The 255,156-nt window shown below is 30.0% G+C and overlaps 5 protein-coding genes and 1 long non-coding RNA gene across 6 annotated transcripts; 3 read left to right on the forward strand and 3 right to left on the reverse strand.

The window, feature by feature from the left end:
* Positions 1-3,778: 3,778 nt before the first annotated feature.
* On the forward strand, positions 3,779-9,980 carry LOC148229655 (uncharacterized). The gene is made up of 8 exons (XM_088197222.1): positions 3,779-4,286; positions 7,696-8,160; positions 8,222-8,409; positions 8,690-8,834; positions 8,921-9,112; positions 9,187-9,362; positions 9,432-9,596; positions 9,671-9,980. Exons 1-8 carry the CDS (start codon positions 3,909-3,911, stop codon positions 9,837-9,839), a joined length of 1,878 nt encoding a protein of 625 aa, XP_088053348.1. The 5' UTR covers positions 3,779-3,908; the 3' UTR covers positions 9,840-9,980.
* Positions 9,981-10,516: 536 nt separating this feature from the next.
* On the forward strand, positions 10,517-15,062 carry LOC148229656 (uncharacterized). The gene is made up of 10 exons (XM_088196896.1): positions 10,517-10,768; positions 10,831-11,003; positions 11,067-11,132; positions 11,204-11,344; positions 11,412-11,675; positions 11,913-12,057; positions 12,116-12,257; positions 12,324-12,522; positions 13,943-14,072; positions 14,604-15,062. The coding sequence occupies exons 1-10, from the start codon at positions 10,517-10,519 to the stop codon at positions 15,060-15,062; spliced, it is 1,971 nt and encodes a 656-aa protein (XP_088053022.1).
* Positions 15,063-18,112: 3,050 nt separating this feature from the next.
* On the reverse strand, positions 18,113-215,947 carry LOC148229657 (uncharacterized). Its single transcript, XM_088197419.1, has 23 exons — positions 215,668-215,947; positions 169,940-170,537; positions 111,999-112,620; positions 106,416-106,483; positions 105,219-106,332; positions 87,084-87,184; positions 72,269-72,472; positions 65,746-65,938; positions 58,742-58,974; positions 47,128-47,786; positions 46,626-46,920; positions 42,950-43,165; positions 42,669-42,877; positions 35,024-35,195; positions 34,813-34,953; positions 34,509-34,737; positions 34,089-34,279; positions 29,341-29,580; positions 26,321-27,453; positions 23,974-24,241; positions 22,595-23,895; positions 18,872-18,972; positions 18,113-18,800 (listed from the first exon to the last, which is right to left on the reverse strand). The coding sequence occupies exons 2-23, from the start codon at positions 170,436-170,438 to the stop codon at positions 18,494-18,496; spliced, it is 8,496 nt and encodes a 2,831-aa protein (XP_088053545.1). The 5' UTR covers positions 170,439-170,537; positions 215,668-215,947; the 3' UTR covers positions 18,113-18,493.
* On the reverse strand, positions 54,081-57,850 carry LOC148229658 (uncharacterized). Its single transcript, XM_088197421.1, has 2 exons — positions 56,216-57,850; positions 54,081-55,966 (listed from the first exon to the last, which is right to left on the reverse strand). The coding sequence occupies exons 1-2, from the start codon at positions 57,167-57,169 to the stop codon at positions 54,185-54,187; spliced, it is 2,736 nt and encodes a 911-aa protein (XP_088053547.1). The 5' UTR covers positions 57,170-57,850; the 3' UTR covers positions 54,081-54,184.
* LOC148229659 (uncharacterized) lies at positions 209,389-210,182 on the reverse strand. The gene is made up of 3 exons (XR_015811410.1): positions 210,161-210,182; positions 210,037-210,080; positions 209,389-209,955 (listed from the first exon to the last, which is right to left on the reverse strand). It is a non-coding gene; the product is annotated as an uncharacterized LOC148229659 (long non-coding RNA).
* Positions 215,948-239,984: 24,037 nt separating the features above from the next.
* On the forward strand, positions 239,985-241,258 carry LOC148229660 (uncharacterized). Its single transcript, XM_088197821.1, has 3 exons — positions 239,985-240,293; positions 240,356-240,598; positions 240,679-241,258. Exons 1-3 carry the CDS (start codon positions 240,097-240,099, stop codon positions 240,857-240,859), a joined length of 621 nt encoding a protein of 206 aa, XP_088053947.1. The 5' UTR covers positions 239,985-240,096; the 3' UTR covers positions 240,860-241,258.
* Positions 241,259-255,156: the final 13,898 nt, after the last annotated feature.

Here is a 255,156-nt window from a genome sequence, read left to right on the forward strand (position 1 = left end):
TATTATAATATGTAATTTTATAGCTGTCAAATTACATATATGCTGACAATATAATGTCGATCATTATTAAGTAATAGCTTATATAAACAATTAAATTATATGTTATAACTAGTTTAAACGCAAATAGTGTTTTTTAATCTAAAATCTGGTATACATCAATGAATATAAAGTTTTTATCAGGATAAAATAAGACATATTCTTGAACTAAAATTGATTGATAGCTTTTTGCTATTTTAAATTATATATTTTCATACATTTATACGTGTAATGGAAGACCTATATGATACATATGTCTGATAATATATTTTCAGATTACTATAAGTAGTTTTTAGAATTTTACCTGAAAAATACAAAGCATGTTAACGAGACAGATATAGACATATGATCTTTCTGATAGTGTCCTTAATGATAAGATGACCTATATATTTACATCTAATATATTCATTAAAAGTATTTCATATATTCACTTCCCATAATTTTTTTTTTCAAAGTACATATTGAATCTGCTAAAAATATTGTAAGAAAAAAATCTTTATGTTTTTAAATTTCTATCGTGTCTGGGAGATCAGAATTAGTGTATTATATAATTATATTTCCAATCCGTGAAGTTTAATGATCTGCATTCAAGTGCTTACTGCTGTGACACCTGCAAGTCCCCAGAAGTGGAGGCGCCAAATGTTTCGCTTAAAATCCGCATAAGAGTCGTCCGCCAAAAGCTAAATATACAAACTCTAGAGACAAGGGTGGAGTTTTGTTACCGGAGTCTCCTTGGACTTATCAAGGTTCGTTATTTTTGTTCAATTATGCTTAAAATAAAACCTGCTTTTGCGTTTGTTTCGACAGTTTCATGAAACAGTGCATTTCTCGTTACTTTTTTATATTAAAAGTATTGTGTTGGCAAACCAATTTTACAGCATAATAATGAATACTAGTGAGTCGGTTAATTTTATAACACGAGTCAAGTGTATTCATAGACTAGGTAGGAGTCATATGAGGTGTGGGTTGAAATATCTTTCCCAAGGGAGATGTGTCAACAAAAAGTTTAAGCACTACTGGTTTAGCTCCGTTTTGGGATAACACTTCTGATTACTTTTTCAATTCTATATATATATATAACTATTAATATTATGTCGGGCCCTTTTGTATCTACTTATATAAATATATATAAAATATAAACACAATGCACGAGAGACGTCTAGCAAATTTCAATGCCCTGGCAGCCGCCGAATACGATTCATTATTTTTGTCTGGTGCAGACATACGCATCTGGGGGTTCTTTCACACCGGTTAAATTTAAATCGGGATGGGGTTGTGTCGACGAACTGTCAATGACCCCACCAACTAACGCCCCATCGAAATGCACTTGTATTTGACTATACAAAAATGCTCGTTACGATGTACGCATAAACTCCCTTCGCGAATCACTTACGAAAGGGTGTGTGAAACATTGCAAGTATTTTTATAAGCATATACTACACATATGTAATGATAAATAGCCAATTCAGACGAATCACTAAACAGTGACGAGACGTAATAAATATTTCTTTAATTAATTTTTCTACACACTGTATCAACACAAAAAACTTTAGCTTTTCACTTACAAAATGTGTGCAAAAACAATTTGTATTAAACGTGACATTGTTTTGACCATTTAATGTATCACGTGGCGTGGAAAAACACGAAATTTTGAGGAAGTGGATACGTCTTGATTTTAATTGCAAGGTATTTCATTTTCTAAGGCTGTAAATATTATCGACATAATATGTTTTCAAAAACAAAACGCTAGATATAAGAAGAGGTAAATATGATATCAATAAAAATAAATTAAAATCGAGGATTCTTATGTATTTTTTCAAATATTCAAATAAGTCCTTAAAATATACTATTTTATTACTAGCTTTCTTACACAGCTTCGTCAGGGGTTTGTTTTTAATTATATCATATTGATGAATACATTTTTCGAATTTCTTGAACTGAGAAATAAAAATGTATTCGACTTTTATATTCGATTTTTAAAAAAATAGTTGTAAATATCGTAGAAAAAATAATGCTTTTTAAAACATATCAAAAATGAACTAATGTATCTTAACAAGAAAGTCAATTAATCTATGGAATCTATACTACATATATTCTTAAAATTAAAATCATTATTTAAGTACGCACAAACTAAATTAATTTAAAAATAATTGTAGCAGATCGTTCTATAATATTTCATATATAAATCATTTGAGTAGATATAGATTTTTTTCTTAAAAAGTAATCGGCTATATTACGAAAGGCATTTTCGTCTTTTTAACGGCCCTATAAAAGTATCGCAGCTAGTGTAAAAATAAATAGTCGTATCTTGATTTGGAACCCAATTTTTGTCATCCTAAAATAGATGCTCTCTATCTAACTCCACATAGTTTCGTTTTGTCTTCGGTCGTGTAACAACCGCTTTTTATTGCCAAGAATAAAATCAATCCACGACTTTTGTGTCAGATAAATTTAAAAATTAAATTACAGCTACTATAGTAAAAGTGTATTAATAATTCAAACACTTTGTTTTTCGTTTAACAGGTTTCGTTCCGGGATTTATCTTTGAAAGATAAGCTCCGTGCGAAATGTCCCACGGTGCAGACCCTCGACTTGCCTTAAGACAACATGAATGATTGAATATTGTTTAATTAAACGTTACAAGAGGTCTCTATAAACTGGGGATAATGTCAAAACTAAGTGTTTGGGTACCGCATAGAATTTCCAGCAATCGGATAATTTTAAATTGGTATTTATCTGTAGATGGCAATGCGTGGAGATGATGGGCATTATTTTCTACCACGATAATGCTAGAACACAAGTAGTATGCTTGGACAAAAAATGGTTGTCCTTAAATATAAAATTTTACAACATCTATTCCGACCCCTTCATACATATATTATTGACAAAAATAAAATTTTGGAAATGAACACTGTTCTAAAACCAGAAGAATTTAATGAATAATGTACATCATGTGATTGTTATTTAAAACTGCAAATACGTAGTATTTGCATTATTTTAAAAAAAAATGTAAAGTTTTTGAAGTAGATTTAAATATTTTTATTTTTATTTTATTATTTATTTTAAATAATTTATATTTAATATTTTAATTTTATTTTAGGTTTGAATGACTGAACGTTTATATATTAATTAATTTAGAGACATCTGTATGTAAAAAATGATAAAATATTATCCAAGACTCGAACCAGCCAAACGTCAAGTTGACAGTTAAACAACAGCTGATTTAAAAACATAGTAAAAAAATGCCAAAATCACGCAATTTTCTTCACTATGAGGTTTTGCATTATTAAAATAACATCTTTTTTATTTACTTTATATTTTAAACATTTAATTTATAAATATTAAAAAAAATTTTTGAATGATTTTTACTTTTTATATGATATTTCAAATTGTACTATTTGTATTAATTTGTCTAAGAGATATTTAAATTTAATAATTCATTAAATCATTTTCAATGAATTTTTGGGTCGTTAGGATTACATTACACAAAGTCCTTTACAATCATCTTTGAAGCTTATCCGTACTTTTTGAATTGTTTTATGATTATCCCTATCTTGATGACTTATTAACAATATCATCTTCTTCATATTTTGTTTCAGTTTTATAGTTAGTATATTAATTTAAATTTTGTAGCAGGACATATTTCAATGATAATTTTTTTTATTTTATTGTGATTTCATGACCACAGCAAATATAACGAACACATTTCCAGCATTTATTTCTGTAGTGATAGCATCATACACATATTCATGCTTTAATTGTCACGTAAACTATTATTGTAACAATAACTATGGTGCATTGTCAGTCACCTTATTACAGTCAGTCAGACGGGTGCATGTATATTGCAATGTTATAGGAAGTTATTAAGAAATATGTCGGGCGTGTTGTTTGTAGTTACTGTTCCGAAAATCGAATTCGAAGAAGATAGAAGGCAACGTGTCGTCAACACAAACTGCTGTGGACCGTCAATTGACGTAAACGTTAACGAGTTTGATTTTGATAGTGACAAAAGTGTAAAAAGTGCGAACGATTTAGAAGAAAAGGAACAAGGTGAAAATATTTTGTCCGAGATTGTAGTCGAAAATGCTACAAATAATATTGAGGCAAATTTGGAAGTTGATAATGGAAGACCTACTCGTCGTTCACTAAAAAGTTTCACGAGTCAACTTGCAACAGTAACCGAGGTTGAGAAAGAAGTCAGAAGTGAATGTACTTATGAAGAGAACGAAGATGAAATTCCTATTGAAAAGGTCAATACAATATTATACATTGCTGTACTATACTGAATTCTACTAAAAAAGTTTAGCACATTCATTCAAGTAATACTTATATTACAATTTAGTGCAATTTTTGGCACTGGTCACATGAATCAGGTATATGTTTGTGGGCGAAAGGATATTTTAGCTTTTATATATTTAAAGATAATTTTATCTTAACATGAATGTTAAGAATTAGGCATGAATGTTTTCAAGACTGATGGTATAGATATTGGATTGTTATAATTATTGAAAGTCTGTACCAAAAGGTTATGTCGTTTTGATTCAATAGCAGATTCTTGAGGAGATCTGTGTATGTCATACTCAGTAGCGGTTGGTGACAATAGAAACAAGTGGGGCCAGGGGCCAAAAAACATATTTTTCTTTTTTTTCAAATTAACCATAATATGAATTATACATATAGTGTAAATTATAAAAACAAATACTAAAAAAAACACATATATAGACAAGACTAAGGCCGGTTTCATACGTGCCCGATGGATTTACCCAGCACCGGGCCGGCGTCGTGTAGTGGGGGTGGTGTTGTATGGGCTGCGTCGAACCGGCGTCGGATGGATTCGTCCGTCACGTCTGAAATGGTACTAGCCCTTCAAACTACCATTTTGTGGCACACAAAACGGTTTTGTACGGGTTTTTTGTCACAATCTACCAAAAGTACATATGAGTGAAAAGGTAGCTGACAATTAATTTAATATTTTAATTATTGGGAAAACTATTTTTTTTCAATTTCTGCAAATTATACTTGGTTTATATCATAGAGTAAAGAATGTATATATATGATTCTTTACTCTATGGTTTATATAGTTTACCCCAAGAGTCACCTCAAAGCATATTCAGAAAAAAAAACCCGCTTAAAACTAACGTTTTTGTACGGGTTTTTTGTCATAATCTACCAGGAGTATAGAATAGGTGAGGAGGTAGTAGAGCTAATAATTTATTTATTATTATATATTTTGTTTGGAAAGCTTCCAGCGTGTACGCTCTACCTGATATGAAATAATAGTACCTATTAACATATATATAAAGCCTATTATTGCATATCCGTAGTTTTCAATGGTTTCGACCAATCAGAAAAAATAATTTAATTATTTTAAATTTCCTTGGAGACACATGATCTTAGAAAATGGTCACTATGTACATAAATAAACAAAATACACAAGGCTCACTATTGAATGCGTGTATAATGTTATTTTTTTAAGTTTAAGAGCTTACAATGATTAATCATTAAATATAATTTAAATAATTCATTTCAAATAAAAAATATGGTCGATCACGCTATGACAATTGTTGATAAAAGTATTTTCCATTGATTTACCGATTTAATATAATTATTCGCATTGCAAATAAACCAGGTACGTGTTAACCTTAAACATGTTATACATATTTAGTATTATGTACGAGGATTGAAAATTAATGTAAAAAAAAAAACACAAACGTTTTAATGTGTATCAAACCAGATAAATTTTATTTATCCTGTTATTACAAATTTACTTCATTACTTGCCTATATACAATATTTTTAGTCTCTTGTCTTAATCTATTGCAGTAGCATATAATCTGTCGTCAGTACAAGTTGAAAATAGCATAGCTTACATAAAAATGACATGTACAAATGTCACGTCGCTACTGCTCACTGTTTCTTGTGACAGACAGATAGACCAACGCATGTATTTTCTGTTTTATGGTATAGTTTCTGCTCTTCTTTGTTTCATATGAGCAAATGTTGGATTTCTGGTGAATAATCATTATAAATAGATAGTACAGCTAGAGCATTCGACCGATCTTATAAGTGTTTTTATACGTTTTAGAGTGCTACAACATTCGGCATCAGCTGTGGATACAGATGTCACTAAAATAATTTCAATTAATTTTGCCACTTCGGAAAAGGTACCAATTTATTGCTTTGTATAAATCGGGATAAGACGTTGATGTTGGGTATATCACTAAAAGTTTAATTTTCATACATAACATTTAATTTGGATATCAACTTGTCTTTACGTAGCATTAGATAATTTCTTTTAATATTTTTTATGTGTTCTCTAAGAAAACGTCTATTAAAACTAATTTTTTTTTAGTATTTATAATATAAAATTACAGTATAATATTTTAAAGCTGCTGAATCTGTAACAAATTTCACTAATTATTTTATTGCAGACATTTTTAGAATCTTCTATCAGTAATCAGTCTGTTGTGTTTGGTTTTTCTTTTATTTTTTTTAAGGTATTTCCTCGCTATCATCTCAATAATAAAATCGGCCATGCGATTCTGTACGAGGTTAAGAGATGATTAAAATTTATTGAATGCTTCTTCAGTAGTGAGAATGCTGCTTTTATTTGATTGCCATGTGTTGTAAAGTACATCGATATGTTTTAAAATTGAATAAAAAATATATGAAGACGTTGAACTCATATTCATTTTGAATCCAACCGATTCCCATCTGTCATCTCATCTTTCTACATTTATGATTGTATTAAAACATTACAGAAGTTATATTTTATTATCTTTTATACAATTCACTATCTTAGAACGAAAGTTCCATAGTGTTTAACATACTTTCGGTATTTGTGTTTGACTAATTTCGCTCATACCTAATTTGCTCAACAGTAACGCACAAAATTGTGAACTGCGAGTGATTATAATTACAAGAATAATATCTTTTAAATTTCATTATTATTTGACTAATAATTTAGTTATAATTATTAATTTAAAAGGCAAACACTGTAAATAAGTATGAAAACTTTTAATATCACATTTAAACGAGCCCATTCCAATGAAATGTTGAAATTGTATTCGAATGGGCCCGCGTCAGCCGGCTCTTCTAGCTGTAGTGACCACTCGGCTCTTGCAGCTTAGTAAGACACACATGCGCAAAAGAAATGTACTGAGTCTGAGCTCAGAAATTACTGGCCCTAGCAGTGACTATACACGATACGTATGCCGCGCCGCACCGGTCACCGATGTTCTCACTATAAATTTAAAAATTGATTAGATGATGACTATAAATTTAAAAATTGATTAGATGATGACTATAAATTTAAAAATTGATTAGATGATGACTATAAATTTAAAAATTGCATACCTACAATTGTATATTTAAAGCTTTTTAATGATACTGAACTTTCATTTTTTAATGAATTTCGATGGGTATCATCCCTTTATATTCATAAAACAAATAACGGAATGCTGTTTTACTTCGGTGTATGTTGTAAGTGTGGCGGTAATTTTAAGCTACTACTGTGCCTTTCTATTGTATGCCTGATTCATGTTACCAGTTGCCCTTATGACAATCAATATAATCAGTTACACTTTTTCATTTATTAGTAGCTTCAATGATATTTTCTTTATCCGATGTAAGAAATTAATCAATAATGTTAATTAAATAGATTATGAAAGAGGTATTGAAAGCACTAAAAATCACTGACGCAGCTTGGAGCGAATCTCTCGAAGGCACGCATTGGCAAATAACTTTCAGCATTTCCGGTCGTGCTAGATCCGAGAGAGCTTTGAAAACATTAAGAGGCGCTGGACTCGGAGCTCGTCCTCAGACTACGTTATGTGTTCTACCATGTGCCCTTCACTACAAGTCTTCTTTGACTTCATTAGCAACGCATCTATCAGGAGAACGTCAAGAGGAAGACGAAGCCAATCAAACAGCTTGGGGTGCTTTTGTGAATTCTGTGAGAGCGAGGCAGACGGTAGCTCAAGTAGTCGAGCAGATTAAAGCTGATGCAGCTTTGACCTTTGATTTTCTATTTCTCTTAATCATAGCAGCAATCGTTGCTGCCATAGGTCTTGTTGAGAACAGCACGGTGTTTTTGGTGGCTAGCATGTTGATATCACCGTTGATGGTAAATAAATTGTGTATAAATGTATGATATATGATAATATTTGCTAATATTGAATTTTTAGGGTCCAATAATGGCAGGAACGTTTGGAACTGCTTTGAGAGATAAGGAACTTCTTAAGATGGGCGTTAAACATGAACTGCTGGGATTGTTCTTAGCTTTAGTCATAGGTTTCTTATTCGGTCTTGTGATTTGCAGCATTGATGAGAATTATGGTGTCGGTGAATGGCCGACGTTAGAAATAACTTCAAGGTTTTTATGTTGAATTTAATTCGAGAAATACACAACATTTCATTTAGTATAAATGAGTATTTATAAGATGTCATTAATAAACATGTATCTATGACTTAAATTAAATCCGAATTAGCTCCGGTTCTGTAAATAAAGTTCTTACACAATGTTTTCTTTAGCACTTATTTAAAAGAAATTTAATTTGATTTTATAATCTATTTGCCATTAATTTAATATTATATTAAAGTAAAAAGCGTTTAATAAATGTATACATTTTCAATTTATTTGCTCTTTATTTAAGATGTGATCTTCGTTCATTATGGGTAGGGGCATTGGTTGCTATACCATCAGGAGCCGCAGTAGCTATAGCAGTTCTTTCCGGTAATACATCTTCTTTGGTTGGAGTAGCCATATCAGCTTCTTTGCTTCCACCTGCTGTAAATGCTGTAATTATAATATGTTATTCATGTATAATAGTCACTAACTTAATATTTACTCTACTATGAATTTTAATCATTATATTAAAATAAAGGGCTTACATTGGGCTATGGCTACTATACAACTGATATATAAAGATGATGAAATAAGGTTCAAAAACTTTGTAAAATCAAGTACTTATTCAGATAATCCGGCTGAGGAATTAGCTGTAAACGGATCGATAAGCTTGTGTCTGACTTTAGTCAACATAGTATTTATATACATCGCCGGGATCGCTGTCTATAAAGTAAATTAAATCTCCACTTATATGATATGTATAATATAGACTTTACAAATGTATAGTATAATTTAAAAAAATAGATTAAAGAAGTGGCACCGAGTAACTCTAATGATGAACAATTCTGGAAAGAAGGCATCAAAGCCGTTAGAGACTACAATAAAACAGCAGCAGACGATGTGAAATCTCAGACTATCAACCAAGGCTTGAAGGATAATAGTATTGAGAATCTGGGACGACAGAGTCGTATAAATTACGAGTAGGCTATTTATTCTCTTACAGGTTTTAAACTCTTAATGTATTATAAATGTTTTATATTAATGTCTAGAATGGATATTGGGTCTCTTGATCTACTAGATAGGCTTCGTTATATGGGAAACAGTAACATGACATGGTCTCCACATCCGGTGATATCGCGAAGAGTTTCTGCAAAGGAAATTTATGGATATTATAGACAATTTAGTGAAGATCCCGCTGCTAGAAAACCAAGATTGTATGCATTTCTCAATAATATAGTGTGTAAAAATCATTAAGTAAATTTAATCTATAAAACATTTTTTGTTGTAGGAGCTTCCCAGTAAATCAGTTACCAGGTTATAAGAGATTGAATGAAGAAAGTATTTCAGACATATTGTCTATGACGGATAAACCTTTAAACAAATCACTGGCAGGAAGTAGAGGATCAAAGTTTACTGTGATGCCAGTTGATGAAACCAAGCCAAAGGAGTCTGTTTAATCTATATTTAGGTTTTTTATTAAAACAAATGTTTTAATTATATCCTGTGCTATTTGCCATTCTACGATACATAATTTGTTCATGAAAAAAATAATTAATGTACAGATATACATCTATAGAGTTTACCTTATAACAGCATAGGATAGGATTATAAGAATAACAATATATTGATTTTATTTATTTTAATAGATTTAATAATGTTTTATAATGTTTTATGAAAATTTTAATATGATTTTAAAATGAATTTTAATATTATATACATAAATTTGTGTTATTTTGTATTACATATACAAACTTGATATATAATATTTTTAGGAAATAATAATTCTAAATATATATATTATATAAACACAAAATATATTTTCATTTACTTTAAACTGACCTATAACCACCCAATGCTTTCAAAATTGATGAAGCGTGACACATACTCACAAAAGAACAAACAAGTCAGATCAGGTAACCCTTTAAAATATTTAACGTGATTATATTCACAACGTCTAGAAGCAATATCAGAACAGTCTATTAATTATTAATTAGGTGCAAATTTTTTTATTAATTGAGTGCAAATTTTCACATCCAATTAACTTGAGGATGTTAATCAATTATAGCTTATGTGTTATAACTATGTACAAAAATTATGTGCATTATTGTGAAGCTTCTATAAGAGTATAGACATCATGTCTGGTGTTGTTTTTGTTGTTTGTGTTCCTACAGAGAAATATCAAAAGATCTTACAAGATGGGTCAACGAAACGACACTCAAATTCCAACAAAAGTGCCGATTTCGTACACTTGGATATTAATTTAAGAGATAAAAAACAACACAAGATTCCAATAACGTTAGGTCAGATATATCCAGAGCATGGTTTAATAGAAGATAATTCAACAAACTACACATCTGGAAATGAAAATAAAATTCCAATGGAGAAGGTTATTATTTTAGGATATAATTATGGTAATAGTTTTTTTGTAATAAATATTTTTAATAATAGATATTAGAGGAATTATTAAAAAAACTGGAAGTTGAACATGTAGTGTGGTCTGCAGATAAGAATGGCAATTATTATGAAGTATTCTTTCCGATACCGGCTGGCGATCCTTGTGAAAATATGTTACATTGCTTAACTGAATTAGGAATAGGAAAAAATTATAATTCTGTTGTAAGGTGAGAGCTAATTAGAATATATACAAATATAGAACTTGATTAATCTGCATATATATATTGTAGTGTCTTACCATGCAGCGTGGTTTACTCAGGCTTACAAACGGAGGCTGAAATTGAAGATATGTTGTTGTGAGTCTTATATAATTTGTACTATTTTATTCATTTCTTTAATTTGTATTATAAAATTATATAAATTATAGACGTGACACAGAAGAACAGAAGCAATGGAAAGGCTTTGTTGAATCTATAAGATCAAAATTAACAGTAAAACAAGTGGTTGATGGCGTTCGAGCCGGAGGAAAGATGTCTTTTGATTATCTTCTTTTGATTGTTACTGCAGAGTAATTTTTCTTACTTAAATGTAATAATCTAATATATACTATAATTATTAATAATATTGTGCTATAGTTCTCTTGCAGCTCTTGGTTTGGTTGAAAATAACTCACCTAACATTGTAGCAGCAATGTTAGTCTCACCACTGATGGGTCCCGTTATGTCCATCACTTTTGGAACTATCATATCTGATAGATCACTACAAAAGTCAGGGCTTTGTAGCTTAATCGTTGGCATGTTGATATCGTGCTTGTTTGGATTTATATTTGGACTCATCTTGGGCACGACGGACATGCCATGGGGATTCGGTGATTGGCCTACCGAAGAAATGAAAGGAAGGTATTTTAAGTACTTTATTCTATAATTCACTAACAAAAACAATTTAATAAAGGAAATCATTCATGCAAACAGTCACGTATGCAGTGTTACCGGTGCTTTGTCGGGGTGAAGCAGCTGATGTTGTTTTAGCTACTACGATACTCAATTGTCAAACATACAAAAACATTTTATTTTTATAGATACAATTATTTAAAATAAATAACATATAGATATGTTGATATATTCATTTTATATTAGAGGTAATGTGCGTTCACTATGGATGGGTGTTTTATGGGCGTTAACTTCGGGATCCGGAGTAGCCGTCGCTTTGCTTCAAGGTAGTGCTGGACCCTTGATTGGCGTGGCTATATCCGCATCTTTATTGCCTCCAGTTGTTAATTGTGTATGTATCTATTGTATATTATATACATATATTATTTAACATAATCTTTTGATTCTAGGGTTTATATTGGGCTTTAGCATGCATATGGCTAATTTATAAAGATGTTAAAATTCCACATATTAAAGGTGAACCATATTATGGTAATAGTTCCTACGAACCTATATACAATGATTACATTCCAATTGAGTTTGCTATTAATGGTGAGTGTATTTTAATTGTTAATTATGGCAGTGTTATTGAATAATGTATAACTTTCACATGTTTAGGTATTGTTAGTGCTTGTTTGACCGTCGTTAACGTTATATGCATATTTATTACTGCTATAATTGTGTTGAAGATAAAGGAAGTGGCTGCACCGTATACTTCGAGTCCAGATTTACGTAGATTTTGGCAGAATGATATTCGAGTGGTGAGAGAAAGCAATCGTGCTAGCATGCGTGCAGCTGAAGATGCTGAGAGAAAAGAGTAAGTCTTGTCCTGACTTTTGTGTCAGGAATTAATTTATGTCATAGTTATATTTGTTATTAATTAATATTATGCATAAATTTTAATCACGTTCATGTACAGTTTATATATGTACGTTATTGTATACGTGAAGTCCTCATTCGAGGACCAGGGCTAACTTGCTTTTTCGATCTTCTCTGTCTGTTGGTGTAGCTCCTCATGGTTTCGAGTTCATACAAACAAAGTAGGAAAGCTCTTGATGATGTTGTTGGCATAGTGCTTTGAGCGGAAGGTAATTTAGGGCTTTTGTATATACTTTCAAAGATATGGCCGAACTGGGGAGATTTTGTGTTTGCCCAATTTTTGCTGCAATGGTCGAATTGGATTAGTATATGCATCTATTTACTAAAAAATAAGTTTGGTATTACTTCTAACCGCTTAAACAGGTTGGAGCAGTCGTTAAATATTTTAAGTTAATATGAGTTATGGTTACTTAGCGCCATGTTATTTTATACAACAGCGCTTACCAATCGAATATAACACGAAAGGCTATTGCGATGCATCCATCTATTGTCACGTACGGTTTACACCGAGCGCTAATCCCTTGAAATGTATGGCATGTACTTCAAACTTTACCAGCCGGTATGACAAAGGCTTACCGACCTGCTGGTGTTTCGAAAAACTGATAGGCGGATTTTTGTTATTTATCTGCTAATATATTTCTAATTATTTATTATGGTTTCGTTGATCATATGCACAAAAAACCATTTTAATTTTTTGGAAAATTAAGACTATTATTGACATGATTCTTTGTAGCAATTATCTTTTGATTTTGTTTTTAAAAAACAATAAGTTTGATCTCTCTTATATGTTTCTTCTCCAACTTCGCTAAAATACCATTGATTAGTGTTTTTTCTCCGGAATTATTTCTTGAGAAAAATGGCAAATCGAGAATTCTCATTTTTCGATAAATTTAAAAAATCATTTTTTATTATATAAAATTAAATTTGTATAAATGTTTTCAAAAGGTTTACAACTATTGCCCTTTTTATAATGTTGCATAGGCAGGTTCTTGCATAATATGCATACTATATTGGAAGGTTTTAATAGGGGTCTGGAAATGACAACACTGGGAATGACAACACTCGAACTCGCCTTATTTTTGTTTAAGTAATAAAACATGACAGAAACCTTTCCGAAGGTGTTCATGCCAGACCAACATTTTTTTTGCGATTTTCTATTACTCTAACCGGCCGGCGGCTTTATCTTTGCTTTGGTGATCTAAAACCCGCTCCAATAAGAATAAATTACACATGGGAATCGGCAGAACACGCGAGCGAGCGAAAGGGAATGTATCTCACCTTATACTATTGATACATATGTCAAATCTGTATTTAACTATAATATATACATACATTATATATCTATGTTTATAAATAAGGTACATGATGGACGACTTTGACAATGAAGAGCTTAGTGACAAATTAGACGAAGCCGTAAAAGAAGCCATAGATGATGATACTTTTAGGAAAGTGCAAAGAGTGAGCTATCAAACACACGGCTTAGAAGATGTATGTATCCATTTGTGTGTATTGTAAATATTACACTGAATGTAAAATATATTAAAAATGAAGTTATATTTTCATTAGCTTATATATAATTTATTAACTTGGCCAGAACAATAATTTAAGCAATTGATTTACAATTTCACTGCTGAGTATCAGTAAGACTGTATTTATTCACAAACAGATGATCCAGTATACTGGTATTCACAGAACTGTGACGTCACATCGTTTGACAAAATACTGCAATATTTAAGATAAATTAAACCAAATCTAAGTAACATAATAAAAGTTTTAAAAATATAGTTAGTCTTGGAACTTTCATAAGTCAAGTTGGGTTTGGTTAATTCGTTTAGGTTAGATTAGAGATTTTAGAGCAGCATAATTAATGAGTTAATATATTTTTCCGCTAGTAGAAATATAAATCTACCAGTGAAAATGTATTCGGATACAATTTCATTGAAACGCCAGTAAAAATATAACTTCTCTGGTAATACATATTCACTGTATTTTAAAAATAAATTTATAAATGAATTTCAGGTTAGCAGATTGTTGTTGAGTCAATCTTTACACCCATCACCTAATCAGCCGTCTCATTCATCACTAAGTCGTTCTTGTTCATTTAGAGCAAATAGTCACGTCCATAGGAACAGTACAAATGATTTAGCTACTCTGGATAAACTTATAAACGCTTTGTTGAATACTCAAGCGAAAGAATCACCCGTTTTGAACCGTTTAAAATCAAAATCTTTTAAATCACGCCGAGGTTCTATATTATCGAGTACTAGCTCAGTCGCGTTACCGACTATCATGGAAAATAATATGGGAAACAGAGAGTCAATAGATAGATCCACTTCTTGGTCTGAAAATGTTTTCAATCATCCCATCGTGAGTAACGTTCTTCAGAATTTGAGGCACTCTCCAACAATGACCAATACAAATGATCTACTTATTAAACCAGAAAATAGTACAAAAGATGAAGAAAGGGGCGAGGATTGATTAAATGAAAAAGATAATTAATTAGAAGCCAAATTTATTAACGTATCGTTCGATATCTAATAATTTAGCATCAACTCTGTTTTTTTTTCGATATACATATATTTATATGTATAAATTTTCATTAAAATACAGCAAAAATATATTTATAAAATATCACATAAAATCATAGGTAATATAGAAATAACCACATTTTTTTAATTATAATATATGTGTATAAAGGTACGTTTTAATTATTTAAAACTCACAACAATACCTAGTTAATGTACGATAAAAAATAGTTCATGTGAAAGCCTTTGAAGTATAATGTATTATGTAAATATATTTTAAAATAAAAGTTTATTAAAAAACAACGGTCGTATTTTTAAATATTTATGATTAACATGGATTATGTACACGCTATATGAAGCGTTTAGAATATTAAGGGCAAACTCAACAAAAGCCTGTTTCGTGATTATTGACTTTAAAGATATTAATGGCGAACTAATCGGTAGCTGTGGAAGAACGCGTTGTATACCGAGTTCGTCATTAATATTCCAAAATTTTGGTAAATGTTATTCTTAAATATTTGGAGAATAATACTTTGAAATAAAACAATGATACAGTTCAATTTGCTCTCAATATTCTACACACTTTAAACGGTTATTATGTTAATGAATGTATATATTTTTTGCATCTGTGTAATAATATTTACAGTGGTAAAATACAAATTTCATTATAAACAAATACTTTCACGTTATATTTTTTATTAAATTAATATTAAACAGCGATTATATTTGCATCCTTATACAATAATATATTTCAACAATATCAAAAATGTGCATCACAATCTTATTATAATAAAGTATCATATATATAGGAAATATATAAATGACATTATAACACATTTGCTCATTTAACATTTTGTAACTCATATTCTAATAACAAATAGATGCCAACATTTAAAGTATAGTAAAACATTATGGTAAGCTGATATTTATATATCAATTTTTAATATTCAATTCCTATTCATGGCACCATAATCTGCATATATAAATATTAAATAAATGTTTATAAAGGAAAGTAAGTAACTAGCTGTAATACTTCACACACTTTCAACTGTGTTATGTTAATGTAAATTGTGCAATAATCCAATGTTTATCGATAACGTTCGTAATAATCTAGACTAAATAGTAATACTCAAAGAGAACTATCAGAACGATAAATCTATTATTTATATGTATGCATATTATTTTTTGAAATTTTCAATTTAACCTCGTATGACGACTAAGTAAAAAAATCTAAATATTGAATAATATGATCTATATATTCTGATAAAAAATGTGCTCGTTTAACAACAACTACTGTTGACAATTTACGTTAATATTGTACTATTTATTTAGATATTAAAATAATATTGAATATATTATAAAATGAAATCTAACTCTACTGCCAGCATTTAAACCAATTAAAATTTATAATATCATAATATAATATTTAGACGTGTGACACTGGTGCATTCAATTAATTATTATATTTATTTATGGTAATTATTTAATAAACTGTAAATGTAAATATATTTTTTATGATTTAAAAGGACAGTGTGAGAATTCTATTATATATTATTTTATAAATTAAACATAATATAATATAATTGATAGAATTGACGTTAGATCAGAGAATTTTTTATATAGTAAACTATAAAATAAAATAAAGTTGTACTATGTGAATATTATATCGGTATACCAACATTTTCAATTTAATTTATTTATGAGGATATTTTGAAGAAAAAAATACATATAGAAAAATATATTTGGTTATTAAAGAATATTTTATTTTATATTACACGCTTTTTATTTATAGGTATATCAATATAATAGCAACATAATTGAAGTAGTGAAAAAATATTTATCTGTTTAAAATAATACTGTTGTGCCAATTTCCAACACTTCAGGTATATTAACACCTGTATTTCATTCCAAATTAAATTTTAATAATCATATTTTTTTATATGATCCAATAATCGTTTTTATACATTTAAATAACTTAATTCACTTAACTATACTTTTATATTAATTATTTACAATTTATTTAAATATATCCATACATACATACGTGCGTTTGTATGTGTGTATTTATATATTGGATCTTTATATAGTTGTATTTTATTCATCACGGATCGAAGTTTTCGAAAGATTAGAGTAGGCTTTAAATAATTTACATAAGAGTAGAAAATCAGTCTCAAAAAACAGGCCATTATTCATTGTTCACTTGTAATAATTTACACACGTTTACATACAATTTAATGTTGTTTTAGAAGATTGCCTTTTTTATACATAATATGCTCTCCTCGTTTAGTATATGCTTTACATTTAGGATCTTTCATATAATGAACAGCGCAAAGTACATACGTCGAATTAAAATATTTCTTTACAAATTGCTTTTTTTAGAATTGCTCTCTTATCACAGTTTGTGAATCCCTGATACAATTTTCACTCCGAGTGAAAATCTATATATTTTTCGTTCTCATATAATACATATTATTTATAACTTTGTTTAAGACATTACATTGGACAGTTCAATAAAGATTTATGTACATAATGTAAAACAAGTCGAGGAATTTTGAAAGTCGATCATACATTTAAAATGATATTAGATCCTAAACGGAATGGACCCATTCTCATATTGTACGAACGAAACAATAATAAACGCCGTTTACTGACAATCTTATTAAATATTATTCTATATTTTGATCCCTCAAATTCGTATTCGAATATACATTTTAACCTTTTAAAAGTACTAAATATTAGTATTGCTGAAAATGATTAGTGTTTCTTTTGGTACAACCTTGTTAGCCCACATACAGAAAACCAATGAAACTCAGCTTCTTTTTCATGTATTTCAAGTATCATAAATAATAGTAATAAAATGTTGTCAGATAAAATGTCTTAAGCTAGCTTGCGATGCTTTGTTTTGATTTTTATAATATTATTTATCGTTCAAATTCGTCGCTAATCGATGTAATATACTTATATTTATGTGATGTTTATTTTGTATAGCGCATTTACTGTATATTTCTTTTTTTCTTAAATAAAATTAATGAAATATAAACTAAAACGTATTGACTGGTTAGTTATTCAATTATCAAGAGCTAAGAATCGATCAATCTTTAGTATAACCAAACTTTATTAAAGAATCAGACAAATCCGGCCGTCTTGATAATCTCTCAAAATAAATATTATTTTTAATTATGTATCTCTAACTTGTTCGGCTCAGTAAAGTAATGCGTTGCTCAAAACAGGGTTATAAAAAGAGGATAAGTTTCGAAGGGTTACTTGTGGGTTACGGCTATATAACATAGATGTACCAGTATTATTAGATATCCACTTAACGTTAAAATAAATCCAAGTTTAAATAGATTCAACAGTAAAACTCTTTCCGTGGGCAATAAATAGTTAATCTGAGATATCATTTGGTCCTGCCATGCCTAAGCTTCCTCTGAATAGCAGGTTTTCTTGCGAAAGTAACGAATCAATCGCTCTCTTCTGCTTGACGATCTTCGGCCTGACAGGTGGAGCGTTGTTTCCGTTCGGTTGAATTCTTCCAATGCTCTGGCTCTTCTTAATCTGTGGTTTGTTAGCTCTGTTTTGCTGAAGCAACGGTGAAGTCACACTAGAAGACTCGTCTCCTTCTTCGTCAGAATTGCCGTGCGCTAGGTATATTTCGCGATGCTTGAGACTCTGTTCTAAACGCCGGAGAAATCTGAAATAAAAATATGTATGTAATACAATAATATACAGAGAGTTATGGATTATTCATTATTTAATATGCACCTTATTTGATTTCCAATTGTCCGCATACGACTGATTTTTCTCATCGGTTTAGCGTGATCTTCTGGAAGCGGATTCTTAGGCAGCATTTTTAATGATATATCCTAAATAGAAACGTATGTACCATTAATAATTATAACTTGCGCTTTAACATTTTATTTATAAATATGGATAAGTGATTAGATAAAATTGTGCGATGATGCATCTTATTATTAATAATTGTTTTACTAATTTTTTTGATGATGAATTTATAAAATTAAGTGTATATTAGGAATTTAGATTAGGTTAACTATTGATAAAATGTATTATAAAATAAAATTTAAAAATATAATATATATGTACATATATACAGATTAACTAGAAATAGAATGTTTTTTCAAATGATCATATCACATGAACTGTTGATAATATAATAAAATAAAATACAAAAAGTCTAATTCAATCGATTTACTACTACTACTATGTATTGCGTTACTATCATTATAATACACACGGCAGTAGTCAAAACACTGATCTCGAGTACAATATTATGTAAATGTGGCGACTGCTGCTGGAATAAGGCGAATGTCGTAACTCGTGTAACACCATACAGTACAGATATTTAAGTGAACCGCCTGTTGATTTGCAGCCTGCAAACAATTCAAGTCATAGACATTTTAATATGGTGGTATTCATTTATGATATTTTAAATCCCTATGTATGAAGAGCTACACAAATATGATGAAAAAGTCGAGATTCAGAAAGAAAAGTTCAATACTCTTTGTTTATTTCCTTATTGACAGTAAAAGATTTTCGGAGGGATAAAGTGGCGATAGTTTATAATATTTACGTATTTTTTACGTTAATGGGAGTGGAAATATATTTTTGTTTATTATCATATTTTTTAAAGGCTCGCATTTTTCGAGTCAGAATTTTAATATGGTCGTGGTCAGAATTGATATTAAAATGTCAGAATATAAACTGGTTAGAATTATTTTGACAGATAGTCAGAATAATTTTTTTCAGTTGGTATTTAATCACTTTAAAATTTATTACAGTTCAATGGTCAGTATTTATATTATACATATGATCTGTATTTTAACCTCAATGTCAACAGATGGTAAGCTTGGTTATTATCAAAGTGTTTTAGGGCCAACTTGTTTGGTTGGACTCAACACAACAAGCCAAGCGTGCTCTCTGTCGCCGCTCTGGCGTTATTCCCGCTTCGTTCGTCGCTTAAATACATTTGCGCCCATACAATTAAATAGATTCGTTGAGTTATTCATGGGGCGTTCATAGTTTTTTGCTGCGAGTGAGATATTTTATAAGATATTTCTACAATAAAATTGCTTGCCTATTTATATTAGATAAATGTTATTTTTTTTTATTTCACACGATCGTGCTTTATTTTAATTCTAATATTATATAAATTTGTTTGGCAGGTTTTCTTTTATTTTATAGAGCAGTTCATCGTGCCAGACTTTATAAAAAGCCTGGCTGATATCTATGAACGCAGCGGTGCAGCACCTTTTGCTCTCAAAATAATTGCTGATTTTTTTATATGTCTATAAACTTGCTCTATAGTTTGTGGCGATTTTTAAATCCAAATTGGTGTTCTGAAATAATTATTTTCTCTTCAATTATCAAGTTTATTCGTTTATGTAACAGTTTTTAGAATATTTTTGACAGCACACGCAACAGGTTTATTGGTCTTTCATTTTAGTTATAAATCCTTTACAATTTGCTGAAAACGGATTTATATTGTATTTTTATTTTTTAATATTGTACTTCAGAGACAATACAATGCAGAAAAAGTCAAAGATAAGTAACGATCTTCAATTATATCTGTAGTTTCTTGAAGGTATTCCTCTTGAAAATTTTATTCTTCGTAATGTCAAATATTTTCAGTGTGCAGTTCTGTCTGTGTGTCTCATGGTATAAACGCAGTATCTAGATATTTTAAAGTGAGTTTATTCCCGTAAAATGAGTTTCGGAATCCAGCAAGACGAATTTTGAGTTCGATAAAAATAACATTTCTTGTATGTGTTGTGATAGACCGTTGGCGTTCCACATGGCAATATGTAGTAAAACGGCAATTTTGCAATTTTATAAACAACTACTGTTAGTAGTAGTAATTTATTGTATTAGTTCTTTTATATTTTTTTTATTTCGGATAAGACCTTGTTTTATTAGCGCCACTTATAACATTTTGTGCATACTGGTTTGTTCTCGGTTGACTCTGTTGTATCTGTGTTAGTTGGTTCTATTTGTTTTATTTAAAGTTGTTGATGCTGTTTTTGTTGAAGTTGTTTATATACCAGACAACCTGTATAATTTGCTGGGTGTTATCCATTGCAATTTGCATATTTTAAGTCATAGGTATTGCCTTTCTTTTAACATTCGCTTGAGACAACTTGGTGATTTATTACAATATTTTTTGGTATGGCCTTATGTTTGGCGTTGGTATTTTTTTAACGTGTGTTTCGCTAAATGGTCAAATGTTACAACAAGAAAAAGAGGTAAAATACTTGGGAATATATCTGGACAGAAACATATCTTCACTTAATGGAAACAACTATGATTTTAACTTCAAAAAATGAACTGGATGATGGGAAAAAGATCCCACGTGACATTGGAAAACAATATACGTATAAATCAATAATTAGCTTTGGGGTAGTGCCTGTGCTTTCACCATCGCCATCGTCTAGAGATTCCAAAACAATGTTCCTAATGATGTTATACAAAACGAATTTAATTTATAAAAGATGAAATAACGAACAAATACACGACATAAAGAGACATAACAACCACACACAAACAAAATGGCAACCGAACTACTTCACTGTAGATATAATGACACCAGATGACTTAAGCGATTTAGACGATCTGACATACCTGATAGATGTGATAAATAATAAATGTAGAATAGTAAATACATATAAATTAGAAAATTAAATTTTGAATTAATAAATATGGGGAGGCATCCAATGGGATGTTTTCTTATTAAAAAAAACAGATTGTAAATTAATAAATAAAAAAAATAATATATTAATTCTGATCGTCCTATATTTTTATTCTGACTTTATTCTATTTTTATTCTAATCCTGAATAAGATAATTATGACCAGGCTGTTAATAGAATTCTAACAGAGATTTGATTTTTATTTTTACCTAAATTTTATTTAAATATTGACCATTTAATTTGTCGCCTTTCATAAATGCCGTACCCAATATAATAGCGCTATGAAATTTTAATTTTGAACTTATAGATAGTTCTTGAACTAAACTTGTCATTTTTTATTTTTTATATTAATAACAGTTCATGAGATATAAAATTAAAAAAAACTCTTTTGAGCTACCTGTATACACATATACTTGCACAATTTTACTTAGCGAAGCGTATACTTAAGTATTGCAGTATGTTATAATAAAAACAATCGAGGATCTGTCTTTGTGAGTAATTTTGAACAACTAGCATTTATTGTATAATTTCAAGCCGTTATAAACCAATCTAATGTGTAAGCTATTAATTTATTTAGCTGTCTTCTATACCTGATAACCTTACGGATGTTTTACCCTTTTGGCTTCTGTGGATGAACCTAAAATATTGTCCTACGTTTATATTCGAGTCGAAAGGGATATAATAAATTTTGTATGCCAAATTTGATCCTTTATCATTATACTTTATATTGTTTGATCTTATCTGCATTATATTATAATATATAAATTCATATTAAAACATGCTCACCTCTCCTGTCTCTTCACCGGAGGCTTCAACGTTCCATTCTTGCTTTGGGCGTCCGGATATTTCAGCTTCTTGGGGGGATTTAAGATCTGGACTTAAACGCACCGTAACCTCTCGCGCAGAATTCAGACTTTCGGAAGACGAAGAAGAGCTGATCGGTTGTTGGGATCTCGAACGTCTCTTCGGACTCAGCTTCCGAGGCGCAGGAGTTCGAAAGCACATCTCTTTACCTGGCACATCCAACAGATTCTGCAGAGAGTGTGGCAATTGCGATTTAGTAGGACTCGGAGTTTTGCTTCCCAATGTTCTAGAATTTTTGCGTTCCCGTCTTCTCCCCGTAGACTTTCTGTGCGGTTGAGAACTTGTGTTGATTGCCAATTTGTTATTTCCGTTGCTGTTTTGGTGAACACTATCAGAACTGGGAAAATCGTACAATCCATCTGAATCCGTAAACGGCAATTGGTCTTTGTGACGGCAGTAGAAATAAGAAGAAAATCGCCCTAGACCGGCAGTTCTATCACTAAGGGGACTTTCACTTCTAGAGCTCACAGGACTGAGGACTTTTTCGCACACTGGACTCGAATCACCTTGAATAACTATCGAAGGTAACTGTAGCGACATTTTAGACGGCGCGCTCGGAATCGCCAGTCTATCCAGGTTCTTTTCAACACTGTTGCATTTATTAGTTTTCGATTGAAAAAAATTCGAAGATAGAGACACCGGCACTATTATGGTTTTGTCATTGTCTAACGAATCACTTTTAAGAAACACTTCTAATTCTTTTGCACTTTTTAACTCTCCATCTTCTATTCTTTCTTCTAGGTGGTCTGTGCTGATTCCTTCGTCGTTCGACTCTAATAAAGGATCGTCGGATAAGGTTTCCGAATCTGAGCGTCCTCTGTGTCCCTTCTGCTCGTTCATTGTGCCACTACCTGAATTGTTATTGGACGAATTAGAGCTGGTTCTGAGTAACGGCGACGGTCGGCGGTGATGATGCATGTTAGAACCTGAACCGGGTCCAGGATCTTCCATCTCGGAAGAACACAGGGGATTATTCGAGCCGCATCTAGATGGTCCGGGACTCGCCATCGAACTATATCCGGACGAACTTAAATTCGAATCCGACGTCGTTCTATCGCCTCTGGTGCAAATCGAAAACGGGCTCAAATAACACATGGTCGACTGGACAGGAGGCGCGAGATTCTGGCAGGCTTGCCTGTTAGCCGGTGAAATAGATTCTGCGTCAGATTCAGCTTCGCTCATGTTGCACGTGATCGTAATCATCGGCGGGGCTGTTGCCAAGTCTAAAGAAGTGGGTTTTTCGAATTCTTTTAATAGTCTTTTTTGTTGCTGTTTATTTGGAAAATGAAAACTAGTTTCACCAATTGAGGCTCGCTGAGGAGGCGGAGAGCCGGCAAAACCGAGTCCGGTGGGATAGTGGCGGGTCGGAGAGGGTTGCTCGATGGTGAGCAGCGGGATGACTAGGGCTGGCTTCGCTGGACTCAGGTCTTGAGGAGACGCTGTGTTTCGGCCACAGCTGCTGCTCAATTCTCGCTCACTATCGATTGTTTGCGTGGAAGGACTAAGCATGTCATCCGAGGCTTGCGTAGATGGAGTTGGGGTATCTCGTCCGATTTGCGGAGGTCGAATCTATAAATGTTAATATATAATTACGAAATGCATACACAACTTCCGCCATGATAGTGGGACACCATTTTGAATATTTCACAAGCAATCTGACGAAAATAATAAAATTGTTGGTTTGAATTAATTCAATAATTGTTTGCTGTGACAACCACAGCACTTCGATGCTTAACTACCGCAAATGGCACCCAAAGGCTCCTTCTGGGTTATAAAATCTATTAAAAAGTATTTAATACTTAATATATTTTTTAAATTCTAAAAATAGCACATAAACGGTTAAATTAAAACTGTGATATAATACAAAATAATTTGTCGTTTTTTGTTTTATATTATAATATGAGCGCTATGCTATAAAAACAGTAAAAATAAATGGCTAGAATGTGTAAATATCAGGCGCGTACGGTGAGATACACTTCTTCTCGCTCGCTCGCGTGTTAAGTGACGAGAGTGAGTGAGAGATAAGTGCGTGCGTTACATGCGATCCGCACGCCCACTTCTTCTCACTCATTCTCGACACTTAACACGCGAGCGAGCGAAAGGGAATGAATCTCACTGTACGTGCCTGGTAAATATGTGTATCGAAGAGTAAATAGCAGTACCAATATTTTTGGAAAATATATGTATTTAAGCACGGTCCCTACGACTATTTAATTTTGATCATCGGACATTTGATCTCCCAAAGTTTTTTAAGTATTTATATTCGTAAATACCAGCATCCGTCAAGATTTTGATTTAGATAATTAATAGTTTATGAAAAAGACTTGTACCTTGTAGGCCACGTATAGTTAATAAAAAAAGGACGTAAATATCTTCACTTACTGTAAAGTTTTCAGAACAATGGATTAAAATACGATAATAAAAAGACAATTTGGATTAATGTTTAAAAATTGGAATCCCTAAAAATTTTAAAGTAAAATAATCGATTTAACTAGTAAGAATTTATTATCATTTGTTTTTTTCTATTTTATAAAAATATATTTATATTTATTATAAATTGTCCATTATTTATAAGGATTATGATTAAATAGCAAAATATTATATATGTATATAATTTATATTGACAGCAAACATTATTATTGGCTATTAAGATTAACAATTGTTAAGATTAAAAAAAATAGTGCGATTTTTCTAGTATATTTAGAAAGTTCATCGTTACTTGGAAAACAAGATTTTTTACTTTATTGACAATTTAGTTAATTATATTGAATATCTTTTATAATCTCAATATGTAAGATTAAATTAATTCATAACTATATTAACATTTAATTAGTAATATTTTATTATCGGCTATTTGAGATATTTTGGATTTTATATGTCTAAAGATACGTTTTTAATATATTCATTTAATATGTATTTTATTAAAAATTAATTTGCTTATAATTATGATTTAATTTACATATTTTTATGTAGTTACTTATTCAACTGCACTTTGATTTAATTTAATTTTTATTTATTAAAGACTATCATTTTACGATATTTTTAAACGTGTGCTTTGATGTTTATTTATTTATTTATAAATTTGTAGAAATTATTTATTTATTTACGAATAGATATCAATTTATTATTATTACATGTAGATTTTAAATGCAAATGTGTGAAAATAGTTTTAAATTTGTAAATATGAAAACATTCTAAATTATCTAAAATTATTATATATGTATGTAATTTCATACGAACGCAATATTTTTATAAATTTGCGTTCACCCTATTTAAATATAATATTATATATTTATAAATTTCACTGATGGTATTTACGAATATAAATACTTGAAGAAACTTTGAGGGATCAATTATCAGTGGGATCAACTGTCGGGGGAGCAATTGTAAACGAACTTAAATTTCAACAATATTTCAACACATTTGGGTTATATTTAGCCATATTAACCACAAACCCCAAGTTGAGCTTGGAAAAAAAATATAAGATTGCATCCATTGATAGTATTTAAAAAGTTATGCAACTTTAACTTATAAAATTATGCTTCGAATAAATCGCTTTTTTTTAAAAATATTTTCGAATTATAAAAATAATGGTGTCCCACTATGTTGATTAAGGCTATGATGTTTATATAAGATTGTCAATATAACCTTTAATCTTAATAGCGGACTAGATCCAGCACTTGAAGCTTCAAATGGGACGTCTTGATTGCTGTTATTATCGTCGTCGGTTTGGCAGCAGGGGATCTCTAATGAGATGTGATCGTCGCTCATATCCATCGTCATGGCATGATAGTTAGCATTCGAGGATGTAGACACATTTCTCGGCATAATCGGCGTGAGAGCAGGGGAAGGCAAAGGGGTGGGTAGCTCTCGAATAGGGGATAAACATTTGTTGATCGTGCTTGGAATTTCTAATAAAATGGTAGGCGGGTGTAATAGATTACTTCCAGATATTCCCGCTTTATGTGCCGTTAACGCGTCAAGTACTGGCACTTCGATGGTGTTGCAGTGCGAATTGGATTGTCTGTAAAAAACGGGAGAATCTGGAGGTCCGCTCGAGAATGATATGGGCGTGTGAAGGGATGAAGTCGTAGAGTCGTCGTCTCCCGCTGCGTCGTCTTGAGGACTCGAAGCAGAAGGCGTAGTACACGGAGATACCACGATAGAAGAAGGCATACTGACTGTCGCGGCCGAAGATGAGAAGTTCCTGAACATGGCCAAGATTGAATCGGCGCTCGATATTTTATTGGCTCTTCCTGTGAAACCGCGTAAGCCCATTCCCGGTAACGATGTTTCCAAGCTAGATATGGAATCGCTGCATTGGTTGTTAGTGCTGTAAGATGATCTGATATCGATGGCAGGCGAAGGAGGAGTGCTCGCCGACTTTATAGATCTCTTTTCGGGCATTAATCCGTGATTGCCAATCTCCATTTCGGAGCCCGAGCTCATCTCGGCGGAAACTCGGTTCAAAAGTCTGGCGAACGTTACTTTCTTCTCGAGCTTGGGGTCGCTCAGTTGCCTCATCGTGGGCGAGGATATCGTACTCAATCTGTCGCCGTTTATGAACGTGGTCTCGCTGTTTTCGCTGGAGTTTTGCCTACCCTCTTCCGATTCCTTCGCTCTCCGTTCGCTCATTTGAATAAGCTCGCCCATGCTGACTTTACGACTGTGGTTTTGATTAGGAGCCGGACTAATGAGCTGTTGGAGAATCTGCTTTTTTTCTGCCGCATTTTTCTTTGTTGGCGTTGAGTTGTTTCTTTTCTTTCGGGGCGAAGGAGAACCTAAATGTGAAAACAATCTGTATCATTTAATTTTTAACAATCCTAAATAATATATCTATATAAACTAAAGGCATGAGTTTGTTTGTTTTTAATTTGTTATATCAAGTGTATCGAATTTAAAGTTTATAAAATCAAATTAAATGGATCATATATAACATTATGTGTATATGTGTATATAATAGTATAGCATACATCTAAAATTCTACATAAATATTCATTAAAAATAGTGCACCTACCAGCCACACACAGAAAAGTGATTCACATAGCATGAAGAAAAAAAATATATATTTACAATCATTTTTATAAAAATTGTATATAAATTATAAACCAAGCAAGAGATATACATATTCTTCAATACATATACAAGATCCTTATTTATTAGCATAAACGAATATTAATTAATTATTTTTACTTATTCTGAATGTGTTAAATAAGGATCTTCGCGAAGATATGCACAGGATAATCACTTAGTTTAAAAAATATATTTTCTAAATTAATAATAATGCTTTGATACCTTTTCGATGTCTTCTTCTTTTTCATTTATAACGTATGCACAAGAGTGAGACAGTAACGTCAATAATAAAAAAATGAAATTCTGTGGTATTTGATTTATGACACATCATAAGTAATTGTATCACTGAAAAATTATTAATTTAGCTTATTTTTTATACAACATTTACGATCATCCTGCACATATCGTATGTTTAACCACGATCATTTAAATAATCAAGATGCAGGCATGAACATTCAACAAAGATCAAGATAGTTGGTTTAGAAAAATCACGCAAGTTGAAGAAACAGAAGTGAATATAGATTTTTTAGACATTGAATAATGGAAACGTTAAAGGGCGGCCGACTGCATGCATAATTTTGAAAATATATTGGTTTAGATTATTCTTTTGCCTGAATCAAAATGGTGATAATAAATCACTTCCATTTCCGCGAGGCAAAAAAAAGAAAACAAAAAGTCGCCGGAAGAAATCAGAAAGTGAAATAATAGAGGGAAAAAGAAAGGGAACATTCCACATCGAGTGAAAAGCTAAAGGCATACGATAGTATAGATATAGATAGATAAGTAGGTCGCATAGATAAGTGCTCACATTTCAAGATGCATTAAAATGCAGTGCCTTCGGTTACATATGCGTCGGAGAGTGAATCTCAAAACGATTTACATTATAATAATGGCGTGTGACTTTTTTGTTTCACTGCCATTTTTACGATATCGAACGTTCGGGACCTGGTTTTTGAAAAGGAGATTAAGATTGACAATGTAACACGGCATCTGCAAGCTGTCTATAAATCACATCTATACGTTTAACATCAAAACGATGATATAAGAAGACACAGAGGAGTGGAATCAAACAAACATTTAAACGACTAAAAATCCCACTAATTGGGACGAGTGCCAATCAGAACTGAATAATACCAGTGTATGTCGTATGATAAACTTTGAGTAATCGATATCTGACTATGAGATTATTATTAGTATTTAATCGAAAATATCTTTATATTTCTTTATATTAATATAATCAAAATTAAAAGTTCGATTTGTGTTTATGATTGTTGTCTCTGCTTTGATATTTTCAAAACATTACCAGAAATTGAATTAATTTTAATGCCCTTATTTATTCTATAGTAATAATTGTTCATGAATAATAAACATTTATTATGTTTTTGTATGCGTAAGTTGAAAATAACTGACATCATCAAGTTAGACATAAATTCTTAATCTCAATGTTCAGATTTGAACGTAATTGGATATCATCTAGTTCTGATTGTTTCTGATTTAATTTCTGAATCCGTCTAAACAGTCAGATTTGGAGTGAAGGGTTTCGGGTGGGGGTTTCTTAGAAAAGGGGTTAGGGGTGCGATCCGTTCACGCCTTACGTCTCGGGGGCGGCTTTAGCAAATCGTCCAAACTGAAGGTTCGGGCGGTTGGCGTCGCGGGCGCGTGCGGGCTGGTGGTCAGGCTGAGTATGGACGGCTTGCGGATACCGAGTCGGTTGAGAATGGAGCCTCTGGCAGGAGCCCCGCCGGCGGCGGTGGCATTGGTCGCGGCGACTGCGCCCTGCGCCCCCGGCACGCACGTCTCTCTAGCTGCGGCGCCTCGCAGACACACCTGGTTCGCTGCAAATCGACATTTTGGATTGCTTACACGCAACAGACACACGAGGTGAGAGTAGACGGTACAATGATGTGATAATATGTTATCATTAAAGGGTCCACAGCGTAAGAATATATACAGGTTGTTGATCTGTATGAGCTGCAGGACAGATTAGACTATGCATTATATATCTTCTTACATTGTAGAACCTTTTAAACACGTTTAAGGGAATTTGGTTACATGGTTATTACATTTATTTGCATAGCGTGATTGATACGATCTTGTCTAATTACAATAATAAATCTAAATACAGTCATATCTCGATTTGCGCGATATTGCTAAATATTAGTATTTTTTATTAAAAAAAAGTGTTCTTAATTAATTGAAAATATCTCCAGTTTAAATTGCCAGATTGCAAAGTATTTTATGTAAGATTCAAGGTGATTAAATTTTATATCAACCATATTTACAATACTTTCCAATCAGATTATTGGTTTAGACACTATTTTTCGTTAAATTTAATAAAAAAAAAAAGATTGTACTGCGAGTTACACAATATGTTTTAATGTCGATTTGGTTATTGGATGTTTTAAAAATAAAATTAACGGATGTTTTTCAACGTCAGTAAGACAATTAAGAAGTTATAATATTTAAGTAAAAATACAGAAATTCAATACCGATTTTAACAATTATTTTGACTTTAATGCGTATAATATTATTTACATTAATTTAAAATCGCTTTTTTTATTTTATTAGTCATCTGTGTATATTGCGAGTTTCTCGAGTAAGAATCCATCGTTTCGTCCAATGTTTCAATTGTGAAAACGTTCACTGTGCTCATTATTTTGAAAGCAAAAATTATCAGGAAAGAAATCCATATGAGAGTGCGGAAAATGAATCTTTAAAGTTTCGTTGTGTTGTTGCTTAACTTTTGGGAAGCTTCATAACTTAATTAACAAAAAAATCTTACGAAATATGAGTAAATAGATATAATTTTATTTTTTAACTTAATTCATATTATTCATATTTTATCGGAATCTGGCATGAAAATGCCGTTGAAAAATTATTTTCTAATCTATTGATTTATTTGTATAATTAGACTGTGATTTATAACTTGTTATTTTTTTTTCTAATAAACTTGAATATTTTCAATAAATCCATTTTTGTACAAAAATATAATATTTACACAGTTCATTTTAACATATCACGAAATCCTATTTTTACGAAATTTTATTTTAACAAAGGATTACTATTTTTTTACGCTGTCAAAAAAATTATTAATGTATCTGCTATCTGTAGTTTAATCTTTATTATATTCACACAAGTTCAAATGACATTTATTTTAACCCTTGAATACACACAAACGGACTGACCACGAAGTTTTGTTACTATGCGAAAATGCGTGAGCGGATCATAACGGGCAAATAATGTGCTTAGTTTGAAAGTATTAAATTTAAAGCATATAAATTTCTACAAACAAGTCGGTTAGTTTTTCTCTAAAACATAATTATATAAATTTCCTTTTAATTTTTTTTCGGCACCTTTTCTGTAAAACTAGTATATCTATATAAATTATTTTGTAATCAAAGCTCTTTAGGGTAGGTTGATTTAGATAATTAATAGTATATGAAAAAGGCTTGTACCGTATGAAAGGTAAGTAGTACCTTAAATTTTATAATTCAATTTAGTTGAGAATAATATTCTGGGCTAGTTAATTATAGAGGATGTGGCTATTTGCACTTGCTGTAGGTATGAATAATTGGCTATTTGAAGCTATATATATTCGATATAAGAATTGCCCATTACGTTGGTATTGTTTTGCTTAATGTACTCTAATGCTTGCACTACACTCTCTGGAACCGTTTTTTGTCCGAACCGTATTGTTGTCCGAACCGAAGTTTAACTGAAGTCGGCCGAAGTCGCCGACTTCTAAGTAGCGGGCACACTGCCACAAATTTCATATGCCGTCCGGACGGCGCCGGCGGTCGTGAATAACGTCCGCATGGCGGCTACTGTCACGTACAGCTGGCATATTTGCGCGCGATCGAAAAATGTGCCAAATAATCGCAAATTTTAAATTGTCATATTATTAAAATTACGCTACTGATAATGAAAAAAATTTGTGTGGGCACTCACCAATACAATTTCAGTGAAAACTTTTCGGTCGTAAATATTCAATTTACGCAAAATCTTTGTCGGCTTTTGCAAAATGCCATAAGGCATAAAAATTATACTTCAGAATACGAACACCACATCTGTGACTATCCTAGAATTTGTCGCCATCGATTCTAAATAAGAATTCGTTATGGTGTGACATTTATACAAACTGATCTAGGAAAATACATAAGAATATTCGAAACGATATTTTTTACCAAAATAAAGTACCACTAATTATTTTTTAATTATTTAATTTTATATGAAAAAAAATATAACAACGATATCTGTTAGAAGAATATACTATCAAAAATATAATTAATCCCTTTTGGTGCCCTAAAATATTCAAAGATGTCAGTAAGAGTCTGTTGAAGTCACCGATAAGCATGTGGTATTATAACTTGACCACGATGCAGCGCTCGTCATGCGTGTTGACCATAGGACGCCTACGCGCATTCTGAAATTGAACCGAGTTACTCGTTCTATCTCAGTTTGCAAAAACTATATCATTATCTCTCTCACTCTCGTCACTTAACACGCAAGAGAGCGACAGGGAAAGTATCTCACCACTCGCGCTCGAAAGAGCAGCTCCGACTTCGGTTCCTTTGACTTTGGTCCGGTTACCGACAATGTTCGGAAGCGCTCGAAGTTGGTCAAATCGACTGAATTACTCCCACTTTACCTCCCGTTCTCGGTAACCTCGGACAACTTCCGAGAGATTTTAGAGCGGGCAGAACTGAATTCGACCGAAGTAACCCTGAAATAACCCACTATATTCTCCCTCCTTGGCCAACCTTGGCCAACTTCCAGAGAGTGTAGTGCAGGCATAATACACTAATTTATACAAGTCAAGTTAAAATTTTAAATCTATTTAAAATTTAAGAAGTAAATTGTCTATGAAATTCAATTTTACAGTTGCGAAACGTCTTAATTCTAAGCTCAACGAATTAATCTAATTGAAGTTCAAAAACTATAATTAGTTTAAAAAAATCATTATGTTAAGTTTTAGGACGTTTGGCAACTGTTACAGTGTAGTTTTATTTTTAATAGTATGAATATAATTTTACTCGCTAGGCCAGTTAAAATGTATTAACTTATTAATTTATAATTCCATTGGTTAATAACAGTAAAATTGTATTTATCTACTGCGCTGATGATCCGGTACATGTACGTTCGGAACATTTTGCCCTTCACAGTTGATGTGTCGCCCTACAACTATTTTTTAAAACAAAACTCACTAGTAGCTTGCAGGATTTACAACGTAAATATAGCCAATAATTCGTATCTACAGTAAGTAGAAATAGTCACATCCATAAAAAATCTGTCTTTTCAAATTTATTGAAATAGAGTGTTTTACGTATAAAATAAGTTAACCTATTTTTATGGCAAGAGAATGTTGTGCAGAATTATTAAAATATAAGGTATACATAGTAGATAAATAATTAAATATTTAAAAATATAAAATAAATTATATTATTATATAATAATTAATAGTTTACCTGAAAGAAATATAAAGACATATTAATATGTGTATGTTACATATTTATATTTTTATTTTATCAGTGTTAGGAAAAATGAGAGGAAAATAAAATAAAAAGCGTATATTATAAAGCAGATCAAGTAGATAAATAAAAAATGTGAATCTTTCATTATACTGAAAATATTAAAAATAGTAATTAAAAAACATGAGGATCTTAAGAATTGTTGTAATGATTACATATGTGACGTTACAAACCAATATCAGACATGTCATTTAACATTTGCTTTGTTTTAAATTAAATCTTGCATTACTTTTGGGCATATTCAAATTAAAACAATTATTAACTACTTTTCTAAAATATAAAATAGCAGTAGAACATCAAATAATCAGGTTAACAATCAAAAGTGATTTTTATTTGTATCGTATATATAGCAATACAGATCAAATACAGATTCTAAACGTCACATTTGCCAAATTACGATCGAGCTCTTATGCAATTAATAACAATTGTATTCTTATGAGCTCAGATGTAATTTTTCATTTTACCCTGAGAAAAGATAAAATTTGTGCTTGCGTATTAGAAAAATATGATTTTGCTGTACAGAATTCGTCATATTGACTCGGAAGTGCTCAAAAAAATATTTAAAAAATTAGTACCTTTAGTGCCAGCGGATATGTTTGAAATAGGTAACTAGTGAGGGGTGCTCAGAACGTAGAAGAAGAACAGTATAAGAAAGGTTCACAATGAAAAATACTGAAAATAGATTCCGCAAAGAGATTTATTATTCGAAAGAAAATTGACACAATGTTTACGACTACCATTATGTTGGCGCCAAGCACACAAGTTTTTAAAAAAGGAAAGGCATAATATGTAAAGAAAGAAGCTGAAGAACTAACGTCCTCGATTTCTGTCCGCTTCTTCAGCGAGCAGTTTCTCGATCTTCTCCGGGAAGTGTCTCTTTGCGCACCATACCAGTCCTATCACTGCCAAGACGACGAAGACGGTGATCAGACCCAACCAGAAGGGTTCTTGTAGCATCCTTTCCGAGAGTGGTTTATAGGGTATGTTCATCATGCGTTTCTCGCATCTAGAATAAATGACAATAGTCGCACGATAATTACGAAGAATAATAATTTGTGTCAAAAAACCTGTCCGTCTTTATTAAATTTATATCGGGCTCAAATTGAACCATCAGAGTATGATATTTGACTTAGACAAAAGTCATTTTTTTTACATCAATTTCCCAATTTGATATACATTTCCCCTTTTAGTTCAAAGTGAGTCCAGTATAACGGTAAATCACACTCATCACTTACCTGGCTCCTTCCCACCATGCGTAACAATTGCAATGAAAAGCACCACCAGGCCTTTCCACGCAACGTCCGCGGCCCTCGCAAGGCCTCGCTTGGCAAGGCTTGGCTCGAACCCCACAAGCAGCACCTGTATATCCAGCACGACAAGCACACCGATGACCTGTCACGGTCAGCACACATGCACCAAAAACGCAAGGTTCTAATTCGCAAGCTGTCAATGCACACCACATTCCTAAAAATACACATAAAATCATAGAACATAAACATAAAGAAAAACAACCACAAAAGCTTAAATCCAAAGACTAGCCTGTGAAATGCCCAAAACATTGACAAGAACCCTTTCCGTTGGATGCTATGCACCTTCCGCCGTTGAGACAAGGGTTTGGTTTGCAGCTTTCAACTGCGGTGTCCTGAGATCCTTGCAGTAGCTTTATCCGGTAGTTAGGGTCTTTATTACCACATATTAAATTGTAATTATTTTTAAAGTACATATAAATAAATATAAACATCGAACATACCCGGATATGTAATTACGGTAGCGTTGAAATTTACTCCTATAGCATTGCTTCTTTGGCGGATCCTCAGCGAGCTCATGTAAGATGTAATGGACAAAGGAGGACCATCGCTTGTTGAATTGGTTTCGCAAAATCTCCACCAAGTTCCGTTGGTATCGGCATAGCTATCAAAAACCTGAAAAAATATACAAATTTAAACCTGTTTAAACATCTCTTGTTACATTATAAAAGGTGATTTTTTTCATATTAGGAACACTTTTACACAGCTAATAGCTGATTTGTGTTCAGTTTGGTTTGCCATTTCACCATGAGTAGACTTTTGCCAGAACAACGCTTGTAAATTGTGCAAATTTATGTCGAAAATCGTGGTTCAGTTCGCGAAACGTACTGTGCGCTACTTCCATTTTACAGTCGACATAAAAGTCCATCCGAAAAAATAATTTGAATAACTATAGATCGGTTTCGCACCACGCATACTCTAATTTATAATAAGCATCCGCAGGGACGTCGTACAGTACGGATCGAAAAAGCAGTTTTTGCTGTGAAGCGTAGTATTTACTTTATGAAAAAAATACGGAAAGATCCTGATTTACTGTGGTATTTGATCCTGATTTTATGTGGTATTTTAGATGAATTCAACAATTATGTATGTTGAGTGTTTTTTAAGGTAATAATTTAAAATAAAATAATTAAAAAAATGAACTTATCGAAACATATTTGCGTTCTTTTATTTAATAAAAATAATAAAAATCCATTTATATTAAATAAACTTACACTTTTGATAAATTCAACATTTAATTCAATGCCTTGAGTGTGCGATTACGCACCTCATTACCAATATTACTTAAGAGGAAACCGGATGCTCAGATAGAGCATTCTTCATAAACACAAAACGCTTCCTTATCGTCGTCACTGTCAAAGGAACTGAGGCTTTCAAGTAATTATCTTATACACAATTTATGCTATATATATAATACATGTATAAAACGCTTTTCCACGTTAACGTTGCGGTGGTTTCGGCTCAAAATTTCATAAATCTCACGTGTGACGTGCGAATGTTTTGCATACACGGATAGTCTTTTACGTGATGGTTTTCGAGCTAAATTTTTTTTTTGTTATGCCTGCATCTTTTTATGAAAGTTTGTAATATATATTGTAACCGCCCAGCCTTATAATTAAATCTGTCACATTTCATTGTCGAGACTAATAAGGGCACGTTCCTCGCATTGTAGTTAGTTAATACAAAAGTGCTTATCCGAGCCAACATACGTTTAGTTTCCGTGACACGTCTGATTTCTGCACTGAATTATGTGTGCGAGCGCGCACAGTTGGCGACAAGTGATTTAGGTCCCTGGTTGCCTTCGAATATATTACACATATGACTAATCGTACTCCGGCTTGCTCCAAATTACTCTAATCAAAGTGGATATTTTTAGTAATATTTCTAAGGGCAAATTACTCGGTATTGTTACGTAACAATGGAATATCTCATGAGTATAATTAATCTTATTCCAATCGTATTTCTTCCATTGTTGGATATATGCTTCTTTTATATACAATTTCCGACTCATTTTCATAAAATTATTTTAATTGTATGCCGCAATTGATGGTGTTCTTTTGAGAATTTTCATCGCCATTATTTATTCGCGTTTATTTCTTATTACTATTAACACAATTGGTGTCCATTAAAATCATTAAATTTGTACATTTTTTTAATCTTTTAAATATGGAATCACTCATTTAATTCATTGAATCAACTTTCATGTTTTATACTAGCGCAATAAAAATTTAGAACGCGGATTTGTTTTTCGTGAAAAAAATTTTTTTTTTTGCATATTTTTTATGCAATAAATTCCGAGATGGTTCTTATTTAACCCTTTGCGGCACACGAACAGATGCAGCTAGAATTTTTGTTTTTTTTTTAGCAGAATGTGTTTTAAAAAATGTCTTAGATATGTATAAATTAAATAAAAAAAATATTTGAAAAAAAAATTTTTAAATATTAAAAAAAAAAAAAAATTATGTAAGCTTTAGAGCAGTGGTTCTTAACCGGTACACCGCGGTGCACCAGTGCACCGCGAGCTTATTGCAAGTGCACCGCGAGAAAATTGGTAAAAACAAAAAATCCGCAAAATAGTAAAATCTTAATGTTTCAATCAATTTGTATTTTATTATAGTCGTGATACCGCACAATGGATAAATTTATTACCAAACGAAATTGTGAATCAGACCAAAATATTAATGACCAAAATATTAATAACACTGGGAGTACAAGTGGAAGAAGTAGTGACGATGTTACTAGACATCATACGTCTCATGCAAAAGAAAATATATCCAGTAAAATAAAAAAAAATAATGGACAGTTTTCTGAAGAATATTTACGTTTCAGTTTTACTAGCATCAATGAGGAAGGATATCACATTCCACTATGTGTTGTATGTGGAGAAAAACTGTCCAATAGCGCGATGCATACTGACAAGTTAAATCGCCACTTCACTACGAAGCACGCCGATCTTGCATCAAAAAGTAAAGATTACTTCAAAAGATTGTTAAGCATGCACAATAAACAAGCGAAATATTTTGAAAAAACTGTTAAAATTTCTGATAAAGCACAACTGGCGTCATACAAGATTGCTGTACAATTAAAACCACATACTATAGCAGAGTCTCTAATTTTACCTGCATATTGTGAAATAGGAAAAATTATGTTTGGTGATGAATCAAAAAGGAAATTATGAAAATTCCTCTTTCAAACGATACAATAAAAAAAAATAATTAAATATGTCGGATGATACTGAGAAAACAGTTAACGATAAACTTTTCAAGCGATATTTTGTTTTACAAGTCGACGAATCTATTGACATTAGCGGTAAGGCACAAATACTAGGATTCGTTCGTTTCATAAATGAAAACAAAATAGTGAATCAATATCTATGCTGCAAAGAACTTACCGAGCATACAACAGGACAAGATGTTTTTGATCTTATTTATTCATATTTAGAACAATTTAAAATATCATGGGAGTTATGTGTAGGAATTTGTATGGATGGTGCTCCTTCAATGGTAGGCTCATTTAAAGGACTTGTAACCCTTGCAAAGACAAGAAAACCTAATATTATATCTACGCACTGTTATTTACATAGAGAATCTTTAGTTTCGAAAACATTACCAGCAGCACTAAAACCTGTACTAGATCAAGTTGTAAATATAGTGAATTTCAAAAAATCAACACGCATGTTTAAAAAACTTTGCATTTCTATGAAAGCTATGTACGAGTGTTTGCTTTTTCACACTGAAGTCAGGTGGTTATCTACGGGTAAAGTTTTATGCCGATTCATAGAACTTAAGAATGAATTGGTAATCTTTTTTTCGAAATGAAGGTATGGATGACTTTGTAAAATGTCTTCAGAATAATGATTGGTATGCTAAAGTGGCATATTTAGCAGATATTTTTAATTACTTAAATAACGTTAACACAAACATTCAAGGAAAAAACGAAAAACTCATGACATCCATTGACAAATTGACAGGATTTCGGAAAAAAATAACTCTTTCGAAAAATCGAATAATAGAAAAAAAGTAGATATATCCTTCACTTTACGAAAACATTTCCAAGGTAGTTATTTCCGCAATAATAGAACATTCAACTTTATTGGAAGAAAAGATTGCACATTATTTTTTATTCTTAAATATAGAAAATTATGACCGGATACGAAATCATCAAATTAGTCTCATTGTCGACTGATCGTACTCTAAAAATTAAATTTTTCGAAATAACTATGAAGAATTTTTGGATTACTGTCCAAGAGGAATGTTCAGTTCTTTACATGAAGGCATTGAAAATTTTGTTACAGTTTTCAACGTCATATTTGTGTGAGCTTGGTTTCTCAACAACAACTAATATGAAAACTAAAAAACGAGAAAGACAGAAAAAAATTTAAACGAAGAATTCAGGATAACTACATAAAATATTCGACCTAATATTTCTGATATCTGCAAAAGCCAACAAGCTCAGGTATCACATTAATTAATTTTTGATCAATCATATAAATTCCATTATGTTAAGCAGGAACGTCATTTTGGGTAAACAAAGGGGGGAAAATGCACCACTTAGATTTGCCACCCAAAGAGCACCTTTAAATATTAATACAAATATTTTTAATAAAACACGTAATTAAAAATTGGTTCTAGGGCAAACTTAACTAACTAAATTTATTTTCAATACTTTTTATATAATTTAATTTAAAAAAATATGTAAAAATTTGTATGTAATTTTGTATGTAACTATTATTTTTTTTAAATATGTAATAAAAATTATGTCCACATATTTTTTTCGACCTTTTAATTCTGGTGCACCGCCACTATTTCTTATGATCAAAAGTGCACCGTGACTTTGAAAAGGTTAAGAACCACTGCTTTAGAGTAAAAAAATGTATGAAATATACAAAAATCTTTTCAAATTATTATATATTCCAAATCTATACATTTCATATAATGTATATTCAAAAACTAACTTACCTATGTTGATATGGTAAAAAGATATAAAGGAAAAAATTGGCTCGAAATATGCACTTTAGAAATATGTCCCAGCAAGAAAGTCAAAATAAGAAAAGACGTGTCACACCCGAGCGAGAATGACCATCGATGATGTCGCTCTAAAATTTGGTTAGAGGAGGTAATAGGCCATGTCCACATTGGTGGTTTCATCCGTAGATATGAATGCAATTCGCGGAAAAAAATCTCAAAGAGGTGGTCTCACCGTGCAACCACTATGCCGGAAAGGGTTAACAAAATAAATCTTATAATATATAATTGTGCTTAATAATAATAAATTGTTATATAAATTTATTCAATGTATTTAAATAGTAATAGTGATTATTCATTGTAACTTTGTACAATATTATCTAAAAGCTATATTGGTTTCATTAGTGATATATCTCCTTTGAGTTAAGCAGGAAACAGAGCAGCTTTATTTAAAGGAATTTAAAGCTGCTAGGATTTCGTTTTAAAACTAAATTTTATTCTATAAACCTATCACGTAAAAACGTAGTAAGCTTTCAACAAATTTGTTCTGTCAGAAACGAGTCATGCATGTGCATCGCAGGTAGAATACCAAAGGAAACGTGTTCGATTTTATTTTATCTAATACAAAGGCACACACACTGTCATTTATTTCATCTAGTTTAACTGTTAATAAAACTGTGTTCTTGAAAGAATATAAGCTTAGTATCTTATATCACATATAAAATATAAAAAAATAAGGACATCGTTTTAAATTTCGTGATACTTAATTATGAAGATAATAAATTACTGCAATAAAGAATAAGATATTTGATGCTTTATAAAATAAAAATTCATAGACATGTATGATATTTATACGATACACCGCATTAGGACAGACTGAACTTTTTAAAATGCATTTTAGTTTTATATTTCGAGAAGTTTCTATGCCTAATTTAGACATATTAAGCACAAATATTTACAGAATATTATACATTTCATGCGATATTTAATCCACATTGTGCTTTTTGTGGTTCATACACGTGTATGAAAAGCAGAACAAATATGTATAGAATATGCAAAAAATATTTTATTTCAAAAAAACGTGGTAAAATATGCCAAAAGTGTAACATTTTCGTAATACTTTTTCCATCAAGTAACAGTTGACTTTTATCCGTGAATTTATAGCGTTGTTCATCGAATGGCCAATGAAATATGCACATACATTTCTCTAAAATAACGTACGAAAACTTCGCCGAGAGTCATTCAATGCAAGGTTTTTTACGTTTTGAAATCATAACGCGTTTTTAGTTGAAATTTAAAAGCAAAGTTCGACGTGTAACTTTCGCGCGACACTGTATAATAGCTGTAACGTGTGGCGTGTTGCGAGTCTATGTGGCGAACTTTGTTTCGAACAATTTCACGATTACATAATCAAATTTTAATTATGTAAGATACATGTTGATAAATAGTATATGGCATAATCTATGAAATAAGTAATTATTTCAGCAACTTTATTTAAGATATTGTTTCATAATAAGCAGAAAACAATTCATCATATCAACAATTGGATAAAAAATATTAAGTATACGAATAGACATATTTACTTCTATGAACTGTCGATTAGTAACAATAAGTCAGTCTGTAAGGTGTCGTAGCAGAGATTTTCAACTGAGGTTACAACTGATTTGGGCGAATAGCTACTATTATCAAATGATTTTATCATGTACAGTTTCTTCACAAATCATACTTCTAATTTTCACATTTTTTAGAATGAAAAATAAAGTCAGACGCCTGAAAAAACAACATGACAAAATTGGCATTTCATATATTTTTTATTGAATAAATAATAATAGGTACGAGTTAACCCTTTCTATGCTACAAATAAATATTCGAATTCTAAAATCATTCATTTATGCAAAATATTTTAATTAGGCATTAAATATTATTAAAAATATCTACTCATATTATTTAACCGACAATTAATCGTGTTTTCTTTTCTGCTCAGTGTTGCCATATAGCGAATTTCCAGTCAAGGTCATAAGACATCGCGTTTATATTAACACTTTTTTATAAAAATATTACGAATTTAATAAAGTACATTTAAACCGAATTTTGACCAATAGGAGAGCGCAAAAAACAATTATCACTTCTCAGAAGGTAAAAATTCACGTCAAAAGCAATAAAATCGTGCCGTCGCCGTCGCAGTGGGAACGCTCGTTACCGAGCGTTCCCACTGCGACGGCGCCGACACGATTTTATTGCTTTTGACGTGAATTTTTACCTTCTGAGAAGTGATAATTGTTTTTGCACTCTCCTATTGACCAAAATTCGGTCTGAATATACTTTGATCAGCCCTCATATATAAGAAGATAGCTATCATGATTTTAAAACATAGTGTAATCTCGAAATGCAGACAAATTATGGAGCAATATGTGAGATGCGATATGTCTGTACTTATTATTTTTATCCCTGAGATTCATAAACATATTAGCGCATATTATTAAATTTTATCAAAAATGACTAAAGGAACTGTTTTGATTTATCGTAATGCATTAAGTTATACTGTCAGGTTACGATGATCTTAATTTTAGTAAATAAATAATGAAATGCTTTGGCCATTATTAAGATTACAAGATAGCTTAACTAGTATCAAAAAAATTTTCACATGAGTCTTAGCTCATATATTGTATTTTAAGAAAGATGGTTTATTTTTACTTTGCTAGGTTAAAAAATTAACCATTAGTAATGTACTGAAGTAAAAGGTAAACAGTCTTCTAATATTTTGAATTAAAAATGAGTTTATATTTTTGGCATATTATTCGTACTAAATTTCCAAGCACACATTTCGTGAATTAGTAACCATGCGTGCTTGTTTCTGTGATTACAGAAACCAAGATTCTAGTCTCAGTCGTTTACGTTATATAACGTGAAAAGTATTATTAAATAAGGTAATTTATTATGTATTACATGTATGCTTTATGATGGATTAGTGTTTTTGGGCAAAAGACCGTTTATAAATAGTAATTTTAAAATTTGAGATTTTTTCACTTACGTGATTGATATATGACGTAAAAAATATGAATTCCTTGTCCCGTTATTAAAATTGTATTAGCCTCTATCATGAACGTTATGTAAAATTTCTAACCTCAATTTTGCCTCTGCTGCTAATGCAATCTTCCTCATCGCCAAACGTGAGTCCATAAAGTCTGACAACCACATTATATCCCGGAGGTGCAATCAGTCTCAACGATAGATCCGCCGATATGGGAGGAGGTCTCGGATGATTGACGTGTAGGATAACACCGCTGGTGGAGTTTCCCAACTCCACTATCCTCTCCTCATCGGCAAAGCTAACTGAAAAAAAGATAATATTGTAGTAAAATATCATTAATGCACTCTAGTTTTAAATTGATTCGGCTTTAATACCTGTTTTATAGACCGCCATGAAACCTGTACCGATTGGATTCGCGGATGTGTGCAATCGTAAGGATAAAGTCTCCTTGGAAGACAAAAAAGCGCCATCAGCTAAGCGGCCAGGTGTTTGAAACGGTCGGATAGAAGCGCCCTCGCCGAGGTCGACCTCCAAGTAAGCCGAATCTCCATCCATGTCGTAATCCGTTATTTCTAACCACACGCGTTTACCTGAGAAATAATATTATAATATAAAAAAGTATCAGAATATATGTTATGCGCATAAAGTTTGGTTTAAAACGTATGAATTGGATTAATCATCGGGTTTTGAAGATTGGTTTACTTAAGCGAAAATGCTTTTCATTTGTGATAAATCCTATAATCCTTTTACGATAAGCCCATATTTTCATTACATAATATCATACTTTCCGTTCAGAAGCAAATACGTTATGTAAATATTATGTTCATAAAATATTTTTGCCATCGAGAGATGCCTATTAATTTAATATATAGTTGACTATAGAATATATTAAAATACCACAAAGATTTATATATTTATTATTTTTATACATTCAATGATACTTATTTTTTTACAGCAACTAAGAACACTAATTGTTGCATATGGGAGTAAGGGTGAAAGTGAAATGGGAGTGTGAGTGTGAATGGCGTACCTTAGAAATTATTATCATAATAATTATAACTCTTACAGGCATAAAGATTCAATTTGTTATAATATATTAATTAAATACGATATTTTAAATATACTGTCTATTATCCAAAACATTCACTTTTGACGCTTACCCTAAGAAAATTTAATATAAATACTAACTGTCAGTACCTCACTATCATGAGGTACCGAAGCTAGTAAATGTGTGCTAATACCGGACCCTCAACTTTTTAGGCATACTAAATTTTTTAATTAATGTAGTACCTGGTGTACAAGTATATAAATTAACGATTTTATAAATATAATAATAAAACATATTTGAGAACATATCATGCATGCCCTCGATAAAATGTCGTTAGCTATTAATAATTAAATATGAACTTGTCAATTTAAGAAATAGTTCAAATGCTTTTATCTACCAATAAATAAAATATATTACGAATAAATTTGCAGTTGTCTTGAAATTTCAATTTTTTTTAATATTTTGTCAAAATCAATGCAAAATAATGTGAACTAAAAATAAAAATTCATAAAATAATATATACATATTTTTTATATTACCAGAAAACTTTGTACAAATATTTTATACATGCAAATATAGTAACTAAATTTATGTTAAGATATTCTTGCCTTGGGGTTTTACATTACAACTAGAAGCTAGTGTATAATTAGCGCAATTAGGAACTGTCCTGAATTAGTGACCCGAAAATGGGTTTTCTTACTATTACAACGCGCAACTAGATGCTGACGATGATGAAACAAAATAGAAATAATTCATGATTTTAATAAGTATCATTTAAGTTCTTTAACTTAGATATAGTGATTTTTACGTTGAATGGTTGCATTAACTAAGCTCTAACTTACGCATTTCCGTATTTAATAAACTTAATATATGTAGTATGGTAATAAATACACATATAAAGTTTGTTGCCTTCATTTAAGTGATTTACTTTCGTAGTTATTTATTTTTATGCAACAAAAATATTTATTGGAAATTTAACTAGCTTCTATATATATATAATATATTCAATTTTTTTTATTCACATCTAATAATTTTAGTTATAGTGGGTCACAATCACTGATTTCTATTATATGTCGTAAATTTTATTTCTCGTAAAATGTATTTTAAATATTAGTCGCTTTAAAAGATTACTATCTCCCATAATTTAATAGACCTTATATACAAAAAGGGTTTGAAAAGATTATATTTATATTTAATCAAATAGATTGTAATGAATGATATTAAGATTAATTTATATTTATTTGAAGAATTAATCATATAATTAATCCTAACATAATACATTAAACTTTAAAATTACGATTGTACAAAGGTAGAATAATTTAAGTTGATAGCATTTAAAGTGCTGGATATTATACTCCATAAGAATCTGGATAAATTCGCGGTTTTAAATCTAGCAGCTGAATCAATTTTTTAAAATAAAAATTACGCATTCGACGGCACACGAGCTCACTAAAGTTGCTGAGTTTATATTAAAAATATAATAATCAGGAAAGATACGAGCATGGCTTTTTTAGACATAGAAAAGGCCTTCGACACTGTTTGGCACGATGGATTGATATTTGTTTAAGCAAAAAAAGTGATTAATAATCGCCTGAATGCCTAAAGTTTAAAAATGTTGACAAATACAACCCTAATAACTTACCGTTTATGTATAAGCATAAGCTACCTAAATATATATCAAGAATCGAACCGTCCGAGAAGTTTAATGATTTGCATTCAGGTGTTTACTGCTGTGACACCTGAATGTCCCCAGAGAAAGTGGCGCCAAATGTTCGGTTTAAAATCCGCATAAGAGTTGCTTATTATTAAAAATAATATATTGTTACTATGTATGTTTTATTTTGTTGAATTTGTATATTTACTATGAATGAAAAATTGCAACTAAGAAGATAAATTTATCTGTAACGAAATCTAAAGGGGCTTTTATTTTAATGGATTTACGCCATTTCGCCTTTGTAGTAGAGCAAATTAGTATTATTTTTACGAATTTCTTTTTATACACAGAATTATATAAAACTTGGCTAGGTTAATTATCGTTCATTAAATTTGTGACGCGTACATTATAATCACTGTAAAGGTATCATAAATCACGACCCGGGGCGCAAAGCGTCGTTCTTCAAAAGTAACAGCTGCGACCCTGGCCAGCTTAAATAATTACGGTTCGTGGATATGAATAATAGTGTTTGCGGGATATTGAACCCAAATTTCCCCGAACAAAAAAAGATTTCATACATCGAATACACACCGGAGGTTTTTACATAATATGATACGGTTTCGCCGTTCATGCGAATCGTACATTATTTAGATGGTGGATTCGTTCCAGACAATGCCAATTCGCATTCGGAATATATAAAAAATACGCACTTTTCTAGTAGCAAAAGGATACGTATCTTATCCGGTGAACAAATAAATCCATCATCCGTCCGGCTCTGGCTAAAGAATCGAAATCGAAGCAATCGCGAGGCAGATTCGGAGGAAAATTCATTGTGTAATATTCGATAAAAAGAAAACGGATTCAAGATCAAAGTCTCGGCATTGTCATGACAAATTGCAGAATTCAGCCGTCAATCAAGCGCGCGTATAATGGCTACTGAGTGCCAATCGATAAGTAGAAGCGGGATTGAAAAAATAATATTACACTATGAATCTCATCAATCAATAGCAATTGACGTTAGGTTGAGAATATATTTGCTTATTCAATTCTAAAAAACCTTGTTGAATTATGATACAAACTAGAGAAAATGACTTTAAGAGAAAACTTACAATTTTTTTAGGGTAATAAAACATATCAAATAGCTAAATCTGCGTGTCATTTTACATTTAAGCAGAGTTATCTAGTTATTTTTTTTTTTACAGAACAAAGGTTGCAAAATTGTAGTACCGTGTTATAAAATAAAATACTTGACACAAGCACGTTCCAAATGCTACTTGTATATTCTTGTTTTATAGTCACACTTTAAAGTTTTGTAATTTATAAACTATGAATGATGCAGAATGCTTACCCGGAGGAGCTAAAATTGTGACGGAGCAATCCAGCTGCTCTAGGAGAAAGTTCGGATAGTTGGGACTTTGTAAGGTGCCTTCTTTGGCTGTCAAAGTTTGACTAGGACAAGCCGACACGTCCACCGCTCTCCAGCCTCCGCTGAAGCCCGCGCCTCCCACAGAGTGGTCACTGTGGAACATTAGCGAAGCCACGTTGGAACTTGACACAAAGTCGAAGCGACGCATGTCCGTGTCGTAGGTGCCGCACAATCGCACAAAGTCCTTTTGTTCCACCCCCTTCACAATACTCCGTATCTGGGCCGTGGAAATAAAATAATAAAGAATTCAATTAAATTTGCTAATACAGAAAAATGTTACACCCTTATGGGGGTAAGTAATTTAAATTAAAAAATAAATTTGTGCAACTACATGTAATTTCTACAATTTTAAGACAACCTATTTGTATTTCTAATAATTTTTAAAAGTCAATTTCTGGTGAAGATAAAAAGTTAATATGCATACCTCAATGAAGTCATATAAACAGTCATCCTGCATTTCTATGTCTATCTTTGAAAACTGTATTATCAACCTCGTCCTTTCAGGTCCCACCAACTTGATGCGAAAATTTAAATTGTTCGGATAAGTTGTAGGATAGTTGGGTGACGTCAATCTTCCTTCTGTGTCATTGACAGTCCTGTTAAGTTTTACGTTCGGTTCTTGATGTTGGTTTTTCCTTTTGCACACGTAGCCGCCCACGTGCGAGCACTTTTGCGAAGTCCAATACAATCCACTGGGCAGCATTGGCGTCGGCGAAGTTTTCCATTGAATTCCCAAGCATGTGGGACTCACGGGGTCGGGTACTTCCAAAATGTCCATTTCGTATGGACCTTGACCCGGAAGCCAGCCGGAGAACGACGCTTTGGTGCTGTCGATCCAATCATACTTTCCGACGTCAGATATCTTCGCTCCTAGCCAGTATATTGCGCTGTTAGAATACTCGGCGCTATTGCGGATGCTGGACGTGACGAACTTTTGCTCTTCCGGAGATAAGATAGAAGCTAGCTGAGCCTTCGCCCCCCCGCAAATTTGCTGGGCCGTGTGCCACGTGACCTCAGGATAACTCACTATCAGATAACAAGAGTCGTTGAATAGTTTCAGTCTGTCGTCTGCGCATTCCAATACTGAAACATAATTTAAACATCAGTTAATGAATTACATACTATATTTATAAAGTTACTAGAGGCTTTATTTTGCACACATAAGAAATTTTGATGTTATAGAACGAAATAAGAGCACTAAGAAACAGCTCAATTTAAATTGCTTGAAAATAATAACAAAATACAATATACTTTTTATTACCTGAAATTGCAATATTTCGTTCATTTTTTGGCATCAAACATGCGCAAAGTTAATCATAGTCTAATATTTTGTACAGTTTTGAACAATTTACACAATCATTTTTTCTTTAATTTAATGATTGTTTTTCATAAGTAGTTTTTCATTTAACACAAAAGAAACGTCCTTTATGGAATAAGAAAGTATCACGAAATTTTAGTAATGGAATATTTATATAATAACATAGACATACAAAATACAACTGCGCATTTTCTCAAATGCTGAAAATGATACATCTCATTCTCTCTGAAGTATTTTACTATTGTAATAAGTTTTGAACATATGAGTTGTAGTAATTAAAACATTTCTAAAATTGATCAGTTATTAATGAAACGCTGATCCGTCTGTGTCTCTGCCAAAAGTTGTTAAGTGCATATATTGCAAGCATTCAATACTTCAGATATTATATATTGATAGAAAAAACAGTAAATAATTCACTCCTATGTTATAAAAAAGTAAAAAAATACAGGTAATCGTTAGATATATAATAAAAAAAAACTATAACTCGACAATTATAATTTCTATTGTCCATCACAGTAAGGTTTATCTAAACGTTTTTAATCCGGCGGATGAATATAGTTCTCTAATACTAAGCTACTGCAGCTTATAGAAAAAAATTGTAAATAAATATATTTAATACATTGCTACAGCAATAAAAAACGCACAATATTAGGGTTCATTTTATAAGCTCGCTGTATGTAGTACATACAGTTTATTAAATATAATGAAATACAATGTATCTTTAAGAATGATATTTTAAAGTTTAGAATTACTAAGTATGTTTATACTGGGTATAAATAAATATTTCTGCAAGCTAATGGAGTAATTTTACCAGTCTTTTACAAGCATACAAACACAAACAAAAAGACACCACCATAAAAAAGCGTTGGAAATGTAATCAGTGAATACATTACAGTTTGAATAATCAGTAGATAAATTTCGCCATTTGAGAGAATTTTTCCCCTTATATAAAGATAATTTGTATTTCGGTCTTTTAATCCAGTCATCAGAATGTTATTTTTCGTTAGCGTTTTCTCCTTTGTTTTTGGGTTTACAGCCAAAAGCATAAAGGCAGACACAGTCGTATATATCCAAAAGCAAAGAGCGAGAGAGCAGTTGTTCCCATAATATCATTACGCGCGTTTCATACGAGTTTTGTGCAGCGAAAGTTGGGCCAGGCTCGGCATATCCTCTTATCCCATTCGCCGTGGGATCATTAAGACCTTTTCTGCCATCCCTTTCGCTCCCTTTCGCACTGCGACCTACATTATTGCCTGAATAAGGCTTTTGACCCACTTTCCATTTGGGCTCTAAAAAATGAACTAACAATACAGGCTGCATCCTACTTCGATTTTATTTAACAATCACTCTCATTCTCTCTCTTTATTCAATTTGTTATTATGTTTTATTAGACCCTTAAGAATCGCTCTTAGAGCGAAACTGTCTGAGTTTTATTGAAACTCTTACCGCTGAAAGTTCACCATTACGAGTTATTATGATTTTTGCATTGCTACTACATCTGGCGCTAAAAGCTTTTTGAAAAGCCATTACCGACAAAAAGCGATTCGTTACACGCGGTTTGTTTCTATATTATATTAATATGATTTTAATGTATAACATACATATATAAATTAAATACTATTAGAAAAGTTATATGATTAGTGGTGGATGCTATCACCAGTCAGTGTCACTCAATACAAATAAAATCTTGCTACTATGTTCTTTATTACAAAATAATATTTTTGATGGATAGATTACTAAGATGGAAAACAGCTCAGGTAATTAAACTTTTCATTATTTACAATAAAGACCATGTTTGATTTTCCGAAACATGCTATAAAACTAGGCGAATTTCCTGAAACGAATACAGCACCGCAACAAAGTTTTCTTTGTTTCAGCTTAATGTGTAATAATCGTATCGAAAGTTGTACTATTAAAAAATGTTTGGCTTTCAACAAGTTTTCGAAGCTTCGCCGCATTCGAGAGCAGTTATCTTGATATGTACAACACCGGCAAAGTTGTACAGGTAGACAATGAAATCCACTTTACGCCGCTCTGACCGAAATATAGCCGTACCAAATGTTTTTCAAAGGTAACAAACTTTGAAATATATCGGGCACAAATGGAAATTTTCGATCCGCAAAAGTAACGTTTTTTTATGTATCTACTATATACTGTCTGATGTTTTTTTTCTGCACCATTTTTCTTTATGCTGTTTCCTTTTTTTAAACGGCGATTATGACAACATATATCACGCGTAATTGTCGCCAGGCTTTTTTCTGCTAGATGAAAGAATGGAGAAGGGCTTTTGAAGGCGACTATAAAGATGATTTATAACGAATGAAGGTAATGCCCCATGTCAGTTGTTTCGAGAGAATAATATATTTTTTATATACAATAATATGTTAAGATACGCCCAATTAGACTTTTACGAGTAGTATTATTATTATTTTCTATTTATTATTATTCACTACCAAAAAAAGCTTAAAAGGGTTAGAAATTATATCTTCGGAACTAATGTATATTACTTTAATAATTCGTCTCTATTTGTTCCATCTGTACAATCTTCCGCGTATCAATTTTTATTTATGACTTAAAATCCCTGTGGATTAGAATTGTAGAGCTCGATTTTTATGTGGAATGCTAATATAGAACGATGTAAATATTGGATCAAATGCATTCAGTGAATTATTTATTAACATTAAAGCGATATCAGCCATTTTTAACGCACAAAGAGCAGCATTTTTGGTATACGGGAGCAATGATTGAAAATGCTTTGTATCAATAAACAATGATAATTAGCACCAAAAAGCCGATTGACTGATGGTCGGATAAAAATCAGAATTACAGTATCTATTTTAATATTATTTTATGTTATGAAACCCGTTGAATATTATCTGTATTTTTACAAATCTTTCGGAATTTTAAATTACGACCATTTGAATGGCTGTACCTATTTGCAAGATATTGATTTAGTAATTAATTATTCTGAACTACTGGCATTTAAAAAAAATCTCATACACATTTTAATTATAAACCCCCTTGTATGAACGTGTTCGATATACATCGAGAATTGTAAAAGTTATCTCTATAAAGTATCTAGCTTTGTTTCTATGCCACGCTTTGTATTTAGATTTTAAATTTATTAATAAATTTTCAATGTTGTTTTGTATCTTATCTCACTTACTAAAATATAAATCAATATATCGAAAGATGCGCAAAGATTGGTAAGTCAGTTAAGATTTAAATTAAATTTTGTTCATGATACCTAGGGTAAGGTACTAGGAACAAAATCATTTTTATAAAAATAATATCTATACAATATATTATAATTTAATCTAATAATCGTTAGTCACAAATTCGGTTAGCAATTTTAAATAAAATAACTTAAGTGAATTATTTTACAATTTGGATAAAAGTTAAAAAGCGACGAGAGCCACTTAAGTTATTTTAAACTACCCAAACCTAGCTTCTGGTTTCATCATATTTGTAAAAGTTTTATAACAAATTTATGGGCTAGTCCGTTGAATTTCTAAAGGGCAAATTCGAACGATCGGGTTACTTATGGCGCTGAAACAGACGAGAAGTTTTTCTTTGTCGCAAAGCGCTTAATCAGAACGTTAACGATCGCGCTATCCGATTACTTAATAATAAATTTAATTAACTTGCTGGCGTTTAACTTTCGAGTTTGTGTCGCCGTTTACAAATCAGATTTGACATTTAAATTTAGCGCAGTTTATAACGAAACAAACTTAAAGTTTGTTTTAAATGCTTACAAACAGCCTCTTCAACAATTAACAAGCTCAATATAATTTGAAGCCCATTAGAATAAAATCATACTAAAAATAGAAGACAGTTTGTTTTTTCTACATTTAAAGTCACAAACAGATTCTTGGTCAATGATGCAAATATATGACATGAAGTTTATAAAACATATTGTTTTAATGTCAGTATTATAAACGTCTTCACTACTTGCTTGCTCTTTCATCAGCAAAAGTTTCATGAGCATTTTAATATTAATGACTAACTGTGGGATATTTAATATGAATCTAAATTTATCTTTTTGTATTGAGAAACACTCAATTTCCGCTAAATTTCATATTTAATTTTTAACTAAGAAGTCACTTTAATCCTTGTAGAATGATATTTGATAATTGTAGATCTTATATTACCAAAATAATTGCATGTTTATTAAGAACGAATTCAAAATAAACCTAAAAAGAATCCGCACCAGTCAAAAAAGCTTCAAAAAAAGCAATATTATAATATGTAAACTTGTCTTTACTTAATAATTAAATTATAATTAATTTAGAAATAACGTTTAATATTATGTTTCTATGGCAATTAAATAATATTTGCACAATTCATAAACACATTTATTATTCTGATTTTCAATAAAACAATATGTTTTACCTAATTTACTTTGAATTTATAAGTTTGTTGTTTTTTATTTATAAGCATTTTAAAGTGTAATAGATAAAAATATGTTGTATTTGAAGTATCCGTAGTTACAATTATTTGAACAAATGTTTATGGCAAAATTTAGGGTATGTAAATGCACCACTAAGTGACGTCCCTGTGTCTTAAAATGAATGAATACGAAAATACATCATGTACTACATCGATATACATGATGTACTACAAAATACATCATGTAACAGTAACAAAATTTGAGAAAATATGATGCACGTGTAGCAAGATCTACAATGATAAAAAATGAACTAGTTGTATTGTAGGTTTAACTGAAAGTGAACTTTCGCTAATGGCTAATTCTACAATACAAAGTCCTATTACTATTGAATAACTTCACAAACGTATAGTAGTTTTTAAGATGATCGTTAAACGATACTAAAAGGTAGACCTTTCCAACATTTTATTTTTTTATCAAACGAATTCTGCGAATTCGGTCATAGTAAACACCTCCACAAACATTATATTTACGAAAGCATTTTTTTGTTGAGAAGTCTCGCATTTTGAAACAGAATAAAGGCGCATAAAGGATAATAAATTTTAGAGCGGCACTAGTCACTCGAGTATATGAAAAGAACAAACGACATGTATTGCTCAAGTATAGACTTCTTATTAATTTCATTTGTGAACAAATATTTTACGAATATTCTTGATATAGCCTATCCGCCCCTTCAAATTAATGATGCTGGAGACCAGAAACAGTGTCGCGCCTGTTTATTCGACAGGAGTTGTCAATCGCGTCAACCCTGGTAGGAAGTCGGGCCTAACCTCAGTCCGCATAGTGTACTGAAGCGGAAATGCGATTGGATAAGGGTCGTAATTGCTAATGGGGTGAAATTCCTAAGCCTTATACAACTACTGAGTGAGGGTTAGCTGCCTTAAACCAATGGCTATTTTAAGCATCCGCTACAACGTCAACGTTGCTTCTACTAAAAGCTGCTAAACTCTACCTGAGTAAAAAATCTAGTCTTACAATAATAAGCTTTAGCGTTTCTTATATAGTATTTTTAATGATAAAATAAGTTAAGCTAGATAACTAAAAATATATTTTGATATACAAATTAATGCGGAAATTTAACAAAGGGATTTTATGTTTTATTATCACAGAAAATAGAACTGAATTATATCGCAAAATAAATACAATTATTAAAAAACAAACTCGAAGCTTCATTCAATAGGCTGAACTGTCGAAGATTTTTTTTTATGGTTTGCCTTTTATAATAAAACCGATCTGAAATGTTTTGTTTACATCTTTCGCCTCTCGCTTCATTCGGGCTATAATAACATTTATCCATCATATTCAGAGAGAAAATAAGCTTCACTCAAATATTGTATTTTTTATATATGAATATTTTTATTATCCTAATAACCTTCAGTCACTACACAATTATGTCACAATATTTCATTATTGTCTATTTCTTACTAAAAGGCAAACTTATTTTCATAGCCGGAAAAGTCAAACATGTTTCGGCCTAAGGGGATACATATTTACTATTTTAATATTTAACTTTCACGTGGCGTGAATAATCCAACTGCAACACAATGTCTAATCCCAAATCGTTAATAATTCACCATAGAAGATCCCTTTTAATATATCATATCCCGGAAGTTATTATTTAACTGTGGTTGCGTCGCACCCGCACCGCGTCCCGCTGACTACTGCCCCCGCGACCGCAGTATTGCCACTATGCCACACGCCCTCCTGATGCCCTCATCATACATATTCCTCGAGATAGCGAGGCCGTCGTCGCTGTCGTGCTGGTCTGCGAACGGCTTCTTGGTCGGTTGGGGCCTCCTCTGCTGGGATTCGATGCGGCGAAGGACCGTATGCCTGCAATAGCGCACCTTCGACCAATCTGGTGCCATGCTCTTCCTCCGGGGCTCTTCTCAGGTCTAAGACGTGCCGTGGGATTCCGTCTACGATAACATTGGTTGATGATATCACGCCTGTTACTCGTCCCTTGGCCCACGTCTTCGTGCACGACGGTTGAGCTGGCTTGACTAGTACCATCTCGTTGACCTCAAATCTCGCCTGCTCCGTCGGTGGTTCCTCAACCGCTACCGCCGGGTGTCTCCATATGTATTCATGCACCATTCTTGCCGGTGCAGAGGCGGCGTCTTTTCCATCCTTCGGTGCAAGATTATACCAGAACACTGCCCGGGTCGGTGACACGTCACTTCTCGCAGCTGTTCTCTTGATTGTTCGGTGGTGGCGTTCCACAATTCCGTTTCCCTGAGGCCTGTATGCTGCTCGGAATCTTCTCCGAACATTCCATTGCTGACACAGCTCGGCTACTCGTTCGGATCGAAACGCCGTTCCGTTGTCCATTAAAAGTTCTTGAGGCGGCCCCCTTTCGGAGAATATTTGTTCCAGGTTTGTCGCGATTTCGAGCGCAGTTTCGGAGCGCAACTTTCTCCACAGTCCAAATCTACTTGGGCCACAATCCACAACTGTGAGATATTGGCACCCTTGATGGTGTGTAACGTCAATCGCTAGCCTGATCCAGTTTTCTTCGACTCCGAGCGCGCCTTCGTCGTGCTTCGTCGGGTGCGGGTCGATCAGCTGACAGGTTTGACACTGGCGTACGCACTGCTCGATCTCACCCCGGGTGGCGCTGGGCGCAACCATACGCGCGAGGTGGAGACTCCGCTCCACTCCAAAATGGTGCATGTCATGCAGTTCTTTTATGGTGGCGACGCAGACTGGTTCAGCTCTTCTGACCTGGTCCACCCAGGACTTCTTGACTCTGGTTAGGGCGTCCGCTCGGTTTTTATGAGAAGGTACGAACGTGATTTTTACGACCATACCGTACTCATCAAACAGTTCGCGTAGGACGCCCAGTCGTCTCCTGACGAGCATCTCTGCGGCGCCGGACACTTTCGCCTTCGGTCCCGACTCACACGCGGAGTTCAGCCAACTAACGACCGTCGCCGAGTCTGTCAATATTGTTAGCTTCCGAATGCCCCATTTGACGGCCAAGTTTACTCCTTTGAGGACGGCATCTAGCTCTGCTACATTGATGTGTCCGACATCCGTGAGTTTCCGAAGCCAAGCTGCGTCCTCCACCACCTCTCCGTCGATTTCGAGCGCCACACCGTATGCAATCGAGCTCGCGTCACACCAAACTCTTCCATGCTCCGTTTGCGAAACGTTCCACTTCCCTCGCACTGGATCTTCTGCATCCACTCTGGCCAGGATCTCTCGCATAACCTTCTCTGCTCGTTTACCGATGAGGTCTTCCCACGACGTGCCTTCGCATGCACGCTTTACGAAGCTGCAGGCCACTCTTAACCAATTGCCTATCGGATAATGGCCCACCAACTTTCCGCAGATGGAGAATAGCACTCGCCTCGTAATTTTATTTCCCCTCTCAAGCGTCGGAATGGCGTTTCCCCGCCTAAAACGAAGGTCTCCGTCTGCGTCCCGTCTCACCTCCAATCCCAGCACTCGTCCGCCGTCCAGGTTCTCCGTCGGCTTTGACTTTAGTCCGAATCTCTTCAAGAGTGCTTCTACTCGACTCGCTTTTACGATGCTCTCGTCCACAATTATATCGTCGATATAATTATCGGTCCCTCGTCGAACCTCCGCGTCCTGCGATAGTACGTACTCCACGATTCGACTCATTATTTTCGGAGCGCTACTAAGTCCAAAGCCGAGTCTCGTAAGGCAGTATGTTTTTCCTTCGAAACATACCAGCTGGTGGCGCCACAGGCTCTCGTCCACTTTGACTTGTAGATAAGCCGCCTTCAAGTCGATCAATTTAAGCGGTCCTCTCATTCGCCTCCACTTGCGCACAGTTTCGTCGCACGCAGGCGCTTCCATCCCCGAGTTGCACTCCACGAACTTGTTGAGTTCGCGATAATCAAGTACCGGCCTAACTTTTTGTTTATTCGGCTGAGCTACAGCCATCAGCGGCAAAATCCCTCTTTGTTCCGCCCTCCATGGTTGCAGCCATCCCTCGCCAATCCACTTCTGCATTTCAGCAGTGAACTTCTCACGAAGTTCCTCTCGTTCGACGCTGCTGTAGTGAGAGACGTTGTTCCTTAGCATCGCCGGAGGACCGTCTTTCCAGTTCCAGGTCGCCGTCCATGACTCGCCATCGAACGCTGCGCTAAAATCGCGATCTTTGATTGTCGCAGGGGGCAAACTCGCAGCTGCGGCCGCTTCAATCTGTCTCTCACCGACTCGCACTCGCCAGCGCCTCGCGACCGGCGCAGACGACGATTTGCCGAAAAATCGCACACTGTCACCGCAAATCTGCACCCCCCCGAACTGCCGAATAACGTCCATTCCGCACACTATGTCCACGCCGGGCAGCAGATTTTCCATCGCGAGACACTCGACAGTCGTCGATTGACCATCGATCGTCAGATTCACTGTCTTTGTCCCTGTGCATCGCACTCTCGAGCCGTCAACTGTTATTACTGTCACTGCACTTGTCTTTTTTACTCCTGCCGACCGGCACGACACTATTGTTTGAGCGCATCCCGAATCGACGAGCGCACGGGAGGCCCGTCCGTCGATCGTCGCAGGGACAATCGGTAACGCCGCGACGTTCACTTTGGGAGACCCACCGGCGCACTGGACCTCCCGACCTCTTTTCCCGCCGGGCAATCGCGTTGAAAATGGCCCGACCCACCGCACGACCAGCATTCCACCCTCGTCTTGCAGTCTCGTTGCAGATGTGGGCCACCGCATCGGAAGCACTTCTTGCTGCCCCCTCTCCCCGCGCCGTCGTTCGTCGCTCGTCTCGCGCCGCTGACAGCGGCTCCCGCCGCCCCGACACTAGCGCCCTCCATGCTGGGTTGCCGCTCCACGTACTGCTCCAGGAGTGGCCTCGCGAACTCGACCAACTCCGACGGGGTTGCCGTTCCGCTCGCGTCGCGCGTCCCAACAGCGGTCGCCACTTCAGCTGGTAAACAGTGAACAAAATGGCGCGACAAAAAAGCATCGCTGTTGAGGCCTGCGACCGTCGCGAGCTTCCGCATCTCCTCCATAAACACTTCTGGGTGTTCGCCATCCCATTTCCGCTTCATCAGCATGGTGTAGGCCTTTCTGCCGTCAGGAGCGAACACCTTGAACAGCGCCGCTTTAATGGCGCCCACGTCGTTCTGCGCTGTCTCACTGAGCGCGTCGACGATGGTGCTAGCGCGTCCCTCCAGAAACAATGGCACGATGGCCGCCACGTTTTCGTCACCTCGGAGCTTCGTCACTCGCTCCAGCTTGGCGAACCAGGCCACAACGTCGCCCTCGCCGTTGAACGGTCGCACCACGTCACAAATGCGCATTCCCGCCATACTGCCCGGATAGCTTGTGGTTGCGTCGCACCCGCACCGCGTCCCGCTGACTACTGCCCCCGCGACCGCAGTATTGCCACTATGCCACATTAACCCATCGCCAGTTTTATTGAGATCCTTACACATGTATGTATGTACTATTTTTCCTCACTTTTCGACCTCTACATATAGTTAATGCATGAAACAATCGACCGAAGAGAACGTTGTGTTCTTTTCATTGTTCGAAAAATTCAAAGAAGGGTCGACACCGTAATATAATAGACCCGGACAATAAAAGTCACTGGAGAGAAGCGAAAAATACGTTTTGTACGTCAGCGAGAATATTTTAAGCAATAACCCATCGATATGCTTATTAATAAAATACAGCGTGATATATAATAAACAAAATAACTTATTTTTAATAATTTTAAGTACTATGTTACTATAATCACATACTATTTAGTTGCGCTTTCATATTTGGTTATGGTTTCGGAACAAATCAACATATATTTGCATATCAACAAATTATTATAAATGAAAATGGGAATAATTTAATTGGCATTGTGTTTCGTAAATATGCATATGTACATAATTAAAATCATTAATTATAAATGAGCAAAATGTTCAATGTAAAATAGTAACGTGATTCATATTTTGTACTGTATTATGACTTAACTGATTTGAGTTTATATATCTATATATATATATATATATATGTATATATGAGTACTTAGCTGTAATTTTTCAGTACATTATCGATTATTCCCATAATAGATATTTACGAGCAATTGCTCAATTGTTACAAGAGCCGTGTTGAAAAGTTAGATTAAAAAAAAAAGTTTAGCGCACCGCGCCAGGAAGTTTTAAACTAATTTAGAAGCGTAAAGTAGTTTTGAACTTCATAAAAATTTACTACTTTTCAACTGTGCGCAGTTAACTGGAAAGGGCGAGTCTAATCTGGGACGAAGGGTTTAATTTAACAGTTGACACTAACCGCTCTCCATGGTGAGGGTGGCTTTAAAGCCGGTGTAGTGGTGGCTGTAGTCGGAGACGAACTTCATTTTTAAACTGGGTCCTCTGGACACGTGTCTCAAAAGCTTCAATCTTGAACTCCAATCTCCGCATAGCCGCCGACTGCTTTCTGGAGCGATATTGGAAGACGGTGATCCTGATTGGACCACTATAGGAGGAGATGGTTCAGATATTTCTAGATAATCGTAGCTGCAACTGAAAAGAAAAGCAAGCGTTATTTATGTGACATTAAGTGAAAGTTGTGAAAAATTAAGAATTATTTAATGATTTAATGTATCTACAATTATTTTTAATAAACACTTATATATAATAAGACTGTAAGAAAACTGTTTTTAAATCCGAATCTTAACACTAATATTATTACATATTTTTTAGGTGTTCAAAAGATAATTAATCTCTTTTGCTTCTACATTTTCCATTTAAATAAAGAGTTTCATGATTATATACAAAATTATATTTAAAATCAAATTATAATTAAACATGGTAGATCAAGAATTCGAGATAAATCGATGTAATGTTATAAAGACGGTCAAAACACAACTTGAATATATAATTGTACCATAGTTCCATTGTTTCTCGCCACTCTCCTATTATTTTGAGAATACGATTCACATACACTCACGATAGCAGATTTGTCAGTAATTGGTATTGTTGAATTGAATGCGAATGTCGAAATTATTTTCATTGTGCTACGTTAGTCCGTTTTCGAATCGCTGAAGATATCAATCAAAAAGAACAATAATCCTTCGCTTTCGATTTTGGCCTCTGTCCAAAATCCCACTTTGGCGCAAACTAATTTAGAATTCACAGCGGTTCATTAGCCAAAACTGGTGGGTCGATTTACAAATTTTGGCGCTTCGTTTCTACCTATTATATAACACTTTACATGATGATCCAAAATACATTTTCATCTATAAATTAATATAAAATACTATGTTATTTTTATTTATTACTATCATCAGTGACAACTACCATTTCACAAGTACATTACCCCATGGGACGTAACTGAAATAAACGTTTTCCAATCACACTCTAAAGTATTGATCTTCGAGTTATGGCATTGAAAGTTTAAAACGTTTAGACTTTTATGCCAAGCTTCGTCGAACGCTTATACTACATTTAGAAAAATAGTGACATGAACATTTTCTTGGGGATTTTGCAGTGTTATCGAAGGAAACACGATATCACTCTCTTTAGTGATCTGAAGAAAATATACAAAATATATTATTTATTAACTTATTTATTTTTTAGACACTACGTATGACTCAATATACATGTTCATATATTATGTATTAATATAAGAAAAATAAAAATGCAATGTTTGTTGTCAAAAAAAAAAATTGAAAAATAAAATAAAAAAATTGCAATATTATAATTTCTTTTTAATATTATTTTATTGCGATTCTAAAATATAAAATGATTTTTCAGGAATATAAAAAACCTTGATTAGAAATTATTTAAAGATATTTTTAGCCCTGCTACTTCAAAACATACAGTTGCGTATGTTGTTTTTCGTTTAAATTTATATATATATACCTTCATATACATATGTATGTATATGTAACGAAATTACGCGATGAAACAAGAATTTATTCATAAATGCAGATAGAAAGAACCGGATATTCATGGGGAGCTTTTGCAAAGGACCTAAGAATAAAACAATATCCATGGTGGTATTTGGAACTTGGCCAAAAACGAGTTGAGCTTTTATCGAATAAACTTTCACACTTTCATTTGTAGAAAATTATTATTTTTGCGTTTTATCAGGTCCGTTGCACATTTACCGAAAGCGGTTTTTTGATTTTAATAAACATATATTATATGATATTAAAATATGCAATTTAACATTAAAAATTAATAATCGGAAACGTCAGTCGTAAATAAATAACGAGCAAATTTCGAATGCGTTGCTTTTTTCTCGTTTTCCAGTCTAAAAGTCGAATTTTAGCTGAATTTATAAGTTCGAAGCTTTCCATGCATTAAAACGGATTTAATATGAAATATTCACGCAAAAATACTGATATATTGCATTTAATAAAGAACATAATATTAAAAAATTTAAATTGATCAATATTGATACAAAAACAAATAGTTAAGCCTGCTTATTTATTAATAAAATACATTTTAAGGATAATTTATCTTACACCTAATAATGCAAGCTTTGCGTCAGATCAAAACTTTGTAGACTGTCATCTTTAATGTAAACCATTTTGTGTTTTATCCTTGCTTATAATACCAACGTGAATACAAATCAAGGAAAGTTACTTATTTTTAGGTCCAATTAGACTAATTAAGGGCCATAATGCATCGTGTTTTGTAAGAAATTTCTTTTAACAAACCTTTAACAAAACTCGAGATGAATTGAAAGGTCTTTTTAATTCAAATGATTTGTATCTTAAATTTTGTATGAAAACAAATTTAGAACTATTTTCTTGACAGTGTTTGTGTCTTATTAATATTCTGGGATTGTTGTTAATTTTAGTAGCAAATAATACATTGAACATTTTAAAACGATCTATAAACCAAAATTAAAGACATCAGTTCCTTTTATAATTACAATACTATTTTCACCATTAATCTTAACAACATGAACAGTCTTGTTAAAAATAGTAAATTACCCATTAAAAAGTTGCATTACCTTTACAAAAGCACAATTAGACCAAAGTAGCCTAATATTTTTATTGGATTCGTAAGGATCATAATACTACCAGATAGCAAATTAATTTCAACGTTATGCTATACAAAACATGTAACAACAGTGTTACATACACAAGTCTAGACCAGGAACTAAATAGAAAGAACGACAGCTTGCCATAAAAAGGTGTTACTGCCGCTATATTTAGAACCCTTTGGTGAAATTTTTACAAGCTTAGCTATCCATTTTATTACAAATAGTAAGCAATTTATTCTATAGCATTAATGCTGTGTTTGAGCGTTGAAAAGTCAGAGAAAAATATCTCGTCGATTACGTCGTTTGTAGAAATGGAGGGTAGAAGTATTATGGTCTGAAGTTGCATGGCAACAGCAGGGGTAGAAATCGTTATCATGTGAGAGGGTCGCATAAATAGTGCTAATAAAAAATCAATGTTGGTGTCCACTCTAATAAATTCTGTTCAGAAAGATGTCTAAATACTATTCATGCGAAGATATAAACAAGGCAACGCATATAGGCTTACGACTAAATTCAATGAAAATATGCAGTACATTTTAAAAATAAGTTGATTAAATCAACTGTAAATCTTAAGTTAGTTGTGGAAAAAATTGTGGTTTCCAAAGTACGTCAAAAATGGACATACTAAATATTATATTCAACTTTAATTGCTTGTATTAATATTTTTAGCATTGCTGTATTTTACTAATTACTGTAAAAAAACCCCTTAAATATTTTCATTCATTTTTGTAATCAAATTCGTGCCTTCCATAAAATAATTCAATTACAAAATATGAAATTAATTTATGTACAATTTGTTTACGCATTTGTGTTGTACGCGAAATTCATTAGTGTTTCTAAAATGAAAGATAAATCGTGGTAGAAAATTTTGGACGAGCTGTTTCGCAAACCAACTACGTAATTATTATTATTCAAACGTTGCATAAATAAGTTTACTTTCATGTTTATATAAAACTATAGAAAGAGTGTGCATATACATTTATTATATATTAAAATATTTATGTACTGTGTGCTCAATAAATATTGAGAAATTATAACACATTGTATGTGGTATATTATATGTATTTTTTTAATGTATATCAATTATATATATTTATGAAATTCTGTTTGACTATATATAAAATATAGTAATTGTAATATCACATTATAATTGATTAGGTTTTTTTAAGTAATTGAGAAAAATATCAATATAAAACATATAAATAATATACATTTTTTTTTAAACTTGACTTATAAATAGCTTAATTTTACAGTTGATTTTAACACAATATATTAACACTAATATTTTCTCATGATTTTTTTGGTATGACAATATATGCCCGTTAACCTTTGTAATCGGTATCTACCACTAAGCTTATATTAAATTATAAATACAATAACTTTCCACGCTAATTTTTATTTTATATATGTATGTAAATTAGTATTTAGTATTTTTATTTTTAATTTATTTAAATTTCAATTGCTTAAAGTGAAAATATTCAAACTATGAAAATAGTTTTGTTATTGTTTTCTTAAATATATCTTTACTATTATTTTCGTCTTGTTATTTTAATTTCTTAAAATTATATAAGACGTAAACATATGGATTGTATGTTATTTACTTTCTGTGGAGTAAATTGAGAAAATATTTGACATTTTTTGTAATTAAATATTTAATTTTTTGTTTTATGGTAGCAAAAAATATTTTTATTAAAAAAAATTTTGTAATATAAAATACATATTATTTAATTTATAATAAAATAAATAAATTAGGCTAGAAAAATATTCAAATTTGCTAAATTAGCAAAGCTATTATAATATAATATAATATATACAATATGAGGAAAATTCTAAGTAACATTTATATAAGGTAATTTTGGTATAATACTATAAATTATCATTGTGAGTAGTAAATTTTACGAATTTTCATTTTATTTTATTTTTATTTAACAACTTACTTTTAATAACTTTTGTTGTATATATAAATGTAATATATTTGTAAAAAAAATCGTTCAAGGAGTTGAAATTGATTTTTAATGTGTTTTTAACAACAATACTAGTATTTTTCAAAGAAAAATATTCGTGCAAAAAAAAATTCAATATTTTTTATCAACAGCAGATTACAGTTTTCGCTATGTAAATACGCTACTAAGATTTTTTAAATTAACGTTTTACAATTCTTTGACTAACAATATTTTCGTGAAATCCTAAATTGATATTTCTAGTTGCATAGGATGCATTGTATATCAGTTTGAATTTAGTACAAAAACATGATACATCATTTTTTTGTCGACACCATAATGCATCCAAAAAAGAAGAAAAAACATGACTGACTATAAATTGTGACAAAAATAAAGAACAAAATATACCTTATGGAATAATTAAAAACAAAATGTATTTACTACGAACGCCTTATTAAAATTAAAATTCGTTTCCCTGTAATTAAAATTTAATTTGAAATATAACTGTTTTATGATTTACTAATGTATTACATTAATACGCAAATATTAAAAAAAATATCATATTACTTAGAATAACTATACAGTTTTAAAAAATGATATACATAATTGATTGGAGGTTAAAAAAGTATTTGTATATGTATTTTCACTCGTGACTTATAACGAGCGCATTGAAATTCTACAAAATGGATCTTGATTGCCGATGTCGAGATCGAGACTTTTAAGTAAATTCCCCAAATTGTAAAATACGTTAAGGGCGAGTTGAGGGTGAGGGCGGTTCGTGATTTACCTGAAAAGTCCAGATCGCGTAGGTACATATTGTTTGTGAATTTGGTTCGAAATTCCTTGGCGGGAAAGGTGAAAAGGGAAAGAGAAAGTCAACTTTTATCGCCGAGGATGGCAAACAGGTGGAAAGCGCTTTTACCCCCTAAATTGGATAAGTTTTGCTCGCTTTAAGCGCATCAGTTACCGACGTGCTCGCTTTGCATAAATTTTCACAGGAGGCTGCGGAAAATTTTTCGCAAGATAAAAACAGTTTTCAATCTGAGATGTGCCATTAAAGTGTTTTTAAAAATCCGAAAAAACTCGAATAATAAGTTAATTATTTACATAGAAAAAAAACAAAAAGGGATATCACCAAACATCTATATATTTTATAATTTAAAAGAAAATATATAGTCTAGTCTCAACGATAGATTTTGATTTTTTTTCTTAAAAATTCAATTATAAATAAAATATTCATATGAGTATATTTTTTTATATTATTAAAAATGCAATTTAATAGGTCCATTTATTGCGTAACTTTAATTTTAATGTTTAACGTTACACCCTTTACACATTATATTACAGCCAGTGGAGCTATCCTTTTTATCGCTTACCAGACCGTATATTATATGACTTTATCCGCTACATGATTTTTTTATATAATATACCTACTTAAAGTATTTTATTTTTACTAGCAAACACTCCAACTGCATCTTTCCCATTTCAGCGAAAATTTATCTCCCGCTATATATTTGCGAGGAGTTGCACGTGCCGAGAAAACTGCATCGTGAAAAATATTTTTAAAAATGCTTTTCGCTCAAACGGAATGGAACACATTTATAATTTCTAAAAGCTCGCCGATGAAATCTTGAAAGGAAACTGTCAGAGAAAAGAGGCAAAGGGAACAACAAAGCTCTTATCTTATAGGTATTATCGTGACTAAGGAAGGTATAAAATAAATATACATAATACGAGAGTTCTTAATGTTCTTGCAATCTTAATTATCAAAAACTTTTTTATGCTTACATATATATTATTATATGGGCAAAAATACGGGAATATTACTTTTATATGCAGCAATAACGGGAAATTGTATTCGGAAAGGTTTACCGAACGCTGCTTCCTTAATACATATATTACGGTTATTGATCAATAACAAAATTAATAAAATACATAGTAGTGGTTCCAATGCTTCACTTATATCGTATGTATATGTACTTAAATCTGAAATATTTGCCACGTGTATAATATAAATGATACTTTTCCTTAAACCTAATACGTCATAATAACACCAATGAGCTGATTTATGTTTATTTAGAGAACTTCGATATACTTTAAAATAGCGTAAAGTGTTAATCAGGTGTAGATTTTACCATTTAATATAACCGTATTTATTTATGACAAAAAATATGAATAGAAATGAACATAAAATAACTTAAATATGGAATTTAAAAATCAATTTTTAACTCGTATTATGAAATGAAGAATTATTGAGATAATAAAAGAGATGATGTAAACAATTAAGGATTTTTGTGAAAGTTTAAAAGTTTTTTTTTGCCAAAAACAATCAGAAATTTATATATAATAACTTACTCTGGCTCCTGCTCCAATACCAACTCCTCAAAATCGAGCACTATTCTGTGGGCTAGCGGAGCCATCACTTCTGTTTGGCAAATGGTTCCATCAGGATAATGTCTCGGAAAACCAGGACTGGCCAGGACGGCTCTAGAATGGGCACGGGAAAGTGTCACCGTCCGCTCGCATGTCACTCCGATGTCTACGGTTTCTGAAAAAAAGTAATAATGCTTTAATTGATTTTGATAATAATAAAACAGATAAATATCAGTCGACAGTTATCCGCTCGAATGACTGATTGATTGAACAAAGACGTTAAAGACTCAAGGGGACGGAAGAAAAATTTGCGCAGTAAACTTAAACGGCCGAATTATGGAGGCGATTTAATTTAATGATAATTTCTAAAGTTAGCAAAATACCCGGGGCGATCTCTTAAGATATACCATTAAAAGCTACACATACACGACTCATAATAAATTAAGATATATACACAAAGTAGCGAATAATAAATAACACACGCGTACGTCATTAAATATTAGAAATATATAATACTTATTTAATGTTGTCAATTATCTTGATAACATAATTCAAGTATACATTTTAATCAAATAAATTATATTGTAGCAGCAATATTGATAAAACAAATCTAGAATAATATGAAAATTATTATGAACGGTATATCTCGTAATGAATATATCCTTAATCACAAGCATAAAGAAGACATATAATACATACATACCTGATTGTAACATACTCTATTTGTTATTTTTGAATACGATAAACTTTTTCTTATATATCGTATTTTTATTTTATTTTGATAGTACTCATTTTATCTGCCAGCAAATATTTTTGTTTTGAATGCTGCAATTAAAGACATTGGAAAATAATATTGCCCGAGAGCGAAGCATTTATATATAAATTTAATTTATGACAATCTCTGTGATCTATATATTTATTATCATGGGGAAATGAGAATAAATACTGCTAAAAGCGAAAATATAAATCTTATAAAATTAATTGAAATCTTAGAATGAACCCATTATTGCCTTGAAATAAACCAGTCAGAATTGTTTCCTCAATGATGTACATATTTTTTTTAAATCTTTCGTTGTAATCTGAAAGGCATAAGAAAAACGCGTTTCAATGTGGAAAAATACTACCAACTGGATATGTCGATAAGATACAAACAATACCTACAAATAAGAATATTAAAACTCCGGACTAAAATTCTGGTAATTGGTAACATATGAAGTATATTCAGTAGACGTCAAGCATTTTTATAAATATAATGCGCGGTTACCTGAACTCGTGATCTCTGGGATGTCAGTCCAACACCTAACGGAATACGCTATTAAGGTCTTGTGTGTTTAGTGCCTTTATAACTAACGCCCCATTGCACGTTTTTAGTAATTCCAAATACTTCAATAACACAAACAAATTTTGATGGTTTGTGTTTGCTGTGAAAATTCACTCTAATGAAGGAAATTCAGAAACTCAATTGACGAGCTTTTATAGAAGCATTAAATTGATTTTATTCTACATTGTATTAATTCAATATCTTTTACAAACATTTTAAATACTTTTTGGGTAACCGTAAAATTACGCTGTAAGAGTTTCAACTACCTGCGCTATTTGCTATAATTAAGTGGCCGTTTTAACTATAATTTCTAACAAACGAAAAGTGAAATCAACACGCATCGAACGTAAGGCCACAAAATATTTAACACAAAAATAGAGAGATCTCATGACCAGATAATTGCTTACAACTTAAAAATTTTGCACAGACTATCTAATAGCACATCCATTTCGAAACGCTATTTATCTATAAGTACTGCCAAAAAACAACTCTTTGTTTGGAAAGGACGCACGCTAGACAATATATTCTACCCTGCGCATAATACTATTATTGTACTCTTGGCTACCGACCATTGAAGTGCGATCTGAACCGTTTCAATTTTGAGGCGTAATTTAGGTGGGGGGTCTAAAAAGCGATGCAATTGACTCGCACACACCCTCATCTGTGCCACTTTACCACAGGCGAAAAGAGATGCCACGGAGTCACAGCAGCAGGCAAGTCCAAAAGTTTCAAATTCACACGAATTATCGAAAATATTTAAAATAAAATTTCTAATTAAAATATTAAAAACATTGAAACAATTGTTGCCGTGGTATCCGAACGTTTAGTTTTGCTAATTTATAAATATGGTGAATCATGCGAGTAGTAATGTTTTCGGTTTTTTATTTAATATAATTAAAATAAAGTCGATACCGGTAATATCGCTACTGACTATTTTTTCTCTCTGTAATACCAGTATTGAAAACTCTGGTATTATTGAAATTCCTAGTCACGATGAATCCCAGCTATGGTACAGATATTGCACCCGACAATAATACAACTTGACACGCCAGCAAAGACTTCACAACTTCCAAGATCTCATAGACCATTTAAACTCCATCGCCTGATAGCGGCATTTTATTTTTTTCTATATATGTAGTAGTTTATATATTTTTATAAAATAAACTATTAATAGCTTTTATAGCGTCTATTTAGGGCTGCGAAATCACACCCTTTTGGCCGCAAAACCTTTCGACGGGATTCCAAACCGGAAAACTGGTTTAGAAAGCCCGTAACTAAATATATAATATATCGGTGTAATTATTATCTAAATGACTACCCACAGTATATTAGATATTTAAATAGTAATAAATCGTTAGATATATAAATATTTTTAGAGAGAAGCGAGCTTTTAGTTTGACAGACTAACAGAAGTTATAGTTTAAAGATTTCAACGAAATTTCATACAACTCTTTGTCAATGTATAGCAGAAGTTTGACCATACGAAAACGCGATTTTTAAATTTTCTATCCACAATAGTTTATCTAATTTCTATTCTATAAAGTTAAGAGATTAATATTGATATCTTAATTGTAATTTTGATCAATTACAAAAGAATAGTTTTTTGAATTAGAGTATTGATAAAATATAATATGTAAGTACGTATGTATATTTAATAATAACAATAACAAATAATGATCCAGTAAAGTTTGTGTACTACAACTTTAGGACATTTCCAATTATAGAGAATCGAGGTCGTTTATTTTGTGTATCAATCCGCAGCCTTGAATTTATTCAACTGAAAAATTAAGCGCCAGTAAATCAAAATTAACATGAATAAACATAAATGCAAATAATGTCTGCCATATTTTTAGTCATCACAAAAATTAAATATTTGTCATTCAGCTAAAGAATATTTGACCATTAAATCAACGGGTAAGCTCGTTTGTTTTGTTTGCTACATTATCCAGCCTCAACGTGATAATTGAGATAAACGAGATTTTCGTGCCAAAATTCACATACATAACTAGATATATGTGCAACTAATTTGATTTTATGACCATTATATGACTATAATAAAACTGCCCAATATAAATTCTAAAAATAAAGTATACACTTATTTTCAGAATTAAAGAAAAATAATAATGCGATATTGAATAGTTTTATTCAATTTTTAACTTGGTGATCCGACTTTGCCGTTCCTCAGTGATCTTTTCATCCAAATCACACACCAAAATGCGATGTTTCTTCACGCACGCTTTATGCTTCTGACAGCTAGACCCGTTTGCGAATTAGGTTCACCCGACCGAAAAGCCATGTCGATTTTGTGTATACGCCGGGTCTTTGTATGTGAAAAGAAAGAAATCCAAGGCCAAAAATAAATTCGACGCTTAACGTTTCACCATTTATCTAATGTAATAATAACGAAACGTACAAAGCCTCTTCACAATTTAAGTACTAAACAGCTATTATGTAATGTATAGTTAAACGAAAGTAAAACATCATATGATAAGTAGTTAAAGAAAATAACCACACAAATGGTATTTAAAAAAAAAGATACAATGAAGGTTGATATGAAAGCGAATTTTTGGTTGACTTTCAACACTGCAGTTTCAGTTAGTTTTCAAAACGTGTCGTTTTTCAAAATGGTGTCGTGAACTTACAGCAGTAAGAAACGACTTTCATGATAGATATAGTTGTCGCTGGTATTCTTATTAAAGAAACTAATGAACAAGATCGCTTTAATAGATGTTAAACGATCGATGAACTTTATGAACAAAGGCAAAAAAGCCCAGAAATGTCCAAATTGCCGGAAAATTATCTATTGACTACACGAAATGAGTGCTAAAAAATAGAAAAGGCACGCGATTTTAAAATATTGAAATTTTGACTCAAATATAAAGTTTAAAATTTAATTTTCTCTATATTATAAAGCGATGATTAAATTACTTTGGCATGTCACAATCTATATAATAATTAATTAATTTCAACCGTTATATTTCAATAAACATTTTTAGTAAATTACGCAGTTTAAATTAAGTCGTTGTCGTTTCAAAAGTCAAAGGTTAAATAAAATATTAAATTCTGATTAAATTTTTCTACTACGAACTGGCAGTAAAAAGTCCAGAACAATTTTGGTTAGCCGGAAAATAATATAATCTAATGAAATTTCATCTTGCGCCGTTTCCCACGTGTGCTTTCCTTCATAACGCATAAAAACTATCTGATTTAAAATTAATTCGCGAAAAGCACCGACATTTTTTGACCTTTAAACTCATAAATTAAATTTGCATGGACAGGACTACTGTGCCGCAAAAAGTTTGTTTTTATATATTTTTCTAATGTTAAACTTTTGAATGGGTATTACATAAATAATTAATTTATTAATAATAAAGCATGAATTGTTAAATAGATTCGTCCAAAAATAACTATTTAAGTTTACTGAAAACACAGTTTAATAGAACATTTCGCAGATTTTGAGTTTGATGTATTATATAATACATTATCTTTTGAGGTTAAACTAGAATTGTTGAGTTATGAGACCTCAGTTAGATAGAAACTTATTGGAATGTCACATTGTTTGATCGTCACAATTTTCATTGAACATTTCAAGATAAGACAAATAATTTAATCGGATGACGTTGAAGTTGAAATATCTTATAATACCTCAATTTGTTATTTTAATTTGTTTTACAAATTTATGTATGAAATAATAAATATTAATTTTTAATTAGATAGAGCTAGAACGAATCACAATTAATTAAATAAAATTATGTAAATAAATAAAATTTTAATGAAATCCAAAAAAGAAAGCTTCAATTAAAATAATAAAAATCACATTTTAAAATTTTGCAAATTTTTATAGAGAAATGTAAATACAGTATTTTGTACTAATGTAATTCTAAGTTAAGTATTTGATCAATAATAAAGCTTTAAAAAGTCAGTTTAAGAGAAATATGGTAAATGTGAATATGCAAAATGATACAATTTTCAAACAAATCACGTAAATATAAAAAAATTAAAAAGTGCATTGAAAATCAATTCGAAAAGATGTTAAAAAATCTTTTGAATATTTATGTATTATTCAGTGGGTCTACTTTCAATAAAACTACTAAATAAATGTAAAACGTTTTACATTTTATATGTTTCATAATATTTGTTTAAGGACTGCAATATTAAAAAATAATATAATCAACATTTTTAATTGTTTTTTTTTTGCAATGTCTATGTTCTTAACATTTGTGTCACCTCGTGTTTAATCTAATATAAAATCAACAGATAATATAATTTAAATTATATATTATTTAGAATTATTTAGGGTTAGAAGAATTTGTAGGAACTATGTGACCACCGATGATAGTTGATTAAACAAAGAAATTCAAGTTTTTCTTAAAATGATTCAGAAAAACAAAACTTTTATGAGCTTTAGGATCTGCCAAGACCATTTTCATGCCGTCCGGTGCAGACCGTATGTGACAATAGACAAATTTAACTTTAAGTAGCACAATAGCTATTTAAAACTTTCTGCAAGTGTTATTATTTCATATTAAAGGATTGTATTTTGAGATCTAAAACAACAGCTCGGAAACAGCTTATACTTATTTAACGGCCGTTCCAAGCCTGTTGTAATGTTAATATGCAAAGCAAAAATACACTAAGAAAATAAACTAATCTAATAACACAGCAAAAAGTGGGCAAGCTCTAAACCATTCTACGGCTATCTATGTGTATAAAAACAGATACACAGCACACTAATCTACAAGTTCCGTTTGAGATTCACTATAAACAACAGCATCAAAAAAATTAATTAGAGATTTCCAACTTGTACTCAAACCAATTAGAGCCACCGACCAAAGACATCGGATAAAAATCGAGAAATAAGCCGCTTCTTTCTTCTCGTCAATTGACCGAATCTTTTAGAGCAGATATGAATGAAAAGCAGATATGAATGAAAAGGATTCATATTTACATTAAAATATACTGTATTTTATTATAAATAACGTTATCAGGATAGATCTACCCTAAATATTGCACATCCTGTAAATCTAATATATTCTCTGGTAATACACATACACGACATAACAGAAACTGTAGATTCCGTTACGTTTGCGTAGCTATTTCTCAATAATAAAATTTCTATATGCTATAGGTTGTTTCGCACGTAAAACCACACATGTTCTTACACAACATACGATGTTAACACACCTTCAGCCAAAGCTCTCTCGCAGAGGAAGTGGTTCGGTGCCCCGCAGTCTCTGTCGTTCCACCGGAAGGAGGCAGTCAGCCTTGGCGGCGCTGGCGCCGGAGGTCTGAAAGCCCTCCTGACCTCGACGCAGTCCTGCGCCGAAAGCCCGTCATCGTTTGGCTGCTTGTTGTAACCACCGTGCTCGGCCCATCCAGGAAACCAATCTGCAACAAAGAGGACCAAAGATAAATAACCCAATAACATTTAAGCCTTCGAGTGGGAGAAAATCACGGATGTTATCTGTATGCAAGGTGCGACTTGAGACTTAACTGCTGCAGTTCGCCCCGAGGAAAATTTACGACTATCGAGACTCGCATAGGAGGGTGTAATGGTATAAGTTCAAATAAGAGGGATATAACGGCGTAGTTTCGCAAGCGTGTAATGATAATATTATAGCATATTATAGTTTGTTCCAAGATATTACCGCAATTATTATTTATATACATAAAATATAGTGAAGATAATACCTACGTAACCAAGCGCTTAGAATAAAACCATGTGGTCACATAGCAAAAAAAATTGTATTTTTATTATTAAAAATTTATCAGAATAAAAAGAGTTTGTAACAGTGTGTTACAAAAGTATGTTCAGTTCAAGAATACACAAACATTTTTATCATTAAATTAAGCACATAAATTAATTACTTCGTTGGTATAAAAATATTCTTTACAATAATAGTTATATTCTTCAACAGAATAAAATTAAAAAGAAAGTATGTCAATAGATTTATTTTCCTTACAATTCACATTGTATAAATTGCAAAATATGAATTTGATCAAAATTCGTTTTGTTCATTTTATTTTTATATTTTAATAATACCTTCATAATCAAAAGGCTGGGTACCTTCTATGCTCTCCTGTGTAAGTAAAATTAAGTGCACGTGTAACTGAATATTTTTTTTTATATATAATTATCCATAAAAATATTTTGAGTTAAATATTAACGTAACATAATTCAACCCAACTCAATTCTGGCAATACCGGTTTTGAAAAAAGATTATTGTTCACAAAATAATGTTGTGTGAAAATATTTTAGGAATTTTATGTTTAAAATGTAGTAAATATCTTTACCATAATGTGTTAAAGGATCTTTTGAAAGTGGCCTCTGAAATCGTTTATTTCAGGTATTTATGGGTAGGGCCTAGGGCATTTAAATACCCGGCTTAATTCATGAACCGGTTCTTGGATATTTTTCCATTATTTAACACGGTTCGGTTCCGGGTAATTTATGTCCACTATTATATGTATACTGACACTGAGATATAGTTTATATTATATACGTATATTATACAATAAAACATTTGATTTTCGTATTTTACTTACATAAAAATAATTAAAACTGATGTATAATTGTTATAACAAAATTTGTAACAAAACAAATTTTGAAAAAAATATTTATTAATAATAAAACTGATTATTTAATAATAAATATATAATTGGACTTTAGTTTAAGAATTTTCCAATTTAAATTTGCTACTTTGCATTATAAAATTAAAACTATGCACTATAAATTTAAATATTTAAATATAACATTTTGCACGTTAAAAATATACATTTATTTATATTTTTATTAACTTATTTAACTCGTTCAGGTTAAGTTTTTGTTTGAACATAAAGTGGACGTTTCGCAACTGTCAATAAATATAAGTGTAGACCGTACGCTAATGGATTTATAGTGCAAAGTATCAAATTTATAGTTAAAATTATTTAATGCACACCCATATTTAATGAGTAACAATTAACAATTAGCAATTTTACTTAAAATATATTATATTTATTTTAAACGTGTACTGATCCCAATGCAATAATATTTATGATAATACAAATACATATATTAATATTTATATGTTTCCGTTTGAAATAAAATTTAGAGATCCATTCCATATATTTAGTGACAATACTATATCGAACACGAGAAACATATTAAAATAAATATTATCTTTTCAGAATGAAAACGATTGTATCGTTTTTATACCAAACCACGAAACTAACAGTAGAGCACGTTAACCGAATGAATTCATTTAAATTTCAACGCAAAACACGAGCTCGCTGTGCATGTATGCTTTTCGTTTATTAATATGCGAAAGCGTGTATTCGATGTAAAACTAAAACATGGTGCAGCTATGACGTCAGTGAGGACCTAGTTTTACACAGTTTGGTCCATGTACCTATACAGGTGACTTTAAGGGCCACTAAACTCACGTTGCGGTCGAAGTTTACAGCCGAAGTGGAAAATGTACACTAACATACAACACTAGTCGAATTACCCTATCAAAATGTTTCACTTGCATTTAACATTTTTGTTGCAGATTGTATTAAAATGAAAACGTAGTTTTTAAATAATACTATTGATATTCACAAATCCATCAAACATTAACAAAGGTTTTATATAGGAATTGTATCAGTATATACAACTTATACATAGTAATTTATTTTGCAAGAAATTAAATAGAATTCACAGAGTATATTTACATTTATTTGTATAGCAATATTGATGCTTCACAATGCATCTCTTTGAACGCTCGAAATATGAATTCTTTCTTTGACAAACGTAAAATGAATACCTTTTTCGCAAATAAATAAAACACCTGTTTGATTGTTCACAGAATTGAACGTAAAAGCTTTCAAGATTCAAAAACAGATTGCGCATATTTGATTGTAGATTGAGGTGTTGACGGAATAATTTAGTAAAACTATTATCCAAAAAAGTATCAAACAATAGAGCTAGGGCTTTCGACTCGAATAGAACCAGCACATTAAAACATAAGTCAGTACCCAGTTATTTTTTACGGGTACCAGCTTATTTTTATTTCAATATAATACTTGATTTCTCCTTATGAATTATATATTACATATATCTCATACAATTTTCAAGATGCAAAATTCTTCGGTTACTCTTTTACTTCGCAAAACCCATTTAGTTAATAAGTGGGTAGTGAGAGCGTTGTATCAAAAAGGGACAGTAAATAATTTTTTAACAATCCGATAGAATTGTTTCCAATGTAAGTTTTATGACACATTTCGTTTCGGCATTCTAAAATAATTGCCGTTTAACAACAAAAATATAGGAGAATTTGCTTAAAATACACACGGCATACTCGGGGGACGGTAGTACACAAAAACGGCATTTAAGTCAATGACTTATGATCGCTTACTATCCATCAGTTGTTGGATAGCTCTTTAGCAAGAAACGTGAACCGATTTTTTTTAATACTTTAATGCAATTTTGATATATTACACAGAATTTTTTATTATATATTTTTTATGATGCATTGGTATTTAAAGTAATATAAATTTGTTTTCAATTGTTTATTAAGATTTTCTTTAATAAAATTTGATTTTTAAGGAATATTATTTTTGATTACATATTGTAAAGAAACTCATTTACCCTATATTTTTGTATATATATGCAGTAAATGAACTATAATAAAACTTTACACATCGAATTTAATTTGTATACGGTAAATAAATGTGTATATTTTTTTAAGTGACTGAAAATATAAAATATATTTATTACTACTAAATATGAATGTACAATGTACCATGCTTAATAATTTTCATTAATACTAATCATAGATTTTCCTAAACAGAGTTAATTGTGCATAAAACCTATCTAATGTGTGGTGTGCCAAGAGAATTTTTTTCTAAGAGCTTTCTGTTTTTTTACTCAATTAATTTAATTTAAATTTCTTTAAGTTATTTTTTGTCTGCCAGAGCTTTTCTATTAAAATTTACTTATATCATTGCTTTAAGCACTTAAAATAAAACAAAGCATACATTTTTTATGCTGCGTTTATTCGAAAATTTGGGTCTGTATTTTTTTTTTTTTTTTTTTTAAATGTTTATTTCAAAAATAATTTAGTTTTATACAAGTTATAAATTACATGTTTCTGGCTTTTAGCCATTATCATGTTTACAAGCGAAATTACAATAGTTTAAATAAAAATAGATGCAACAATATGCAATATTTAATAAGTAAAATTTAAGGAGAAAATACTAAAACATTTATACAATAAGAAAAAGAAAATAAAATAAATAAAATATAAGATACATAATTAAAAGTAACACTTACGAATTGGGGCTATTGAAGTCGTGGTTACAGATTTGCTATCAAAGCATTATGTGCTTAGGCATTTTATGTTTATACTTGAAATTTAGTGTGACTTTGTCATAGTTACCAATTTTTGCAATTAATTTATTATTATGTTCACGCGAGATATTTTTGTAATAATTTATCGTATTAGTAATAATGTGATTTTTAATTGTAGGTATAGAATATCGAGTGTGGAGTTTCTTTAAATTAGTATAATATGGGGTGTTATAAATTATTTTTACAGCTTTATTTTGAATTACTTGTAACTTATTAAAATTATTTTTACACGTATTACTCCACACTGGGCAAGCGTATGTTAATATCGGTCGTATTAATTGTTTATATAATAAAATTTTGTTTTTAATCGTCAACGCGCTTTTTCTGTTAAAAATGGGTCTCAGAGCTGAAATGGCGGCAAGCCCTTTAGACCGTACTTCTTTTATATGCTTTGTATATTTTAATTTAGAATCTAAGTGAAGACCCAGATACCTAACACTCGTTTTCCATTCAATGTTTTTGCCCTGCTCGGTTTTTAAAGGCGGAGGCAACGGTTGCCGGCGCATCGTGAAAATGATTGCCTCAGTTTTATCATCGTTTATTTTTATTTTCCACTTTTTTAAATGTTTATTTAAGTTACGCAAAGATTTTTGTAGTTTTGTTGCTATTGGTTTAAGACCATATGAACTAGTTAAAACGGCCGTATCGTCCGCGTAAATAGAGAGACTGGTGTTTTTTAAAATTGGAATATCGTTTGTATATATTATATAAAGATACGGCCCGAGTATGCTCCCCTGAGGAACCCCGGCTGGTATTTTACGCGGTGTCGAATTATCGTTATTTAAGGAGACGACATAGCTTCGATCTTGGAGGTATGATCGGATAATTTGTATCAGATAGTGTGGGGTTTTGTACTTATCTAGTTTGTATACTAGCCCTTCATGCCACACAGTATCAAATGCCTTCTCTACGTCTAACATTAAAAATCCTGTGCTTTTTTTCCTGTTAAAATTCGCAGAAATGTGCTCCGTGAGTCTATTAAGTTGATGCGTTGTTGAGTGTCCTTCGCGGAAGCCAAATTGTTCGTCAATGATTTTACTATTTAGACACTCTTTTAAACGTGATAAGATAATCTTTTCAAATAATTTACTTAGGGACGGTAGTAAGCTAATCGGTCGGTAATTTAATGGGATGCTATCAGCTTTACCGGTTTTTTTTATCGGAATTATTTTTGCAACTTTCCAAATACCTGGAAAATACCCAATAGATAAGCAAAAGTTAAATATGTTAGTTAGGAAATGAAAGCATTTAAATGGAAAGTTTTTTATTAAGATGTTATCTAATCGGTCAATTCCCGGAGCTTTATTATTTTTAAGTGATTTTGCAATGTTATAAATTTCGAACGGGGTAATTTCGTTAATAGTTTTCTTATCTATTCTAGTTTTATCAAGTCTTTGAATTGAACGATCAACTTTACTCTGGGTTTTTAGATGCGTATAATTGGGTCTGTATTCGTAAGGTTTCATAATACTGAAACTCAAGAGAGTTTTTCTTTGTGGAAATGTGTTCAGTGTAATTTTTGCGCAGCACGTTAATTATTTTACCATCGCTTCGGGATATGTCGTTCTTTTGGTATTTTTTTTTATTATTATGTGTATTATTACCTTTTGTATAATACGTGAATTAAGCACTGGACATGTCAACCGTAGAAATTGCTCTTTTTGTAATGTAAAAATGTAATATTACGAACTCCATTAGAATGTGTATACATTATATGTATGAAGTTTTAATAATAAAAATAACTACATAAAACAATAATTTTCATAATAGAGTACTACATATTTGTTTACTTGGTAAAAATTCTGCGATCGTAAATTTTTGAGTATTGAAATTTAAAGTCAAGATGCGCATTAGAACATATATAACAAAAAGACTGACTGTTCAACATTTATTTTGTGATTACCTAATATTATAAACCTACTTTTTAGTTGCAATTAACGGAAAATCTGTAGAAAAATATAAGCAAAATTTATTAAATTTCATTTTCATACAAAATTTACTCAGTATTTTATCAAATATAAATTTACGTTGACGTTTGATTACCGTTGATCTAGATAGAGGTAAAAGACTAAAAATTTAAATTTATGTACGTCATTATATAAATTTATAAAATTCTACGTACGCACATATGGAATCACAAAAGAACATTAAGACGGAAAACGGTCGTTTTTTGTTTGAATTAATAATCGGGAAAACTGATCAAACATTTACAACACGCCCCCGCCGTAAATATTGATCGAAATTGCTCTGATTTCGCTGACCGACTTCAAAATAATCGTCCCTAATGCCAAAGGTCGAATTTATCGAGAAAAAATCCAGACGCGTAAAGCTCTCTGACTTTCGCATTTCGGAAAAATAAATAAGCAATAATTCAACATTGATAAAAAAAACACATTAAACATAAATAACATGTAAATCAGTAATTATTTCCTTAATAATCCTGTAGTATCTACTAAATCATTCTATTTGTACTCAACGCAAGTATCGATGTTGATTGAGAGTTTATTGCGGTTTCGTCTTAAATTGCGCACGTTCCCTAATAAACGAATTACGACTGCAAAATGCAGTTTCGATAGTCCAAATGAAAAGTTTATTCAGCAAAAAACCTTTAAATATTTCGCTAACGTTCCGCATAGGACGTGTTCGAATACAAACGATCTGATAACGACGCTTGAATAAAAAACATACCATTACGAATATCCGGCTTATAAAAATATTTGATTTTTACCAAAAAAACGCGATGCTTTCAATGCAATAAATTTAAAAGTTAATATCGAAATATTCATAACCAGCTATGCTAAACAGTTTCACCCAGAGGCAAATCAGACCACACGTTAAAATAAGGTATATACAATATATGTGTATTAAAATTTCAGTTTAACATACGCGGTTGTCATCTCTTTGTTGTTGATCTTGTAATCAAAGTTAAACATTACATGGAAAGACATGTATTAAAATGTGAGAATTTATTTTTGTTATAGTCGCAGATAAAGACATAATTTAAAGTGAACTTGATTTTATATGTAATAGAACATAATTTAAACATATAAAAAATACTTTTGATTTTTCTATCTGCACATATTTTTTGTATCGAAAATTACATAAGAAAGTAAAAATCTATGGTAAGACATATACAGTTTATTTACATTAAAGTAACATTAAAGCTTATTATAAAAATATCATAAAATCGAAATTCTTGTATTAATCAAATAATAATTATATGTATTTGGGATCAAAAACTATGTGTATACTAATATAACAATACATATATTGCCTATGATTGAATACTGTGTCCTGCTATTGTAAGCGGCCTTTGTTCTTTATAATTTTTTTAACAATTACTCAAGGCACTTTACATGTCTAGACGAAATTGATTTTACATACACGTGACGAATTTAATGGTAGTCCAGATTGAATCCCCCCATCCACTTAATGGAACTTTGAGCGATTTTATTGTGAAGTGCTATTCCAGAAGTCTCGCAGTATCGAAACGCGTTAAATGTTATTTCCAAATGCCCAAAAGCATTACGCACACTATTCCCGCGATTATAAACGCATTAAAACATTTAGTCGGAGGCAATTTGCGAAAATTTTAGTTGATATTAGCATTGCTTCGACTATAAATGTATTGAAACATCGTGAAGGTTTCGCAGTGTTTGCATTATTAAGTCGTTATTTCATATAAAAACTCCACATTGCTTCTGCAAACTGTAATAATGTATAATAACATGATAATTCGGATTATTATTATAAAATGTAATTTACTCTATTATAGAGTATGTATACGATATGGTTAAGTTATACCGTTTTGCGTACGCAAATAATGTTAATACGTTCGTTAAAACTGCGCAATGAAAACAAATATGTGAAAACGGAACGAAAATTACGCCATGCATGTATATATAATACATACACTATGTATTATACATATATAGTATGATAATTACAGCAAAATGTAATATTTTTTTAATGTAAAATAATTAAGGTTGGTAGCGCACTAGATAAATGCTATTGTTTATATACAAGATGTTCTTTGCTTCGGTTTGATTATATTACCTTGAATAGCGAAATCGAAAATAAACACATTTTTAGAGTAGTGGATTTCCAAATGTATTTTTGTTAAAAGAGCTAGATCAGTGTTTCACAACCTTCTTGCAAAATATTGTGGTAAAAATATAAAAAAATGATTATGTTCAAGTACTTGAATAATAATTAAATGCGCTGGAATTAATTTAGGATTATGACATCCCATTCGGTGACCTAAATTAGGTCTTCCGCATTTGCGCTAAGGAATATTTTTATAGCCGATGTAACTAGGCTTTGCTTGGAAATTTGCATGATTTTGCATACATTACCGCCGAGCAACGTCTCCGGATGCAGTTTCTACCCAACGATGCTCGAAGATAAGCTCATAAGGGATGAAATCCCACCACAGCCCGTTCAAGACACGTACCAGCCTTGGCGATGTAAACAAATAATATTATATAATATATGAGTTGATCCAGTATTACCGCAAACGTTAAATTTAAATGCCTGTTACACAGCAGGGCTGAAGGGGTTCTAATTTTAGCTACCCTGCAATCGTTGGCATACGCTTTCATGCCATATCCATCTAGCTAGAGGCCGAACGTAAATTAAAATTGTGAGCTCGTCGTATTTACTCTATGCAAGATGAAAAGCAAGAGAAATTAATATATATTCAGTTCAAAATAATAGTGTCCATTAAATGCAGTAAACTAATATTACTGGTGCCCGTTGAACAAGTTGAAAATTAAAACCATAACCATTTTCCAGTGAATCGTAATTTAACAGTAAAACATACAAATTATTCAAAAACATTTAGTTTATAAAAAAAAACTATTAAAACTGAATTATATTTAATACAAAACTATTTAAATATTCATCTTAATTATTATAAAAAAAATGAGTTTCTACTGTAAAAGCAATATTTTTAAGAAATATCATAACCAGTTTCAATATTAATTTGTAAGTATTTTTCATTGCAATAAATTAGGCTAACGACTGCCATGTTACAATATAATATGTATGTAAATTTTTATTTTAAATTAGATTTCAAAAAGTACTCATATTTTTGCGGTACTTGTTGTTTTCTGAAAACTGGTATCACACTAATCCACTAATCTCAAGCAAAGGAAACTACCTATAATTTAATATAAGCAAAACATACAAGAAGCACACATTGCTTTAAAGGTTGAAGAACAAATATTGATAGTTCTATATCTTTAGATGAATTATTACTTAAATAAGTACTTCAACGCTTGTTTTTCTCTCTCTTTTTTCTTACTAAAATTGTGAATTTTTTTTTAGTTTTTTACCCATAAATTATAATCACTAACGTTTTATTATATAATCTTATTTTATAATACTGTGGAGGACCACACTGGTTTGTGGGGGTTCGTATTCTTGAAACTCGCGTTATATACTCTAACTAAAAGTGATTATTCATCAATAAAGATAAACTAGAGTAACTAGACAATAGTGGAATCACATAAAGGCTCTCGTTATGACTAGAAAAAAAAAGTTAGTTCATAAATAACGCGCAAGGAATCTCCGGTGCATTAAATAAATATGTCTTTTTACGAAACGGTCACGGGAAACAATATTTCACTGGAAGACAAACAGCACCGAAACGCAACATTCCTGTTGCGCAATTCGACCTCTAAGGTATCCATCAAGCAAATGTCACTTTCTAAAGGCGTATACTAATTTCGTTGTTTTAAGAAGCGAGTGCAACGATTGGCTGCATGATCGCTGCATGATTGTGATTGGTCAGCAAGATTTGCAGCCCTGAATACTTAAGGGCAGATACCGGCAGACTTCAGCACTTGAAAAAACTCGAGAGGGACTCTCTAAGAACACTCTTTTACGGACAATTTCACGGAGAAAACATGGCGCCCACCATAATTTGTTGCAATATGTAATATAATTTAATAAGATTCTCATTAATTTTCACTTGCGTCTTACTTAAGTCAGACCCCTCAGGGTTTGAATTCCAAAAATATATTGTAGCTAATAAATAAATTAAAACATAAAAATGGTAATTAGCTAGTAACATATATTGTATAAATTATCGTATTGAAAAAAAATATTGAATTATTACAATAAATAAAGATGAAGTTACTTTAAACGTGTGAGAATTTTAATGATATATCATTACTATTTAAGCATTTTAACAATTATACAAGTAGATAATCTTCAATATATAATGAAATTTATCAAATTTATAAGAGAAATATAAAATGTCATTTTTACGCTACATTTAAATAGACAAAGTACACAGCTATACATAAACCATGAATACAAATGTATACGATGTACCTCTTACAATGTTTTTAATTTACAATATGTACACACCGATAAATAAAAAATAGATAAAAATGTGTCTACATTTATATATTATTGTGTTACTTTACTTTATAATACAAATTCAACTTCAACATAATATTTTGTCATGCAAAATTGAGACGCAATAAAATAAACAAAACATATTTTTTCAACCAAACGACGCAAACTTTGGAATAAGGAAAATTAGCGCGCCCAGAGAAGAAATCTCGAGCAGTTTTTCACAGTCAAAGGGCTCCCGTCTGGACCGGTCGTTAAATTCGAATTAATGAAATATATGTATATCAATGCATATAGTATACCTATTTTATTATATAAATGGGAGCAGTGGGTCAAACTAAGAGATAAATTCTAAAACAGAACCATTAGCCTTCCTTGACAGGGTAACTCGTATTTTTAAGCTAGACGATTAGCATTCGGCGAGGGAGCAGATAATTTCTTGAGCTTTTAAAATTTAAACACAAACTTACACACTTGCATAAATAGAGCTTTGCAGAAGCTCAAGAACATAAAATATATGCGATCTTGTTCATGTATAGCACAGCTATACGTTACGATAATGCTACTTTATTAACTTGGTAGGTGAAAATTTTTAAATGTTAAAGTATTATTTCAGTTTAAAGATTCGACAGAAATTTTTAAAAGTAAAAACAATAGAAACATTATACACGCGATATTCGGAAAGTATTGTAAGCATAAAAGATTTTTTGTGAGACAAGGATTGTTCGTTGATCTATTTATTATGTGCGAAAAGAAAAACTACGGCTGAAATTCTATTTCAGATTGTTTCTGTTTATGGTTAACACGCAATAAAGAAACATAAGTATATTAAAATATGTTTAACTAGCAACAAATGCTTACCGTAAGATTTAGCCTATCAGAAATTATAAGCTTAAAAAAGAGATGGTGCAATAAAACAGATATGACGTTGAAACCAATTGGTTTGCTTATATTTTGGATATTTTTCCACCATTTAAAAAAACATAAAACATTTTCTCGATAAAGTACTACCTACAATTCATATTAGCTATTGTCACATCAGTTCAACATTGTCAGTCAGTAAATTGATAAAAAAAATTGTCCTACTGCTTATAAAATAATCTCTAAAAAATAAAATTATTAAAGAGAGCAGTTCGTGTTCTACGAAAATCACATGGCAAAATAACAACTTAATGGTTTGATAAAGCATTTATGTTTATAAAAGGTACAGGTATTTTATTGTTAGATATAGAAAAAGCTTTCGACACGATTTAGCATGGTGGTTTGATTCACAAACTATACAAAAAATAAAACCCCTAACTATCTGCTAAACTTGATATGTTTATAAATGACAATTAGGAGATATGTTGTTTTATTTAATAAAAAAACAATCGATACCGCATAAAAACCTAATGGATTTCTTCAGTGAAGTTTATGAAACGTAAACAAACTTCGCCATCGCCTCCTCAAAGCGAATAGGGCAGTAACATAAAATTAAAACCTAGCGTTAAATACCCAGGCTTAGACACGGACCGCAAGTTTTAATTGAATAAACACATATAAGAACTTTGCTCTAAAGAGCTTGCTGCAATTGCGATGCTCAGACCGCAATTTAATAAGAGCGCGCTTACTACTACATATTAAATCCTGATATACATACAATTTACTTATTTTAACATAGAGTAACACTAGTAAGGAATATTTATTTAAATTAAAAGTTATCTAAAATCAGGCTATACAAATATTCAATAAACATTTTCTCTCCCTTTAAAAAAATTAAGAGACTTCAGAATAGAATATTGGCAATTTTATATTATAAAATACTATACAAATATTCAGCTTAACCACTATTATGAACCAGTAACATGTAGCTAAAAGTAGAACCCCCAATAGCACGGTAAATTGGGGACGTGCTATTGGGAAGCCCGTTACTTTATGTGCGAGCGAGCCAAAAGACGATTTTTTCACCACGCGCACCAGATTCGTACATAATATGCAAAACATTGTATTAGTATTTCCTAGTCCCCAACTACACGTACTCAAACAGCATGTCCCAAATTTACCGTGTTATTGGGGGGTTTCTGTATATAAAAGTATGTTTATAAAATTAATTATCGCGTTGAAATAAACACGTTAATAAAAAAATCAAGAGACTGGCTAGTATTTAATCTCGCTAAATACTCGCTGGGCGTTCGAATAAACAATTTTAAAATATTAGATTTATGAATATTATATTATCTCAACTTTGAATCTCCATATTTCCAATATTTCTCGTAGAAAACGTATTTATTAGTGAATACTACGATACACCTCCCTTGAGGATTAATACAAAAATATAGTAGCGGTATGTAGTGGTTTTATAAAAAGTTTCCACGCCTCATATAAAATAATATAAATATTTTATTAGCAGTACTGCTTTTTAATATATATTTTTTTTACTAAAAATTCGAAAACCCTTATATGCTCGTTTCTTACGACATCAAGCTATGTCATAGGCGTGTCTTGCAAATTACAGCTATAAAACTCAAAGGATTCAAAACCAAGCGCTATTCTAGACAAACGTTTAACGAACGATTGAGATAAAATGTCAGCAAATATATCAACGTAATCGATGATCTCGTTGAGTCGTATTATATTGTCACTAGAAGTGTAATGCTTGTATAGTATACCAGAATTGTATCAGGTTTTTCATCGCAATGATCAAATTCGTTATTTTATTGCACAACCGTAAAAGCACAATGAAATACACTCTAGGATAGATACTTTGTGTTTTACATCCCTTCCCATATCGATATGCTCGAAACAGTGCAACCACATAGGAGAGTTATGGCCAACCAATAGCACACGTGCCAGAGTTTACTGTTTGTAAATTCATATTATTTTAATAAAAATGTATAATACTTTTTTTTCGTATTAATATTTCTCTATTAAAATACTACTTGTTTTGGTTTAAAATATTTAGCGCAAATTGAAAGGTTTGGCATCCCTGACATGGGGCATAATACAAAGCGGGTGCTGAAGAGAAAAAAATCGACTGCTTAGCGAAGAATAAATTAAAAATAACTACAGACAACATTTACAAATGAATTATCGGCCTATTAAATGTTTATATGTCTTTAATGTATATATTTATATCATATTGATCCTATTACATACTTTTCAATAATTGTCTTCTTAGAGAAGACATAGGATTTCACTAAAATTTTACGAATGAAATATTATTAAAATTAAGAATATTCTACATCAAAACTCTTGGACTTTTAAGCTGTTATTTCGATTAATAATTTTTTTCCATATTCTATTTATAAATATATATTTTTCTTTGTGTAATCTTTTTATGTACAATTACTTTTAATAGTTATACATTTATTAAATTAAGCACACGACAAAAGTCGCACCAACTAATTATTTTAATAATAAACTATTCAATTTATTTTAATAATTTTGCATTACCACAATTATTGTATTAACTAAACTACTGTTAAGAAAACCCTAAAATCTACCATTCCTGTACTCTTGCGCTGAGTAATTTTTTAATTAAAAATCATATTTATAATAATATGAGGTTATTAAATCACGCCGCATATTTCTTACCAGTTAATTAATTATTACAAAATTTGTATAGTGTCCGGCTAACAACGAAGCGACTGCAAGGACCCTCACGTTATCTACCACAATATTATCGAGAGGCAAAGTGCTCTTAACGAACCCACAGCACTCGGCATTCTCCTCGTTTTGTAGATAATTTGCCCTCCGTCTCCCGAAACGGAGCGGAGTGGACTTTTCCCGGAAAACAAATAGGAAATATCTATCTCCGAAGCACTCCAGGGCACTGTTCATCTATATTTCTTGTTTTAACTCGGTACCGTTCCTTCCGGTTTCTCGCACGACATGTACGGAATCTACGCTTTTTATCGCGGTGGTAAAACACATAGTCCGAAGATAGCAATCTCATATAAATTCCTAAGATTTCATACCAAGAGAGTGGTATTAAGAATGTCTCATTTAACATTAAGCTACGTATGTATAAAAATTTCAGGTATCTTTGCTGTTTTAATTTTTAATTTAGAACTTAAACATAAAACGCGATACCCAGCACTTTGCTGCATTATTAATCTTCAAAGAAACTAATTCCACTCAAGTAGCACGGTTAAAGTTTTAATTAAAATCATAATCTGATAATGACAAAATCTTAAAATTTTAAATATTGTTTTAAAACTAATAATTAAATGTCTAGTTTGGCATTTTATAATTTATAAAAGAGTATCATGTTAAAGCACTTACGTGAAAATGTAAATGGAAGACCATCGGTCCATCTAAAGTCACCTTCTGAAGTTTTGTCCGATGCTCCCACCCAATAGGCACTATTTTCTCTATATCCAGGACTGAAAATACAAAAAAAAAATACATTTTTGGTGCGGTGTAAACTTTAAAAATATGTATAATTACAGATCTACAATATTAAAAAAAATTACATATATAAAATGAAAACTGTTATTTATTATTATTTTTATGTATAATAAAATGTACAATTTTTAACGCAGTGTTTTAATATTTGCGTTTCAATTCTCACATATCTTTGCAAGAACAACATGTCTGCAACATCTTGGAGCAATCGATTTTTGCAAGGATGTACTAAGATCGCTGCGATGAACAGAAGGCTTTCGTGCAAAAAAAAGAATGGCCGCAGTGAAATCGTTTTATAATAATAATCACGAAAGTCAAATATATACCTGTGAGATAATGATTATGACAAAAAATAATACCTGGTGTGCATTAGAGAGTTCCACATATATAAGAAGTGAATGCTTTCACTTTCCTAGGAGAAATCTTAAAGCTTCCAAATAATATACAATAAGAAAAAAAAATACTATATTACTGGGACAATACAAAATTCAGTAGTATATGACTATACATTATATATTAAGACATATCAACACAAATGGGTGTCACTAGTAAAAAACATGCTGATATTCTTCAAAATAAAAATACTAAAAAAAAACTTTAGACATACACGGCTTGAATATGGGATTTATATGCAACAAATAAGCTTGTATTGTAGATCTCATTGACTATAATTGACAGGCATCATTGAAAGAATTAATGAAGACCGTCATCAAAGTTTAATGACAAAATGGGCTTCGCTGTGGGACAGATGCAATGCAACATATTTAAGACAGGACAGCATAGAATAATAATATATAACTTGTAACACAATAAATATTGTAAAAAAATTAAATTTAGCAGATAAAACTTTTGTAGGGTACATTTTAAGCACGTGTTGTTTATATATAGGTTTTGTATATGTACTCATATGGACCAAACAACGAACAATAGAATAATAGAGCCTTATGTATAAATATATACACACAAACGTGTATTACATTCAGCTAACGCTGGACACACACAAACCTTGAAATTTAATAGTTTTTGCGCCTAGTAAAGTATGCTTTCATACACACGTTGGACGTTGGCCAATACCATATTGCTCAATGTGAAAACCCTACGAGATTTATTCTGCGGAACAATCGCGTATTAAGTTACCCTGTCAGTATTGACAGAGTTGTCGTACGGTTTTGTGAGGTGTCCTTGACCGAGTGTCCTTGGTAAAATAAATTGCGAGCGAAACTGCAAATTACACCAATTTCTGTGACGGAATGCGAATTATCTTCAGACACGCGAATAACTTTCCAGGAAAGGGTAGTTTAGTGCAGTATAAAACCGTAGGTACATAATTTCGAGTTTGTACTTTGTTTTACGTGACACGTTAATGCTTATCGCCAGTGAGATACGGTAGAGATTCGTTTTTTATGGGAACGGAAAAGAAGATACAATTTAATTGCTATGTTTCAAAGTGTTATTTTTTTATGAGTACACTCCACAAGGATTGAGTAGAAGGTAAGACTATATTCCATATTCTTACCTTAAATTATTCATAAAAATATATTTTATTAAGGATTGTAGAAAACACCAATACGATGATGAAAATATAATATGTGTGTGGTCATCCGCTAATTTAGTATCATAAAACGTCATTTCATGACAAGAACACAAATATTTTTGGATTATGAAATGGATAACGTGCTTCATCATACAGAAGTGGCCATATTTAGAGGGCTGCGGATTTTATCAGCATATAAAAAACATATGCGATAAAGCTTCTAGGATGTTCGGGTTTCGGATCAATTGCAGAGCTTGATGTAACTGTGTACTTTAAAAAATCACTTATTACGCAGTACCCGTGAGAATGCTTATCTTATCTGCTTGCCAATTAATGAAACCTACTTACTTTGAATAGAAAAGGTGCAAAAAAGTTCATAATATAATTATTATAAATTTATGATATGATTTCTTAGACTCGCGTCGAGTGTACTTGGCAAAGCACTTTTTTAATTGCTGATAAAGAATATACATAAACCGGAGATACTGCGAGAATTTAGTAGATTATTGAAGTACTGCATGCAAGAATAAGTGTTTCGGACAACGCCCTAATTAGCACAGCTATACAAATTTTAGACCATTTGTCGGATAGTATTGATTTGTTTTCATCCAAGTACTCCGTAATTAGTGGATGCATTATGGTCGAGCCATTACATATGTATGGAAATAAATAATAATCTATAGTAAGAATTTTTTTTTTTTATAATAATATAATTTAAACAAACTTTTTTATACAGGTTTTTTTTAAGTGACATATTATGAACAAATTAAAAACATTTAAAAAATCACCATATGGCAACACTGAGCAGCAAAGAAAACGTGACTTATTATCAGATAAAAATTATTAGTAGATATTTTTTAATGTCTAATTAAAATATTTTGCATAAAATATGATTTCAGAAAATATGTCGCAACGGTAGCTATTTTTTATATTTATTTGTAGCATAGAACAGGTTAACTCGTACCTATTATTATTTATTCAAGAAATTATATTACGATGTTAAAAATATACATAATGACATTTTTGTCATGAGGCCCGGAATCGTTGTTTTCTCAGGGTCCGGGCTCGCTCTCGATGGCTCTGCATATAATACGTTAAGAATATTAAGGAAGAACCTAACTCATGGGCTTTTTTTCAGAAACACAATTTATGAAAAACAAATTTATTATATAGTGAATAATACTACTTCGAAATCTGCATATATTTTTATTTTAATCTCAGGCCTATGTTTTTATTTTATTATTACTACTCCAATTTAACAATTATGATTTTTAGTTCAAATTATTTTTATATGCACTACATCAGTGTTTTATAACCAGTGTGCCACAAGGCAAAGAAATGTGTGCAGTGGCGCAATGTGTTCTACAAAAGAAAAAGAAATTGTCAATAACATACAATACATAACTAACTTATCGATAATCTGTCGATTTAAAAATTCGTATTGGGCTAAAATTTGTGGAACGAAAGCCACTTTAATATTATTATTTAACCATTTGAATTTTACTGAACCTTTTCATGTGTTAAAAAAGTATATAAAAAATAATAAAATATTATTTATTATTAATTTTTTTTTAAATAAAATAATAATAGTACTACTTTCTATCATGAGAATAAAGATAATATACTACAATAAAAGTTTAAATGGACCGCAAAGATAGCACAGAGAATAAAATACTTGATTTGGTTATAGAAACAAGATTGAATAACAAAAAAATCAACGTTTTTTACAACATTAACCCTTTGCGCTCGTAAGTCGACTATGTGTCGACATCGTATTTTAAGCGTTGTACTCGAACGTCGACAATATGTCGACAAAACTTTGAATGCATTTATTGGCTTTGTGTTCAAGCAAATTTTGAAAATTTAAATTTATTAATAGTAAAAAGACTTCTGTTAAACACATTTCAGTAATATTGAATTTTTAACTTATGCAAATAACTCAATAATCTTAAATTTACAAGTGTAAGTTTATTGTAAAATTTTTCATCGGAACATGGTCAAAGCGCGCGCTGTTAGGACGGCATCGCGCTAGACTTGACAGATTTAGGTTGTCAATTAATGCTTTAAAACTGATTTTTTCCTTCTAAGGGCATCTATATTTTTATGATATGGGATGAAACGGGATCATATGCTCTAATTGTGCATAATTATTACTTTATATTGTGTGTCTGTTATGAAATAAAAATAAAATTTTTAAGACGGAAAAAAGAGCGAGATGCCGTTATGCTAGCAGAGCTCGCTTACTCGCTCGCACTAGTAAAATGAGCGATTGACAACTATCGACCTGGGTACTCAACTCAAACGATAATATTAGTCTCGACACATTTAATATATTTTCGAGCTAGTAAATAGCTAAATTATGTAAAACAGAATTAGTAATCTGTGTTTTAATTATTTATAAATACATATATTGATTTTCTTTTAAAAATTATCCATATAATTACGAATGATGATATAATAATATATTATTACTGTGACAGTAATAGTATGCGTTTATGCTAAGACTATTTCTACCAATTTTAAATCTTGTACAAGTATTTAAAGTTTTAAGTTTTAGGATATTCTTTTAATGTAATCATTTTTTACGATCAATTATAATTATATTTTTAAAAACTGTTTTAATAAATTCAATACTTAAAAATTCAAAAATAAAGCCACGAGGCCAAGCTACGCTGGTTCGTTCTAGGTGTAAGAACGCCTGCCAATCCAAAACAGATCCCCACAAAAAAACAATGTAATATTTATCATTTCTGCCTCAAATGGGCAAATACATACGAAAAACTTGTAGAATATTTGTCTAAATATAAAATTTGATCATTTTCACAAAATATAATAAAACTTTACCAGCCCCACCTATTTTTTTTTTATGTACAAAAAAATTGGGTGGGGTCTGGCCCCGATTGCATTTATATTATCACCACAGCTGATATTTTTGGGCGCCATTTCGAAATTTGTTAATATGTGGGGACACCTATTCATGCCATATTTTTAAAAATATTATGGATCAAATAATTGATTTATAGCCTTAAATTATACTAAAAAGCCATTTTATTAGGCTCAAATGCTTACGGCACCTTTAAATGTCCAATGAGTACTGGCGATTTTCTTGATGACACCTATAGAAGTCATCCGCGGTGAAAGGGTTAAAAGTCTTGTAAAACATGTTTTTTTCAGTAAGTTTTAGGATTGTATTGTACTTATATAAATTTATTACTTATTATTTACACTCTAAAGGTGGATGACTCAAATATGCGTCATTGAAAAACTATTGTTAAAAGTCGTTTATGCACAACATAATCAACACTTACACGTTTAATTGAATAAGATTTAAAACACGGTTTGTAAATTAGTGATATCTATTATATATTGTTAACTATAATTACAGCTTACAATCAATAGATGTCGCTTAGCAGTTAGGGCTTAATTTTAATAATAGCGCATTCTTAATATTAAAATGTTTAGTTTGCTGCGGGGACCTGAACCGATAGTCTCTAGGATATCAGTTCAACGGCTTAAGGACTACCGGTTATACAAGACAATCTAAATATAAAGTTGTAAAATCGCCATGACGCGCTTTGAATGTCTCTCTGTAAAACATATGACTGAAGAATATAGACAAGGTTATTTTGCTCGTGTAACACCATAGACCAGGGGTCGGCAAACCTTTTTTTGTGAAGGACCAGATTGTAAATATTTTAAGTTCAGCGGGCCAGGAAGCAAAATTAAAATGAGCTTTATCATTTCTCTCAAATATTCAAATGTTGTGTAAATATTAAATATAAGCACTGTTTTTGTTTTTAGCTTTAAGTTTAATCTGTTAAGAAATCTCATGATATCTGCAGCAAAGGCTAATTCTCAAATCTATTTAATTTCAGATAATAATAGCTGAGGGCGTGGTTTTTCGTTGAAAAAAATTTTAATCGCTCCTATGATTTAAAAAATCTTAGTCAACCTATACCATGACTGGGCCATTGGACTACTGTATGGTAGAGAAAGTCGAAATATACGGCTTATATTATGATAAAAAAATAGTCACAGAACTGATGACGGTTAAGTTCACGATAGTTAATAAAGTTTACGGTTATTACAATTGTTTTAATAATACACAATAAATTTAAATGTTTTCTATAGTACCTGTTGGTGAATAGTGCATTTTTACAAAAATCATATTTTTTCTAAAAAAGCTTATACTTGTTCTGCTTTTAAATTTACCACCATCAGATATTACACATTTTATTCGAAATTCACTTTAAAATGTACTTTGTTAACGTTTTTCAACTTTATTATTAATATTTTCATTTGTAGTAGTTCCATGCAAACTATTCATCAAAACTATTTTTTTTGTCACTTTAACATAGCATTGACTGCTTGAATAAATAATTTAGTGCAAACCAGTAACTTATTTAGTAACTTACTGTTTGCAGAAGCCTTTTAAAATGGATAAATACTGCTACTATTTATACATAACCCTTTACTTATACAAAATATTAACTATTTGGCAAAGGCTACATGTAATATTTTGACTTAGAGAGCCATGCAAAAGCAATGGTGTTAATCGAAAATAATTTAAAACCACTGAATTGAGTTAAAAAAACTGCTATTTAGTTGTCTATTGATGTTACACACAATGTGCTTATCTTTTAGCAACTGTTCTCGCCGAAAAACTGGTAAACGAACAAATCTATTGCAAAAGGCGTTACGTGGGCACTGAAGATGCTGTCAAATTTAAAGTTCATAACGTCACGGTGAAATACAAAGCAATAGGAGCACCTTATAAGGTGATACATAGCTAGCTCCTTAACTCGATTGTTAGATTGTTAGATTTTTTTATATGTCAAATCTATCAATTACTTGCAGGCCGGATTAAAATAAGCAGAGGGCTGGATTTGGCCGTAATTTTCTGACCTCTGGCATAGACAGTGAATATATTAAAAAATATCTAATTTAATTTGGCCTTCTTTTTCGTATCTTAAATATTCCTATCCTAAGTGCACGTAAACGCAGGACAAATACCCCCTGGACATATATCTCCATCAAAACTCCCCTGGACATTAACCCCTCGTACAAATAATCCCCTGTGCAAATAACCCCCTGACAAATAGCCCCCTGAAAATTAACCCCCCGTGTAAATAACCCCCCTGACGATTAATAGAGATAAGTATTTTATATAAGTTGTTATTATCTATAATAAATGGTCATTATTTTAATAAAATAATGTTTAATACGAATAATCAATATCAATACTAATTTATTTCATTCAGCAAAATACAGAATTTTTAAAATATCAATAAAACCAACACACTTACGAAGAAAGTATACGTATTGTATATTTTGTACCGGTGACCGGTGCGAGCAAAATTGTTATAAAGAGTATTAAAAAAAATAAAAAATATTATTAGGCTAGATACATATGTATGTATAATACAGCTAAACTTTGGTAATGGCATCAGTATATGTTTTATTAAGTATAATAGAGCGTCACGAGACGTGTTAAGTAATATCTGTATTATATTTATACGTGGCGGGGATTAATTGTCAGGGGGGCTATTTGCATGATGGGTTAATTGTCAGGGGGTTATTTGCACGGTGGAAAATGTCCAGGGGGGTTATTGTCCAAGGGGTATATTTCCAGGTGGTTAGTGTCCTAGAACCATATTTCTTAATCTACATTTTCCTTTATATATGGACCTTCGCTTTACTTTATTCGGAATCTCATTATCGGCAACTTAGCGTCAAAAGTGCTAAATTTTCTTTTAAAAATCATTGGTTAAATCGTCAAAATGTATCCTTTTGCTTAAAACATATGTGCTGATGTGCATATTGTTTGTGTTTTATTTATTGTAAGGTGCATAACAATTTTTCGTATTAAATATGTTTTAAAACGTTATTATGTTATTATATGTTTTATTTAACTAACAGTATATTTTTTTTTTTTTTATAATACGTTTATTGTAATTTGATTTTCTAAAAAGTGTAAAACTTGTTAATGGGAATGTATTAACTATTTACCAAGAAAAAACAACAATTAAAAAAAACTAAAAACTAAGGTTTTACTAAGAAAAAAAAACAACAAGTAAAAAACTTGTACTCTTTGTAATTTTAATCTTGATTAAATTATATTGTAACCATTATTTTTTTGTATGAACGCAAATTTTTGATCGATGTTATGAGCGCTAAACGCTATAGAACGAGCGCGATGCGCAAGATAATAAGCGCATTGCGCAAGATAATAAACGATAGGTGCAAAAAAATACAATCAGTCCAATATTTTAATTATTTAGAATTCATATGACATCTAGCTATTTACAAATTTCTTAATGGTTATAAACCCCTGCCGCTACAACACTCAGTTGTTTTTTAAATAATTAATTTATTTGTTTTGCCGCGCATTTGATTGCGATGGACGAAAAATCATCTAAAAACATCATTACATTTACCTTCCTATACTATGTATACCTAATACTATGTCATTTTTTTTTTGTGAATAGTAAGTACAATTCTTCGTGAACACATTTTAATAAATTATTCTTTTCTAAGTTTCATGGTTATCGTTTTACAAGTTATTTAAAAAAGTACAATATAAAAAGTTATTTTCCGATTAAAGTATTAAAATTATAATGTATTTTAAATATTTAATTAATTTTTTTTTAACTAAAATACTGACAAACTATCCACCTTTCGCTGTATTAATTTTAATTTGTAAAAAGATTAGTCAAAACATGTTTTATTTCATTTTTACTTCCAAAAATTGAACTTATAAAAAATCTTGAAATTAAATACGAGCTGGCACTACCCCAACCAAAAAAAAAATACGAGTTCAAAGGGTTAACAAAGAATATTTCAAGAATGCCTTGAATAGCATCTCTAAATTAATGAAGCGAAAATAAGCTCAGTCCGCGTGCCTGAAAGAAAGCACACAGAATACCAACACAAACGATAAGCGCGAATTTTTTGCGTGCACCCATTAAAAATAATATCCGCCAGCATTTTTAAGCACATTTTTCAAAAACACGTATGCCACGAAGAACGGGCCATAAAATTTGATTGGCGGCCATATAAAATATTACAACCTTGTCCGCGTTGCAATCATTAAGTGGCGTGTAATGTTAAATAATAAAAAGAAGACCATACGTTAAATTTCTGGTTCTCTACTAACTTGTTTTTCTGGTCGTTGAGATATTCGCGTGCGCTGCAGTGTCCGAAAGCCATTTCCCCTTTGGAATCCTTTAGTGAAAGGGCACTCGGGCGGAGCGAGTGCGATAAGGGGCAAAAGGTCTCTTTTCACAGTTTACACTCAGGCGGAACAATCTGAATTTGAAAACGTCCGAATAAAACGTTTCTCTTTCGCAAGACGATCATCATGTGGCCAACTGTACGGCGAATGAAAGCGACCGGTTGTAAAATGTATTCAAATGGTGCAGAAACGCCATAGGATAGATAGATGGAATTCTCCAAAGTAAACCATAAAATAAACATGAAAACGATTGGTCCAATACACAATGAAAACCTGTTTTATTTTTAAATATTAACACACGCTCCAGTGCGAAACACATTGAATTGGAAAAAGTGAGCTACACAGTGCATTGCACAGAATTCAGTCTAAACGCCACCGAAAAAAAATTTTAGATGACGATTTTTTTTATCAATCAAGTATTTAGACTCTACAGCCTTTTATAATAGATACAATTAGAAGTACAATGCAAATAAAATATATTATTAATAAATACGCTTAACTTAAGTAGTATTACGACGATGTTAACATAGTGATTTTTTCAAGATAGTAAGTAAACAAAATTGAATTTTTTAAATAATATGTTCGGTTTATATTAATATAATATAAAAAGATTATAATTTTTTAACAATTACGAGATATTTTATTAGATTTCTTACTAAGGAATATTTTTTTATTGTAATAATAAATATTTAAAATTATTTACAAAGTGTAACAATGAAAATTTCAATTATTTCTCTATAATTACGCGTTTCGTATATGTCGATATTGTGTAAGATAATAAAATCCTGTGCTATGAAGTGACTAGAAAAATTCAATAGTGCTAAAAATAATCCAACAAGACTAATATATATTAATACTAATATTTAAATAAAATTCACTTTTTATATCATTGCTTGGCAATTAAAATATATTCTCAAATTAATCGGAATCAATAATAAACTCATGAAATTATAATACGTTAAACTAATACATAAAAAATATTTTTTTCACGATTTGCCTTTAAATGATTTTCTCGCATCGATTGAACACTTTAGTGAAATATCCCATTTGACAGGGCAAACGATTTTTACTGTGCCTCACTTTGACATTTATCACCCAGGGCCCCTGGGTTCCTAGTTTTACGAGGCAATTGCTAAATTACGACCCGCTTAAAAATGTATTATAGCAATTCACCATATAGATGCTTTCATCGCGTCCAATTTCCTGAATGCAAGAAAATGCACCACTCACTCAATAAATTACTAGATTTCGAATCAAAGTTATACATATTTTATAATTAATAAAATAAAATATACTATACATATAAATGCAAGCAACATTACAGTTATGTGAAATTTAAACAAATTAAAAATTTTCGGCATAACTGAAACGACCCTTTGCAAAATTATAACTGCGTTAAAATATACACGTATGTACATAATATGTATACAATGTGTAAAAATCGTTAATTTTCGAATAAAATATATATGTAAGTATTTGTAGAAATTTAAATAATTTATTACTGTAATTTTAATGGACTAATTTAAGGAACATAAAACTAAATTTGCATTATTTATAATAAATATAATATGCTTTATCACCTTTGACATTTACTTTTTGGGACTATAAACAGTGCGCAGAGGGTATTTTTATGGAGGCTCGAAAATTTAAAACGCCACATTTACAATTTTACTTGAGCGCAATAGCTTCAAGCAATTTTAATTAATTAAAATAATTTTCATAAAGGTAATGAATAAAGATGAAGGGAAATATATTTATTAAATTTAATAATGTTTTAAGAAGTGAAAGATAAATAATTAAAAATAGGTGTATTAATAACAATTAAAATAATTAAGAATACTTATGTAATAGTGTATGAAAATTTTAATTAATTTTAGAAATGAAAATATTTTAAGCACAATTGTTTACTGCTTCGTTCCTGAATCGATAAAGCTTTATTTTTAATAAATGTTTTTTTGTCACAAATATAGTTGATTAGTTAAAAGTATATCATTATTTGCTTACTGAATGGTTTATACAATATTAATTAATAAATGGTTTAACAGACAATAGTATTACACATTTATAAATAATTTATGGATATGTTTCGGGCTTTCAATTATAATAATACATTATTTAATAATAAAAAATACCAGAATAGATTTACCACAATAATAAAAAAAAAACATACATTAAAAAAATAATAAGCAATAATTTTGTATGGAATTCAATGTAAACTAAATATAGCACATGAATAAAGCATATAAATATAGCATTAAAGTAAAAACATATTTTTATCTTTTTATCTAAATATTTTTATCTAAAAATATCGGGCTAATATATCTTCGTGGCAATATAAAAAATGATTGATTGCGGCTAAAAAGATAATGCAAGAATTATAAACATATAAATAAGTATTATATATGCTTACATATATATAAATTCCCTACAACCCTTTTACCAGATTGTACCATTTTTCGCCACTATGCTCGTACATATACCACATTATTGTTTTCGGTACGATACGGCGATATAAAAATAGTCATTTGTTTGTTATTCACAATGCGGCATTCGAAGCGTTTTTCACGTACAGAAAAGGGTGGAAAAACTAAGAAAATTGCCGGCACTCGAGTCCGATAGGCGTTCGGCGGAAATTAAAAGCTAGCAAGTTTTTTCTAGACGTCGGTCTGAGTTGGTGTAGGAAGAGCGAAACTTTGCGAAGCCTTCGGGGAAAGTCGAAAGTTTGATGCCATACACGTGCGGTCTTCGAATACTTGCGGCCCGATCGATGGCTATGCTATATGATAAGCCAACTTTTGCACAGTTTATGTACACGCCGGTCGAGTTAATCTCCGGAATTGATCGGGTCCAGATGTTGGGATAAAGTTTTATGGGATGGCTGTATCAACAAATCAGCGATGGATTGATTTATGCAGAACGGGGACTCGCGCCTAACGGAAGCCGAATCAGTAGGTTCAAAATTATCAAAGATAAGTACAGATAATATGATTTTAAGTATATATACATTTAATTTTTTATTTTATATAACAAAATTTAATATCTATTATCTTGAATGAATATTCAAACTGAAGTCTAACTCCACGGTTGATCAAAAGCTAATTCCAAAATAAAGATACATTTCTCATTGCCATATTTAATTTAGTCGTACCAGGGAGATACAATTTTTGCGTAAAGAAAGCATCGTGTGATAGTCTAGATATAAGTCTACTTATTTAATATACGCTACATTCTGATTAAATTATCTTCTAAAACTGTAAATAACAATTAAAGAGTAAATTTAATCATAAAATTGATTTAGTGTAATAAAATTAAATTGTACAGAATTAATTCCTTTTTTAAAACAAAAAAAAAAAACACAAATTCACGTACAATTACTAAACCTCAAATTGCCTAATGTTATTCTTACATTATTTTATTCTAACTACAAAATATATTTTCCCATATATATTTATTCTCTTCTACGCTTTGCCTTAATACTCTCTACAGAATTGATCTTGAATTTGAGTGGAGTTAGTCCTCTAGCGTTACAATGTTCATCTGAGTAAAAGGCTCGTTCAAAACTACTTGAATAAAGTAATCTTATTTTTACCACTCAAAAGGTACGATCAATATCAAAAATCTTCATTCAGGAACCTTAGCAACCTGACCCTTGACTAACACGCAATTTAACCGGGCTATAGGGTTGTAAATTCAACATACACAACGAGTGACCTTAATCCTTTACCTGATTCGGATCATTGATAAAAAACATGTTAACAATTTATATCTTTTACATAGTTGATAAGTTTAAATACGTATCAATATCGTTTTATTAAAAAAATATATAGTTAAAATGGTAATCTGTATATGTTATTAGATAACTTTGTCACTTATTGGCTTTTTTATGGACACGTATTTCTTATAAACGGAAATTGGGCAGTTGATATTTATTAGCTTCTGAAATAACTTATACATATATTCCTCCCAAAACAATGAAATTTACGAGCAAATAAACGTGATATATGACTTTGTGCAAACATCTATGTTATTGTTAGCGCTTTTGATTATCTTTCATTTATATAATATAATAAATTATTTAAAAAATAACTGCATAAGCATTACTTAAATTAAAACATATTTTATCGCAAGGTAAAAGCATTGTAAAAGGGTTCATGCTGACTGAAATTTATGGGTCATTTTTTCTTCATTCAGTTGTCGTGCTTTATGGCAGCTGACAAATTATTACGGTTCTATGACACAGTCTAAGAAAAATCTATAAATATTGTAAAAAACACATGCTTTGGATCAATATGGCGATAGACTATTAGATACAAAAATATCTTTCCACTCAAATGTCACAAAAGCACAGGCGACATTAAATTAACTACAAAATAAATTTATGAAAAAAAATTAATACACAACGCTACAGCAATAAATATATGTTTTATTCAATTGCACGAGTTTGTTAAGAACTAAAGAATAAGTTTCCGAAACTTTGATAGGATTCGAAATTAAATTAAAATTTTAACATATTGTATTGAATCAAATGCCTTACAGAGATGCTTAATAACTTTTTAAAGACAAGTCGAGATGAAAACTTCTCGTATAAATTATTCATTTTTAACAATTAGATAAATTAAAAGTTATTTTATTTATATAATATTTTTATGGAATCTTTTGAAACTCATCAAACAAACTATTGATCTTATCAAACATTACCAATAACCATTAGCTAGATAGCTTCTCAGTGACTTTACACGAGAGATAGCTTTGGGAAACGATAAATTAGATAGGCTATGAGATGTCATTGCTTATATTTACATATATAAGTACACATTAATACATATTTAATTAATAAATTAAAGTTGTAACTATACTATTGTGTAGCTTAAATAATTAAATAAATACCTTATGAGTGTTACATGATATTATCTATGTCATTGTTAATTTAATTACAATAATACATCCATGATACGATCAAAGCTACATTAAAATCTATGATATATTGTATATTAATAGTAGCATTGCTCGTTGTTAGCTAGCTATTAATAGTTATACTGACTACCAAACTAAATTAGCATTATATACAATTTTTAGATTAAATTCTGAAATGACTTAAATATTTCGAAATATTACAAAGTCAAAGACGGTAATTAAACATAATTTATTGTATCCTCAGTGTCAGATAAATAATTCAGTGTGTTATACACGTCAAAATCCTTTAATTTAAATATCAAATTTCATACAAAAATGTTTTGTGTTGTGTATATGTGTGAATTTATATTGCTTCAAATGGTACTTTGGTCATTTTGGGACCTTAAAAGGCTCTTTGGTTGTTCATTTGTGTATGTCTAAAACGATAAACGTAAGAACGAGACCCGTGTGTACATATATGTGAGGTATTTCAGCTATGTTGCTAAAGGTATTCCTTAATGACTGTTCACTGGGCCGTTAATTATAATGGCCGTTCTCTAATAAAGATATTTTATAATGATCTAACAACAATATTGCAGTTTTTCATTATTAAAATAATAATTACCTAAGATTTAATTGTGTTGAATAATATAAATATAATATATAGCTATGTTAGTATTTTATACATATTTAAATAAATTAATAATTTAAGGCGATTAAAAAAGAATACGAATTTATAAACCAAAATAAAAAAAAGAGTACTTACATAATAAAAAAAAATCTATAAATTTAGTAAATAGAAATATGTCGATAATTACATTTTTACAACGTATTTTTTTTAATAAAATGCCTTACAAGTGCAATATGTATTAATTACTAAAAATCCATATCTTTTTAATTACTATAATTAAATGCTAAAGGTGCATCACTATTGTTAAGAATCCGCTAATAAAATGCCAATAACTGTTTATAAATTCAGAATATTCTACGAGATATATGTTTTGACCATTTGTAGGCTATAAATTGTCTATAAACTGATAGCGATTAATTGCTGGCGGTGAATTGCGGGCGATAAATGTTTCGGACTTCATATATATGAATTTATTATATAAGTGTATTTTTACTAACATTATACCAATACTAATAATATATTAATTAGGTAAATAAATTCATTGAAAATTAGTACACATTTTATTTTTTTACTAAATTTTAATTTTTAAATTACACTATACACCAGGGTTTCCAAAAATATGTTTTGCGGAACACTGAAAATGTTTGACTTCATATAAATAGGCGAGTGATAAAGAAGAACTATCTTTTTGCACACGGTGCGCATAAAGGAAATAGCGTCAATTGCTATTAGTCTGATGACGGTTGCCAAAATTGTCAAGTCGGTTGTACACGCTGATAAATTTGTTTAAAAATATGACTAAAAGAGCAGAAACAGCTTGAAAATACGTGGTAAGCATTCAGCATACAGCTATAGGTAAGAAATCTGCTGGAATATTATCTATTTCACAAGTAAATGTATGTTGTTTTAATAATTAAAATTCAGTCAAAAAATTATAGGATTTTATAATATAAGATCTCAACCACTTTAATCAAGAGTATTTAAAATTTTGTACACAATATCTCACTTTTCTTACATATTGCAGTGAGATGTCTATCCAGAGGCCTAAATTTTGGCCCAAAATAATTTGGGACAAAATTTTATTGAATTTTGAACAAATCTTTTATGATTTCTAAATCTACCGTATCTAGTAGATATTTTTACTAAGTGCCATTAAAGTAATTTGCCATTTAAATGAGAGTAATACAGTCGCATATTTTGAGAAAAAAATTACAATTTTATATTTCTACAGTTAAACAGAATTTATCTTGTTTTCTTTCAATTTTAAAGTAGATTAAGAAGCTTTTTTTGTATTTTTAAAACTGCTACATGACTTTTAATTACATATTTTGTAATATTTTCCAAAAACTAGTGAGGATGATTTTTGGGTTTGGAATTTATTTTCCATGATAGCTAAATCAGCAAGCTTAAGTGCATGTGATTTTTAAAACCTACGTAATTTAACTAAATGAGGTGTTTTACTCAGTGAATGATATAAAACAAAGATGAGCCAATGAATTATCTGGACTTCGTATCTTAACTTTCCGAATATCCCTTGTATTTTTATAGATCACTAAACAACCACAATAGATTAAGTTATTCAGTTTTTTGAAGCATACATACTAAACGTATTTTCCAAGTAAATTCATATAGATTGTATGTGTTATATATAGTAACAGCGAATTTTGATATAATCTGTATATAACATTTATCAATAGACCTATATCTATTTTAGTTATTCAAACCGCTGTATTCCCGGATTGCGCATATCTGCTCGTATAATAGGTTTGTTAGATCGCAAATTGCAATTATTGTCCGACAAGTTTGCATAGTACGCAAATAACGGAGAGGTTCTCTATTAATTGCTATACGTGTCTTTGTCGGCAAATAGTAGTTAGTCGCTTGTTAGTGTTGTATATATTGTTGCATTGACCGAATGCATTTTCCAATTGTATAGTCCAGAAGCGGATGAAGCTTCAGGTTTAATACAATTATTAAATGCTTAAAGACAGTGATAAGCAACCAGCGACCCGCGGGTCGCATGTGAACCAAAAGCAAGGGTTAGTTTGCGTCAAAGGGTTTGACGTTCTTAGAATGCCCTATACAGTCACCAAACCTAAGCCTTAAAGAGAATTTATGACCACAAATAGAAGAAAAGTTTGCCTAAAACATTTGCAAACCCAAAATTAAAAATCTAAAAAAATTGCAAATGGAATAAAGAAAATTCTCTCCATCCACCTGTAAGTAATTAGTTGACTTACAGGTGAAGCCTACTAAATTTTAAAACAGGCTTAAAATAAATATTTTAAACAATCTTTTTTATTTTCTATTTTCACGATTTTTAAAGATACAACATTTTTATTAAGGTGCCCCATTATTATGGCCAAGCCTGTATATGGGTGTATTATTAAAATAAAACTAATTCCAACTAGGGTTGCCAACAAACCCAAATTGACAGGTATTGTCTCGAATTGATACCGGTTAAATGTTAAATTGTCCCGGAAGGTATTTTTAAGATAACCTTTTTTTTATCCCCGAAACATCCCTAAATGAACAAACATATTTCCGAGATGACCTTTTTTGCTGTCTCGGGCTAGAGCTTTATAATGTTGGCAACCATAATCACAACTTATTGTGCGAGTTACGGTCCGTATGGCCTATTGAGTTTTCAGTTGTGAAAAATATAATTTTACCAAAAAATACACATTCTTTGTAACATTTATAGCATATAGCACCTGCCAAATAAATTAAATTTTTACTTGTAGTTGATTTTTTAATATATTTCTGCTTCTTCCTAAGGTATTCGATCTGAAAATTCATATCGAATACCTATATTTATTGCTACTAATTCACATTCATTAAATATTTTCTCCCATGTCTAATATTTTTAATGGTGCAAAAAGCAATAAAGTTAACAATAATTTGCAAACAAATTTTAACACAAAGGAAGCGGCGTCAAAAAACTATAATCTGTCCCTTTGAATAATAATGTTTATTGTGAAAGTGGGTGCTTTAGAAGGCAATGATCCGCTCCTTTTATTTTTTGTAAGTATTAAAAAGGCTAAGGGAACTTATGCCTAAAATACATCAGAACATACAATACATCTCAAATAACCTGTTTAGTTCAAATTAGTTGTTTGAGGTCGGTTTTTACTTTTTTTATAAATATATTTCTGCTATGAATTTTTACTGAGCCGGACCCCTCAAGGAGAACGGCCCCCGGAAATTTGTCTCTTCTCTCCCCCTCTCGGTAGGCCTGAACATGACCCTCTGTGATTTATTTCTATTGCCGAAGCTGAAGAGAACCATAAAAGAACGACGTTTTGCCAACATTGAACAGATAAAGACAGAATCGCTGAAGGAACTGAACGCCATACCGAAAAATGAGTTCTTAAATTGGAAATAGCGCTTGCACAAGTATATTAATTACTTTGAAGGGGACCAAATTAATATTATTAAATAAATAAAGTTTTTAGATAAAAACAAAAATTGTCGTTACTTTTTGATAAATATCGTAAATATATTATGATAAATTTTAAGACAACCTGATATGTGTCTTATTTTGAAAAATCAATAGTCACTCCAGAAACACGTGTATAAATGCCAACACACAACAGTAATCCTAATGGCTTTTCAATAACATATACAAATAATATTATAGAATAATCCCATCTAAATAATTGATTTATAAAATTTTGAAGGTTACGTGCGTTAAAAAGTAGGTAAATGTATTTATATTACCTTAAAAGTAAAAGTTGGTCCACAACGCCTTGGTCGTACTCGTCCCTGATGCTAGCAAGGTGTCCCCCTTGCCTGGCACACTCAGCTTCAGCCTGAGCCCAAGGCAGCATGACATGCTCAAACACGGATACGCAAAACTGCCTCAGACTGACCCAACCATAGGCGCATTGGCCCATGATTTCACTCACTGGCTCCGCGTGGTACCACAATTTCAACGTCATCCCCTTGCCGCTTTCTTCTACCCTCTCGTTCGACTCACTACCCCGTCTGCTAACACTACTTTTAATCACATTTGTATCACTGATCACATCATTTTTATCACCGTTACCTAAAACTAAGCTATCCGCGCCGCTTTTCGTCGTCCTACGTATCACTAAGAACATTATCACACTGTTTTGCTTCGATATGATTTGCACGTTCCTCAGGGGGTCGCCCGGCTCCGAGCAATGGATCCAAGCTTTAGCACCATCCCATAACTTTATGAGTAGACCTTGACACTCTCGTTCTTCCTCGGCGTGCTGAAATGCTGAAAATTTCGTTTCTATATCCTCCATATTATTGACGAGGCTCTCGGAGGATGTGGTGGATGATACACTTTGCGCGTCAGAGTTGGGCTTCAACGCCTCCTCCCCCATGTGGAGTCGCAACGCGATTTTATTTCCGTAAGGTAAGTGTATTTTGAACGTGCAGTGTAATGAGTTCGTGGGATCTATTTCAAACGAACCGTTCCGAGAGGTTAAGGTAACGTTATAGCAATAGTCTACCAGCTTGTACGATATAACGAAGTACGGCGTACCATGTACGTGTAGGTACGGTTTCGATTTGGTTTGCGAGGCTGAGAAATAAAAATGTCTGTCTGAGTCTGGAAGCTCCTCTAGTTTTCCACAAAGGTGATTCTGGTGATTGTTTCTTCTTTGTGTCGAGGGCAGAGTACCCGGACTGAGCCGGATAAAGCTGCCTTCGAGGCAAGGCACGTTGAGTCGCTCTAAAGTAACCAGAAGACCTCGTTTCTGAGGGAATCCAGAAGGAAAGAACACTTGACAGTCATCTGGTACGCGGGGAAGATCGCTCCAACTGAAGCGGCCTGATAATCTATACAACGACAGCTGACACTCTGAAAAAATTCGAGAAAAAAATATTATTTTTAAGACGATAAGTCATTATAATTCAAGAATAAAGTTTTACGCAATAACTCACCCAAATTTATGTGATAAACGAAAAGAACTTGGTAAACTGTTGAGTCATATTTTTTTCTATAGCGCAATCTGAAAAAAATATTCAAGTGAAATACGAACATCAAATCAATAAATGCAAATATATTTTATTCTTAATATATAACTTCATTATTTTAAGTAAATTGTAAATCACAATTATAAATGCAATTTCCGCATCTGATTAAAACCTAGTGAGTAATTGATGTTTTATAAACTAATAATCACTAACATTATGAACACAAAATATATGTAATATATTTATTTAAAAAAGTAATTACCATAATTAATTAATATAAGATTAAAAACTATTTTCGATTCTCTCCAATTAATATGTATATATTATTGCGCGTTGTTGTAGTAACAAATACATTATTTTCTATTATAAAATTTAGATATGTTTTAAAATGTTTAATTTTATTAATGATTTACAATAAAGTTCAGCTTAATTTTAGATGCCTATTAATACACGATACTATTTATATTCCATAAAATACGAAGCTTTAATTTTTAAGTAAGCATCGACTTTAAAACTATTTGAGTGTTTCTAGCACAATGGGTCAATAACGGCACGATGTTTTCTATCGTGAAAAATTACTTTTAGAGATTTTTTCTACTAAAAAAATATTGTGCCCTTTATAAAGTCACTATTAAGATTTTAATAAAATAATGCATCACCAGTGAGATAACATTGACATTAATAATTGTGAGAAAATAAATAAAAACATTGTGCTTCGCCCGTTGTTTTATATAAACAGATATTCACATGATTTATTTTGTTGGTCGATTTTCCTCATTATTTCCATGCAAAATGTATACATTTTTAAATATGAACACACATCATTACAGTTACCGATTTTCACCCACGCAGTTTGTTCAAAGTTCAAAGTTCATATTTCTCGAACCCTATCCTTTGACGCTGTCGCACTTTGTGCCAGAATGTTGTTCTTCAAAATTGCTTTATTAACTTTGCCAAACAAAGGACCTCTTGCTATTAGTATCTGACCTGACATACCGTGACTCGCACGTGTCGATATTCGACTTCAACATTCGTTTTAATAGGTCAATTTTTAATATGAATTTTACACGAGGCATTCATTATTTTTATACTAAAATATTCCATATTTATTTGTAAAAATGTAGTGTTCAGTTAAAATAGTGTCACTTTTTAGCTTTCACTAAAAGTGACGCTATTTTAAAATTATCTAAAACTCAAATGCTCATTTGCAATCGGTTTCAATTGAACGAGTATGAGGGTCACCATTGTCATGTAACAACAAAGACCATTCAGATAAGTACGACTTGAAATTTGCTTTGAATCGACTTAGTTTATTGTACTTGTATATCATGTAACGGAAACATCCCTACTCATGGCTCTTATTCGATACAATTATTGGAGTGATTTATCTATTAGTAATAAAAATTGTAACATTGTTTTAAGCTAAATATTTATTTATATATATTTTGTAATTCAATGAATTAATAATTACTAGTGTAACAGCTATTACAAATTAATAAAGTAAACGTCAAGTAATACAAGTATATTATAATAAATAATACAATAAAAATAAAATAAAAATTATTTTTTAATATATTGTTAAGGTATAAGAGAGATAAGGTCATGCGGATCGCATGGTTTTATCTTTTACTCACTCTCGTCACTTAACACGCGAGCGAGCGGAAGGGAAAGTATCTCAGCACTCGCGCCTGATACATATGTATGTTGCAAAACTATTATTTATAAAACATATTAATTAAATTAAAAATATAGTCATATCTTATCTTTATGGCAAAACCTTTGGTATACAATTCTTATAAATATATACCCCAGTATACAGAATATTGTAGAAGTGCATATTTAATTTATTTAAAATAAATTCAGACCATCGTGACATGAATAATAAATAATATACATAAATTTAACATTAAATATATCAATGTGCGTATTAATAGCGACAGCCTTAGAAAAATCTACTAGTGCGGACATCCTGGCTACAACAAACAACAGAAGAGGACGCGATCGTGAACACAAAACTGATATTCTTCGAAAATTGTTGGATTATCAACAGCACCTTTTGCTGATTTGAAAAAAATACTAAAACAAAACAGCGACATAAAATTTCATACAATAACTCGGGAAAAAATACCTCTAAAATAAATGGGCTGGAATACAATAATAGATTATAACAAAATAATATCATATATTGAAATCGCAAGAACTTTTTATGAATTATTTTGATTAAGAGGTAGTATTTGATTACTCGGGGATGTCAAATTATAGATCTCAAATTAATAATTTAAATTATAGTGTTATATAGAACACGAATAACTGACGTTCCTCATAACAAAGCCAAGCATCTTGAAAGAATTTTCACAGATATCGTAGAGAGAACGTCCAGTTGCTCTTAAAAGTGATTCCGATATATTTAGTGAAAGTTTTTCTAGACAGAATATTTCCACAGAGATCATAGGAATATTCCGAAAATGATATTTTCAATATGATATTTTCTGACACAAAATGGCAGACAGTTGGCAGAAACTTATTTCCACAATGAGTCCAAATTATTACGTACAGAAATATAGACCGCATTAAATCGAATGCATATAAATAATTTTAAATGATCACAATACAATAGGAAACTGAAATTTGTAGCTGCAATATTTATTTCATCGATGAAAGACAAAAAGTTAGTGATAGTGGAACAGACGAGAAGAAAATGAGACTGTTGGTCTAACAAAACTAAAGTTATAAAAGCTATAACTATGGACAAATATTTAAAATAATTTAGCAAAGACTGACTGGTCTTTTATGAAAAGATGTAATTTTTGTGCATTTCTAAAGAATATCAGTAGATGATAACGTTTTAAGAATCAGAACAAAAATAATCGCAACCTTTGAAAATTAAATCTAGAACCAAATCAGGCTTTAAATATCGTTCTGTGATTAACTTCTTCAATCTACATCTAAGATGTAAGCGCCCAGTTTCTGACGATCAATATTAATAAAACTAAATACAAGAAAAATATAGAAACTAAGCGTATATAATAGAATATTATGGAAATGATTAAAATTAAATAGTAAAATATGCAAACCATTAAATCGCCTTAATAAATTAAAAACAAGTGTAATTTATCGCTAAGAATATAAAAAATTAATTATTGATAAGAATATAAAAATATAAAAAAAAATTGATTAATTAAAATGACCCAATATCTCGATTTGTTCTATATTTTAAAGCTATGAATAATCTAGGTCAGAGTTTATTAATTTAATGTATTAAACGTTTAATTAGGCGGCTGATTACCACATCATTTCCCTACTTCATGTGTAATATATTAAATGACATTATTATCGAATATTGAGGTCAAACGATCAATAGTTAATCCGTTACGCCAGAACGTGTCGAAGTATATAATAAATTCAAGACTAATCCAAAGATTTAAGGAGGGTATTCCATTAATTTTAACTGAAAATCACCCACACCTTAGCACGGGGCTAATAGGGGCTGTTATAGACATCAAAGTGGCACTCTGTCCTACAAAGGTTTGACCTTATCTGGGGCTTTAATATGTTCAACTACAATTTTCGACATGATCTTGAATAGATAAGGCCATCGAGTATTTTTATCTAAACGAAACGTTCTGCTTAAGAAAGCCCATTTTTTTCTCCCTGTCCGTATGTTTACAAAATTACTCCTCGAATGTCAAAGCAAACAAACATATGCTATCTGTGAAAATCTAGATTGAATGAATAATAAAATAGGTTTGTTCAGGCATGTATTTTCTTTATTTATTTGTTTATTATTTAGCGAGATTTGACAATAAACATTTAGACTCAATTACGGTCTTCTGGTTAAACGATTATAATAAAAATAACTTTATTGCGATTAACGGTTAGCTTAGTTTAAAATTAGACTGCATTATCTGTTCTTCCGGATGCGCAATCCGAGTATGCAAATTTGAATATTCACATTAATTAGTGATACGGGCGATTAAATATGATATGCGTTTGTATCCGGCTAGATTGTATCCATTGTATCATATTGCATAACTGCTCGTCTACTATGGTAACGGGCTTTTGAACTATTGTTTGCCTACTTTGTCTAATAAATCATTGATTAATTATTAATTTGCACAACAGAACGACATTATAATTTTTTCTGTGTGAGAGGAGATGAAAATGCATTAATTCTGTATGTCAAAAATTGAGCCACAATGGTAAGATAGCCTATTTTATATAAGTGACAAATTTGTGTGTGCAATTAAGTCTATCGTCTACTATTAACTAAAAATTATATTATTAAATATTTGTAAAAACTAAATAAAAATTCGAGTACCGCTGCCGGGACTCAGAGTTACTAGTCTGAAATATTACGGACTACGCTTTTCCATCCTTAATAAGAACCATTTGAACATATGCCTGTCCGGTGTAGAGTAACTAATTTTTCTAAGTTACAAGTAATTCAAAACAAAGCAATAAAATAATATATAAAACACCTTCACAATATATAAAACACATTAAGAAACCTAAGTCGGTTTTAAATTTATAATTTCACGATTTTTTTGGGGTGCCCCAAAGCCTATATATATTAAATACGTCTATAAAATTATTTATATTATTAAAATAAACGTATAAAAAAATATGATCATTGTTCATAACAATTTATTATTTTTTAAGCAAAAGTGCTTATTACTGACAAAATGAAAATAAGCACATAATTCTACATAAAACTCAAATTATTTTATCTTTGTGGCAAAATATTGTTGTACAGTGCTGTACATATAAATAATAAGTATTAAAAGTATGCTTCACTAAGAATATTTTATCTATCACGATTATATAATTTATAAAACCTCTGAAGAAAAAATCTGAAAACATACTTAAAATAAGTTTGTAGTTTATATAAGAAATTTAATAAATAACTTGAATTTTATTGTTTAATTATAAACTTAATTAGTCTATCTTAATAAAAAAAATGTGAATTATAAATCGAATATAGTTAACATCATAATTAATATGGATCAATATTAAAGTTAATTAACTAAAGCCGCGTTAGATTAATATAATTTACAATTTTTAGAATAGAGCAATGTTGAATATATTGTACAAGATTTGAAGCTAAATAATTTAAAAGGATATATAAACATTACTCCAAAAGTATTGCTATTGTAACAAATTAAATTAAGCATTGAAACGAAATCATAAATAGAATAATACTTTTATTTATTAAACATTTGTTATTTATAGTCTTATTTTTTTCTTAATGTTTTTTTATTACTAATTGAAATATTTGTTAGACTGTCTTTGATTTTATGTATTTATTTAAAGTAATTAAATTGAATTTGTAATTTTAGAGAACGCAAAAGAATCGAAAATAGCTTCGATCATTTCAATAAACTTTTAAACCGGTTTTAAATAAAATGATTTTTAAATATAGAATAATGAAAAAAATATATTTTATATGCAGATATCTTGTAAAATTAAATCCTGATTAATTATGATTACAACTAGTGGAAGATTATAGATTTTTATATATAATAACGGTTTTGAAGAATTTAAATTTAATACCTGAACGTGATATTCGCTATCTTCTCTTCGCCTAATCTGACGTCATTCATCCTCCACCGAAACTCGATCTTCTGCTTTTGTCCGACGAGCCTCGCGTATATCTTATAACCGTTCACAACATCTTTATTCACAAATTCACTATTAACATTATTCCTATCTACGTAGTAAGCTGACGATTTATCATTAATATCACCCGTGTAAAGAAAATTGGAAGCGTCGCGCCTCTTCTTTCTACCAACGTTAACACTATCGCCTAAAGACGGATCACTATTTGCTATTTGCGAGCTATTTACAACCTGTGAACTATCGTCAATTTTTACATCGAAGCCGCTTCGCTGCTGTTTATTATCACTATCGTTTTCTAACTTATAGTCTTCTAAAATGTCATTGTTCGTGTCGAAGTTCAGATTGTCCCACAACGTCAGATCGTTCTTCATTGCGTTCTGCTCCGTGTACTTGTCCGAAAGTTTCTTTTGTCCAGAAACTTTGATTTCTTTGATGAGAAAGCACATGTAGCTCGAGTTGGACAATGAAGAGAACTCTCCCCGATCGGCGTTGTTGATCAGAGATTCCAATGTCAAGTCGTAGAGGTCTTCGCTTTGGAGCACGGTACTGATGGCGCCTGAAACAAGAAGAAAACAAGATTAAATTCAAATTTAATTCATCATCCGCTGTCCCGAAATTGTGGGATATGCGGCGACATATATTATAGAGATGAGAAATTGTGTATATTTCGCACAGTTGACGTATATGGGTCACGTTAGCCAAATGACTCGTTGAATAAATAAACGCCAGACAAATTATACGGTGTCAAATGAGTGAAGTGAAGGATCGTCTTTATCTTTAAAATTTATTTCTGCCTTTTATTATCCCATCTTTCATATTCGTTAAAGCTCTATTTCTAAATTAAGAATAAATATATACTTAATATATCACAAGTACATCATTTAAATACAGGGCTGTGGAGTCGTTAAATAAAAACACGACTCCGACTCCGACTCCGATTCCGATATTTACCAACAACACGACTCCACTCCGACTCCGACTCCGACTTCGACTCCGACTCAAAAAAGTTAACTTTTATTAGGTATTTTTGATGTTTTTCTACACGTTTATTATTCATACGCTATACACATTCATTATTACGCAATTAAAAATTCATAAATTTAATAATTTAAAAAAATGCTCGGAGTCGCTCATTTTCACGACTCCGACTCCGACTCCAACTCCGGCCAAAACACCACGACTCCACGACTCCAACTCCGACTCCACAGCCCTGTTTAAATATGTGGAAAACTACGTCACTTATAAAATTTACTAACGTCATTCCCAAAAATCGGAATTTAGATCTAAGCTTTAATCAAAATTAATATTTTTTTCATTTCATGCGGTGCTTTTTAAAGCTATTTTTTACACCGTTTAAAAATAATATTATTTATAATTAGAGAAATATATCATGGTATTTAATTTAAGATACTAATTACTGATCATATCAATTCTATTTAGTATAAAAAAGCAACACACCTATAAAACGTATAATTTTGACTTTATCACGAAACGTTGATTATAAATGTCACATCATTTCCAGAACCTTGAATACGCCCATGTTTTTTTTCACCCGAAGATACCTATTTACAAGCACAATTTGCGAACATTTTTAACTGTGATACATATTTGACTCTATAGAATTTATTTATCAGCTTGTTATAAATAGCATTTGTGCGTCATTTCGCGTTGCACGTGTTGTTAATTAAAAATAATATCACCCGCGAAATTTTAACAAATCAAACGGAAAATACTGTTTCATGTTTCACTATTAATTATTCGTAATTATTATAACCAAAATATACTATTTAATATATACAACTGAAACTAATGCGAATTTAATTAGACCTTTTCACAACTGAAATTTTAACAAAGATATAAAATACTATTTATAAACACATAAATTAATAAATTTAATTTAAGAAAACGTTATAAAACGATTAAAATACTAATAAACTGCTATCATTAAAATAAAAAAATATTATTGATTGTTCAAAAATTATATTTTATATATTGTCGACTTAGAAAATAAATTTATTTACATTTTTTATAAATATTAAAAAGTTTAATATGAAATGTTTAAATTAACTGGAAAAAATTGTATTTATTTCCGGTTAAAACTATAATAATATCCAATAATCTGAAATGATTTTTCAATAATACAAAAAATCGCTTTTATATGTTTATTTTGATTTTAATTATTCATAATGTAATTTTCTTCTAAAGTCGTAGCTATTCTTCCTAAGTCCTGTCCTTTATTTCTTTAATTCTATTAGCATAAAATATTGGAGGCTTCGATTCAAAATATTTCGATAACCCCCTATTCATATTTTTTTCAATATATCGATCGAAATAAATAGTAGTCGGAAGGAGCAAGGTCTTGAGAATAAGGTGGATAAGGTGGATGAGTCAATTTCGGCAAATGGTGACACGCATTGTTGTGTTATAGAACTATTAGACTTTGGTTGACAAGTGCAAGCCCTTTTTGTACTTTTTCGTGCAAGCTATCCAGCTAATCATTTATAAGATTTATGTTATTATTTGTCCATACACACAAAATATTTCGCAGCTTTAAGATTCAGAAACTTTTGAGACATGCATCGACTTGTTTTCTTCGCTCAATTAGCATGGAACCCATACACATTGTCTCCAAGCCTTCCAATATTCTGTTAGTGTTTTTATGCACTGTTAAATTTCACTGGTTTAATTTCTCGTCCAGCTAATGGATAGTTTTAGTGTGATTTGCTTCCATTTCTATCATATTTGCTGGTCTCCCACATCCAAGACTATTCTTGCTGTCGGATTTTACCATTCCAATTTTTTTAAATTAATTCATATAACAATAAATTTTATATAAATTTTTCACTTGCCAAAAATTCTGCCTTAGTATATTTTACGGGTTTTTTTTCAAACTTCGAAACACGGGTATTACTAAAGACATGCTTAAGAATTAACGGCCAAAATACAAATGACTTAAATTACCAAAATTTAATAATAAATGTATTGCAACAAATTAATAAAACATACTAATACAAAAAATAAGTGAAATAAATCAAAGCACTAAAACTATTTTTTTCTATAATTTATTGCAAATGCAATATAAAATAATAATAAATAAATAACAACAAAAATAAATATGGAAAAATTTAGCTCACTCTTAGGTGTATACTAAAAAATTAAAAAATGTGTATAAATTAACTCACTACTCAAAGGTTAAAACTAAAAATTTAAAAAAACAACAATATTTTCAAGATTGCCTAATATAAATTTATTATGTTACATTAAATCAAAATTTTTAAATTATATTAAAGTAATGTAACTCTATAATGTAATTCAACTATACTCAAATAAACCACTTTCTACGTCAAATAAGTATCTTAAAATATGTTTACATGGTTTTGAATAAATAATTCTTAAAAAACATATTAATTTAAATTTATTAACAATTCTATGACTTTTTAAATTAAGATTTCCAATGTGGAAATTATGCTAATTGATTAGCTAAGCTTACATAATTAGTAAGTGAATTAACCCATTTAAAAAACAATTAGAGCATTTTAATTGCCTTTCATTTTCATGATTCATATACTAATTATAATACTAACGTAGTTAGTTTCGGGCAAAATTGACCTATTTAGCTAACTACATAGAAAACGAGCTACACAAGAAAAATTAATTAAAATATCAATTAGCGTATGACATAACCCGTTTTCAATTTTGAAATATGCTGGAAACTGCACACGTCGTTAATTAAGGTTACGCTTTTTACACAAGAGTACATCTTTTATATGTGCAATTATATTAAAAATAGTATTTACTTTAGTTTACATCTATAACAAATAAAATGAAACGATATACATATACAATAAAAATAAAGCGTATCAATATATTAGGGTTTGAATATCAGCTTTCGTGCTACCAACCAATGACATGTATTCAACTCTCGTTTGACCCCAATTTTCAGGTAAATACACATATATTTATATTTTTGATAGGGTGGGAAAGCTCCGATAAAATCAAATATATTTATTTTTGGTATTATGTGACGTTTCGCATTTTATTAGAACTAGAAATTATATAATATATATTAAAGTATTTTTTTTTCGAGATGTACTATTGCTTAAATTAATATTTTATTTAAATCGTATTTTTTAAATACATAAAACAAATTCAATGAATTAATTTACTATTATTAATCACACAGTATATTATATTCATAGTCTTTTACAAATATTACTTATTAAATAATTACTGATGAAACACTACGTTATTGCGATAAATAATTATTTGCACAAACTGTTATGAACATCAAGAAGTGTTTTCTTCTCTCGTCACAGCATCCTTCTTCTATCTTACACAGTATGAATGGTCCAATATATCCCAGACACGGTGCCAATGTAAAAATATGTGACAAATGAATCTCGATTATTAAAACAATATCGTTATAAAAAATAATATTCTTTTATTTTAGTTTAAATTTGAAAATCTTAATACTAATATATAATAATAAAAAATCCACTTAACGAACCTTTTCAACGTTTCATAATTTAAATTTTAGTACCATTCGCGCACAAGAGTTTAATTAACGACCCATACTTAATTAAAACGAAGCGCAGCTTCCATTATAAATCAGGATTATAATGAACGTGCAGTCTTATTAGATTGCTCTGTTCGATGCACCTTGACCGCAAACAATGCAATAACTGCGCCAATATGCAAATCGACGAAGTAACTGGGTTAAATACTTGTCTTCTTTGCATAACTTTGGACTAAGCTTTTAGGCAGCGTTAATTCTCGTCGCATTTCGCGTGCTTTGTTGCAATTTGCCGAGTTGTTATACAACAAATGGTTGGATTAGAATCCAGTGGTCTGGTAAAGGGTCATAACAATCTGCATGCAAGGTTGATAACGTTTGAGAAATATATTAAATATCATTTAGGCATAAGAGGGCAGTCACATTAATATTTTTAAGTAGCACAATTTTTGACATTTGAAGTTTATTTTAATATATAAACAAATCTAATTAAGTTTATTAAAAAACATAAATAAATAATCTAAGATTGTACTAAAATTGCTGTGGTCCTATTATTTAATGTTGACCGCTTTGCAGACTCTAAGTCGTCCAGTGAGATGATAGTCAGCAATGATTTAATATGTATACGGAAGCATAGTATTTATTAATATAATCCCTCGATATATAAATCAAATAAAAATGATCGCTCTTTTTATGAATTAAGGATACTTAATTCAAATATGTATTTCATGATAAAAATATTTAGCACATATTTTATATTTATAATTTAATACTCGTATTTAATTAATAAACTTTACAAATATCCAGGTATAGCCAAATACGTATGTAATTGATATTCTGCGAAATAATTATTTTAATAAATCGTTTTTAAGCAATACTTAATGTCGAAAGATCATAAATCTTACGTTCTTATGCGAAAACTTTTCAGCTCTGTTTCCAAAATTTAGTAATTGTTTTCGGAACAAAATTTGCTTTAATCAAATATGTTTGCAGCGCATATATTTTACTGTTACTTAAAACGTCCGTTCTTACAGATGTAAACTAAAATTAACTTAACAGGTAAATATTTTTAAGCTAACCTTTTTGCGATTCATTTATCATCTAGAAAAATATTAACATTCTGCTTACGAACCGTTCTCATTACATCGCGGATAAGGAATTAAATTACTAATTGTTTGTTCATGGTTAATTTTGGTCTCTTGTTGCAAAATTGCGTATTTACTTCATAAACCCGCTTGTAATTTTCCACATGATTTATGCGAAATAAATCCCGTCGCCGTTTGGACGCGCTCAAGGCTCCCTTTTCCAAAGAGCCGGCAAAAGCTTGAATTTAATTTTTTCTCTCTTTTGTGTTACTCGTTCGGAGACTTTACTTTCCTGCTTGTATAATGTAAATGGGTAGAATTCTCTCAGACCGGTGTGTATTTTTTTTTCATTAAAGAAAATCAATGTCGAGTGATTTATTGTATCATATCGCGATTACGCAGCGTAATTAAAATATATTCAAAGAAGTCGAATAAAAAATTGATACTTGAAATAATATTTCGGTTGATAATATCAAAAACGAAATAAAATAAAAAATAAATATATAATATTTATTTTAGACGTTATATTTTTTTTAAACATCAACAGTTTTTTAATATATTAACCAACATTTTTTATAAATGGCTACTCTAGTTCGTAAAATAATGAATTTGATTTCATATATATTATTTTTCACGGAAATAACAGTTCATGCGGTATAAACATTAAAAATCTGTACGATTTTTTAGAGCGTAATGAAAAACTCTATTTTACACGTGCATTTTCAGCATTTTAATTACGCTGAAATACTTTTAAACCCTGCATTTAAGTGTTTGTAATGAATATAACATTTACTTGTTTAAAAAATATTAGTTTAATGATGACGTATTGTATTAATTAAATTTAATAAAGATCTTGTATTTATATTTTATTTTCTTTGTGTAAGAAATATTTAATATAAATTTTTCATGCTTATTAGGTTTCATGTTGATTTTTATGGGATTAACAAATCTTTGTTATAATAAACTTACAAATAATAATATATTTTAATTAAAGTCACGGCGAAAATGTCTATTAATAAATACAATATTATTTAACATTTTGCGTATATATTATATGAAATAATAATACTATATTTGTTAATGAGGGTATCAATACGTATTTATTATCTATTTAAAAAGTTGCTGGTTTGAAAATATTATCTAATTTATGAGATGTTACAAAGATAAAATAAGACTTCAAATTCTTTAGCTGGCCATACGCGCGCGGATCTGTCCGTCGTGGGTGCCTGGTAGAGTCTCCAATTCGAGTAATCGAGTACTCGATACTCGAGTATTTTTGTCTATTTTTCAAGTACTTGATAATCGAGTATTTTGAAAATTACTCGATTAATACTCGAAATTAAAAAATTTTGAAATATTTCAGAAACAAAAATAACTTTAACTCGGTCCGGTAAAGGTTAACGTCTTGCTTTTATTTGGCGTTTATGCCCGAAGTCCCGAGTTAGAGCGGTTACTATCAGGTATAATTTTTTCATAGTTCCATAGTTGCATAGTTCCGGTCGTCGGCTATGTTAGTGGGTACGACGGAGAAATTTCTTTTGTGTTTTCTGTTCGACAGTCCCGACTTATCTAATTTATGGCAATGAACAATATGAAATATCAACAAAAAAAAATTTATAGGTTTTATGACTATACAGTTGTAGCGTAAAGTGTTGTAAATTGTTTATACTGATCCCTCAGCTTAAAATATAAATCAAAACAATTGTGTGTTTTAAAGGCATTTAAAGTAAAGTCAGTTCTTTGCGAACCGTTTAGCTCTAGAGTGAAAGGGATTCACCCAAATACATCTTCGAAGGATTTAGATTTAAATTCTTCGCATTAATCAGAAGGAGTAGAATATTGTATATTGTTAAGAAAAAAATCTATTTAAAAAGAATTACAAAATGCTATTTTGTCAATAGTCGAAGGAAATAAGAGAAAAGCAGAGAAGGGAATGAAAGAAGAGAACATAAAAAGAGAGTTCAAAAAATTTTATATCTATAAAAAGCGAACAGATATAAATTAGAATCCTTATCCAACGCGTTAATGACAATAAGACCAACATCAACAGCAACGGAAAGGGTTTTTTCCATAACGGGAATAATAAAACCAAAGGTTAGCAGTAATATTAAATTCGAGACACTTTTTGCATTATTGTTTTTAAAAAGTATGTTCGTGAAGTTAAAATAATTGTAAAAATTAACATACTAAGTATTTTATTTATTTATTTATATGTGCACGAATTTGAATAATAGCTATTTTGGTACATTTGGTAAATACTCGAAAGTACTCGAGTACTCGAGTATTTTAAAATTTTAATATTCGATACTCGAGTAGTTGATGGTTCGAGTAATTGGAGACTCTAGTGCCTGGCGGACAAATTCGATATACGTGTGGTGATAAAAGACACAAAGTTGTCTGTCCGCTTTCCGGTTTTTTTTTTAAATAAGTTAATGAGACGATAATTGATCGGAATGCTATTTTATTTTCTGGGTTTTTTAACTGGATTTGTGTTATATGTATGTATTGTATGTTTGCATTGAGAAAACCTATTGAGTCAGATTTCTGATAAAAAAATTAAATTTAAATAAACATAAAAATTACGTGAATATTTGAACATTTTTAATTTAATCATTTAATTAAATATATTTTTCTTGGTCATTGAAAATCAATTGCTTTGCGTACACATGCCCAAGAATAGCGTAGCAATCTTTCAAACGCCACATTCTGCACATTTATAATAACTAATATGCATCTGAAAGATAATCAGAATTTAAGTAAATATTCCCATTTGTAAAAATATATATATTTATGTATATAGTAATACATTTATGTTTTTTTAGATTATGCATGTTTTTATATACTTTTATGTATAAAATATTTATATGAAAATAGTCAGATAAAAAAAATTTCCAATTTCCCTAACTTTAAAATAGGAAATGACTAGCAACAAGATGTTTATATAAAACTTCAAAAATGCATGATTCTTATACGACAAATTCTGTCCAAGGTTTCGTAAGCTGGATTGCAGCATCATCTTATAAAGCAATTTACATTTTGATTTTGCGTTGTTGCAAAGCACTTGAAATATCTCTCCAGTGCCGTTATCTCGCACCAGCAATGAGAATCTTAATGCACATTTGTTTGGTGGCGCGTTTTATTTTCCTTGTAAACGCACTTTCGAGGCGACGTTTCAAAGGGTCCAAAAAACACATTTAAAGCGACGCTACGAGATGCCATCAAAAATTCAAAAAGGACCCAGCGCGGCGCCCCCAAAAGTGGCCTTAAGGGGATGGGGCTTAAGGAGGGGCGTTACCGACAAATCCAAAGGTTACAGGTTATCGTCGGCTAGGCATTGTTCGTCGAATTAATCTTCGCCAAGGTATGTACATAGCAAAGTGGTAGTATTTTTTTATGCGTGTGGGTGTGTTCACGAAAAATATTCAAAGGCAGATTGGCGCTGAGACCCAAATTTATCGATCGGTGTCGGTGAGGAATGGGTGATGTTGAAAAAAAAGGTCGTCTCTTTGTATGATGAATGTATGGTACTCCGTGTTTAACAATCCACAACGAGCGTGTCGACACAACGTTCTTTTTCTTTAGTGTTGTCTCCTACTCGAGAGGCAAGGTGAAAATGTAAAGGAATGATATAACGCTAATATTTCCTTTAAAAATTCTTGAAGTCTTGTCAATACACAAAACATATTCTTTTATCAAACTTCCGCATCTCTTTCACAAAATAAATTATATAATCATCGTCATATGTGAAGCTGATTACTATTTAAAATACACTTTAAACACATAAACTTCGCATAACGCATGATATGTTCATTAGGGTACAGTAGATGAGATGAAAATCTTCTCGATTGATTTTTATTGATAGAATTTTTCATCACAATATCATACCTCGTATATGTGTACCATACATCACTTTTGATATGCTATCAACGTCATTTTAAAACATGTTTGTATCACGAAACCGCACTTTATCCAATGCATACGACAGGTGTCTGTATGCTATGTATAATATATATACACACACACACACACACATATGCAAAAAGGCGTATAATTCGCAATGCATGTCCAACACACGCCGACACAAGTTCGTCTCAAATGTAAATTTCCAAATTAAAGTCGATTCACCCATGTTGACACGCTCATTCAGTATTGCTGGACACGAACCAAATTGCACGTGTATATATGTACATGCAAACAACACTCATGGGAGGAGCCCTTTTTTAACATCAAGCATAATATAAAAAATAATCGATCTTGAGGTAAATCAACATTTTTTTCCATCTAAATTTCCCTCATGTTTTTTTAAAATATATATGCTAGTATAAGTCTGTAATGATCACTCTGTACACTGACAAAATATATGCATTAAAACCCACACAACACTTGAGATATTCTACAATACACAATGCAAACCGGCGTTTTTCCGAGAAAGCTCCGCAACGGGGGAAATGATTATCTTAGTACGTTTCCGTCGCTTTCTTGGAATTGGCCCTTTATTAAGCGCGTCCGAGGCAATCGTCAAGGGGGCTTTTATTAGTGTCCCTCTGTCTCGCCTGTTTACCGCGTTAGAGAGACAACACACTGTTGCTTTCGCTAATTTGCATACAACCTTTATGCCGCGACGAGAGTCGCCAAAGAAACATCCATTGTTAAGCTGCTAGTCTTGTTTCGCTAACGAACCTCGAAAAAGCGTTGCTTCGTTCCATGTTGGTTATTATTTATTAACCGGGTAATTGGATTTGGATAGAATGCAATATTGCAAGTTAAGTTCATTATTTTTAATAAAGGAGGTTTTTCGGCATACTAACGAAATTAATAACCGCCACGGGGGTCGATTTTAATTAATTGATCATAAAGCAATATTAAGTTTTGTCATGTAAAGGCCTCCGCCCGACGTCGAATATTGGACAGGTGGGGTTTGAATTAAATTAAATCAGTTTATGGTTACTTCGCTGACAAAACAGTACAGGGTTGACGGCAAAAATATTATTAATTATAAATAAGTTTCATAAAATAAATAAGCGTTCATGCAATATATGATATTAAGACGAATTCTTAATTAAAGATAACATTTACAAGCCAATTATTATTGTCCTTTTGAACATAGACAATGGTTTTAGATAATATTTTTATTTTTCAGTAAGTATTTTGAAAGCTCCTAAAAGAACATTTATATTTTAAAACTTCCTGTCACATTGTGCGACTATCCTTGTAACTTATTTATTGCCGTGGCGGGAGAAAGAAAAATAGGCAATTAAATAAAACGAAAATGCACATCGCTGGAAAATAATTTAATTGTAAGAATAAACACATACTTACATTTAAATATACCAATTAAGAGCATAGCCTTAATTAAACACTGTGTGTGATACTAACAATTATATTAATCGCACAAAATTTTCCTGGACTTCAAATATAACGATATAACTGACATAGTCTATTAATTAATAATTCAAATGTCAGTTATTTAGTGCTCGTTAAAAAAAATCAGGATAGAATAAAAAATATATATGCGTGTTCAGCCTATTCTAGATTATATTATTTAAAATAATAAGCTACTATATTTATTTTTTAAAAACATTATACTAACATAAAAACTTAGAGCAGAATGTTTTGTAAAATATATATTTATATTAAAAGGATCAAACTTTAAGAATTAATTAAAATATATGTAGATGTATTATACATATTTATTTATTTTCCAGAGCTAAAAGAAAAGTTTTATTACTTCATATTACGGCTGGAAACTTAGATAACAGGCATTTATTTTTGTTTTTGTTTTGTGTTTGTATTATCTCATTTTTATAGCTCGGCTAATTCGCAAATTTATTGCAGATAAACGGTCGACATAATGTCGACAAAGAAATGACGCTTTCACGTTGCGGCAAACAATTTATTATACGTGAAATCATACGTATATGTTATTCCGTAAGTACTCTTTGTTGTTCATGTGGAAGCGCTATAAATAAGAATAATATTTTCTCTTATCTATACAGCATCTAAATACATCGGAATTTTATTACTAAGCTATAAATATTGGTTAGTTTTTGCACCATTAATTATATATTGAAGAAAACTAATTCACGGTGATGAAAATAGTTTAATAATAAAATGACGTATGTATTTTATAAAAAAATAAATTTAGATACTGTCATGAAAGAATATAGATAAATACCAATAATTTACAAAAAAATTAAGTTATAAATATCATAATAAAATAAAAATATTGCCTTTTATATACACACAAAATAATTTGCTCAATGTAATGAAATAATTTTATGAATAAAAGTAAATACGTATTGCTCCTTATATTAAACAATTGTTTAAAAGTAAATTTAACGTCACGTGCAGTCACCGATCATAGTCTCAAAAACACAGTTTACGTTTTCATTTAAAACTTTAGTTGATAGCCACTGATGACAACTTTAAAATTACATGTAATCATAAAAAATATTTTAAGAATTTTACTGAATTTAAGCAAGCACTCCAATTTATTCACAAATTAGAAATACCCAAATATTTTCACAAAAATATAAAAAAATCACTGCTCTAAAAAGTATAAATGCTAGAATTTAATATACATACATATATAGATTAAATGTATCTCATGTAAACCAATATACGAACTTTTTGACATAAAAATCTACTAATTGGTGCATATATGTATGTTTATATCAAATTTTATATTTAACATTATATAATATCTATAAATTTCCTTTTCCTAACGCTCGAACGTGAGATATCTTATTTTTAAAGCGGCTTTCCACAACTACGTGTTCAATTTTACAAAGCAGCTTTCTGAGATTTCCGCCGTCTCAAGATGAATATAAGACGTAAGCGTTCTGAATATATTTCACTTATTTTTTCTTCTAAAAACAGATAATGGATGACCAGCGTATTTGCGCAAGAATACCCGCAAAGGTAGTCCGCCGAAACTGAAATTTTCATGAAAGGTAAAATACGTAGATCGATATTTTCAATATGGTCGGCTACACGTGTATATGTACGTACTACGCATAAAGTTTTAATAAAATACTGTGTTTTGAACACCCAAATACAAAGGTACATGCTTATAAAGGTAGACCGGTGAAATAACATGCAAAAGCGTAGTGAAATCGGTCAAGTCATACAAAAAGGAAGTCATCCTGATGATTTATGGGGCATGTGATGTCATAATAAATGTGTGGCTCAAAAATAAATAAAATGATATACAAGCAAGTGTGACATATATTTGATTTAAAATAAAATCAGAACCTACATATATAAAATTAAAAATGTAGTATTAAAATATGGTCAAATACATTATTTTATTTTTTATCTAAGTATGCAAATATATAGTTTTCTAAATATAAGACTGATCAAATATCCTGCATTTGGCAATGAATATACTTAAGAAGATTTCTGCATAAATTATTTTATTATGTTAATAATTAATACTGATTTTAATTATTATTCAGAGGCAATAAAAATTATATGTACGGTAACTCTTGAAAGTATACGTACATAGATGAAAACTCAATTTCCGGATTCAAAGCTCGTAACGGATTTGCAGAATGCATAGATTTTATTTTATTAATAAGATTTTATTTTATTTAAATACATTTTTCTGACTGCTGCATTTGAGACTACTTTACATATTTTTCAAAAGCACTGCCTGCGCTCGTGCAAGCCCCCGGACAAATTCCAACAGATGTATTTAGGTGCTAGACTAACACTGGTACTTCAGCTTAAGTTCCGGCACCATGTGAGTGCTGGCTCAAGCACAAGCACTCGCACCAGCCCATTATTATTGGGGCCTTCCGAGATCATTTCAACGGGTGAACAAAATTCATCCAATTCAACTAAAAATTCATCCAATTATTAAGAAGTTTAGGTTTATTACAATCAATCTATTTTACCATTTTACTTAAATTTGTATGCAATATATTAACTCAAACACAAGTCCAATTAAAAAACACTCCTAAACCTTAGCTTATTAAAAATGCTTAAAATAAAAATCTTATCGCAACAAAAACAATCTCTCAATAGTATAACTATTAACGAATAATTTAGTTTTCACGAAAGGCATTCAATGACTAATTTTAGTATGAAAATTATTACATAATTAATAATATTAGACATAGAAAAAGCATTTGAGACCGTTTAGCACGACAGCTTAGCTATAAATTATTGAAATGTGAAGCCTCTGATTATCTTATACATAAAATACGCTGATGCCTGAAAGGTCGAAGCTATGTTGTATCGTTAAATAATGAACTCTCGATACCGTATAAAATTTCAGCTCGCGGGTTAGTTTGATTGGGTCGTATCTTTTCATCTTATTTACCAATGATATTTCTATTTTTTAAAATACTGACTTAGCAATGTATAATATGCTGACGACACAGTCATTATTTTTATGGTCTTATCCAATTGCAATTAAATTACAAAAATAAAATATTTGTTAGATTTAATGCAAAATTAAAAAGAACAACGCGAAAATAAACCTCTACCTAATTAAAATGAACAGGGAAATGAAGAACGAACATCAAATAACTGGGTATATATCTGAAATCCAAGCTTAAATTCACTAAATAGATCATGGTACTTAGGTTTAAAGAACTTGCTATCATTGCGACCCTAAAACCTAAACATGTAAACAACTATATAGTTATAGTCATTCAAAATAAAGCGATACAAATAATATGTAACACGCTGTTTTTATATTAACATTGAAATACTTAAGTATATTTCTAATACTAACAATCAAAGAACATTGACATAATTATACCATAATAACCCATTTATTTTCAGAATCAAGGACTGATAAGTTACGCTTGATAATTTAAAAAAATAATTTACTTATTTATTATTTATTTTACTTTGCAATTTTTCCTTCCTTAATTTATCTAATGTATTTATTTTTATTAATCTTATTATATATTTATTTTCTTTTGTGAACTATAAAATGGTTTTAAGCCCGAAATTTTTAATGTATGTATCATATTTCCCTATACTTTTAATATTGTAATGGACGTTTATATAAAAATAATATAAAAGAAACTACAAGTAAAAAATATTAACGCAAAATAAAAAAAAAACATAATTGCACAAATCCATAAAAAAATCAATTTTTAAAAAACAAAGTTTGTTATTCCAAAATTTTAATATTTTTTATTTAAAAAATTATAATGGAAAACTAAAGCAACACTTTTAGTTTTTAACTATAGAAATATGAATATACTATGCCTTATAATAAATAATACTGATACATTATCAATTAAGTCAATTAAGTTACCATTTGATAATAAATATGCAACCCTGTTATATAATTATTGTGAAATATCTAAGTAGATATACCTAAATTGTTCACAAATATATGTATAAGTGTACAAAATAAAATTGTAAGAATGTTTTTAGTATCGTCTAACCGTCTAACGTAATGCCACTTTTTTGTTATTCGAGTGCAAAATTGAACTCCGTGCAATTTGATTCTCCTTTCCACTGCTCCTTTGTCGAATTTCATTAAACGAAAGCTCATGAGTTAGTCCCTCTCTTTTGGCTGTTATCAGTTTCCCGTTACACTTTCATCCCCATTTCGCTTTTTGGCACACGGCTCGAACTCGACGGCCTTTTACGAGGCTCTTGGCCAGACCCAGTGGCGTCGGTGAATTATACATACATACAAGGTTCGGATTCCGCGAGACATAATTTATGATGAAAAAACCGAAAGCTTTGGCAAAACATCGCTGTGCATTGTCGTCTAGCTCGGATTAGCGCAACGAACGACAAAAGCTTTTCTCGTCTCGTCTCGAAGAAATAGAGGTTGTATTAGTACGATTGCATTCGCATTTTAGATTGTATTATTTTTTGGGATGATACATGATTCCCTTGCGGATTTATTGTTTGAAAATACGATTTATCGTTTAGGTGTCTTCATTGTATTATTTTTATTATTTTATACGCCATTGGGATGATTTACACTGTTGTTTTAAATTCAATACTGAAGTTTACAATTACATCATAAATTTAAAAAATATTCCCTTTCACAATAAAAATATAAGTTGGTATAGAAACTTACTTTTGCTTTTAAAATATTCAAAACCATATTTTTTTGCACCCTTGACGGCCATTTTAAGTTAAAAAATATATTTTTTAAACTATATTACAGTTTTTGTTGTAGTCAATTATTTATCTTAAAAATATTAAAAAATATATATGTATGTGTGAGTGACACTTGATTCAACTAAAGATGGTTCATAAGATCGTTTAAAGAAATCTGTTTTCGAGCAATTTTCACAGGCGCCCAGACACAATCAAAAAGTTGGTCGCAAAGTTTTGAACTTTGCCATCAGCTGACATCTGTTCCTCGGTTGCACTTTCGACCGAGCTCTATACACTTCGCGGTCTACGTCATGCACGCGACACTTTGTAAACTTGACATCTAACCGCACTTTCATGGCTTTATACGCGAGACGACGGCAAAAACATTCTTATCGCGTCTGGAATGCGAAGGGTAATGTTGCGCAAAAGTCTCTCATATACTATAAATAAACACACACTATATAGATACACAATATACATAATTTACGCGTACCATAATTATCATACAAAAGTAGTTTTCGTATTATGATCCACAATGTTGTGATAAAATAATAGTTTAATTTAAATATTTCTTTCATATACAAATTTAAATCATTTGTTCAAACTATGTATTTGCAATATTTAAAAAAAAAGCTAAAACTGTTAACCAAATTTAACTAGTTGATCAATACTAATCCGCGCTGCCCTTCGTTGAATTTGTACATACATATATAGCTGTAATTAGCTTGGAAGATCGGTTTGGTACTTGGTAACAGTTTCCGCAGAGACACGAGCAAATATTATATTAACAGTTCAAGTTTCTAACGAGCTTTGCGTGTGACGGCATCGCTTGTCGTCTTTAAACTTTAGTGCATATTTGCACTGTGACCAAGTTTGCCGCATCGATTATTGCACAAACTCAAATTAAAGTGATGCTGAAAGTTTAGAGTAAATATTATTTTGGTAAATAATAATAATATTTTGCATACTACATATAGTTACATAATATTTAGCTGCCTATGTGATGATATTTGATATTTTGATAAATTTCACAGGCCTGCGAAGTAAAAATTGTTTTAAATGTATATATTTTAATTATAATTTTTACATTTTTTAGAAAATTATAGTGAAACGGTTTTTATGTACAATATATAAAACAGTAGGCTCCCATTGGGAATATGATATTTGAGTGCGTGTAGTTGGAGGACTAGAAAATACTCATAACACATAAAGTGTAGCGAGATCAGGGTAGCCGAGAGCAAACCCGGGTCTTGGAAAAACAATGATTCTGGGCCTCATGACAAAAATGCCACTTGATATATTTTTTAACACCGTTTAATATTTCTTGAATAAATAATAATAGGTACGAGCTAACCCCTTCTATACCACAAATAAATATAAAAATTAGCCACCGTTGCGACATATTTTTTTAAATCATATTAATGCGAAATATTTTAATTAGCCATAAAAATATCTACTCATAATATTTATCTGATAGTCGTGTCAAAAGCAATAAAATAGTGCCATCGCGCTAATTATCAAGCTTTTATACTTTTTATAACAATATTACAAGTGAGCTTTGAATAAAGTACATCTAAACCAAATATTGCCAAATAAGAGAGCGCTCCTACCTGCTTTTCTCCCAATAACGTTCCTAGTTAGAATCGACGTCAAAAGCAATAAAATCGTGCCGTCGCAGCTTAAACGCTCGTTTATCTAGCGACTTTTTATAATCGAAATATTCTTAAAGTCAAATGAAGCATATCAAAACCAAACTTTGATCAATGGGAGAGCGCAAAAACAATTATCACTTCTCAGAAGTCAAAAATCCACGTCAAAAGCAATAAAATCGTGCCGTCACTGTCGCAGTGGGAACACTCGGTAGCGAGTCCAATACGATTTTATTGCTTTTGACGTGAAGTTTTGCCTTCTGAGAAGTGATAATTGTTTTTGCGCTCTCCTATTGACCAAAATTCGGGTTGAATATACTTTGGTCAGACTTCTTATATTATAAGTCCATAGTAATATTAGTAAGGATAGCTATTTTTTTCTTCAGTCACGTCTGGACTACTTTACAGAAAAAAGGGTGCAGTAAGCGAGGAGTAAAGTGACATAAACCAGAACATAAAAATAACGGAAATGCGATACCAAAAAAGATTGAATGTGAACATGATCGCAGACTATTGCTGAATGTTGAATATGGATAATTCACACCAAGATCTCAAAATCAAAATTTCAGCCAGTTTACAAAAATAAAAGTGGAAAAATAAGTTTTGGGGTAAAAAGAAAAATTGCTATAAGCACTTTTTCAATGATTTCAGTTCTTATATTTGTGAATTTCTGATCTAAAGTATCAACATTAAATAAAAAATATCTTAAAATTGAATTATGTGTCTTTTTTTAAATCTTTTTATGACATAGAAAAAAAATATAATTTTTAGATTCAGCACTAAAAATTGTATAAAAATAAATCAAAAAGCATATTTTTTGCAGACCTGTGTTGTACATGTATAAGTGCATTATCATTCTGAAAGAAAACATTTCCTAAAATTAATATTTTCAGGGATATCTTGAGATCTACTAAATTGAGTATAAATATAATATTCGATCTATAAAATTTACCCACAAAATTATAAAGAAATTCTGAATCACAAGTTAAGTTGCAAAATGTCCTGAAAAGCTCATGAATTGCTTAAAGTTGTTTTTACATTATCAGTAGAGAATTGTTTTATCATTATATTAATAAAATATCATTACAAAATATACATTTAGTAAGATTTGCCGATATTTTTGATCAACTCACAAAAGAAATTATACAAGTTACTATGCCCTTCAGACTTTAATTGTATAAAAGTACTGCTAAAGTTGAATGTAGCTAATTATTTACACTTAAGATGCATCTTAGTGATATATAAAGTATTAAGGGAGATACTGCACCTAAATGTTAAAACAAATAAAGCTCGATTTTTATTATTGCTTACGTTTACAAATAAAGGTCATAAAAAAACAAAAATAATAAAAGCCTCATATAATCAATGAAAGATTGATTGAGTTTTATGCTTTTAATAAGTTCCGCCCTATCAAATAAAACAAACCGCTTAAATAAAAAGGCGAAATTATGGGCTTAAAAAAGTACTTTAAAATCAATGTTTAGGTGTTTTTGAGCTTCACCGTAGATGTTTGTATTTGATACGAGCTTATTTATTGCAAACGACTTAATACAAAGAGCAAAAGCTGATGTGTCTAAATTAATAAATTTATTCGTTAAAAAATATTATTAACTAATATACGAAATTATTAATTTCATGCTAAGAAAAATACAACTTTTCAGCTTATATTAAGATGGAGACCCTCAAAGTGGTGATACAAGATTATTTTAATATTAAAATAAATACGCTGCTTTTCACGAAGACAAGTTTTTGCTCATGTTATAAAAATAAATAGGCGTAGTTTTTTAAGATTAAAATAGGAAATTGTGTGAAACATATTTTTAATTAAAAGCTCAAATTTTAACTGCAATCATGATTGTAGATAAATATAGAAGAGAAAGTTTAAAACTACTAATTTAAAAGGTAGCATATTAAAGGTGCTCATTATATTCAGGGTTTATTTACCTAATATTATTATGATTGATGATACTAATTAGAAAAGAAAAATCGCTAACAATTGCCGGTCACTACTTTGATAATAATCAGCGTCTTGACATATACGATTCTCATAGTCAAGAAGCGGAGAAAACACGTCGCTTTTCCTAATTAATGTCTAACTAATGGGCTTACCCGCCGAGAAAAGCGGAAGCCCTATATGTCGCATGGGTACTCTCACGTGGGCTTACACTTATACACATGTACGCACATACATACATGGAACTTTCTTAACCAATTAGTTATAATTAATAATAATATTAAAATAATAAATACTTTGTAGTTTAATTAAAACATATTACAGTCTTCATTCAAAAAAGCATTTCATATGCTCACGTACAAAAAATAATATTTTAATATAGCAACATCAGCGGAGTTTTGAGCTAAAGATTAAGACGCTATATTAAACAAGTCTTTGTGTTTGAAAGGCGTTTTATTAAAATTTCGCTGTGAGCGAAACACGTGCCAGAATATATTATACGATTAATTAACTCTTGTTAAAAATATGTTAATATCTGGATAAGTATATGTAAACTGGGGTTGATATGTAATTTTCTATTTATATTATATGATTAAGTACGTTATATTATTTTAATAACTTGAAACGACCCAAAAAAACATAATCGGAGACTGAAAGTTTATCTCTCAGCTCTACAACATTTTCTTTCAGACATCTTAAGTACAGTAAACTTCAAGGGATAGTGAAAATTTATTTTTTCTAAAAAATACACATTCACTGTAACAATTCCAAAACAACGTTAATTTGCTGTTTAAACCCATATTTCTAAAACGAACTATAGTTTTTAAACATTCATTATGCCAAGTTGGGTTTGGTTAATTCATTAAGATTTACATGTTGGTATGAACAACAAATGGATGTTAACTGTCAGACTAAATTTCATTGACATTTTAGAGTTGCATCTTCAATGGTAAATTACAATTTCATTAAAAAGATATACATCTACTAGTGAAAATATATATGAATATGATTCCAATAAAACAGTTAATGAAATTATAATTATACTAGTTAAAATTGAAATTCAAACTACACTGCAACATACATATTATAAATTTATTTAGACGAGCAGTGACATCAAACTTAAAGATTGCAATAAAATCAGAAATTTTAATACCGGTATTATTACCGAGAGAGAAACAGTCAATACTGGAAATATCGGTTTTGCCACGAATTTTAATTACTATTAAATGTTGTTTTTCATTAATTTTATATGAATTCTTATTACATTGTATTTAATTTTTAGCACGCTTGCTTCACCATAAGAGGAAAAGTGCGTTTTCTAAAAAATCTATTACACGAAATGCACTGTATATATGCATGTAGTTACATATAAATGAAGTTCCTAAATTTTCAAAGAGTGATAGATGAGCTATTATTATTATCAAAATCATTGTCTGATCTATATGTATGTCTTAATCACAATGACGAGAACCTTTTATTACACATACATATATATCTCTATATATAACATTATGTAATTATTGTGTATTCTTGTTACGTATAAGTATACTCGACTCGAAGAATTTCAAGAATTACGTAACTAGCAGGGTGTAGTATGTTTATATAGCTTCTATAGCCAGATTTGAGAAATATCGATTTCAAGTAGAATCACATTCAAGTCTTTGTCTATTCGTTCTGGGAGCACGCCAGTCGTTATTCGCTTGACTAATGGCGGGCCAACGCGATTTATCGTCGGTAAATCAAGAGTTTATTCATCCGACCCGATGAAAACAAGATGCAGGCATTAACGACAAAGTCATGGATATAAATCATGCCAGATAATGTCATGGGATCGGCGGCCTTTTGCCGTATTCGGTATGAATGTTTATAAATAAATGTACTACTCGGATTGGTGCGGACCGCGATCAGCTTGTTCTATGAGGGTTGAATGCGAAATTTTAATAACACATTTTTCGCATACGCAATGGAGAAAACATGACAATGAATAATGAAAGCAATCGCCGGTAATGTTCAAGGAAAACTTGATTTTTTTTGTGAAGGAAGAAAATTGCTTTCAACCATAGAATTTTAATGAAGAGAACATGTCGTTTGAAGACATACGAAAGGGATGGTGTGTATTCAGTGCATAATATTAAAATTATAAAATAGCGTTTAGTTTGTAATATTATTGTAGATTATGTAGAAATATCTTTTTTGAAACAGCTTTGGCTCAAAAAAAAGTATCATTACTATTTTATAATTGGTCTAACTTCTCCAATGGATGATAGTCTACTCACTGCTCAATATAAATCAAAATCAATATAAATTTGATATAGCAAATTCTTTAATCAAATTGCACCTGACACGGAGGTTCGTAGCTAGGAAAAATTGTGCCTCATAAGTAGGGAATTCAATGCCGGGATTTCGGACGATTCTAAATAATTCCGATGAAATATAATCCGGAATCTTCTAGGGCTGCTTATAGGTAATAAATAACATCTGAAAAATAGGATATAGTGTACTTCATTATAAGGTTGGCATCACTTCATTACTCACACATACCCATTCGTAATTATGTTTCACTTATGTATCACTAGTAATAATTTTTATAATATGCTAAAACGATTTATTTTCAAAACAAGTATACAAAAACGCAAAAAGACTTAATCGAAAAAATATTATCGGTTCCGTTTAATGAAAATTGCAAAAATTATAGAAGTTTTAAGACTTCTAAAATTATCTGTCGAAAAACTTTGCCGACGTGATTCCAATTTGTGATTAGCCAACGCAATTTTTAAATTAGGTTTCAAACAATTGGAGTTTAAATCTGCATTTAGCTCAGAAATGTTAATTGCACTAAAAAAATCATAGAAAAACGAAGGCGAATAGATTTAACGGATGCACTTAATTATATATTAAAAATCTCAAATCAATCCCGAAAATATTTTTAAAAAAATCGTTAAAGAATATATTAGTATCAGTAGATATACATATACTTTTACCAGTAGAAATTTAATGTATCTGGCAGTTACTAGCTAAATTATATAATTTCTACTTTTTCATAAGTAGTAATATTTACATATTTACATGCGATGTATAAATGTTACAGTGAACGTGTATTTTTCAGTGAAGTTATATTTTCACTAGTAAAATCCAAATAGATTTATACTTCTACTAACGAAAATATAATTGAACTAATAGGCGCTAGTAATATTATATGCTACTCTAAAATGTCTATAAAATGCAATTTTTTAGTTGCAAATCGTCAATTTGCTGTTCAAATTTAACCCTAACCTGATGAAAGATCTAAAATTATTAATAGTTTTAATCTAACCTAACCTAACCAAATCAAAATTCTAAAACTAATTATAGTTTTAGAACTTTCTTTAGGTCTATTCCAAAATACAAACTAAGCCAGCTCATCTCTCGAGGGAATATAAGCGGAAGAAGAAATGCAGATGTCGCATCTCACATAATGCTCTACAGTTGGTCTGCACTTGGATATTACACTATGTTTTAAAAATATAATAGCTATTCTTACTGATATTACTATGCACTTCTGATATTAGAGTATTGGTCAAAGTGTATCGAAACCAAATTTTGGTCAATAGGAGAGCGCAAAAACAATTATCACTTCTCAGAAGTCAAAAATTCACGTCAAAAGCAATAAAATCGTGTCATCGCCGTCGCAGTGGCAACGCGACGAGCGTTCCCACTGAGAATGCCGTTTTTTTACAAAAATATGTTAGAAACGAGCATAGAAAAGATCTTTTATATATATTAGACTGTAAAAACAGATGTGATAATCTTCATAATATGCAGCTAGAGTGATTTAGTTTTTAAAAACAAATATAAAAAAAATGCAAAAAGACTTGAACAATTTATCGGTAACGTTCAATGAAAATGACTGGAAGAAAATTGCAGAAATTATAAAAGTTTTGAGACCTTTAACATTAGCTGTCGAAGCACTTTGTCGAAGTGATTCTAACGTGTGCTCAGCCAAAGTAATTTTTAAATTCTGTCAAGCAATTGACCGAGTTTAAATCTGCATTAAGCTCAATGTGCATTAAGCTCAATATTAATTGCTCTAAAAAAACAAACATAAAAACGTAGGTGTATAGTAACGGATACGACTAAATATGTATTAAATTGCAAACCGTAACAATTAGAAAATCAATCGATAGGTTAACTACAGACCATGAACAAAATGTGGTAATACCATTTGAAGTACAGTCATCTCACACACAATCCTTATCAGTTAAACAAATTACGATAAAAGATTACGATACATGACAATAACAAAAATATTGATGACTTGCGAACCGAAAGTTATTAAATTATATTATTTAAAAATTGTGGTTCACGTGGTCATCCCTTCGAACTGGTATAATATATTTCATGATAATACATACAACGAGTGTGGAGGCTGAGGGGGCTTTTTCAGCAGCAGACTGTCTACACATCAAACAGATCCAGTCTAAATGACGAGACACTTGATGCTCTAATATTACCACGAGTATATTATTTAAAGCAATATTTAAATTGCTTATTATCTTATTTTAAAACACCTTTATATTCTTAGTGTTTTATTTCAATTGTATCATACTTATATATTAAAAAAAATATTTTATGATGCAAGATTGTATACTATATTAAATTTATCTTTATGAATTATAAAGATAAATTCAATATACAATAAAAAAATAAATTGTATTGGCATTTTTTTACTGATTTTAATAATTTTATTTATATATCTAATTTTAGTTTAAAAATAAAATAAGTTTTGAGAACTGATCCCAGGATCGTAAATTTATAGTCCCACAATTTTGTTTTGGGATTTGCTTTCCTACTCATTTCAGAATTTCAGAATCTTTATACTGTTTAGAATATCTAATATTTATTTACAAAAATTAGAAACGATTTTATTATTTTTTTTAAAGTATAAATATGTAATCGGTTTTTAAAAAGTCAAAATCACTCTTCCATGTCACATTGCAGATGGCTAACATATAGATCATTAAATTGATAAAAGATTACAACTGCGCAATTTCACCTCCACTCTACTCTAATCCTTTGACAGATAAATATACTGACACAAATAGTGTTTTTACAGAAGTGTAAGAGCTGCTTACACAATATTAAAATGAAAATATATAAAACCTTAGTCAATACTCATATTCCCTCAAGTCGAAATTTAATATATTACCTTTGACATAATATACGATGTGGGCATGTTTTTTACTATTTTACGTTTCACGCTATTTGACCATAGAAATCTTATATGAAAAGGGTGAAACGTGATTTATCCCGATATACCTTTCAAATATATATAAACGCATTCAATATGTTTCTTTCGAATTTTAGTAACGGTTCGACTGTATTTTTCTTTCCGAATTTAATTAACTTATCTGTTAAATTCTCCTATAATGAAATTTCCTCAATTTATTTCTTGTGCCGAGACCATTAGCCCGAGAGAGGTATAAAGAAAAAATATATTTACTAAATCGTTCGTTTTTGCGTGTATTAATTAATTAATCGGATGTTTTCGGACGGAATTTGCACGCAACGCTACGTTGGCGTCGTTGCGCAACGGACGCACAGTTGAATAAAATATATATTTTAGTAAAGAATATTTTACTATCGATAATAATTAAAATCGTCTGTTAAACATCAAGAATTACTAATTAAATTGATAGCAAATTAAATCTCTATAATTTTTTTTGCAGCGTTTTGTCTTCAATAGCGCAAATTGTCATCAATATTTTTTTTACGAAATATAGTAGTGATATTTAAATTATTACAATACTTATCATATTTAAAAAAAAATTATAACCCATTGTGTGGCGGTGAAGTTTTTACCGGAAAATTCAGAAATGGGGTCAGAATTTCCTATTACTCCAATGGGGGTTTTCTATGTGTGTTGTTTATGGGCTACGAAAGTGGGACTCATAAAATCGTATTAAATTTACATTAGGCCACTATCGAAATCATCCCACCTTGGACTAACGCTCTACGTTGTGCCACCTGTTTCGCCTCACGGGACCGTACCGAACTCAAAATTGCTCTTTTAGTTATATACTATACTATATTCGAGTCTCGACAAAACAAATATGTACATGTGTACGTGGAACGTCGTCAAAAAACAATATCTCGGTTCTTTGCCAAGTGTATGCAGTAAATTTGACCTATCTGTAATGCAGTGCTCGATTTCCACTTTTGGTGTAATAGCTACGAGGAACGAAAATTAATATTTAATGTCTGCATTTCTGATACTGCACTGCAAGATTAAACTTTAAAGTTACATAGCTTTGTATAAATAAAATTAATATTTATATAATTTCTAATGGTATTAAAAAAATACATATATAATAAACTTTTTCTATTGAGAGATTTCAAACAACGAGATATATACATAGGATATATTGAGAATAATATCGAATGATCAGCGAAAATGCAAATGTGCCTTTTCGGAAAACTTTATTTTATTGTTACTGTGTTCTATCAAACTGTTTGTATACTTTAATCCTATTTCTAATTATTATGCTTTATATCTAAGTTTATTTATACGTTGCGCTATTTTTACGAAGCGTTGTTTTGTCGGTGCTATTTTGTTCTGCGCAATTTTGTTACCGAACCATTGATTATATATTAAAAAGTCACTCAAATTTAACGCGCGAAGTTCCCCAGTAACCAAATATAGCAGCCAATTATAAAATAACGAATAGTCTAAAATAATTGAAACAAAACATAAATAGTTCATAAAATTTAATAAATAGTCTGATTCTGACTCAGTCACAATTTTGGCAATTACACGACTGAAATTTAATTTCTCATACGATTTTTGAAAAGATTTTTTTAATACGTTAACTTTCAGCCGTAAAATACTTTAAAAAGTAGCCGCTTATAAATGAATTCAAAATCTTTTTGAAAAAAAATATGACATAATAAAAAGGGGCGGTGTCGGCAACCCGTCAATGCTCCAGTTTTGTCTGCGAGTTGAAGTTTGCTTCCTAACCTATTTTCGAGTAGATCAGACTGCTTTAAAGCAATTTTGATAAATATAAAAAATAAAATACTTTCGTAAATCTAGTGTCTAGAGTAGTGTTTCTTCTTGAGAATTTCTCAAGAAAAATGGCTAATAGAGAATTTTTATTTCTCAAGAAATTTTAGAAAGCATTTTTTATTATATAAAATTTAATTTGTACGAAATTTGTACGGCATACTTCTTGGGAGGTTTTAATAGGGGGTCTGAGAATGACAAAAAATCGTTTACAAATTTTTAACACTCGAAGTCGCCTTATTTTTGCTTAGCCCTTCACTTCAAGATTTTATTTTATCGTCGAAAAAAATATTAAAGGTTAAGTATAATAAGAAAAAAATATGTATTGATAATCAAAATAAAACTATTTTAGTACAAACAGTATGTTGCAAATATGCAATATTATAAAAATAAGTAATATAAAAAGCCTTTTAGAATTTGGAGTTTGTTGCAAATTTGAAACACCATGAAATGAAGGGTTAATTAATAATAGAAGACACTCAGATAAAACACCTTTCCGAAGGTGTTCATGCCAGATGTTTGAAAATATGCATACTTTCTCGGAAAATCTACAGTATTTGAATTACAAATATTTTTTTGAGATTTTCTATTGCTCTAACTGGCCGTCGGCTTTATCTTTGCTTTAATGATCTAATAACCTAAAGGCTATTTATCTTTTTAGATAAGCTATAAAGGTTTTTTATATACTGTTTTTGTAATGTAGCAACAGTTGCTATTGATAATTGTCTCACGATTATTATTACTAGCCGAAGAGGCCTTAAGATTTTTGTTAAAAAAATTTTGAGCTAAGCTTGAAATTTCAACGAGCAATTAAAGAGAAATTATATAATCAAAAAATCAGACATTGTTGTCCCTAATTAAATATTTGCAAAATCTTTTTCCAGAATCTTTTACTGGTCAAAAAAAGAATTGTCTGTGTATAGTTTAAGGGATATTCAGGTATGTTTATAATCATAGAATTTTACCACACTGCCTCTTTTTTATACATATTTAGTTTTTTTCAGTATGTACGATGTTACAGAGACTTAGACCTGATAAACTAACACATCACAGGGAATTTTCAGTGTTAGCGATTGAATAAAAAAATCAATAAAAATACAATTGCGTAATAAATAACAAGTTTTTTTCTGCCATAAATAAGTCTAACACTTCAGCTAAAAAAAACGATAACATAAATCATTAATAATTACATTAGACCGTTTTTGGTATTAATAAACTCTCACGCCAGGAAAATACTATATTTTCTCATATTAACCTACTTTAATTATTTTATTGAATTTAACGTATTTATTAAAAAAATAATCGGCAGTATAACGTCAACACAAAAAAAATGCATCACAATAATTCACTGCATATTTTATTCATTAATAATCATGGGCCACGAAACTATGAGTAAAAAACAATACTTTATTCAATGATGCATTAAAATATACTTTAATTTAACAACAAAATACTAAGAAACTTATATTGCAATACAAAAAGAATATTAAATGAGTTATCAATATTAATAGCAGCATATGCTCACTTAACGTATTGTTTATTATTTTAAAAGGTTTTTCTTGTATATGTGTGTATATCACAGCCATTTTCAATGTGTATAAATCAATATCTCTCAAATATATTGTTTCCCCAAAATTATTGAAAACAGGACCACCGTCGTCAATGTTACTTTGTTTAATCTAGTACGATACAAACATTCAGGGGCATTCAATATTCATAGAAAATAACAAAGTTCAATTTAGAACTTGTACAACACACATATGTGGACGTATTATAAGGGCTCGGTGTATATACCTTTATTGATCCATTCAAGGGTCGTACTTATCATGCTCAAATTAGGATTAAGTCAAAATTTATACATGACAACAACTGACAAAGCGTTAAATTTGCGAACAACAGCGTATGAAGCGAAAGGTTAGGCTTGACTCGCGTAAGTGAAATATGTGCTATCACATATATATGAGACTCTTTCACTTAATATAACATGGCGCAATGCAGTGCCATAAACAATGTTTAAATTAACTGTTTTTGTATCAAACAAAATGGTTCATGGTACTATTAAAAACATTAAATACCTTACATATTATTTACCAAAAATTGTAACTGTATCGAGATATATACGACTAAGATGCCATTATATAATATTAAATAAACTAGCTCCATACTATAACTAAAACAAAAGTTTATGTGGTATACCTAAGTTTATTGCAATAATATGATTTATTTACATATTTAAAGAAAACTGAAGTTTTAACTGACTTTCAAAATTATGAATTTAACATAGTATAAGTTTTTATTTAATATTTTTAACATTCAAATAAAATAAATAATATTTTTAAAAATTTTATTATTATTTTTCTGAAATATGTTTTTTAATTATAATAATAAATTATAAGATTTTAAACTAAATTTTATATCGTATAAAACTCTGATTAAACTTTCGCAGTGATGCGTTGACGCTTTTCTTGGTTATCGAAAACTAATAAATTTTATATAATAAAATGTTTGTTTCATGACTAAATAAAAATATGTGTGAAATAAAGATTCTCCAAATATAATTATAATCGAAACGATCGATAAAATCCATTCGAATTTAATATCAGCGACGAACATTAACCGACGGAATGACCGGGTTTTACGACTGTCCAAGAATTTTTCATCGGAGTAGAAAAATGGGACTCGAAAGGAAAGCTCAGTGGGAATCCTATGGAAACGTAGCACATACAAACACACACATAACATTATATAAGCGAATGTGAAAGCTCGAGTGAAGCGACTGAATTATGGTGCGATGGATGAGAAAAGTTTCCGTTTCTCGTATACGGTTGTAAGTACGCGGTATACATAGTACATATTTTATTCTAACATGTGTTGTGTATTTTTGTATACAACGTTAACGGAGTCTATCGCGTGACTGTGCAGATTAATGCGTGCAATACGTTTCAATTTTACGTTTCGATAATCCCGCAGTATAAATTTAGATGTGAAGCTTTTCGCAACGAGCCGGAAAAGATCGAACCGTCGCGTGTGCTGAAACGCGTACTGTTCATTTATGTAGATACAAGATATTTAATGTGCGTTTAAGTTTAATGAATTAATTTAATTACTGGGTGTCACAAAACAATCTGGCTTATCAAACAAAATAACTTTCGTTTTTCTTATATCTTTTTTCAATTATAATAGTAAATATTTTTTAGAGTAGAAATAATCAATATATATCGGTTCTACTACCCGTACAGTTATAATGTTAAAAAAACAAAATACGATAAAATTACAGTCTTGAAATAATACTAATACATATTATATTATTATTTAATTAAGAATCTGAACGAAGCAAAAATAATATTTAAAACGGTCCGGTATTCGTAAGCTCGCTAGCTTCGGTACTTCACGACAGTGAGGTACCGACAGCTAGTTTAATTATTAATTGTTTTTCCTAGAGTAGATTTTTTTTATTATAATTTATTTTATGCAGTTTCAAGCGTTACATTGTAATATTTAAGAATTTTCTCTTTATTGTATTATTGTCAATAAAGAGACATTAGCATCAAATATCTTAAAAATTTAATTATTTGTTAATCAAACATTTTTGAAAATTGTGTATTGATTTAAAAAAAAATTTGCAAGTAAATATTTATTTATGTACCAATTTCATATAAAAATATTTTTTTTGGCATATCTAAAATTTAAAATCATTTCAAAATATTGTTCGTTAAAAATAAAGTTAGACTGAGTTAGATTAGGCTTATATTTTAAACTCGAATTTATAAATTAAGGTATATGTATACTTCTGTTCACAATAATTGCATAAACGAATTTAAGAAAGGCTCAACTAGGCTACGGTTTGTATTATATCGTAGCAAAACACAAAATATTTTTAAATATGTTGAAAGTTTTTTAAATGTATTTACATTTGTACTTAATTCATAATTGTGCACGTCAGTTTATAAAATTAGGTACTAGTGTATCTCATTTTATAAATATAAATATAAACATTTAATATTTTTTTTTTTTAATTTGTTCATATGCAAATTTCAGTAAGGCTAAGTTAGTCTATGTTTTGTAGCCTAACATACCCTAACACGAAATATTTTTATTTTTTAATAATTTGATAAATATTATAAATTTAGGTTCAAAATATTTAATTTATTAAGAAAATACACGTTCATCTTAGTTTATAAAAAATAATTAAAAGTGTACAGCAATTATAAAAATAAAAAATAAATTTTTTAGCCATGCCAAACTAAAAATATTTCATTTTCTTAAATATGTAAAAAGATATATAAATATAAATACATCAGTACTTAATTTTATAAAACCTAGACTCTGGGTTGTGCAAGGGGTCCAAAAAATTAAATTTGTAAATAAACATGTAAAAAGAATTTTTGAAAACTTCAAAATTACAAATTTAAAAAATAAAACTTTTGCCAGTGCGTAATTATTTTAATTTTCAGAAATAAATAAATTTATTTTGTATACTGCATTTAACACATAAATACATTTGGTAGCGCAAATATATTTTTAAAAACAATAATAATTTATAAACAAACACAAAAATATCGCAATACTTCTAAAACAAATACTTAAAAAAAAACATGTATACCTACATATAGTGCTAAAATTTAGCCAATAGTTACTAGTGTAAAAAAAGGGTGTACTTTCCTCAACTAAATATACTAATTAAGTATTTATGTTTTTTTATTTTAATTACACGAATGATTTTTATAAATAATTGTTAACTACTAACACTAAATAAAAAAGGTGTACTTTCCCAAACTTACAATATAAGTAAATTTTTTGCACTCTTTTTATCTTTAAATTTTGAAATATTAAAAAATTCTAAAAATCAATTTGATTTTTTTTTTAATTTTAGTTAAAGCAGCTATGCAGCAGTATAGAAACAAATATTTTGATTTTTTCATCACTTTAGTTTTTTGTATATAAGAAACAAATCTGAAAAAAAACTAGAAACTCAGATTAATGCTTAGTTGTTGTGGAAACATGTTTAAGTTTTTTATAAAAAAAATGCACGTTTTTGTTACTGCGTTATTTGCTTTTAACGCTTACTTATCTCACAGACGAGTTCTATTCAAAAGCAAAAGCTCACATTAAATTTACATAATATTATTTTTAAATTAGAATACAATTATTTAAATACTGATAATCAAAAAAAGATTATACACTTACAACTGAAATAACACTCTTACGCAAAAAATAAATAAAAATATTTATCTTTAATCTAAATAATAATTTACATCAAAATTTATTTACATTGCAAAATGTATTTATTCAACTTGAAATTTAAGTCGGATAATCCTTTTCGATTTAATCTTATTTAAAGGTTTAATTAATTTTATAAATTAAGCTTACTTAAACGTTTTGGACTAAGATGTACATACACATATAAGCTATAATTAAAAATTACCTAATTTTTTATTTATATCATCAAAATTAATAGATATTTGTACATTGTTAACTATCTATAAGTGGTTGCATGGACATAATAATGCTAACACTCATTGTTTTACTAATTTTAATTAAACTTACTATTATTATACTGAAATATCAGAACTCATATAATGTTTATAGTTTTTAATAATTATTTCAGATTTGCTTCATCTAACTGATTAAAGTTGCTACAATAGGCTACTTTTTTTGTTTACTAATAAGTATATTTAGATCGCTTAAAAGAGTTTTTTAATAACCATTAATTAATGAGGTTAATTTGAATAATAAAAATATATAATATATATACAAGGTTATTAAATAATATATTTATAATAATTATGTATGTAAAAAGTTTGTTGTAATATACATAGAGTATCTTTAAAGCCTTAAGAATGTGTCGCTATTTAAAAGCCTTGAGTCACGTGTATTCGGATGCGATAAAAGCACTACAAAATATCGACACATTTGAGATATTTGGGGAATCTTTTACAATAATGGTTTAACACGCTCAAGGGTATCTTGCTGTCAGAGGACACATAGCAAAAAATATTACCCAAATGGCTCATAAAAAAGTTTCAACAAATTTACACATATTTGATTTTTGCTCTCCGTTTGTATATACAATACATATTTTATGTTTGTATATCCAAGATTATTTTGCCAATAGATGATTTAGTTATTAGGTGAAATATACTACTATATGACTAAATAAATAAAGTGTTTAAATATGCATCAATTATGTCAATATTTAGTTGCCCACAGACAAAGTTGGGTGACATAGCTAATATACGAATTAAATATGAATAATTAAACAAACTATCTTTTGACAGCCCCCATTTGAGATTTTACACGCTCGCTCTAGATTTACATACCTGGATCGCGCCCAATTGAATTTCTAGGTATGGCATGAATTTTCATATATTTTAAGCTACATTCCTACAAATTCACGGTTAGATCGTATGATATTAAGGCGGTTTTAAAGCATAATAACCCAAGCTCAGTGTGACAGTGATGTATGATGGATTTTAGTGTTTCCCCTGCTGGAAAAGCAACACTTTGGTAGGTGATGGGTGGAATTTGTAAGATACATTACACATCCATCACAATACGGTGATGATGAAACGCATTAATTACATTATTGCTCTGATATATGTATATATATGTTTCTAAAAAATATAAAATATAATTATATATATATATATTATACATACATGTATTTTTATTACCTAGATCCAACACATTTTATTTATTATTTTAGTTAAAAATTATTATGTATTATAAATATTTTATTTTTCAACTACTCGATAAAATAATATTATTTTATCTTGAAAAGCTTCTTTAAATCATTGAACAATTTCCCTTAAAGTAAACTCTATATTTTCACAGGCTTTTTTCCCCTATTCTGTTTTACAAATATGACAATATCCAGTTTGTAAAGATATATACAAAAACATGCCATTGTAGACGCAAGCCTTTGTTTTAAATTATGTTCAATATTTATATAGTGAAATATAAATACATACATAAAAGTTTGAATAATAGATTTAATATGATTTGCTTGTGTAGATAAACTACATTTACAATTAAATGTAAAGTGTGTGAGTATATATTTATACAATATGCATTCACAGTTTGATTTAAACATTCAAGGTTTATCATAAAGTCTACGAATATAAACCACATACATATATGAATGTGGACTAAGTCATATTTCTTTTCTGTTGAGATATTTAAAGGTTTGCGTTTGAATTGATTAAAAAATATTTTTATATTACGCAACACAAATTTTTAAAATTTATATAATCTGCTAGATTTATTATTTATTTTGACATATAAATTTTGCATGCAGCTTATAAGAAAACATAAAAATTGAATGTTGAAATGACTTAGACCGTTTTCAAAATGAACCGAATATACCGTAAAAAATAAATTTAAATATTTAATCATGATTTTTTAAATGATTGTATTCATTCTTTGCTGCATATATGCATACCTTCAGAATTTAATCTTGAATTAAATTTTTTACTGTATAATTGACTAATTACGTGACTTTTTATTGAACGTGGGATAAATCCGAATTTCGCACTTAAAAGCCGTAAATAGTGATTCGGATTTATACGCACCTAGCACATAAAGAGTTAAATAAGAAATGATAATAAATTGACGATAAAAAACTTATTTAAGTACGATAATATTGCCTATCTTTGAATACATTTACAACATAAAAAATCTTTTATTAAAATACCTCAAGCTTAATATTCAGAATTAAAATATCGCTTTATTTTCTCCTTAAATAAAAAATATTTAAAACAACAGTTTCTCTTTATAAAAAGTGAAAAGAAAGATTTGTTTATAACGATCTCATTTATATATTTGCATAAGATATTAAATAGCTATTAAAAAAAATATTTTAATGATATAATATTGCATGGACATTTTATTTTTACTCTTAAATAAAATACTATATTTTGGAGTTTATTTAAAAGTCAGTAACATTAACATATCTGATATTAGTTATAATCACATATTTTTTCATATAATTGCATGGTAAAAGAACATAAACACCAGTAGATATCATCAGTATATGTATGCGCATTCAGGACCTAGCTGACCTACTTCTTGTTAAATTTTGTATCGTCCTGCGCTGCGTGAAATACGGAACACTATTGGTTGCTATCTGTTAATTTATAGTTTTATATTTGAAAAGCTCCCATTGATGTACGATGCTAGCAATATAATATAATAGTTAGGTCGGTGGCGGTCTTACATAACATGTCATAAACCTGAATCGGTCCGGTTACGTAACTCGAGCGAAAGGGCACGCAAATGTGCCACAATTTATTCCAAATATAAAATTCATAAATACGATCAACTGAACAAAGACACAAAAAGACTTCCATAGCTCGGACCGTAAACGTCGACGTCAACCGTGGACGAGTATCGATGAGGGTCCAGCGACCCCCGGGCCAGGCCCTACGTCTTCCGCCTGTCACCGACTTAATCAAGACCTTGGTGGAAACCATGTCGCCTAGTGGGGTACAAGGGACACTGTACATAAGTATGGATTGGATTTAAATTGCTTTATTGATCGTAGTTAAAATATTATTTAAGTATTTCGTTCTAAACTTTAATTTAACAAGCAAAAAAATACTGGGTAATCTAATGAAATAACAACTTTTTCAATCATAAAATACAATTGTGTAATAATAAAAAATATAAAATAAATTAAAAGGTATTACGAGGCACTTTTGTAAAAATAAAACATGAATAGAATAAATAAAATATATTTTTAAGCAGTTGGCATCGCTGCCGCTTCTGCTAGGGTCAGCGTGGCGGGGAAGAGTTTACCAGGTGTTTGAAATGTCCGCTAGACATTGAAAAAAAAATTCTCTAATTCGTAGTAAGAAGAAGTAACATTAATATATGGATAATAAAAAACTCTTTTTTATTTTGCGCTTACTGAAAAATAGAACAGACGAGAGATAACGGGCAAATTTGTTTCCAAGCTCACCAAATGCATCAAGAATGTTGACTATTCTGCAAAGAAATTCTATATAGCTGAATATATTTAAAGTAAATTAATAATACGGTATTAGGGTAATGTTAGGATGCCGTTAGTAATAATAGGGAAACGTGAAATAATTAATATGTATGAAAATGTCTACATTTGCCAAAACCCAAAGGAACAAATAGGGTCTGAAAATTTTGAAACAAATATATAACTCCAAAAAATAAACTTTAATTTTACAGTTAAGCATAACAATAATGCTAATTATTAGCGATTTATATTAAGCCTAAATCTATAAAAAGGACCTAATATGCACTTTTATATTATATTTTAATATTTTATATTAGGCAATAACGATAACATTCTAAAATCATTAGGAGTTCCAGTCTATTCCGTATAGTTTATATTTAGACGTCAGATTATCCAGCCCTTGCAATACCCTTTAATAATAAATTTTCAACAACCCTAGCAATTACAGCTATCCCTCTGGAGAGAAGCGTCCCAAAACCAAGCTAATTTTATATAAGCTCACTTAATAATCCCCTTTTCGCACTTTCTGTTTTTAAACTTTTTCATACTTCAAAAGGGATATATGTAAGGATATATAGAATTTTATTTAATCAATTAAATTCAAAACTAGCATTCTAATTTTTTAATACATGTGTAAAGTAAATAAAAGATATTTTAATATTAGAGTGTTAATCGCTTGTTATCCATCGATTTATAGATAGCTCTCTAGGAATATATGTGAACAGATTTTATTTTAATACTAACATGTAATTTTGATAACAATTACCCAAAATAAATTATTTGATTAGGTAATTATTTATTATCAATTTAGAAATACCAAACAATATTAATTTTTTTACTTTTGGAATTAATATAAGGGCAAATTCTGCAAAATTATAAAAATTTTAATAAAAATTTCACGATATTTTCAAGTTTATAATCCGCAAAAATTGACAATGATTGGCACTTCAAAGTTTCTGTTAATCCTTCGACTCATAGTAAAAACACATTTTTTCTGTAAACAATGTATTGGGAAGGGTGATCCGTTTCACGTGTTTTTACTATAAACAAATTCATATATTAAAATTATTCCACCCTCACAGACAAAAGGAAAAACAAGAGTGGTTTTGAAATATTTTTTTGCCATTTTTTTCCATTGTACTTTGGCTTCATATCAAAATTGAATCTTGTCTGAGGACTTTAAAATTTATATAATATAACTAACATTAAATATTTCTTAGACACAACAAAATTAAATTAGTTTAATATGCGGTGTAATATAAGTAATCAAATTCGTTTTTCGTTACTATACAAATATTTTAAAACTGATTAGTTTATCAACCATAATAGTTTTGTAACAAACAATATTTTTAGCCGCCGATGTAATTAATTTTAAAGTACTAATTTCAATTTGACGGTTGAAGTTTAGGAAACCCTTTTTTAAACCTCCGCTTTTTGTTTCCCACATGCAATTTTAAATATATCTGCTTTATATAAATAGAATCCATTTTAATCAAGAATCAAGAAATAATATAATTTAATTATACATATTTTTTTATTAAATATTTATTTTTGCTATCAACATGCAAATAAAATTATAGTGAATTTCAAAGTTTTGTTTAAATAATTATACACCTATACATGTTTATTATTTAAACTTTAAGATATATTATTTAAAAAATATATTTAATAAGATTTAATTTAATATAATTAAATTTTATTTGAAAAATTTTCAGTGCTTACAGCTATTATTAAATTTCATAAAGTATATAGTATATATAATATATACATACATACATTGTTGATAACAATTTCACATAAATAAATATTTGATTAGGTTATTATTATTAATTATATAAAAAATTTAATAATAATTTTTCTGTTGCAAAATACGAAAATGAAATATTTTAATTTATAATAAACGTATATACATAATATAAATTATATATCTGTGTCAGTATATAGTGAACAAAAATAACCTGAAACCGAACCGGGTACCCGGTTAAGTAAGCCCGGATAATCAAGAGTATACTGTATTTTTATTTGCATCATGATGTCAGCTGTATTTTTATTTGTTTGAAATTATTATTTTAATGTCGATTTTGACTCAAAAATAATGAAAATTAGAAAATTAGTTTTTTATTCAAATTAATACAAAAATGTGGCTCAGATTTTTTTTACAATATGCTACTTTTTGTTATCATATTAAAGTACATAATGAATTTTCTTAATTATATTTCCGGCTAAGTGTGTCATATAAATATGGTAATTATTTTGGTATGGTATATATGGTAATTACAATTTTTAAGAATGCGATTTAACAGAGAATTATTGCAAAAAATATGTGGATTTAAATAAATACTATAAAACATATTGCTTGTGCATTTATGTAAGGTAAATCTTCGTATTTTAACTGCGGAAAAGGTTTCTTGAAGAGAGCTATTTACGGTTCTGACCAATGCTCGCTTGCTACCGCGCGCTCACGCCTAATCTGTTCAACAGTAATTCACAAACAATTAGTTTAATAGCACAACTATTTTATATATTGCTCGTTTAAATTGTCGCTGATTTTTAATAACATTTTTATAATTGCTAATACCAACTATTAGTATGTTAGTACTAGGGATTCCAATCCCGGGATCCCGAATCCCGGGATCCCGGGATCCCGGACGATTTTCAATACCCGATGAGTCCCGGGATTATAAAACATAATCCCGAATTTTTCGGATTGGTTGATTTATCAAGCACAATCGAATTATTATTGACAACATCGTTATATTTCGTGTACAAACTTGCGCGAGTTGCACGTGTCATCTGTGAATCTTTGAGGCTGTGAGTCTGAACGTGCTTTTTCAGCAGCAGTCTGCTTAGGAACCAAAATCAGATCAAGGCTAAATGATAAAACACTTGATGCTTTGATGTTACTTCGTGAGTTTTATTCAAAATAATGTTTTCAATTAATTGTGTCTATGAATGTACATACCTATGTGCATTCATTGTCAAAAGTTCATTTTTTTCTTCTCAAATAAATATATAAGACCTTCCTTTTTTTATTTTTATTATATTATTTTCTATTTTAAGTCCAAGACTAAAATTATACGTACTTTATACATTGTACGTTATAAAAAACAGATGTAAAAATATATTGTATTATTCATTTTAAATTATTTTTATCGATAAAATAACATGAAAATTATCCCGGGACTGGTCCCGGGATCCCGGGATCGACTAATTGCAATACCGAAATCCCGGGATCAAAATTTTGGCCCGGGATTGGAATCCCTAGTTAGTACCAATTGTGATCCAAAGCTAGTGTATTCATCCTTTCAGAACACGTTATGTCGTGTAGCTCTTTAAAGCTATACATAGACTAATTTAATTAACTTTTTTAAATTTAATTAACTCAATTAGAGTCGGCGCAAAATCCGGTCGAGTGTCCCAGTTAATAAATATTCATGGATACGTTTATTAACACGCTCGACTGCCTAAGTGGAGGATTGGATAGGCAGTACATACGCTGTATACTTCGACCGCCGGGTCGTTTAATCTGCCCTCGGGATATGCTTGATAACCAGATGCATTATCCTATCTGGTGGCGTGAAAAGCCATCTAATGCTTGCTATACCAGTCTCCTTTATATGAAATACATTCCGGAATATTTACCGTGGGGAAAAAATCTCATCTGACGAATAGTGATACCGACACAATCTTGAGTGGAGATCTTATTTTATGATAGAGTATAGTCATTTTGTAAAATATCATTATATTATAAAATTTATTTTTGAATTTAAAAGCATTTCTAAAGAAATGACTAAGGTAAAGCATCATAGTCATTTGGGGAAAACAATTCAAATACAACGATTTACGTTTTAAAAAACATACATAAGTAGCAACTCATATGAAAATATAATTATTTAAGATCCAATATGATATTTCAGCTCATTACCTAAAATTTATAAATAAATATAAAATATGTAGCTAGAAGCTTTGTAATGAGCTAATTAAAATATTTATGTATTAACCAGAACTCACCATAATGATAAATTATAATTACTAATAACATCCAACTAAATTAAGGTTTAAAAGTTATATTTTCTAAAATATGTATTGGTGATTCTTCTTTATTGTAAAATACAACAAAAATATTAATAATATAATGTATTAAAGCGTTTTTCCAGATATTTTCATTAGTTTAAAAATTCAAATAAAATAGTTTATGATTATATTTTTATATATATACATATGTATGTGTTTAAAACAAGTTAAATGCAAATATATATAAATATTATAATAAATAAAACTTATTAACATAAAAGAGACTGAAAACTTACAATTTTATATTATATACTTTGAATAAATAATTTGTAACTTATTTTAGTTTTAATTGAAAAGAACATGTTCATTAAAAACCATCCTTTTAATAAGTTAAAAGTGTTCATCATCAAATTGAAACATTTATTGAATGTCGTTATTTTTAATAACCCTTTCGTAACCTCATTTCTAAATGGGTTGTTAAATCTTATCCTAATATCACACAAAGTTGTACGGATCATAAATTTACCATAAAAACGTTTCACCTATTACAAAATTTCATCATAACTTTATACGTCAGCATATACACATGTACTCAAAATCTAATAAAGCCATTATTAATATAATTATTTTTATTATTATAAAAATAAATTAAACGAAAGACATCGCGCTGAAAAGGGCTTCACTTGCTCGCTTTTCTGTAATAGATTGAAAACCCTCAAATATTCATCGTATACATTACGTTAGATCGTTTCGGCAATATAGACATAATGTATTCATACTACGGACATATGTTTATACCCCATATATGAGGGAGAATTCTAATAAAAAATATTACAAACTGAATTTTGCAGGTAAATTTTAATTTGTAAATTCGTTCTGAAATTTTAAATTAGAAATAAATTATATTAAAAAATGCGGCAAAAAATAGTTTATTATTTTATATCTAACTTATTAAATATTTTTTTTAAGCGTCTATTACTCAAGATGTAGAGGTCTGACAATTTTATCAATTTGTCTTTATTTACTTTTAACTGCACGATGAATCACAGTATTGATTCGAAGCGTATTGTGTCGGTTAAAAGAGCTCCGAACGTTAAAAGTGTCACTTAATCCGGATTTATTTGCTAAAGAAACCTTCAAAAGACTTAAAACCTCGCCTCGTTTAAAGAGACGAGACTTCCGGAACAAATATTGACGCAATCCATCAATTCCGCAATGGAATTCACTCAATATCTATAGAAATAGCGTATATTAATTGTAGAATTTTATTTTATTTTTATCACAAAGTATGCGAAGCATGAAATCGATTTTAATCAATCAAAACAATCGCTTTGTGCTAAATTAACGGTACGGTTTATAACTTGACGATTAAATTTGCCGAGAGATTAAATTTGACCCCCAAAGTGAATTCACGTGTGAAAAATTTGCATCTGAATAAAACGTGTTGAATATTAAATTATTCCATCAACGTAAAACGTAATATTGAATTAAATTTTATATGAGCAATTTTCGTTTAAATTTTTAGAAGGATATATTTATATTTAATGATCTTATAAGGATTTTTATATTTATATTCACTTTTAACTATTATTAAAAATTGCATTTTTGACAGGTTTCCCAAATGCGTCATTATAGAATAAAACAATAAATATACAATTAAACATTTAATAAAATAGTTATGGAGCACAGCTATTGGTGATATAATTACCAACTTTTTAAAAAATTGGTTTTCAAATTTTATTATTTCATAAAACCCGGTTTTTGAAGCTTAAAAAAAATAACAAATAACTTTCATTTAATTTTGTTTAAATAATATAAAAATTATACCACAAAAAATATACTAAAACAAAACTTTATAAAGTAATTGATTTAACTTTAAATGAAATTTATTGAATATTAAAAAATATTTAAGCAAATCTAATTAAAATAATAAACTAAATTTACTAAAATTTGTATTTTTTAAATTTTAATTGGTGTACATCTACAAGAAACTTTAAAAAACACTGATTGATCGACGAAAGTCATAAGTTTCGTTATCAATATTTGATAGTATGGAAAATACTATTTCGCTAGTTAAAGTACTAAAGAAAAACGTTTTTTTATTGTAGTTTCATATGGAAACAAGGAACAACTTATTCGAAATTCCGCAATTCAAGCTGTCTAAAGTTTTATGGAGCTAATCTACAAGAAAATATCGTAAGAGACGACTACCGAGAGTTAATAGAGCTCTCTATCGTATTTTTAGGCGGTGATGTTGATCGATGTGAATTGAAAATTAGGCCACCAGGTGCCATACACCAAGCTCGTTGGATGGTAAGAGAAAGTTACTTTCTAAAAATATCGCTTCTCAGCTCTCAGTTGAAATTAAGCAAGAAAGACAAGGCACCACTGCAAGATGTGTGCTTTTTATTGTGACATCCTATGTTAAGCCATTGTTGCAATGTATTTCAAAACTAAAAGCTGCTTACCAAAAGCTGTGCTTTTTAAGTAAATAAAGGCATTTGAAAATGTTTACGAAATCATCTCAAAACAGCCTTAAAGAAGTTTGGCCAACAGTTATGGTAGTAAAATGACGAAATAACTGTCTTGTCACTATTTGACGAGGAGGTTAATCAAGAAACAAAACCAAAAATGGTTACAAATTTTACCAAATGAAATATTTCGAGCTTTGAGCATCGATACATTCCGTCAAATAAATAACTTAGTGGTGAGTTTGTTAATAAAATAATAGTTGTTAATATTTACATATCCTACTTTTTACCAAATAGAAGATATTATATCCATTAAGAGTAAGAATTTATCGTCTCATACTTAATGATGGTCCACCTTCTTAGGAAACCAAAGCTACATTTTGGCAGGCCAAAAATACTGTATCATAGATTAAATCAGTGAACGATGCAACTGAAAGAGATATATAGTTGATGCAAGACTTCCATGATCTGATTACAGTAGAAGATAAACAAAAACAATATTTGCTTTGCTGTGTAAAAAAACACAGAGAGATATACCTTGATTGTGAAAAAGACACTTAAAAATGACAATATATTTAGTAAATATTTTGTTTTATTGTAAAACGTTTATTAATTTATGATTTAAATACATTCTGGTTAGGTTTTCCTGAAATTGCACGGAATTTGAGACATTTTTTTTAATATGAAACATGTTTTTGCTCTCACTAACCACCACGAAAATTCGTCACGATATATGGAATAATTATCTGATTTATTACAAATACACGATTTATAAATCGCAAATTTTAAAAGTTTCATACGTTAGTCGGTATATGAATGTCACTCGGGGATGAATGGGGCGGAAGCTCATGGAGAGGTGCAGAACGCTGATTTTTTTCTTTGCCGGTAATTCGGCACGACTTAACAATATCTTAGGGAGCTAATATTTTGTAAGTGAATGTTTAGAGTCAAATATAATAAATTAAGAGGATATGCCCATGAAAAAATATTTTTTGTATGTATAAAGGACACCCTAATGTACATACGAGGTGTGATCGAAAAGTACGGCGAATGAATTTTATAGCAGCAACTGCTGCCGCTACATACATTTTATGTAATAAATACGATAGCCTGATCCGTTGAGATAGTCAGTGTCAAGTTTGAACTAGCTGTGAATTTCGAAAACCCGTTAACGTTAAATTTTGTTTTAAGTTGCAAAAAAGTGGCAAAAAAGCTCATTAAATATTAAAATCAGTGTATGGCAAAAATATGGTGATTTTGAAGACTGTTTTAATAGCGGAAATGAGTCGGTTGAAAACGAGCAACGGTCAGGATGTCTTTTGACCTCAAAAACAGACGAAAATGTGCAAAATGGTTCGTTTAAGCAGACAATTGCTTATTCGAGAGCTTAGCGAAGCTCCGTGCAAAGCATTTTAACCGATAATTTGAAAATGAGACGACGAAATGCAGATCCGCACTTTGTGGTCAAAATTATAGCTGGAGATGAAAGTTGGGTGTATGGTAATGACCCTGAGATGAAAATGCAGGGTTCTCAATAGAAAACGAGTGGCTCTCCTTGCCCTAAGAAGTCAAATTTTGTTTTTTTATTGATAGTAAAGGCATAGTGCAATCAAAGTTCGTTCTAATGTAAACCACTGTAAACTCCGAATATTACAAGGTCGTACCGTTTGCGAAACGATTTACGGAGAAGTATACCAGAAAAATGGGCTAATGGCTTCTTCCTTCATCCTCCTTCGAATTTTGGCCGAAAAAAGAGTTCCTGTCTGTCCACGTTCATCTTACTCTCCAGATTTAGCATCATGCTACTCTTGGCTCTTCCCAAAAATAAAAACCGTGCTAAAAAGAAAGCCTTTTACCACCATTTCCGACATTAAAAAGGTCACAACGAAGCAACTGAAGGCCCTTCTGAAGGAAGCCTTCAAAAAATTCTTCCAAACATGGAATCAACGCTTTGAAGGAAATTAATTCAAATTTTATCTAAGCTTATTACTTTGTTCGTAATAAAATTATTCACCGTGCTTTTTGATCACACCTCGTATATATATACTGACTATTAAAATATTTCATCTCGATTTATTTTTAACTAAGGTGGTTTCAAATCAAAATATAAACCGTTAAATTAAAATTTTGAATATAATTTGCTAATGTTTAGACCGGGTTACAAAGTTTAAAAAAAATGTTTTCGAATTATGCAAATTCAGTAAAAAAACTGTTTTATCAAACCCAAGCCCTAATGCGCACCCAAAATATACGAGCACCATCCCATATATTTTTTTTTCAGCTCAAGATAGTTATCGCTGTAAACATTCTTGTATTTGCCAAATTTTTTTGACAAAAATTATATTTTTATTCTTGGCTGATTCAACAATGTATATGATAAATTAAGAAAAAAAATATTTTTAATATTTAAAGCAGTAATTATTACAAGTACAATTACTCAAAATTATATATAAAATATATTTCATGCAATTCATGAAATATATAAATACAAAATGTACATGCAAATATTCACGCAAAATAAAAATTATAAGTAATAGCTATTTATTTGCTTTTTACTTATGTGCGATATTTATAAGTTAACGTCATATGTATATGAACTTGAAACTTTTTGGTATACCAGATTATTTAAAACAACATTTTTAGCATACAAATAAGCACAATATACATGTACTTTAATAGCGCGTATAAAGAGCGGAGCGATACGCTTCCAAAATTACGCCCCATTTGAATATGGAAAAGAGGCGCGTTTTTATGACGCCTGAAGTATACAAAGCTCGCATCGAACAAAAATATACCCATCTATGAGCAAGACCGAAGCGAACGTTAAAAAGCAATCTTTCTCAGGTGAACGTCTGTTTCGCCTCTCTTTAAAAATAGAACGACGCTCAAGCGATAAAACGCGTTGCGAATCGGCGCACAAGATCTCAGTGGACAAACTAAAAACCTAGAAATACCTGAGGGTCCGGGTCAGCGCTACACCGTTCTTGTGCTCGACCCGCGTGAAAATTTGAAAGGCTCGCGTGTAAAATAAAAGTGTGCCGGGCGACCGTGACAGATATGGAGGCTCGGTCGGTGTACGTATAATACTCGATGTCGGGTGTATATTTTTAGTCGCAGATCGATAGGTGGGTCGCTATCGTTTCGGTGGCCCATGTTGGCTAAATAGGTCTGTCGGGAAACCCCGACAACCCTATCTGTCTGGTGCGTCGAGAAAGCTCGCGAACGAAAGCTCAATAACGAGATAGCGGTCGGTTTTCACGCGCCCGGATATACACATGAGAAATCTACGCATTCTCGGTTGAGCGATGTCATTATTACCACTCGTATCTCAGCTTTTCTTAACTTTTTATAATATAAAATAAGGTTAAGTTTATATTTATGTATCTCAATTAATGTGAGGTAAGATCACGCACTTAATCTTTATAATCGGTCCCTCGGTACTAAAAATCAATACTATAATGATAATTTTTGATAAAGCCAAAACGGTGTTTCTGGTACAAGGTCTCATCTGTGGCATCCTTCACATTAACAGACAAAAATATCACGGATCTTTCTTTATTTTATTTTCTCTCAACATAACCATGAACTTCAAACCTATATTAAGCCGACTCATAAATTCTTCTCACCGTTACGAGCTAACGAGTCGGCGTCTATCTATATTCTTAAGGTGGCGTATCCCTATAACGTAGGGTGATAAAACTACTAAATTTAAATGCTATTAAATATACTTAATGATGCTGTGCTATCCCAAAAATTGCTTTAAATAAAAACTTCGACATATAAAACACTCCTAATAAATAAAGAATTGCTTATATTCTAAACACCTTAATTGAATTTTTAATGCAAGGATCTCATAATTGATAGAACTTTCACAGTTGTGTTTTTCAATTGATTCAATGCTTTTTTACCAGCAGATATGGTTCACTCTAGATATTAATTTTACCAGTACTAAATCATACAAGTCATTGTTTTTATGGCTTTGATGATAATCATGAGTTTGATTTTACTTTTGTTTCCTACTTTTATGCGAAGAAAAATACCAGTATTTTTCTCTTTATCACCGGCTAAAATAATGGCATCTTTAGAATAGCTAAGTACACACGCACAGATCTGTCCGAGCTTCTCCACACACGCAAACTATCTGAACTCGGACATCAGTTTTACGTGTTTTTAGGTGATTCTGAATTTCGACTAAACAAGCATATTATGAAGCCCTATCTCTACAGTACTAGAATAATAATGGCGATTGGCGTCAAAACAATAATTCATTTTACGGTTTAACACACGAATTTAGTTTATAATATATGTATTTGATAAAAAAAATGTCAAAAACACATTTTCAACGGTAATAATATTGAACCTTAAAATAAACCTTATCAGCAAAATCTTATTTAAATCATTTAGGCGATGAACCTACTGATGGTGGCAACTTTAGCACAAATTAATAAAGGCGAGCGGAAATGCCCCGGGTCATAAAATCACTTAAGGAACAAATTTTAATAAAAAATACTGTAAACCATCGGATGCAGATAAAACGATTGCGATACGTTTTATTAACCTTTCAATTGATAAGAGCAGAGAGCCAAGGGCTGCCTAAAAACATGTGTATTTCCATCGATACTGTAAACCATATTTCACATTGATACTGTAAATCATATTAAACTCGCTATCGAAAAATGACCGGAGAAAGATCAATTTTATCTGATTGGCTTTCAATGTTATTGAAGCTGAGATGGCGTATGAGCTCGACTTAAAAGATTGTCGAAGATAAAAGCAAAAAAGATAAATTTATATAGTGTTTCAAGTAAATTCTAAATTTAAATGACATTAATTAATAATAATAATATATACATGCGTAAATATACCTTGATCTCTTTATACATATTTAATAGTGATAATAACTTATTTTTAATATATAATATTGTAATTTACTTAGTATTTACGTATATATAATACATATATACATATCAAAAGCATCAAGAGTCGAGACTTATATCATCTAAGTGCATTTTAAATTTATATTATTTTTTCTATTGTATAGTGATGTAATAGAAATCTTTAACATGAGCATTATTATGCTATGGGTCATAAAGTAATAAAACCCTATCACCAAAATCTTATTTTAGACGTTGGCGGCAACATTGGCGCATATTAATAAAGGCCTGGGTCATAAAATCACTTAAGGAACAAATTTTAACAAAATATACTATAAACCGTCGTTTTCGCGCACAAACTCGAATGTCCGTGTCCGATCGGTTCGTTTTGAACACAGACAGCAGACAGACGGCGGACAATAAATGTGTCTTTTCTCACCACACACGATCGGATTTGTCCGCCAGACATCCGCGACGGAGAGATCCGTCGGAAAAATCAGCGCGTGTATAGTCAGCTACTAACGTACATAGGTTGTATATATTCTAATCCTCTACACTAACCCTTTATTCTATCTATTGAGCTTTTCTTTTTATGTATCTGAAAGAACACGTCAATCCAGTCAATAAATATCGTTTTAGGTAAATTGTATAAAACTGACAATTTTTCATATCTACAATCAAAGAAATGTGTTAAATATGGAATACTTGTAAGAATAATGTAAGAGTCGGATTTTACACTATATATATTTTCACAAATAATATTGTGAAAATATATCTAGTAGTTAGAATTAATACCGTAATCTGTATTGTGAAAGTGTCTTATTTCTAATATGGTGATGAAACTACTAAATATAAATTTAAATAAAGACTATTAAATATACATACTTAACTAGTATAATGGTGCTGTGTTATTTCGCAAATTACTTTAATGAAAATATAGGATTTCCTATATTCTAAACACACCGATTATGATTTATAAATAGTATTATAATTTGCCTCTTAGTACTATTTATATTGCTCATTTTTTTCATAAAACTTTTACAACCAAATAAGGTTGACACCAGATATTCAATTCTTGGTCAGTACCAAAAAACTATTTTTTTTATTCACCTATTAGTTTATTTTTGTCATCGTCTAAGATTAATTTTTAATCCATTGGATTTTCACTCGTCAAATACCCCTTTTCAGTGAGCATGTTCAATGTTTTATCAGTTTTTAAGTTTTTTGCACTATATGAAAAGGATACAAGAATGAACTTTAAAATAATCACAAACATTTGTTACCAGTCGACACAACTGAAAGTTTTAGAATAATTTAAAATAATAAACCAGTACAGAATCATAGACTTATTAAACTTTCAACTTATCTCAATGAGTTAATTTAATTTAGTCCACCTGCTCCTTTACATTGCTTTTACTTTCTCTCAAATGGTAAGTTACACAGTAAGTTAACTGTGAAATGGATGACAATGTAGTGGTGTCAGAAATGTATAATACGACTCAACACAAATACAATGCATTTTTATTAATTATAAAATATGAACTTTATCAAAACACGTAAATAGTGTTATTATTAAATGAAATCGTATTAGCTTTATTTATCTAGGTCAGAGGTGTTCAGTCTTCCACAGCCAATGGAACCTTTCTAGTTTATATTATTATTTAAGAACCCTAAATTTAAATAGCAATTAAATATGTCTTATATAAACTACATATATTTTCACATAATAAGGTGAAAATTGATTTGATCAAGTTGTAATTAAATTGATAGTTTAAGAGGCAAGAAAATATATGTGTATAAGTACGTAATAAATAATGCATTCAGAGCACATAAGTTTTTACACTGAACCCTATTTCGTTACGGAGCTTCCACATTGAGATCTATTGTGCGTATACATCTGAGAAATTTACGCGTTTTCAGCTGAGTGAGATCTTTATGCTATACTTTCACAATAAAAATTCGCAAGCATATTTTTGACACTTTCTGTGATATTTTTTTTTATGTACTTATAATATTTCTGGATTCATCCAAGAGAACGATTCCAGCTGCAATCGGAAAGAATTAAAAAATCTGATCGCCAAGTATATTAACGTAAAAAAATACAAGACAGCAATTGCGGCTGTAAAAATGAGATAAGAACGTGGAATGAATCTCAGATTGTTACGTTGCAAAATGCGCTGTAAAAATAGCATTTTTTAGGTATGTGTAACATTGTGTTCTACATTATTCTATAAGAAATACAATTTAAAAATACACCTTGATTATAAACATATGGATACTAGTATATATTTTATTCAGTTAAAAAATATATTATAAAATCTAATTTTGAGCTTTAATAATATTTCTTTTCAAATAAATTAAACCAATTATTGGACATTAAAAAAATACATTTTATTATGTAGAATATAACTAACGGCTATGAATGGTTTCATCAGCTTCAATGCGATTTCATGTAAAAGCTTCCACGTCGTTACGACCGCCTTAATTTGTATTCTAATTAAAATTGGAAATCTCATCAGTGCTACTATATATCTCGCTATACGATTTAGTCAAAAGCGAACATTAATAGGTTCATTTTTCAACTACAAAGTTATTAAATTGCAAGAAATATGTAAAGCAATTCATTACGCGAGAGTTTTTCTTTTTAATTAATTTATAAGAAAAATCTATTTTTAAATATTCTTTGCTTTTTATTAAAAACATACATATAATATATATATATATATATATATATATATATATATATATATATATATATATATATATATATATATATATATATATATATATATATATATATATATATATATATATATATATATATATATATATATATATATATATATATATATATATATATATATATATATATATATATATATATATATATATATATATATATATATATATATATATATATATATTGTATCATTTTACAAATTCATTGTATTATATAACGAGATGGTGTATAGTTAATTGCACATTTTGTATTAATATACAGTAATTATATGTTTACTAATATAAATAATATTCTATTGTCTATTTCAGTAATATCATTTTTAAATATATAAATATAATTTTTAAATGTATATATGTATAATTTTAAATATCATATTATGTATGTAAGTACACCCGATTTCATCGAATAAAACTTACAAGTAAGATTATTTTTGTAAGTTCCTAATGTAAAATTTGGTTTATAGAAACCTAATTCAAACTTAATTAAATGATTTCATAATATTTTTGACATTTTAATATTTTTTTCAGTTGACTTATTAACGTCTCACAGATCAAACATATTATTATTTAATAATATTTCTAAGAATATGTAAATGTAAATATAAGAAGCATCGTTATTCTGTGAAATTTTATTTACATTGTAAATAATTTAGTCCTCGACGACGAACAAATCGATCCGTATTGTGTTTAATGGTGAAATAAGATAAAACTGAACAAAAGGGCGACCTTTTGCATGGAATGATGAATGGTACTTCCGCTTATTGAAATATATACTTCACGTGCAAATGCTACACCTGAGCTTTCGTGAACGTTAATAATAAATTACCAACAACAAGCATTAGGCGCGATGTGAATTGCGTTAATTATTAAATTTAAATATTAAACCAAAAATGATATAGTTATTAAAACAATCGTTAAGAAAATAATATTAAATTTAAAACGAACATATTAAACAATGAATACTATGTGTTTGCTTATAAGCGCGATGTAATGGTTAATACGTTTAACGATAGTAGTTAAACTGGAACGTTGTGAACCATTCAACCACACAATGTGTGTTGAACATAAAAGTTTATTTAATATTTTGATGTGACACTTGCATTAGCATTTTATGCGCACATACAAACAAACTAAACATTTTAATCCGTTGAAATTGTCAGTGCTTTAAGAATTCATTCAATAAAATGTTCACATAACAAACTTATTTTATCTAAATAAAATCAAATCTGTAAATTTTTAATTAATTTTAAATACCACCTGTAATAATAATACTATCTAGGGTACATTTATAAAACCACAAAAAAGACACTGGAATATGACAAAAGTGACAAAAAAAAATTGCCAGTGTTAGTCATTACAGTATTGACCATTCTATCCAAGTTAATAAAAAAATAAAACTACTTTTCAACTACAGTAAAAGGTTTTTCAAATTAAAATTTTACTGAAACCATAAAAAAAATCACACAAAGGCCCTCGTTATAACTAGAAAATAAATGGTTTTCCATAAATAACACGCAAGAATTCTCAGGTGCATTGAATGAATATTTCTTTGTTACAAAACGATCACGGGAAACAATATATCACCTAAAGATAAAAAGCACCGTAAGATTACAACATGCCCGTTGCATAAGTTGCCCTTGGAGATGTCACTTTCTAAAGGCGTATACATATTTCGTTGTTCTAAGAAGCGAGTGCAACGATTGGATGGATGATCGCTACATGATTGTGAATGACAATCATGGTCGCCAGTGAGGATCAGACACCAGCAAATACTCGAAGTCACTCCCAGGCTTTATAAAGACACTGTCACCCGCGGACAACATACGGTCATAGACGATCAAATCCTGAGAATGTCTTCACCATACGAGCACCGCAGAAGAAAGGGATCAACCTCCGCTATACTGTTTCCGCCACATCAATCAAGTCTTCTATTGGCATCATCCATCTGCCAGCTTCTCCACCACTACTCAGAGAATAACGATCTCGCCCATCATTGTCTGTCGCAATATGTAATATAATCTAATCAAATTTACACTAGTTTCCACCTGCGTCTTACTGGATGCAAAGTCACGCCCCAAAGGGTTAGAAACCTGAAACTACAATAGAATTCCAAAATATATCAATGGAGATTTTGAAAATAAAAAATACTTAGATTTATCCTAGGCTTTTGAAAAAGTGTGGCAACCTGGACTACTTCATAAAATTAAGATACTGCTTATGGAGCTCAGATTTGGAGTGTGATCTCCATATACTATCAACATCCTTGAGAGATTCTAGAATAATTTATTTAGGGTTGTTTTATTTTGTGTCTAATAATTATATATTAAGTGACTGCAACATTGTCAATTCTAAAAATTCACATCAACATAGTAGTATTAATTGGTTATACTGGTTTACCGAAAACCAATAATGATGCTATTAAAAAAGGTTGTTAATTACATATGCTGAAACACATCATTCTTTCAGACATACCTGTATTCAAATATGAATTTTCAGCAATTTAAAAAAATTAAGGTAGCTATTTATATTTTATATATGAATGTATGTTTGAATATTTTTTATGATATCCAATTTGCTTTCCTCCAAACATTCGAAAAACGTATTTTAAACCCATTAAAATTAAAAATTAACTTACGTGTGCGTCATTAAAGTGCTGGCATTGATTTTTTCAACGTAAACTCGAGCTTACGTAATGAAAGTTTGGTTATAACCGACGCCGCCAACGCCGCAATCAATAATTGATAGCACGAAGTCTCGCAATTGTGGCTGACATTATAACGTGTTTTTATGCTAATTACGCGAGTAGTATCGAAACCGATCAATCATTTAGCAACGGTTAACTTACCGCTTTATTACCTTGACAATTCTTATCTCGGCAGGGTAGAAAAGTGGGCGTTTAAGTGATAAGCTTTGCAAAAGTTTGCATGGCGATCGATAACTTACGATGGCTAGGTTTATAAATATTATAGTCACAGTAAGATATACTAAAATACTGTGATTTTTGTATAAAAGTATCGGGCACAGTCCCTATATGATATTTATATTATTATATTATTCATAGTTTTATATAATATAATATAATAATCGGTGCAATCAAAATTGTGATTGAAAAATAATTGTGTCAGATAAATAATATGAAAAATATTATTAAAAATCGAGATGCTATTATAAAACACACTTATGATAAAATATGCTATCTACCTTTGTGATGTTCATGATTCTATTCAAACCACAGCTCCTCATAAATTCCATATCTCTCTGACTACTCAATAAAAACGAGCTTAATACAAATAAAATATTAATTAAAAATAGTTTTATAATTGTATAAAATATAGGTTGCCTCTCTGAATATTTTTGCGTATCAAATAATAAAAGAAAATACTGACTGTGTCACAAAAGCGCCGACAAAAATACTTTGAACAATGAAAGTTAAAAAATAAAATTTCATATTGAATGATAAAGCTTTTTATGGTTTGTATATTGTTACTTTCTCCCGCATCAACTGAAATCCCCGAAACTTGCCAATTCGTGAATTTAACTTCTCTGAAACATTTTTTAAGAAGTCATAGAGGCAAAATTGTATTTTATCCAATTTGTTATATTTATTTATGGTTAAAGTAATTTAAACTCATTAATCTTATTTTACGTCGTTTAATATAATTACGTGAAAAGCTTCGTATTAACTCTGGTAAATTAACGTTCTAAATGGAAGCAGATGTTTGTCACGCTTTTTTAATCTATTAATATATACAAGAACACCTTTTCAATTGTATTAAATATTTAAGTGGATACTAAAAATAACGTATTGCTCTATAATTCTCTAGATGTAAACAAATAAATATTTTTTTCTTTTTGAAGAAGAAAAAAACATAAGCATTGAGGCGAATTATTCACAAGAAAAACGGTTTCTGTGAGCCTGAAAAATGAGATGAGATATTTGTCTTATTCTAGGAAATGCTATGTACCAGTAAAAAATATGCTAACCGATTGACAATTCGGCGGTGGTGTGTAAATATAAGTTATATCTTATTTTTTAAATTAATATTTATAAAATATACATTTAATTAATAACAAATAGTATTGTTAAAAAAGCACTACTACATAAAATTATTATAAGTTCTTGGTAAAATAATATAGAGAACGATTGCGTATTTTGGGTAAATCAACCATGTAAAATAAAGATTCAGTTTTTATCTCTCGTGTTTGTATTGAGAATTTTCATTTCACCTTAATCTAATTTATATTTAATAGTTACCTGTTTGCTGTATACAAATTAATTTGACTGTAGGTCTTTATCCATATTTTTTCCTAATACTGTTTTTTATCCACATCTTAAGCTACAACATATTTACCGCCATATACAATATTACATTAAATTAAAACACATGCAAATTTTGTAATAAGACGATTCAAAGTTGCAGACAATTTATTTTTGGTTTTAACCCTTTAAGCGCCAGCGATTTTTTTATGAGTCTCTTTTCAAAAATAAATATGAAATATTTAATTTTACTCATAAATTAAGCTAGTATAATAATCTTTAATATTAAAAAAAATGTGAATAATATGCTAACTTGTTTTAAGAAAAATATTTTGTTTAAAAAAAATAATCGACAAGTGACTCAGATGAGTCGGTGGCGTTTAAGTGGTTAATATTTAGCTGCCACTTGACTAAATGCTGATGATTTACGCAGTCCAATATTATTTAATCTATTACGTAAATAATTAACTCAAAGATTACATTACTTTTTTTTCACCTGTCAGGTATATGGATAATTTATATAAATTATAATCGCTTAATATAAATTACTCTGAACACCCACGGCGATATAAATCTATTAAGGGTTCGGGTTGCACCCCGGAAAGCCTCAAGGATGACTGGTGTCGAAAACAAATCGTTAATCACGATCGAGATGGGAAAAAATCCCGCAGGCACATCCAACAGAGTGGATGGGATATACCTACATAGCTAGGGATGAAAAGGATCGACTTATCCGGCGAATTGGCGTATTGAATCTCTCAGTATTGGAACATTGCGCGACGATATCGTGACCCGGATTGAAACATTGAATAACACGCCGGAACCGTGGATGTACGGGTCAGCAGCTATATCCCGATTTCCATCTTTTCTCAATCCCCTGCCGGAAAAATGTTTGGAAAATATGTCGCCTCGGCGCGGCGGGGTGTTTGCGTGTAACGACTTTTTGATTAAAAAGGTTATTTCACGCAAGGAGAGGCGAAAAAAGGCACCGTAGCTGAGATCAATTTACTTTGTTAAACTTAATGCCTTCTATAGGAAAGTAAAGAATTTTGAACAACGTGCATTTGATTCGTTTTCTTAGTAATGAAGGAGGAAACGTAAGTGACACCGAAGCGATCTTCTAAATTATATGCAGTGCCGTGCCTAGCTTTTTATAGAATATGTAAACATTTATTTCAGGCCCTTTTATAATTTTTGATAAAATTTTTAATAAGCTATTATTATATTACTAATAAATTACACTGGTCAACATATTTTTTCCCTTAAACTTAAATACTTGATTCTGATTTCAGAAACGTCAAAAAGCTATTTCTAGCACGACAGGTTTTGTAGGACATTTTGTAAAATGTGCGTAACTTAATTTTTTCGAGAAGCAACACCGATATTGATGATTTTTATGACATAAGACTTAAATTTCAGTTACAAAGCTACCGCTATCACTTTTCTGCCCTATCTTTAACTAAGCACATGTTTTGATGTGTTTTTGTAAGTAAATAGTGGAAAATTTTTTGTAAAAATTGCCTTGAAAGTGCAAAAACACTGCTGCCTCTTTTTGTTATACGTGCGGTGAGTTTACACCAGCTTTTCAAAGAAAAATAATCATGATTTTGGAGAAAAAGGCGTATGAACTTTATTTCATGTGCCAAATGAGTCATGGGATTTTCGTGTACGATGTAAAAAAAACCTCTCAGGGGTTGGCTACGAGGTTCACACAAAACTATGTTGTTACGGTTTCGATGGCTTGTAGAAAGCGGAAGGATCACATAAATGATTGCTTCTGTATGTCGTTCAAAGAAAAAGAAGAAGCATATCACATACCCAAACCTCTAATCAGCCCTAATACGACCTGTCCGTCACAACGAATCTCTTACCTATTTCGAAATCTCCAGAAAATTTTCAATTAAATAGAACTTTATTAGTAGAGGATAACGAAAAATCTGATCCTGAATTTCTCATGAAGGAGAGCCTCACTTGTTAAATCAAAGTAACCTTAATGATCTGGTACGTGACATAAATTTGTTAAAGCTGTAGATGTAGCAGAAATGTTAGGTTAGGTAATAATCCGCTCTTGAACTGACTGTGTTATCGCAAATAGAGAATAGTATTTATTTCTAGTAAAGTGCATGTTTTAGTTAAATATCGGTTTTATGGCTGCAATGGCCTTTGCACCTGAATTTTGCGATATGTTTAGATTGATGTACATATGTTTATCTAGATTTTTAACGATCGCACTGTATTTACTGCATTTTCCTTATTCACATTTAATTTATTTAATTTTCATAAATCTTCCTTTGTAACCTAACTGGCGTAAGACCAATGCGTTACAACTGAGTCTTGTGGTTTATACCTACAAGTAAGTATTAATCAAAAGACTGAAAGTCAAGGAATCGGTGAAATCTATATTAATAATTATAAATGATTATGAGTAATATAATTTATAATTATTAATAATAGCGCATTTTTTTAAATAAAAATCTGAGTGCCACTGCCGGGGCTCGAACGCACTACCTCAGAGATATTAATCTGAGACGTTACGGACAGCACTATTCCGTCCTTTAATAGATAAAAGCAAGGATTGTATTCGTGTTGTAAAATTTAATGCTTTATTTGAATTTTTCTTTTAATAAAATAACTATTCAAGATTTTAAAATAAGGGGTTATTTAATTATAATTGATATACCTAACTACACTATTGACTAACTACAGAAAGATTAAAAGATTTAGACGAAACAAAGTGCATAGTATTAATGATTATGTATGGTATATTTTTATTATTACCTTTACTAATGAAACATTAAATTGATTAAAATATATATATTCATACCCTTATCGTGTTATTAAAATTTACTTGATTATATTGAAAACAATTTCAACTGTAATATAATATCAAATGTTATTTATAGGCTTTAACTTTGTCAGTTATTAATTACTTTATAATTTGGAAATATTTTGTAGCTGATTTATTCTAATTAAATTGATTTAAGACACAATTATTAATTACCGATTGAGTAAACAATAATTGGTCAATATTTATAGCTTGTAATATGAAATTAATTTTCTACCAATCCGGCGTCGAATATTTAATTAGGTAAATTGCCTTTTCATTTCAGTTCAAGTTGAAATAAGCTATTTCGCGTTGAAAAATATATGAGGCTTCAATATCTCAAAATAATACAACGCTATCATCGCTCAGGAGTATTCCCTTAACAAATTTTGCGTCCCTTAACAATCTCTCAGAGTCATTGTCAGCCGGATATAATCCACATAATGTGTTAGGTTTTTATTATTTCACTAACAGTGAAATTATTTTATATAGACTAATATGATCTAAAAAAATATTTGTTTATAATAGTAATTTAGGCGAACTGTTAATGCGGCTATGCTTAAATCATGCCATATTTAAAACAATGGAAAATGAAAAAACATGCTTTATTTGTGAGTCATTAGATGGAATTTTGAGAAAATATTTGCTAACTGAATTATCTTAAATAAACATTTTTATATATGTATTTATACAATTTACATTTACATACATTATTTTTTTCTAAAATATAACATTTTAGATCCAAACTTTGTTCATATTTTGTCATATTATTGAAAATTAAATATTTAATCATGCTATACAAATTTTGGAAAGTACCACATTTTAAATAAATATTTAACTTTTAATTCGTTGAAATTTTCCCAAGGTAGCCATATATCACAAATTGAACGCGCACGTCCAATTTTACAGTTTCATCTCTCTCGTTGCCAAGATTTTCTTTTGCCGTTATACGGAACAAGAAATTGAAAAATGTATCGAATACGGAAGGCGTCAGATTCGCATACGCGCATCGTATGAACGGAATAGCAACTTTGTTTCAAATATTTTTTAATTTAAGAACAAGCACTTCAAGTTCAACCAATGCGCCATTTAGGTTGCTCTCGATAAGGATATTTTGAAAAATGCTTGATATATGGATAAAATTATGCAGATGAATACTATTCTAAATATATAAACAGTAACAAAGCTCAGATTAGGTTGCAGATACAATAAATTCATCTCATGGTATTTAATAACCTTCAGGCTATACATTAAAGTAATGCAACACGCATTAAAAGAAGCCTATCAAATAAGTTTCGCATTTCTTTACGAACAGAAGCCATATTTTGACCGCATTGTATTGAATGATGCACAAATGGGAATAGTATTTTAAATTCAAAAACTTACCCTCGTACGTCAGCCCCCTGACCAATTCGGCCGACTTGAACGTTGAATGTTCGAAAGTCAAATTAAGTTGACTCTCTCCCGGTTCGACTTCCTTTATCTTTCCTTCGAACTTGCCACCCTTGCAAAAGTCAACCACCGCACCATTTCCGCCAACCTTAGTCGTCGACTCTTGGGTGACCGTTTGCGACGAAGTGGTAGATTCAGCTTTGAAGGTGTCCTCTTCAAAACTAGACTGTAGGTACTCTTCGGACACGAACTCTTCGGCCCTCGGTGGTCCCGGAGACCTACCAGGAGCCGGATCACCGTTCGAAATGTCTCCATGGTTTAAACTATACGATTTACAGCACCTGGGCAAGAGGATGGCCAGGAAAACCACAGCCACTAGATGGCTCACCCTCCAGGACGTAGTCGTCCTATCGCCAACGCCCTTTTTTATGTCTGTGTTTTTGAGTCTTGTAAAAGGATAGTAATCTCCTGGTGGTGCACATTTGGAAAGCATCGTAAAACGGGACCGGAAAACGGTGTTTTTTCTTTCTCGTTCGCAAATCACATCTTCGTGTCGTTTTACATCTCTATGCTGCGTCTAGGCTTTGCCGCTCTGGAAAGAAAAATAAATAAAAAATGTAATAAATTTTATGTTTATACACAACAGATTTTACAACGGAACGCAAAACATAAAATGCAACAATTGCGCGTAAGATATGAAAAATAAAAAAGTTTTGCTACATTTTCCATATTTTACTTTGAAAAGAGTGTCTTCATCGATTCGAAAGTAATGTGGCAGCTAATTATCAAAGTATGAATAACACAAATCACACATTATGGTCAAATGCAATTCAAGTAATGCTGTATCCTTCATTATTTTACTTCTGCATTAAAGTGCTCTATCGTGAGATTGCTTTAAATATTTTTACAACCAAATGGTATTTTTTAGTTCGAACGTTGTTTCGCTCTCGTAAAACGAACTCGAATAAATTAATATATTTAAAGGGCACATTCGCTGAATTACTGTCGTTACTCTGTCGTTTCGTATATACATTTTTAACGACAATCGAACCTGATGCGGCGTATTCGTTTTGAATACAAAAATAGACTTGTTTCTTCCAGTTTCCTATTATTGTCGAGCATCGAAGGCAGAATTGTTCTACAAAGACGACAGGTAATATAAGTACGGTACAATGAGACTCATGCACAATGTGAACGTCTGCGAAATTCTAGTCTTTATACGTGGGATTGTAATTCGCCCCACTGATATTAAAATGCGACATAACGTGGCTGCAATGACCTATATCTTTTGTCTAGCTTATGTCAAAAATAGGTAGCATGCTTTTTAATAATATACCGAGCATATGAACTATTTCCGCGTCGATACACGAACATATAAAATAAGCGTACTTATTAAAATGATAAGTTGGACACGTCAAAAATATTAATATTGCTCATTTTAAATGACAAATTAGATATATTTATAAAAAATACGATATCGTTGCTTCACTTAAATTACCAGACATTGATGTATCACTTTCTCAGAGATAAATTGAAAGTATAACAAAAAACTTCATGCATAATTTTACATTAAAACTTTTCCGAATATTTTTCAATATCGATATGAATTATTTACGGCACGAAATAAGTTTATATTGATATTTATAATATCGTATTGGTTCTAATTTAATATATATATATATTACAATACATGTGAAAAATGTAAAAAAAACAGCATAGAAATCAACTATGTACATGTATAACTGGGAAACCAAAAAGCGCTTGTCTGATGTATATGGAAATGCATTCAATTTATATGTTTTATTTGTTCATATAGTATTGTAGTATAAAACCATAATACTTATACTAGAAATAATATATTATTTTAATATATTGCCCTTAATTAAGATAATAAAATAAATAGTATAAGTATAATAAAATCTATAAAAATAAAAAACTCAGGATTTAGAATGAATAATTCTTTAAAGACGGTTCTACAATTCAAGCCACTGAGCAAGACAATAAATATAATGTTTTCAGCTTTATAAATGCCCTTTGAAACAATACTATATAAAAATATAATAATAAGCGTATCAGGTTAAACCTTAAAGTGAATAAAAAAAATATTTTTTTATTAGCTGAAAACATTTATTGTAAAAATTTATTCCAATAGTACATGAGACAAATCGTACTTTTACCTCATATGATTTACTTTAACAATAAATAATTTACTACACCACTATGAAACATTTTAAATTGGCACTTAGCTGGGTTTAAAAGAAAATACAACTTCACAATAATACGCTATCGACTCGTCTTTCACATCAATCATATTCACAAAAGAAAGGGCGTGAAAGGATGCGTCAATAAATGTATATAGAAGAAAATGTTATATTTTATCTCATATTTACCTTAAAATACACGTGTATGTACATTGTCATAAATTAAATTATTTCAATAAAACGTGTCTATAAAGTTTGCAACAATTAAACCATTTAGACAAAAGACATTGTACATCACAAAGCTGATTATTTCATTGCCAGTAGAAAATATAATTTCTAACCTTTTCCAAGGTGATGTTCTTTAACACGTTTCATCAAACTTTTACCTTATACATCTACAATGTTTGTATTTGTTTTTGAATGCTAGTAGTAAAATTTCGGTAAATTTATATTGCTTTAATAATATTTTAAAGAGTACAATTCAAGTTTGATATGAGTTAGTTCTATTTTTTAACATTCAACAATACAAACTCCTAAAATAACAATGTAACCTTATAAGATTAAAGGAGTGGGTGCGAAGTGTTACGATAAAATAAAATGATACCTTAACAATAAAAATGTAACGCTTTGCTGTAAATAATCATGCAATAACTGTGCTGAAATAAAGAGGTAATTTTTTAAGGCTTATGAAATATATTCCCAGTGGTAAGATAGCCCTAAATGTGCAATTGTTATTGTTACGCTTAATAATAAGATATATGTACACACGTACAAAGGTACTCTATTAAATTTGTCACTTTAATACTTTTATTATATGAGCCGAGGATTTTGAAAGCGAGGCAAGTCCATTTTGTTAAAAAGAAAGAATGCTAATTATCATTAGAAATTATCTTACAATTTTTGTTTTTAATCAATTCACAATTTTGAAATAAAATAGAAAAGTAAAGATATATTTTATTTTCTCTTATTACAATTAAACTTTTGAAAACAGGAAATCAAAATTTTCATAAAATCATTACTTTTGAAAGTGAGTTAAATCCATTGGGCCCGATTAAAAACGTGTTTTTTGTTTAAATAGCGCGAATATAATAATTGGAAATGAAATTTTAATAAATATAAAAACATTTAAAATAAATCTATTATTGCATACTAACATTTTTAAATCAGTTCAAACACAAACAATAGCATAAGATGGACTTGCCCCACTTTTAAAATCAACGGCTCATATAATAAAATATTACAAATATATATTATGATATCGATTGTCATCTTTAACCTCTATGAAGATAATCATAATACCTATAAACATATGCTATATCTCACTGTTTAACTGGAATGTTGTATATCAACTGATATACAGAAGCGTTACCGCGTGTTATTATTATGTAATCAAATCACGCGACTTTACGAAATATGACAATCGGTAGGTAACCGAGAGAAACCGTCACAAGTCATACGAACATTTGTCAGTCTCGTTCGTGAGATCGCGTTACACGATTTCATAAGTTTCCGGGAGATATCCCATCCCTCTAGGGTCCAATAATGGTTTCGGAACGCCGTTACAGTAACAGTAAATTCGAAGCGTTTCGTTAACGGCGCAACTTACCGTGTATGGTAGACGTTGAAACTATGCAAATGTAGAGAGACTCTTGTGTATTAACATAACATCCAGTGAAATTGAAGCAATATTTATGATAAAAATAAAAATGGTTTGGAATTGTTACGTCGGAGTGCTATGCATAAAATAAGCGTATAAAACCACATACAAACAGAGAGGGTAAAAAATAAACAATTGAAACGCAACGGCAGATATTCTGTTGAAAACGAAGGTTTAAATTCATTTTTTGAATGAGGTTTTTTAACTACTGTGTATAGAACGTATTGTTCTTTAGACGTACAGGTTTCGCTGGTTTTCAATACACATTTTTTGTTCAGCTTTACACTGAACATTAACTGAAAAATATACATGTTTCATATGAGCAATTAAATATACATATTTTACAGTAAGTGTGATGTATACGTCAAATTGGGTTTTTTAAATAACCCGTCTGTTTCAATATAGGTACATCTATTTAATTTTTAGTTTTTTTACTCAATAATTTCTAGATTCATTTAATTAAAAGCTGTTGAAAATTCGTATTATTCTCAACCTCAATATGTTTTAAGCATGACAATTACATAAACTAATTACCATTAACAATTATATCACTATTATTTCACAATAAAAATATGTCCGATATATTAATAGATAGATATGAACGGAACTCAATTGCATAGTGTTACATATGTGTAACAAACGCCGAGCCATTGTGTTTTCAAATTATTCCGATAGATGTCTCTGTACGCGTAATAATGCGTTTAAAAAAATCGTTGGGTGCAGATGTGTCACATTTTTGGGAATTTCAACATTTGTTTTCATTGGTACTAATGTATATAAAATAATTTATATACTCCAAAAATGTAAGTCTGCCATTGTTTATTTATTTTTGAATTCTATTTTTTGTAATAGTTGCATAAAATAAACAAAACATGCAGTTTTAGACACTGGCCCATATTGATCATTTGCCCATATTGATTTCACAAACAATGTGTGAAAAATGTGGTGTGGTCTTATGTTTTAGTAATAAGAAAAATTGCTTTAAGAATTTGCACTTGTGAATATTTTTTGTATATTCTTAATGTTAATATAATCTGCATAATGTTGCATATTAACAAGCATTTTTTTTATAAATATAATCCACAAATAAGCCTAAACCTTTTTTTAAAACATATAATTATGATAATCTATATACTTAATTTAGAAATTTTTTAAAGAATTTTTGCGACCATATATGTATATGTACGACTTAGCTAGATTTTAATTAATTTTGGAAATGATATTCAGACCTAATCTGCGGTGGTCCATTAATCAGAATTATAATTAAATTGATCACTAATTTTAATCCTATAGACACTATAGAAATAAATATAGCTCAAAGAATTATTTCACTGCAATACACTAGATAAAAATTGTAAGAAATATTAAATAACCTAGTTAATATGAAAATTTATGCTAATTAATTTTTTTTTAACACATGTCATATTTTTGTCAAGAACAATTTTATAATAGAACAATAAATCAACAACAGCACCAGCTGAATTATATAAATTTAATGTTTTTATAGATAAATTTGACCTGGACTGGAAATTCGCTATATGGCAACACTGAGCAGCAAAGAAAACACGAACAATTATGTGGTAAATATTATGAGTAGATATGTTTAATAATTTTTAATACCTAATTAAAATATTTTGCATAAAATATGACTTCAGACAATATATCGCAACGGTGGCTAATTTTATATTTATTTATAGCATATAAAAGGTTAGCTCGTACCAATTATTATTTATACAAGAATTTATATGACTGTTAAAAAATATATAAAATACCATTTTTGACATGAGGCCCAGAATCATTTTTTTCCTAGGGGTTCGCACTCACCTTTGTATATGCTATATATTTAACGTAAAATAAAATTATCCTGCTCTTCCAATCAATAGTAACTTATCCCTTTATTTATGCAGTAAATACGTTGCAGAAAATATCGTGTAAATCGAGGCATAGAACAAAATTTGTAATAAAAAGATCGATTCAGTAAATTAAAATGTAAGCAATAAAAATCTTCTGCAACAAGTGTGCAGTATAAAAACCAACTTATGACGCACTGCATGAACAGCGGAAGAGGTGCCAGATGCATGTCAATCATAACAAATCACGAAAATTAAAATAAAAACAATATTTTTGCTATGATATGCAGCCAACCACACTCGTTCATGTGACCCCGTACCAATATTGGTAAAAATGAAATTAGTATTATTTTTAATGTTTTTTGTATGGTTTTTAGCTAAAAAAACATAAAATAAACCTAATTGTGAAAATCAATATGTTTTATTACTTTAATTCATTGCAAGAAATGTACCATATACAAAAAATTGAGGATTTAAAATATCGTACGTCTGAACCACAACTATTTAAAAAAATATTTTAGTAAAAGCAAGTTATGTGGTAGCAAATTTTATTTTTAAACAAAGCAAATTCGTTTACTAAAGATAATTTTATTAAAATCTTAAATAATTTGTCCTAAAAACATACAAATTCTATAGCTTTAGATAAAAGCACTAATGTTACAGATACGCCACTACTTTTTTTGAGAAATTGTGAACGAATTTTATATTACCAAAGAACTACTATCACTAGATTTGTATAAATCAAAAACGCAAAATCACGCTTAACCCTATGAGTATCGCCGTACATGTACGGTGGTCGATCTTTCACTGTTTTAAGTTACGCTAGATAAATATATGTACATATATAACTGAAGAAATAATAAATAAAATACATTAAAATTTAATATCATTTTTATAGAAAATAATACTAATAAATTAAAGATTACGAAATAGATTAACATATTATAGAAATATTTTAAATTAATTTTATAAAAAATATTGCAACCCTCTATGTTGACATAAAAAAAAAACACAAAATCCGAATAGCTTATAATAATTATCTAAAATAAATTAACGAAATTTATTAAAAGAAAACCGTTAAAATAAATTATTAAAAAAAACTAATACAAAAAAGGAGTAAAATAAATTAAACTAATAAAACGTCGAGAATCACTGATTTTTTATATTATTTACTATAAATGCAATATAAAATAATAATAAACAAATAAAAACCGAAATAATTATGTAAAAATATCTCAAACTAACTCAAATCCAAGTATATATTAACAAATTAAAATTGTGTATAAATTAACTCACTATTCAAAAGGTTAATTATCGAATGTTTGATACAGTTACTGATGGTTATATAAAGAAAAGATTAGCGAAAATAATTGATGACGATGCAAAAAGGAGCACTAATTTTATGTATCACTGGATTCTACATTAAAAATGGGAAATATAAGAAACATCGGCATTAATTGAAAATCAAAATAATTTAATTACGTTTAGTTTTAAACTTCTGAATACTCTGGAAACTAGCGACGGAGGCACTGTGAACTTTACTGCAGTAGAGTGGTTAAGTCATGAACTCAAAATGAAAACTTGCACTTGAATTAAAATGTTTGATTCACTATTATTAGAGGATATCACTGTTTATTATAATTAACTGAAAATACAATTAAAATAAATACAAACAATTGAAAGTTATAAAATAATGGCATTTGAAATTAAACGGAAATCGTGTCTATCCGAAAAAAAAAAAAATAACTTAGGCCCCAAAAACTGCATTTTAACGACCAGTGTAATCAATCAATGGTAGCAAAAACGTTGCAATTATCATTTCAGTTTAATTAAAAAAATGGTTTTATTTGTTTTAGCGATAAAATAATTTATTGTCATATATTTTAATAAAATTAAATACACATACATATATAAATAATTTGAGTAAGAAGTTTTAGAAAATATAAAAACGTAAATTAATCATATATCCAAACTGCTCTCTTAGACACGATATTTTTTTATAAAAAACCGATGACCTTTAAGGCGAGTTCAATAATAATGCTAGTATATTCTAATATATTAAATTCTTATTCAAAATATACTCCATTGTTGTAATGCCGTAGTAATAGACGTAGACAGTATTACAACAAATATGATATATAAATACTGCCTCGCATATGAATTTTATGTTCTTTCCCAAACAAAGCAATATTCTATTATGATACATATTTCAGCACCCATATGCAGAGTCGCTGTTGTAAATTTTAAGCACGTCAAAAAATGAAAAATTATAACTGCTCGCTGTAAGTGTCCCTGAAGCCCCATTAGAGTACTGGTCATCTTTCGGCACAGTGTACGAACAATTTATCGCAATGCTACCGTGGGGATTTAATTAAAGATAAAACCTTAAGCCCGCCAAAGGGGCAAATTCGAATTTAAATCTCGAAAAGTTTACGGAAAGGGAGAAAAACCTTTCTAATTTATGGCGTCTTTTCCATTTAGTTATCTGACTTGAATTCGCTCGAAAAATCTAATAGAATCCTATCTTGAAATTGTAATATAATACGAGGGATATTCGCAGTAAAGATACAAGGCTAGCTTAAATAAAAGCCATTTTTTTACTTTGTTCACAATACTGCCGCACTCGATGGTATTCGTGTGATGTGTCAAAGCATTCCAAACCTTAATTGGAACAACATTTTTTTGCAGTTTGCGTTTAAAACGGTCGCGTCAAATCCTATACGGAGAATTTGCTTCTAAAATCATTGCTAACTTGTTTCTATTTATAAGTAAGTAAAACCGTATCATGAATATGCAAGAATTAATGATGTTCGCTATATTTCGGCTGGATCACACTAACTTTCTTGAATTCGTCCGAAGATGGCTGGTGTGATCCAGCCGAAATATCTCGGTATAAAATCAAGAACATTGCAGTAATGCCACCGACATAAAAACATATCGATCCGAAATAATAATTACCATGCACGGATAATATTTGTTTCACACACCAATTGCGTTTTGGGGACAAACACGAGGCGGCCTTTTTGTCAGGTATACAGGAAATATGTATGTATATTATGATACTACATATAAAAACACATTTATGCAAAAATCTCACTGTGTTTATTTAATTTGTAATTTAGGCAAAGCAAACACAAAATAAACAACAAAATTGTTCCACGTTAGCATTGTAATAATAAAATCATAAAGAACAATAAAAACGAACGTTTTGCAAAGTTTCGCCCTTTAACGATGGGCTTATTTTTATTTATTCGCTTTGGCCCCTACGCAATTACCCTAATTTGAACGTGCGAAAATCTCATAAGTTTTTTTTTCGTACATAAGACATACGTGAATAAGCAAATCTTGACCATCCACATTTTATTTTTCTACAAGTCTACTTTTAAATATGCATTAAATAAAAATTTATAAAAAAATCAATTACTGATAAATATATAAATTGCTTGAGTCACTACATTTTTTTTTGCGAAACACTGCATCTTTGTGGGACGAATCTCATTAGGGTTTTTTCTTGATTACATATTTTTAATTGCGTTTCTTGTAAAATACTTTAAGTTGCTACGCGTTTCAGCTGTTGTTTTTTTTATGTATATACTATTAGCTTCATTCGCATTGTATAACATTGTATAACACTATTAACCTAGATTTAGGATACTGTAGTTCAAAATATGTTTTTTAATAAACTTGTGTTTATATGCAAATGATATATGGTTGTTTTGTTGACATATGCAAACAAAGATTGAGCTATCTTATTTTTATGTAAATCGTAAACTCCAAACGTATTCAATTCTACATTCTTAAAGAAATGGAAAGAGAACTGAACGTCTATTTTTGACACTATTTCATTTACAGATACCTGAAAAAAAAATTCTAGACATTTGTATTATTTGGCACCCTAGCACACGATTCCCATCACAGCTTAATTCGAACCCAGGTCTTTCAGGTATTAGTCACCAACTTAACGTGCTGGTTTTAAATAGCTTAATTGAACAAATCTTAAGATGGAGAATACCATAATAAAGATATGGTATTTAAATACCGTATTATATAAATTTTAAAATGCTATTGCAGAAAATACAATATGTACACATATGAGAAATAATTAAGATATTTTAATTAACTTGATCACTGCGAGCTGCGAGAGATTACTTCTCGCACAATCTTCAATATCACGTAAAACGATTTTCGTCTCATATTATAATAAAGCGGCGTAAACGATAATGAAATTCTACGAGTCAGCCATTTTAATAACAACCAGTTAAAAGATCTTAAATACTTGGAGCGTTTGTTTGTCTTACGATGCCAGGAAGGATTTTAATATTAAATATTCCTTTTATATAAATACAACGCAATACTCCGTTCATTCGGCAAAGCCAACGTCAAAGGGCTAACCCTTTTGTGACGGTGGCATAAACTCAGTAGAAACGGAGCGGTCGAATTACGGGTCACCGCATACTGTGCTTCGGAGTCCCTAATAAGATCCTATCGCCTTTTGGTAGGGTTAATCGATTGAAATGTATCCGATTAGTTAAATTTCGCTATTGAAGAAATTGAATGGGGTCGGAGACACCCCCGACACCGACACAGGGTTATCTACTCGTTCGGCTAATTAGAATATCAAATATTCGCGTTGTGCCGACACGCGCTAAAGTTTGCAACAGGATTATGGTTGACTTTGGCAATGGTTCTGGGTTCTATACTAGGCATTGTAAATGTTGCGAATGTCGTTTTTGGCACCTGAAACTCGCACAGCTAAGAGGTTTGTTCTCTCAAAGAATAATACGTGGGATTACTACTACTTACTTTATTAAGCACATTTGTTAGTAAACATTGTAATATGGCAAAACACATACAATATAACAATTGTTTACACATAAATCTTAGTTTCTGACTTTTACCCACAAAAATTCAATGCCTATTTTTATTTCATTCAATTGTATTATACTTATTAAAATATCGAATATTCGTTATTGACGAACGATTAAGCTTGACATTGATACATGAATATGACTTTAAACCAAAGTTTTATTTTTCATATTTAAACTACCTAAAAGTTAGAGCCTTAATATGTTCATATATAAAACGCATATATTTTTAAGAACAGCTTTAGAAAAATAAAAAAACCCATGTCAAGAATAAATTTAAAACAAGAGTGTTAAAAACGCTGTAAATTAGTATTTTTATATTTAATGTGCCATGCTTCTTAATTAGTTATGTGCTTAATTTATAAATACATATATTTTAACTCCCTTATTTATTTAAAAATATAATATTCTTTAAATTTATTTTTGCTGTTAATTTAATGCTTTTTCTTATTACATTTAAAATATGACGTAGCAGATACATTATTTCCAGGACTATCTACACAAAAGTTTTTCAGTAATGCTTTATTTGTTCGATCTACATAAAAACTTACAAATCCACATAAAAATCTTATAGATCTAATATATAAATAAATTTTGACAAAAAAACTGTTTTTTTTTATAAATCAACTTTAATGAATTCCCCTTTAAATAAAAATTTGCGGTAAAAACTAAAAAAAAAACACGTTTAAAAACTTGATTAAAATTTCCCAATAAATTGTTATAAAAAATAAAAATTATTTTGGCACAGTAGAATACATTTTCTCATCATTACCAAATAAACTTTGATTATGAGCTGCGCAAGATACAAATTATTGAATGTCAAAATATAAAAATGTTCACATTTTTAGTTACGGCACTAATTATATTTATAATTAATTTCTAAGAAAAAAAACTGTTACTTTTAATCTAATATAATTGTCAATAATAGTTTTTTTATTTTATTTAAAGTTACATACATTTGATTGAACATTGGCAATTATTATACTTGTTATGAACAAACCTTGAAAATATTTATTTATATGTTTACCAAATTCAACAGACAGTAATACCTTAAAGATAATTAAATATACGTATATATTTAGAGCTCATTGCTACTGTCAGTATGATTAATATTATTAATAATTAACCCAGTTCATAGTGTATGCACTAAACCGTATTACGTGTGCGACTTACTTAATCCCGCAAAAAGGATTTGGCGCGTTTGCGTTGTGAATAATAAACGTGTGTCGGTTTTTGAGTTTATATTTGTATATTTAACCACAGAGGTATACAGCGAGAAGGCTAGAGTTCTTTGGGCGACAAAATATCAGAATAGCAAAGTTACGAGAACGGTAAAAGCTTTTTAGCCAACGACTTTGGAGGACACTTTTATTGAAATTGTTTAATAAAATTTAATCACTTTAATAAATTATATTATTTGCTCAGACTCTGTAGAGAGATATATTAAATCATTCAATAAAATTTCTAATGCTTACTAAAATATTGGTTAATATAAGTACATAAATCATTTTTATAAAATATATTTTACTTTTTTGTTACAATTTCATAGCAAATATTTATTTATATTTAATGTGGTTTTATGATTTACATCAGGACCTAATTGAATTTTTATTTTATTTTTTTAAGGTAATAAGTATTTTAAAATATTACCGTTAGTAGGTCTGCAAATCTTTCCAAAATTCATTGAAAATAATATTTCCTATTTTTTTTTTGATTTCCTCGAAATGTTCTTTGCAACTAAGAAAATATGTAAAAACATCATTAGCCAACAGCTTTAATTTATTTTTAAATCCATTCAAATGACCAAAATAATTGTCAATATTCTGTTGCTTGCATTCCAATTTTAAATCCATCTCATTTAAGTGCTTGATAATATCAGTAAAAAATGCAAAATATGATGAAAAAAGAATGAGAACTTACACATTTTTTGGTCCTCTTTGAGTATTTATTTCCTTTATTGCAAAGTTTAAATTATGATTTGACTTTTTCACGCATAAAATACAAAATCAACAAAAATTCGCTTCGCGGGCCGCGTGTTAAGGATCCCTGATTTACATTTTCAAAGCTAATCCTTGAATACATGCTAAAATGTCAAAAGCGTAATTAACGATAGAACTTACATTTTATTTTATTTTTAATATATAACATAAGTTTATTTTATTTAACAGATTTAATCGTAAAATTAAAGAAAGGGAAAAAAGTCTATAAGTTATTGATCGCACTCTAAACTATGAACAATTTTTTTACAAAAATATAAATAACACAAGTTGTGAAATAGATTATAATTTAAAAATAATTGTAATAATATTAAAAACATTGCTTCTGATGCCGAGCTAAAAATATAAATCAAAATAAATTACTTTTATTCCGCTGGGAAAAGTTTTTTATATTTAATACAATTTATTTGGAGTTAATATATTACTCACATTTATACACAAATGTATTTATATTTATTTTTTTATTGTATTTATACTTAATACGCAATATATTTTTAACTTATATTGTCATTTATTTAGAGTTATTAAGAAATTACCAAGAAAAAATCTAGAAGAGGTATTAATTAAAAATAAGAAAAAAAATGTATAATATAATGAAAACCACTTCACATACGTTCGTATCATAAATATATGTATTTATATTAAATATATTACTATTTTCACTAAAATTTCACTATGTGAAAGCTCGTCTAGACGCATTCGACACTCATATCGCACAAAATTTACAGTTTAATATATATTTGTTTTATTAATAATAAAAAAATATATTATTAATATTATATATTTTATTATGTACTACAATTTAAAAGTGCATAAGATAATTCATTTCATTGAGAAAGCGATAAGTATATTTTTAACTGAGAAAATGTTAAAGATTAATACGAAGACAAATATTTCAGTAACCGCAAGATTTGGCATACCACAAAGTGGTTTACTGCTTATTTAGATAAATATGAAAAAAATTCACAAAATATCAGAATAATAAAAAAAGTAAAAAATCATAAAATAAAAGAACCATACCAGCCCCTTGTAAGTGGCATTAAATAATTAAATACCAGGAGCTAGATGGTGAAAACCATAAATGAGTAGGCTTATGTGGACGTCCTTGATCTCATGGTCATCAACAGAGGACGTGATCGTGACTTATGAGGAAATAGTAAATTAGTAAATATAATTTCACTAACGCAAGCTAAAATGTATCATACAATTGAATAACAAATTTACTGCTCAGTATCAGTAAAGCTGTATTTGTTTGCATATGAATGATCTGGTACGCGTATTTTCACATGTTTAAAAATTTACAGGCAAAATAATACAATATTATAATAAATTCAACCAAACCCAATCATAACCAAAACTAATTAGTCTAACGAAAGTTCTAAAACAGTAGTCTTAGAACTGTCATTATATCAAGTTGGGTTTAGTTTATTCGTTTTAAGTTAGGTTGGGTCTTGAACAGCAACGTTTAGCAACTATGAAATTGAGTTTCAACGAAAGTTTATAGCAGCATGTAAATTTACTTGCGCTTATTAGTTTATGGGAAATATATAAGTGAACTTTAGTTTAAATAGTATGCATTTGGAACATGGAACTATAATTAGGAAAGTTCCTACTTTAAATTTGACACTTTGCACTTGGTAGAACCTTAGCTTTCGAATACTTTGAACTATACATTTAATACTTTTCTGAGCTTGATTAATTCATTTAGGTTAGGTTTTGGTTCTAACAACAAATGGATGTTTTTTAACTGTCGACAGATTTGATTGTAGACTGCACTCTAAATTAGAAACGTAACGGTAGACCACACGCTAAAGTGACAACATGGAAAGTATTCGTTTTATAGTGAAAAGTAATTATTACAAATATTAATATATTTTTTTTTTGTAATTATAGTAAAATAATTTATTTTTATTTATAAATGTAATTAAAGCAGAATAATTAATTTTTCATACAATATCAAAGTGAATATGCACTAAGCTAAAGTAAAATGAATTAACACCCTTAGTTAAATTATATTTTCGCTAGTAAAAACATATATATACCGGTGAAAATGTATTCAGTTATGTTAGTGTAGTTCACTACACTAACATATACAATGTTTAATATGCCATAATTATTAACAAAAATAATAAAAATATTCAATATAGTAAATCAATAAATATTACTATAATTGAAGAACACGAACATATAAAGGAAAAGAAAATTTGCTTTTAATACGTATACTATTATAAAATAAAATGCTAATGAAGTGATTTTTAAGAGTTTAAACTTTAATACTACCGTCTTTTAAAGTTTGCACATGTATTTTATAGTAGTATACTGAAGATATCGAGCAAACTACATGCGAGTATAATGACCGACCATTACCAACCCGCATTATACACATGTTTCACAAACAATAGTACATGGTCGTACGACCGCAACTTTGAGAACTACCGAAATCGATCATCATAACTTATTAATGTCATGCACCCATACAGTGGTCGGATGTGTCATTTTCACGAAAATCTAAAGACTCGTTATAAGCAAATTGTGGCCGTTAAACAGGTTTATTTGAAGGGAGGGTCGTTAAAAATGCAAACACACACCATGTATGATGATTATTTTGTGTCCATTTTTACAATGTCCTGACACGCAAATCGTGACGCGTGAATGATGACCATGGACTTTAGTAGTCAGACTCGCCCAGGAACAAACTTAGGGGTGGCCTGACTACAAATGATCGATTCAATGTGTGAATATTTTATTACGATGACCTACCTTCATCTGCAAACATTTTTATGGACTTAAGTAATTAATAAGGGAGCCTTAATATATTTTATTAATAATTAATGCAGCACCATAAATATTGGGAAATAATAAAATCGTTTATAATACACTCTCATGAAATTTTGTTTTATTTGTATGCAACATGATGATTTTATAAATATATTTTTAGGAGTTAGCGATGATACTCTCTGCAACGAAATTTAATTTTATTTTTTTCAACAAATTTACCGATAACCATTATTTTTTATAAATACTAAGAACAGTAGAATTTACCCATTTAAGACTATTTTTTTAACTATCTTTCAACTTAACGCTATCGTAAAACACTAAAAAACTACAAACTATAACTTTCATAAAATAATATTATCATTATATAGTATTGTTATATTTAACCATTAAGAACAATCATTATTTTTGTATTAATTGTAAAAATAAGAAACTACGAACTTTATTAGATAGTCGGTACATAAAATTCCATATATTAAGTTTAATAAAAATTTTTTTTATGTATTTGTTTATAATAAAATGTTGAGTTCGATCGTAAAATACGACGCTAAAACGTACTCATATAAAAAATCATATTAATTTTGCAAACACCCAATTTATGTTCTACGCATAAAATTTTCAGTGGAAATGTTTCATACCAGAAGGGGTCAGTGCCCAAAAAACAAATTTGCAGTCGCTCACATTTTGGAATAAGATACGTTTTTTTATATGCAAATATATTAAAAAATCATTATAATTACGTGATTTAGATAGCGTTTTTCCTTGGAGTCTCAATCTCGATATATTTCGCCAAAATATGTTTACCATCATCAGGAGATTTTTATTTCTATATACACGTTTTTTACATCGCACAGATAGAGTTTATAATTCGCACTTTCGCTATTTATTTGGTTTTTATGCCAAAAACACTTTAGTTGGATTGAAAAATATTGTCCTATCTGCCCCACGTACGTAAAAACGTGTATATAAAAATAAAAATTTCTTAATGATGTCAAAAATATTTTGGCGAAATATATCGAAACTGAGACTCCAAGAAAAACGCGATCTAAATTACGTAATTATAATAAAAAATATATATATATATATACATATGTAAATATACTATATTTATCTTATCTTTAAACAACATAAACATATTCAAGTATCGGCAAACCGACTGTGACGTCACGGCGCCGCTCGCCGCTGTATTATTCAATGCTTTTTTTTTCGGTAAAATTGGAAAAAGTGATTGATTGCATCAATCTACTTGACGTCATCGATTCGAGAGTATCAGTAGTAGCCTGCCAGCGGTGGCCAACTGGGTCACAGTCGTGTGGCCTTTGGAACCATCGTAGGGCGTGGTTCTTTCCGGCGGCGGTCGAGCGAAAGCTCTTGCATGTCAAAGCTCGGTCAGCAAATGACCGCCGATGTTGACTCGACTGTAATGGCAAGCTCAAAACAAAGTGTAGATACATGCAAGCGCATAAATTTACAAGTAATAGGGGTAAGGAAAGCCGGTGAAAAGTAGCGAAACTATGTTTATTCATGATATGAAAAATCCGTATACATCATACATAAGAGAAAATATATACATATACACAATAGACAAACATTTTTTAATTAACGTTTAGATTTTATGTATAATATATTAAAACGATTCAAATGTATATTGTACAGTGAATGTGTATTACCATTAAAGGTATATTTCTACCAGCGTTTCAGTAAAATCATATTCGACTTCGTTTTAAGTACTAAATATGTATACACTAACGAAAATATAATTTAATTTTTAGAATTAACCAAAACCAACTTAACCTAATGAATGTTCTACAACAAACTATAGATTTTAAACCTGCATTAGTTTAGTTCATATTGGTTAGACTAAAATTGTTTTAAATATTGTAATATTTTGTGCAACGATGTAATGTCACAGTCATGTGAAAATATGCATATCAGATTATCTGTTTGTGAACAAATATTGTTTCACCAATACTAAGCAGTGAAATTGTAAACCAATTGCTTGATATATTTTAGCTAAGCTAGTGAAATTATATTTATAATAATAAATTACAACTTCACTGTAAACAAATTTTATAGCCTAATTTTACCGAAGGTTTTTAATTAATGATAAAACTCTATTTTTTCAAGCAAGTTCAGAGCTGCGTAATTTACTTATAAATAGCCATTTATTTTGCAGAATATTTTTTTTTGCATTTTGTATGTGCTATTAATTAAAATATTTATATTATCCTAATATATAGCTTGTTGTTGTTATATTATTAAAAATGCCACCTTAGAAAATTTTATATTTATAAATTTTCATAGATTATATTAAAATAAAAATTTTATATTCCAATAAAACCCTATCTTTATTGCTTCAAAATTTTCCGAAACATACAAAGTTCTATATATATTTGTCTGTTTTGCTTAAAGCTTTTGTAGTGTAATATATTTTTTTTATAATCATGTTTATATCATATTTGTTATAAATAAAATAATACTAATATAAAATCGTGTCGACTATTCTAAGAGCATATTGACGTGTATTTCTTTGCCCTAAAAAATTAATAAGAACTCTGATTTTAACACATAAAATCAAAATTTATACACTAAAATTAACTACTTTGCAATAACATATTTAATTGCTAAATTAAAGTAATTTCAAAACTAAAAATAGATATAGAAATAAATTAAATTATAACTACGTTAGGTTTAAACTTGCGAATAACCCATTGACATTCAGCGGACCGCATTTTACAATCTTTAATGCACACATAACGCGATACGAAAGTACTTTGATACACATGCTGTACCGCTAAGTACCACAAAGGCATTGAAGAGCAAATAAGGACCATCTTTTCATGTGTTCTCGTCGACACATAGTGACCCAATTACGTTACCAAAACGCTATTTAGCTCTGGGCACGATTCGACTCCAGGGGTCAATTTTTGGCGTTAACTTTAAAATTATATTAGTTCTGGGATCGATTCGGAACGGACGCGCTAATTGAATGGCGCTGAAAAAGGAATAAACTGACAATTGATAAAACAAAGCACGTGCCGCTAATGGGAAAAATCCCTAAAGTTTGCGGGCAGACGTTGAAGAATCGGTTTTGGGCTCTCGTAGATTATCTGGAATGAAAAGAGCCATTTGACCCTTGTCAAGTGGTCATGTGTGGGTATTAAGAATTTTCTAATAATATACATAATTAATTAAATTAACGAAATCAATTTCTGCATATATGTATCCTATAATTTTAACTGTATATTTATTATATAATATATTTAATTATATTTATTAAATAAAAAAAATCAAATTTGTACACATCACCAATCAAGAGACGAACTGTAACCAAAAAACTGGTAAGGTTTTCGTTAAAATTGATGCAAATACTTTGCAATTTCCAAAAAAACACAGCACAGTCGTGGCATTGCTTCTGAATATTTTTTTTTTTTGGGTACTTCAAAGATGTTTGCGTTTCAACTCATATTTAATGCTGCAAAAATATATCAGAAATGCCTAGCATTTGAAGATGAGATAACTGAGTTTTTGTCTTTAAAGACAGATTTTTATTTAAAACAGTATTTACAAACTTGTATCTCGTTAAGAATAAGACTTTTAATGAATCTTATTAAATTAATCTTTTTCTAAAAAAGTACCTTAGTTTTGAGTTTTAAGTTGAAATTTTGATCAATTTTTACAAAACGTCCTAATCCCATATCAGTTTATTGCTTGTAAAAAAGACGATTTTAATGGTGCATTTGTGTTCTCGAGGGTCTCATTTAACCATTATTGTTTTACAGTCATTGAATCTATAATTAATGTAGCCAATTAATTTTATACATGCCATCACAGTAATTTTCTGTTGTTAATCACAAAAAGCTTGAATCAGAACGTTGCTTATTGTATAAAAAAATAATATTTCACCTCGGACAATACTTTATTAAAAATGTACATAATTTCTCTCGTCGTAATTTTCCACATAATAAAGTGACGCCTCGCGGAGAAGCAAAAAATAAACGGTCACGCAATTTCACAAGAATAATATCAGTGCCCTTTGCTTTTTACGGGCAGTGTTTGCGGAAATTTTAAGCGACAAATTTTCAAAAGCATTAAGTGGAAAATTTCTATACGCAATTAACATCCGCCACGACAATGGCGTTTCGGTAGTGCCCAAATTGAAAACGCCACTTGTCCGGACAATTTCGCTCCAAACGAACCGACCACCTCAATATAAATTACCTCAGCTACGCACGGCACTGTGGATGTTGTATCTCATAAAACATTTCTGAGACTATCTCTTGATTACGGCGTCAGAAACACCCGGTTCGCTAACCCTAACCGAGTTAGGTAGACGTTGCTACCGCCGCGCCGAGCGAGGTTAATATTTGACGATTCGTTTTCATTCCCCCTCGAGAGTCACGTCACAGGGTGATCAGGAGGGAATTGATGTGTCTGATCGAAAACATATTTTTTCTGAAGCGTGTGGCGTTAAATTGTCTGTTGGCGTTACGCTAACGCGTTAATAATTCACCAGTAACGCAGAAGAGAATAATTGAAGTTGAAGTGTTTTTTTATTGAACCTTATTATATATGTGTGTATCTAGCTTCGTCTAGAGCTAATTTAGAAAAAATATATATATATATTTGGATTTTTAGATTTTCGCGAGTATAATTATTTTTTAAATCTCGGGATTCATCGCGATTTATGCTTACTTGTATTCTATATTTCGGCCGTGATTTTCCGGCCATGATCACGAATTGTTTGAGTTGCAAACACGGCCGAAATATAGAATACAAGTCACCAAAAATCGCGATGAATCCAGAGATTTCAAAAAAATAAAATATATATATATATATATATATATATATATATATATATATATATATATATATATATATATATATATATATATATATATATATAATTGGAATCTAGGAATTTACCGTGATTTAAACTTATTTTTCTATATTTCGGCTGTGATATTCCAGCCATGGTCACGAATTTTTCGTAACTGACGTATAATGAATGACACACACGGCTGGAGCATTACAGCTGAAATATATAAAAGTAGATTTTTCACGATTATATATTATTATAAATCCCGAGATCCCAATAATATATCTCTAAATTTTAGTAAAAAAACATATACAGATCAAACACCGATGATAATTTGATAAACCTGAAGGAAAAGCTATTTTAAAAAAGTAAGAGTGATGTATATTTTTTTCCTACATATTTTATTCCTTCTAATTAGTCTAGTTCTTTATTATTAGTAATATATGCTTTTTATAAGAAATATGCCTTATAATTCAAGATGTATAATCTTGAATTGTAATCAATCTTTATATAATACAACCCCATGGTTTTTATTTCATTTGTATGTACGTAGCTCATATAATTTATGCAATCTAATGATAAACTTCGCAATGTAAGTCCACAGAGTTCTTTGACCCTTTGTGTATTTTTTTACTTTGAAAAAAATATATGTAAATTATAAACTTATTTATGAAGCATATATAAACAAAAGTTAGCAATATTTACAAAACAGCTTAATAGTAAATAAATTACGACTAGTACTTGTAATATCAGTATACTAAATAAAAAAAAATTCAGAATTCATATAATTTTTTTATTCCATTTAAATTTTTACTTATTTTATTATTTTATCAATAATGAAACGTTTATTAATTCTATCCGAATTGTTTTTATGTATATATCATATTTAATTTTTGTATTAAATTACAAACTTTGGTTTAATATAATATTAAAGATTCAATATTGTACGCTAAGCTTATATCAAATACAACAATTTACAATTTATTATCAATTAAAAATTTTATAAGAACTCAATCTGTAAATTTAAATACATTAAATGAAAAAATAAATGTTACTTTTTCTATGCTACCAAACTTTCTGGAGTTCAATATTTTGTTAACGTAATAAGATTTTTACTTTCAAAGGGGGATAAAAATTATATTGCAAAAAGTTTTTTTAATATCTCGCCTTAAGCGAGAAAATGTCTGTTCACAGCACTGGAATCATAATTAATTTGCCTAGCTGTAGAAAAATGTTTTTCTGTATTTAATTAATTTAACTATATTTTTATTCAACATTCCTAATACATATTTTCGAGGGAAAAATTGTATAGAGATAAACTATAACGTTGAATAAAATAAGATGTATTTGTATAACTGTTACCAAATAGTAATTTTGATAGCATAATTTGAAACAATCAGTACAAAAAATAAATCATGATAATAATAAAAATCATAATTAGTCTGATTTTAAAAATCGAAAACATTTTAACACTACCATATTTTTGTACTAAATACAATACTACTAAAAACATTTTGAAACTATCACATATTTTACAATGCTGCTTTGAGACAACTCTGGGGAATTGCATAATGCGGATGTTTGCGAACCAATTGCATCGTTTCTTGAACACACCTCTGGTATGTGTTCATGCCTAAAAAGAAACGATCCTCGCGGGCGATCGGTAACCAAAGAGCTCAACAACAATAGTAATGTGCGCAGATTATAATATATTGTCTAGCGCGCGTCTTTTCCAAACAAAGAGTATTTTTCGGCGCTAATTATATTATATATATTTCTAATTATAAACGTAATTATTTTGTCACGAAATCTTTCATTCATATGAATATACTTGTGACTCTACTTTCGAGACGGTTAGATCTCTCTTATTACAAATTGTAAAAATGGCTGCAACGTTACTTATATTTAGAATTAAATTAATATTTTTAAAATTGATTTTATATATGAATAAATATATAGCGATGTAGTGTACCATATTAATTGTATTGTGATCATAATCTGAAATTAACATCTAAATTGATTTGTCAGAAATAATTTGTTAGATAATTTATTAGTTTAACAACACATACACATGTATGTATATATGTGTCTAACACCCAAAATGGTCAGTCCAGCTAATGGGTGGCTAACACCACGATTTGTTCTGATTTCATTGATCTTTTCCAGGAACCCTGTTAGCTTTCACCATTGATTTGTTTCATTTGGAAACCCTCTCACATATTAACGAGAGTGTATAAGTCAAACACTTATTTAATTACGTGAGAGTGTTCTATTAACATAATATTTTAACGTTCGTGTTGTATTAGTGGGCTATTTTCTAATTGGCTCGCCTCGACCATGCAAACACCTCAACAGATTCAAGCTTTTGTGAATGTGAAAGATCAAAGTTCAACCACCTTTTATACCCGTATAGTATGTTATACATTATTGATGAATTTAATACGAGATGGAACATAGCTAAGTATATTTGCACTTATTTATATTTTCTATACACTAAGTTAAATATTCCAACAGTATTGACGTAATATCTACGATGTTTAATTGTAGGTAAGCCACAGCAATATCATTAAATTTCATCATAACTTTCAATAAACTACCAATGAAAAAAAAACTCTTTAGTTGCATATATAATACATAAATTAGACATGTATTACAGAATCGATATTGCGGTTATGAAATAAATTGTTAAAAATAAATAAATCACAATTTTAGAAACAGGCCTAATCCTTTTGGGAATTAATTTTGTCTCGATTTGATCGAAATTTCACATTGCAATTCTAACTTAATTAGTTTTGCTCACTTCACTGATATAGGTAGGAAAGCATATATCCTTGTGCCAATATATGGTTTTACCAATCATACATTTAATTTATTATATACTACAGAAACACCTTAGAATATAGTACGTAGATTCTAAAACGTTTTTCTGTGCAAAATAACGTTAATTTATATTACTAAATTAAACATAAACCTCATAAATCACTTAATAAAATTATAAATACACATAAGATACAAGCTTTAATTAATAAAAAAATTGCTTTTATGACAAAAAATTGTATAAATACTGAAAAATAATTGTCATGATTAACCTATTAAATAATTTATGAATATTCTTATTATAATGTAACATAGCATTACTATAAACTTCTTGATAGTGAGTAAAATGTCCACTTCACAGTCATGATGTTTTTCACTGTGCATACAAGAAAAATAACAGATTATGTTTTGAGAATACCTCGCAATTCGCAGAATATTCTCAATGAATTCACTCCCAAGTGTATGAATTTTTATTGAAAGTTTTTTTATTGTTGCAGCGCATTTGCTGTCGGATACGATCAAAATTCAGACTGAATGGGTTGAAACTCGAATATTATTATGTTGACTTCTTGGTGCCATTTTTTCTGGAGTGCCGTGAATGTCTGACCCCACCGTATTCTGTCCGGGGTTTGTTGCTCTCAAACATTCAAAGAAGAAAGTAGACGAGCAAACAGAGGGGATTATGACTATTCGAATAATATTTTTCAATATTTGCACCCCCTGAAAACTTGTGCCGGCAAGTATACTCGTGGATGGTTTGTTTACCAGGGAGACGGTGGAGGTTTGTTAAAAAAAATGTGCAATAATATTCTGTAAAGTGATTCGTAACATGGGTTTAAGGCTATGTATGATTAATCAATATAATATATTTAAAATTTTAATAATGCAATATATTTAAAATTTATTAATTAACAATAAAAGTTGATTATTGATGTTTTTGATATATGATTGGACGTGGAATATCATATATGTATATGTATATTAGGGATGAACAACTTATTCGTTGTTTGCGGTTGACTATTTTTTTCTGCGATAAACTTATTTTAATTTTAGGATTTTTTTGTGTAATATACGAATTATAAAGTAATTAATATGATTTTGGGCATATGGGCGCCACGGCTGGCTCGAATAAAGCGCAATCTGGAAGACCAATTTTCGATTACTTTTTCGAATAACGCGGCGAATGTTGGTTTCCAAGTCGTCTTATTGGGGTAGACTAGAGATTTCACATATCCCCAAAGAAAATAATCTAAAGGTGTTAAATCGCACGATATTGGAGGGCAATTCACAGGTACACGACGCGAAATTATGCGCTCATCAAATTTTTCCTTAAATAAATTGATTGTGGCGCGCGCTGTGTGGCATGTTGCGCCATCTTGTTAAAACCAAAGTTCGTCCACATTAATGCTATTTACAATTAGGGAACGAAAAACTCAGTAATCATGGATCTATAACGCTATGCATTGACTTAACGTTCTGGCCAGCATAATTTTTTTTAAATATGGATTAATGATTCCACAAGCCAATAAATCACACCAAACAGTGACTTTTTGTAAGATGTAAGCGCGTCTTAATAATGGATTGTAGATTTACTTTACTCCAAATGCGGCAATTTTGATTTTTAGCGTAGCCATTCAACCAAAAATTAACCTCATCGCTAAACAAAATTTTGGTGAAAATGGGGACCAAGAACAATCTCGTTTTTGATCCATTCCCACAATAGTCAAACGGCTTTAATTCTAGCACGAGCTAGATCTTGTAAGCTCGTAAACCAAGATATTTTTGCAAAATCTTCTATTAAGTGGATGGACACAGCTCCAATTGCTGTGCACGATTGCGAATCGACTCATTTGGGTCGTACCCAATACTACGCTCCGCCGCAGAAACTTTAGTGCGCGCTGTACGACGTCTCTGCGGATGCGTATTATCAATTAGAGTATGCGTGGTGCGAAAACGATCCATGATTATTCGAATTACTTGCTCGGGTGGACTTTAATGTCGACCGTAAAAGTTTCGCGAACTAAACCACGATTTCCAAAATAAATTTGCACAATTTGTAAACGTTGTTCTGGTGTAAGTCTATTCATAGTGAAATGGCAAACCAAATTAAACACAAATTAGCTGTCAGTTGTCAAATTGACTGTCACTGGAAAAAGTGTTGTCAATTCTAAAAACAAACCTCTAAAAAAAAACATCCTTTATATACACATTTACTGTAACATGTATGATACGCTCACATACAAATTAAAGTGCGCGTTAGTTATTCTCAAACGTCATTCCTAACTACGACATAATTAGACACGGAGGAATAACAATAAGTACACGAGAAATTTCGTTCTTGTCTGGCATTGTTCGTCCCATTAATGCGCGCATAATTCAATTGCGACTTTTCGTTTACGGTTGAAATTTGTCAAAGTTGGTGCTTCTGGTCTGGTTTAATTACTGACGCCTCCGCGAGCTCCCCGTCCGCCAGCCACGTATTTAACAACGTGAAACTTGGTACTAACTGCGAACGTCTTGCAGATTGGTTGCGGCCGCTTTGCAAATCCGGCAAACGAGCAGTTCCCGAGTAGAGAGAGAGAGAAACTTGCAAAAAGCTGTGAAACATGACGCTCAAAACGAGAGAGAGTTTTTAATTTACGTAGAGTGTGGAGGATGTGCAAAAAGTTTTATTTGCTAAATTGCACGAATGTAGAGTATGAAGTGAACATATGCCAGATGTGATTTTTCACAAAATAATATATATAGGATGATTCATTTATTTTTTTACTTATTATAAATAAAAAATTTCAAATAGCTTAAGCATGCGAAGGATAATTAAGAGGTAAATACTAAAAATAGAAACAAAATTATACTACTTAGTTGGCGACACTAGCAAAGATCAGTGTATCGTGGCAAAGTTTACAAAGCTTCAAACGCAGCAGCGTTGTACTTGTAGTGTGGTTTTGAAGTGTTATGCCTATACTACACTCTCTGGAAGTTGTCCGAACCGAAATTACAACTGAAGTCGACCGAGACCTACGACTTTGAGTAAGCGACCACACTGTCGCAAATTTCATATGCTGTCCGGACGGCGGCCGTGAATGATGTCCAGACGGCGGCTTCTGTCACATACAGCTGGCATGTGCCAAATAATCGCAATTTTTAAATTGTCATATTATTAAAATTACGCTACTGATAATTATAAGAGTTTGTGTAGGCACTCACCAATACAATATCAGTGAAAACTTTTCGGTCGTAAATATTCAATTTACGCAAAATCTTTGTCGGCTTTTGCAAAATGCCATAAGGCATAAAAATTATACTTCAGAATACTAACACTACATCTGTGACTATCCTAGAATTTGTCGCCATCGATTCTAAATAAGAATTCGTTATGGTGTGACATTTATATAAACCAATCTAGAAAAATACATCAGGATATTCGAAACGATTTTTTTTAACAAAATCAAGTACCACTAATTATTTAATTTTATATGAAAAAAATAGAATAACGATATATATTAGAAGAGTATACTATCAAAAATATAATTAATCCTTTTTGGTGCCCTAAAATATTCAAAGATGTCAGTAAGAGTCTGTTGAATTCCCCGATAGGCATGTGGTATTATAACTTGACCACGTGACTACGATGCAGCGCTCGACATGCGTGTTGACCATAAGACGCCTACGCGCATACTGAAATTGAACCAAGTTACTCGTTCTATCTCAGTTTGCTAAAAACCATATTATCTCTCACACTCTCGTCACTTAACACGCGAGAGAGCGAAAGGGGAAGTATCTCACCACTCGCGCTCGAAAGAGCCGCTCCAACTTCGGTCCCTTTGACTCGGAAAATAATGCCGACAATGTTCGGAAGCGCTCGAAGCTGGCCAAGTCGACTGAATTACCCCCACTTTACCTCCTGTTCTCGATAACGTCGGACAACTTCTGAGAGATTTTAGAGCGGGCAGAGCCAAACTCGATCGAAGTAACCCACTATATTCTCCGTCCTTGACCAACCCTAGCCAACTTCTAGAGATCGTAGTGCAGGCATAAGAGAATAAACTTTTGCCGAAATTAATAGTCAACTTATTTGTGCTTTGAATATCTGAAATAAAATAACTATATAAATCTGAAATAAAATAACTATTTTCTAAATTACTGTTTTAAACACCCACATATTTAAAATTATTTTATTTATTTAAATGTACCTATTATTTTAATAAATTGAAAAAATATTATGGTATAAAAATTAGTAAGTATATTTTTTACTAAAAATCAGAAAAATAAATCTATCTCCCCTCCTCCTCTCCATAATTAAAAATAAAAGTAGAAAATAAATATTTTGTCAAAAAAGCCATAAAAATGATGATCTTACAAGGTATATTCCAAAAATAAGGATACTGTGGAAGCAGATTTTAGTTGACTACCTTGGAGCTATGTGGTACAGTGGTAAGAGGGACGCATAAATACTTGTTTTGACGACGCGACGGTTACCGATTACCTCCGCATAATATTTTACAGCGGCTAATATATGTTTTATTGCCAACCCGTCACCACACATACGCCAAAATACGATACATATTATATATTTCTAGCAACCCTTTATTTATCACTGACCTCAATGCAATTGACGAACCTGGGAACCAGTTTTTCGAATCCAACATCACAGAAGTCTCAGGCTTGTTTTTTTTTCAACACCTAGCGCGCAGGATTTTTATGAACCAAATCTTTCTGAAACCGTTACATATTATCAGCTTTGAACATTTCTAAATATAGTTCCTTATACAAAATATTTATATAAATAAGTATGTTGAAATTTAAAACACTTTTTATTCCGAAACATAGACACAGGATCGAACATCTTTATTTTTTATATATTTTCTTAATTTATTGCAACGAAGACATGCGTTAAAGAATGATTCGTAAAAACGACACATTCAAGTTGTTCTGGCCCTTGTTTCTTTTACACAAAGGGTTATAATAGCCCCGCAAAATTGCCGATAGAGTTTTGGTAAAGCGCGAGGCTGACTCTGTTTATGTATACGAATTTTTCGAAGATCTAAGACGGCAAAACCGACCCTAAAATAAACACAATTTTGATTTCATCTTGTTTTATAGAATAGCAAAGTATTGCTATATGAATTGTAATTTCACGTTTTGAAATAAAAATAATAATAACATCTGTTTTTATTACATTTTTACTTTGAACGCGGGACCCAACGCAAGTGAATCGGTTGCGTTTGTTCAGAGCCGGCCCTTTAGGGGGGGCAACTTATATTCCTGACAAATCTAATTTCACGGATTGCTCGCTTGGATGAGGAAATGCAACCCTGGATGAGGGAATGATTCCATGGTTAAGTAAACTTAATTTTCGGATATTTAGTCCTCAACCAAATATGGATTGTTGAATAAAATAATTTGCAGAATTAGTGATGAATGTACTAAGCCCATATCTGACAAGTGCCACCATGTTTATGCTGACAATTTTTATAATGGCATTTTACTCGCAGATTTATTTTTACGTAAAACAGGACTTTGTGAAACAATCCGGAAAATAGGGGTTCGCCAGATTCTCAAAAATATAAAATTAAGGCTCTTATAGATGGAACATGGCAGAAAAGGTAAAACGGTTATCCAAATTTGGAAAATAAATAAGAAAAAAGATTTAAGAATGATATCTACCTTTCATAACAGCCAGATGATAGACACGAGGAAAAAACCAGAACGACCGGCCTTACAATATATAAGCCTCAATGTATAATGGACTGTAATAAATATATGACAGGTGTTGATCGCAACGATCGATACCTTGTTACATAATATTTCGAAAAACAATGAAATAAACAAAAAAAATGTTTTTTATTTATTTCAATGCAATTGTTTAATTCGTTCCGTGTCTATCAAAATTTGAATCGTAACAGTAAAATTAAATTCAAATGTTTTCTTTTAAGTAAAGCTAAGATATCGATCTATCAGTTAAGCTTTCGGGTAAATTGAAAAAGTAGTGAGAAATATGTGAGAAAAAAGTGTTGTGTTTTTTCTGCACGTGGAATAATGAAAGATACAGCATACATGTGAATCTGTGTAATACTCTTTCATATTGACGAATGTTTTTATACGTATCAAAATATATTAAAGTAGATAAAAAAAAGTGTAAATAATAAAAAAAATATCAATAAGAATATAGTGTGGTTTATAAGTGTAATTATGAAAATAAATGTGTCTGTGACAGTTGTACGCAGAAAATGGACGCCGAAAAAATTGGTGAGTGCATTATTTATTTCATATTATATATATAGATATTTTTTATAATTCGTTTATATAAAAAAATATAGAAGCATTTAAACATATAATTAAATTACAAATAACTAGTTTATAACTATACAACCGTTTTCAATTTACATAAAATATTAGGAATGAAAAAAACATATTTATTTATTCATGATTTTATTACTCAGAGATTAAGCGCAATGATATTTTTTTTAAATACTTAAAAACTAATACGGCGATAATTTATCCGAATTGTAGTTTTTCCCTCTAGTTTCTTAATCTGTGAATCATTGCGGTTTTCCAAATGGTGAATAAATATCAAAATAACAACCATCCGTAAAAATGTTTTTAAGTTAATGAAAGTTCTCTGATTACTGTATTATTTAATTTATTAACATATACCGTAACGTTTTTACTTTTAAATTTTGTAATAATATACAAAATTTCAGGTTGAAAAACATTGTTAATTGATGTACTATCAACCGTGGATGTTTCGATTTATTTTAATTGGATTGATTTTATCTTTACCTAGCAAACAGTTTTGCCCCTGAAATTTATTTCTGTTCAAGGAGTGTAACATAAAATATTATGTTTTAAATGAAATAAATAATTATGCTTCATACATTTTATAAATAAACTCACGTGTCCCAAAAAGGTGATTTTTACAAAAAGTTAAAGTAAAATTTAATTTATTTTTTATTTGCTATTATATAGAAATAGTAAACTAACATCTCTCATTATCATTTAGAGGCAAACTTAATGGTATCCCAGTATTTTTTTAATAAAAAAAAACGCATGCCGTTCTTTCAAGACTCGTACACGGATCCTCGGGCGTTAAGCTGTTAAAATTAAAGCTAAGAGTCTATTTTACTTAAATGTAAAAATGTTAGTAAATTTTAATTCTGCTATAAATACATATAGTATTAGTAAAGGGTAAAATAATTGGATATGTAACAGACATTCGTCGCACACACAAAAAAACACTGGTAATACTCATACAATTTTTTTTATATAAAAGTTTATTACAAAATTAAGAATACAATAATATACATGCTTTTAAATAAAGTACAAGTTGCTGTTTTATAACCATTTTCTAGTTTACAATAAAAAATTAAAAGTAATAATAATATCAAGACAAAATAAATTAAGGGTAAATAGCAAAACCTATAAAAAATTAAAACAAATAAAAAATATACATTTTTAAAAATATATTAAGCTTTAGACTATTTACAACTATTTATTTAACATTTTTATTTATTTAGCTATTTTATGTTTATGCTTAAATTTAATTTTGGTTTTGTCGTCAAATTAGTGAATTAATATTTTTATGTTATTTTTAATTGTTTGATTATGACAGTGCTTTAAGTATCATAGTTAAATTAAGATTAGTACAGAAAAATGTTTAATATATAGGTTGATCTAATCTCTATGTTGGCAGCACTGTAAACCAGACAGCTGTCAATAATCACGCGTGTTCAAAGTGTCCTTAACAACTTTAAATAGTGCTTTATGGAATACACTACGCCTAAAATACAATGATTGTATTTCGGCGCTCCTAGAAAAAGGTTTTAGGAACAGATACGGATACAACTCGTAATTCTTCTTGTAGAAATATCTTGGAATTTTTCTTCAAATTCTCTCTAACAACAAAGAGTACTTCGCTTAGCTGGAATTCCAAACAATGAAGTCATATTCAATGACGCTATTTACTATATATTGCATAGAACGAAGATAACTAATAACTTAAATTGATAATGTGACACTGCATTAGTCTTGATAATATTTCTATCTTCTTCGTATTCTATACAAGATTCGGGTTCTAAACTAGCTTCAAGTTTTACACGAATTTATGATTGGTGACTATTTTATTTTAGTCAGCTTCATAGAAAAAATATTTTATCTACTCTCTTTTTCTTTTATGACATTGGTATCTAAATAAATATTATAATAAATATGTATTATTATATATGACAATGATATTTAGTTATTATTTTAGATATTAAAATTCCATTTTTTTTTTTGACACACAAAAATTCAATTAAATAGGATGTTTAAACGAATGATCTACGAAATATATAAAGCAAGAATGGTATATGTATTTGTATTAAAACATTACCAAAATAACATGTTACATTTTTGAGATAATTTTCCCATGTTCAAAATTAGCAACTCGGGTTATGAAATTATTTAAAAGCTTGTAGAACAATGCAAATTTTGACATATTATTTATGTATGTTTATATTTTAGATGCGTATATCTCGTAAATGCCCATTTAATCAACATATTTAGTTCTTTAGTTGGTTGATTCTGTTCAATTTATTATACAGTGATTTTGAGACATACTTTTTATCATCAATTTAGAGTAAATTAACTTTAACACGTAAATTCAACAACATGATGCAAAGTTTCATCCTTAGAAGTTTAACTTTGTTCAATTTCAAATGTGTACTTCGAGTCCAGTAACACGGCTTGTTATAGATTTATAATTTGCATAAAATTAAATCTAATAAACACGAATAGCCACTGAGCACACTGTATGTTTGAACGTAGTTGAAAAGTTATGCGAAATCTCTAGTCTAGCGGTAATTAAAACTTTTATTTGAGTCCGTCTCTAAAACTAAAATAAATAGATTATGTTTATAAAATATCACAAAAAGTGTTATTTCAATAAAAACGTACATTAATCATAAAATATAATACATTACATTGTTTTGGCTATAGGCTCTCATGACACTGTAAATAAAGTCCAATATGTTTTACACACAATGGCGGTAACCTGCCAAAAGTTAAGGGAAGCGGCGCAAAAAGTTAAACAGAAAACACCCACAATATTTCATACAAGAGAGCAAGACAAAAGAAATGCTATAAAAACTATAGGATAGAATTTACTTATATGAAAATACTAAATATAGTGAGGGTTGTTATTCGAAAGTCTAGGAAAATAAATTTTCTCTTGTATAGAATATCAATTATATTAATAAATATTAATATATAATTAGAGAATTTTCATTTAATAAGAAATATCTTTTGATTACACATATTACATTATACGACTAGATGTGAATATAACTCAATTTATATAAAAAAAATTTACACGCTAATTTCTAACTGTATAATTAAATTTATATTTTATATATTTCTGAGAAAAAATATGCTGGTACTATATTATTAAATCACAATAACTATATGCTTAAATACTGGTTTGTTTAATTAAACTATTTAAGTTCTGAATATCCAATCTACTCCAGCATTAATTCCGAGAACTCGATAAAATTTCCCTAATGAAATAAAACTAAAAGTGGAATTTCATTAATTGAACAATTGTTCTGCATTTCGTGTACGACTGAACGAATCTATAAAATAAAAGCTATCACGTCGTTGAATAGAGAAGCAGCGTTCATTCATTTTTTAAATTTATTTACAACAAATATAAATAAAGCCAAACTTTCCATTGCTTAATTAATTGTATTTGTTACACAGTTATAGCTCCCTTAATGGCGCAGTATATTAAATACGATAGTTATCAACCCATTTTAATATTTTAAAAGCACGTAAATAGTGATTTACGAGGGCTTTTAATTTAAAAGATAAAGAAATATTAAAGTTTATTTATTGTACGTTAAAAACGAATTTATAAACCTTTCTTGCTAACCCATAATAATTTGATTATATTTGGATAAAAAACTTTATTTTGATTATTAAAATATTTTAAATTATATGTACTTATTAATACAATAAAAAAATTGCGATAATGTTCAATAATAAATACCATTAAATACATTTATGTAAATCACTTAAAACACAACTATGATGTAATTTAGAAACTATTCCACAAAAATAGCTTAAAATAGCTCTTTATTGATTTTTCAACGGATACGAAACTGGCATTTAATATTAAGATGTCTTCTTGGTCTTTTCTAGAATTTATATATTACTATATATTTATATAGTGTTGTGAAGTGTCCGTAAACTCGCAAAAGCCTCATGGCATTCACTCCCCGCCAATTGTTCTCCGCTCTGAATTCTTTTTCTGAAAAACCTTTTGAAACCGCCGATGTGATTGTTTCCAATTGTGTCGTTTGTGTATTTGATCTATTGTACCGAACTAAAATAATGTTACAAAAATGTAACAAAATTTCACTTTAAACGATGAGAAACATTTTTTATCTTTGCTTTCAACTTTTTTGAAATCTTATTACCGCATTCCAAAGAGAGAGCTTAATGAATCGAATGTTAATATAATAATCTAGACATGTGCAGGGCCTTTCAGAGAAAATACAAGGCCAGGGGCCACTGATATTTTGATGGAAAAATGGGGCAAGATAATAAAATTAATTATATTAAATATTCACTCGATTAAAACATTGAATTATTTCACAAAAGCTTTGCATTCTGTGGTTACAATTTTATACATTAAAATTATAAATAAAATACGTATACATTTGGAAAAATATAATAAGTACATTTTAATATTAAATTTTAAGTAAGGAGCATAGTAAAAAGAAACGAAAAATAACATTTATACAATAATATGCTATATTTATTATTTATTCACTTAATTTTATTTGTTCAAAGTTGCAAAGTCGTTTTTTTAATTTTTTTGCGATTATTCCTAATTGATTTTGATAAATCATTAAAGTTTTAAAATGCAATATAATTTAAATAATTTGTTTCAAACTTCACAGATATAATTTCATAATTAAATAGCTGTTTTCTGAATATAAATTTAGTATTTATAATTGATTTTCCTTCTAGTAATTTTTTGGTTACTTCGTATTTTGGTACAAATTTTAGTGTTTATATTTGTATGTCTTTCTTGTAAAATTTTATATATTTTTATACCACTATTTTGAATAATCTGAAAAGATTTTAATTTAAATTTACTTGTAAATCCCCAAACTCCCCAAAAATATTAATGTTGAGTGTTGCTCTTTAGTCGCTCCTGACTCACTGTAGATCGTAAAAAGTTTTTAAATATTTTCAGACCACTAAATAATTTTTCAACTTCTGCTATATTCACATAAAAAATCGAAATACAATCGCTGTGTTTGATCACGTGTTTAAAAATATCATGTCGATAATTTCAGTACGTAATTCTGCCGGTTTCGTGGTTAGTTTAAAATTGGATTTGTAAATACGCATCAGCAATATTAGTTATTCTACAATTTTGTCACTTATTTCATATTCATTACTTTAGAAACTACATATATTCACAAAATATTTATTTACTTTGACGCGTAAGTCTATTTATTATTGAATTGCTAATTTGTCTCATTTCTCAAGTTGTTCTATATCTTCAAGTAAGTTCTATATTATCTTCTCTCACGTCATATTGCTTACAGGATTCAATAATGAGATTTGTTTGACGTTAAAACAGTATTTTCCGTCAAACTGTAGACATAAGAACACATTTAAATTTTGACAAATATTTTTAAAATGGCTGCTTTTGATTTAAATATTTTTAAAATGGCTGCTGCTTTATTTTTAAAATAAAACAATTTGTGAATATTACTTAAAACACTTAAAAAAATATTACCTGAATAAAAACCACATTGAAGGATTTTTAAGTAATATTTACAAATTATTTCATTCGTCGATGTTGGGATGTTAAAGCATGTGTTAGTGATACTTGAATGTGTTATGTATAGTTTTTAGTCTTTATTGACCCATCTTTAACTTCTGCTTTTAATTAGCATATGTAAATTTCTTGTAATACTGTTAATCAAGTTGGGAATCTGATAAACTACGTGCTTTTCAAATCACCTCAAGCCAACCGTTGATTGATGAGTTCATTAGCATTCAAATCCGATTTACAACTCGTTACTTTCACGTATTTATTATACATATGTACACGATGCTGAAATCCAATTTTGATATCACCTCGCACACTTGCACATTATTATTAATTAAATAAGTGTGCATTATAAGGTATCCCGGAAGAAAAGCCCGCGAATAATACAATAAACGCACAAGCTCAAGACCTTTGGTGTGACCTTTCGCCGGCTTAGCGATAGTTTTGTCTTCTTCCCTTTGAATATTTTTAGAACCTTAAACCTTGACTTGCATACAAACATACACTCGGCGACGTGCGTGACGTAATCAAACACGTAGGGCTCAGCCCAGACTAATTATGATAATTAATCCCCGAGCAGGGAGTGAGAACTCGGCCACTCCGGATCATTAACACAGGTCCTCCATTACGAGTAATGAAAGCTGAAAAATATGCCGAGATTTGACTAGCGCGATAAGCAACCTCAAACCGAAAAAAACTTCTACGCCAGATGGGTCGATAGTATCGATTGTCAGATTTAATAGTGTTTGACGAAGTCGCGACCTCGAATTCGACGGTGCCCTTTAAGGGCTGTTGGTGTGGGTATATGTTGTGTTGTCGTGACAAAAAAGTGCCCTAAATATGAGCTAGCTCGATTTATGACCGCCGACCGCGACAAAAAGGGAATGAATATAAATTCCGTCCGGTCATTTAATATTCCACTTGGCCATTGTGTGAAAAACGATTTATTCTAAGTGTATTTCCCGCTGTGTTTACTTCTATGAGATTCTGTATAAAAAATAAATGTAGGTTTCGGGGATTACAGAAAATTTATCTATTGCGAAAAATCTCTTATTACAAGAACAATGGATGTCGGATTCAATAAAAAAGGGTGTACATTATGTAATATTACTTAATTAATTAAAAATAACTTGTACACACAAAAATAAACAATACGCTAATTTAACTCTTAGTTTGTCTGTTAAAACTCGTAATAAAGTTTTACTTTCCAAAGCGACTAATTTGTTAGCTTTCAATTTCGAATCAAGTATTATTATATTTACATGTATATAAATCATTTCTTATAAATTTATTGATATTAAGTTATATTCAGTAAACTGTACCAAATTAAAAAGTTTGTCTCTAAGTCAATTACAACTTTTTTTAATGCCACTGTCTATATAACTAGATGATAGGCGATTATTTTCGAATCGCAAGAAAAGACAATACTTGATATATTATATAATATTATAAAAATGTATTCTTAGAAAATCATTACGATACAATACAATCTAGTACCCATTACTAGTGAAAATTTTTATTTTCTAAAATCGCTAAAAAACGACCAAGCTGTATTTTTTTTCTTCGATCTATTATTTATGCATTATTTTAAGCCCAATTGTTCCCTTTTTAGTTTTTTGAAACTTATCTTTTTCTCTTGATGCTATTTGCAAGGACGGAATAGCGTAATCCGTAATGCTCAGATTAGTAACTCTGAGTTGCGTGCTCGAGCCCCGGCAGCGGCACTCAAACGCATTAGACTTACGCCTGTCAGGTTACAATGGAAGATTCAATAAAAAATGAAATAATAACCATAGCCATAAAAATTAATAGCCGACAAACAAATGCAGAAAAAAATTTTTTTTTTGCCGAAATTACTCTCATTACCGAGTTAATATTGAACATCTGTGGACTTTTTTAATGACTTGTATTCAAAGTTTTATCTTTTTTAAATAAGTAATATTTTGTACTAATTTAAATTTTAAAATATCTAATGCTCTAATATTTAAAAATTTAAAATTCTTAAAATATAATATTTTTTTATAACATAGAATTATGTGTATATAAATATGTATTTATTATTTGAACTACTTTTGATTTCTTTCTTCGATTTCTTAAAACTTTATATAATATATTCGTTTATTTGAGTATTTATCACATCCTACTAGATTTTCGAATAGTTAAATATAACTAATAAATATTTAGAATCCCAAGTATGATCAAAAATAAGCAAGGATAAAGTTTATTTTATCTTGATATTTATTGCTATGCTTATTAACTTAACCTAGCATAACATAGTTATTCGCCTAGCATCTAGTGATAAAACAAAATTTGCAATGATCAATTAAAAATAGTATTAGAATAATATTAATAAGATTGCGATCTCAATTAAGCTGTTGTAAATAAATAACTTTTAACTTTAGTTTAGTACGACAATGTATCAATTAAAATACTAGTAATTATAGATAATTTTTAAAAACCTATCTATAATTTAGTACTATATACTATAATTAAAGTTGCAAATATTTTTTTAAAAACTTATTGTAAAATAGAATATCTAATGTTAGAATTATATTCGGTTCACAATATTACTTTTTTAATAAGACACGGTCAATAAATTCAGTTTATTATTAACAATTCACAAATTTTTGCCACATAGTATAATCCTCATTTAAAACTGTTTTTATATTTTTTATTGCTAATAATAAGTAAATATCTTAAACTACACACTATCTCTAAAACACAAAATTTTAATCGTCCATGAGTTATATTGGTTTTGGTTTACCGTAGAGATTTGAGGTGAGCTAGCTACACAAAAGCTTCCAGTTCCGCACATAACGGGAATGAATTGCCATAAAGGTTCTGAATAGTGAAGTGAAACAAGATATCTTAATAATGGTTATTTTACCTCGGAAATTGGCTATAAAGGAAACACTTGACTATTACACACTAAATTTAACGACAAGGCGTATCAAATTTAAGCTAAAATTATAGTATTTGTTTATTTGTTATCCGAGTGATGGCTTATCGTTCTTTAAGTTTAGGAAACTAGATATAGATCTTGAAGATGAACAGGGGTGGAGACATTCTCTTTTATTGCTTCTTATAGACAATTCTAAAAACGTTAAAGCGATCTAAAATTTCATGGCTAGCTATAAAACTTGATATTTTCTTTTTAACTGAAAAATAGGTTCGGTGTAATCTTTTACCGAAAAAACAGATTTTTATAAATGTTGCCAATTGGAAATCATGGCATATGGTGTGTAAAATAAAAATATATTTAAAAGTGAAATTTACCTATGTACTTCTTTCATACAATAAACATGTAATCTTACATTACATTCCGAGCATTGTTTTCTTACATTCATTAAGAACACGATTATAAAGATGTGAATGTCTTCCTGCATTTTTCGGATCAGATATTGGTGAAAATCGTAAATATGTTCTCGCACTACTCCTAAATTCAAGCAGGGGAATGGTTTTGTTAGAAAGAAAATATTTGTAAAAATCCAAAAACACCATTTTTTCTCCGCGAATTTTTATCTTGATCACATCACTTAATCACATTTTACATATGTTTATTATAACTTATTGCGGAATTTTTAAGCGTTTCTTCTCAGCTTTTTACCATTTACTTACTTTTTCTAATTGAGGTTTACCTTTATCAGTCGAAAATATTTTAACACATTTATTGTCTTTCCATACTACAGAAAATATGTTATTTTTAACAGCAATCCTATAGTCAAATTCACTACGAATTTATTTTTTCATAATCTTGTCATCTTTCATTGGACATTTATTCATCTTATATATAATTGTTCTAAGCCGCCGTCGTCGCTTCCGGACGCGCATAACTTTCAATGAAACATTCTCCGTTCAATTCTATACTCTGTAAATCGTATCGCTTTGTATTAACAGTGTGTAACAATACACGTAAACAAAGGAAATATATTTAATTATAATAATAAATAATAATAAAAATTAAAATTGAATTTGTTCTGATTGATTTTTCAAGCCGCCGGTAATGCGTTCTGTTGTTTCGACCAATCAAAAATAAGCATTCAAATATTCAAATAGCGTCGACCAATGAAAAATAAGCATTCAAATTCAAATAGACAGTACCGTGACAACACTTTTAAATAATTATTATTTAATAATAAAATTTTGTTACGCGACAATAATTTTCATTAATTCGTCATTTGACTGAATAAAAATGAAATATATACATAATGTGTTGAGGATTAGAAGAATACATTGATTAAACTAGATAAACAATCATAAAATAATCTTCGTAATGAAATTTTCAAATTTTGAATTCCCGGCGACGGGCTCCGAGGCCTAAAAGTGAGTTTTTACTTTTATAAATAATCGGATTGCAAATTAACTAGGTGTGTTATAACTATGAAAATTAAATATATACATAATGTGTTGAGGATAAGAAGAATACATTGATTAAATTAGATAAACAATCATAAAACAATCTTTGTAATGAAATCTTCAAATTTTGAAATCCCGTCGCCGGGCTCCGAGGCCGAAAAGTGAGTTTTACTTTTATTTTACATAAACATCATTGCTTTCCGATTTAATACATATATACGTTAGATCTTAAGAATTTTAAATTAACCAGTTATGTTTTAAACATGAACGTGTAATATATCCTTAGTATGTGAGGATTGAAAGTTAATGTCGATCAAATCGGCGCTGTCGGACAGCTTATAAATGTGTAGTTTCTTGGATGTTATCTAATAAACGACATTTTACAATGATTATAAATATGTGATTGCATACCTGGAATAATCGATAGCCAAAATATCTAAGAGTGGGTTATTTTTAATTCCGATGTGGCAAAATATGTACAATTTTTGTTCTGTGCCATCATTCCTCTTTCTGAATAGCCAAATTTAAGATATTCAGTTACATCAAACTTATGTAGTATGTTCTTTATAAAAAGATAATACTTGCTGACAGTGACTTCAACATGAGAAGATTAACTCTTTGTTTATATATACCAATTCTACGTTGTAGCCATATAGGTCATCAAATTGTTCCATCATTGCTTCTGAAAAATAATTAAAAAACAATAAAACTCCTATCAAGAGTAAACATTGAACACATTATTACTACTAATATAATCCATAAATTAAATTTAAACGACAACCAAAGAACACAATTGATGGATGTACTGTAGAGGATTAAACACGTAGATTGGCATCTTTTCATCTTCTACAAAATTGTCACAATATGTCATATATTTTTTATTATTACTAGCATTGTAATATGTTTAATTAACTTCGGTATGTATACCTTTAATTGCCAAATCACCGCTGTTTGTCTTTTAATATTAGATTCTGGAAAGTCAATAGTAATTTTGTTAGAATAACCGTGTTATATTATTCATTTATAACCAAACACTTACTGGCACACCCACAATTTATAGTTTTGTCTATAATTTCAAATGCTGCATCACTTGCATCATCTTCAATTGTCACTTTATAAGGAAAGTGCCGCGATTACAACATAATTCGCAGCGGGTGCAGCGGCATAGCGAGCGCTTACCAGATGTGACAGCTGTCAGATGTAAGCAAATTTGGGAAGTCCCGCGCTTGAGAACGAACTAAATTGATTTTAACGAACGAAATTGATTTTAACGATTTAAATTGTATAACATATATTAAAATATGTATAAAAATCATAAAATACAAAAAATAATGTTTTTTAAAATATTTTTTTAGTTTATAGATTTAAAATATAATATAAATAATGTGGATATGTATTAGCTTCTCTATACAGAAAAAATATGTACCTACATTTTGGAGAACGTTGGCAATTTAAAGTTTTCGTTTTTAGAGAATTTTTAAAACTTTGCTTTAAAAAATATTTTAAACAAAAAGGGGCAAAGTTTCAAAATAAGTACTATTTATTACCAACCAACTACTAAGCGCACAGTATTGCAAAAATCCCTCTTACTGACGCCTTTGAAAGTAAACTACACAAAAATGTATAACACTAATTTAAATATTTTTTAAATTAAAAGTTTCAGAATAAAATTTCAAGATTTATTCAAAATATTTTTTTCAACATTAAAAATATTTTTCATTTTATTATGGATTTTAAATATTAATAATTTATTATAGATTTTAAATATCATTAGTTTTTTATTAATTTTAAATATAGTGAAAACTTTTTACACTCATTAATTATTAAAATATATAATACTGCGCAGAAAAACATTTACTTTAAAAAAGATGTAAATCAAAATATTTTTTAATCAAAAAAGACAAAGGTTTCAAAATTATTAATATTTTCAAAACGCACTTTTGGTCTAAAGTAACAGATTAGGTGCTTGATATCTTTAGTTTATTGTTTCTTTCTCATTAGTAAATGTAATTAAAAACTGACTTTTATATTTACACATAAAACATAGAAATATTTTTTTTAAATTATTAAGTAACTTATGGTGTCACCAAAAAACTTTTTTATTACGAAAATTTAAATTTATGATATAATTGTGTTATGCAGCGTTAAAACTGGCACTCAAACACATAAAATACGCTAAAACACAATCAATGACTTATAATCACTCACATTGCACTAACTATATATGATCGATTGTGTTGTAGCGTTAGTAAGGTGTAACAAAATATTTTTTCATATCAGTAATATTTTTGAGCGGATGTGTAACCGATGCTATTTATTATTATTATTATTATTTATTAAACTGTAAACCTACTTTTAAATGATACAAAATGTTACGTTTTAATATTATTTTTTATGTTGAAAACATTTTGATATTTTTTGTTTTAATAATATTTAGTAAAGTTACAAACCTATTTAAAAAAATATTACAACGAAATCTCTTTGTAACGAATACCGAAATAACAAAATTCCCAGTATAACGAATCTTTAATTTGTCCCCGAAAAACTTGCATACAAAATGTTTTCATTATAACGAAGACTGATCTCAGTATAACGAAATATTTTGATCCGAATTTAAGAATGACGTTGCAACTTTACACAATATTTCTCCAAATTCAGTTCGTTCTTGACGTGGTGTGTGACAGATGTGTTCAAAGGCGACATTACAGGTGTTTCGCTGACCTTTTTTTATAAACTCAAACTTTTTTTATAAAACATTTTTTTCACAAATTTTATTGTTTCATACAGTATCCTTAAAAATGGGCAAAAAACTATTTGTCAACCTTATAAGAGGTTATTTTGATGTTGTAGTAATGTGATAATTAAAAATAAAATATATCATCTTCCTTACGTTCAATATAACGAATTTTCAGTATACCAAAATTTATTCATTGGTTCCGTGAGCTTCGCTGTATTGAAATTTCATAGTACAATTTTTAATTTATTATTATCTAGCCAAGTTTTAAACCTATTCATAAATGATATACAATATTTAGATTTATCATTAAATATCTAAGTTTCAATATAACGATAAAATCTAACGTTGTAAATCTGATAAATTTTATAATATGTTTTCTTCTAGAAATATTTGGTCAAGTTGTAAACCTATTTTCAAATGAATTGAAAATGTTAAGTACTTTTTTATAGATTGAACTATTTTGTCTATCATTGAAAATCCCAAATAGTAATGTCCAATTTGAACCATTAAATTTTAAAAAATATTTAAAAAAATCAGAACGAAGCAAAAATTATATTTAAAACCCAAAAAGTTGAGGGTCCGGTATTCGCACACTCGCTAGCTATCGGTACCTCACGATAGTGAGGTACCGACAGCTAGTTTAATTACAATGCACTACGTCAGTAGCAGCAATATTTCTATCTTTTAATATTTTCATCAACTCAAAACTGGTAAAAATATATCAAAATAAATAGACTGACGTGCTTAGTCGCATCTTTTGGTAATCTCCCTCTTGTCTCCCTTGATATAATTCAGCATTGTATCAATATCAAGTTTTTGCACAACACATTATCCATTGCTTAAATACAATGCTTAATGGTTTTTCTTTTAAAACTTGTTTGAGATAATAAAAGCCATAATACCAAATCATTTGTTGATCGCTACTGATATTTTTGAAAAAAACTCCAGATTTCATAAATGTTTATTCATATTTTCAAGTAATGAACCAATTTAATATTTTTTCCGAAGATTGTCTATTGTATAATTCGGAATTGTCGTTGAAGTTAATCACTAAATATCGGTTTGGTGCTAAACATTTACACACTGAATATATAGTATATCCTCGTCCTTGCAAACAAAGAGTAAGCAATAAAACCCTAATAACTTATTTAGGCAGTCCTGCTAAAAATTTAAATCATGACCGTTATTTTGTGAAGCATACGTGATACTTTGTCTTACTATATATTTTATTATATATTCGTCAAATAACGCCTCAATTATTTGATTTTGCTTTTCCCTTTAGAAATTATAATTTTCCTATTATTCAAAATTTTATTATCTACCTCATTTTTTTTGAAAATTCTGATCTTCATTTTTTCCAAACCGATTCAGATTTCTTCATTTTTAATTTAGCTGATTGCGTAACCAAGCACTGGCTTCTAGCTGATATAGTATTTCTTTAATTTTTAAATAATATACTAAGATAGAAAATACATTAGTTTCTTTGTCTGTTGGAGCATCCACTTTATGACGTTTCGGTTACATTCAATACAATGAAAACACTATTACGTCTGCTCTGTTAATGAAACTGTGTAATGTGAGGATCGAAAAGAAACACTATTTTGACACGCCTTATAATTACTTAAAATATTAATATAAAAATTAATACTCTCGCACACAATTCATATAAATTAATATAATAAAGTATAAGTTATACTACACAATAGAATGTAATATATATATTTGTCGATTCTGATCACGAAAGTCGCTTAAACAATGCACGTATAATATACATGTGCGTGTTTCATAGTAATATTCGAAGAAAACTGTCGCTCGTATATGGTTCGATGTTACCATTTATTGTTATTTATTATTGGAAAATTATGGCTTTTCATAATGCTGTAATGTATTATAGTTGCCATATTGTGATCGCCAATAATAAAGGCATAGGGAAAATTGGATTGAAATGGAAGACAAAAAGAAGACGTATCAATGTACAATAAAACGAACGTTTTAATGAACATTTCTATTTGCGAAATATGCGATATATAACATTACATTGTAGTATTATACTAAACGTGACGTCTAGATTCAAACATATCTCTTTTACTTTATTTTAAATAAATTAAAAAAATGTTATACATTATTTATTAATATATTTTTTATGTATCATATGTATTATATAAAATTTAATTCTGAATTTTTTACATTTGTATATATATATAATACATTTCGAAATATATATTAAATAAAATTATGTATAAAATGTTTTTTTATATTTTCTTTGTATGAACTTTTATTAAATAAATTCCATTGCTTTAATTTGATTTAAGCAATGCTAATCTTATATATGTCCATATTTTCAATACGTATTTTTATGATATTTATAAAAAGTTGTATGATGACATCCCAATCACATTATTATAATTATTGCTAGCACTTTTATTTTTTTATATTAATTAATTCAGAAGCAGTGTATAATTGTTTTAATTGTTCATTAATAATAACTAAAATTTAAGTTTTAATAATAACTAAAAAAATAATTCATGCCTTTTTTGTGTAAAATAAAAACATAATAATGCATAAAATGCTTTTCTTGCACGATTTATTAAATTTAAAACCGGGAGTTAACGTGAAATCTACACCTATTGAAATCAATTACGTCAAATTTCTCACTCCAGATGATTGATTGATTCCAAATTTAAACGTGTTTTGAAAATATTTTAGTAGACAAAAACAAGTAGGAAACAAACACTAAGTTAGTCTGTGTAATTTTAATTTTTTCCGAACATATAACAAATGTTTGAGTTTGCCAGAGTTCCGTAGGAAATACATAAAGTAAACAAAGACATATTGCTGAGTGTAAATTGTAGTTGTTAGAATTTGTTTGAATGTCGTGCCTCCATTGTGCTTCATATTGATTATAAAAGCTATATGAATAATATCAATGTCATTAAGTGTGAATTTTTAAGTTTAAGTTTTAGGTAAAATTTTTTGCTGTTAAAAAAAATCTTGAAAAGAGCTTATTAAAAAAATCAACAACCATTTTGCGACTGTCGTCATCACTAAAAAATATGTGATTTCACCGGTTAGTTCGCGGAAAATACGAAATTTAAAATGTAGGTTTGGTACTAATGTTTGTTCCTGTTAAAGTATTGTTAATAATAAAATAAGATACATCAGTTGACAATTAAAGATAATGTTAACTTGAGACCAATTATATGCTTATTTTTCTTATTTTTATTCACATAAATTGTGTCGAATATAATAAAACAAAAAGTTTTTTATAAAAGCATGTCATAAAAATGATAAAAAAAACTTTTATCGAAAACAAATATTGTCTATATTTAATATCTGTGTTTTTGTATGACTGATCTTTTCATTTTGATATTTTTAATATAGAGCTAAATCGTATATTAGTGACAACACTTCGTTACATAACGTAGTAGTTTTCCATACATTTAAATCGACAAACGTTAAACGCGAGTGTGGTTCAAATTGTAACCGCACGCCATTGAAGTAAAAAAGTAACATTATAAACGTCAATCGAATCGATCACGGCAAATATCGATTTTCCTAACGAGTTAAAAAAAATCAGTTTTCTTCGCACGTAAAATGGCTTAGCTTATCGCAGGTGAAAATCTCTGAAAACCCAGAGGTTCAAAAGCATACATAAAATATATATATTTGGGCAATTGAGCAATAAATATTCAAGATGTATGGGGGGTCACACGTCGGTTATGGTCGCCAAAAATCTTTTTATTTATGAGCTTTCACTTTATTTACGAGTTTGATTTTCATGAATATTTTTTTTATAATAATAGTAATAAAATTTATCATACCGTTTACGTGGGTTGAATATGGACATCAGACCGCAGATCAAACTCCATGATTTTCTCACTAAATATTCATTTGAAATATGGGGGGAGGTTTAATTGTTGTTTGGTTGTTTGTTGAAAACTTTGGGCAAAGTTGCAGTTAATTGGTCACTGTGATGGAGCACACTGGCAGTTGCAAAGTAAACAGCGAAACGATATTCAAACAAAGCGCGGCAAGTGTCCGTTTGAGAGATTGTTGTGTTGGTGGATGCGCAGGTCAGTGGTCACAGATATCGTAGAGACAGATGCTACGCCCCCGTGCGACCGTAGACCCGCGGCCAACAGCGCTCGACTACTGTGTGCTACGGGCTACGGCAGCGGAGTTCCCTCGACTGGCAGGGGTAGCGAACGCACGGACGCAGACATTACTGTTTGTACGGAAATATCTTACTTTTATATTATAGTACCTATCCAAACCCGTTGTATGCTATAAAAATACATACATAGATGTAAGGCGATTCTTCCGAAAGAGTAGACAAATAATATGTTGGACAACGTCAAATTAATTAATATTTTTTAACCACATTATTAAAAAACAATTTATAGAATTTAAAAAAATAGTTCGGATACTTGCTCCAGTCTAGAGGAGAGTTTAAAATGTTTATTAAGTTTTAAGGTAGTTACTTAAATGTACACCCAAATTTATTTAAATAGATAAAAATATGTAGGATTGTGTTTAAATTTTATATTAATAGTAATACTTAATTTTATCGATGCTTTGAATATTTCTTATTATTGCTTATATATATTGTTTTAATTTTACCACTAATTTTATTTTTAAAATGCTGTAAAATATAGAGTACAACGTAGTACTTTAAATTCTTATTTTAAAACAAATACGTTATTTTCCTTTGACACATGGTGTGTACATTTTTGTCAATCGCCCACTGTTTTGTAGCATCAGCACTGCCACTAAATAAAATTATTCAAACAATATAACAACTTTAGTACTAATAATTTACCAAATTTTAAATGCTTTAAAATAATTACACAATTATAGATTTTATATGTTCAGTGAAAGTATATTACCAGTGAATTTATATTTTCGCTATCATAAAAGGATTATATTTCTCAATATCAGTAAAGCTATATTTGTTAACAAACATGATCCGGTACGCATATTTTCACATGATCAGAGATTCACAATATCGTGACGTCACGTCTAGGGTTCTCAATCTAATATTCTAATTATTTGTCTGATTTTCAACTACACGAATATTCGAATAATGAATCAATTATTTGTAATATATTTGTTTATACTACCTCAAATAAAATTTGAAAAAAATTGTATACTTAAGCGACATAAATAATCGTTTTACTCTCAGCATACCCGAGTGACTAGTGCGGCTCTAAAATCTATGATCCTTTATGCGCCTTTATTTTGATTCAAAATGCAAAACAATGAAACGCTTCATCTTAAAAATAAATGATTTCAAATGTTTTTCAAAAGCATTTGTCAATATAATGCTTGTGGTGGTATTTACTATGACCGAAATCAAAGAATTTGTTCGCTAAAATAAACAAAATGTTGAAACGACTAACCCTTTATTATCGTTTAACGCTTATCTCAAAAACGTGTGTGCGTCGCAAATTTCTGTGAAGTTATGAGATATGTGTATTTGTTGTTTCAATCAGTTTAATAATTCGATCGCGGTTTATTTATTTATAGTTATTTAGTTTATATGCAAATCCGCACAAAATAAATACCGATACGAATACAATCTTTATGTATAATATATAAAATTCGTTCTTTATGTATATAAAATTTGTTTATATATAATAAATTCGATAAAATTATATATTTTAAATGTTTCATCAATTTCGCTGAAATTCATTTTAAAAATTATAGTGATTTGAAAACGCTGAAATGCCGTCCCTGATCATGGATATTTTCTGGAATAGACAAATTGTTATTTTTATTCATTTGCGTATAATAACCGTCACCTTAATAAATTTGTTCTTGACTACCATGAATACTTACTTTCGTATTTTTTCGTCCAAGCTGCTCGCAGGGAACATATTAAAGGGTTGACTCACTAATTTCGAAATACAATCACTTATTTCAAATAGATACCAATATCAGTTATTCTGAACTGCGCTTTGACAACTAATTAATATCTGTATATTGGTATATATAATTATTTACTCAAAAATACATAGGTTCTAGAACACTAACCCCTGGACATATACCCCCCGGACAATAACCCCCCGTCAAAACCCCCTGGACATTTACCCTCCGTGCAAATAACCTCCCTGACAATTAACTGATACAGATATTACTTAACATGTTTCGTGACGCTCTATTATACTTAATAAAACATATAATAACGCCATAACTGAACCCAGGGCATCTTAAACTTTTTTCATTCACGACCCCATTTATGACTGAGTTTCTTCGTGACGCCAGATAAATATAAAATAAATATTTTGTGCTGATTTATTGATTAGGTAACAATATACATACATATGATAATATATAGTTTTAGAATGAGACAGATGTGCTTGTTTTTTAATGCATAACAAATTAAGTCCTGGTGCAATATTTGATACTGCTGAACGTAAAATTTCTTCAACATTTTTTAGCGATGAACGGTATTGGGATTTAATATGTGTTAAAGCTGAAAAAGTAATTTCATATAAATATGTGGTGCTGAATCGTAGAAGAACACTTAATGCCATATCAATGATTGTGGGAAATTCAGTTCCGATCCAGAATCAGTCAATTCAGTCAAGAGCTTTTTTTGAAAATCTAGTTTTAAGTTTGAATCACTCGAAAGCTCAGCAAATTCCTTTTAAGCTTTATATGGCAGCTGATCAATCTCACTTAAGCCAATCAAAAAAAGTTTTACAATGATTTTTCTCGATTATAAATTGTCGATACTGGAAAACATTTCGAACGAATCCTTTAGTACCCTACTTTTCCAAGTGTTGATCTTTTTAACTTTCAATTTTATCATTCGAAGTAAATATATCGCAATTGTTTTCTTAAAGAGACAAGTTGAAATCATTTAATTTCTTAAAAGTATCTGACAGATATCTTAGCTTGGATAGCCATAGGTCATTTTGAAAAAAATAAGCAAGATCACATTTTTGTTCAGTTAAAAATATTTCGATTTCATCCTTTAAAAACAATAATTTTCTTAAACTTAGACCTTTTGATATCCATCTTACTTCTGCAGGTAATAATAAATTTGTATAGTGGCAATCTGTATCCTTACAGAGATTTGAAAATAAGCTGCTGTTAAGGCCATGGCTCTTAATAATTTTTTTAATCTTAACAGCATCCTGAAGCACGTCGTTCAATTCTGGTGCTAATTTTTTTGCTGCAAAAACTTACTGATGAATAAAGCAGTGAGTAAAAGCTATATGATCATAATGAGTAGCTTGAAAAAACATTTAATTAAATTTTATGTATTTAAATATTTTACATTAAAATCTCGCGACCCCAAGATTTCGCTATGCGACCCCATTTAGGGTCGCGACCCATAGCTTAAGAAGCCTTGATCTAGCCCAAAGAGAGTCAAATAATATATTTTTATTTTTTTAAAGTCACAATCTTTATTTCCAGCTTAAATTACAATTTATATATAGATATATAATTAATTATTATCTCTCTCTTTCGTAAATATGTTAGTTTTATTGCTATTTTAAAGATTCTGTATTTTGCTGAGTGAAATAAATTAGTATTGATACTGCCCATTCGTATTAAACACTATTTTATTAAAATAATTACCATTTATTATAAATAGTAACAACTTAAATACAATACTTATATTTATACGTGGCGGGGGTTAATTGTCAGGGGGGTTATTGGCACGGGGGGTTATTTGCTCGGGGGTAATTTGTACGGGGGGTTTTGACGGGGAGTTATTGTCCGGGGGGTATATGTCCAGGGGGTTTTTGACCTGATACACATTAGCACTCGTGTAAAAATGTTCCATTAAAAAATAAAGAAACTAAATACATTTTTTTTTTAACATTTATATTTAGTAATATAAACACGTATGTTATGTGTTATACATGAATGAATGTGAGTTAATATGTGTATGAAATATGTACATATATACATATACTGTATGTGAATATATTATGTACATATACCATTTTGACGCATTGGAGTATTCTGTAAGGTCGTAGTGATCCAATTTATCATAAATAAATAAATATGTGGATAGATTTTTTTCCACATAATAAATGCAACGTCGTCCCGCGTTTACGACCCCTGCTCTACGCTGTGTAGTAAAGGAGCGTTCGCGAACGATCCGAGCGCAAGCGAGACGGAAGGGATCGCCGGGGTTGGAACAACCCACATACGCCGCGTCGACCAAGAAGACCTCGCCTCTGGCATTATCCACGCCAATCGATCTCATTATACACCTGTACAACAACAACACACCTGAATCATCGGGCGCCGTGTAGGTCGCGACCGCGGATGCGGAGCGAATCTCTTTCAAACTAACTTTTCAACTCTTTTGATTCGACGAGTTATTCCACTCAGATGAATCTTGGATGGCGGTATTTGATACCTGAGACTGGTTTATTTCAGAGCTATGGTTCTGTAATAAAACATGAGAAGCCGAAGTGACGTTATCCATAATTTACTTTGACAGTTTTTAACTATCATAGCAGTATTTTTAGATTTCAACTGTAAAACTGCAATTTTAGAATAAAATTTTATTATTAATATTATTATTTACACCAGTGCTTTCTTAGCAAAAGATTCTGCAAGGAAGCTGAGAAAAAATGACAATATGTATAAATTATTAATTTTGTAATAGGTTGTATTTTACACCTACGACTATGGATGGTTCTTAAAAATAATTATATAGCTTAAAAAGGAATTTTGCCTCTTTCTTCGTGACAAAAACCGTAATCTTTCTTTCCACTTAAGCGATGAAAAATAGATGTGTTTTGTAACATATTTAGCGGATTTTTTTGACAGAGTAAATGAATTTAATATGTATTTTCAAGAGAAAAACTTTTATTCTGAATAATCAACTTCAAGCTTTCAAACAAAAGTTTTTTGTGGTTAATATATATAAAATTCAAGATTGTACAATGTCTATATGACTTGTTTACCAATCACAACATTTCTTAAATCTTTAAAATAGCATATTACATGGGTAGCTTAATAATAATTTATTAATTTTCATGATTAATTAAATAATTCCTTTCAAATTGAATTTGTTAGCATAATTTTGGTTGAAGAGACAGCGTTATCTAGTAAAAGTAATTACATATAATATCAATTAAAAAATTAAACCTATTAATAATTATTTAAGACACTGGTTTTTTTTCATGTGGTTTTTTTCATTTCACATGCAATTACATTTCTCCCGGTTAATTGTTTTTGTAAGCTGCAATTGTAAAATAAAATTATTACTTTATAAGCAAAAGTTAATTTAATGATTTGAAGTTTACAGGTCTTACGTAATCTCTTAGATAGTAGATCTTCAGTTGATTCGATAGTAGAGTTTTTAATTTTTCATAGTTTTTAACTATTCGAATATTAAATAAAAAATAGATGAAGTACTCGAATTATCAAATATATTCGTGATTTTTTTTCTCGCTCGCAAAAAAATAATTCATTGACAGTAATATTGGTTAAAAAAATATTTTAACCTTACCATTAATTACTTTCATAATCGTTACCCTTTTTAAATTTTTTAAAGTATGCATAATACAATTCTGTGCGAATTATTAATCAGTGAATGCGTCAAAAGGAAAATGTTTAATTTATTACTACGTACCTTTTTATCAGGGACGTCATTTCAACTTTTTTAAATCACCAGAATTAAGCAGCTGCGAATAAATTAATTCAGCAAAATTGCTGAAACATTTTTTGTTCTTACATCCCAGCGCCTTACTTTTTGAGTTCTCGCAGAAAATTATATGTCGCTAAGCATATTTTCAAACTACTGAAAAGTGCCGAGGTATAACTACGTGTAATCCGTTACCTGCACCACTACCATTACCGGTAAGAAAGCTCTACGAGTCCAACCCTTCGGGGGGGCACACAGCTTGTAACGTCCGGGTGAGTAATTCCCTATCCCCCGTAGTACTAAATATATAATTGGATATATATTAGTTTTTCTTTCAAACATTAAAGGAGACGGGCTCTCATTGCTAGTGATAACACCATCCCCCAGGTCTACGAGGGGTGCATATGCCACCTCAGTCACAACCTTTAGCCCCCGGATCCCCTGTAGGGGCCGGGACCTTTGAATTGCTTGCGTTATTTTTCTATGCTTTGGCGCTCTACCTCAGATGGTCAGCCCGAGAGGTCCCTTCCTCTCAAGAGTTTGAGATTTAACCCGAGAGTTTAAGCCTTGCTCTCTTAAACTGATGTATGGCGGGAGTATACAACTGTCGAATAATTCTAGTTTTAGGTTACGGAACATTTATAAAATCACGATTGTGTCCTCTTTTAATGCCCGTTAGGGCTAGAACGTTTGCACTTGCCGACTCGCCTATAGTTGTTGCCATCCGGCTCCTTAATACATTGACATTTCACATTGATCTGTTTAATGTCAGCTACGAGGAGCTGGTCCAGTTCGTATCATTCATATATATAAGTTCTTATAATATGTTTTGTATATAAAAATAATACAATGTATTGTTTTTTAATCATAGTGCCGCATTGGGTTATACTTTGGCACAATGATCTTAATTTAATTTAAATAAATAAATACAATAAATTTAAAATGCTTAATAACAATTTAATTGAAAAATATATGATATAATTATTTCATTAAACGAATTGCTCATGCATTACGGTTGGCCAGAACATTTATTTATTTATTTATTTATTAAAATTATAACCATCGTGACCTGACAGGCAAACCCAATGCGTCACGATAGTCAAAAGTACTAATACATCATAATACATACAAATATAAACAAGACAAAACAACAGACACAAATCACCTCAACAGGTGTGCATTGTCCCATACGAACTGAACCAAAACTCCATATGTGCAAGAGAAAATGTCAATATTACTATGGACAGAATTGAGCAGATAAATAGCCTTGGCCAGAGAAGAGTTGGCAAGTGCTCCAGTTCTAGACTTAACAGGCAAGAATAGTTAACGCGACCGAGAACTATAACCACCTTCAGGAGCCCACATTTGAAGCTGCTCGAGCACTGAAGGATTGTCTACGATGCCCTTGAGCAATTTCCAAAAGTGTTTAATTACATAAACACTTCTGCGAGTCGACAAAGAAACGTATCCCAGGGCTCCCAAAATAAAAGCACTGGGAAACAAGAACGGATAATACCCGTATTCCTTCAAGTATAAATATCGAAGAAATTTACGTTGTACTTTTTCCAACTTCAATTCATTACATTGATTCATTACGCCTGGGATCCAAATGATGGAGCTAGTTTCTAGTATGCTGCAGACTAGAGTATCATAAAGAGTGCGCAATACTAGAGTATTCCTGAAGTAACACGCATTTCTCAAGATAAAACCGAGCATTTTTAAGGATTTGCTATGAGTCTCTGCAATGTGCTGGCTAAATTTCCAACGTTCTTCGAAAGTCACTCCTAAATCCTTAGTTGAAGAAAACCTTTCCAGAAAATATCCGCCTAGATGGTATGTATATTTTGCCGGTGTTAATGACCTTGAAAATGAAATTGTGTGACATTTCTTCACACTGAAAGGCAATTGGTTATAGCAAGCCCATTTCCATATAGAGTTGAACACCTTATATAAAACTCTCTGCAACAAATTATTTTCCGAAGTTTTGCCTTACACAAATGCGCTAACAATTCGTTTTATAGTACAAAGTATGCATTTTAATGCACGTATCTCTTAAAATAATTCCCTTTCAAATCACACACATAATGTTGGAAGCGAATTTAATACACATACATAAATATCAGATCAGTATAGTTTTCATCGTGTTGTTTTGTTCATCGAACGAATTTTGCAAATTTCGGTCATAGTAGACACCGCTGATAAACATTCCATGCAAAAAAAATTTTGAAAGCGTAAAAGCATTTTTTTGTTCAGAATAAACGCCTCACTGTCTCACATTTCGAACCAAAATAAAGGCGCATAAATGACATATATTGAGAGAAACAACGACTACCTATGTTGCACAAATTCACAATTTTTTTTATTTCAAAATTTTTCATATTTCATTTGAGACAGTATAAACGAATATTCGATTATTTATATATGTAGTTGAAAATTAGGCAGATAATTCGGATCATAAAAAAATTTAATATTCGATTGAAAGGTTCTTCTAGAAGTCGTTGGTACTTGAGTGTGTGTTTTAGAGGTGATTGGTCGAACAGAGGCGAGGCGTAAGAAGTTCTTGGCCGGAAGTTGAGTGTGTGTAGTCCGGTTTTGTAACGTGTAATATACACCGTCATGCGCGTAATCCGTAAACCCATTCTGCACAATGTTCGCGGGCACTGTTCGCTGGACTTAGACACGCGTCTGGCGTGTATCTTGAATATATGAATCGCTAAAGTTTATTTATTTTCAATTAAGATATAGTTATATTATAAATGCATGGGTAATATTGCGAATTACTAAAAAATAAAAAGAGGAGCATTAGATTATTTGAGATATTAAATGTAAAGTATATTTAAGACATATTTAGATAGATTTTCTTTGTTAGCTAAATATATTATATAATTTACGGTAAGAATGTATTATTGCCTTAATATTTTGTTCTTTTAATATCGAGGCTTTAATGGAATAAAATGTTAAGATTAGAAGAATTAAGTATGACTTTAATTTAAAGACATATCTTTATCTTTACGTGATTTAAAAAATAATCAAATGCAAATATATAAAATAACAAATATATCTTTTTAATAATATTTCAGTTATACAACTTTGTTATAAATTATATAAATATAGGTCAATCTTGAGAACTCAAAGTAAAACATAATATCTTGATGTAATAGAATTTGGACGACATCACTTTGAAGTGAACAGTATTGGATTTTGCTCGCAATGTTTCATCTTTAAAATTAAACTCAAAAGAAAGGAATCTTTGCATACTCTAAAAATTATCCTTACGCATTTTTTTATAATAATACTCAAAAATATATAACATATATTTTAATAATTTTATTGCATTATAAATTATTTGACTTATTGTCATGACGATAGAAAGCCGAATTGAGAATTTATCAGCACAAAGCGAAAACTAAAATAAACATATTTTTGCCTCTAAATGTGACAGTCAAGATCGTCCACTCAATCACATGTTTGTGCAGTCACAACCAAGCGCTTTAGTGGACCCAAATTTCTCAGCAACATAATAGAACTACTAACCTTGAAGGTTAGTTTGTGCGGTGGTACCATTTTCTTCGTCTATTATCTTGTCAATTAAGTAAAATAATCGTGCTGAAACAAAAATCTTCTCTTGTATTAAATTTCATTTATTTCTACGATTTTTACATTGATCAGCGCAAATATTGTTTGTTTCGTAAGTTATTAGGTGTTTTTTCTAGAAATAATTTTTCGATCCAAAAAAAAACTTATAATTGAATCTATACAGGTTTGTTGTGACTAATATAATTTTCTGAATAGCTTTTTTTTAATATACGTTAAATTAAAAAAATCAGTAATGTACAGAATCATTGTAATTGTTTGAGTGGTTTTGCTACAAATATAACATAATTTAATGTAAATGTTTTATAGATATCATTTTAAATATTCAACAACTTGACAGAATATATAAAAAATATCCTTTTTTTTATCCATTTATGCCTAATAAAAAACACTATGCGCTATTTATTATAAATAATAATTTTTGCCAGATTATAAATATATATTTTTTTATTAGAAATGTTTCGTATTTTTGTACAAAATTATAATTTGTAGCATTAAATTATTTTATAGTTTATATATATAACTACAGTATTAGAAATCAATACAAAAATGCTTTATTTTAAAATACCTAATGATGCAGATATTTTGTATTATTTTATATATGGCAAAAAAAGTGCAAAATTATCGTACGATTTTATATTATTCCGTGTGAGACCCAAATAGCATTATATATATTTATAAACTGTAGCTAACCAGTTATAACAATAAGGTCGGCTCTTTCGTGTGAAAATTTTATTTAAGGCACCTCATAATAACAATATGAAAAAACTATCCTTATATTTTATTTCATACTTTTCAGCACGCAATATGAAATTCTATCGCATAATATGTATTTATGAGGTATCCTAGTTCAACAAACAAAATAGAAACGTATGTGCTTTAAAATAGTAAGTTTATTATCTAATAAAGATATATTAAAAAAAATATATACCACAGACCTATTTATTTCATTGTTTATGTTTATGGTACCGCCATGACTATAAATGCAATATACCCATGCACAAACACGAAAATTAACAGAATGCTAGTTCGCGTGCTTAACAGCATTGTAGTCACTTCGAACATTGTGCTACTAGAAAATCCACCACCTCTTTGGCTTTGCATATATAATATTTTGCATGGTGGAAAATTCGAATTATCCATTAAATTCAGCCTCCGACTACGGCGGGATTAACGGATGAGCGACTATCGGCTTACAGACGTTTCCATGAAATGTTTTTCATAAAGTTCCACATGTGTCCCCACAGTCCCGTTTAAAAAGTGCCTTCGAATAGCTTATTTCTACCGAATGCTTGCAATACAAACTGACCTTCAACCCTTCAATTGGTATTGTATTTTTATTCATATGCTATATAATTTTATTCATATTACATATTCGCTTATTCTTTTAAATCTAATCTCATAAAAAATACGAAAATCCCTAAGGCGATAAATAGTGGGCTCAGAACCCACGATACATTTTTGGGTCACGACAGGTGAAACCGCAAATTTAGTCGATAACTTAGAGAGTATTAATTTATGTACTATGTATGTACATTTATAATATTAAAGTATATATACATATACATATGCTTATGTATAAATAGAAGACCGTTTGAGTTTAAAGTTACACTAAGGCAGTAATATTAGGGGCAGTCAATAAAATAAAATTGGAAATGCAAAACATACATTTATAATAAAACATTTAAAGTGGTCGTATAAGAAGATATAAGCATTTAAGTTCATTTTAAACATAAATTTGTTTAAAAACGACATATTTTTCTGCTTTTACATATGTATGTATTAAGCTTTTAGTTGGCAACTATGATCATAGATAAGCTTATTGAATATATTTCAATCAAGTACATCAAAAAAGTGATGTTACACGAGCCACGGAGTAAAAATTAATAAATCAAGCCTTCGGTGCCAACACTGATATTATTTATGATAATTCACTTCTAATATTAAATGTATAAGTTTTTTTTTTATACAAGGTTATCCTGACTTTTTTATTATTAAAACTTTTGCTACAGTATCACTAATTGATAATATAAAAAAGTATTTAAAAATGTTTTTGGCTACCCTGTATATTTTGACCTCCTTCACTACCGTGTTATTATTTTTTTATCTCCTTTGTACGACGTCCTGCCGTGTCTGAAAGCGTACTCTAGCTTTGTTTATATTTAAAAAATTGTCGACTCCAGACCCTTGACTTGAATTAATAACGAAACGCAACAACTGAGTTCGTTCAAGAGCCGCTCGAGCTTTGGAATTATTTTAATCATATGTATATAATAAAACACATTTATATTAAGAAGAAAAACTCGAGTTTAACATGCTTGTATCACATACACACGCACACACATACACGTGAGAATTCATCTCTTTGGACAACATGGTCGAAAGTGTACAGTCACTATGGTCGCCATATTGAACTTTTAGTGGTGAAATATTTTCACGTGTCAGGCTAAGGGAAAAAACGTTCCTAACGTGACTTTTACTATTGCCGCCTTTTCGCTTAGTGTACCATTATTTTACTTTTTTTGGTGCTCCATGATATAATAATTTATTTTTGATAGTTAAATGGTATATTAAAAAAATATTCAATATATTTAATATTTATTTTAGATATCTCAATTATATATAATTTCAATTGCTTATTGATGTGTCGTGTGCTTGATTATTTACCTTACAGTAAACTCTCTATTATCCAGGCAAATGCTTTGAGGAAAGACAAGTATAATTTATTTACAATACAGATTATATTTTTTTTTATTTATCAATAAAATCTACGGTTTTCATTTTATTTTCAGAATCTCTCAATATTTTTTTTTATGTTTCTAAGAGCATTTAGTAGCACATTAAAGTTGCAACAGAAGTCGCCGTCTTGAGACTAAAGTAATTGTTAATTCTTAATTAATAAATTAATTTTTCACTTGTATTCTCAATATCACTTCTATTTGAGTGACAATAGAAACGATAAACCTCATCACTCAGGCATTAAAAACTCTCAACCTTTTAATCGCGATCGCTAAGTTAAAAAGACTCTTTTTCCACAATCGAACAAATGTTACATGCTTTACTTTTGAACAAGATTGTCTATTCCACGTATAGCATCAATGTCGTTATTTTCTTTTAGAAATTGTTCAAGCCATCATCTATCTCGGCAAGAGCTTTGAGAAGATTAGAACGATAAAACTGTTTCATAGCTGATAAAGCACCTAGTCAATGGGATAAAATAAACTTGTAGCATTAGACGGTAAAAAAATTGCAACCAAAAGACCGTCGTTTTTTTATTTTTATTTTTCTCATATTTCGTCATATTTTTTAAATTTTATTATGCATTGTTTATTAACAATACTGCATTTCTTTTTGAAAAATCTCTCACTTCTGGAACCAATCTTTGAAGATAATTAACAAAAATATTTTTTTAGTCGTAATCACAAAAAGTTTAGATTTATTAATAAATATCTCGAACGCGATAATCCGTGATTATACTATCTATACAGAAAAATAAGCCAAGCAATTTTATTGTAAAGATACAAATACATATCCATATAAATAATAATATATTTATAACTATGTAATAATTTTTATATTAGGCGTAAAGAATAAAGTATATTATTACGGAGTGAAATATAATAGTTTGTTATTCAATTAGTATCCTTGAATATTTGCTGAAGTGGGATTTGTTTAGTATAATTAGTTTTTAGTATGCTTTGTAACCATAAATACAAAAATTAATAATTTAATTATTGTATTATTTCAGAGTTGTAATATATATAAAATTGTGCAAAACAAACTTACTTAATTTAATTGCTATAAATTGCAAATATAAAAAATACACAGCTGAAAAACAAACATAAATTTCTCTTCAAAACTTTTCGCATTAATCCAAACACAATCGTCGATTGGAAATTAAAATCATTCCGTAGTAATCCGCCGACTTGTAACAAACGTTCTAAAATCAATCCAATAATTCTGGGCTTATCTCGAGGATTTGCCCTCGAAAATCTATTGAAGGGGTCGTGTCATGCTACATATTATATATCGCGCCTCGCAAGATATCCTAACAATAAAACTTTATTGCAATAATAAACTTCAACATAATCTATGCGACTCGTACGTAATGCCGACGGCCTTTCCATGTGCCATTATCGATTTTAAACGTACTAGCTCTATTTATTTCAATGTCGCCCTTTACATATAACAAATATGTAATAAGGCCATATCGATTACGCTCTATACACGTATTGGTATACTACATGTATACTATAACCGCAAAAATATATTTTTTGTTGTACGTGCTGGTTAGAACACACAATTAAACCGGAGAATACTGCTGCAGTGATAACTTATTTACAATGACGCTAAAGAACTTTCGAAAATGCTTTTAAAGATTCACATAAAGCAGTGAACTCTGCAAAAATTGCCATGCATGTGTATGTGCTCATGGTAAATAAGAAAAAAAAACATTTGGCAAACTCACTTACGGAGATACGTGCAAGAGAAAACAAAGAGAGCGTGTAAAATCTACCGCACGCCCCCATTTGCTGATGTTTCAGAATTTCGTCAAAAAAAATACACGAACGTTATATTTGCCGCTGATAAATTTTGATGTTTTCCTTCTATAAGCCTTTTTTTAGATTCAATAAAAAAATGTTTAAATAAAAAGATTCAGGTAAAAAATGATATCAAATGATAATATCAAACATATTTATATTTGAGTAAAATTCGAAACGCGTTGCTTATTATTTATAATTTTCATTACAAAAAAGTTTGTTGAAAATATTTTTCTTTACTCCCTTTATTTCACAATCTGTTTTTTGACAATAAGTTTTTTTATAGCGATTATTTATCTTTCTCTTGAATAATAAAAACTAGAAAAAGAGAATAACACGTTGGAAGACACCCAGTGGAATCTTGTTCTATTTGAGTCCCGAAATCTCTGATATTAATAAATCTGCTTACTAAACTGTTAGTTGGGCTCAGATTATATTCGCGAAAAATTCACCTGATATTCAACAATAAAGTACGTTGTTAGATTGACTCATTTGACTGTTATAATAACGTTTCTTAGTGATTAAAAATAATAAAAAAAATAAAAAATTGACTTCAGGCCTTCTATAACTTTATTTTGTATATTTTTTACTGCGACAAAAATTACAATTTTAACGGGTTTTTTTTTAATCTTTTTATCAATTTATTAACCGAGCCTTTTAAAAATGATACAAAAATCATTTGTATTAGAATTGCATTTTGTCTTCAATGTCTTGTCTTAGATATTAATTAAGAATTTCACAATTAGAAATCTAAATTAGTTTGATTTATTTAATAAAAAAAAGATAAAATGAAACTTTCTTGACAACGTAAAAGAATTAAATATTTCTTACTTGCAATATAATTTTATAATATCTTCTAGCATCCTCGAAAGTGTCTTTGAGCATCCCACATATAGCCTTGATCTTGCTCTTAACGTTTTAATTTTATAATATAAATAAAAAATAGATAAAAATTAATCTCATTATTTGGATCAGACAGAAACTAAAATAATTTTACGTTTCTAGTTTTTATGAACTTTTGTTTGAAGTAAATTCCTCTAGAATTACGTAGGTGTAGCAAATGAGCGATAATTATATTTCGAAAAGAAGTTTGTAAATGTTGACACATCGAGTGACGTTAACGCATATTAACGACATTTAAATTGTTTCCCACAATGACCACAATACATTGAATTCACAATGAAAATATCGACCGACCGCCATTGTGTGACGTCGCATATCGAAGCGATCCGAACGCTTCTACGCAAAACGGCGACATTGGTCGGAAAAAATGGCGATATTTTTACAAAGCGTCACGCGATTATCCAGAGGCGCAGCATCGTCGGTGGCACAAAACACCTGGATCCCATTTTCAGTTAATTCGTTTTCAATGCCATAAAATATTCATTCGCGTGCCGCTCGAAGAATGGCCAGCGGGGAAAAGTTGTCTACTTCCGGCCACTAATTTACACGTCGATAATGGCCGCGCTTCCGCCGCGCTGGTTCCTTTTTTCTGTTTTTCATTCTCAACACATTTTGGTCGTAACACTCCATTCATGGACCAGAGCCAACGTCGAAAATGGAACGATAATTTCGAAAGCGGCTTTTCACGACCTCTTTTGGCCAAAATGTGAATGACGTCATCCGAAAGCGAAATTTATGCGGCGGATAGGGGAGAGTGCATTTAGCTTTTTATTGCAAAAAATAGTGCAACATACAGAAGCTCTTCCGGTAGTATTTTAAAATAAAAATATATATTTATTATCAGCTTAAATAAACACAAGAACTTCTCAACGTTTTTTAATTATTTAAAACTAAACACTTTTGCAAGTTTTGCAAATATTTAATATATGTGTTTATTCCATTACGAATAAAACAATAATCTACCATAGTAATATTTTCCTTATAAAATATACGCTGATTTTAAAAACATTGTTACTAATAATTTATAGAAAATAGCTATAAATAAAATATTAAATAATAATAAGGACATGCAGATTAAGTTGATATTATTTTAGGAAATTTGAAGTATTTAAATATGACAAAGAAAAAAAGTCAATTAATTTGTGTGACTATTTTGCAGAGTTTTTTTATTTTTTTTTTTTAATTTATATACCTAAAAAATATCTGATTTTGAACTCTACAAAAGTTGCCAAAATCGAAAATAAAAGTTTAAAAAATTGTGAAACCTTCTTCTGATTTTTTCCTTTAAAAATAAACCTAAGAATAAATAAAGCTATAATTTAATAAATAAAGCCATATTTTTTAGTCTTTTACCATGATTTAAGCTAAAAATTCCATAAAAGACGCTAATATTTTTGGGCTTTCAAGATTATCTTAGAGAAAAAATCAAAGGATGGTCGGCTTCGTTATGAAGAGCGCCTTTTACTTCAAAAATGTATTGACGGTTATCATTTTGTACGATACGCTAGTTTGTAGCGTCCTCAAATATATCCCCCTTGTCTGGAAACCAAGAGAAGTGAATGGTTGTGGAGAAAATTGAAGTTTTTTTCAGATATCTCTACAAGAGAGGTACGGGTCGTATCCGTATTTGTATTCCATTACCTTGCTTGGATTCATATCATACTGAGCGTAGTATCTACTCAATAAAGCACAATTGAAAATTGCTAAAGGATGGTGTCAACAATCCATCGATGCTTAGAGAGCTTCAGAGTTGCGATCGCGTCCCTTATTCTTGTCCGTCGCGATTAGGTCGTCAGCCCTTAAGAACACTTCTCTTGCACGAGCCATCCAGCTTTTTAATGAACTTGCCAAGCACAATGATGTGTTTGTCAAGTTCATTTGAGATAATTTCCTTCTCGATCACTCACGATCGAGGGGGAAATTATCTCACCACCCGCACCTGACACATATATATTGTATTATATTCGATATATATATGTGGTACTATTATACTTATTCCTTGAAATAGTATTTATTTGTTATAAAGATCAAAGAAACCACATGTTTTGTTTCTTATAAGGCAAAAATAAATATTAGCCATTAGCAATCTTTCAATATTTCATGTTTTTTTTTGCACAATTTTGTGGCTATTTTTCTTCTTTCTTTGTAGATTTCTGTGATGTTTATTGCTCTTCTCTGTACGCATCTCTTTCTTGCTTCGTTTTTCTCAGTTATTGCGGCCTGCATTTTTCCACAAACTATTCCCTTTTCTTTTTGTGTTTATATGTTCCTATGATCTCTTCCGTGCTGACTACTATGCTTTCCTTAATTCTTTCCCAGGTTTCATTGATATCTTCCGATTCATTAGTCCAATTTTCTCCTCTATATATTTGACATTGTGTAAAGAAGTTGCTCATGATCTATTTGATTACATAGTTTCCTATCCGGTAATTTTCACATACATTTATATTCTTATGTGGGAGCATGTGCTACTAATTACTAGAACTTAACTTAACTTAACTGCCACAAAGTAGCATAATTGTATAACCATTTTCATTGATATTTAGTTGTAAACTATATCGTCCTGCCACTTCTCTAAGTATATCTTCCTTGCCTACTTTGGCATTGAAGTCTCCTAGAATTATTAATGCGTCATGCTTGGAGACTTTTTCTCTGTTTTTAAAGTTTTTCATAAAATCTATCTTTATTTCCTTCTTGTCAAAACATATGCATTGATGAAAGTTATATTGAATAAGGTTCCTTTCAATCTTAATTTTATTAGTCTGTCGTTAATTGTTTCTAATTCTAAAACTGATTTAGTAGTTTTAACAGTGACTATGAATCCTGAATCTCGTTGTGTCCTTTTAGTTGACCCACAGTATTAAAGGGTGCAATTTCGTTGTACATAAATTATTATATTTTAAAAATTCATACTGCCTTAATGAAAGTGATGAATAACTAAAAGAATGATTTTCTTCTACGTTTTAGATAATATGGAATATTAATTCAATACATTCGGCCTTGTAATGAAGCAAAAACTAATGATTTTAATTCATGATATCAGGTTGGACCATTATTCTTTGCGTTTTTTTCTTGCATTTGTATTACCATTAAACAATTTTGAATCATCAATTTTAAGTGGTATAATTATCTATAAGCTAATATTAAATTTATGAAGCAGCTTTATAATAATATGTAGGATGAGTATACCTATACTATATTGTATATAAAATATTACCTTATTTAAGCTATTTCGTCCACGTTGTGTCCATACTTTTTGTCTTTTTCTTACTACAAATCGGCAGAAATGCATCGGGCATCGATGCTGCAATACGTATTATTGTCAATTTCAAAAAATCCAATTTCGTTTTAACGATTGGCCCAGTGGAATGCGGCACGTTGCCGTTTCGTGTCAGATCTTTTGGCATACGTCCTGCTTCGCCGAGCCAAATGTACTTTTTTACGGCCGACTTTCCCTCTCCCTTTTTGCGGCAAAAGTCAATTTTTAATCCGATCACCGGGAGTAGAGAAAGGGGTTGGCCAGGCAAAAACGTACATGACGTCAGCAGAACCGGGATTCGGGAAACACTCGTCCGGTAGAAAACTTTTCCAGTCCCGCGAGAAAGTTTCACGGGATGGCCGAGTATTTTTATCCAGAGAATTGACACATGTTATCCTTTTTAAAAAATAGCTTTATATGGTGTTGCTTTTATGTATTTTTTGTATTGATATCATTGTTAAAATTGTACAGATTAAATGAACAAAATGACGGAGTTCGACTGAAAAATGAAAATGAGTATTCGAGGCTCAGTCGCTTAATTTAATTATCAAATAAAAATGTATAAATAAAAATATAAAAATTAATAAAAATTATTAATTATTATAATAAAATTAATAAATATTATGAAAATTATTAATTATTATATTATAAAAATTATAAATTATAATTAATTAATTCATTAATAAAAATTAATTAATAAATTAATTATATTTTAATAATTAATAATTAAAATTAAGTATTAAAAATAAAATTATTATATTATTTTAATAATTAATTTTATTAAAAATGAATTATTAAAATATAAATTAATTATATTTATATCTTATTTAAGAGAAAGCAAATACGTTGTATTTGCTTTCTCTCAAATAAGACCACAAACTTTAAATTTTTACTGGAAAACAATTTGGACCGAATGTGTTGCAGTCAATTAAACAAATCAAACATCGACATTATCAGCTGAAATAACTTCTTTAGCACAGGAAATTGGCATGAAAGCTTTTGATACCTTTAACCAAAATAATGTGTACTGTCTTGTATGACAATGCTATTATTGCTATAACTCCAGATACTCCAGTTACCCTTACTGCACATGAAATCTAGAAGGTCCTTAACTTTGCAGTAAATTGGCAAAACATTTCCTTGAAAAATATGATAATTCTGAACAAACCTTCAAGTTTTACGATTGCGAGCTTCAGAACTGTATATCTGGATATCACGAATTGTACAAAAATATAGCAAAGTTTCACTGATTATATTGTCAAAGTGGAAAAATTGAGAACCATAACCTTCAGGACATAGATCTGATGCTCTGACAATTTCGTCTAGTGATGAAAGTGATTTCGAACCAGTTCGTAAGTCATGCCGAACACTGTCATAAAGCGACGATAATTGTAAAAAAAATACGTGAAAAAATATTAATAACTTACCTTTTTTCATTAAAATATGAATAAATATTAAATAATCATTTATTTTTTTAAGCTTTAATAATTTTTTAGTGCGATTTTCTCTATATTTTAATTCATTACTTTAGTTTTATGCGGCTTTAGAAAATGATGGAACGTATCCTTTATTTTTATACGTGTGTCAGGTCTTTTTTTATGCGATTTTTATACGTTTTCCTGTGGAACGTTTCTACCACATAAAAAGAGACCCGAGTGTATATCCATATACTTGTATTTTTTATGAAATATTAAGGTAATCAACTCTCGAGAAAACAAGCAAGGCAAACTGGAAACATTAACTTTTGTATACAATATATATTCAGAAACATTGCTACAAAATATTATAAAATGAATCAATATTGTCATCCAAATTACCAAATGTATGATAAGACCTATTGACATAATGTGTATACATATAACATAATACACATAAAGATAAAATGTAAGTACTAAATACCTACATGTATATTGATATGTTAGTGTGGAGCTATTATTATACATATAATAAGAAAAAATAAAACGCGTATAAAAAAACCTCTTCACAAATAAATATCCATAAGATGACATTGAAATAATGAGTAAAATATGACTAAACAGTCTTGCAATAACACATGACCAAATTGCTAAGTTCTTTGAACTATTGTTTGGTGAGAGTATCTTTAAAAAAAAATTATACATTGTTTACCTTTTAATAACATTTTTTTTCAAAAGGTTATTTTCCTTGCCTATTTTCTTAACAATTTTTTAAAAACTCACTACAACATATTGTTACAGTTTACCTGTTTTTAGTTTCATTGCCATATAAAATTTTCGAGGAATTTTAGCACCAATTGTATTTCTTTCGCAGAATCTCCAGAAATGGTGACTACGACAAGATCAAACATAAATTTAAGTAAACTCATAAAATGCTAAAACATATCTCACATAAGAGGCATAAATTTATTTTTAGTAGCTCCAGATCCCCAGTTAAGTAAATAGTTATAGCCTTGAGCTTTATAATTTGAATATTTTTCATTTTATTCTGTAGTTTTCCTTAATTTATTTAATGTTTTTTTATTAGTGTTAGTCGTATTTTATTTTTTTAATATTATCTTGTATTCTTGATCTTTGTAATACACGTTGATATATAATAAAAACCTTTCACTGGGTGGGTTTATAAATTCAATAGGGAATTTTACACAAATACGTCAAGAATAGGGATTCCAATCCCGGGCCAAAATTTTGATCCCGGGATTTCGGTATTGCAATTAGTCGATCCCGGGATCCCGGGACCAGTCCCGGGATAATTTTCATGTTATTTTATCGATAAAAATAATTTAAAATGAATAATACAATATTTTTTTACATCCGTTTTTTATAACGTACAATGTATAAAGTACGTATAATTTTAGTCTTGGACTTAAAATAGAAAATAATATAATAAAAATAAAAAAGGGAAGGTCTTATTTATTTATTTGAGAAGATAAAAAATGAACTTTTGACAATGTATGTACATATGTATATTCATAGACACAATTAATGGAAAACATTATTTTGGAAAAAACTCACGAAGTAACATCAAAGCATCAAGCGTTTCATCATTTAGCCTTGATCTGATTTTGGTTCCTAAGCAGCCTGCAGCTGAAAAAGCACGTTCAGACTCACAGCCTAAAAGATTCACAGATGACACGTGCAACTCGCGCAAGTTTGTATACGAAATATAACGATTTTGTCAATAATAATTCGATTGTGCTTGATAAATCAATCAATCCAAAAAATTCGAGATTATGTTTTATAATCCCGGGACTCATCGGGTATTGAAAATCGATCCAATCCCGGGATTGGAATCCCTAGTCAAGAACCTTTGCTGCGGCAAAGACCTGGTAAACTATCTTTTCTAATATTCATTATATAAGAATATAATCATTACAACACACAATTTTTCCGACCAAGGTGTAGTTAAACCTCATAATAGAGATCTTTAAAAATAACGATCTCTATTTTGATCACAAAAATTGCAAATTTCCATTAATAAAAAAACACAAGAATATACTTTGCATATCTTAAATAATCAACCTTTAAAATATGAAAAAAAAATGTATTTTTTTAATATTGTATAATAAGAATATCTAGATTAGTATTGTAAATATTCTTTTGTGGCAAATAAATCCTATTTTTATCCATAAGAAATATTGTATTGTATCATTTCAAAACATGGTCCCATGAAAATATTCGGCATTTACAATATCATCAAACAAACATAACATTTTACGATATGCTTGCTCTAGAATGTATTTCATAAATATTTTCTGATAATTTATGGCCAGCACGTGCTAGAGAACACATAGTTTTATTGCTGTGCCTAGTGTGCAATATTTTGTATAGATGTGTACATATGTATGTATATACATTCTTTGTCTTCCCTTTTTAGTACAATAATATACAGGCAGATTTACAAAATTGGCAGCAATTCAACTTCCTTGTATAATCAGTGTAAGCCCAAGTAATCCCTCACGACACTTAGACAAATTGCCAAATAGGTTAAACATTGGTAACACGGCCTAGAATATATTTTTATGTTCCTCAAAAAGGTTACACCTACATACATTTGGCGTGATAACATGCCCCAAATAAATGCTCTTTAAACGTATATTTTATGTAATTTATTATTTAAAATTAAAGCCGTCGCGGTCGGGAGAAAAAGATCAAATTTCCATAATCAGATTAAAATGCCAGAATTATATTATTTTAAACAGGTATATTATTGTATCTACAGACCTTTAAAATACAAAATTGCTATTTAAAATCTAAGCATTGTATATCATATACACAATTATACATTATGACTTTATTCCGGAAAAAATCTGATGGTTCTAAATATCACATTAACTTAATTTTGTAATGATTTTTAGAATGTCGACGCCACGCTTAGGAACCAGTGTTTATAAGCTCTCCGCTGCGTCACGTTGCTGGTTTGCCCCTAACGACTACGAAAACTGCCAACAATGCTTTGAGACATAAATAAGTTTTAAAATTTTAAACCATTTAAATAAGGTAAATATTGCTGCTTATTTATATAATTCTTCTTTTAAGTACATTCGTTGCAAAAAGTTATTCATGGTGTGTTCACTGTTCTGACCAACGCTCCCTCGCTACAGCTCGACTGCACCTAACTTGTTTTAATTAGAACAAATTGATGTAGCAAAACGTTGTTGGCTTCTTTTGTTACCGTTAGGGCCAAACTAGCAATGTGACGCAGTGGAGAGTTTATAACCATTGCTTTCTGAACGTGGCAACACTCTCAGCAAGCACTCTTTATCAGTGGCGTAGCTATGGGGGGGCGGAGGGGGCGGCACTTGCTTGGGGGTGGCATATTCGCGATGGGATCGTCTAGTGTAGTTCTTAACCCTGAATGCACTAAAACATATATAAATCAACAAATAACAAGAGCTTAATAATAACGAATTTATTATTTTAAGAAATGCTGATTTTATGACAATTTCGATTTTATAGGGTTTTTAAGAGAATAAAATGTTGCTATATGAATTGTAATTTTACATTTTGTGATGTAAATAATATTTACGTCTATTTTAATTAAATTTTTAACCTTGAGAGCGGGGCCCTGTGCGAGTGAATCGGCTGCGTATTATTAAAGCCAGCCCTGTGAACAGTTGTAGCATTCTGAGAATATAAATAAAGAGAACGCACCAGAAACGAGTGACAGTGAAGTTGTAAAATAAAAAAAAATGGTAAATAAAAATGTCTAATACGCTGACAGTTATTGGATCTTGGAATTTACGATAAAAAATCGTAAAACAGAAATCTACAATAAAAAAATGTAATATGTACTGAGTATGCATGTTTCCAAACAAGCTAAAAAATCTAAATCAATTACCGCATTATATTTTGATAAACCTTGCATCTAAATTACCAAAAATTTAAATAATTAAAACAACGAAAATATTATTATAAATTAGTACGTGCATTCTATATAATTGCATATAAAGCTAAGACTACTAAGACTATCGAGGAATACACAAGAAAGCACGCGCGCTGGCATAAGTTACTTCTGCTTCAGCATCAGAATGCTATGGTAGAAATATTGCGAGATATTGCTGGCAACACGAAACGACTGGATATGACTCAACCATTCGATCTGACTCAGTGAGATAAAATTCATTGAATCTACATGTGACTAAGGGTTATTTTTGAATAACTTTTCATAATAGTTAGCTGACATTTATAAAAAAAAAAGTATGATCGTTAAAAAAATATTTTTGAACTATTATTATAAACATTGCAACTATATCGGTGCTAATTAAAAATCTCACCAAATACATTATTATTAACTATATAAAGAAATAAATAAAGGGGCGCTCTAAGCCCAACCGTACAATAAAATGCTTTAAAAATATATTATTCGGAATATTTATTGTATATCCATCTATCATCAAAGTCTATAACATCAAAAATGGTTTGAAACTTATATTCAGCGGTGTTTGAATTATATTTAAAAATTAAATGTATAATAAATTGTGTGATTTTTTAATAAATAATAAATTTAAAGAAGGCGATTTTATTATATAATTAATAAAATGAATATAAGTATTCATCACTAATTACACAAATTATGAAAAATATTTTTTTTATATAAAAAAGATAATACAATAAATATACAACCATTGCTGTATTTAATATTTAGTTATAAATTTATTTTATATTATTGTATTAAATTTAATAAATCATTTAAATTTATTATTTATGCGAATTCGTAGTAACGAGCTCGTTAAAGTCTATGCTTATTATTCACTCTGGCAACACTGACAGGATTCAAGTGACGTTTAGCCGTCAAATTTTATTTTGTAGTAACCGCCCTGATTTGATTGATAAATTATAAATATAAAAATATTGTGATGGACAAAACGACGGGAGAGGCTAGCGAAAAGCAGCAGTTAGTAGCTACAGACGAGGATGAAGAAGGAAGGCAAGGAGCTTCTCTATCTCCGGCTGCAAGTGGTGTTTTATCTTCAAGCGGAGCTGCGAGCTACGGATCAAAAACTAATCCTATTAAAAACGTTAATGCGAACACCACATTATTTGGAAATACTAGGTTTGTTTTGACTTTAATATATTTTATTCATGTGTATTAAAATCTTATTCAAACCATTACAGAGTAGCTTATGTAAGTGAAAGACGACCAACAAGACCTCCTCGACACACAGGAACCACTCCGACTAGCGGTATGGGTATAAAGGGCGGAGATTCTCGAAGGACTCAAGCGGCATTGCTGCGACTATTAGCTAACTTTCATGCCACTCCTCCTTCGTCTGATACTCCTGGTTCTTTACCACCAGCTTTGCTACACATGGAAGATATTAGAGAACAACAAGATAACTTAGCTAGACTACATTTCAAGTACTTAATTTTAACATACATATATGTGGTTAAATAGCTCATACTTAAATTTCATATTTACACATACAATTAATTTTCAGATTAGGATCAGATCCAGATGCTCCCGCCAAGCCTGCAAGCGCGAGAGAAACTATGGTCAAATTAGTTAAGAGTTTAGAACAATTATCAACTTCAATCGAACAACTGCATTCTACTACAGATTTTTATAATAACACAGTTGAGTCTTTAGATGAGGGCGATGCTCAAATTCCAAATAAATAGCGTATATGTTATGTAATTGTAATACTTCCGATATATTAAGTTGATTCCGTACTTGTGACCTTAAATCACACAATACTTTTAAAGTTTGTTGTGAACCAACCACATGATATGAAATTTGTAATATATAAATGTAAGGAGTTTGTGATAAGTTTTAAGAAAGAGGAAATTGTGATGCATAAAATAAGCCACATCTAGAATTATGATAAACTATTGTTACAACACAACAATTATAGTTGCTCTTATGAGTCTTATGATACTACTATTCAGTCTTTCTGGGCCAGCGAGAGAAAAATCTGGCTTTATTGCTAATTGTTGCTGCGAGCCCCTCCCCTCACATTAAAATAAATCGAATTAAACCTAGATATTTTAAAAATAAACAAACATTGTTTTTTACGATTACACGTGTTTATAATTATTATTATTATTATTACCCTCAAATGTCTCCCAAAAACTCTGCTACCTCACATTAAAATCAATTGAATTAGAGATGGATATTTTAAAAATAACCACTGTTTTTTTGCAACTGCACATGTTTATATTTTTATTATTTTGTATTATATATTCTGATGCAATAGTCATATTATCAACATATTAGTCTGACCCTTAAGCTATACGCATCGCAATTCCACTAATTCTAAGTTACTCATGTGGCATTAATCATCACCCAAAATACTAGTGAGTTTAAAACTTTTAAAAATTATATTGTACATATACATATGATATAATATTTCGTTATTTTAAATTATAACTTTACTACGAATTTTGCGAAAGAAATTAGATTTATGTAAAATTGCTGTAACTAAATTGCAGTTTTTAATATATATCTGTATCAAACCACTTTTTTATTTAAAAATGATTAAGTGGTTATAAATGAAATATGTTATTACTTAAATTAAATACATATGGTTATTCTTGAATGTATACAAATGTACAAATTAACCTTTACTCGTTTTAAAATCTAAATGGCGCTTAAAAAGCAAGTATTCAGATCACAATTCATCTATGAATTGTAAAAATTGCTTTCAATACAAGAAATTAATTTATTCTCTGAGTTTCATAAGCAATTGAACAATAACTATATTGACCCTGCCATAATTGAACCATGCAGAATCCTTCAAGCACTGCTTTGAATTTGTGTTACAGAGCTTCGACTCTGCCTAACTGTATCACCAGCTGCCATCGGACACCATACACATACATGCATGCTCTGCTGTTCCAATACAAAGCTGGTACATAGAAAAGCTTATCATATACATCGATAAATGCTGCTTTCACAAACTAGTTTAATTTCACAATTAAAATGTATATTGGTAAATATAAAAATATCATCTGTTACAACGGACTCGTTAAATTAACAATAACTATATCATCAGTACAAACATAACTTATGATTCAAAATAAAAACTACAAAATGTTTGCTTCCTCACAATTTTATGGAAGGAGCGATAACAATTGACAACTACTGCGTGGGTTGGGCTTAATTCTTAATATGCACATGTTAATTTCATATTTGTAGTGAAAAAAGTATCTATATGTAGTACAGTGATACTTCGGTTTTCGTCGATAATCAGTCCGAAAACAATCGTTGAAATCTGAAACCAACGAAAACCGAGGCAATTATTTGTAGTATGTATTAACATTACGAGGCATGTAATTGTAGTATGTATGGGTAGTGTACGCCGACGAAATCCGAAGCAACCGACGAAAACCGAGACAACTTTTTTCGCTGAAAATATTGACGAAAACCGAAACCGACGATAACCGAAGTCAACGAAAACCGAAGTACCACTGTAAAAGTTTTATATTTAATATGTTTTTTTGTCCAAAATAAAAAAATATTTATGTTGTACTATAAATATTATACTTTTCAATAAATGGCAGTTTACATTTTGCCATTAACTTCACATCACAATTTTTGGCATAGTTTTTAAACCCATGTTTATATTAAATTACCCATATGGCGTGAAGATTTCAGTAATCTTACTTATTTTCCTGAAAGAGTTTCGTGAGGGCCTATCGGTTGCACATTTTTTTAATAAACTGATATTTTCCCTAAAAAAATGATAAGGATTTATTCGCCAAATGCACTTAAAATTGATGTGCTTCAATTGTAAATATATATATATATAGTTAATTTGTCGTATAGCTCAAATATTTTTTCCACAATTTCATAAAATAAGTATTTAGTTCCTCGCCAATTTAAAAATATATAATTTTATTTAATGAAAATTAATTGATCGTACACTGAGTTTTTTTTATATCATTTTTACTTGTCAATGATAAATTTGATAAATTTAACCCTAAACAACTTTTTGTTGATTAAAAAAAAAACAGTTACACTTAGGCTGTTAAATGACATTTTGATTGTTTTTTTTTATTTACTTTTTCAATTAATTCATATTTTTTAAGGTATGATATACCATCCCATAGGAATTCATGGGTATTTTAGTAATTTTAAAAATACACTTGTATACATCTTTTCTGTATTTTTTTTATATAATATAGTTTATTTTGTTAGCTTTTAATTTATCTAATAACATTAAAAAATTAAAGTTAAGCTTAATACCTATGGGGTTAATAATCATACCCAGACTTAAGGTAATTAAAAAATAACTTTAAATAATATTTTTATAATTAAATACATTCATAAATGCATGCTTTTAATATATTAATAAAAAAAATGGGCTCGAGTACATTACTCTGTGACGCCGATATAATAACTGCTTTCGTACCAGATGAAGGTGCATTTTAAAAACCATCCTTGCACATCTGTGCTACATATTCAACGGAGAAGCTAGATTATTTTTTCTCAATAGTAATCTCAAACTCTTGCGTTTTAGATCCTATTATATATTTATATACTTTCCTGATTATCTTCTGTGAGTAGCAAACCCAAGTGTTTATAATGTTTATATAGTAAGGTTCTTTTAATATCGCCATGTTCGCAAAACAAAGTTAAATACTTTTTTGTGACATCTTTATATAAATTGTTTTAGTATTGGACTTAAATTTTGAAATGATTACTTTTCTGTCTTGATATCACTCCATATTTTATATAGTTTATTTTTAATGTATTTATAATTTCTCTCTGCTAGATATGTGCCTCCTAGTGGGAATAATAATATTTTCTGTACAAAATTAAAAATTAATCTTTCTATCTGCTGAATAAGATGAAAACATGGATATAGATAGTTATAGCTCATTTTTAAATATTGTGTATATGTATGTATATATATATGGACGCCGATGTCTATATTGTGTATATACATGTATATATATTTTAACACCGGTAATGAACTTATTCTGTTGTTTCTCAGCCTTGACAGCTTTAGTCTTCCCAGCTATTGCTTTGCATCTACTTTTCTATGTTAAAATTATAAATGTTAATAACAAAAAAAAATGATATCTCTAACATTAGTCAGTATTTTTCCACAAATGAATAGTCACCCCACTAGTCCTAATTCATATTTCACATGGAACAAATACACCAAATTGCTCAACCTACTTATTTAAGTCTATTAATTTCCATTATTTTTTTTGTATATGTTTTGCTCATATTGAATAAGACATAATTTATAAGTACGTACGTAGTACCAGAATGATTTGACAAAATATTATCAAAAATAATATTTTTTTAGCTTCAAAGATATGATAGCAATTTTATTACTCTTATATTATATACAAGTTTTTTTATAATTTTTGCTAAAATCTAATGAATTGCAATACTTTCAGTTTAATAAAATACTCGTCAATCATTTGTGATAGGTTTATTTTTGATTATGTTGCATTATATTCTGCAATTCTTTAAGACTGAGTAAAGCTCCTATTTAAAATTATGTGCTTTTTAAAGGTTGTTAGAATAAAAAAATAAGTAAAAACTTTGCTAGATATTTTTTTACAAAATTATTTTTAATTTTATATTCCAGTAATTATTCTTTTGCTAGCACATACACACATATTTGTTAGCACAAATTCCATAACTAAGCTTTAAGTCAATGTATTAAAAAATAACTAGTTTTTGGTATTTTTATTAATTATTAAACGTATTGTAAATATTTTCAAAATATTTTTGTAGTAAATATTCAGTTTTTTTAATGTAATATTTAGATAGCAAAATATAATAAAACTTTAATTAGTATAAAAATGTTTTAAATTTTATCATTTAATATTTTTAATTTTTATTAATTATTGTGATATAACACATATTTTTTTGAATCTTTTTTTTTAATGTATTATTTTTAGCAATATCTATTAAAATAGAATGTTAATTTTACAAATATTTTCAATTAAATATATTATCTGTAATATAACTTAATATTAAAAAAATACAATATAAATCAATTGTGTATTTTCTTATCAATCAAATATCTTACAACCTAAAGTTTTTAATAATGGTTTGATATATTTAAAATTTAAATAAATAAATAAAATTTTATAGACGATTTACAATAAATTTTGATTCATAGTGTGACACAGACGTGTAAACATTCAATGTCATTCGTGACGCAAACTATGTAGAATGTATCTATATATGTTGCTAACAACCGAAGAAAATCAATACGCTACGTTTAGCATATTATAAGTAATGGAATGTGCGAAGATTCCAAACTTTCACTGTTAATATATCATCATTAAAAAATACCTAAAACAATAATTAATTATGTTGCTTATAAATACTACTAAATAAACTTGCGATTTTATCAAAATATTTTTATTATTAAAAAAATACATAAATCAACAATTATTCACTCTTGATACATTTCTAATTTGCGGCAAATACATTGTAATACCCTGTAATCGATATAATACGTATACAAACGAGTTTTTTATACACTTAATTTTTCAATGTTTTGTATATATTGCATTTGTAATTAAAAGTAATATTATCATTTTTTTTAATTACTTATATTTTTATCCTGCTCTTAGAAAATAACTCATTTATACAGTGATAGTAGTAAATACAAAGTGCAATGATAGATTGTATCACTTCATCTTATTTATATATCTAGATACATATGTATTAAATTTTTGCATATTATAACATCACACGTTGAATAAACTCTTTAAAAATATAATATATCCAATATCATAACGCTTTAATAAGACAGTTTTAACACGTGTTTCTTTGTACAATCTAACAGCCTTTTAATTGTATCAAAAGATCTTTTAAAACCATTGGTTTGTCTTTTTAACTTTATCTTTGAACTTCCTCGAACTTTGCAAATTATCTAACATCTCGATTAAATCACTCATCTTCGCTGGACCGTCTTGAGTCTTATCACACTTCACTTCTTTCACACTTTTCACATCAGTATAACCGAAATTTTTATTTTCTTTCAGCACATTTATATCAATGGGTATGAACTCCCTTTCGCGTTTTTGCAAAAGCTTTTTCCTTTGAAAATTATTGTAAATCCTAGTCTTCAACGCCTCTATATTCAAAGTCTTTTCTGTAGTATAATTATTATTGATATCTACAGTCTTTGGCTTTTCACTCGGTATATTAACAGGAGTATTTGATAAAATTGCTAGAGTATTTTGCCTGTGCATCTTTTTCTCTTTAATTTCTTTCAATAGATTAGTGCATTTACTTTCGTCTTCTATCTTCGTAAATCTCAATCTTTGATTTCTCAAGTTGATCTCGTTCAAAATAGGAACTTCTTTATTTTTTTGCATTTCGTTTTCTTCTGTCGTGGTGTAGTTTGGGGCGCTTAGCTTCCGCTTATCTAAAACGCTCAATTGTAACGATTTAAGGCACACGTCTCTATTGAAACTATCTTCTAATAAGCTATCTATCTTCTGACCTATCGCCGGCAAGGGATTGAAAGGCGATAGGGTTTCTTTGTGGAATATTTCAGTGTCCAGCATTTTGATTATGTCCGTTTGCGTCCTGGGTCTACTGCGATTTTGGATGGAGACGGCGGGAGTCCTCTCTCTCCCTTCTTGGTGCGACTTGGTCTTGTAACCATCGAACTTTTGCGAACGTACGTCAAGTGGATACGGATGCATTAAACTCCAAACACTTAACTGTCCGTTTATCCTCACGAACTTTAAGAATCATACTTAATTATTCACTTTGTGTTTGCTTGTTTGTATATTTTTGAGTTTTCCCTCGCGCACGTCCGTTCAGTCCAAAGGCACGAACTACTGTCAGGTAATTCGTAGATCAATCGCGAACGACCGCACGATTTTCATCGAATCGAGGGGAAAAGTGTATACACAAGGTTCACGGAATCGTCAGGGCTTTTGCGTGTTTCACCATATTTTTTGGAAACGCAATTTGGCGTAATTTGGTCCTGCTACCATAACCGCTTATTTTCCCTTTTTACTTATTCACCGGTGCCAAATGAGATTCGGATTGAAACAATACACACATATCAAACAAATGATTGTGAAACCAATATGTCACTCATAAAAATGTTAATGTCCTATAAACTTATAATTATTTAATGCGTAATACAATGTAAATTTATGTAAAATTCACACATTAAACTTACTTCGCGTGTTAGTCTATCGTTATATTTCAGTGATGATATAGACTTAATATCAACTTTATAATGACTGCCTGTAAATTACATTCTTCACAAATTTCGCTTGCTATCTATGAATATAAATCTTAGAATAGTCTTGTATACTTTCGTTATACATAAATTATGATAATTATACACACATCGATTGCCTTATTTTCAGTCAAAAACGAAGCATGGTTTAAATATATTCGGTGTGGATATTCCAGTCCCGGATTTTAGCATTAGAGTCACGTGAAATAATATAATAAATTAAGCAATATATATTAAAAAAATAATATATTTCTAATTATTTTTTGGAAATGACTATTTATCTATCACGGATTAAAAAGCCCTGTCTTTTTATAAATTACAACATTTTAATTCTCAAATAATAATTTATCGACTTTATAAAATACGAAATAATTTCGTAAATATATATGATTAGATATTAAATTGAATTATGATTTATAAGAGTAAGTTATTATCTAAATAATACATATATTTTCACGGGTAATAAATATAGAAAACTTTCTTCTACTTCATACCACTTTTATGTTCTTTATTTACTAGCTTTGAAGTAATATAGAAAAAATGTACATTCCTGCTCAATAAATCTTTTTTTACTTTTAAAATAAATTTATAAAATTAGTTTTATTTTCAATTTCAATTTGAAAAAAAAAACAATCTATATAACAATTAGTGGCGTCGTGTGGCAATCACGTAAACAAATACTAGTCCTTAATATATTTCTTTTATATGTATTTTTTATATAGGTGCATTTTCCTAAAACATGTTTACATTACAAAAACGTCAAACATTTAATTTAAAAAATGTCTCGATTTAAATGTCAAATCGAAAAATTTTATAAAGCATTTTTTATTATATATATAATTAAATTTGCATGATTATTTTTAAAAGGTTTACAACCACTGCAATTTTCATAATGCTGCATATGTAAAGGCTGATTCATGCCTAATATGCATAGTTCTTGGAAGGTTTAATAGAGGTCTGGGAATGACAAAAAAATATTTACAAAATTTTAACATTCGAACTCGCCTTATTTTTGCTTAAGTATTAAAAAAAGACACTCAGATAAGAAACTTTTCCGGAAGTATTCGTGTCAGATGTTTAAAAATATGCATACTTTCTCAAAAGGTTGACAGTATTTGAATGACCAACTAACTAACCGGCCGGCGGCTGTATCTTTGCTTTGATGATCTAAGAACCCGCTTCGATATGAAGAATCTACGCAGAATGCAAAACGATTGAGGCCTATTTTTCTTTTTCTTTAATCTAAAAAGGTTTTTTATATTGTTTTTGTAAAGTAGCAACAGTTTTTATTGACATTTGTTTCATGATTATTAATAACAGCCGAAGGGGCCTTAAAATTTTTGGTAAAACAATTGAAAATATCGACTCTGAGCTAAACTCGTAATTTCAACAGGCAATTAAAGATAATTTATAGCATCAAAGAATTTGCTGTCATTAAGGGCCCTTATGTATTCAGGGCTGCAAAGCTTACTCAGCGATCATCCAGCCAATTGCTGCTCTCGCTTCTTAGAACAACGAAATAAGTATACGCCTTTAGATAGTGACATTTGCTTGATATCCCTGAGGTCGAAGAATTGTGTAACGGAAATGTTGTGGCCTTACAGGGCTACACTATTTACCGTGACTGTTTCATAACAGGAAATATTCATTCAATGCAACGGAGAATCTTTGCGTGTTATTTATGAGGGAACCCTTTAGTTCTAGTCGTAACGAGAGCCTTACTTACTTTAGAGTAATTACGCGAGTTTTAAGAAAGATCCTTTACAAACGAATGTTCTGTGTGATACGAATCTAATTTTTTTTGTTGTATTAATAATTTACTTATACCACTAATATTATATATCATACTGGAAAAAAACTTGAATGTCGATTACATCGACATGAATTTGACAAGTTCGCAGTATTCTGAACGCGTTATTATTTTTTTGTGTAATTATAAAATAATTATATAATAGCAGGAATACGTAAAGCCAGTTAATAAATATTAAGTACCACCCTTATTTGAAGTAGCAATTTAAATGTATTATACAGTATTACATGTACTGCTTATTTATTTATAAATAATAATTAATTAATTCAATTGATATTTTAACAGTGTACAATTCATTATTCATGTAGCTAACAAAATGGCAATTTAACCTAAGCATCGTTAACGAAAGCACTTAGCAACCCTGGCGAACTTTCATCGGAATAACATCGAGTATCGATGAATAAAATATGTACAATCGATTTTATAGTCATACACGCAATCATGTTTCCGCCATATGCCCCTTTGTCTGTATAAAAAATCAATAAGCCACGATAATGTGTCAAAATGATTGTCACGCTTACGGATTACGTGTCTTCGTGTGATGTTTTGTATTGAGTAATTGACGTTATGGCTTTTCCTTATTTATGATGTTCGAAGGCGATAAGTAAGAGGCGTTATGGTAATTTAGAAAATAATTGCGTATAATATTCGTATACACCCTGTGGCGTGGAGAGTTCAAGGGCGGGTTGGAAAATTCGTAGGAAAGGTCGTCAAAAGCTCCGTGAGGTCATTCGTAAGAATGCGAGTGACCTCAGTGTACGCAACAAAAGAGAGGTGAAAAATCGCAAAAGGAAAATCGATCACGATAAAAATCTAATTTTAACGCCAACGTAAATAGGAAGTATTTATAAAACAAAGCGACAAAATATATAAGTTAAAGTAACATCAAAGGCCTTGTACAAATTTATTTTAGAAAGCCATAAAGCTCACAAGTAATATTAATGTTCATAACAAATAAAAAATATTACATAATAAATTAAAATTTATATAATTTAAAATAAATTGGACAAACTTACACAATAAATCTAATAAAAAAGACAAAATTTTAATCTAGTAGTACCTGGCACAATGTACGTTTAATTAATTAATAATTGCTGCTGACAGAATAAAGCTTTCAGAAAGTATAAGTGTTATAAAGTGTATGAAATTTAAAAATTGTATTCAAATTGTGGTAATAAACAAGTGAATAGTCGTAAAAAATGGGACGCACTGCGCAGGTGTTATTGTAAGAAAAATATCATAAAAAAAATCAATCACCCATTAATACATAAGAAGCTTCGTAATGTAAAACTAAAGTTTTTCGACCCCGCGAAGATCTTTGAGGAAATAATAGTTACGCTTGTTTATGTATTTGTTTCCTTAAGCTATATTGTGAGTTGACCTGAGGGATTGTGGAACTACAGCGTCCTCTGATAAAAGAAGAATAAAAATATAAACATTAATATAATTTTTGGAAAATTGATACAAATGTTTTTTTCGATCAAAGATAATACGATACATTTATTTTTTAACCTTCTGTGGTTCATATTCATAACATTATGTTTCGTGAAATCGGATATACGTATATTAAATGGGACGTTTTATTGTTGAATTGTTACATAGGCGATATGTAATATAATATGCTGTAACAGAAGTAGTAGAGAAAACTGACCACTTTGAAAATGCATCATAACTCCGCGGGTCACATATAAAATTATATATCCCCATATTAGATTTAGATACACTAGAGACATTTTTTGGAGTGAAAGATTGTCTATAGTGTATTGGCTATTATAAAATAAATATATTTTGCAAAAATGTGATGAATCTCGCGGGCCGGAAAAATGTTCAAGGCACTGGTCTAAATAAACTTTTATTTTTCTTAGTCCATCTCTGGTCTAAATAAACTTTTATTTTTTTGTTAATTGACATTTTTTATAAAAATATTATTAAGATATTATATGAATTTGCTTAAAAATATAATTAAGAATCTGCATTTTTTAATTAATTAATAGTGCTATTAAAAAATAGCAGGAATGGCATTGCAACTTGCCATTAGTTATTATCTATTTTCATCATTTTCATATAAAAATACTTCATGTCATGCAAGCTGATCGATTAATGATTTTGCTGTATGTCATTAATGTTGGAAAAAAACATGCATTATATATCATATTTTTTAATAAAAAACATTTTATATCTTGGAATCCTACTATTTACTTTAACACTTTACCAACCGCTACATTTAATTAGAAAGATTACACGAACTACCGGCACTTTTTTGAAAACATACACAAATTTTAATTGTTTGGATTAAATTTATATATCTTTTGCTCCAGTTCACATAAAATTATAAAATTTAGGGATATTGTTTAAAATATATGATGGTATCGAGTTCCGCTTTTATTCAACGGTTCTCAACACTAGGTCCGCGGAAAATTAAAGTTAATCATAAAATATTATAATTCGAAATTGTATTTACCAACGAATTATTGGAAGCTTAAATAATTTTATTAAAAACTGTGTCACTTTAATTATAAATGAATTTATTATTCAACTTTAATTTGATGAATATAGACATACTTGAAGGTAAACGTGTATTCTAAAAATTTTGCCAAAATTCATCATTGGTTCTCAAACTTATTTTATTTTATTAAATTTTAACTGATTTAAAGACGCGAAGCATTTTATTGGTAACCTTTAATTAGAGTATTTAATTTTAATTGAATGTCTACGACTATTTAAAAAAATTGAATTCAAACTTTTTCAAATTATTAAATTCTAAAAGTAATTTAAAAAGCAATTCATTATATTATTAACTTTTTTAAAATGTATATTATTGTAATTGAATGTTTACGATTATTAAAAAAATTGACACAAATTAAACGGTGATTCTCAAACTTTTTTTGCAATAATAAATTCTAAAACATTTTTTAAATACTTGTAAAACGAGTAATTTAAATATTTAAGTTTAATTAGATGTATATTATTGTAATTGAATAATTACGATTATTACAAAATAATGACAAAAATTTAACGGCGATTCTCAATATTTTTTTATTTTATTAAATTCTAAAAGCAGTGGCGTAGCTACGGGAAGGCAGAGGAGACGGGCCGCCCCGGGCGGCACTTGCTTGGGGGCGACATATTCGCGATGGGATCGACCCTGTAAAAATGTATGGGGGGGTTGCAATTTTAAGGATCGCCCTGGGCGACACATACCTTAGCTACGCCACTGTCTAAAAGGCATTTGAAAAGCGAATTTGATTAAAGTTTCAAAGTTGGTTGATTAGCAATTCATTTTATTATTCGACTAAAACTTGTGTATATGCTTATATATTTAATATTCACGATTATTTTTAAAATGTCACTCACCAGAAACAAGCGCCTCATATTTTTGTACATGGTAGACAAATAACAAATTGTTCACTTTTTACATCTAAATATAGTAACTCATAACGATAAATATATTGTGTGTATAAACACTAATTTTAAGTATACACTGCTTAATTCTAACACATAGACTAAATTATATAATTATATACACTAAAATGTATTATAAACACTAATTTTAAATATACACTGCTTAATTCTAACACATTCCTCTGCAATTGTGTGAAATGAATCGTCTCCAATAATTTTTTCCGCAAATCCTTCCGGTCCCATATTATATTATATTCCCGATAATCCTTCAAACGGTTCGTTTTGTCTGGGTGGATCATTGTCATTCCAATCAAGGGTAATATCCTCGCTTTCTTCTGAATCCTCAGAATCACTCTCGAGTGTCACGACACGTGGACGATCCCTAAATTGACCAAAAGGGTCATGGTCACTATCACTTGAATTCCCAGTATCCTCATTGTCAGTAGGAACATCTGACATAGAATTCGCATACCCTACTTCCAAAAACAAGTTATCTCTAGTGTCATCCATTATAAAATCTAAGGGTTTAATATAGCCTAAGTAATCTCGAGCATTTATTCTAATTAAGTCAAAATGTTTTTAAACATTGAGAGCCACTTTATAACACACAATCACATAAAATGTACGAATGAAAATTATTATTTAATAAAATTAAGACGAAATCACTAAAATATGGCAAAAATAATTCCTAACGTATTTTGTAATATTTATAACAATAGTTAGATAATATTTAAAATCACTTTATAATACACAATAATTTAATATATAGGAATGAATGAATTATTTTAAAATTATGACTGAAAACACTAGAATACTAACACAAAATTAAGCACATTATAGTCACTTTATAATGCACAATAATTAAAAACATTAAAAGCGATATTATTATAAGAAATATGAACGAAAACACTTATTCGAGAAAAATCTAACGAAACACAGTTTACAGGCCCATTAACGACAGTTGTCGCAAAACTACTGATTTTCTTATATATTTCTAAATGCATCCAAACAAGTTCTAGGTTATTCTTCATGGATAATAAACCATAAGGATTAAAACATAAAATATCATGCACCTCAAAGGTTGACAATTTGTCTATTTTTAAAATATCTATCTCTAATGCGAATTATTTTAATGCAAGTGAGTTTGTTTATTTTTAGAATATCTATCTCGAATTCGATTTATTTTGATGCGAGGTCATCCAAAGTCATAATACCCGAAGGTCAGCTTTGTAATAATGTTGACCTTCTAAAAGTATAATGTCGATGATTTGAAGTTTATTTTATTAATCTAATTTATAGGTGCAAAATTTACGAAATTTTCAAATGACGTTCTTCCGTTGAAAATAGTGAAAAAAAAATATTTTTATCACAAATCGATAATATGTGAATGTATATTGCCATATATTGAAGAAACTTGAAAAAATAACATAACATAATACATATTTTTGATAATGAAATCCCATAAGTCAGAGTACGCCACCGTGGCGTATGCGTTGGGTAACGTGTATATAAATATATTAAATATACGTCATATTATTAATTTTAGTAATAATAAAACTTCTATTGTATTTTATTATCGTTTTATTATATCGAATACACCTATATTGCTGATCGCAATTTTCCCTCTACACGATTCGATTAATAAGTATGTATAAAAATAATCAAAGAATCGACATAATTTGGCTCATTGCTTACAAGCAATACAACATGACAAAATTTAAAATTAAATGGAAGATAAGCTCTGTCAATACAATTCTTACGAGAAGATCTATTTATTGTATATATATTATTACATGCTAAATTTAAGTAAACATCAAATGTAAAAGTTTAAAAATATATCTATTTATTTTAAATTTATCACACGATTAATGGTAAAGACGGTTAAATTTTCCAGTGACATGGAACTATTGATACAATAAAATTTCATAGATTAAAATTAAAAAGCTTGATATGAAGGTTGGAAGATGGCACTATAAAATTTAATAAAAATATATAATTTACAAGAAATGAAAATTATTTATAATTATGCATCAAAATCATGTCACCGATATCATCTAATCCGAAAATCATTATTACAAACATATCAACACAAAACTAAAACATCTATAACATTGATTTCACTCAAATAACAAAAATATAATTTTACTAGATATAACATCAATAGGTACACATTATTAAATATAAAATATACAGAAGCTATAATATAATGAATATATACACTTCACCATAATATTTACATCATATAAATATGCGATTTTAATCACTATTATCACTCTTGATGTTAATGAAAAAAAAATGAATAAATGAAATGACTTCATAATTAAAATAAGCTATTGCTAATACTTAGTGCTTTTGTATATAATACTTCGAAGAAAATATACGTTTTAAAATATTAGCTGAATTTTTGGTTCACTGTTTACTAAAGTAGTTACATACTAACGATTGATTTGAAGCAATTTCAAGATCTCGGTACTCTTCTTTTTTTATACATGTTTACAATAATCATAATAAGTATATAAATCAAT

The sequence above is a fragment of the Plectrocnemia conspersa genome, unplaced genomic scaffold (genome assembly GCF_051122295.1).
Source record: "Plectrocnemia conspersa isolate PC_06_02 unplaced genomic scaffold, ASM5112229v1 ptg000011l, whole genome shotgun sequence".
NCBI classification, from domain to species: Eukaryota; Metazoa; Arthropoda; class Insecta; order Trichoptera; family Polycentropodidae; genus Plectrocnemia; species Plectrocnemia conspersa.

What these genes read in the sequence shown, in the direction of transcription:
- LOC148229655 (XM_088197222.1), top strand. Translation starts at nt 3,909, where the DNA reads ATGTCGGGCGTGTTGTTTGTAGTTACTGTTCCGAAAATCGAATTCGAA. An exon ending in ACGTTAGAAATAACTTCAAG is followed by an intron (nt 8,410 to 8,689) that starts GTTTTTATGTTG and finishes TCTTTATTTAAG; the next exon opens with ATGTGATCTTCGTTCATTAT. An exon ending in GCTGCTAGAAAACCAAGATT is followed by an intron (nt 9,597 to 9,670) that starts GTATGCATTTCT and finishes TTTTTGTTGTAG; the next exon opens with GAGCTTCCCAGTAAATCAGT.
- LOC148229657 (XM_088197419.1), bottom strand. Translation starts at nt 170,438, where the DNA reads ATGCTTTCCAAATGTGCACCACCAGGAGATTACTATCCTTTTACAAGA. An exon ending in ATGTTTTGGGCATTTCACAG is followed by an intron (nt 34,738 to 34,812) that starts GCTAGTCTTTGG and finishes GTGTATTTTTAG; the next exon opens with GAATGTGGTGTGCATTGACA. An exon ending in GTCCGCTATTAAGATTAAAG is followed by an intron (nt 24,242 to 26,320) that starts GTTATATTGACA and finishes TAACATTTATAG; the next exon opens with ATTCGACCTCCGCAAATCGG.
- LOC148229660 (XM_088197821.1), top strand. Translation starts at nt 240,097, where the DNA reads ATGGACAAAACGACGGGAGAGGCTAGCGAAAAGCAGCAGTTAGTAGCT. An exon ending in ACATTATTTGGAAATACTAG is followed by an intron (nt 240,294 to 240,355) that starts GTTTGTTTTGAC and finishes AAACCATTACAG; the next exon opens with AGTAGCTTATGTAAGTGAAA. An exon ending in TTAGCTAGACTACATTTCAA is followed by an intron (nt 240,599 to 240,678) that starts GTACTTAATTTT and finishes ATTAATTTTCAG; the next exon opens with ATTAGGATCAGATCCAGATG.
- LOC148229658 (XM_088197421.1), bottom strand. Translation starts at nt 57,169, where the DNA reads ATGCGGTGGCCCACATCTGCAACGAGACTGCAAGACGAGGGTGGAATG. An exon ending in TTAAATTGATCGACTTGAAG is followed by an intron (nt 55,967 to 56,215) that starts GCGGCTTATCTA and finishes GCACTCTTGAAG; the next exon opens with AGATTCGGACTAAAGTCAAA.
- LOC148229656 (XM_088196896.1), top strand. Translation starts at nt 10,517, where the DNA reads ATGTCTGGTGTTGTTTTTGTTGTTTGTGTTCCTACAGAGAAATATCAA. An exon ending in AATTGAGTTTGCTATTAATG is followed by an intron (nt 12,258 to 12,323) that starts GTGAGTGTATTT and finishes TCACATGTTTAG; the next exon opens with GTATTGTTAGTGCTTGTTTG. An exon ending in AAACACACGGCTTAGAAGAT is followed by an intron (nt 14,073 to 14,603) that starts GTATGTATCCAT and finishes AATGAATTTCAG; the next exon opens with GTTAGCAGATTGTTGTTGAG.